Source organism: Molossus molossus, unplaced genomic scaffold (assembly GCF_014108415.1).
Source record: "Molossus molossus isolate mMolMol1 unplaced genomic scaffold, mMolMol1.p scaffold_m16_p_21, whole genome shotgun sequence".
In the NCBI taxonomy this organism is placed as follows: Eukaryota; Metazoa; Chordata; class Mammalia; order Chiroptera; family Molossidae; genus Molossus; species Molossus molossus.
The window spans coordinates 24,966,539-25,254,896 of record NW_023425357.1 but is presented as its reverse complement, the minus strand read 5'-3'; the positions used below and the strand labels follow the sequence as shown (position 1 = coordinate 25,254,896).

At 42.6% G+C, this 288,358-nt stretch overlaps 2 protein-coding genes across 2 annotated transcripts; one reads left to right on the top strand and one right to left on the bottom strand.

The window, feature by feature from the left end:
- Positions 1-14,631: 14,631 nt before the first annotated feature.
- On the top strand, positions 14,632-24,637 carry DYNLRB2 (dynein light chain roadblock-type 2). Its single transcript, XM_036275641.1, has 4 exons — positions 14,632-14,688; positions 16,947-17,022; positions 23,377-23,544; positions 24,398-24,637. Exons 1-4 carry the CDS (start codon positions 14,686-14,688, stop codon positions 24,439-24,441), a joined length of 291 nt encoding a protein of 96 aa, XP_036131534.1. The 5' UTR covers positions 14,632-14,685; the 3' UTR covers positions 24,442-24,637.
- Positions 24,638-68,282: 43,645 nt separating this feature from the next.
- On the bottom strand, positions 68,283-244,310 carry CDYL2 (chromodomain Y like 2). Its single transcript, XM_036274433.1, has 7 exons — positions 244,143-244,310; positions 118,528-119,116; positions 95,254-95,471; positions 83,270-83,442; positions 76,734-76,944; positions 74,229-74,372; positions 68,283-69,030 (listed from the first exon to the last, which is right to left on the bottom strand). Exons 1-7 carry the CDS (start codon positions 244,164-244,166, stop codon positions 68,872-68,874), a joined length of 1,518 nt encoding a protein of 505 aa, XP_036130326.1. The 5' UTR covers positions 244,167-244,310; the 3' UTR covers positions 68,283-68,871.
- Between the last annotated feature and the right edge of the window lie 44,048 nt (positions 244,311-288,358).

The window sequence follows — 288,358 nt, the reverse complement described above, 5'->3', positions numbered from 1 at the left end:
ATGTAGGAGGCAACCAATCAATGTGTCTCTCTAACATTGATGTTTCTCTCTCTCTCTCTCTCTTTCCCTCCCTCCCTCCTTCCCTTCCACTCTATCTAAAAAATTATCAATGGGAAAATTATCCTCGGGTGAGGATTCACAACAACAACTGGGTATATGAAGGTCAGGGTCGGTAAAGAGAGATATTCATTACATTTACTTTACTATGATTGGAAATTAGCCACATCCAATTAGAGAAAAACTATCTGCAACAGCAAATATGAAGAAAAGTAGTGTTAACCAACAATAGAAGCCATTCATTTTGTAAGCTGCCCTCCATCCCAAGCGTGTTTGCTTCATGGGACTCTCTAAATGGTTGGAAACAAGGTAAGTGGAATCGGACGGATGGAGAGTAAGGCTCAGATACTATCGAGAGGAAGCTGGGAAGTAAAGAGGCCAACGCTCATGAGAGCAGCACACAAAGACACATGGGCCATTGGTCAAAAAGGTTGGAGGCACACCTCCGGTAGAAACATGATTTTAGGTGGTATATGGACACTTTGTTGGATAAAACTGATTCACATAATGAAAAATTATTCCCTGCCCTGCCGGTGTGGCTCAGTGGTTGAGTGTTGACCCATGCACCAAGAGGTCGCCGGTTTGATTCTCGGTCAGGGCACATGCTCAGGGTGTAGGCCAGATCCCCAGTGGGGGGTATGCAGGAGGCGGCCAGTCGATGTTCTCTCTCGTTGATGTTTCCATCTCTCTCTCCCTCTCCCTTCCTCACTCTCTAAAATCAATAAAGAAAAAAATGTTTAAAAAATAAAAATGATTCCCTTTTCAAATGATTTTTTATTCCTCAGCTATAATAAAAGAGGAAGTCTTCGTTGGGTCCAAGTACATCTTCACAACCTCTAGACACTTTCCTGGAGTGAAATGTGATAACAACGTCCCAATGTGACTGTATCCTTTCCACTCACATCCTTCCCGGAGCAAGTGAGTCTGGTCCCCCACTCAGGGTCGTGAAACAGAGCTTCCTTCTAAAATAAAGGTACTTCGTCTTAATCTTTGCAAACGCACCACGTTCCGCGAACCCATCAAGTCACCCGGGAGGCACGGGAGGGTGTTAAAAACCGGGCACTTGACACAGGAGGGACTGTCGTTCAAGAAACAGTGCCTCAGACGAGAAAGGGTTCTCAGCCAAGAGGAGAGAAGTTGTGTGGCTGGGTTTCTGTTGTTTGTTATTTTCATCCCACCAAACAAGCACTGAAGAAGAACGAGGGGTGTTCTTAGGACACTGCAGTTTCATTCTCATCGCCGACCACCAGAGTTTCCTCCAGCCGGTTCCCTGGTGACCAAGAGCGCTGAGGACTGCGCGCAGGGCCCGACCCGACGGCCTGATTACACGTCTGACTCCTGCCCCGTGCACACACTGGCCCTTCTGTTAGCACCCAGGGGAGAAGAAACACCTCAGCTGAAGTCACAGTTTCCTGCCCACCTCTTTTTCATTAGCTAATCCCAAATAGAACATTTTTTTTTTTTACTAAAACCATAAATCTCTGCCACTCTTGATAGCATAAATTATATAGTAAATAACTGTGTCCTGTGTCTGTCCAGAAAAGTAAAAACCTTCTTTTTTTTTTCAGTCCATGGGACTCAGAGAAGCTAAATGAACAGTTATGCCTTCTGATTTGGGGTTCCCCCATCACGCTTCTGTAAAAGCAACACTTCTTTTCAAAAGAAAATGACCGCCAATGTCCATATATAAATATATATATGTGTATATATGTATGTATATACATATATTTCTTTGAGGGGGGGAAGGAAGAGAGAGAGGGAAACATCGATGTGAGAGAGACATGTCGACTGGCTGCCACCCACATGACCACAACCAGGGCCGGGGACAAACTGCAACTGAGGTACGTGCCCTTAGTGGGCACCAAACCCAGGTCTCTCTGGTCAACATGCCAATGCTCCAACCACTGAGCCAAACCAGCCAGGGCCTTCTTTTATATTAATCATAATCAAAGTGTGCTTTTTCTTCCTATTTGTGAGCACTTAACGGTAGTGGGGAAAGCTTGATCATTGTGTTAAAATCCATCCTGGCCATTTACTGGCAGAATGACCTGAGACAGCTTTGCTGGCTCAAACCCAGACCTTAGCATCCACCGAGGAGACAGACTTCATAGGACTTTGTTTTTAAATAAGTGAAGGGACTTAAGAGACAGTGTGTAGCCCTGGCCAGTTTGGCTCAGCAGTTAGAGCGTGGGCCTGCGGACCAGAGAGTCCGGGTTCGGTTCCCATTAAGGGCACGTACCTCGGTTGCAGTTTGTCCCTACCCCAGTTGGGGTTGTGTAGGTGGCAGCCAGTCACATCGATGTTTCTCTCTCTCTTCCTCCCTCTCTCCTTCCCACTCTATCTGAAGATACATGCAATAATGTCCTTGGGTGAGGATCAAAAAAGACAGGGTGTAGCCCAGTGCCTGGCACAGAGCAGGTGCTCATTCACATTAGCTGTCGGCACTGTTCAAACAAGAGTGGTGATGTTGTGGTGATGTTGTGGTGATGTTGTGGTGATGTTCTGTGGCGGTTGTTCCTGTTGTGGTCATTCCTGAACCCAACATTTCACATGCCAACTAATGAAAAGCAGCATACCTTATCCCGTGATTGATTTTCAAACTCATCCGTTACTCATTTCTCTATGGTTCAATATAATTAAATTGAATGGCATCTCAAATCTTGATTTTAATAAAATCTTGATTAAGATTCGAGCAATTATCAAACACAATTTTTCATACCATTCCTGCATTTCAAATGGAACCAACCTGAAAACCAATCTGCTTGTAAAATAACTGGCACAGACACACATGCCTCAGGCCATTTTCAGAAGTAGAGGAAAATTGGCCTCCCAATCTTTTTATTAGCAAAGATAAACAGCAATGCCTCACGAGGGTTGTAAAAAGCTTAAACCAGTTCGTCATCTCATCTCCAATCAGTCGTGAAAGGGGAAAAGCAACAGAATCAATTCTTTTGATAAATGTTAATTTAGCATCTACTACGTACATGGCAGTGTCCTACGCTGACCAACACAAGTAGAAGTTAAAAAAGCTAATCCTATAGCCGGTTTTAATGTGTGGAAGAAGTAGGCCACACAAGAAAACTTTAATTTTATTAAATAATAACCAGAGAATTACATGTATTCCAACTCTTGAAATTACTCTGTTGTGTAATTTATGTGTATAGGACCTGTCTTAGGAGAATAGAATGTATATGTAATGGCATAAATTATCAATAGTATCAGATTAGCAATTAACCGTAAGTGTAGGACATTTAATAAGTGAAATATTTGGTTCGATGGTTAAGTGCCCATAGCTATCACAGTAGCACCACCTAGAGGATTCTGAAGAGTAACACAGGGTAATTTCCCCCTCCACTTGCCCTTCTTCCTATTTAGAGAGAGCTCCTGACTTTCAACATTTTGTGTCATTTAAAGCATTTTAACTCTATCCACATCATTTAGTATCTTCTTAAATCTTGACATTTTAAATAGCTAAATGAAATGAAATATTCTCAAACTCACAATGCAATTTGGGCAGACGATTCCAATTTTCCCTGGAAGGGCAGATGGTACTGGGGCGTGTGCTGGAGTGTCCCAGGCCCTGGGAAATTATGACCTGAGCCATGGCTGTCCCCCCAACCCCGACACACACACCTTCTTGTCCTGTCTTGATCCTAAGCACACGAGTGTCTAAGCTGACTGGACATTAGATAACACTTCAAAGTCATATTCCTGAGCTACTGTCCAACATTTATTTAGAGGAGTTGAGAAATTAACTGTCTATGGTTAAAATTGTTTACACCACATCCACTTATGAATTACCGTCCACTGGCCAAAGCTGAATTAATGTTCTGTGGGTGGGGTTGAAAGATCAATAAGAAAGCATTTCCCTTTTTTTTTTTTTTTTCAATTTATTTTGTTTTATTTTTTAGAGAGAGAGAAAGGGAGAGGGAGAGAGATATAGAAACATCGATGAGAGAAAACATCTATTGGCCGCCTCCTGCATGCCCCCGCACTGGGGATCAGGTCCACAACCTGGGCATGTACCCTGACCGGGAATCGAACCAGTGACCTCTTGGTGCATGGGTCCACGCTCAACCACTGAGCCACATCACTTGGGCCCAATTTTCCACTTTTTATAGTTCTCATTCTCTCTTCCATTATTTTTTGTAATTTTTCTCAACCAGGAAACTACTTTGGAGGCATAGTAAAGGGATGAACATTTAGATGATCAGTCAGCTCTTAAAACTAGAACTCCTTGGTATTTGATCTCAGAATTTCAGGGGACTACGTTGACTCTGAGCTGACTGCAACCTCACAGAACAGCAACAGAATGCTTCCTCACTGTGGTTGGGGCCTTTGAGGTCCAAAGGAGCACACATCGCCATTTCCACTGGAGGGCGCTGTCTGCCTCAGTGAGATGGGAGGTTGGCATTTTGCCGGGCAAGGCATCAAATCTAGAAATAGGAGTTAACCTGCACTTTGAAGTCATGGTTCCAATCTGAGGGGAGGGAACAGTAACTCATTCATGGTGATTCTCTCAAATTCAGGTAAGTCTACCAAAGGAATGCTAGGTGTTGCCGACAGAAATCATTTCCCCATTTTGTATGCTAAAGCCATAGCCAAAAGCCATACCAAACTGCATTAATTTTCCTTCTTTGAATGTCTTTGTTTTTTTGGTACATTGCCTCTATTCTATCGCCACACGTATTCACCTAAAGAGTGTCAGATGCTCCGTCATGGCTCAGCTTAGATATCACTAACTCCAGAAACCTTTCCAGGACCCCCTGACACTGGGTCCAATCGCAACCTATACTTCTCCCATAAGGAAAGTTGGTGCACAGTTTTGTAATTACTTGTGTATTTACTATGTCCCCCACTAGGCGGCAGGTGCCAGGAAAGCAGGGGACAGTTCTATCTTATTCACCATCCCTGCCTCCCCATGGTCCTGGCGCAAATACTCCATCAGTATTACTAAAGGAACGATCGCCCTCTGTGAGTACGACTTACCTTGGGAAGGACTCGGGAGTTCCATACATAATCTCCATCTCTTTGCCTTCCAAACATGTGCCTCCATAGTCCCAAGTTGCTTCCTCACTTACCTTTCTCTCTTAACCCCTAAACTGGTCGGAGGAAAGGCCCAAGACCCCCCAAGGAAAGCTGCTTCTTGCTAGTCAAGGTTTATGGCAGTTCTGCTTGGCAGTCTCTTCACCGTGTCTGGGTTCATTCTAGGATCCACAGACAACCCTTCTCAGTTCCTGTCAGCTGCAAGAGAAGCAGTCAACCAAACTATTTGCGGAAGGGGTCTTTCTGGGATGTCTAGTGGCTTATGCAGCAGCAGTCAACTGGCAGGCAGATGAGACCCTCCCTCTTTCCAAGCAGGTAACAAAGTCCTCTTCTCTCGTGTATGCAGTTGGCACGCTAGCACAGAAGGAAGACAGGGAGATCGACTTTGTTTCTGGCTGGGCTAGTTATTGTGTCCATGGAAGAACTATAAAATTTTGGAACTAGAAAAACCATCTGTGTAACTTGAAGAGTATACATAGGTACGCAAATACAAAGTCAGAGCCATCCTGGGAGGTTCCAGACTGGTATGAAATGAGATTTACCACTCTGGGTCCTTACTCTGCCTTTTTTTTTTTAATTAATAAATTTATTTTTGTTACAGATGTTTCTGCTTTTCCCCCACTGATTCCCCCTCCCCCTTTCTCCCTGCCCTGTCCCCAGCTTTGTTGTCCATGTCCACTGTTCATGCACACATGCATGTAAGTTCTGTGGTTTATCTCTCCCACACCACCCCCTCTTCTGGGGATTGTCAGTCTGTACCCCACTTCCACGTCTCTGGGACTACCCCATTCCTCAGACTGTTATGTTCATTATATTCTACAAATAAGTAAGATCATATGATACTTGTCTTTCTCTGTTTGGCTTGTTTCACTTAGGATGATACTTTCCAGGTCCCTCCATGTAGTCTTAAAGGATAAGAGATCTTTCTTTCTTACAGCTGCGTAGTACTCCATTGTGTATATGTACCACGGCTTTTTTTATCCATTCGTCTACTGATGGACACTTGGGCTGTTTCCAGATCTTAGCTATTGTAAATAGTGCTGCTACAAACATGGGGGTACATATATTCTTTCTGATTGGTGTGTCAGGCTTCTGACTTCTTTGCCCCAAAGACTATATCTGTAAAACAGAACTAAACCTGCCAAGCTCAAGGGGCCATTGTGAAAGCAAATGAGACAGGGCACATTGGAAGTGCTTTCAAACTATGTCCAACTAACAAAAAATGAGAGATTATTATGTGTTAATAGAAGGGTCACAAATTGTTCCTCATCCAATAGCCATTGTCTTTCATTTTTAAAGGTCTGGAGAGAATATTTCACTGTTACATCCTGACAGAAGCTTAACTGGGAAATAAAACTTATAGCAAAATTATCCTAACATATATTAAATCATAACTGGTGGATCCGGAGACTAAGAACCAGGTAGAAATCATTCAAGTGCAATAAAGGGGAAACGACATATATAGCTGAGCTGTTTTGCCTATTTCCATACTTATAATTGTGTAGACAAGAATCTATATTCAGAGTATGACAAGTAAATATTTCTTAGTCAATTTCTTCACATAAAGTCTTTATTCGTACATAAAAATGTTTTCTCAATTACTGGAAACTGGCAAAACAAAGGATGAGAATGTTACAATACTGACAAAAGATACCAGACCTCATTTCAAGAGGTACAATGAATCCCTGGCAGGATAAATACAAAGAAAACCACACAAAATGGAATTGCAAAGTGTAAGTGATCCAGTTTCTCCACATCGTCACCAGCATTTGGTGGTGTCACTATTTTATATTTTACATATTCTGATAGGTGTGTAGAGCCATCTGTATATCTTCTTCAGTGGAATGTCTTTTGCCCATTTTCTAGCTGTATCATTTGTCTTTTTACTGTTGAGTTTTGAGAATTAATTATTTTATTATTTAGATGATAATGTACCTAATTGTCCTTTATCAGATACATGGTGTGCAAATATTTGCTCCCAGACTGTAGGCTGTCTTTCATTCTCTGAACATGGTCTTCAAAGAACAAAGTTTTTAACTTAGATGAAATCTAACTTGTCCATTTTTCCTTTTGTGTGTTGTGCTTTGTTGCTAAGTCTAAGAACAATTTCCCTGACCCTAGACTATAAAGATTTTTCCCTTACGTTTTTCTTAAAGTTGTATAGTTTTACATTTTACATTTAAGTCTGTGATCCATTTTGAGTTAATCTATATATAAGGTGTGAGTCTTAACTCAAGGAATTTTTGTTTTTGTTTGTTTTGTTTACAGCACCATTTACTGAAAAAGCTATACTTCCTCCACTGAAAGCTTTTGCATCATTGTCAAAAACCAGTTAGGTATATTTGTGTGGGACGATTTCAGGGTCCTCTATTCTGTTGCACTGATCTATGTGTTTACCCTTCACCAATAATACCACAAAGTCTTATTATGTAATGAGTCTTGAAATTAAGTTGATTTCTCCAACTTAATTCTTCTTTTTCAAAATTGTTTTAGCTATGTCTTTTCCTTTTCTATATAAATATTAGAATAACCTTCTCTATACAAAATCTTGCTGGGATTTTGGCTGGAATTGTGTTAAGCCTGTACATCAATTTGAAAAGAAGTAGAATACCCCCATTTTGATCTTTTTCTTCATTGTCTTTAATCAGCAGTTTGTGGTTTTCGCCATGAGTCCCATGCATGTTTGATTAGACTTATACCTGAATATTTCATTTCTAGTTGTTTTTGGAGATTCCTTGGCATTTTCTACATATTTAACCATGTGATCTACAAATAGGCAGTTTTATTACTTCACTTCCATCTTTTGTCTTTTATTTCCTTTTCTTACCTTATGGCACTGGATAAAATTTCCAGCACCGTGTTGAACAAGAGTAGTGAGAGGACAGACATCCTTTCCTTACTCTTTATTTTAGGAGGAATGTATTTAGTCTTTCAACATTAAGTATGTTATCTAAAGCTTTTTTATAGATGCTCCTTATAAAGTTACAGATGTTTCCTTTATTACCAGTTTGCTGCGTGTTATTTTAAATCATGAATATTAAATATTGTCCAATTATTTTTCTGCACCATGTGATTATTTTTCTTCTTTAATCTGTTAATACAGTGAATTACATTGCCTGATTTTTGAAAGGTGAACCAGCCTTGCAACCCTGGGATAAACTCGTTTGTAATAGTGTATACTTCTTTCAAACCTCCAGCAGAGATTTATTTGGAGGAATTTTTTAAATTATGAATTCAATGTCTTTAATAGTACAGGACTGTTCAAATTATCTACTTCATACTGAATGAATATTTGTAGTGCGTAGTTTGAAGGAATTGGTCCATTTCATCTAAGTTGTCAACTCTATGTATGCGGAGTTGTTCACAGTGGTCCCTATCTTTTCTATATCTGCAGAGCATGTATGGCATTTCACATTTCAGTCCTGATGCTGCTAGTTTGTTTTCTCCCATTTCTGTCTTTGTCCATCTTGCTAAAGGTTTGTCCATATTAATGATATTTTCAAAGAACCGACTCTCTGTTTTATTGATTTTTCTCGTTTTTCTGTTTTAATTTTTTATTTCTGCCCTTATCTTTATAATTTATACTCTTCTGCTTACTTTTGGATTTATTTTGCTCATCTCTTTCTAAGTTCTTGATGTGAGAACACACATTGTTAAGATGTTTCTTCTTTTCTAATATAAGTATTTAGTGTTATAAATCTCTCAGCAATGCTTTAGCTGTATCCCACAATTTTGATAAGCTGTATTCTTGTTTTCATTCAGCTCAATGTAATTCTTTTTATTTCCCTTAAGATCTCTGTGACTTGTGAATTATTTTAGAATGTGTTGTTAATTTTCCAAGTGTTTGGAGATTTTCCTGTTATATTTCTGTTATTGATTTCTAGCCTGACTCCACTGTAAGTGAAGAACATACTCTGCCCTTTAAATTTACTGAAGTTTGTCTTATAGCCCAGGATGTGGTCTATCTTGGTATATGCTCTATGGGCACCTGAAAAGAATATGAATTCTGCTGATGTTGGTTAAAAGGTTCTATGTATGTCAACTAGATTCTGTTAGTTGATGATGTTGAGTTTTCTATCCCTGTTGATTTTCAGTCTGATTCTTCTCATCAATTGGTGAGGAAGGGGCACTGAAATTTGCAACTATCATTGATAATGTATTTACTTCTTTCAATTCCATAACTTTTTGCTTTACATAATTTGCAGGGTTGTTCTTTGATGCATACATGTTTAGATTTGCTGTGTCTTCTTGGTGGAAGGGCCATTTTCTCATTATATAATGTTCTCTGTATCTAGTAATTTTCTTTGATCTGAAGTCTCTTTATCTGATACTAATATAACCATTCTCTCTGTCTTTGGATTGTTTACATATCTTCTTCCATCCTTTTATTGTCTACATGCACATATTATTGTATAGGGAGTCAGTTACTTGAAGACAGTATTTAGTTAGGTCTAGTTTTCTCATCCACTATGATGATCTCTGCCTTTTTATTGGTGCATTTGGGCTGTTTACATTTAATGTAATTATTCATATGCTACAGTGGGGGTGGCAATCCAGGCTCCCCACCTGGACTTCACTAAAACTGTTGCAGGGAGTGGGGAAGGTGACTATTAACACCCAGTGGGATGAAAGTACTCACTCCTTATTCAGCCTTCTCTGACTATACCCTGGTGGGACATGGGAGGAGTATGCAAGGTGAGAGTGGAAATCTATACTTTCCACTAGGCCTGTGTGGCATTTGGCTAGAGAAAAGTGGTTATCTTCTAAGTTTCCATCCTATTGGATAAACCTTTCCTGGTCTTTTGGCTACAGAATAGGCTTTTTAAAACTTCAGTGCCTGTCAACATTTCTGAGTTACCAGCTTCTTCAGCTCTAAGACTAGAATATGTGAGGCAAAAAGAAAACCCAGGTAACGCAATCATGTCATTCTTTGGGTCCAAAGATCCCTAGGCAATCAGACTGATTCTATCTTTCAGATGCTTGTTCTGTTTGTATAATGTCCAGATTCTTCGTTATATATAGTAGGATGAATAGGGAAAAGGGCATCTACTCCGTCTTTCCAAAAACAGAAACCACTGATTAATTCTGACAATCTCTGTCTCTTATTGGTGTGCTTAGACTACTCGCGTTTAATATAATCATTGCTGTATCAGGATTTAATTCTAAAATCATATTACTTGTTTTCAGATTTTTCCATTTGTTTTTCCATTCCACTGTTTGCCCTTTTCCCTTTTATATTATTTGAACAAACTTTAGTATCCCATTTTAATTTATCTATGTGCTGTTTCACTCTATCTGTATACTTTTTTATTGATTACTCTAGGAATTGCACACCTCATTTTTCAGTTTATTTAGAATCAATACTTGAACATTTCAAGTAGAATGTAAGAGGCTTACCCTCATATAAGTCTCCTTACCCTCCCCACTCTATGTTGTAGTTACTTTAAATATTACATTTGCATACTTTGAAAACCCTGAACAATGGTATATATTTTTTGTTTATTTTCAACCATCAAACATATTCTAAAGATGAAAGAGAAGAGAAATAATCTATTACAGACATCAGAAAATTTTTTCAGTAAAGGGCCAGATAATAAATATTTTTAGATTTTAGATTTTCAAGCCATACAGTGTGGGAATAATGATTGAGAATTGCCATGTGGAATCTTCTGGAATATGGACAGTGTTCTATTTCTTGATCTGCTTGAGGGTTACAAAGGCATTCACTTTGTGGTAACTCACCGACTATATACTTCGTTTTGTACACTTAACTTTTGTTAGTAACTCACCAACCTACCTTTGTTTTGTGCACCTAAATTTTGTATCATACCTACCCGTGAAAATAATTTTAAAACTAAATAGATCAAAGAGCTTGAAATAGATCAGATACCTTGGAACTGGATTGTCAGGGGTGAGGGGAAAGGAAGAGGTACATCAAGTGTATGGGATTTATTGCTCCCATAAGCCCTTCCTTCTTTGAACAAAGTTGATAGATGAGGAAATATTTAGTTTCCCCCCAATGCTCAGATACTGAGAATATCTATTAAATATCTACTTAATGCAAGGCACTGAGATGGGAACTTCTTGTGGAGCTAGAAGTTTAAACATGGGAATTGTGAAAACTTGAGATTAGAAGTAGATGAATTACATTAGATGACTATTCTTAGTGAATAACAGGACAAAAGGAATGACGGGGAAAGGGAAAGATGTTCTTTAGTGAGAAAGTCAACAATACAAATTCTGGATATTTTTCTTAGGGAGGGCATGAAGGAAAAGGAGGTTGAAGAGAAGGCAGTTAGAAGGGAGAAAGGAAAGAAACAGGAGGGGAGTAGAGAAGAAAAGGCTAGAGAAACAGAGAGATGAGGAGAGAGAAAGGGGAGAAAAGGAATGGAGGGAAGAAGGAAGGATGAACTAAAGAAAGGAAGACAAAAGGAAGAAATGTGGTGACGTGATCTATATTGGGCACCTGGTACGAGCCAAGCATTTTACCCATATAACATCATTTGAACTTCATCTACACCCTCTAAGGTAGATATTATCTTTCCTATTTTATAAGTGAGAAAGCAAAAGCCCTGTGAATTTCTTTTAGTCAAAGAAACACACCTAGAAACACCAACGCTAGATGCATGTAATGCCAAATTCTGTGGTCTAGGACAGCATTTAATTCCAACAGGGAGGATTCCCTTATGGGATGTAAATGCTTGTTACACTTGAGTTCTAGAAAGAATTGCCCTAGAAGGCGCCTTTGGCCTAATAAGAAGTAGAAAAATGTTTGATCTTCTAAAACCCTAAATCTATATTCTATAATTCTATGGCATCAGGTCAGCTATGTGAAATACTTATTGATAACACTGACATCATCTAATTCTGCCTTACTATTATTAAGGGACATTTTAAAAAACCTAGTACTTTCTGGAGTGCAACCAGTAGAGTACTAAGAGATGTTCTGTTAAAGTTGACACACAGTGCCCTAACTTATGATAAAATGGGCACAAAATATATCCCATGGTCCAGTTTATAGTGTGTGCCAACTAGGAAAGAATGCCAAAGATATATGGGGTGGTAGAGAAAATCCCAAGATAAAACTCACGGTTGTCAAGTTACCTGAATTTCTTTAGGCTAGGCAGAGAGCGGATGTAAATTATCAAAAAAAGAGACCTCAGAAGAAAATCATCTTATTTTGACAAAATCACGTGAAGAACTGTCAACTTTGTCTCTGCACGTGCCACCAATTTTGGGGGTCACTTCAGAGTACTTTCAAAAAGCATTATTCAAATTCTTTCACTTAAATTCAAAGTTATTTAGCACGTATTGTGGGTCCAAAGAAGGTGTGGGAAAAGTAGAAGGGAAAGGGATAATTCACATGCATTAAGAATGGGGTAGGGAACATATCAGACACTGCCAGGATACTTTAGCTAGCACAGCTCCAGATATTCACTCCAGTCCCAAAAAGGCATAAAAATTAAACCAGGCTACCTCCAAGGAATAATTAGAAGTGAAAATCAATCAGGAGAAAATGGCTCATATTCTTCTCATTGATTTCCTGTGCACAGTGAGTCAAACTTGACTGTTGGTTAGCAGTCAGTTTGGCAACTTCTTATTACTTTTTCAGCAGCTGGGTACGCCTGTCAGTGCCTTTCATTCTAGTCTTCCTTTGCTCTAATCACGGCTGTCAGCTATCGAACGAGTTTGACACCCTCACTCCAGAAATGAGGGGATTCACACTCTGTGCATAGGAAGTCCGGTTCCTTCATGAAAGCTGATTGATACAACAGAAATGGTGCACGGCCACCGATTTTTATAAGCAAAACAAATGGCTTTACAATCAAGTAAGGGTCTCCTTGATCAGAAACACCCAGAGAGCCCCAAATCAGTCATTATACAGTCAACAGCCAGTATCACTGTAAATATCTATACTTTAGTACTTAAAATGGTAGATACAGGCAAACAGTCAAGAGCCAGACCTGTACACACATACATCAGACTCCTCCCCCACAATCCTAGCTGTCCATTCCAAATCATCTTGGTGGGACCTCCAGGTGTGGAGTGACAAAGGAGACTAGTTAGCTCCTTGTGATCTGGATTTCTGAGAAGCATGAGTTTCTTGGAGGAAAAGAAGGAGGATGACAGTGACCAGAATCTCCTCCCCGGTGGGGGAAAAAATGAAACAGAATTAGAGTTCCTCACTGTGTTTCTGTACATAATTTAGGGTCAGAAAATTAAAGACTCCAAGTACAAACAGATCATCTAATCCAGAATTACCAACAAGCCCAAAATTGTTTCCGAGAATCCCTGACAAGGGCCCATTCAGATTCTACTTGACATTTCTAGCAATAAGGATGCCTTGTTTGGTGCAGGCTGCTTTCAGGAAATGGGAGCCCGAACTGAATCGGTATGATAGGCAGTCATCAGAGCATGGCCCCTATGGGGATGCATTCCCAACCTACATGTGTGTCCGTAATTAATGTTTGCCCTCTTCACACCCCAGGGACTTCAGGACTCCAGACACAAAATGTTCCTGCTGCACTTCACACAAAAGTTGGTCCCAGCTTCCCAGGCTACAGAGATATATTCAACGCCCTTCAAAAGGTCAAGTGACTTCTGACCATCCCACGTTGATCTTGAACTTGTTTCTTCCATCAGTTCCTTCCATTCCCAGCGGAACGCTCTCTTCTATGGCAATTTGTAGAACTTTCACCACTCCCCTCTGCAATTTTTCGGCGACTACAAACTGCTGACGAATAATGACCATAATGACCGCAAGGGAACGATCCTAATGGAGTCAACAACAGTCCTGGTAGCAGCAACTCTGCACCTGCGTGAAGCGCAGCCCTGCAACTAGACCGAACCACGTCAGATGGGACTTACCCTGCTGTTTGGGGGCTGGGGAGAAAACAAACATATATATGATTGTGCTATTCGATCATGAGATACATTTCTTCTTTAAGAAACACTTAAAAACAAAACAAACAAAATGCGATCCGTATAGGGGAGGGAACAAACGTTGTCAGCGCCGCACGGGGAAGTGCGCATCGCGAAGCAGCGGGTCTGTCACCCAGTGTGGAATGTGGCCCAACCCACGTCAGAGGGACCCTGCCCTGTGGGTGCTCCGAGCAGTGTCCCGCGGGCACAGAGCTGCTTCTTTTGTTGCCTCCTGGAGTGCAGCCAAGGCCCTAGGAGGGCCTGGCACGTGGCAGTGGTCTTGAATGAGGAGGTGGCTGTTGCATCCCCGCACACCTCGAGGAGGGAGGAAGGAACCAAGGAATGAAGAAGGAATGACGGGGCGGCCTGCGCGGGCTCTGCCCTCCGCTGCTCCTCGCCCTCCTCGCCGGCGGGTGCGTGGGAGCCAGGTGAGCTGCGGTCCCCAGCGCCAAACCCTGCCTACGGGGGCCTGGAGGAGCCAGGCCAGTTCAGGGCGGAAACGCCACCCCCTGCGGCTGCCCGGCCTGTACGCACGCAGGCGCCCCACTGATGCTTCCGGGAGGTCACTTCCTCCCCCGTCTCCTAGCAACGGCTGGAAGCGTTGTTGACAGCCTAGGCAGCGCTGCGCCAGACAGAGCCCGGAGTTTCCCCGCCAGTGTCATGGTAAATCTGGGGTCTCGGTCCGAGATCTGCCACTCCAAGGGCGCTGACCCGCGTGGGCCTTCGCTGCCCTGCTCCCCAGGTCAATCCAGGCCGGGCCGGGGTCGTCGCGAAAGCTCGGGTCTCCAGAAGCTTCAGGGAAGGGCGACTGGAGACTAGAGGGACCAGCGGAAGACCTTGGAAAAGAAGATGTCTATATGGGGGAGCTATCTTGGGGCATAGATATCTGGGGGTGGGGGCTCTGGAGGTGGCACTTGGGGAGGGGAGATGCCGAGAAAGAGAAGAGATCCATGGGATGAAAGATCCTCTGGGGGATGAGATATGACCGCGAGAAATGTGTGGAAGGGGGAGGAAGGAGCTGGAGAGAAAAATCACCCTGAAAGGGAAGAAAGAGATGGGACAGGGAGCGCAAGGCAATGGAGAGAGGGGACAAGGAGGAGATGCTGAGAGAGAAGAAAATTAAATAAAGAGAAAGAAGGAAAGAGGAAAGGGAGGAGAGAGCATAAATAAGAAAGGAGGGAGGGAGGGAGGGAGGAGAAAGAGGGAGACGGAGGGGGGAAGGGAGGGGAAGGCCAGGAAGAGGGGAGGGGGAGGGGGGGAGAGAGAGAGAGAGAGAGAGAGAGAGAGAGTAAAGTGGAGACAGACCCGAACATTTGAAGAAGGGCAAGGTGAAAGCAAAGAGTTTCAAGAGGAATGAAAAGGGGTTGGGGATAAGAGATTGTAGCAGGAATCACGAGAGGAGAAAACAACTGGGAAAAGGGGAAGGAAAATCTGAGGAAAGCACAAAGAGGCTTTTGGGAGAGAAGTGAAATTGAAAAAGGATAAAGGAGGTTGTTGACCCCCTGTACAGCTATTATGCATTAGGTGCAGTGTTTCCCAGAGTGAGATGCAAGCATTAGTTGCTGCGTGAAATGGCTCAGAAATACCAAATAACAGAGTAAATCACATCCGAGGAAGTTATTCCTCTTTGATTTCATTTTCTTTTCAGCCTTTAGACCATGTTCAGGACAAAGTTTCTAGCGATATTAGATCATTATACTGGTATCATTTTGCAATTTGAAATTTTCACTAAAGAATAGACCTCAGGTTTTGAGATTTCATTAGGATAGAATATAATATGCCCTCCCCCCTTTAATTTCATTTTGTTTTTTCTTCCATGATTATTTCTGTTTAGGACTAATAATACCAGATTTCCATTTCTGGTGGTGATGTATAGTTTCCTTTTAAAAATGCATTCATTTAAGCTTTTAGCGGTGAGGTAATGTAAAGAGCATATTAGGTAAATAATATAGATGGTATTCATAATGTCAAAAATTGTGAATCTAGTACATAATGCCTGAAATTCAGAAAATACCTGAATAGTGGTAACAAAGGAGGAAATAAGTTTTCCTGTCTACATTAGGTGTATAAGAAAACTCTAAGTAACATAATGTTTATCTGTATGATGTTGGGGGGAAATATCACAAATCCCCATCAAGAGACTCTGCAGAATAATGTTTTAATTCAGAATATTCAGTCATTACTTAGTTATAAATAATACTCAGGTTTGTAAAAGATTCTTGATTTTAGCATTTGTAGAAGGAAAGAAAACCATTACAATATAGTTTATACATAAAATTCATTCAGAAAGCTGAGTTTAAAACCCAATAATGGGGTTCCAACATAATTATTCATGGTTAAGTATTCAGCTTGCACTGAGAACCAGGCCATAGTTACCAAGAGATTCCTGGAATCCTAGAATATGTTTTTACAGAATATCCTCAATTTAATCATCTGAACTCCCAAATAGGTAACATTTAAGACTAAAAATAAGATTTCTCATTAAGGAATACTTTTGGACAGAGGGTAGCAATGATATAGCTCTATAAATATTAAAGTACTATAATGTAGAAAGGGAATTTTTTATACAAATACAGAAAGGTCAATGAGTGAATAATAGGAACAGATTTCTGTCCAATATAAGGAATACTTTTCCAGTAAATAGATAAAAATGGAGGGATCTCTTGTGAGGCAGTAAGCTTTCTGAATGTAGAAGAGTTCAAGCCAAGAGATTTGTCAGGGTTGTCTGCCAGCAGTCCTGTATAGGCTTATATATCGGACTTAACCATTTCAAAGCTCGCTCCCAAAAGTCTGAGATTATAGTGTTCAGTACCTTAGGCTAAAGAGATAGGAGAGTAGCAGTCTTTCCAAATATTATTCTCTTTGGGATTGGAGTCACCATAAAGAACATTTTGGTTAATTGCCATCCTGATCTCTTCCAGGCAGAGGTGGAGGAAACCCTCAAGAGGATACAGAGCCATAAAGGGGTTATTGGAACGATGGTTGTAAATGCAGAAGGTAAATACATCCCGAGCTACCTTCATGACTTGCAGAAGCCAACCAAGCCCATTTGTTGCGCCATGTCTTTAGACAAGCGTCTTAGAATTTGAAATCAAAAGCATATTTTGTATATTTTAGCTATAGTATTTACTTATCAAACATCTATTGAGTATTACAAATCAAGCACTCTGCTAAGAACTAGGGATATAAATATGAATAAGACATGTCTAAAAATGTCTACATATTGCTAAGAAACACTATATAGTGTCTAATTTTGAAAGCTTTGGTAACTCTTTTCCAACATTTCAGGAATACCAATAAGACTTTTACACTGAATGTGGGGAGACTATCATTGTTGGTAGTTTGTTTTTGCTTTAACATGATAGAGGGTACCGAGTTTCAGTCTTCATATTGAATGAAGTTGTTCCTAAACATATTTAATACAATCTTTGAGAATTAGTTGTAATGTATAGTACAGTCTTTGTGGTTATAGTATCAGAAGGGCCAATACATTTCCACCTATTAAATCTGTAGACTTATACAGATTTCCTTCCTTATACAAAAGGAAACTTGCTCTCCTTTCACAGTTACCATTAACCCACAAAGCATTTCTCTGGCATGTTCCTGTCCCATGCTCCACTATGGTGGCAACCTCTTAAAGGCTCTTGCTCGTTTCATTGCTAATTCCGGCACTTGTAAGGACAAGAGGTGCCACCAATCCCAGAGTATTAGTTGAAATAAAAGTAGTTATTTCATATAATTAATGGTGCAACCATGAGATTGGCACATTGCCAACTCAATGCTTGGCAGCAGGATCTCACAGCTAATCACTGTTTTGGAGCAAAGCCATCAATATTTATTGATGGCTTTAAAACTTATACAACTAAAGTCTGTTTAAACTCTGACCTTCAATCTCTTATTATTAAAAATGGAAAATAACCTACTTTACAGATGGCTGTGATAAGTGAAATGATAACTGTCAAGTGCCTGGCACAATACCCAGTACTTAATAGAATTACACATAAATAGTTCTGAGAATGTAGGGATGTTTAATTGATTTGTACAGCTAAAACATCTGATGTGTTTTACAAAATAAAATTAAATTAAACATAACTCATCATCAAATGAATATCATAAATGCACCGAGCTAGAATGATCAGGAGGGAGTGAATTTAAGATCAGCCCTACAGGTGAGTTCAGATACATGCCTGATATTTCCAGGGAGCGGTCCAACCCTAGTGCATGGTTCTGGTGGAATGGATTTTAGATCCATGTACTTGCATAAACTCTGCCACACCCCTAAGAGGGGTTAATCATCACTCCACAGAGGTGCTGTATTCCTTTCCTTTGGCTGCCATAACAAAGAACCACACACCTGGTGGCTTAAAAAATTAGACATTCATTCTCTCTAAAAGTCGAAAACAAGGTGTCAGCAGGGCCAAGCTGTCTCTGAAGGCTCAGTAAGAGGCTCCCTCCTTGCCTGTTTCCCAACTCTCTGTCTCCATCATCCTCTCCATGTCTGTCTTCTCTTCTTATAAAGACGCCAGTCGTTGGGTTAGGGTCCATCGTAATCCAGTGTGACGTCATCTTAACTAATCACATCTGCAAAGATTGTATTTCCAAATAAGGTCACATTCTGAAGTTTAGGGTAGACCTGAATTGGGGGGAGGAGGGGCACTATTCAGCCCAATACAGTTGCATTCACCTGTGACATCCAGGTCAACTGACCTATGTGTTACTTTGGGAAATCTTAGTCTAAAGTACATAATTCTGGCAATATGCATCAAATATCTGAACAATATCCATCCTCTTTGACCTGTAATTCCACTCCTAGGAATTTATCCTAAGAAGTGATAAAGGAAAGATTTAGTACAGAGGATACTAACTGAGGCATTGTATAGAAAAGCAATAAGTAAACAGAGAAATAAATAAATCTATTCCAATGATTTTCAACCAGTGTGCCACAGAAGTTTTCAAACATGCAATTCCTATTTAGTCAGGGGCACTGACCTCTTTTCCCTTAGATTGGCAAATAAAAAAAATAACAACCAACACAACAATAGCCATCCAGTGTGGATGAATCACTATTATACCTATTTTTTGACAGATTGGCAAAAATATGTTTTTGGTGTGCCGCAGAATTTTTGTGATCAGTTTATATGTGTCATGAGATGAACAAAGTCAAAATCCCTGACCTATACCAACTGTAGGGGGAATTTTAAATTAATTATGTAATATTTACTTGATGAACTATTTCTCTATTTAAAAGGATGAAGAATATTTAGAGTCATGAAAAACTACTCACAATAGTAGATGAAAACATAGCAGTACCCAGCATTTTCTAATAAAAAATATAGCCAGGCACACATATACACTTAAAATAAATATGGAAGCCCAACTGGTGTGGCTCAGTGGATTAAGCATTGTCCCATGTACCAAGAGGTCACGGGTTCGATTCCCAGTCAGGCCCATGCTACAGGCTCCATCCCCAGCAGGGGGTATGCTGGAGGTAGCCAATCGATGTTTGTCTCTCACATCAATGTTTCTATCTTTCCCTAAATTTTTAAAAAGTAATAAAATAAAATAAATATGGAAGAAAAGCAAAGATAGGTTATGGTGATTATCTCTGAGTGATGGAATTAAAAGTGATTTTTACTTTATTTTCCTGAGGTTTCTTAACATTTTTCTCATCCAAAAGCAACAATGTGTGTGTGTGTGTGTGTGTGTGTGTGTGTGTGTGTGTGTGTATGTGTATTTTTGCGGGGGGCAGGTACATACCCCTAGCGGGAACCAAACCCAGGACTCTCTGGTCCACAGGTCAATGTTCCAACCGCTGAGCCAAACCGGCCAGGGCCAAAATATATTTTTAAGACCCATTAACTTCTTCTAATTAACCTCTACTTAGATAAGGTTGTGTTAGGATTCAGGGCACTTTTCTGAAATCCAAAATAAACTTTTTTCCAAAAATATAAATGAGGGGCTTATTTTTATGGTCAGATTATTAATAACCCAAGTGTATGACAAGGATGTTTATTAATAGCATGTGGTATAAGTTGTGTGATCAGAATGTAATAAAATTCTCCATTTCAACAGCCTACTCAATTTTGGATGAAAGTACCATTTATTATAGTGCAGCTTTGTAGCTTTCAGAAGTCCCATGGAATTTGATACTGAAAATATTTACCTAAGATGGTGTTTATGTATTCTTGTTCTCTGCTAGTGGTGTAGTCCACTAAGTCTGGGCAAATCATTTAAACATATTTTCAGGTGCTATTTGTGGTTATGTAGGCCTTCTACCACGTTTATACATTTAGACCTTTCTATATGCCATGTTAAATACAGTTTTTTGGCTTCACTGTTATTGAAATGTAGACTTCCTATTCATGAAAATAAAATAGACTTATCATTTTAGCCGAATGCTGAATGATATATGATACAGGTTTTTGTTAGAGAAGAATCTTTGGTAACATTGGTTACCCATTTATAAAACCATTTATTATTTACAATATTACAGCACTGATTATTGAATTAGATACTGATGGATATCATACACACACACACACACACACACACTTCCCATGCAGTCACATCTGTCATATGTTCTTATGTATATAAGCCTGATTCCTGTAGTCTCTTCATTTTAAATGTTCTTGACATTTCTAACAATATATCCTTTGAATTTTATTAGATTAGGTTTGAAGTACAATCTATCAACCAAAGTACAAATGAACAGTGGAAGAGTACCAGCTTACTGGGATCATAGCGAGTCATTTTAAAGTAGGGCCATAAATTCCGCAATATCAAATTTATACTCTTTGTTCTAAAGTTCCATTCCAGGAATTTATACTACACATATATGCAAATGTGAAATGGCATGCCCAAGACATATGTTGTAGCCTTGTTTATAGAGATCAAAGACTGGGAACAGTTAAATGCTCATCAGGAGGATGTACTAGTCTGTGTATTTCAAAGCATCCATTCCACAGGCATATTACTCAGTCATTAACACGGAAGACCTAGTCTTATGTGTACTGAATGGAACCATTTCCAAAGTGTATTGAATGGAAAAAAATAGGTGTAGAATAGATAATGATACAAGTGAAGAATACAAACACGAAACTACGTAAATAGACTTAGAGCACCTCTGGAAGGGTACCAAGGAAACGGGGAACGGTGGTTGTGGGAGAATTTTACACCATGTGCTAAAATTTTTCGTTGTTGTTAATCATCACCTGAGGATATTTTTTCCATTGACTTCTAGAGAGAGTGGGAGGGAGGGAGAAGAGAGGGAGAGAGAGAAACATCCATGTGAGAGAGACTTGTCGATTGGTTGCCTCCCACTAAAATCACTTCTTAATAAATTATTTTTTAATTACTTTGGCTGGCACCAAGCTCCATAAATATTTGTTGTTGATGAATTTTTTTCAAATGTCTCCAGGAGATATGAAAACCCCAACACTCTCCACAGTGTGCACTCACTATTTAGAAAGGCCAGCTGTTTTGTTTATTGCCTTGGCTCATGAATAGACTAACTAGACAGGCCTACACACCGGATTCATGTCTAGTCATCTACACTTTAAATAATTTATTCTGGTTGTATTTCTTGTTTTGACACCGTGCAGGGCAGACCTTGTAGGTAGTCAGTGTTCAGGATGAGAAATAAAACTGTTCATCAGAAAGTGCTCTTACAGGGTTGGGTGCTTGCTACATACATTTCCCTCCTCTGGTGACTGACACACGCCTGGGGGTGTTCCATCTGCTGGGAAAGACAGAACCGACTTCTGGGGTGCAAGTGGCCAACAAACAATACTACGAAAATTAACAAGTGTTTATAAAACCTTATCTGCTGAGTGGGTTTTCCTGTCAACATTGTCCTCCTACTGTTTAGGAAGACCTAGTCTAGTGAGAACAATTTTCTTAAAAGAGAAAGCAATCTGTTTCAAAGTCAAAATGGAGCCTCTCAGAGAGTTTTGCGAAAAACTGGTAAAATCCCAAGTTTGTAATGTGGTTCCACTCTTGTGTTCTGCCTGCTTAGGAGTCTGAAATGATATTCTCTCGGGGAAACCAAGAGCCACGTTCACTTCTTTTATTGATTGGCCCCAATTCAGGCACCTGCAGGGCCCGACAACGCTCTCTAATTCACCTTCAGATGTCCCCCTAAATTAAAGACACATTTGCAAATCAGATTCCTGGGACTCCCTGGCTATGTGGTAGTTCTCAAAATAATCCGAAGGCCCTTTCTGATTAGATACAATATATGCAAAATACCTGCCACAGCACCTGTTACTTAATAAGCACTGACGGCTGAGTGACCCGAATTAAGCTAGATTGATTTGAACTGAATTGAATTATACTCGCATATTTGTCTGGCTAGATTTTCCCAGTGAAATTAATAGGTCCTGTTTTCAACGCGAATCATGGAGCAATCGCGCACACAATAGCCAGATTTAATAATGCTTAAACCAAGGGTGAGGGCCAACCAAGAAATGCCCCGCAAAATCACGATGTCTCCGTGGCTGCTTTCTAATATAAAATTTAAGTTGTGCTAAATACAGTATGTTAAAAAAATTTTTGAAAATCCTTTTTGATGTGCTCTCCAGAATGGGCAGCGATATCCCATCTAACTCTGGCCTTCAGAGAAAACTAGCATTGTATCACAGACCAAGCACTGCAAAGCAGGCTCTGTAGACAGGACACTTGGGGGAATGCATTTTGTCCAGGAATAGGTTCACTTAGTACTGAGACCACCAGTTAACAACTTCCAGAATATGTGTGCACAGAAAACAAAAACACGATACTGAATAATCCAACAGTAGGAATTGATTATGATTTTTCCATAAAGTAATAAAGTGTACAGCCATTCAAAATAATGTTGATGACATTGTCACCAACAAGGACCACTTGTATGCTCTCATTTAAATGAAGAAAAAAGCAATCATCAAATTTGTAATTATAGTTTGACCCAAGTTTTTTTTTTTATTTTCTTTTTTTTAATCCTCACCCAAAGATATGTGTAGAGGGGTAAAGGGAGGGAGAGAGAGAGAGACATCAATCGATTGCCTCCTATATGCGCCCTGATCAGGGATCAAACCCACCCCTAGGTATGTGCCCTGAGCAGGAATCAAACCCTCAACCTTTTGGTGTACAGGATGATGCTCCAACCAATTAAGCCACTTGGCCAGAACTGACCCAAATCTATGTAGAAACAAGAAGATTGGGAAAAAATAAGCTAAAATTGTTAGCAGTGGATGGTACCAAGCCATCACATTTTATTCCTCCTAACAGTTATAAGTAGATTCCATATCTCCACAATGTGCATATTACTTTTATCATCAGAAAAAACGTTTACCCCCAAATTAAATCCTGCAACAGGCATTCCGATCAGAACAACCTTGGACAACTCAACAACGGTTCAGTACGCTGGTCTTCTCCATCATCTGACCATGAAGGCCAAGAGCACAGTCCGCGACATTGATCCCCAGAACGACCTCACCTTTCTCAGGATCAGATCAAAGAAACATGAAATCATGGTGGCTCCAGGTAATTTGGCATTTCATTTCACATGTAAAGCATCCTCCCACTTTACCATATGCAAGCTTTGTTTCAAAGAGCAAGGAGTATAGATTGTAATGGACAAGATGACAGTGCCTTTCGATGACAAAATGAAGGCGTTTGAGCCTTAAAATTCCACCTTGAAAATCTTGACATTAGTGATGAATTTGACCTTTGAAGAAGCTCAGTTTTGCCCACTTGCATTTATCATCAGTAATCAGAAAATTTCAGAGACGTAGGTCTTATGCTAGGTGAACCTAGCACACAGGTGTCCTGGAGAGGGGGAGAAATGTCTCCTGTCCAGGGAACCAAGTGGGGGGTGGGTCAAAGGCCTACAGTCTTAACGCCCCCTGTGGGGAGCTGACATTCACCTGGTCTAACAAAAGACAGCAGCCACCAAAATACGTTTTTCCACAGCGGAATTACACTTGTAGGTGTCAGTACAAAACAGGACTCATACTCCTAGGTCTAGTATAGGATAAACTTCTCCACAGTAGTACATCTGTCTGATCAGAATGACCTATTCACCAAATACAGCTTTTTCTACACCTGTGTTCTCACCCTGGATGCACATTGCAATCCCCTGGAGAGCTTTGCAGAAATAACGATTAATACCGAGACTCCACCCCAGACCACTGAAATCAGAACCTCCCGGGCTGCACCCCAGGTAATTGCGTTATTTGGAAGCTTGACAGGTGGTTCTGGAGTACACCCAGAGTGGAAAACCACTGGTCTACACGAGGTCCAAGTGATGTTGCGAAGAGAACGCAGATTAGCTGAAGTATTCATTTATTATATTTAATAGTTACAGTGAGTTAATTCTGCCCGTATCTTTCCACAGACAAGGAGTATCTTCTGATTGTCATTCAGAATCCATGTGAATAGCCCTGCTGCGGCCAAGTCCACCCTGTGACACTGGGGTGAAGGCACTCTGCTCTTGAATGACTACGAAGCTTCTATTCCAATATACTGATCTCTTTTGGACATTCTTTTCTATTTTTACATTTGAACTATTGTACATATCTCGCTTAGTCCCTTTCGAATGTATTGTAAAGTTACGATTTAGCTACATAATAAATAAATCCTGGTACTTACGTCTCTTCTCTTAAAATACACAAAGTGAAAGAGCCCCGTGAGAAGACACTTTTAGTCGAGGAGTTAGCTGTCCCCAAGAATCTGTAGAGAAGAATAGTTTGGCCCATTTTGTTAACACGCCAAGGAGACCTGGCGGGGCACTGCGGAGCCACCAGGGAAGCCCCCGCCCTCTGGGAGTGTTAGGTGCTTTCCCAGGTCCAGGAGGGTGGTTCTCGGCTGGGCAGCACCCGGCTCAGCCCTTGCAAACCTCCTGAGGACTGTGCCCCCACCACACCGGGCGGAGGGCACCGGGGCAGGCCGGGCAAGGCTGCCTACTCTGAAGGCTGACTAGGCAGCTCCAGAGGGTTTCGCTTTTACTAAACATTTCCAACAGTCAGAACATAATGGAAATCGAACGACAACTAGAACAGATTTCCAAGGCCCAGGTAGGACAGATATTAATGGTGTGCCATATTGGCTTTAGATACTCTCTCTTTTTTTAAATCAAGCTTCTTTATTTTGAGATAACTGAGGATTCATGACAAATTGTAAGAAATAACAGAGATCCTGTGTAGCTCTACCCACTTTCCCACTACGGCAACATTTTTCAAAATTATAGTACGAGATCACAGGCAGGAAATTGACGCTGATTCAGTCTAGATACAGAGCATTTCCATCTCCAGCGGGGTCCCTTGTGGTGCCCTTCACTAACAATCCGCCAGCCCCTGACCACTGCAACCACCCATCTGTCTTATTTCTGTGAGTCTGTGATATCGAGAAGATTATATAAATGAAATAATACAGTATATAGCCTCTTGGAATTGACTTTTTTCACTCCACATAATTCCCTTGGGATTCATTCAAAGACTAAGAAAGAAAACATTACAGATACAGACACAGCCTGCTCCTCCCCCGGTCCCTCTGTCCTCTGCTCCCCCAGAGGACCCTTGGAGAAGGCACACAGCACTCTGCACCCGGCTCCACAGGAGCCCACACCTGAGTTCCCGAAATGCCTCCACAGCAAGCCAAGCGTGAGGAATGGCGCACAGTAGGTTTACCAGAAATGCCTCCACAGCAAGCCAAGCGTGAGGAATGGCGCACAGTAGGTTTACCAGAAATGCCTCCACAGCAAGCCAAGTGTGAGGAATGGCGCACAGTAGGTTTACCAGTTCAACTACACCCATGGCCCCAGCTTGCATGCTCTGAGGCTACCGTGGCCAACCGAAGCAGACGGTGGTCTGATCAGAAAGGAAAGGCTGAGGCAAACCCCTCAAGTGAAAGGGGTTTGCTCTCCAGGTGGTGGTGGGAGAGGAGACGAATCACAGATGGCACTCACCCAGAGCTGAGAGAGACGGTGAACCCCATGCATCAGAGCCCCACTACAGATCCAGTAACTCCTGGGAGTGGGGCCCACATGTGTGTATTGGGAATATGCTCTTCAGGTCATTGCAATAACCTCCAGGCTGAGAGCAACTCAATGGTGGTTGCAAACAAAGGTTGGGCATCACATGTACTGGGTTCTTCTTGTTCTGGCTCTGCCATTTGTAAGCAAGTTTTGTTGTTGAGAATCAGCTGAGCCAGTGCAGCTCAAGGGCCTGACACAGAGCAGGTGGTCAACAGGTGTTAGCTTCTGCTGCTGCCTCCACTCAACACTGGCTCTTACTGGGTGGAGAGGAGAGTGGCCCATGATGCGTATAGACATGAGTTCCGGCCCTGGGGTTCCCTGTGTCCTCACAGCCAGCTCAGCCCTGGATGTACAAGGGGAATGCCGGCTCTGTCTCCAACGAGAACAGAACAAATGGGGGGATGAGCTTAAATGGCAATAGGAGTGAGTTCTTCTTAACGTGTGGGATGAATAAACACAGAAGAAAAAGTATAGGAGTGGAGAACCTATTCCGTAGCACAGACCTGCGGAATAGCAGAAGTAGCACAGTGGACACCCATATAAGCTTCACCCACATTCATCAACTTTTAATATTTTACATTTGTTTCGTGTGTGTGTGTGTGTGTGTGTGTGTGTGTGTGTATCCATAACAATAACCCCAATTTCATACTTAAAATTTTAATACTGCCTGGCTGGTGTGGCTCAGTGGTGAGCAACAACCCATGCACCAAGAGGTCATCGGTTCGATTCCCAATCAGGGCACATGCCCAGGTTGTGGGCCAAATCCCCAGTGGTGGGCATGCAGGAGGCACTCAATCGATGTTCTCTCTCATCAATGTTTCTATTCGCTCTCCCTCTCACTTCCTCTCTCCCTAAAATCAATAAAGAATAACAATTTTTAAAAAATTAATACTGAGCCCTGGCCGGTTTTGCTCAGTGGTTAGAGCATCGGCCTGTGGTCTGGAGAGACCTGGGTTCGGTTCCCGCTAAGGACACGTACCTCGGTAGCAGTTTGTCCCCGGCCCTGGTTGGGTCATGCGGGTTGCAACCACTCGATGTGTCCCTTTCACGTCGATGTTTCTCTCTCTGTCTCTTTCTCTCTCACCCTCCCACTCTATCTGAACAAAAAACAAAAAATATGTCCTCAGGTGAGGATTAAAAAAAAAAAATTAATACTGATACATCCTCTAATATAGTTATATTCAAATTCCCCCAGTAGTCCCAATATTCTTTTATGTGTTTTTTAAATCCAGGATCCTATCAATGGCCACATGTTGCATTTGGTTGTCATGTCTCTAGTTTTAGCAGTTTTTAGAACACCCTTTTCTCTCTCCTTTACCTCCAGGTGGTATCAAATTTTTATTTGCTCTCCCTAGAGTCCCCAGTGCCACCTGCTCCCTGTCCCCCTTGAGCCCCTCCTGATTAGTCTCAGATGCAGCCTGTAAGAAGAAATTTAGCCTGAGGGCAGGTTGTAGTCACAGGTGTGTGTTTCCCTTCCTTCTGCGCCTGACTCAGAGACCAGACACATCACCATGGACCCAACCTCATCCTTCAGCCCAGGGACATCTGGGTAGCATAATGCCCACTCCCCCAGGGACAGCTTTAGCATCTGCTGGCAGTTTCCAATATAAACAAGATCTTATTAGAATTCGAACAACAAGGAAATGCATTATTGAGGGAGAGGACCATAGAGATCACCTATACAACCTCTTGGTTTTACAGTGAAGGTCTCACCTGAGCCCCAGGGGTCGGGTGTCTCTCAGGAGTCAGGTATGTGAGTATGTATTAGACTGGTCATGTCTATGAATTGATACTTAATGATCTTATCAGAGAGCTCATGCTCTTTTGAGACCCCCCCTTCATTCCCTCCCCCCAAAAAAACTGTTTTTAGGAGGTACCTATTAGCTCATTGTTATAAAATGTACCAGAGGTAACATTTGATTCCTCTACCTAAATCCGTCATCTCCCCACAGTGCGCCAGCCCACCCAGAGCTCATTGGCAGATGCATGGCTGAGTGGTAAAGCCACTTCCTTCCTCCTGGCCCAGCCAGAAGGTCAAGCCCCATTTGAGATGTAGCAGCGGGAAATCTCTGGCAGGTGCAGAGAACATTGCTTCCAGTGCCAGGGCTCTGTGTGGGCTCTTCTGGGGAAGACAAGCCTTCCATCCCACTGGGCAGCGAATTCTGTTGTGGTTCTGCCTGCACTTTTGCATCCAGAGGAAACTGTAACCCTTTGTTGGAGACAGAGAAGTTTGCAGCAAAAAATAGAACTTGCCAAAGCCAATTATATCAGAGGATGATATGACCTTTGGGGATTTGTACCACCCCTCTCTGCCTTCCAGCACACAGACATTCAAATTCCCCCTCGGATTCACAAAAACATACTTAATTAGCTCTGTTTAAAAGATGCCTGGACCTAAAGGTTCACACGCATACAAAACCATTGGTGAACTCTCATTTCCTATGAGAAGAACAAGCCTGGACTCTCTGGTTTCTCCCCTCAGTCCAACTGGGTAGGACTTTTACCTGCAAAAGGAGAGGTATTTGTAGGATCTCTGGAGGAACATATCCCAACCATAAATATTAATGGTAATCAACCTGAAAAGGCCAGCTTAATGAAACAGTTAAATGTATCTATACGTTATTATCATTAGGAGCTCCCAAGACTTCATCACTGAAGGGGAGCACCCAGTAGAGGATGGGCAAGAACATGCTCAAGCTCCAGCAGGTGCCTGCCCCCCACCACCCTTTTTATGGGGTACATTCTGGCTTTTGAGCCAGACCACATATCTCCCTCAAAAGCAAAAATTACCATAGACTAAGACTTGGGCTTTTCCCCCTTCTTGGTCTTTGACAAATTACAATTATTTCCAATGCATCTTCGATATGAAGCAAAACATCCGTGCTCCTCTGATGGTAGAGAATAATGTAATGCCCTTGAATAGAAAACTGTAGCATGTTTAGGGGAATTGGCCATAGATATTCATTCAATCGACTAATGTTTGGACTTATAGTCCCTGTTTGTATGAAAGTAGATCATGTTTGGGGCCGTGGCAGAGTTCTCAGAATGGTAACATCTCCAATCAGGAACCTTACCAAAGATAAATTGCTATCTCCAACCCTGGGGATTCTGGGGCTAGGGAGCTCCCTTAATATGAAATCACCTCTAATAATGGAAACTCAGGCTTTCCTGGGGCAGATTGGAATATTTTTCAATACTTGCAATATTTAAGATTACTAACACCTTTCTGTATATTTCTTATGCAAGATTTGACATAGAGGATTGCTAGCCATGTACTCAGCCATTCATTGAACACAGAGAAAAGAAGACTGCACTTTCTTACTTCCTCCTGGGTTCTTACTCAAGGAAACTTCCACTCCTCATCTCCCTTCACCATACATGACCTCAAGATCCCCTCTCTAGGTGTCATCAACCTTGAACATTCCTGCTGCGTGCAGAAATGATTTTAAAATTGTCCTTTGGTCAACTTGATGACATGAGACGGAATACAGTGCAGAAGCAAGAGCATGAGACCCAGAGTCTGACTCTGTTACTTAATTATCAGTAGGGTGCACTGCTTCTCGGACCCTCACTTCACTTGCCTTCAAAAGTGAAGAACGCTCAGAGGCCAATCATGATTATTAGTAACAGTAATGGCAGCAGAGTGAACCAAGTTTACCAGAATCCAAGCCAGTAAATACATCTCACTGTGGCCTCTCCTAATTTAACCATATGCATAAATAGATTGAAGGAGTTGTAATCCTGTTGGGTGCACAATTATGTCTAATTCATTTACTTATCATTTAATAAGCATTCCCATGCTCCTACCTAGGGTTTATATTGTATTTTATTAATATCTGTGTGCACATCCATCATATATGCCAGTGGTGACCTAGCCCAGATGAGGCCCATGAGAAATACTTCCTTGGTATTTAGAGTTGGAAGAGAATCAGAGAGCCAGTTTCCATGTGGCTGGACCTCTGCACAAAAACGCAGGCGTTGGGGTGGCCATCTTTTCCACGAGGGAGAAGCAGAGCCAATTCTCAGGAGGAAAAAAATACAGAGCAAGGGTAGGATGTTCATTTCATGGGTTCTCTGTTGATCCTCAGCTACATTTTACCCTTAGATTCATAAGAGACCTCTAAAGCCTTCTAGTAGGTTTTCTGCTTTTGTGTACACTGTCAGAATGGATTTCATCTGTTACCTAAAATCAAAAAGTCCTTACCTGACACATTTGGGCTATATTTGGGCTGCCCCAGTCTGCTTTAATCAGACACAGTCAAGGAGCCCAGTGGCTCCCTGGGACACGTATATTAATCAGAGGCCCTGAACAGATGGGTTGGGGTCACTCACTCCTTTGCTTCAAAACACACCCTGTGGTTTGGGCTTGACAAAAGGATAGGCCACTGCTGGACCTTCAGGAGGCAGCTCTGGGTGAGAGAGAGGTACTGACCAGGGCACACACTCAACCACTCCCTCTCACTGGGAGCAGCATCTCTAGTTCATGTCCACCTACTGAGTGGCCTCTGCCTCTGTCATTGGCTGGAGAGGGAACTGACCACCTGGACACTGGGCAGACACATTCCCAAAGCACCACTCCAGGTGGCCCGAGGTGCCTGGAGTGGTGGAAAGCCATTTGAAAGACAAAAGGAATAAAGAAGTACAGAACAGATTCACCTGACCACTCACTGCCCACTTGTCCCCAGAAGGCAGTGTGGTGCTGAAGAAAGGACATTGCTTTGTGGTCAGACAGGTCTGTCTGCCCAAGGTCAATCAAGCTTTTATATGTCAGAGGAGGCACCGAAACCCCAACATCTAACCAGGGCACACACTCAACCACTCCCTTGGGTTGTTGACTCACCAGACATGTGACAAGGAAATTAACATCTCTGAGCCTTAGAATCCTTACCTGAAAAATACGGACCATAACTACTACATTACGGGTTGTTGGAAGAAGAAATTATATAAAGCACCTAACACTTAGCAGATGTTTAACAAAGGGTAGTTGCTATTATCACCATCATCATCATTAATGCTACCTAGAGAACCAGGACCTGCTGGGAGATGGCTATCACAGCAGTTATGTTATCATAAATATGACCAATGTCACAATGTGGACATGCCATGGGGCTCATCAGGTAGGATTGTTACTCCTAATCCTTTCATCAAACCCCTAAAATCAACAATCAACTATCCATCTGGGTCTACAGAATGCCAGACGGCCATTCTACTCATGGGATGTCATCATATCAGGCACTGCTCATAAGACTAAACTCCCCATCAGGAAAGCACCTACCATTTTATGCGTCGCCACGCCTATGTTTTATCCCCCTCCCATTGTGTATATAAAACTAGTTTATACTGTACTATTCCCCTCCCATCCTGTCCCACTTGTGACCAGTTTGAACCATTCCTTCCTTCCGGCTCCCCACTCTTCCTACACATGGAACGAGCTTTTCTGTTTGGGTGGTCAACTCAATATATCAGACTGATTTTCTGGTCCACATGAATTCAACAATCCAATCAAAGTTGAACATTTGACAGACATTTGGCTTAGGATAAAATCTGTCTCATTCTTAACCCCCAGTACCTGGCAGGAAATCTGGAACAGTGTGGGTACTCAGTGTCTATGTGATAAATAGTCAATATCTCTATTCCCAGCCAGGCTCTCTTTTGGAAATACAGTTCCCTTTGTCATGGCATTGGTTGCAAAGGGGTCCACCAAGTTAATGTGCACCTATGAAGTAGACATAATTAGCTACGTCCCCCGAGAATACTCAAGACAAGGTTCTGATCAATTGGAAGCTTTAAAACATCTCAATTCAGATTGCAAAATGAAGTTCTCAATTCAGGTTGCAAAATGAATTAAGGCAGGTCACTGACTCCCGGGCTTCCTTCCACATCTGCTCCTACTCACTTTGTGCTTCCCAAAGAGCCCCAAGGAAAGAGCTGGGGCCTCCCCATCAATGCCAGGAGAGCAGAAGGCCCCGCTGCTCAGAAGAGGTTCAGGCCCTCACAGCTGCACCCTTTGTGGGGCAGGGATGGGAGGCCTGTACAGGCTAGTAGACCTCTGGGGAATGGGCCGGCGCCAGCATCATCAGATTACCACGGCCCAAATGATGCTGTCAGCCAGATCCTTTATCCAACATGAACTTCGAGTTGTTCACAAACTCTGAACCTTTCGGTTGGGTATTTGATCATATCTCAGGGAAGGTGGGGGAAGTAAATGTCTAGTGTCTCCAGGAGGAAAAGAGACAGGGGAAAAAAAATCACAACCACATCGGTGATATCAGAACAGGAAAGAGGATATCACCTGAATGAGTCTACCTGCCCTTGCCAAACCCGGCAATTTCCGAGAGATGCAAGCAGAGATTAATAACCATTTATGAAATCTCAAATTAATAATAATACCGGCTTCCTCTGAGCATTTAAAGGAAAGAGGGCGTGCTTCCTAACCAGGGAACCATTAACCAGGTGGTGTCGCATTCCACATGCATTTAACCAAATAATTCGTTTAGGCCTGGCCCTCTCTGTGCCCGGGGGCAGACACAGGTGATGTCATCCCTGCCCCAAAGAGCTCCTGGGATATAACGAAGATAAGGTGTGCAAAGGACACATTTCAAACAGTGAGGCAATGGCAACAAAGAAGTGTGTGTGAGCGACGGAGCAGCCGCAATGCAGGCGAAGGACGGAGGAAGGCCTGGTGTTCGAGAAGGCTGCGGTCAAGCAGATGTCTCTGAGCTGGATGTGAAAGGCGGACCGGGGGTTTACAATGTTAAAGAGAGGAAAACAGGATTCTGGGCAGAAGGGACTGCAAAACAAGGCATATTCTAGGCAGTGGTCTTCAAACCTTCCTTAGGAATAGAGGCCTCCTTCACACATGACCTTAAGGAGCGGCAAGCAGAATGGCTTCTCTCCATGGAGCAGGGTGGGCGCCTCTTCCATTCCACCCTCTTCTCCTGCCCTTCCCCACCCAGACCTGCTGAATTCAAATCTGCATGTGAGAGGAGTCCCCAGGGATTGTTATTCCCTTTCAAGTTTGAAAAGCGCTACACCTGGATGAGGAAATCTATTTTCCCCAACAAGTGCCCCGGGAGAGGGGTTGTGATCAGATGAGTTTAGAAACACTGCCACTCAGCCATTTTTCTCTTGTGGGAATCTCCCTCTGTTTCCAAGCCCGGGCCATGAGAGGCGCAATTAATAACAGGGAGGGAGAGATGCAAAGGAGTGTTGTGTACAAGTCAGTTATGACCCTGGCTGGTCTGGCTCGGCGGTAAGAGTGTCTCCCGTGGACCAAGTAGTCCCAGGTTCGATTCCGGCCAAGGGCACGTGCCTCGGTTGCAGTTCGTCCCTGGCCCTGGTTGGGGTTATGCAGGTGGCATCCAATCAATGTGTCTTCCTCACATCGATGTTTCTCTCTCACTCCTCCTCCCTCTCACCCTCCAGCTCTATCTGAAGATTAATGTAAAAATATCCTTGGGTGAGAATTAAAAAAAAGGAAAAAAAAGTCAGCTACGTCCCAATTCAAACCAAAAGAGAAAGGAAACACGCTGTAAAATCCAACGAAAGCTGATCCCCCACCAGGTTTTACGCTAAGCGTTTGGGGGTCCCCTCGGGCTGCCAGTGAACTAGTTCAGCCCGTTTCTACGTGGCATCTCCACGACCTTCACCTTCCCTGCTCAGCTCTCTTCCCTGGGCACTGCCGCGTCTACAGGGCAATGCTGCTCCGGCCAGAACTACTGGGTTCTGAGCATCGGGACACCCTGGGAACCACCGTGGTTGCAGGCGCCGTCCCCTTCACCTGCCACCACCACTTCCTCCCGTGCCAGGCACAGCCGCCCCTGTGAGTTCTGCTGGGAAGGAGCAGAAGGGAATGCCTTTCTTTCGGAAGTCCTTGTGAAGTCGCCCTTTCGGTTTTTACATGCAGCATCCTTTCTTGACTGCAGCTCCCCTCCAGGGGTCCTGGCCTGAAACGACACCTTTGTGGGGCTCCGTCCTCTCCCGCTCTCTCCTGCTGGTTCCCCCAGATTTTCCTGTATAGTCACCTGCACAGGAATCCTCGAGCAGGGCCCACTTCTAGGAACCTGCCCGCAGACGCCCTCGGGGTGGTTGTGAGGGATACAGGGATAACTGTGCAGAAGCCTCCCAGCACCCAGCTGGTACTCACACCTGTTCAGTCTCGTCCCCTTGTCAGCCACAGGCTGCCCTCGCTGTGTGGCCACAGGCCTGGAATCATAAAATCTCCAGGGTTCAAAGAGCACCATAAACATCCCGGACGCCCAGAGTCCTGAATTACCTCGAATCACTCCCATCTCTCCCCGAAGAGTATTACAGTAGCTTCTAAATGGAATAACCAGGGATGGCCGAGCCACCCCACCATCACCCCAGCGTTATTGCACTACAATCAGCACAGCCATCTCAAGTGGAGATGAAGCTGCGGAGAGCGGATATTAAAGCCACCAGCTGCGCTGAACCTCCCAGATCGGAGGCCAGATTTCCTCCGGCGGCTCCCTGCCGCAGGTGCACCCCCTCGACCCCACCCTGGCCAGCGGGCAGCGGCTCAGGCCTTGGGTGGTGGTGGGTAGCTCCATGTGTCAGCGCCCACTCTTCCTGGGAACGAGATCTTCCTGCTCTGTAAGCAAAGAAGAGCAAAAAAAGTATATTAAAAAGGGAGGAGGGAGACATAGCACACATGGAATCGTCCTCTTTTGAAAAGAAAATTTATTGTTTTTGAATAATCCATGGCATTGATCTATATTCTCAGAACAGGCTGCAGACTGATTCCCTTCAGCAGGGAGGGGGCATGAGGCCAGACACTGACAAGGAGCAGTCGTTGAATATTAATAGTCGCCATGCGTGCACCAGGCACTACTTGACATGTCTAACAGTCTTTGAAGGAGGCATGTTCACCGTTGATTTACAGGTGAGCAAGTGGAGACTCCAGGAAGGGAAATTGCTCCTCCTGCCTGGGCAGCTGGTAGTAATGGGGCTAAGAGTCACCCAGTCCTGCCTGTCTCCACGGCTGGATGGATTCTTAAGCAGAGCTACTGCCAGAGACATGGGTACAAAGGCTGGTTTAGTCACTAAGGCTGCTGCAACAACAGCCCACAACTGGGCGACTTATGATAACAGAAATTATTCTCTCCACTTCTGAAGGCTCAAATCCTTCCTTGCCGCCTCCTAGTTTCTGACGGTGGCCAGCAGTTTCTGGCACTCCTTGGTTCACAGCTGTTTCTCTCCAACCTCTGCCTATGTCATCGTGTGACCTCCTTCCCTCTATCCCTGCCTCTGCCTTTTCATCGTCTTGTAACAACACCAGTCACACTACGTGAAGGGCCCGCCCTACTCCAGCGTGACCTCATCCTAACGAATTTCATCCTCAATGACGCTATTTCCAAATAAGTCTCCTTCTTGGGTGTTGGGGGTTAGTTATTCAATGTATATTTTGGGGGGATGCGGTTCAATCCGTAAGAGAGAACAAGCAGCCAGAAACTCAGTTTTTAAACAAGGAGATTCAGAGAGAGTGAAGGGACTTGGCCTTCTTCCCAGCAGAGGGACCCCAGAATGGACACTCAATGCCTTTGATCTCTAGTCTCCATCTCCATCTTTGTCCACCAGCAGATGGCCCCGGAGGAGGAGGCCAGCTCACCACTGCTCTCCAGCAGGAATAAGGAGGAACATGGGGGCAGTGGGATTCAATCTTTGAAATGTGGCACCCTCTATATTGTAGTGTCCTGGGGCAAAACCTCTGTGAACTTATTCTGGTTAAGACACTACTCTTTTTTTTTTTTTAATCCTCACCCGAGGACATTTTTGCATTTATCTTCAGATAAAGCGGGAGGGAGGCAGAGAGAGAGAGAGAGAGAGAGAGACATCAATGTGAGAGCGATATATTAATTGGTTGCCACCCACAGGACCCCAACTGGGGCCGAAGACAAACTGCAACCAAGGTACCTGCCCTTACCAGGAACTGAACCTGAGATTCTCTGACCCGTGGGCCGGTGCTCTAACCACTGACCAAACCAGCCAGGGCAAGACTCTACTATTATTAAACACTTCTTATTCAACTGAAATGGGGTTCTCAGCTGCAAGCATGGAAATCAGCTCTGGGTGATTTTAACTAAAAGGGAATCTGTTTTAAAAATAGGATCTAGCCCTGGCCAGTTTGGCTCAGCGGTTAGAGCGTCGGCCTGCGGTCCGGAGAGAGCCGGGTTCGGTTCCCGTTAAGGGCACGTACTTCGGTTGCAGTTTGTCCCCGGCCCTGGTTGGTCGTGCAGGTGGCAGCCACTCGATGTGTCCCTTCACGTCGATGTTTTTCTCTCTCTCTCACTTCCTCTCTCTCCCTCCCACTCTATCTGTACAAAGAATGGAAAAATATCCTCAGGTGAGGATAAAAAAAAAAAAAAAATAGGATCTACCTACAGCCAACATCATGCTCATTGGATAAAAACTAAAAGCATTTCCCTTAAGAACAGGAACAAGACAAGGATGCCCACTTTCACCACTCTTATTTAACATAGTACTGGAAGTCTTAGCCACAGTAATCAGACAGGAAGAAAAAATAAAAGGGATCCAAACTAGAAAGGAGGAAGTGGAACTGTCATTATTCTCAGATGACATGATACTATACATAGAAAACCCCAAAGATTCCATCAAAAATTTACTAGACTTAATAAGTGAATTTGGCAAAGTAGCAGGATACAAAATTAACGTCAAGAAATCGACAGCATTCTTATACACAAATCATGAACTCACAAAAAGAGAAACTAAAAAAACAATCCTATTTACCATAGCAGCAAAAATTAAGATACCTAGGAATAAACTTAACCAAAGACATAAAGGACTATTTGCAGAAAACTACAGGACATTGAAAAAAGAAATAGAGAAAGATATAAAAAAGTGGAAGCACATAACTTGTTCATGAATTGGAAGAATTAACATCATTAAAATGTCCATATTACCCAAAGCAATCTATAGATTCAATGCAATCCCTATCAAAATACCAACAACATATTTCACAGAACTAGAACAAATACTTCAAAAGTTCATATGCAACCAAAAAAGACCCCAAATAGCCACAGCAATCTTGAAAAAGAAGAACGAAGTTGGAGGGATCACATTACCAGGTTTCAGGTTATACTACAAAGCCACTGTAATCAAAACAGCCTGGTACTGGAACAAGAACAGGCAGCTAGACCAGTGGAAGAGAATAGAGAACCCAGAAATGGACCCAAGACAATATGCTCAATTAATATTTGACAAAGGTGGAAAGAGCATACAGTGGAGTAAAGATAGCCTCTTTTTTTTTTTACCCTCACCCGAGGACATTTTTTCATTTTTTGTTCAGACAGAGTGGGAGGGAGAGAGGGGAAGAGAGAGAGAGAGAGAGAGAAACATCGATGTGAAAGGGACACATCGAGTGTCTGCAACCCGCACGACCCAACCAGGGCCAGGGACAAACTGCAACCAAGGTACATGCCCTTAGCGGGAACCGAACCCAGGTCTCTCTGGACCCCAGGCCGATGCTCTAACTGCTGAGCCAAACCTGCCAGGGCAAGACAGCCTCTTTAATAAATGGTGTTGGGAAAATTGGACAGCTACATGCAAAAAAATGAAACTAGACCATCAACACCATACGCAAGAATAAACTCAAAATGGATAAAAGACTTAAATGTGACTCATGAATCCATAAAAATCCTAGAAGAAAATGTAGCCAACAAAATTTCAGACATCATACGCAGCAGAATTTTCACTGATACATCACCTAAGGCCACAGAAACAAAGGAGAAAATGAACACATGGGACTACATCAGACTCAAAAGCTTCTGCACAGCAAAAGAAACAACCCCCAAAATGGAAAGGCAACCCACTCTATGAGAGAGCATAATTGCCAATGATATATCAGATAAGGGGTTAATTTCCAAAATATATAAAGTGTTCATACAACTCAACAAAAGAAAGACAAGGAACCCAATTAAAAAATGGGCAGAAGGCCCAGCTGATGTGGCTCAGTGGTTGAGCATCGACCCATGCACCAAGAGGTCACCAGTTCGATTCCTGGTTGGGACACATGCCCAGGTTGTGGGCCAAATCCCCTGTGGGGGGCATGCAGGAGGTGGCCAATCGATGTTCTCTCGCATTGATGTTTCTGTCTCTCTCTCCCTCTCCCTTCCTCTCTCCCACTCTCTAAAAATGAATAAAGAAAAAAAAATGATTAAAAAAAAATGGGCAGAGGAACTAAATAGACACCTCTCCAAAGTGGACATACAAATGGCTAACAGACATATGAAGAAATGTTCAACATCACTAATCATCAGAGAGATGCAAATTAAAACAACAATGAAGTTTCACCTCACACCTGTCAGAATGGCCGCCATCAACAAATCATCAAACAACAAGTGCTGGCGAGGGTGTGGAGAAAAGGGGACTCAAGTACACTGCTGGTGGGAATGCAGACTGGTGCAGCCACTATGGAAAACAATATGGTGTTTCCTCAAAAAATTAAAAATTGAACTTCCATTTGACCCAGTGATCCCACTTCTAGGAATATACCCTAAGAAACCTGAAACACCAATCAGAAAGAATATATGTATCCTCATGTTCGTAGCAGCACTATTTACAGTCACTAAGATCTGGAAACAGCCCGAATATCCATCAGTAGACGAATGGATAAAAAAGCTGTGGTACATATACACAACGGAGTACTATGCAGCTGTAAGAAAGAAAAATCTCTTATCCTTTGAGATGACATGGAGGGACCTGAAAAGTATTATCCTAAGTGAAATAAGCCAACCAGAAAAAGACAAATACCACATGATCTCATTTATTTGTGGAATATAATGAACCTAACAGTCTGAGGAATGGGGTAGTCCCAGAGACATGGAAGTGGGGTACAGACTGACAATCCCCAGAAGAGGGGGTGGGGGGGAGAGATAAACCACAGAACTTATATGCATGTGTGCATGAACAATGGACATGGACAACAAAGCTGGGGACAGGGCGGGGAGGGAGGGGGAGGGGGAATCAGTGGGCGAAAAAGGAGAAACATCTGTAACAAAAATAAATTAAAAAAAATAAAATTAAAGAAAATCAATAAAGAAATTTTTTTAAAAAACAAACAAATGAATAGGGTCTAGCTCACACAATAGCTGGGAAGGCTAAAGGACCCAGCTGAAACAATAGGTGGAAACAAAAGAGTGAGAGAGGGGCGGGACTACAGTCAGAATCAGAACCAGTCCAGTAAGAACACTGGCACCACTGAGCATAATTCCCCACTGCCATGGACTCATCGTCATGACTGCCCATAGGCCTTGGACATACTGAGGCCACCACAACTACCAGCAAAGACTCCCCATGGTCTATGATTTTGGGGGCCAATAGCTCCAGATTTTAAGTCCTTGGTTGAGCCTAGCTAACATATCTGAGGGCTAGCTGCAAGGGAGTCTCTGAAAACACGCATCTAGCTTTTTAAAAAATCTTTAATAGAGAGAGACAGCCTCTGCCTCCTACCATGAGCCACACACTAAGGAATTCCACAAATACATGAAGGAGGTTCAAATGTGGGGAAAATAATGAAAAATAGCTCTTAAGAAAGATTAAACCTGCCCTGGCCCATTTTGCTCAGCTGTTAGAGAGTCGGCCCGCAGACCAGAGAGTCCCAGGTTCAGTTCTTGCTAAGGGCACGTACCTCGGTTGCAGTTTGTCTCCGGCTGCAGTGGGGTCGTGTGAGTGGCAACCACTCGATGTGTTTGTCTCACATCGATGTTTCTCTCTCTCTCTCTTCCTCCATCTCTCCCTCCTGCTCTATCTGAAGATAAATGCAAAAATGTCCTTGGGCGAGGATAAAAAAAGAGAGAGAGAGAAAGATTAAACCTTGTTTATCCAGGAGCAAAGGTAAGGTAGGAACGTCAAGGCCAAAGCTGTTAAAAATGGAGATCATGACTCACAGACTTGAGATATTGGTGCCAGAGGTTTCTGAAGGGCCTTAGAGACAGAAAGGTTTGGGACTGAGTGGGCTGCAGATGTGGGAATGGAGGTGCCTGCTAATAAGTACAGGATTTCTTTGTGAGGCCAGGAAAATATTCTGAAATTAGATAGTGGTGATAGCTGCACAGCCAAATTGTACATGTTAAGGGGGTGAATTTTATGTCATGCAAATTATATCTTTAAAAAAAGAAGTCTCAGAAAGGGATCCAGATTCCTCAAATCTGCAGGAGAAAGATGACTTTGAGTCACAGAAAAGCAACAGGATGAGCACTAGGGCAGGTGTATACGGGGAGAGGCACAGCCCCTCAGTTTACTCAGATGGTAACACAATTGGACGAACGCGCTGGACTGGGGAAATGGAACAGAGCTAGCCAAATGTCAGTGGTTCCCCACCTCCTTTTCTCCTTTGAAAATCTTCCACACCTCTGCTCACTGGGTCACAACGAAGACACACAATCCCATTACTTCTGCTCCGAATCATAGAAACAGAAGCCCGGTGGGGCTGGTTTTCTACTAGAGATGGAAACTCCTTAAAAAATAAACTCCTTTGGAAGCCATAGCGGAGCAGTTTAGTATCAAGTATACCACAAATGCCCTAGAATCTGTGCCGACCATTCTCCCCGCTTCTTTGAGGGGGGGGTGTTACTACCCTTTTGCAGAGAAGAGAAGTGAGCCACGGAGAACCTATGTGACTGTCATCTAGGCCCTCTGAACATCAAAGCCCGTCTCCCTTCAGCACCGTAGCTTCCTTGAGTATATGAGACAAAGATGTACATTCTGTGAGTAACTGAGGTGCAGGGGGGAGCGGGAGGCAAGAGGAGAGGGGGCGGAGGCATAGCTGTAGGAGATAACAAACAACTTTAAGAAGTGTTCAATTTTCTATGTTTAACTTTTGGGGGTATGCCTCCCCAAACCTTCAGCCAAGTCTACTGTACAGACAAAGTTCTTGGGTAAGAGGAGGGCTTTGGGGGCAAAGTTTTGGCAAAGGCTGGTTGACATTTGGATCAACACTGGCAGAACTAAAGCAACCGAGATAAGATTTAGAGATAGGAACTTCCTAACTGAAGCCAGAAGTCTGATCTAAATTTGAACTTGAGGTTATAAAACCACCTTGGAATTCACAGGTGTTCAGCTGATCATAACTAGATGTTAGGGGGCAGGGAGAACCCCTTCATTTTGAGGATCCCACATGCCTTACCTCCCACATTAAACTTTGAGCTCTTTCAGGGCAGAGTTGAAATCTGATTCACCTTCATGGTGGCTCTGCCCAGCACAGGATAGGAACTCAATAAATGTCTGTTGAATGAAAAAATTCAGGGATAAGGCTTCCCATAAATAGATCACTACAGATCAGAAACTGCATTTGCCTACAAGTAGAAAATAAAATTAATTTTTGTGTTAAAAATGGATGGGAGGTCTGAAGGTGAGCAGTTGATGTCTGTATGCCACAACTTCCCAAATGTGCTTCTATTGTTCTGTTCTTTCCTCTTTATCACGTCCTCATGGTCTCAAGATGGCTGCTGCATCTCCAGATATCATGCCCACTTTGACAGGAAAAAGAGGGAAGGGACCCATGATTTTAGAGCCAGGTTTTAGTTGAGAAGGGAAGCCTTTCCCAGGAACCTGTCTGCATTTTATTTGCCAGAACTGGCTACAAGAGGTGCTGGGAATTTAAGTAGAGGAGAAGAGACTTGAATAAAAGGATGATTCGAGCCAGTATCTGAGGGAGGAAGGGCCTCTCTTGTCATTCTTTTCAACTGGACTGGGGACTTATTTGGAATTCAAGCACCGTGCATGTCCTTCCAAGAGTGATAACAGCAATGAAAGAGAATGATAGGGGCCTGCGAAGGAGGGAACGGAGGCTTGGAGAGATTTTGTTGCCTGAAGTTACATGGCTGTGGCTCAGTCCCAGCTCTAGGGGACTTAGAGGCTCAATGTGTTTCCATTCCTTCCCCTGGCCAGGCCTCTGGGGTGCTCTGGGCCCAGGGAGGAGGTGGCACGGGAGGGAGACCTGCTCAGCCCTCGTTGTCTGGTGCTCCTGCCCTCGGGCTCTGTCCTGTGTGTGTGCTTTTTCAGAGGCCGAGGCTCACTGGAGGTGCACACCATCTGGCAGCAGAGTCTCACATCAAACAAATGAAAGGCCTCTGGGCTCTGCAGCCCGGCTCCTGCCTGGCAGCCAGGGATGGAGGGACGGCGCTGGGGCCAGCGGGGCTCTGACTCATCGCCGGGGTGGTGGGCTGAATGTTGCTGCAGAGGAGACAGGGCAGCCTGCACGGCCAGGGAGCGGGGTCTGGCCTGGGCTGGACCCTGCGTTATGGAGGGGTCACACAGCCTTTCCCTCACCCGGGACACCTGTGCCCTGGCAGCTCGGGGTGTGGACCTGGCCGCTCTGCCAGCCCTCCCCTGTCACCATGCTGCAGTATGAAAATCCATAAGGTGCTCAGAGGGTGGGGGCTGTCTCTTCTGGAACTCATTACCTGGACCCAGGACCCCAAGTCAGCGGGACAGAGGGGCAGAGGGCAGAGGGTGATCCCGACAGCCTCTCACGGCGGCGTTCTCCGACCTCACCGTGGCCGTGACCAGCCACAGGAAACAGGATTCACCCCACAACCTGGCACTTCCCGCTACAGATGCGCATATGAAGCGCAGCCACGTCCACAGAGCATCCTTGCCCTGACTGCATGCTCTGCCCACTGCTACATGTCTTCTACCCGTTCCTCCTTCTCCCCCCGTTTTATCGCAAATGCTGGTTGTGACCCACAGACATGACATCAAGAATCGACGCGGGGGCAGCTGCAGTTAGAATTTCAGTGACTTAATACAGGGGCTTCGCAAGACAACTGAGGTGGGTTCGAACTTGCCGGCCTGTGAATCCAGCCAAGGGACTTAGCCTCTGGCATCTGGCCAACTTTTCTTAACTAGCACCGTGGTCCCAGGTCCTACCCTTCGTCTGTACCATGGCATGGCCTCCTGAGGGTCTCCCCAGATGCACCATGGAAGCCCCTCCTCACACATTCCACGTGTGGCCTGAGGCACATTCGTGCGTGTGGGCAGGCCAGCCCTCGCCCAGCGCCTTCACGCTGTCCCTTTGATCTCTGGATAAAGACACAGCTCCTACTTGGCTGACAAGCCAACGAAGCCTGAGTGGTTTGGCTCCTACCTACCTGTTCCACCCCACCTCTCCCTTCCCTGTCCTCCCCTCCTCCCCTCCAGCCCATTCTCCTGGCTCCAGCCACACCCTTCTTCCCGAGTGCCTTGTCCGAGTCCTCACCATGCTCCCTCTTGCCACAGGGCCATTGCACATGCTTTCGCCTCACCTCCTTACCAGGTTCACTCTGAGCCATCTATCCTTCAAATCTCAACTCAAAATCACTTCCTCTGAGAAGCCCTCCCTGACTTCCCAAGCCAAGTCAACCCCCCCTGTATCCCCTCTGGACCCCACTCCCACCACCATAGTGCTCATCGGGGCTGCAGTTTCATATCACTTCGAGTTATTGGGTTAACCCACTAGCCTCCAAAGCAGGACTTCTCTGTCCCAATGGGCATTGGAATCAACCAGAGACATTTCAAAAAGTGCAGGAGCCTGACTCCCCCACCCCGCCACCACCCCCAAATCCAAGTCGCTTGCTCTGGGGTGTGGACATCTGTATTTTACACCAGGAACAGAACCAGTGGACTTGACTCTCAGCCTCACGGTGGGAGGGTCAAGGTCAGTTTTCCACCCCTCCGTGCCGTGTCTAGCTCTGCTTGCGCTGTTTGTGGAAGGGAGGGAGGGAAGAGAGACGGGAGGTGGGAAGGAGGAAGGGAGGGAGGGAAGAGGGAGAGGGAAAGGAAGGGAGAAGGAAGGGGGAGGACGGACAAGCAGACTCCTTTCGGAGGATACACGTTCCCACACCAGGAAACAGTGGCTTTGCGGTCCTCAAGCCGGCCTCTGGAAGATTCTAGGGGCCTGCAGAGGCACCAGGCAGCCAACACCGTGAGTTCTGTGCTCTCCGGACCCCAGTTTACTGGGAGCATCAGCCGGCCTTGCCACCTCCCCCAAAGCACAGAAGGTGTCCCCACAGCTGGCGTGGGGGTATAGGTGGGGTGGGGACCTAAACAGCAATAGGAGAGGAGAGGATTTCACCCCCATCCTCCTCCGACTGGCTCCCATCCAAGCTCCTTCCTGTCTGTGTCAGGGCGTGCCCAAGCCTGTGGCCCCGCAGGGCAGGGGAACCAACCGGGGGTAGGGACAGAGCCGGTTCCTGGCGAGGGGTCCTGGGAACAGAGCACTCGACAAAGTGACCGCCCTCCTGAGCCTTGCAGTCTGGCAGGGCAGAAATATGTCAACTCTTCTATGCTAACCAATACATTAAAGCCTTGTAAATAAAATGCAAATACATATAAATAAAATAAAGCTGCAAATAAAAATGCTGCCCAGGGAGGAATGAGGAGCACAGGGACTGGGACATGCCTTCCAGCCGCTGGCCCCTGGACAGGTGGCTCCCTCTCTCGGCCTCAGTCTTCCCAGCTGTGAGATGGAGATGATCATACGTCCTCGGCTGACTCAGCAGGCTGTCGTGGGGCGAAATGGAATGACGTGTGTGGGGCCCTCAGCACTCTGCCTTGCCTGGAGCCAGCACCCCGTCAGGTTCCGTGTTCTCTCTGCTCCCAAGTGTAGGTGTCGGGACTAAGTCTCAGATAGCAGGAGGTGTGCGGGGCGACATGAGCATTACTGTTCCAGGAGCGTTACTCTCGCTGGCGCCTCCTCCTCGGCTTCATCTTTGAAAGGGCATCACCTTCGGCTGCTCGGGACACTTTTCCTAGGCAGCCTCACCCAGCCCCACGGTTGAAATTCCATCTACGGGCTGATGACTCCGCGTTTGTATCACCATCCGTGGCCTCGGCTCGAACGCGAGGCCCGTCCACCCAGCTACCTATTTGCTATTTCCACTCGACTGTCTGGCGGGCATCTCAAACTAAACACGGCCAAAAGAACCTCTTGACCAGCACCCCCACCCTCAAGCCTCTCTCCTCCCACCCAAGTAGAGGGCCCTTCTTGAGTCCTCACAGCCTGCAGACCACCCACCAGCAAGTCCTGCTGGTGCTGGCTCTGGATTAGATCCCCAGCCCTCTCCCTCTCTGCAGTCCCACCAGCAGCATGCGAGCTGCCGCCATGCTCCCTTCCTGTGGTCAGCAGAGCAATGGCCCAAAGGTGCCCATGTCCTAACCCCTGAAATCTGTGGCTATGTGACCTGATATGACAAAAGGCACTTTGCAGATGTGATTAAGTTAAGGGTCATGGGATGGAGAGACGATCCTGGATGATCTGGGTGGATCAAATGTCATAAGGAGAGTCCAGACGGCAGGGAGACAGGAGGGTCAGAGTCAGAGAAGGAGACGATGTTGGAAGCAGAGAGGGACAACAAGCCAACAAAGGCAGATGGCCTCTAGAAGCTGGGAAAGAAAGACAGGGACCAGCCCTGGCCGGTGTGGCTCAGCGGTTAGAACGTCAGCCCATGGACCAAAGAGTCGCAGGTTCAATTCCCGGTTAATGGCACATACCTGGGTTGTAGGTTTTGTCAGGGTCTTGCGGGAGGCAACCAATCGATGTGTCTCTCTCACATAGATGTTTCTCTCTGTCTCTCTCCTTTCCTTCCTTCCTTCCACTCTATCCAAAAACCAGTGGAAGAATATCCTTGTTTAGTGAGGATTAATAAGAAAGAAAGAAAGAAAGAAAGAAAGAAAGAAAGAAAGAAAGAAAGAAAGAAAGAAAGAAAGAAAGAAAGAAAGAAAGAGAGAGAGAGAGAGAGAGAGAGAGAGAGAGAGGAAGGAAGGAAGGAAGGAAGGAAGGAAGGAAGGAAGGAAGGAAGGAAGGAAGGAGAGAGAAGAGAAAAGGAAGGAAGGAAGGAAGGAAGGAAGGAAGGAAGGAAGGAAGGAAGGAAGGAAGGGAGGAAGGGAGGAAGGGAGGAAGGGAGGAAGGGAGGAAGGGAGGAAGGGAGGAAGGGAGGGAGGGAGGGAGGGAGGGAGGGAGGAAGGAAGACAAGGATTGGATTCTCCCCTAGAACTTCCAGAGGAGCCAACCCTGCACACACCTTGATTCTAGCCCAGTGAAACTCATTTCAGATTTCTGACCTACAGTCTGCAGGATAATCTATTGGAGCTGTTTTAAGCCACGAAGGTTGTGGTAAGTTGTTCCAGCAGCAAGAAGAACTCAATCCACCTCCTCACAGCCCTCACCCCTCACCTAACTGGTCTGCCTGGGTCCCCTCTGTTCACTTCAGTCTCCTCTACACAGCAGACAACATGGGCTTTTAAAGCACATCTGTCAGATCCCATCATTTGTACATAATGCCCTCTAATGGCTCCGTTGCACTTAAAATAGAATTGCACCTCTTTATCATGGCCTCTGACCTCCTCCTCCCTCCCCGTACCCACCCCTGGGAACCCCCTTCTTCTCGGGGCTCTAATCGCCCTGGATGCCTTTCTGTTCCTTGAGTTATTCAAGTTCGTTGCCACCTCAACGCATTTGCTCTGCTGTTTCTCTTCCAAGAATACTTCCTTCCTTTGTCATCAGGGCTCAGCCAGAGGGCTGCTCTGACTAAGTCCCTCTCGCCTTGGCAGAGCTGGGTCAGATGCCTCCACTTGATTTTCTTCCCAGTGTTTATCGGGAACTGAAATGCTCTGGTTCGTGTATTAATTTTTTTGCTTATGATCGTGCGGTTGTGGGGGAAGGGTTGTCTTTTTGTCTCCCTTCTATATCCCCCAAATTGTCGGCTCTGTGGGAGCTAATTGCTTGTCTAATTGTTTCTCTGCTCTGGCACGATAGGATGACTGGGGCATGGCAGTCCTCAATGTTTGTTTTGATGCGTGAATGCACGGATGAGTGAATGAATGAATTAGTGAATGAATAAGTGAATGAATGAAAAAATGAACAGTGTGGTGGTGGGCAGAGCTGGTGCTCAACAGCGGTTGTTTGTTTAATATCCTCATCACGATGATCGCCGTGGGAAAGCGTGTTGACAGCAGAGCCTGCACGCGTGTGTGGCATCCTCGTTAACTTCATTAGCTCCCTTCGAGGGGGATAGCCAGCTGGGATGGTGTTGGGTCTCAGCAACTCCCAAGAGGCAAGTTGAGCCTCGGGAGCCTGTGATGGGGTGCAGGAAGTCTGGGCTGGCCGAGACCCAGTCTGGTGGCCAGATGTGAGGGCAGAAATTTCCTTGGGGGAAGCACTTGTGTTATTATAAGTGCTCACTCCCAAAGGCAACAAATGCCCACTCTCAGTGCCTGGACGGGCACGCATGCGCACGTGCGTGTACACACACACACACACACACACACACCCAGGGCCCTGCCAGGCAGATCCAGCAAATAGGAACCTCTGGAGCGTGGATTTGCAGGCGCCTCCCCAGGCGCCGACAGCAGCGACCCTCCCATCATTAATACCCCCTGCAGCTGAGCACATGCTCTTTATTGGGATGAGTATAAATAAACAGCAACAGGATCCGTGAAAGAAATGACCCCCCTACCCCAGAGGAAACCTGATCCTCAGGCAATTAGAGCACTTCTGTTCGGGTAATTGCCGCTGAAACAGCGAGCCGGGTGCCAGCCCTCCAAAGGCGCCCGTGCTCCATGCCGGGCTGATGGCAGCCCTGCCCGGCCGTGCACTGGAGACCGGGCTCCAGCAGGCACCTGCCCTGGGCTGTTGCATGCTGAAGGGACACAGACAGCATTCAGGCGTGAAGAGCACCTGTGTCACTGCCAGTGAATCTGGGGACGAGTGTGGCGAGACGCGTGCAGGGGACGTTTTACCCTCTGGGGCAATGAACAAAGTCTGGGGACATTTTTGGTTGCTCCCACTGGCATTTAATGGGTAGAGGCCAAGGACTATGCTACACACCCTGCAGCAGCCATGACAGCCCCACCACAAAGAGTCATCCGTCCAGATGCCACCCGTGCTGAGGCTGAGAAGTTCAGGTGCAGGGCGAGGAGACAGCTGCGAGGCAGAAGTTTTTGATGTGATCCAAACACCTACTCTGGGCCACTTTGTCACACATAGACCTCAATCATTAAATCCTCAAAACAGCATTATGAGGTTTAATCACCATCCTCTTTTTACAGATATGGAAACCGAAACTTAAAGTGGTTTGTACAAGTTCTTAAGCAACTTGCCCAAGATGCCCCAGCTAGTCAGCACAGAGCCAGGTTTCCCAGCTGAACGGATGCCGCAGAGCCTGAGCGTCCCCCGCCACGCGGGGCCATCGCGCAGTTAGGCAGCCCCTACCCTGTGCCTGTTGGTCTCCCATAATCATCTTCTGGACCCATGGGAAGTGTGGAATGCTGGGAGAAGCAGGGCCTTTGGCTTCCTATAGACCTGAGTTCAATTCCCCAACCTGCCATTGTCACCTGCCATGCAACCTTGAGCAGGTTAGTGAAACTTTATGGGCCTCTGTTTCCTCATCTGTAAAATGGGCTGATCATGCGACCCACCAGAGGGTTTTTGCAACACTGTATGTAAATACCTTCAAACAGTGCCTAGTGCGTCAAGGACCTCCACCAACAGGAGCTATGACTGTGATTGCTGCTACTGAGCTTGACCCTCAGAGCCACAGAGCTGCTGAGTTTTAATAGGAAATCAGAGCAAGCGGGACAAGTAGGGAGAACGGAGGGTGAGGGGTGAGAAGGGAAAGGGGGTGAGGGAGCGAAGGGAGTCCATTCCTGTGGAGGCTGTACTCTTGCCTCTAACTCCCCTCTGCGCTCCTTTCTTCAGGGAAAGTGTTATATTCTGTTCACTGGTGAAAGTATAATTCTCTGTCCCACCAAATACCGAAGCTTGTAAACATAAGGTTGCAAGCAGGCCTGATTGGGTCTAGAAGAGTAGGCTGGGGTGAGGGTGGCGGAGCTTCTCTGCGGTGTGTGGGGCCACCTGGCTTTGACCTTCACCCACAGGGTCTTCTCTCCAGTGGAGGGAAAGAAAACTAGCACTTCTTCACAACCTGCTCAGTGCAACTGCGTGTGACTCAGCTCAGCCCATGTCCCCAGAAGGCCCTGTGAAGTTGTAGCACACTCATTTCACAACTGAGGAAACCAAGATCCAGGGAGGTTTGTGAATGAGCCCACGGGCGCTCACCTGGGAAATGGAGAGCTGAGACCAGATGTCAATGCTGATGCTTTTAACCCCTTCACTTCGAGCCCAGTGAGCTTCTGCAAGACGGTGATAAGACTGACGGCCCACTAGAAGCTCCTCTCCATTCCACTGGTGTGCGTTTGGCCACAGGGAGTATATTTACCAAACCCTAGACCAGCCTCCTGGTCTGAAAAGATTAGTGCACTCGAAAGGCACAAGATGACTGAAAATCAGAACCTTCTAAAACAGCACCGGTAGAAACTTCTGCAATGATACAGATGTTCTAGATCTGTGCTATCCAACACGGTTGTCTAATGGAAGCAGCTCAAGAATAACAGTGATCATGACCTAATGATAGTCATGATAATGAGGGTAGGGATGATGGGATGGTGATGATGACAGTGATGGCGATGATGAATGATGATGCTACTGGTGACAAAGGCAGTACAGATGAGCTAAGAATACGAATTTAGAGGCCCTCTCTGGATTCAAATCCACGTTCTACCATTTACTACTAGCTATGAGATCATGGGAAAGTCATTTGGCCTCTTTAATCCTTAGATCTCTCTGAAAAACAGTTATTAAAAGCATGACTCCCTAAGGTGGCTGCAATCATAGCCTGACACATAGGAAGGAGTGACTAAACATCAGCTCGTGTCGTTATCCACCACCATGTATTCTGGACACACTATCTCCCAAGTTCAGGTCTTACACGATCTCAGTTAGTCTTCACACTGACTCTACTCTCATTCCCATTTGACAGATCGGAAGGCTGAGGCTCGATACGTTTAGAGGGTTTGCTCGGGGTCTTGAAGCAGTGCTATGATTCGAGCCGCACTCTGCATGACTCCAAAGCGTTTTAATTCGCCTAGTTGCCCAGTATGCTACAAGTGAGAGTGATAGAGGCTCTCAACACGGCACTGTGGAGAGAAAATGCTGGCATTTCTTGATCCCCAGGACAGATTCAGATCATTGTACAGACTGTGTGGAATCACATGGCTGAGTGTAGAAGACAGTCCGAGTAAAAATGTCACATGGGGCTGGCATACGTGGAACACTCTATATAAGCTCACATTATCAACATTCAATCAGTTAGCACTCTACCAATGCCCCCACCCCCTTTAACGACACAGAGCACTAACCCCAAATCCCTTGATCTGAGTGGAACTAAGGAAAGTGTTCTATTTCCCACTACGACTTGACTGCCTGGCAATGCCATGGCGAGGAGGGGAGCAGCCCCTGGAAGCTGTGCCCTGCAGGGTCGTGCCACACCTGGGCTCCAGAGCCTGCCTGGGGCTGCGGGTGTGGAGGCTCCCGGAGAAACTCTGGGATTACTGACGATCAGCTGGGGTCAGAACTGCCAGGGGAGGGAGAGGGTATTTATAAACCTGGCGCCGGTGACTGAGCCCTCAGGAACCTGAGAGAGGAGCAGCTTCCCCACCCGCAGGAAAATCAAAGAGGAAAAACACCAACACATTCCAGGCTTGGGCACCAGTCAGAAGCCACAGAGGGTGCATCCAAGTCCCCTTCTAAATTTAGAAAATTCAGCCAAACCAGTTCTCCAGCTCACCTGACATCTCTCCCCACGGCTGGACCAGCATGTTCTTCTGAGAGCCAGGGACACAGATGGGAGCCCGGATCCCAACCCACACTGTGTCCATTTTTGTTCCCATCACACCGAGTGCCAGGACCTCCAGGGCTTTGTCACACCCGAGACAGCACCCAACCATAGGAAGGGACCTGAAGTCAGAGGTGAGAGCTCACAGGCTGGCGCTGGCTGCTGCCTCTAACCAGCCTAAGACCTGAGACAGGCGTCTCCAGCTGCCCAGGTCCCGTGACTCCATCTCCAGGGTGAGCAGAACCTTTGACAAGCGACTTCATTTCATTGTCTCTTTCGAGGGCAGAAGACTTGCAAGGGATCTCCCAGTCCACGAGCCTCCGCTTCTCCACCTGTCAGAGGGGAAATCACTCACCTGAGAAAACTTCTGTGAGAATTTGATCCAACGGCAAGGAGAGAGTACCTACCACAGCGGCCTGTGGCGGCCCCCTGACCCTGTGGCTGAACCAAGATGGGAAGTGGAACCTGTAAGTTTCTTCTCTGAGTCTCTCTCTCCATTTTTCATTTGTACTTTTACTCATTTCAACCCATTTATTTAAATATCACTTGAGTGGTCCAGGCTCTATTTTTAGTCTGGGGATAAAAACGGGGGTTGTGGTCATTGTCATCAAAAGATATTTCTCGCCCTGGCCGGTTTGGTTCGGCGGTAGAGCATCGGCCCGTGGACCAAAGAGTCGCGGGTTCGATTCTGGTCAAGGGCACATACCGCGGTTGCAGTTCATTCCCGGCCCTGGTTGGGGTCATTAGGGAGGCAACCATTCGATGTGTCCCGCTCACGTCGATGTTTCTCTCTCTGTCACTTTCTCCTTCCCACTCTATCTGCAGATAAATAGGAAAAAAATATCCTTGGGTGGGGATTTTTAAAAAAGGTATTGCCCTGGCCAGTTTGGCTCAGCAGTTAGAGCGTCGGCCTGTGGTTCACAGCGACCCGGGTTCGGTTCCCACTAAGGGCATGTACCTCGGCTGCAGTTTGTCCCTGGCCCTGGCTGGGTCGTGCAGGTGGCAGCCACTCGATGTGTCCCTTTCATGTCGATGTTTCTCTCGCTCGCTCCCTCCTGCTCTATCTGAATGAAAAATGGGAAAATGTCCTCGGGTGAGGATAAAAACATAAAAATTAAAAAAAGGTATTTCCCTCTATCCTTGACTCTGTCTACCACTGAGTAGAATCTAGCCCATCTTAAACACCTCCTGCTATTCCAGCACCACTACCTCCATTAACAATTGTAATAACAATAATATTATTAATAACTAAAAGCTATAGAGCACTTACTATGTACAGACATTAAGTTAAAGGCTTTACATGAATTATATAATTAATTCAATTCTTAACAGTATATATATACATACATTACATATATACATCTATGTGTGTGTGTGTGTGTGTGTGTGTGTGTGTATGAACCAAGGGTCATTTGACATAACAACAAAATGTATAAAACAGCAATAGCAATACCAATGATTTTATTCTCATTTAATCCTCACATTCGGCCTATGATACGCTACCTCACCTCCCTAGCTGGACACACAGGAAGACAAGAACACGCCCCTCCTGGATACTCCACGGAGCCTGCCACGCATCCCTCCTGGCCAGCTCCAGCTTAATCTCTCTATGGGGGGTCATTGTCATGCCCAAAGCCCCATTGCCCTGCACTAGCGTGACATCATTCTGTGCTCCAACAGCCACCCCAGCTGGGAAAGTACCTGTCCCCATTTGTGCTACATCCTGTTCCCCTGGTGACAAACGACGGCAGCCGTGGCTCTCGAGGTCTCACCAGGCCCGACGTGCGGCAGCCCTCCGAGGGTGCGTGCAGGCTCACTGGCCGCCTTGCCGGAGAGGTTCCGCTGGCGTCTGTGCTCCTCACCTACTGACTCTTGCTCTTGGACCAAGCTTCTTGGTCTGGGGTCAGTCTTCCCTCAGACTATTTCTTTCCCACAGCCTTCGAGCAAATAGCCCCATGAGTCCCCACCACCGTCCTCTAGATTTTGTCTGGGCATTTCTGACTCCGGGTGAACATAAGTTTGCACGGCCCAGTGGGGACTTTCACTCAGAAGCTCGAGCTGCTGACCGCACATGCAGAGGCTCAAGTGTTTGGGTTAACTGAGTACTAGGTTGGTGTTACGATGACTCATCCAGAGCCCCTCTCTGCTACAGTGAGAAACCGTATGCACGGTCGAGACAGCTGGTTAGCTGGGGCAGCGCGTCTCTGCTCACGATGCTTGCTCAGCAAGTACTCCATGGCTTAGGCAACTCCTTCACGCGTCACGCACTCATCAGAGAGGTAAAGGGTGGACGTGAGACCAGGCTCATGCCTTCACCTCCCCAATTCCATGTCCCAACACCATGCGCGAACTAGAAGGAAGGCGAGGTTCTGAGTAGTCACTCAGGAACTCCCAGGAAAGATGTGCTTGAGTTCTGCACATGTGTGGAATGAAGACGTGTCCTGCGGTGTGGACCGACCATCACCAATTTTGAAAACAGCCCGGCCTCTGAGACCGGCACACACAGCAGCGCCAAGAGGAAAACTGGCTGATGGAGTGTTCTTGCAGGAAGCAACCCCGGCCACTTGGCTCCCTGTGAGTCAGCAGCCCTGGCTACTGCTTCTTACTCACCACAAAATTGCACGTTTGGAAATTTGGTGACATCTGGAGTTTCGATCTTAATAAGACTGCTTTTGGCATTTCCCTTCTTGGCATGGAGCTGTTTCTGGGTGTTTTTTAAACTTGTACATATTTCTGAAACTTGTATATAGAATTCCATAGAAAAACCCCTACGCCGAATCCAGCCAGAGCCACAGCTTGAAATTCCGCGAGCTGCAGGTCTGTTTCCTGGTTTGAAGTGGATCCACACCAAGGGACACTGACCAGAGACTGAAGGTGTGACGTGAAGCTGTGACTGAGCGGGACAATCTCGCTCCACCTGCCATGCACCAGGTCTGAAACTGGCAAGTCACCTCTCCAGGTCTCTCTTACTTCATCTTTAAAAATGGGGGAAATGTTGCCCTGGCCAGTTTGGCTCAGTGAGCGGTTAGAGCATCGACCTGCGGTTCAGAGAGACCCAGGTTCAGTTCCCGCTAAGGGCACATACCTCGGTTGCAGTTTGTCCCCGGCCCTGGTTGGGTCATGCGGGTGGCAGCCACTTGATGTGTCCCTTTCACATCGATGTTTCTCTCTCTCTCTCTTTCTCTCTCTCCCTCCCACTCTATCTGAACAAAAAATGGAAAAATGTCCTCGGGTGAGGATAAAAAAAAAATGGGAGAAATGTTGACTTTTTTATAATAGTCGTTCTGACTGGTGTGAGGTGATAGCTCACTATGGTTTGCTTTGCATTCCCCTGATGATATGATGTTGAGCATCTTTTCATATGTCTGTTCACCATCTCCATGTCTTCTTCAGAGAAATGTTTTTCATGTCCTCTGCCCATTTTTAAACATATGTTTTTATTGATGTTTTAGAGAGAGGAAGGCAGAGAGAGACAAACATCAAGATGAGAGAGATACATTGATCAGCTGCCTCCTGCACGCCCCCTACTGGGGATCAAGCCCCAAACCCAGGCATGTGCCCTGACTGGGAATCAACCAGGACCTCTCAGTCTATGGGACAATGTTTAATCCACTGATCCACACCAGTTGGACCTCTGCCCGTTTTTCTTTTATCAGATAGTTTGTTTTGTTGTTGAATTGTATGAGTTTCTTATGTATTCTGAATATTAACTCCTTATCAGATATATCATTTGCTAATATATTCTCCCATTCAGTAGGTTGTCTTCTTGTTTTGTTGATGGCTTCCTTCGATGTTAGAAGCTTTTTAGTTTAATGAAGTCCCATTTTTTTAGTTTTGCTTTTGTTTCCCTTACTTGAGGGGATGTATCCAAAGAGATATTACTCAGACTGATGTCAAATAGTTTACTACCTACCTTTCCTTCTAGGAGGTTTATGGCTTCAGGCTTACATTTACGTTTTTAACCCATTTTGTGTTTTTGTTTTTTTCTTTATTGGTTTTAGAGAGAAAGGAAGGGAGAGGGAGAGAGTGATAGAAACATCAATGAGAGAGAACATCGATTGGCCGCCTCCTACGTGCCCCCCACTGGGCATTTGGCTCACAACCTGGGCATGTGCCCTGACCGAGAATCAAACCAGTGACCTCTTGGTGCACAGGTTGACGCTCAACTACTGAGTCACACCTGTTGGGCTTGAGTTTATTTTTGTCTTTGGTGTAAGAGAGTAGTCTTGCTTCATTGTTTTTGCATGTATCTGTCCAATTTTCCCAATACCACTTGTTGAAAAGACTACTGTTACTTTGTTGTATATTCTTACTGTCTTTGTCATACATTATGTAGTTCACTATATAATCTAGGGTTTATTTCTGGGCTCTCTATTCTGTCCCATTGATCTATGTGTCTGTTTTTGTGCCAGAACCATGTTGTTTTGATTATTATATCTTTGTAGTGTATTATAAAAAAGACAACAAATAACAGGTGTTGGCAAGAATATGGAGAAAAGGTAACCCTCGGGCACTGTTGGTGGGTCTGCAAACTGGTGCAGCCCCTATGGAAAACAACATGGACTGTCCTCAATAATTAAAAATGGATATGCCTGGAAATTCCACTGCTGGGTATTTATCCAAAGAAATAAAAAACACTAATTCTAAAAGATATACGTGCCCCTATGTTCATTGAAGCCTTATTTACAACAGCTAAGTGATGAAAGCAACGTAGGTGTCCATTGACGGATGAGCATATAAAGATGTGGTGTGTATAAATACACAATGGAATATTACGCAGCAGTAAAAAAAAAAAATGAAATCTTGCCATTTGTAAGACATGGATGAATCTAGAGGGTAATATACTAAGTGAAAAAAGTCAGGCAGAGAAAGACAAATGCCACGTGGTTCCATCTATATGTGGAATCTAAAAACAAAACTAAAACACACTCTTAGAAACAGAGACCAGAGGGCTAGTTGCCAGAAGGAAGGGTGGGGAGGTGGGTGAAAAGGGGAAGGGGAATACCATCAGTAACACCTTGACAAGTTCGCACAGTGACAGATGATTGATGGAATGCATGGGGTGATCACACTGGAAGGTATAGAAGTATCAAGTCACTCTATTGTACAAGTGAAACATATAACCAATACAAGGTTGTATGACAACTAAACTTAAATAAAAAATATAATAAAATAACCTTAAAAATGTGGTGATAATATGAAAAGTGAAGTGCTTAGAAATCAATGAAATACTCACTTAGATAGTTCTAAAAAATAAGGACTTTTTAAAAAGTATAATCAAAGCAGGAGGGAGCAGGAAGGAAGGGGTCAATGGGGAAAAGGAGGGATATCTGTAATACTTTCAACAATTTTAAAAAAGGGAAAAAATCATAAAAGCATAATTGAAGTGTCATTATTCCATGAAAAATTACCAATAATTCCTTAATAACTCTCTCTCTCTCTCTCTCTCTCTCTCTCTCTCTGTTGATTTTTAAATAACCAGGATTAAAGCAAATCTAACCCTTTTTTAAAAAAGAGAAATATCTACCAAAAAAAAAAAAAGAACTCTTTTTTTTTATAAAACAGCCATTTCCCCCTTTCTGCTACACGGAGTATTTAGCTTCATTCATTTCAACATAATTGAGTAGCTACTGTTTGCAGGCACTAGAGAAAATAAAGGAATAAATAAGGTAGATTTTCCTGAGAATCTCATTCATTCATGCGTTCGTTATTTTATATATTTATTCATTCAACAAACATCCCCTTAGCTTTTTCTCTGTGTGAGGCACAAAAGCACCGAAGACTTAAAATTGATTTTTGCCCTCAAGTAACCTCACGGTATAAAAGCAACATTTTGAGTTGTAATGTCATTTAATATCATTTCAGCTGCTTTAATGACAGTATCCATTCTGATAGTTTGAGTACAGTATACAGAAATCAGAATGTGGGTAGCATGGTGTACTTGAAAGAACAGAAGCCTTGGAATCTGAGCCCAAATGATTAAGTGACTGTCACCAGTAAAGGGACAAATGGACATGATGTACCTGCGGATATGATGCACGGGGAGACATAACATCGCTTCTGTGATTTCCTCATCGAAACGTGTGGGTAAAGACAACTCAAACCCCAGTCGAGGGGCATTCTACAAAATATGACGAGTCTCTTCAAATTGTGGAGGTCGAGAAACTCTCAGAAAGGTGAAGGAACTCTTCCAGATTAAAGGAGAATAAGGAGAACTAAATGTGATGCACGACCCTGGGTTGGATTCTGGACCAGAAAAAGTGACATTTGGGGGACGACTGGTAAAATCTAAAAATCAGATCAGAACATTGTTACTAATGTTAATTTGCTGATTGGTATAATTGTGCCATGCTTACAAGCTGTTATCATTTGGGGGATCTCGGTGAAGGGTATGTAGGATTTTTGCAACATTTTGAAAATCAGCAACTATTTTAGAGTGAAGGACTAACAAATAGGCAAATAAGTTAGGATTCCTGCTCACTGCTTAACACTGTGTGTCTTGGGGCAAGTCACTTCACCTCTCTGAGCCCGGTTTCTCTCCTTTTAAATGGAGGCATTAAAAGAGATTGGGCATTGCCCAGCTGGTGTGGCTCAGTAGATTGAGTGTCACCCCATAGAGACTGAGAGGTCCTAATTTGATTTCTGGTCAGAGCACATGCCCCAGCTGCAGGCTTAATCCCCAGTAGGGGGCGTGCAGGAGGCAGCCGATCCGTGTTTCTCTCACATCGATATTTCTCTCTCTCTCTCTCTCTCTCTCTCTCTCTCTCTCTCTCTCTCTTTCTCTCTCTCTCTCTTTCTCTCTCTCTCAAATCAATAAAAACATTTTTTTTTAAAAAAAGAGAGACATTGGGCATAAAAGTACTTTAAAAGTAAGAAAGTCATCTAGAATAAGTGCCCATTATTCAACAGTGTATCTGCATGTTATTTCTTGATCCTTAAAAAAACAACCACCACCTAGAAAATCTAGAAGAGGGTTTTATGATTTATGTGAAGCCAAGAGGAGCTGTATTTCATCACAGGCTGAGGGAGGCAGAATTTGAACCCAGCTCTATTTGATTCCAAATGTCATGCTCTTCCTGCTTCCCCGTGGCTGTTGCCATGATGATAATAATACAATGAACAACACAAGACTCTGGGAGAGAAAGACTCACAGTCAAGCAGGAAATGTGGCCAAGAGTAGATACCATCTTAAAGACGCAACCACAAGACTTCTGAAAACTCTGTCAGCGACAGATCTGTCTCACCAGGAATTGGTCCACAGGGTCTGCATTTCCTCCCCTCTGTCAGGGGCTGCTTGGTACCATCCAAATGGCTGGGAGAGCAGCTCGCGTGCTGCTCTCTGAAAGCGAAAGTGTAAACAAGTGTGACCACACAGGTGGCACCCTGGGACACTGAGTGTGCCCTGAACCTAAAACCTATCAGGTCCCTGTCCCCTTGAAACAGCTCATTTGCCATCTGTCCTGGCAGAACCCAGGACTCTATGTTCAGCAACAGCTAGAAAATTTCAAGGACCAGCCTTCTCTGCCCTCACCCAACAGGCATGTCCCTGAGTGTCCCATTATGTGTACGTGAGAGCGTGCTTCTCTGCACACAGTGGCTAAACCCGGGGACCCCAACCATCCTACAGCCACAAATCATTTTTAAGGCACTTAATCCACAAGGTTATTAAGTTACAGCCTGCAAGTCACCATCTGGCTGGGGAGGGGGGTTCCCACTTGGGTGGGTTCTCCTGACACTTCTTGAATTACACCAGCTTGGATGTCAGTCCCTGATGACTGAGTGGAAGGGACCCTCCCTTCCTCTCGGTTCACTCCCGACCCTCCTCCCCCACGCGTCAGCCAGGTCTCCCCTGGTTTTGAAGGAAAGGTGAGGAGGTGGATACCAGGAATCAAAATTTATGAGACACCTACCACGTGCCAGTCTCTCTTCTGGGTACTTTCTGCTTGTAGCTCACAAAAGCTTCATCATAAACTGTCATAGGAGTGAGTGTGCCTGTTGTACAGTTTTGAAAATCAAGATCATGTCATTTATTGAAGCCAAACCAGAGATTTAAATGCAAAGTTCAGCAGTAGAGCATCGGCCCGCGAACCAATGAGTCACAGGTTCAATTCCGGTCAAGGGCAGGTACCTCCCTTGCAATCTGTCCCCAGCCCTGGTGGAGGTTGTGCGGGAGGCAAGCACTCGATGTGTCCCTCTCACATCGATGTTTCTCTTTCTCTCCCTCCCTCCCACTCTATCTGAACAAACGTGAAAAAATATCCTTGGGTGAGGATAAATGTAACAAATAAATAAATAAATGCAAAGTTGTCTGACTTCACATTGTGTTCTTTTTACAAAGACCTAAGAATCGAACATTCTTGCCTTTGATCTCTCCAGTTGCTTCTTTCAGCAAAACCTCCCCACATTTCTGACAAATTGACAGTCCTGGAGGAGGAATGATCGTTGATTCATACACACGCTGGCACGTTCCACCAACCTGGTGCCCTGGACCACCAGTCCCCTCCCCACCTTGGACAAGATGACACCTGCCCTATAAAAGTGCACAGGGTAACCCTTTCACCTCCATCTGAACCTCCCGCGGTGGCTCTCGTCCCTGTTGTCCATTCTGCTGTGGGTGCTGGCTCGTGGCCAGCCGCTCCAGGTTGGTGCACTGATCAGGCTCACCTGCCCCTGGATGCTGACTTTTCAAGGGGCTCAGTGCCCAAAGGGCTCTCATTCTCCCCGCAGCTTGGGGAGAGTCCTGCTCCATCCTGGGCCCAGCACCACCCCATCCACCTCTCCAGGAAGGGCTCTGGAGGATGGAGAAGTGCAGACCTCCCTGGAAACCTCAGAATCTGAGCTTCTAACAGGCTGCTTTACGGAATCCCCAAGGGGAAGTGCACCAGGTCTCACACACACACACTGAACCCTCACTGTAACCCTGAGAGAGGAAGTGTGAGCCCCACGTGCAGACAGGACACGGAGGCCAGCGAGGAGGAGGATGTGCCTGGTGTCACAGCCGGGGAGCTTCTCTGGGGACAATGCTCCGTTTGACGACCAGCAGAGACAGGCTGTCATCTGAGAGACCAGAGGGACTTGACCACATCCTGCCCAACATTCTCCAGAACACAGGCCTGCAAGTCCTCCCACCAAAACACACCCACACAGTCTCTTGACTGGGGTGCCCCAGCCTCTGCCCATGGCATTTGCCAGCAGTAAAGCATTAATATGGCTGTTACTGATGCAACAGCAATGCCATGCCAACACTGGTCATAAGATGCGTGTGTGTGCATGTGTATGCGTGCATGAGCACGTGTGTGCGCGTGTGTGCGTGCACGTGTGTGTGCATGTGTGTGTGTGTGTGTTTATGCACGCACACACCCCAGGTAATCATCTAATCTCAATATTTTCAGTAAATCTAACACACATCATCCCATGCATATAAGTAAAGGTCGTTTCATCACTAAAGAGAGAATGATGAACCCACAACTGTTCTAAATACTTTACATGTAGATAAAATCTCATTTATATCTTTCACATATTTGTATATATCTTATACATAAAACCTCACATACATATGCACACATATAAATCACATTAAATCCTTGACTATCTGCCAACAACTGCTCTAAAAATTACATATAATAATGATGCTTATACATGATCTCATTTCTAACATTTTATATATAAAATATGCACATACATATGAAAATCTCATTTAGTCATTAATAATGACTATATGTCAGTAACTGTTTTAAAAACTATATATAATATTTCATATATATATAAATCTTGCTGCAAATCTCATTTAATCATTAAAAGGTTATATGCCAAAACTTGTTTGAAATGTTATACATATAATTTAGTTTTATATATTGTCACTTATGTATTTAAAGAAATCTCATATATAAAATTTAATATGTTCATACACAGTTCTATATATACTTGTGTGTGTGAAGTCTCATTCAATCATTTAAAAAATCCCTACGAGGCAGGCACAGCTGTACTCCCCAAAGGCTGAGCGAGGTCGAACACCCCATGCCTGTGACACCAGGTCTCAGCTGAGCTCCTCACTCTGGCTCAGACCTGTTTCCCCAGAGCCCAGAGCTGGCCCTGCCTCAGTCGGGGGCAATTCCAGCTTTCCAGCTGCTCAGGCCTAACTCCCACCATCGCCCTTGACTCCTCTCCCTCTGACTCCATAACCAACGACCAGCAGATCTCGGTCTGCCTTCAGAGCACGCTCAGGACTTCATCCCTCAGCACTGCAACCCAGCCCTGACTGAAGCCTTTGTGGAGGGCAGATGGGCAAGTGCAAAAATCTCCTATTGGGCTCCTCCCCTCACCCTGCTCTTACCTTCTGTCATCGAGCAAATCTGTCAAAGCACAAGTCCGCGAGGCCACCCCTTCCACGTCCTCCAGGAACTCCCGTCTCACCTGGAGTGAGCGCTCCGGTCCTGTCACGGCCCACAGGAACCTACAGCAGGTGTCTCCCGGGAAGTCTCACCAGCATGCTGAAGTCACCACCTCTAAGAGCCTGAATCGTTTCTAAATATCACTTATGTAGCTAAGATTTATTAAAAAGGGTTGATAAGAATTTCTTTGGAAAGAACTGTGCTACCCACATGACACACAGACACACACATGCAAACACACACACATGCAAACGCACACACATACATACACATACATGCACACACAGGCACACACACACACACACCTGGAAGTAAGTGAGGAGGCCTCCCCTTTCATCTAAAGTCAAAGGAGAAAGGCGCTTCAGTGAGAGATGTGTGTGTACCCCCTAAAAATTAGGGGACACTGCATTGGCATCTGATTCATGCCTGAGAATTTAACAGACAAGACACAGAGGCGGACTCTACTCCACCAGGGAGGCAGTGGCTGCTGCTCAGAAGTTAGTGTGCACCCCTCATCTGTTTGGGAACAGGGTGTGAGTGTGTCCCATGAGCCACCTGTGTTCCGGGCAAGGCCAAGAACTGGCTTGAGAGTTGCCTTGCTCTAAAGAGGCCAACAGCCCTCAACTGGAGACATTGACAATGGCCCACTAGACACCTAGGAGCTGAAGAGGGAGTGATGGGCGGGTAGAGTTCATCCAGCAATTCTGAGACTGGCCACCATCAACTGACAAAGTTGCCCAGAAACCCATACAAGTTGACAGAGAGAAAGACAAGGACAGAGACAGAAACAGTGAGAGAGACAGAGATCTATGAGGCCCAGAGAATGAATACCCTCATCTTCGAAAAGCACCATTTGGTCCTTGTAAAATCTTTCCCATTCCCCCAATCCAACCAGAAAAGGCTGGTCAACGAGAATGAGGGAAGCCTTCGCCGTGAATGCTGTTGGAAGCACTGATACTTAAATAGAACGTGGCCATTTCTGATGACTGAATTGAGGCTGTGTTTGTGACTTGAAGGAACTACTATTTATCAAAAAGGTCCTGCAGCGTACCTGTGTTTTTATCTAGGGTTAGGAGAGGACTATTCCATTGAGCCAACTTAAAGAAGCAGTGAGGAAAAAATAAAGTTGCTTTTGGAATTACACTGTGTTAACGCTTGCTTATTCAATGTAGTGGTCAATCACTTAGCTGTTGGTGTATCTGACCAGCTGGGTGATCCAGCTCACTTTAGCCTTTTTTTCACTTTCCTCTCACTATTGGAAAAGGGGTCCTTTCAGCATGATATCGCATCACATTTAGCCTGGAGAGACAGTCAAAGGAACATGGGTTTGTCTTAACAGATGTCACACTCTGAAACATCCAACAGGCCTCGTCCAGGCTATTGGAAGGACCAGAAGCAGTTAGGAGCAAAGGACTTTCCAGGTGTGACCTTGGCAACTTCGGATGGAATCAGGACCCTGGAGCAAGGGCAAAGAGGCACACACAATGACGACAATGGAAATGACATCACCACCAAGAAGCACAGAAAGAAAAAGGAAAGGGAGGCAGCAGAGGGAAGATGCTGGGCTCCGGCCAAGGCCAGCTGGCCCACACAGACTGCAAGATGACCCAATGAGAAATGAACAATGAGCGGTGCACCACCTTCTAGACACAGGGTGTTTGTGATTGTGTCCAAGGTGTTCTCTCCAGCACTGCACTGTGGGAGGTTCAAGTATCACTGCTGGATGGCCCGCCTTCCTCTCATTCCTAGACCCCGAGCTCCTTCACTCAGGGACTGAGTGACCTGTGGCTTTCTGCAATGCCCAGGGCACTGCAGGGGCTCCCGGCGGCTGCTGGATGACCTTGTGCAAATCCCTTCCCCAGGATTCTCTGTTGCCATGAACCCCTGAAAGACTCCTTCCTCTTTCCTGCAGCCCCCACAAAGTCTCAGGAGCCAGGTTCCGGAAGCCAGGGACCCTCATAAGGGCCACGTTGTGATCATCCAGGCAACTAGACCACGTGGGAGAAAGAACTCTGTACAAGTCCATAGTGACACATATCATTGTTAGCTGTGCGTGACAGCTGGGGTAGTATGAGATCAAACTCCAGGAAGGTTTATCCCACGTAAGGAAGGAGCCCTGTGCAAGGAAACCTTCTGAGCATAGCAGAGAAGGGGTGAATGCTCATTTCAACCCCCTAAAAATAACGCTGGGCCCCCCCCCTCTCTAGAGTCCTCTGGAATCCAGCTGTTGCCACCCAGTGACTACCTGCCAGATGCAGGCAGGTGCTACCCAGGGACCCAGATGCAACCTAGAAGCACCAGATGTCTCAACCCCCCGCAGGCCCCAGAAACTTCTCTGTTCAGAAACCACAGAACCTGTTTGTGAATTTTATGCATGGGCTGTGAAGTGGGGGAACACAGGCAAACGCAGACAAAGTCTCAACCTTTTTATTCAAAGCAGCTTTTCACAATGTATAAATACTGCATATTAGCACACATGAAAATACAACTTCTAAGGCACCCAGAAATGTGTTCATACACGTTACAGGACCATTCACGAAGAGAGTGTACAATTTGCTCTAGACAGTCAGCATTTGATAAATCAGAAGATTATTATCCCCCCGTATTGCACCCAGACTCAGGAAATATTTACAACATGGTGAGAAAGGGTCAGCTGTACCTGCTTGATAATTCTATGAAGTACTCATACTTACAAATATTCAGAACTAGTTAAAGACTCTCCCATGACAACCTGGCAAAAGAAAACGAGTAGCCTAATTTGCAAAGGTCTCCTTGGATTTTGGTGTGTGTGCTACATCCAGGATCAAACCCAAACGCTCCTAGGGTGGGCTGGATAAGTTTTTGGTAGCCTGCTTCATTATCAGAAGTTTGGTAATAAGCCTTACCACTAGAATACCACTTCCTCAGCATCAAGCATTTCTCCACCAGTTAACCGATCAATGATTTCATCACGAATGAGAATGGAGAGCATCACCTGGGTGAGAAGTGAACAGAACTCTTCTCACGTCAAGCGGGACTTGGAATGGGTCGATGTAGAACACAAGGAGGTGGGAATTCCGCAGTCGCAGGATGGCTGTTCAGTGTAGACACACCTGAAAACCTCACAGCGGAGGCTGTTATCCAGATGGAACCGTCTACACTGGTCAGAGAACCTGGGAGAATGCTGGACCTCCCCTTTTTATGATAATGGATAAAGGCTGGGACTGCCCAGCAGAAACACCCACCTGAGACAGTGAGTTTCCACCTGAGAAACTCACCGTTCAGAGCCTTCTCGAGGTGACAACACGTCCCTCTGTGTGGCCAGCCAGGAGGGCACGAGGTTGGTGGAAGCGAGCAGTTTCTTTGTGCCATGAAGCGCGCACACCTCTGTCTAGATGTGCCTACAATCTATGAAATTCATGCTTTGTTGAAATAATGAAATTCTTTGGTCCTTGGTTTCATGAAAGGCAATATTTTCACAATCCTGTCAACATGGGCATCAGCAAATGACTTCAAGCTGGGACTAATGGCATGGGGACAAATTAAATGCCAGATGGAAAACTCTACACCCTCCAAACTTTCCAGAGTCACTTTATTGAGCTCTAGCATCAGGTCAGGTGTGGGGCCAATGAGGCATGGTCGACCCACAGAGATGCCAGAACTGAAGCTTAAAACTAGACGTCAGTTTTTCTGATGGCTACATGCTACCAACATCTGAAGCAAATCTCCATCCTAATAGTAGATAAGTTGACTTTATGAACACTATTCAAGATGAATCGAATAATTTGACTCTAGCTGTGCTCTAGTCTTGGTCTCAAAATTATCTTTCAAGCCTAGGGAAGGAGAACCCGTTGGTCACTATGGAAATGTGACCAACTGAAAGAAAGTATAATGTTAAGAAAATTGAAGTCCGAATTTGAGTTAGTTTGATTAGGTCCCGAACACAGTGGGTGCACCGCCAATGAGCTCCATGACTTACGCTCCATTGAAACAGCCCTGGGTGGATGGACTCAGCCAACGTGTACGTTCTGCATCTAGTCTGCCTTTGCCCTGCTAAACATGGGTTTCGTATGGCTTAACACACACAGTTCATTGATAAGACACTCAGGACACATGGGAATGCTGATTACGCAACTGAAATTGACTTCAGATTGTCTACACAAGTAAGACTCACATGTAAACTTTATTCACATCTCTCAAGGAATGCTGATCTCAGCCAGGCTGGACGTTTGTTTCCAAGTCATCCACAAGGAACCTGGGGTCAACCACCAAGGTCGGAGCAAAGGATGAACCAGCAGCCCGCCCTGTGACCGTGTCTAAACCATGTGACTAGTACAAAGGTGGCTCTGGAAAACCTGTCCTTGGCCCACGTGTATGGCCAAAGACAATCACCAAGGTGCCCATCTGGCCCCTGCCGCCATCAACTCAACCAAACTCTACAGATAAGCCATGACTTACAGACTGCACCGAGTCCCTCAACATGGCTTACGTTGCTTGGAAGAAACAACCCGTATTACCTTTATTATTATTATTTTTTTGCAACAAGCTTAAGGCTCTGTTCACAACCCCCATCGACTGCCACACAGTGAGAATTTATGGGGAGATCTTAAATTACATTTGTAGTTGCAAAAGTTGGAAATTCTACTGATCCTAATGGTAAGGCTTATTCACAAATGCAATACATTTTCAAATTATACTTCAAGACAAAAATTTAACCTGCTCTCTAACAATATAAGAGCATTAGAGTCTAATGGAAACAAACAAACAAACAAAAACATTGGCACCAAACCAGTATGCTATTTTTTTGAAAGAACAAGTGATACTAATGGAAAAGATTGCCTAAAACGCATATTCTAACTTACCACAGAAATATAAAAGTTTATATTCTGAAAATATATACTGTATTAAAGTCTGTAAGCATTTCAACCAAAATTTGCAGAAATAACTAAGCAACACTTATCTACAACAAAAATATACATGCAAGACAATCCCCAAATGGTTTCCCTTAAATATCTACAAAGGCAAAGTGTAGATTTTTAAAGATTATACAAAACCATTTACAGAGAATAAAATAAAATACTTAAGAAATCTCGTTTAGAGTCTTAAATACTGTATATTAGTGAGAGTGTCTAAACTAATATATACAACAGACCTAAGTATCTGAAGACAGAAACACAGAAGAGAAGCAATTCTGTGTTTTAAATATTCACTTAGGAAAATTTGAAGATGTTTCCATGTGTTTCTCTTTGTTTAAAAAAAAAAAAACTTCAACAGAAACTAGACTGTAAAATTGCATGAATGTAACTACATTTCAAATTTTAAAAAGTTTACAAAATTTTTCAACCAACAATTAATAATGGGAAATGCAATTCAGCATTGTCAAGGCTACTTTTTAATGTGACTATTCAGAGATACAATTGCATTGATCAAAGTCTATAGTGATTATTACTTTTCCATCCTCATACTAAACTTTATATGGAAAAAAAAAACATTTTCATGCTTCAGAGAGAACATTTCCTAGTTTAATCTAAACAGAACAAGAAGATTTTAAATCAATTTTCTACCACCTTCCCGTAGTTATCCACTTCCATCCTCAGAGGGTAATTTCCATGGCGTTTACCCACAGACATTATCCCGAAGCCAGAGGAGACAGGTGGGTGCATCAGCTTTAGTCTGTGGCTTCCAAACGGTGAGGCGTTCTCACCACCCTAGCAAAGCTCTACAGAAAGTCCTCTTGGAACGGGGCTGTTAACTCAAGTGGCTCCGCTACACAGCGCTGTCAATCACCACAGGCTGGAGCAGAGAGGGAGGAGCGTTCTAATGCATGGCTAACGAGATAGCAAAGAGGATGCCTAGAAGGGTCCTTGACTAAAGAGGTACCCTTAACTTCCCACCCACAGCTGTTTATCCAACCCCACTGGTAATTCTGGGATGTGGCTGCCAAAGCCAGGCACAATTCCTCAAAGATCTGCTTGGGAAGTGACAGACACAGGGTGGGGTGGGGTAGGGTAGAGAGTGGAGAAAGGATCTTATAGGTGAAGAGTGTGTGCGGGGATAGGAGATACCAAGTGAGAGCCTGAGCCCTATTTCAAGAAAGCTACTAGGACAAACCCTGACACACCCACAGGTCTGGTATTTCCCATCCCAAGTTAATTTGCTATGTGTTACCTGGATTTCATCTACACGTTCTCAAAACAAGTACTCAAGAGGTGAGAAATTCAGAGCTTCAGTCTTCCCTGTAGTAAACAGATTTAACCAACTTTTGCCCAATTTGTGGAACATCCTTCCTGAATTGACAATGTGGAAACCACCCAAACACAGACCATCTTTTGAATCACCTCCTGTTGTGACCAGAACCTACAAACTAACACCAGGAATTCCACCTTAGTAATGGTTTCACATTCCTACCTTATCATCAGAGATCCTTGAAATGTTTACAAGTTTGGATTTGCGATACGTCCAGAGCTAAAATAGTTGTGTGCTTTCAGAAGGGAACGAAGACATCGATCGAAAGCAATTGCCAAACATTCTCTTCCTTCTCCAACAAGAATCCTGACAGTTTCTATGGTGAACACATCTGCCCTCGGGAAGGTAAACAGAATACGAGGGTCTCTTTCTCTAGAGGATTTAACAACGCTACACAGATTATCAGCTATAATACACAAGAATGAGGTTTGTCGAGACACTTTGGGGAAGCATACATTTGCTTACTCGAAGGAAGAGACAAAACTCAAGTGGAAATGTGACAACGGGCATTTGGGCAAAAGCAGGTGTTTCCCTAGAATGGTTCCCTAGAGTCTAGGTCTGCAGCTCCCACTGGACCCCACATCAAAGGGGAGGGTGAGCAGGACTGAGAACGGGTTTACCAGCACCGGGTCGGTACAGAGCGATTCCTTTCAGCCACAGAGATTCATCCATTTCTCTCTCTCTGAATTTTATTTCTACATGGTTCCTCACTAGAATGCACCAGCCAGCATAAACCTTGTGTGGGATTTGGTCCAGGGCAGTATGAAAAGAATATCTGTGTAAACGACAGATATCATAATATATAAACAAAAATAAATAAATTAAATAAGTCTGATTAAAGAAAAAAAAAAAATTTTCCTAGGAGTTTATGTTTTTGCAAAACTAGCTTTACATATAATACACATAAATTATCAGAAGTTCCACTTATGTTGTTTTAAAAAATATATCTTTAACAAAACATTCCTAAATGTACAACATCTGGGTGTGTAAGTCACTCGGATGAGTTTTAAGACCGGCCCTACAAATCACACCCGTGCCTCGGAGGAGACTGAGGCTGCTCCCCACAATCTCATGGTCTGGAAATTCTGAGATGGACTGTCCCTCAACCAGATCTGCGCTTAGCCAGACAGAGGGGCCGGCTCTCCAGATCCGAGGCACCGTGTAGACACAGTGGGAGTCAGAAAACTGGGGAAACTGGTCTTCCCCTTCCCGGACCGGGATGGCACATTTCAACAAGAGGGGACAGAACAGTATCTGGAAGAGGCCTGGGAAGATGTAGCCCTAGACAGCTCTCTAACCAGTTGGGGTAGGGACACGAGGGAGGCCCAGGATGCTGCATTTCCCATCTGTCACACCAAATCAAACCAATGAGGAACCACCAAAGGAGACAAAGAAATGAACACAACTCTAGGTATAGAGACACCTTGACAAACTCCCTGGCTGGGCTTACACTGGGCTCCGATTTCTGAAACACAGGGCGAAGCTGGAAGTCAGGTGCCCTTGGTCGCTGCGGCAGGTGAGCCGGGGCACTTCAGACTTCGTAAATTTTGTCCTGCAGGTAGCTGAAGAGCGAATCCAGGCCTTTGGAGGAACTCCAGAGTTGCTTCAGCATGAGGCATTCTTTCTCATTCACATCTTCAAGCACCGATTTCAGGAAGCTCCGAACAAGGCATTTCGACTCCTCTAACACCTGAAGGGAAATGCACAAGCCTCGTTAGCGGGCACAGGGACTCTGCTCCAGAGGATGGACTTGGCCAGTGGGGCACCAGTTAACCCACTACGTCCAAGGCCAGAGGAGGCTGCCCCCTGTCGTCCAGGGCTGCTCAGGCCCATGTCCCAGCAATGCCAGGAATGGATTCCAGGTGTGCCGTGATGCTGAGCCCACAGGCCCTGGGCTGGCTGAGTTGGGCCCACATCACCCCCGACCACCAGAGCCTTGTCTTTTACCCAAGGGCAATGTAACTCGGTGTCATTTTCTATGGTGTCATGAAAACGTTTAGAAAACACTGCTTTCCCCTCCCTGTGCTTCATTTCCACTGTCTGTGAAACAGGAGCGATGACACCTAGCGCAAGGCCAGCTGGGAGCGCAGCGAGGTGATGAAATGAGCTAGAGGTTGTCCACGCGTCCATATGCGCCACCTCCACAGCAGGCCTCTCCTTCACGCTTAGGAGAAGAGCAACAGTGATGACGTAGCAGCCACTGTAATGAGTGCCGTCCATACAATTATCAGAGTCGCGAGTGATAACCGTGAGAATAACAAGAGCAGTAATACCACAGTATTATAGAAGTAATAATTGTAGTAATGTTATTAAAGGAGTAATAATAGCAGTGATGTTACTAATGTAGTGATAATGGCAATGATACTAATAATATAGCATTATAGCAGTGGTTACAGTAATAATGTCAGTAATGCAGTGGTAATAATAGTAATAATAATCATAGTAATGAATAATAAAACGATTGTAGTAGTCACAATGTTGATAATAACAACGCCACTACAATCAGCATTAACCAATAGGTCCGTGAGAAGTTCTTTTCCTCCATTCTTTCATTTCTTGCTCATGACAGCTCAGCCAGTGTTCGGATTGTAGATGCAGGACCTGTGCTCCTCAAGTCGAGTTGCCCAGAGCTGCCCGGCAGAGGAAGCCTGCAGACGCCGGGCAGATTCGACAGGCTGCACAGGCCTCGCTCCGAAGGGGCCCTGCCGGGGAGTGCCGCACCCGAGCACCCTTCCGCTGGCCTCCACCATCCTCTGCTGACGTCAGAGCTTCAGTTCCTACCCTCCCAAAGCATGGTCAGACAGGAAAAAAGGCAAGACGAGAGCTCCCTCGCTCAAGCAGGATGGGAAGGGGCTGTGGCCTCATTCTCCAGCTGGGGCTGCAGGCTGGCGGGTGGTGAGAACAGGCTGGTAGACCAAGGCCGCCTCTTTCCTCCCAGGAATTCCTCTGAAGAACACCACCTCCCAGAGGCGGTGGGTACATTCCTTTCTGGGGCAAATCGACCCAGAGCTCCTGAATTCATAACCATTGATAGGAGAGATGTCCTTGCCATATTTAACAGCTGGTTTCACCTAAAAACCTCCATTGCCCAAAGACCAAACTGCTCAGTGGAGCTTTGAGGCCTTTCTCCTACCTCTCTTCTCATACTCTGTCCCTGTGCACCTGCTCACACCACCATGAGCTGCTGCCTGACCTCCACAGGGGTCTCCGCACTTGTGTGCTCTAACTCATGCTGTGTCTTCTTCTCGGAACTTCTACCTGCCTCTCCAAATTGGAGTATAAGAAGTAAAACTGTCAGTATATGTGGATGATTTGATATTATACATTTAAAAAACCCTATAGAGTCTACCAAAAAACTATTAGAACTAATAAATGAATTCAATTACGTTGCAGGATACAAAATTAATATTCACAAATATGCTGCCTTACTATACATTAAAAACAGTCCTGTTTATAATTACATCAAAAAGAATAAAATACCTAGAAATAAATTTAACCAAGGAAATTAAACATATTTACTCTGAAAAATCTAAGATATTGATGAAACAAACTGAAGACGACAGAAATAAACAGAAGGATATACCATGCTCATGGATTGGAAGGATTAATATTGTTTAAATTCCCATACTACGCAAGGCAATCTATAGATTTAATGCAATCCCTGTAAAAATACCAATGACATTTTTCACAGAACTAGAACAATAATCCTAAATTTTTTTTTAAATCATTGATTTTTCAGAGAGAGAAAAGGAGGGGGGGAGAGAGGGAGAGAGAAACATCAACCTAAGAGTAAAATATCCATTAGCTGCCTTCCACACACTATAAATCAAGTCTGCAATCTGGGCACGTGCCACAACCAGAAATTGAACCGAAACCCTTTGGTGCATGGGACGCCAACCACTGGTGCCATGCTGGCCAAGGAATAATCCTAAAATTTATATAGAACCATAAAAGACCCTAAATTGTCAAAACAATCCGGAAAACAAGAACAAAGTTGGAGGTATCATATTCCTTGATTTCAAACTATATTGCAGAGCTATAGTAATCAAAACAATATAGTACTGGGACAAAAACAAATAGATCAATGGAACAAAATAGTCAGAAATAGACCCATGATTCTATGGTCAATTAATCTATAACAAGGGAGGCAAGAATATATAATGGGAAAATGTCAGTCTTTTCACTAAATAGTGTTGGGGAAACTGGATAGATATATGTAAAAAATGAATATGGACCCCTTTCTTACTCTATATACAAAAATAAACTCAATGCCATAAAACTCCTAGAAGAAAACTGAGGTAATAAACTCTTTAACATTAGTCTTAGAGATGTTTTTTGGATATGCCTCCCTGAGCAAAAGCAACAAAAGCAAAAATAAACAAATGAAACCACATCAAAGTAAACCATCAACAAAACAAAAAGACAACATACTGAATGGGAGATGATATTTACCAATAATACACGTGATAAGGGGTAGATATTCAAAATACATAAGAAACTCATACATTTTAACACCAAAAAAATAAAAATAAAAAAAAAATCCAAACAAACCAATGAAAAAAATGGACAGAAAGCCTGAATAGACATTTCTCTAAAGAGGACTTACAGAAGGCCAAAAGACATATGAAAAGATGTTCAACATCACTAATCATCAGGGAAATGCAAATCAAAACCACAATGAGATATCACTTCACACCTGTCAGGATGGCTATTATCAAAAAGTCAACAAGTAAGTGTTGGCGAGGATGTGGTGAAATGGGAACCCTCATGCACTGTTGGCGGGGCTATAAATTAGTGTAGCCACTATGGAAAACAATATGGAGATTCCTCAAAAAAAATTAAATACAGAGCTACCATACAACCCAGCAAGTCCACTTCTGGGCATCTATTCAAAGAAAACAAAACACTAATTCAAAAGATGTATGCAGCCCTGTGTTCGCTGCAGCATTATTTAAATAGCCAAGATATGAAAACAGCCTAGGATTCCATCAACAGAGAAACGGATAATGAAGATGATATATATATATACACACACACAATGGAATATTATTCAGCAATAAAAAGAATAGAATGTTACCATTTGTAACAACATAGACAGACTTAGAGGATATCTAAGCTAAGTGAAATAAATCAGACAGAGAAAGGCAAATACCATATGGTTTCACTTACATATGGAATCTAAAGAACCAAATAAACAAACAAAAAAGAAACAGACTTGCAGATGAGAACAAACTGATGGCTGACAGATGGAAGGAGGGCTGAAGGGCTGGGTGAAAAGGTGACAGCGTTGAGAAGTACAGATCGGTGGTTACAGAACAGTCCCAGGATGTGAAGTAGAGCATTGGGAATATAGTCAATAACATTATAATAACTATGTGTGGTGCCAAGTGGGTACTAGAATTATCGGAGGAATCACTTCGTAAATTATATAAATGTCGAATCACTATGCTGTACTCCTAAAACTGATCAAGAATAATATCGAATGTCAACTGCAATTGAAAAATAAAAAACCACACAAAAGAATAAAAAGTGAAAAACAAAACCAAAGGACAAAACAAGCAAAATAGCAACAGACTCATAGATACAGAGAACATATTAATGGTTGCCAGAGGGGACAGGGTAGGGAGATGAGTGGAAAAAGTGAAGAGGAATAAGAGGTACAAACCTCCAGTTATACAACAAGTCAGGGGGCTGTAACTAGAGTGCAGGGACAGTCAATAACATTGTAACAACTTTGTGGGTGACAGATGGTTACTAGACTTATCATCATGATCACATGGTAAGCTGATGCAGAATCACTCTGTTGTACTCTTGAAATTAATATAATATTGTATGTCAACTATACTTTAATAAAAATTTTTTTAATTTCTATCTGCCTGTGTGGCTGACTCCAGGGTCATCAACCATCCCTGTTTGTCTAGGACCACAGGTTTCCTGGGAATAAGGAATTTTCAGTACTAAAACCAGGAGAGCCCCAGGCAAATGAGGATGAGTTGGTCACTGTAGTCATCGGGAAGCTTACTAGAGAATCCATATAAAGAAAATCCATAGTAAGTGTTTATCAGCGATGCCGTACCATCACCATCATCACCATGGGTACAGCCAGGCTTCTGGGGAGTGGAGTTTACATACAGTAGGTGCCCAATGAAGGCTGATGAGTTGAATCAGGAGAGGCACAGCAGCTGGGTGGGGGTTCAGGAGAGACAGGGAGAAGGAAGGGAAGGTCACAGGTCTGGCCCAATAAACCCAGCACAGAAAGACTCCCCCGGTTTATTCTACCGAAGCGCCTCCCTCATTTCCTGAGCAGGCCCTGTGGTCACAGGGGCAGCCTATTCGCCACCTTTTAACAGGATATTTCCACACCGTGCTCGGAGTGACTTGTATGAGATAAAATCAACACTTAATTAAAAATCCGCACCTCCGAGGAGGTGTCCTCTATTTATCATTTTTCAATGTGTCTTCAGAGTCCAACAGCGATGCCTGGATGTGCCAGGGGCTCGGCGGGCGGGAGGAACGCAAGGGCAGTGGCTGCTCCCTTTCGCCCTTGGCTGGCTTCTACGCTTCGTCCCGCTTCGCCTTGCTTCTCATCTCTTCGAGAACTGTAGATGTTTTGTGTTTGGGGGTGTTGAGGACTGTCTTTTAAGGCAACACATTCTTTCCCAGAAGATGAATCTCTTCTGTAAGGTTTCCTGCAGTGAGATGATGGGGCACCACCTCCCTCTGGATTGGAGCCCTCAGCCCTGCAATGAGGCACCTGGTACACAACACAGGGCCTCTCGGGTACGCGCCACATGACCTCTGGCAAGTCGGCTAGTGCCTGCCAGCCTCACTGCCCTCGTCTACAAAATGAGTGTCTTGCAATGAGCAGCACAGAGAGACAGGACTCACCAGTGCGCTGCAGGACGCCATCTCCTTGACCCGCAGCATGACCTCCTGGCTGAACGTGGTTGGCCAGAAGACCTGGGACACCAGTCCTCTGCTGCAGGCCTCCTGGGCAGTGAGCTTCCGCCCGCAGAAGAGCATCTCGTTGGCCTGAAAAGCAAAGGCAGGGTAAGGCTGAGCGCCCCAGCGCCTCCGTGTCTCAGCGATGCCCGGGCTTGGTGTGAGTATTCCAGGGCTGGAAGCAGACTCAAGCGAGGCCCGACAAGCACTGGGAACTACACGCAAACACCTGGGTCTACCCACATCTTTCTGAGCAGAGGGTCCACAGCTTTCATAAGATCCTCCAAAGAAGCTATGCACCTACCACGGCGTCATCTACTCAGTACCACCCCCTTCGTCACCTCTGACGGCAGACCCCTGCAAGTGGGCGCCCACCTCAGTGCATTTCCAGGCATTTCCGTGCTGCAGGACCACTGGCCTGGGGTTGAACAGATGACCCCCCCGAGATGATAAAGCTCTCTGTGAGGTTTCCAAGCCGGAGCTGATGGGGAAGAATCTTTCTCCCTCTCTGGTTGGAGGCTAACCTCAATGAGCCCAGGGCCACCCCTGCTGTGTTCCCGTGCGGTGGCCAGGCAGGTCCACTGAGAAGGACGCAGTGGAGAAGGGCGCTGGGCCCGTCACCCCAGGGACACCTCACTTCTGGACGGGTCAGTTATGGAAATCATTATTCTTGCCCCTCCCCCTAAGCCCAAGTGTCTCCATCACTGCAGCCACCAAGGTCTCGGGTGCCACTGTAATACCAACCCAGAGGAGTGTCTCCCCCGACGGCCTGGGCTCTGTGCACAGGCGCTGCCCGGTCTTGAAAGGTGCAAAAGTTACCCCTGCCTTCTGAGGGCTCCTCTGCACCCCACTCCCCAAAGAGTCTCCTTTTGCTTTAAAGGTCACAGCTGTCCATGCGTGCTCTGGGAGGACCTACGTGGATGAGGTCCTATGCACAGATGGAGCCCAGTGCTGTCACCACTGCGACTTCCTGACAGGTGACCCTCCCACTGATAATTAGGGCGTCATGTGACAGGGTCCTTATCTCTTTCAGGATGAGTCCCCACCTCCTTCACAGGGCAGACACCCCTTCCCTAACCTGCCGTCCACCTGCCTCCCCTACCCTTCCCTCCTGCACCACGCTTTTAGCTGCTCTCGGATCGACAGTGAAACGCCAAGCTCTCTGAGCCTCTGCATCTACCCCCGGCTCCCCCCTTTGTCCTGGCTGTCACTGATGGGTCATGATGACCCACAGGACAATCTCTGATGCCAGAGTGGAAAACATGATCAGGTCAGTCATAAGCCCATAGCATGCATTTGGCTAGAGGCTGGAAGACAAATATTATACACGTCACTATAGTTATTTAGAAATGCCTCTGTCTCAGGAGACACGAAAGGAACTCAGCTGAAGGAGCCAAAGGGGATGCAGTCCGCAAGAAGAGCATGTCCCAATCGGTCACATTCTTGGAGTTTCAGAAATGGTTGAAATGAAAGAGATAAGACTGTACAAGGCTAACATTTTTGTGACCACCGAGGACGGGGAGGAAGTGGAGTGGCGCTGAGCTCGGGCAGGACACAGTGGCTGAGATCAAAGAGAAAGTGTTTGCTCCCTGGGCTCCCTGCCTGCCTCACTTTCCCGCCTCTGGGGAAGCTGAGCGGCCTAACGCAGCGAGTGAGCTGCCGAATCTGCACGGCCTCATCTGTCCCCACGGTAGGTCCTGCGGCACAGGGTGGTGCCGCTGGGTTCGAGGGCTGAGGGTACCCTCCGCTGACCTCTTCGTGGCTATTCGTGCTGAATGCTACCATCAAAGAGACTGCCCAGGAAGAGGCGAGGGGGCTCCCACCCTTCCAGACTCACTCAAGCAGGTCCCCTGCTGGGAGCCTCCTCTAACCTGCCCCCCGTGGGTCGGGCCCTGTTGTCGGGGTCATGATTCTTGGGTAGTTTTCTGGGGTCTCCCAGGACCACCAGCATCTGCAGGCAGAATGCTCCCAGCAGTCCTGGGGAGCCAAAGCAGACCCGGGTGAAGTCTGCACCGCATCGAAGCCACCTCAAAACGCCCCCTCCCAGACCCAGTAGACGAACCCCACCTCCTGAGCCCCTCCTGTGTCCTGGTGGTGCTCACCTCGGACTCACCAACCAGAGGCAGGCTGCATTTTACGGCACACTGGGTAAGAGCACAGATTCTGCGCTCACGTTCCACGACCCCCATCATCACAGCGTGACCTCAGACAACTCACTTGGCCCCTCTGAGTCGGGGTCTCCTATCTAAGAGGGGATGACAGTCCTACCTTACGGGATATCGTGAGAATGAACTGAGTTCATGGCTGTCGCACAGGCCCCGGGGAGTATTTCTGAGCTGCTGTGATGACTCAGCCCTGCCCAGACTGGCTCCCGGCTGCTGGTGCAGAAACTGACCTACAGGGATCCTGGGACCTTGCTGGAACGGCCTGTGCCTGCTTCCGGGGGCTTACCAGCGCGACGCCCAGGATCTGGGGGAAGGTGTAGGAGGAGCAGCCGGCCGGAGTGAGGCGGATGGTGGCATAGGGGGTCTGGAACCAGGCCTTCTCGCTGGCCCACACGATGTCACAGAGGGGCAGGATGGAGGCACCCAGGCCGAGCGCGGGCCCGTTGATGGCCACCACGATGGGCTTCTTAAACTGGATCAAGGCCTTTACGAAGTCCCTGCGGAAAAGAGAAGACCCCCTGTGACAGGCGGCCGGGCTGGCCGAGACCAAGCGGCGCCCTCGATTGCGCTGAGGCCGAAGTAAGCTCCCCGGGTGCTACGAAACCCCGGCAGGACCTCAGAGAAGAGGGGGTGCCAGGCAAGGGTCTCGTTCTCCCAGACGCCGGGCCACTGGGCTGCAGTCGCAGGCCTGGCACCCTCAGATTTTCAGAAGAGACCTAGTGGGGGGAGCACGTGTCTGGGTCCGCCCAGATGGCCTCAGGTCATGCCCGCTGTGCCAACCCTGCACCCGTCCCCCTGTCCGTCCACTCCCTCGATAGCAACACATTGGAACTATCCCAAGGGAGACAGCCTGAATGTCAAGATTCAGAACCAGAACCAGAGCTAGAACCGAAAGGAGGGTGTGAGAAAGAGGCTTATTTGAACTCAGGGAGAGGAAGGTCCCGACAGCACTGGGGGAAGGTGGAGTGGGCGGCTGCGGAGGGGCGAAGTCCTCATCACCGGAGATCACACTGGCTTGATGATAACTCTGGCTGGCGTTACAGACAGAATTCAAACGCGGTGGTGGGCACGGGTGGGATGGAGGACATCTAACATTTCTTTCAGTAACAGGACCGTCTGATTCTGAATTACCTAAAGGAATGCCAGATTCTCAAGGGTGACGAGGGTCTATGTGCTAGGGTGACTTTGACCAAAACTGGGGGAAGAGGCAGGGCTCCCCTGCAGGCATGTGGCTTCTGGAAGCCTTGGGCAATAGTTCATGGCCCTGATCTTCTGCAGGGAGAGAGGCTGCAGCTGCATCTTTAGTATGCAGAGCCACGTGAAATAACTCTGCTCCCTCCACCTTAGATGCTTTCTGCCTCCCCCTACTTGCTGTAGAGGACCTACAAAATTTTAATCTTCATCTGGACATAGAGGAAAGATCAAGAATGTCTAATAACACCTACATCCTTCATTATCCTCAGGTGATACACTGGAAACTACCAAGAACTCACAGGAATAGAATCCAAACTTCCCACCGTGACTGTGGTCTGCCTCTGCGTGGGTCTCCAGGGTTATCCGGTGTCTCGCACACCCTGCTCTCTGTGCACAAGCTGCAGGGCCCTTCAGAGAGTTCTTGGAAAATATGATCACAATTTGCTATTACCCTAATTACTCGCTTGCTTACTTATTTTTGAATTCTCCCCCGCTCCCGCTCCTTAAGAAAACCCTCAGGTCTGCCGTGTGCACTGCCGGGTCTCATCCATACTGGAATCAACACCCAGTAAATGACTGTTGAATAGGTACAGGCTTCTCCCAGAACAAGAGCAAAGACTGCAGATGTGTGGTGGCGACATACTATTTCTTCACCAGACCTGATCTCCCTCTTCTTCCTGAGTCTACTGCTAGAACACATTTTCCAGCCTCCCTTGCAGTGGGCTGTGGCCAAGTAACCAAGGGCTGGCCAATGGAATGTGAGTGGAAACCATACACACACTTCCAGGCGTGGAGTGTGGAAACCTCCCACCGTCCAGCTCTCGTGGCCCTTTCATCTTGACAAGCATGGGACTCTTAGGGGACATTTTCTGAGCCACAAGATAGAAGAAGGCTGGGTTCCTGAGTCACCACTTGGAGGACAGCCATGGGCTGATCAGTAACATCTGTTTTAGATTCCCATGTGCTAGAAGTACATTTCTATCACAACTGAGCCATGATATAGACGTAGGGTTTATTTGTTACAGCAGCTAAAACTTAACTAATACAAATGTCAAGCTGATTCATCCCTTCTCAATGGTTACCGTCCTCCCTCCCTCCACCCCCAGTTCTTATCAAAAGATGTGGATATCATGGTGACATGTGGGGATCGAATTCAATTGTGGAAAGACTCCTTATATTCTGCTGGGGCTGGGGATATCTTGTGACCCATATGTCTTCACGAAAGTATGCACCCTTGACCCAGGCTGGAGGCGTCCCATTTCCTGACTCCCGTGTGACTCTTCGTGAGTAGACAACGGAGTTATCCCAGCCACTGCAGCTCACCCCAAAAGGACACCGTTCCAAAGAGGGAGAGCTGGCACCATGGCCCTCTGATTCCCAGTTTCCCAGGCCCATTTCCTGGCTTGCCTTCTGAACCTGATGGTCTCAGTCACCGGTTCTAACAAGTGCTTTTCCCAAGTGTGATCTGGAGTAAGCAGGGACACGGGGCTTCTTCGCAGGATCCTTGGAGCCACCGGGTTTGGGTGATTTCCCTTCCTAAAGACACTCGCTCAGCTGCAGGATCCGGGCTCTCTGAGTGGGAAGGGCTTCAAGAGTCACATAGCCAAGGCTCCCACTTGGTTCAGAATTCCCCACAGCATCCTGAGGATGCCCCTCTGGCCTCCCGGGAGCATTTCCAATAACAAGGGTCCTTCCCTGTCAGGATGCCTTCCTGCTGTGACCTCATGTGGGCCTCCCTATACTTACACTCACTCCGCTCCATCATCCACACAACAGTCCTTTAGGAATTCGGCCCTGCCCTCACGACCTTCCAGCCCCCGGAGCCTTTCACTCTGTGGTTCCCAGCCTGAGCTCTGTGCAGAGGCCCCAAGGACCCGGAGAGGGGCTGTCGGGACGAAGTGTGCATGGCTCCGGCCCTCCCCACTCCTGGCGGTCCAAGCAGTTCATTTCCTTGATATAAAAAGATGATGCACAGACCACCTCCCCATCCCTTTCCTCTCACCTCAAACAACAGATTCTATCGCAAGGGTCCAGAGGGTGTAGCAGCCAGATAGCAAACAGGATATTGCATTACAGAGGCTGCTGCTCAGATATCTGATCCTGACGCAGCCGGCGGGGCTGCCTGGGAGATGGCTTCCCCTGTCCCCAGCAGCCAAGTCTGCCAGGCTGGCCTGGCCTGAGGCTTCCTCCGCTCCACCTAAGTCCGGTTCTACCTGCCTGAGCTGCAGGGCTGTGCGGGTGCAGCAGCAGGAGCAGGGACTCTGGGGTCTGGAAGACTCGGGAGTCAAGTCTCACTTGTGCCCCTAACTAGGGCTGAGATCTTGGACAAGTGACACGGTCTCCACAGCCTCAGTTTCCTCCGTGGAGCCTGGGAAAGCCACCGGTGCGTCCCCACAGGCCACACGCGAATTACATGAGACGTCCTCGCAGGGCACCAAGGCCCGCCACGGGGGAGCCCTCGCAGCCGCGGGGCAGGGCGGACGCCGCTTCCATTCCACTCGCAGGGGTCTAGGAGCCACTCTCCTGGCCTGAAGCAGACTCAGAAGCAAAATTCTGCTCAGGGCGTGTCTGGGTTTCACCGGGAGCAACGAGCATTTCTTCTGTGACCCAGCTTTTCATTCCTTTTGACCACAGCCGCGGGCTGCAGCCCTCCCACTGCCCGAGTTCAGAGCCAAGCCAGCTGGTACAGGTCCCATAGCATCGGATACACACGGTGACAGTCACCTGGGGTCCCCAGAGGGGTAGTCTAGGAGCCCACTCCATTGTCAGACTCAGGTTTCGCTAAAACTGGGAGTAGCATGAAATAAGTCTTCACAGCTACCGTAAGTACTCATCGTGTGCCGGGAACAGGCCGAGCATTTCGCGCGGGTTATCTGATTGCTCTTCGTCCCAGCAACCCGCCAGCAGGCCACTGCGTCCCCTACGGGGAGTTCAGGTGAGGGCAGCCTCTCAGGATGGGCAGACAGCTCTGTTTGGGTCCCGGGGAGCGGTTTCTGCTGAATGAATCATCTGAGCTCTTCCCACATCTGCTAGTTCATTCAGCAAATATCTGCAGAGTGAGCACAGCCACTGGGTCATGGGTGCACACATGCTTTCTTAGGAAACGGCCAGGGTGTGGCGGGGGCACTGCTCGAGCAGCCGTGGCCCTGGCGCGTGGCGTGCTCGGCTCCTGGAGGTCAGCCCGGACGAGGCCATGTGAGTCCCAAGAGGACCGTGAGGGAGCTCAGTGGGGGGCTAACACGCATTTCAGCCATGCTCAATTTTTAACAAAGTCCTTTCCCAAGAAACCTCTCGGAGTGTGAATGCAGCGATGTACTTGGAACATCTGCAGGAGTGAGGACAGAACTTCCAGCGTGGTCCAAACTCGGGAACGACAGGGCCCTCTGCTCAGGGTGCCTCCCTGGCACCCTGCAGGATGTTCCCTGGGAGACAAACTTCTTTCTCTGCCGCATCGTGTCCCGCACTCGGGGGTGTGCTGCTGGAGAGAGCCCTCCCAAGGCGGCGGAGCTGGGCTCCCACAGACGTCGGTGGTGATGACCCGGGGCTCTCTTCTCTACGAGGCCATACAGTCTGCACCCCATCCATTCCCTCCCTGACCCCTCTGTCACCTTCCTCTTTGCCCTCTTAGGGCCATCTGACTTCTCTCGCCTAAAACTAAGGACCATGTAGTCTCTACACCTCTCAGTGCTCTCGGTCCAATGCACCGAGACCTCTTGGCTGGGATGGGCAGGGGTTCTCAACTCCTGAACGTTCGCACCATGGAGGGAACTTTAAAACCAAAGATCCGCTGGCCACACACCATGCTCATTAATTCAGACTCTCCGGGGGGGGGGGTGCCACCAAGCAGCTGGGGAGTCTCTGGGCAGCTGGGGCTGAGAACCACTGGCCTCAGGGACATGCCCACGCCTCCTCCATCCCCACTGTCCCTGCCGGCTCACGGCCAATGCGCTACCAGCTTCTGCTCCCTCTGAGGCACGGGGACGGGTTCCCTGGGTAGTCTCTCCCTCTGCTCTGCCAAGAGACACGCCTTCCTGATGAGATGGCAAATGTCTGAACGCCTCCGGCCGCGTTTCTCCAGAGGTAAGGTAATGCGTGCAGCATCTCCTCGAACTTGGGACCTCTGGAAATCAGCGAACGCCTCCACAGACACTCATAAAGCAGATGAAGGCTGCGGCCAAGGGGCTCCTCAGCTGCAGAGATGGGTGCCCCACCACCGATGGTCCCATACATGAAGAAGGAAGCTTCCTGGGGACCCTGCGGCTCCCCCCCCGCCACGTGACAAAGCAGCTGAGTCCTCCGTGGACATGGCCAGGGCTCTGCACCCAGGGAGCCTGAGAGTTGCAGGAAACCTCGGTGGTTTTCCAGCAACAGCGTTCAGGCTTTTCGTGTCTCCTCTGAGAGGCGGGGCTTCTGCGGCAGGAAGCACACACGTGTTTGGAGCACAGATTCCAGCAGATGTGTCGCCCTGAACTGGGACTTGGAACCCCACATGTGAGGGCATCCCTGTGTCATATCTTGGAGACTCTGCACCCCCGGAAGAATCCCACAGCCTTGTGGGAATCAGCCTCCATATGACAAGGTCACAACACAGTGAGACTGGAAGGCCCAGAAAACCCCTAACCTGCAGCCCAGGGCTCCCCGACCCCCTGTGGAATGAGGGTTCCTTCTGAAGAGACCAGGCAGCATCACTGAACTGTGACTCTTGTCCGAGCACCCTACAAGGTGCCGCAGCGAGTGTGTGCACTCTCCGCGGTGGAGGACCAGTGACAGCCCTTGCTGGAAATCACATGAGCAGGCTTACTTCCGACAAACCTATAAAGAATGGGCAAATGGCCCTGGCCGGTTTGGCTCAGAGGTTAGAGCGTCGGCCTGCGGTCTGGAGACTCGGGTTCGGTTCCCGCTAAGGGCATGTACCTCGGTTGCAGTTTGTCCCCGGCCCTGGTTGGTCGTGCGGGCGGCAGCCACTCGATGTGTCCCTTTCACATCGATGTTTCTCTCTCTCTCTCTCTTCCTCTCTCTCCCTCCCATTCTATCTGTACAAAAAATGGAAAAATGTCCTCGGGTGAGGATAAAAAAAAAAAAAAAAGAATGGGCAAATGACTGCCCTTCAGTGTCCCAAAGAGACACTGATGGTTGGAGTCAGGATTCTAACTTTTGCCCCAAAGGCAACAAGAGAGGGGAAAACACCTCCCACCCCGCCAGGTCTGCAAATGCACAGGTGCTCAGGGAGACCCTCCGACCTCCTCCCGAGAAAATCACAGGTTTCACCATCACACGGAGAGTGGGAGAAGCGTGGATACTACATGGGCATTGCCAGATGCTGGGGTGAATATAAGAAAATAAAATCTTTTGGGGAGCAAAAGAATAAAGTGCAATCTTACCCAGAGAGCAAAGGCATCTCTCATTTGGGCAAGAAAACACAGGATGCCCAATTAAACTCCAAATTTCAGATAAACAGCAAATAATTTTTTAGTATAAGTATATCCCAAATGTTGCATGGGATAGACTTATGCTAAACAAAAATGTATTTGTTGCTTGAAGAGTTGAACTGGGCAGCCTGTATTTTTACGTGCTCAATTTGGCAATCCTACGCCGGTCCCCTAGTGTCTGAACACAAGCAGAGCTCACCTGATGGATTCTGCAATGCGTGTGCTCTCCTTTCGCCGGTCGCTGGACAACCGGCCAATCAGGTAGGAGTAATCCAGGCCACTGCAGAACACGCTGCCCACTGCACTGAGGAGCAGCAGTTTGCTGTCATCCGTGGCCGCGTTGCAGAGAGCTCGCCGGACCTCCTTCATGATCTAAGGGCAGAGATGAATTTGCAGAGATGTTAAATGTCTCTCTGGAAGCTGGGGCAGAGGTGAGGACATCTGCTTGCCTGTGCAGGGAGCCGCCCCTGAATACGAGCCACGTCCAGACCTAGCAAAGAAACACCCAAACCGGAGCGTCCCTACACCCTCCCCGAAGCAGGCACAGAAGACTAAGAAGGTGGTAGCAGGATCACTGGCTGCAGACTTGGAAACCTGACTTGGAATCTGGCTTGCAACCCTGGTAACTGCAAATCTTCCAGCATTTGCTTGTTTAGCCCTTTTCAAGGTGAGGGGGGAAATTCCTGTGCCCAGCCCAGGTGAGTTATGTAAGCTATCTCTAAAAGGCCAATTTAATTCTATATTCGTGCTCGTCCTTAATTCAACAAATTCAACAAAGACCCTTGCACAGCATGTAGGTGGGAAGTGGGCTTTGGCATCAAACGCATAAAATGTTCAAGGTGCCAGGAAAATAACCGTCAAACATAAATTCTATATCCAGCTCAACTATCATTCAAAAGCAGGGGTAAAATTAGACATTTTCAGTAAAAGAGTGTTCACTACTCTTAGACTCTCACTGAAAAAAAAACTAAAAAAGAATGCACTTCAAGAAGAAAACTATATTCAGAAAGAAAAATAAAACCAGCAAGCAAACATCAACAGCCAGCAAAGAAACTGGTAAATGTGTTGATAAATCAACATTACAAGTGACTATAATAATCACCATACTGATATTCATTAATTGGGGATGCACAAGGTGGACCTATGGTCATAGGCAATAATATTGTGTCAGATAAGAGAAGGGGAGTCCAGCCAGTGTGGCTCAGTGGTTGAGCATCAACCCATGCACCAAGAGGTCGCCGGTTCGATTCCCGGTCAGGACACATGCCCAGGTTGTGGGCCAGATCCCCAGTGTGGGGCATACAGGAGGCGGCCAATCAATGTTCGCTCTTATCGATGTTTCTCTCTCTCTCTTTCTCCCTCTCTCCCTCTCCCTTCTTCTCTCTCTAAAATCAATAAAGGGGAGACCAGAGTTAGAGCAGACCTAGGTTATGTGTCTGGGAGAGGTTGTAACAATTACATTTAGGCTTCACTACGTGACCATAACTTAAGGATAACTTCTTAAAAGTACATCATGAATTACAATGAACAGGGTGGTGAAATAAAGAAAGCTCAATCACTCAATCCAACAGAAGTTAGGGGAAAAGCAAAAATAAGCCCAGAAAGTGTGTAGTGAGAGTAAACAAGGCATGCACTTGCCTGGATAAAGCTGAGAGTGCCCAGGGGAGACAGTAAGTGAATAGGCTTTTACTTATTTTTTAAATATTTTCATTGATATTTAGAGAAAGAGGAAGGGAGAGGACAAGAGAGAGAGAAACATCAATGTGAGAGTGAAATACCCATCGGCTGCCTCCTACATGCCCCATACCAAGGATCGAGCCCATACCTGGGCATATGCCCTGACCAGCAACTGAACCAGCAAACTTTCAGTGCACAGGACGACACCCAACCAACTGAGCCACACTGGCCAGGCTGTGCATAGACTTTTAAAGAATCATTACTGATTATTCAATGGGCATAATCATAGGATACAGTGTCGACATGTTCTGAAAATACTGTTTTTTAAATGTACGTTTTAAAGAACCCCCCCATTTGTTAAGTACTTGGAGGTGCCCTTGTCATTTCCACACAATATTTTCCTCCAAACAAAAATCATGGAAGAGGAACAATAGTATCCTGATTTTGCAAGTAGAGCAAGAGAAGTGAAGTGAGTTGCCCAGGGCCACCAGTAACAGGCAGAACCACAATGCAAATCTCACTCCAACATCCCTTCTCTTTCTACTGTTCCATACTGTGGGATGACTTAAATACATGGATGAATTTGAGTGGAAAAAACAGGGCTGGACGTCCATCTGAATCGAGACTCCCCACCTGTGCTCAGTGAAGACGGACCCGAGAAGCACTTTCCACTCTAACAGGGTATAAGCCACAGATACTCATTTTGAACACCAGGAAAGGGAACGGGCCACTATCTTTCATCTCTCTGCCTCCAGAAACAGACAGTCTCACCCATACAAGATCCTGCTGGGGACACACAATTCTACACATGACTCAGAGGGTGGCCCCTTTCTCGAAGGTCACCCTTACTTGTCAATTAGTAAAAACAAAATCAAACAAAGCAGCCACCTCCTTTCTGAATTAAATGGAAAGCACACTTGTGTTTTGTGGATGCAACAAACGTACCAACTACATTTGTAAAATTTTTTAAAATTGTATCAAGTGAGTATACTGTGCCTTTGCCTGTCCCGCATTGATAATCCGGGACTGATGGTTGGGGTTCCAACCTTCTCCAAGGATCCCAACATTTATAATGTAACTGGTTTGAAAAATGGTCTATCATCTGTACACTGTGTTACCTTCATACACAGAATACACTGCATGTATGTCACTACCTGTTGGTGCTCACCTGCTGGCCTGTCACAGACCAGTCCCTCAGGGACTCCTGGATTGGCTTCTAGATTCTAGAACAAAGGCCCCCAGCCCGCTCTGCATATTGAAGTCCTAAATCTGTTCATGAAAATTTTTCCACTTGTCACACACATGCTCGCTGCCACCTGCTCCTGCTGTTAGTGTCCACTAGACAAAGCACCCTCCCATCCCCTGCTGCTTCTAGCTTCTGATCTGCTATGGGTTGGAACCACATAGCCAAGTGCATTAGAAGTGGGTATAAAATGGGAGAAAACCAGGGTCCCTCTCTCCACTTCCTCTTCACTTGCTGAACTCAGTCACCCCGAGCCCCTCTCCACTGCATCCACCTTCCTAAGGCCTTCCCAAATATCTCCAGCTAAATGCAAAGTCTTCCTTCTCCTGACACCCCAAGTATTTAAACCCCCTGCTCTGACACCTCTGACAAACTCCCTCGTGGAATGTGTGCACCCTTACTTTATCCTGCCTCCTACCTGATTTAAATCCCTGGGCAGCGGCCTCTGAGCTGGCCCTCGGTGGTCCCTTCCTCTGGTATTACCGCCCGTGTGTGATCTCCAACCCGAGTGTAGGCTGGACCTAGTGGCTCACTTCTAGCCACGAGAATACAGCAAAGTGATGGGATGTTCCTTTCAAGAGGAGATTACGATACAGGACTGTAGCTTGTCCTGGCTGTCTTCTCTTGCTAACCCCCTTTCTTGGAGCTCTCAGTCTGACGGAAGCAAGCAGCCAGGTCATGAGTAGCCCCATGTAGCAAGGCACTGATGTCTCTGGCCAGTGAGGACCTGAGACCTGCCAGCAGCTCTGGGTGAGCTTGGAAGCGGATCCTCCACTGACCCTTTGCGTGAGGCTGCAGACCCAGCCTACACCTTGACTGCAGGCTTGTGAGTGACCCTGAGCTAGAAGCATCAGCTAAGCCACGGCTGGATTCCTGACCCATAGAAACTGTGAGATAATACATGTTTGTTGTCTTCAGATGCTAAATTCAGGGCAATTTGTTATGTAGTGACAGATTAATACAATCCCTTAAGAGCTAAAATAGAATTCTGCTCATCTGAATAACCCTTTAACACCTAGTCCAGATATATGCACATAATAGCATTTTATAAATGCTTATTAAATTGAGTGAATGGCGCAGCATCTAACCTTTAAGAAATTTACAGTCTAATTGGGGAATTAAACATTTACCAAATTATCACACAATTACATGTACACTAACAACTATAATAAGTCCACATAGGGAGGGAGGCACAGTGCTAGGAAAGCACATGAGAGACATGGCCCGGTCAGGGACGGGAGGGAAGACTCTCCAGTGGAAGTGATGGCTGAGCTGAGGACTGAATGAAGAGCAAAGGTCAGCTAGGCAAGGAGGAAAAGAAGGCTGTTTTGCTCAGAAAGACAGGCATGTGCAAAGGCCCTGGGGCAGGTGTGAGCGTGATAAAAAGCCAGAGTAACTGGAGAGCAGGAGGAGGAAAGAGGGATGTGTGACAAGAGATGGAGCTGGAGACATGAGCAGGGTCAGAATGCACCAGCCCCACAGACTACATTAAGGGTTTTGATTCAGGAGCCACTGATGTGTGTGTGTGTGTGTATGTGTGTGTGTGTGTGTGTGTGTAGAAAAGGATAAACTGATCAGATTAGCATTTCCAGCAGGTCACTCTGCCTACCACATGGAGACCGGATTATAAGGCAGGAAAGGTGAAAGGAGGCAGACTTGTTAGCAGGTTATTACAACAGACAAAAGAGTCCAGTGGCTCTGCAACCCAGTAGGCCACAAGAGCGGTGGGAAGTCGGAGCCTGAGAGGGACTGTGTGATCCAGCTACCCGACCACGGGACCTGCAGGGTGCAGGGGCACCAGAGAGGCCTGTGCAACCCAGCTGTGCACAAGATAGGCATAGAGGATGTGAAAAAGGAGGTAGAGTGAATGGAAGCTACACAGACGATCTCCCAGGACCAAGAAGTAATTACAACTAAAATAAAGACAAGTTCTCAGAAAAAAAGCAACAGAAAAGCAGCAGGACAGGACCATATAACCAGGGACACTGGTAGGATCTGTGGAGGCACAAGAAGGTGGCAGGCTGGGAGCTCACAGACAGCAGCAGTCTTAGCTGTGAGCAGCACCCTTGGGGAGTAACAACCAAGCCTGCTCCACAGAGCAGAGAGCCAGGACAGAGCGCTAAAACAGCCACAGCCACTCACCTGGGGGCTCCAGCAGAGGGAGGGCAGACTGGGCTGGAACTCTGTGGGGATACCCAGGATTTGGAGGGCACTCAGAGTTTTTGCTGAGTTGTGGCCACAAAGGATGGTGGCCAGGGTGCTCTTTAACGTCGCAACTTAAAAAACTAGAAAGCAAACAAAAAGAAAACCCAGAGCAAGTAGAAGGAAGAAAATAGTAAAGATCAGAGCAGAAATAAATGACATGGAGGCCAAGAAAACAATTCAAAGGATCAATGAAACAAAGAGCTGGTTCTTTGAAAAGATAAACAAGATTGATGGACCCTTAGCTAGACTCACCAAGAAGCAAACAGAGAGAACCCAAATACACAAAATCAGAAATGAAAGAGAAGTAACAACTGACACCACAGAAATACAAAGGATTGTTAACAAATATTATGGCAACAAATTCGACAATCTAAGTGAAATGGACAAGTTTCTAGAAACACACAGTCTCCCAAAACTGAACCAGAAAGAGATAGAAAACTTGAACAGAACAATAAAAACAAAAGAAATTGAATATGTAATCAGACTCTCCCAGCAAACAAAAGCCCAGGCCCAGATGGCTTCACGGGGGAATTTTACCGAACATTCAAAGAACTAATACCCATTCTCCTCAAACTATTTCAAACAATTCAAGAAAAAGGAAGACTTTCAAACTCGTTTTATGAGGCCAGCATAATTCTAATTCCAAAACCAGAAAAAGACACTGCAAAGAAAGAAAACTACAGGCCAATATCCCTGATGAACATGGATGCCAAAATCCTGGACAAAATACTAGCAAATTGAATCCAGCAATACATCAAAAAAATTATTCACCATGACCAAGTGGGATTCATCCTAGGGATCCAAGGCTGGTATAATATTCACAAATCAATAAATGTGATACACTACATAAACAAAAGATAAAAATTGTATGATCATATCAATAGATGCTGAAAAAGCATTCGACAAAATCCAGTACCCATTTCTCACAAAAACGCTCAGCAATCTGGGAATAGAAAGGTCATATTTCAACATAATAAAGGCCATATATGAAAGACCTACAGCCAACATCATACTCAATGGGCAGAAACTAGAAGCACTTCCCTTAAGAAGAGGAACAAGACAAGGATGACCACTTTTGCCACTCTTATTTAACATAGTACTGGAAGTCTTAGCCACAGCAATCAGACAGAAAGACAAAATAAAAGGGATCCAAACTGGAAAGGAGGAAGTGAAACTGTTATTATTCATAGATGACATGATACTATATGTAGAAAATCCCAAACTCCATCAAAAATTTACTAGACTTAATAAATAAATTTGGCAAAGTAGCAAAATCTTATACACCAATGATGAACTCACAGAAAGAGAAACTAAAAAAAAATCCCATTTAGCATCGCAGCAAAAAAATTAAGATACCTAGGAATAAACTTAACCAAAGAACTAAAGGACCTATTTGCAGAAAACTATAAGAAATAGAGGAAGAAATAAAAAAGTGGAAGCACATTCCTTGTTCATGGATTGGAAGAATTAACATCATTAAAATGTCCATATTACCCAAAGCAATCTATAGATTCAATGCAATCCCCATCAAAATACCAACAAACTACAACAAATACTTCAACAGTTCATATGCAACCAAAAAAGACCCCGAATAACCACAGCAATCTTGAAAAAAAAGAACAAAGTTGGAAGGATCACAGTACCAGATTTCAGGTTATACTACAAAGCCACTGTAATCAAAACAGCCTGGTACTGGCACAAGAACAGGCATATAGATCAATGGAACAGAACAGAGAACCCAGAAATGGACCCAAGATAATATGCTCAATTAATATTTGACAAAGGGGGCAAGAGCATACAGTGGAGTAATGACAGCCTCTTTAATAAATGGTGTTGGGAAAATTGGACAGCTACATGCAAAAAAAAATGAAACTAGACCATCAACTTATACCCTACACAAGAATGAACTCAAAATGGATAAAAGACTTAAATGTGACTCATGAATCCATAAAAATCCTAGAAGAAAATGTAGCCAACAAAATTTCAGACAATATACGCAGCAGAATTTTCACTGATACAGCACCTAAGGCAACAGAAACAAAGGAGAAAATGAACACATGGGACTACATCAAACTCAAAAGCTTCTGCACAGCAAAAGAAACAACCCCCAAAATGGAAAGGCAACCCACTCTATGGGAGAGCATAACTGCCAATGATACATCAGATAAGGGGTTAATTTCCAAAACATATAGAGTGCTCATATAACTCAACAAAAGGAAGACAAAGAACCCAATTAAAAAATGGGCAGAGGAATTAAATAGACACCTCTCCAAACAGGACATACGAATGGCTAAGAGACATATGAAGAAATGCTCAATATCACTAATCATCAGAGAGATGCAAATTAAAACAACAATGAAGTATCACCTCACACCTGTCAGAATGGCCACCATCAACAAATCATCAAACAACAAGTGCTGGCGAGGGTGTGGAGAAAAGGGGACTCTAGTACACTGCTGGTGCGAATGTAGACTGGTGCAGCCACTATGGAAAACAATATGGTGTTACCTCAAAAAATTAAAAATTGAACTTCCATTTGACCCAGTGATCCCACTTCTAGGAATATACCCTAAGAAGCCTGAAACACCAATCAGAAAGAATATATGTACCCCCATGTTCATAGCAGCACTATTTACAATAGCTAAGATCTGGAAACAGCCCAAATGTCCATCAGTACACAAATGGATAACAAAGCTGTGGTACATATACACAATGGAGTATTATGCAGCTATAAGAAAGAAAGATCTCTTATCCTTTGAGATGACATGGGGGGACCTAGAAAGTATTATCCTAAGCGAAACAGGCCAAACAGAGAAAAACAAGTATCATATGATCTCACTTATTTGTGGAATATAATGAACATAACAGTCTGAGGAATGGGGTAGTCCCAGAGACGTGGAAGTGGGGTACAGACTGACAATCCCCAGAAGAGGAGGTTGCGGGGGAGAGATAAACCACAGAACTTATATGCATATATGCATGTATGCATGAACAATGGACATGGACAACAAAGCTGGGGACAGGGCACGAAGAGAGGGGGATGGGGAATCAGTGGGGGAAAAGGGAGAAACATCTCCCTTTATATAAATAAATTATTTTTTATATAAATAAATTAATTAATTTTTTAAAAGATTAAAAAACACAAAATAGTCCAGTGGTTTGGACTATGAGGGTTATGAAGAAAATCAAGAGAAGGAAACACATTTGAGAGCTATGCCAAATACTCAATCACCAGGCCTTGGGGATGGTGTGGACATGGGGGTATGACAGGAGGGTGTGAGGTGTGACTCAGCATGTGTGGTATGCTCCCGTGGATGGTGTTGTGCTGTCTCTGGGCTGGGGAGAAAACCAGGAGTCAAGCGAGGGCTCAGCATCCTCTCCTAGTGGGGATGAGCTCTGAATCGCTACGACTTTGGGCAATCTAGTTTGCTGTCTCTTCCCTGAAGGGGCATTTTCATTATTCTCCCGGTTCTTTGCTATAATCCAGGTAGGAGAAATATTACAATATATCCGCTAGTCTCAGAATCTAGTTAAAAAACTCAGAATTTCTGCCCATGAGGTCCACGTCAGCTAGAAGAAGACATTTCATTATGACCGTGAAAGTGGCCCCTCCCAGTTCCTCTGTGAGTGAGCAAGACGGAGTCTGCCGGTGGCCATTCAATCACCCCTGTTTCATCTTCACACGACAGGAATACCTCCTATGGGCCAGGTATTCCAAGCCTCTCTGCAGACATTATATCTAATCCCACAAGCAAGATAACGTCTACAAATGGGGGAGCTCAGGGAGGCAAAGTAGCCTCCTAAGGTAAGAGAAATAAATGGTAAGGAGGCAGAGTCAGGATTCAAACACCCAGGTCTGTGCAACTCCACAGTTGCATCCCTCCACTCACACCACCTCGGCATGTTAACAGGGCCTTTCTTTTGGGACTCCTGTACCCAGTTAGCCAGCTTCTCCATAGAGTCAATCCACGTGGGTTGTTGAGAGAGCTGAAAATACCAGATCAATATTTTTTCCATTTCCTACCATTCTGTTACCAACCGACACCAATAGCAACAAACCTCTACTTAACCAAGCCTACATCTCAGGAGGTAAGAACCTATCACCTTAAATCCGTCAGAGGCAACACATTTTCCACGATGAATAACAGTTAACACGCAGAGCTGCTCCAGAGAGACAGGATGGCCTGGGAGACGTCACATTTCTTTGATGAATGGAGAGAAAATGCTGTGTCTCTTAAAGCCTGCTTTTAAAAAGTAGTGAAGCAGAAAAAAAAAAAAAATCCAAAAATTGGTCTCGGGTGGATGTTTTATGATGAGTTTAAAATAACAAAGTTTCCAGGTGTATAAACATGTAAAGAGCGGCCTTCGAGGTAAACCGCAGGCTCTGGACGTCTCTGAGGCCTCCACAGAGGTCTGCCCAGCAGAGAACCCTGAGGTGGTTGCTGCAAGTGGAGGAGGGGGCCCCAGAACACCATGCTCGGAGGGGGCAACAGGCAGCACAGCTCCACAAAGTGCACAGGCTTTAGCCACATCCCTTCCCTTACACCTGGCACCATTCCTCACCGTCACACCCACAATCCCATAAAACAGCCACAGTCTATGTAAATCATAATGATAAGACAGGTGGTTACAAGTTCAAGGACACAGCACCTCCCACCCACCCCATTTCCTGGGCCTCCCCAAGTGTACCGGATACACTAGGTAATGCGGGCCATCCTACCATCCCCAGTCTGGGCGAGCATCACTCCTGGATCCTTGACTGCGTCCCCCCAAACACACCCCCGAGTTAACCCTGCCTGTCTTCATTGCTGCTATGGAAATCAGGAGCAGGATACTGCAGGGACAGGAAGAGGGGGCCAAGGGGAGGCTGGGGCGAACTGTATTCGGTGGGCCAGATGCCGGGCTAAGAGCGAGAAATGAAAGAGCAGGCAAACAGGACGGCGGTCCTGACCTCCTGTGTGAAGCTGTGTGGGCCTGGGCCTGCTGAGTTCCCGGAGCCTGTTTTCTCAGCCGTGAAGCTGAGCATCACAACCCGACACCAGCAGGGTACCGGTGGGGTGAAAGGGCATGGATACCGGCCGAAGAGGCGCTGCTCGCTGGCACAGCCTTCGTTCTCGTCCTTCCCACTCGGCCGCCCTGCCCTAGGCCGGTGCAGTTGCCCACATTTGCACCACTGAGAATCTCTCAAAAAGTGATCTCTTCTTTGCTCCTCCCGAGTACCCCATATTTTGAATGATGTTGTCTCCCTAACTGCATTAAGTAGTCATTGCTTCCCTGTTCTATTCACCTAAGACATCAGTATGATTAGCATTAAAAAATAATAATAATGTAGCCCTGGCCGGTTTTGCTCAGTGGTTAGAGCGTCGGCCTGCGGACCGGGAGTCCCGGGTTCAGTTTCCACTAAGGGCACGTACCTCGGTTGTAGTTTGTCCCTGGCCCCGGTTGGGATTGTACAAGTGGCAACCAATCAATGTTTCTCTCTCTCTCTCTCTTCCTCCCTCTCTCCCTCCTGTTCTATCTAAAGATAAATGCAAAAATATCCTCGGGTGAGGATAAAAAAATAATAATAATAAAAAATAATGTAGATAAAAATAAATTGAATGTCATCAAAATTTTTAAACTCGTATGTCCAAGGACACTATGTAGAGAGTAAAAAGGCAACCACAGAATGGGTGGGAGTATTTTCAAATAATACCTGGTAAGGGTATAGTATCCATAATATATTAAAAAAACAGTAAAAACTCAATAATATAAAACACCCCAATTTTTAAAATAGGCAAAGGATTGGGGTGAAGGCCTGAGAGGGGGTGAGGGCTGGGGGGAGGTGAAAGGGGGGAAATCTGTAATCGTGTCAAAAATATAAAAAATAAAAATAGGTAAAAGATTGGAATAGACCTTTCTCCAAAGAAAGCAGATAAATGGCCAATAAGCACGTGACAAGAGCCCCAATATCATTAGTCACTAGGAAAATGCAAATCAAAACCACAATGACATACCACCTGATACCCACTAACAAAATTATAATACAAAAAGATACAATAACAAGTGTTAGCGAGGACGCACTGAAATCAGAACCTTCACACACTGCTGGTGTGAATGTGAAGGGTCAGTCCCTGTGGAAAACGGTTTGGTAGTTCCTCTAAAAGTTAAATATGGAGCCACCTTATCACACAGCAATTCCACAATTAGGAATATATCCAAGGAAACTAAAAACGTATGTTCGTACAAAAACCTGTACACAAATGTCCACAGCGATCTCATTCATAATAGTCAACGTGGAACGGACCGAAATCTCTAGCAGCTAATTCACCAAACAGAATATATCCAAACAACGACAAGGAATGGAGCCTTGACACACGCTGCAGCGTGGATAAACCTCGAAAACACGCTAAGTGAAAGAAGCCAGTCATAGAAGGCCATGTATTGTATGATTCCAGTTCTATGAAATGCCCAGAAGAGGCAAAGCTGTAGAGACAGAGAGCAGATGAGTGGTGGCCAGGGGCTGGGGGCAGCAAGGGAAACAGAGTGACTGCTGATGGGTCCAGGGTTTCCATCGGGGGTGATGGAACTGTTCTGGAATTAGTGGTGATGGTTGTACAACGTTGTAAATACACTTAAAAAAATCACCGAACTGTACATTTTAAAAGTATGAAATGTATGTTATGTGAATGACACCTCAAAAAACATAAGTGAGCTGAATGAATATAATTCCATCTGCAGCACTGAAACCGGACTTGCTCATTATAATGCAGCCCAGCTGGAAGAGCCTGAGACATGATGTTTGGATTCTGGGGCCTCCCCAGACCAAGTCTGAACAGTTGGCTGAATCTGTTTTCCAGGGTCTTCATCTGTAAAATGGGACAGTATCATTGCTTGGTCATAAAGGTCAAATGGATAATGCACGTCAAGTGACAGCCAACTGTGTCCTGCGGTTAAGTGTGTACGTGCTGGCTGTTTTCTTCGGCTCCCTGGAGGTGCAAAGAGAAGCCCGTGCCCCAATCTGATGAATGACAGGCCCTCCCCAGCCTGACCCCCCACTCTGGTCCTGCCCCCCTCACCTCGGGGGTCAGCGCGTTGTTGTCTGAGGTCTGACTGGACAGCAGGATGTGTGTGAACCCCTCTTCCTTCCGCACGACAATGTCCCGAAACCGACAGTTGCTTTCGTTCTGGCGGACGCTGTACCTGAGCCTCTTGTCAAAGACGTAGTCCTTCTCTGTCTCCAGCTTCCTCTTCACCGAGCTGTGCATGTTTAATCCCCCGTTGGTCAGAGCAGAGCCTTCCAAAATCAGATAAACCAAGTGAGAAACCAAGACAGGAACAATCGTGCAGGAGTAACATCAGAGAATGCTCAGATTTTCACGGGAAGGGTCGGGTGTGGCTGGGACCCCGTGCAGCCTCTGTTCTGGGTGGTGAACGGCCTGGACTTTAATTGCTATATCTCCAAATTCATAAGAGGACAGAGAGGGCTCTCTGAGAAGGACCCCATGTGATCTGTGATTCCCCTCTCCCACACGCTGCCTGGGAGCACACAGCTTCTTCTCAGATGGCTTCCAGTAAAAGGAAACCACTGCTTTGAAGCTTATGGCCACAAGACAAAACAAACAAACAAACTGCAGCTTTATTTATAATCACCAAAGATCCAACATGTCCTTTACTAGGTGAATGGATAAACAAACTACGGTCCATTCATACAATGGAATAGTATTCAGCAATAAAATGGAATTACTCATCAAACCACAAAAATATATGAACAAATCTTAAATGCATACTACCAAGTGAAGGAGGCTAGTCTGAAAAGGCTGCACACTGCATGATTCCAATTACATAACATTCCAGAAAAGGCAAAAGTATAGAAACAGTAAAAAGGTCAGTGGTTGCCAGGGGTTCAGGTGGAATAGGAGGGTGCTCGGGTGAAGCACAGGGGATTACTTCAGGGCAGTGAAACTACTCTGTACGACACTACAATGGTGAATATGATACAGGACGCATTTGTTAAATCCCAAAGAACTTTACAGCACAGTGTACCTTAAAGTATGCAAATTTTTTTAAATGCAGAAATTGGGAGATTCGCAGGATGGAATGCAGCATATGATAAAAGAATCTAACTGTATCACAAATGTGTGAAACAATCTCACTGAAGTGGGAGGGAGGTAGTGACCTAAGGAAGCTTAGGAATGAGCAGGGTCTGTAAGACTACAGGGCAAAATAACCTCTGTAGAAGCACTGTCTTCTGGTCGATAAAGCTGACTCCCATGCAGGTAGGTAGGAGTTCAAATTTTGATGCCATGATACATGTGGGCTGGAACTGAACAGGTAAGTAGACGGCAGATGGAGGGAACAAGGTTTCTCACTGTTGGAGTGAGACTTTACAGGTGAACAAGGGGAGGAGGCTAGGACGATCCATGTGATAACAGATTAGAGTTGAAGACATTGATCTGAGCTCATGTTTAGCTTAATACAGTTACAGACACTTACATACAGAAATATGTATAGATAAAGGTATATACACAGGTCAGTATGTACATGTGTTTCCTCTCTCTGTCAGCTGAGAAGGTCCAGAATCAATGACATGCAGACAGTAGCGAGCACCCCAGGGCCCAGATCTCGGTTTCTGACACCCTTCTCAATAAAAGGAACCAGGCTCCCTGGAGAAATGGCCGATTCTAGCACCGGGGTAGGAGACATATCAGATAAGCTTGTCGTGACTGGAAGGAAGGCAGTACAGAAATTTTGTTAATTACCTTACAGTGATTGGGGGGGGGGATGCTAAAAGACACAGGAGCCAACTGAAAGAGCTCCTAACGGCCAAGGATGGAACAGTTTGAGCCACAAAATAAAGCAGTATTGCATTATAACCGAAAGTACAAAATCAAGACCCATGAGTCTCCACTGACATAAATAAATGATGAAACAAAGGAATAAATGGGAGAGGAGAGAGAATTCTCCCATGCACAAGAATTCCAAATAGTTTATGTAGACACCCTGCCTTCAAGGAGGAGCACAACACCCCACTCTCTAAGTGTGGGCTGCACACAGTGACTCCTCCCAAACAGTACAATATGGAAAGTCGAAGGGGGGAAGGGTTGTTCCTTGGCCTCTGGAGCCCTGGGTCCACCTCTGATGGGGGATCCTTAATTAGCACTGGGGGTCTTGGAAGCTTAAGAACTGGGCCAAAGGCAGAGACCAGGCAATGCTTCACTGGACCCCTCCTCCCAAATGCTGGGTCCCCACCCAGGTGAGCGCCCAGCCTCAAAGGGACACAGAGGCAGCGGCGCCTGTGTCATTTGACAGCTTCCATGAAGCCTCCTCGCCTTGTACTTTTCCATAACTCAGAGCAACTGGGCTTTGTCAAACACTACAATGCAGGTAAAATTATTCAATGAACTCTGGAAAAGTAAACGTGAGCATTTAATTAAAAGGCTTGTGTAAAGGGAGCTGTTTCTTCAGGGTTAACCTCAAAACCTTCAGCTCCTCGGAAGAGCTTCCTAATTGGAGCCGGGCGCGGTCTCTGCAGCAGCCCTGGCAGAGCCGCACGGCGGGCCTCCTGGCAGAGGTTAGCGCATTACAGGCGCTGCTCCCGGGGGACACTGGTTCTCGCCTGGGGAGAATGTGGGAGCTCAGGGCTCTGGCACACCAATGCTTCCCGGGCTGGGCAAGGTTTAGCTACAGTCCTCCTGCCCCCAACCGCAGCAAGGTGCTCATTAACAGTTATATCAGGACGAGGACGTGAGGGTTACCTGTGCTGAACAGCTCTGTATGTTGTCTCTAAATTTCTCAGCATTGTGAGTCCATTTTGCAGATAAGGAAAAGTAAATAACTTTCTGGAAGCCAGAAAGGATTTTTTGTTGTTTCATTTATTTATTTATCTTTATTGATTTTCTTTTTCAAAGAGGGAGAGAGAGGGAGAGAGAGAGAAACATCGATGAGGGAGAATATCAATTGGCCGCCTCCTACATGCCCCCCATTGGGGATCTGGCCCACAACCTGGGCATGTGCCCTGACCTGGAATCGAACCAGCAACCCTTTGGTGCATGGGTCAATGCTCAAGCACTGAGCCACTCTGGCTGGCTGGCAGCCACAAAGGTTTTAAATGGTAAAGCCAGGATTGGAGACAGCTGTCTCCCATTTGATTCATTCATTCCCTCGAAACCTATTTATCACTTCCTATGGACTAGCTACCATATTAGATGACGGACATCCAAAAAAATTGGAGAAATAAGGTCCCTGCCCTCACAGAACTTGCTTGGTAGGGGGTGATAAAAAGTAAAGAAGTAAATTAATACCTAAAATAATTATAGATGGGAAAACAACAGGGAGATGTAATAAAGAATAATGGGGTGCAGGGTCTCTGTGAAGTCAAAGTATTTTTCTCTATCGGGACACTGGGCTCAATGGCGACAGAAAATGCACCATCTCTGGCCAAGGAAGTGGGGAGAGACTCCTGAGGGCCTGAATTCATGCCACCTGCAGCTGCATTACATCCTGTTTCTGTCTGTATTTTAGGAAACCCAGAGGAAAGTCAGCCCCAGAGCCCAACAGACCAACTTCACCCAGAGCTGCCCTCAAGGCCTCTCTGCATCTGGGGCATCGACTCTTCCGGAAGGCTGCAGCAAGCTAGCAGGGAAGACACCACGGGAATTAGAACATTCCAGAAGCATGGAAGGTTAGGGCTTTGCCGCCAGACAGTATAAAAACCCTGGCGCTCTGTTTACTAATTAAGAGAAGCCAGGAAGTCCCAGGAGCTTCTTGAGCATCAGTGTCCTTGATTGTGAGATGGAATCAATAGTTCCTGCTTTTCAGGGCTGTTGAGATATTTCCATTAAAGAACTAATATGGGGATTAGCAAGTGCCCCGCTCATCCTAGGCGCTCCGCAAATGTTAACTGAGGATGCCAAGTCATTTCAAAAAAGAGGAATTAACTGGTGAGTCCTCAAAGCCATGACGTGCCTGAACCCAGACCACACCCTCCCTCTAAGCGGAGGCACAGACCCAGGCCGAGCGATGGGCATTCCAGGCACAGGGGACTGACTGCCCTGCGGGCCTAGAAATCAAGGTGAAACCTCACAGGCCGGCGTTCAGACCTCCTCCATCCCTCTCATCAGCTGTAAGGCTGGGTGGCTCACTACCCACTCTGTGCCCCCAGTTCCCGCATGTGGTTTGGGAGAAACCATTCCGGCCTTGCAGGACTGCTGTAAAGTAAAAGAAATGATGCGTGCTGCATTTCTGGGACATAGGAAACCCCCCCGAACATGCTACTTCCCTCCCTTCTATTCCTTCAAACCTTCTCGCATCCCTTCTTTCGGAATACAAAGGAGTTCCTGCCATTGAGAAGGCTCCCTAACATCATGCTCTGACATAGCCCGTCTGTTCCCAACACACAGGTAAATACGAGGCTCTCCAACAAAAGAGTCAGCTTGTGTGAGAGCGAGAACGTCAACACAAAGCAGTAAGCAAGGCGGGAGCCGGAGCGGTGGGCAGGAAGTGGACTCGGGCAGCAGAGAGGGAGAGGGACCTAGGCCCTGGCCTGACACCAAGGGGTGGCGTGCAGGCCCCTCCATGAAGGCACAACCATGACAACAAGCCCACGTGCTGCCCAAGGCTGTAGTGGGAGCTCTGGGCCAGGTGGAGGCAAACACAACTCTTAGAGAGAGAAGGGGAGAGAAAGCAAAGGAAAACAAAACAAAAAACTTCCTTCTTGGAATGAGCCTGTACACCGAAAATCCAAAACATGAAGATATCTAGTGCTTGAGAAATCTAGCCAACAAAATCAACACTTGTGACATGAATTACTCCAAATAAAATAAAATGAATGTCATGAAACAATCTGACAAGGACTTTAAAGTAGGAATGTTTAGAATGCTCCAAGTGATAGATGCAAGGAAAACATTCATTTAAAATAAACGAGAAATTCTCAAACAAAAGCAGACAGAAAGGAAGCAAGAACAGGGTAAGGTACAAAACTAATTTAAAAGCACATGAAGGCCCTGGCCAGTTTGGCTCAGCGGTTAGAGCGTCGGCCTGCGGTCCGGAGAGACCCGGGTTCAGTTCCCGCTAAGGGCACGTACTTCGGTTGCAGTTTGTCCCCGGCCCTGGTTGGTCGTGCGGGTGGCAGCCACTCGATGTGTCCCTTCACGTCGATGTTTCTGTCTGTCTCTCCCTTCCTCTCCCTCCCTCCCACTCTATCTGTACAAAAAATGGAAAAATATCCTCGGGTGAGGATTAAAAAAAAAAAAAAAAAAAAAAAAAGCACATGAAGAATAAGGGAAAAAATATTTGCATATCAGATATAAAACAAAGATCCCCAAACTGTAAAAGAATAAACACTGAAGACAAAAAGACCAAAATGTCCTCCCAAAAATGGAGAGAAAATATGAACAGACATCCACAAATATTACATATAATGGCCCTGGTCGGTTTGGCTCAGCAGTTAGAGCGTTGGCTTGCGGACCAGAGAGTCCCAGGTTCGGTTCCTGCTAAGGGCACGTACCTCGGTTGCAGTTTGTCCCCGGCCCCAGTTGGGGACATGTGGGTGGCAACCAGTCGATGTGTCTCTCTCACGTCAATGTTTCTCTCTCTCTCTTCCTCCCTCTCTCCCTCCCACTCTATCTCAAGATAAATGCAAAAATGTCCCTGGATGAGGATTAAAAATATATGTATATATATTACACAAAATGTCCCTTAAACATAAGAAAAGATTTCAACTTCACTTGAGAATGCAAATTAAAACTCATAGTAAAAGAAATAAAAATTAAAACCATACTGAGATACCACTTTACCCATCAGCCTGGCAAAAATTCAGAATCTTGACACTATACTCTCCTAGAGAGGAGGTGGGGACTCAGGCATTCTCTTTATTGTGAGCAGAATGCAAAATGGCACAACTGCTAAGGAAGTGAACTTGGCACCATCTAACAAAACTGTTCATGCAATTATTCTCAACACAGCAATCCCACTTCTAGAAATGTAACATACAAATGCACCTAAACCAGTATAAAATACATGTGCATAAGATTATTTTATAGCATCATTTACAACTGCGAAATACTGGGGGGGAGGGGCCAGTGAGGAAATGATCAAAAGAATAACCAATCAAAAGGACACAAGAGGCAGCTCCAAGGGGCTCCCAATGGTAAAATCTGGGATAATTTGAACATAAAAATAAGTCAAGGTAGTAAATGGATTATAAACTATTGCATAAAATAAGAACCCTCAAGTCTGCGCTGATAACAGATGAGATGACAGACAGACAAATTATGGGTGAAGAAGGGAGAACAATGTCATATTAAGTATTTCAGTAAAGATGAATAACTTTAATCTCGAGGAAACATCAAACAATCCCAAAGTGAGGAACACTATATGAAATAACTGATTTGTACCCTTCAAAAATGCCAGTGTCAGTAAAGACAATGGAAGACTGAGAAATCATTCCTGATTACAGGAGACTACAGACATGACAAATAAAGCCATCCCAGGATTCCGAACTGAATTCTATATTGGAGAAAAAAATTGTCTAAAGGACATTATTGAGATAAGAGAGAAAATTGAAATAGAGACCACAGCTTAAATAAAAGTATTCATCAATGCTAAATTTTGTGAAGTTCATAACTGGACTCTGTTGATTTAAGAGAATATTCTTTTTTTTTTTTTGGTACATGCCCCTAGTGGGAACCGAACCCCAGGACTCTCTGGTCCGCAGGCTGACGCTCCAACCACTGACCCAAACTGCCAGGGCTAAGAGAATAATATTCTTTTTCTTAGAAAATACCCATACTAAATATTAAGGGGTAAAGATGCATGACAGATGCAATCTACACTTAAATGGTTCAGAAAGAAAATAATAATTTGTACAATCAAAAAGTTCAGAAAGAAAACAATCATTTGTATATAAGTTATGAGAGCATATGCATGCATGAATATATTTACACACACGTACATACACACACAGAAAGAGAGTAAACATGGCAAAATGTTTAAAACTGGTAAATCTAAAAAGGGCTTCTTTACAATGTTTTCTGTAAATTTGAAATTATGTCAAAACAAAAAGTTAAATAGATTATTAAAACAAATATTCTGCAAATAAGAATCAAGTTAAAATTCCACAAAAGGAATAATTCTAGGAAAGAAATATTTGAAGAAGTAACAGCTAAATATTTTCCAGAACTTACAAAAAAACAGGTTCTTAGTTTGAAAGGGCACGCTGAGTGTGAAGCAGAATAAACAACAAATGATAATAAAACTGAAGAATGTCATGTGGAAAAGAAAAGATAGCATGGACAGAAAAATCACATCTAAAAGGAATGGCAGACTAATCGCAAAAGCAACAACAGAAGGATAAAAAAAAAAAAAAGTGAACTGTCATCAAAATGCTGAGAGAAAATAACTGTAAAATTCTTCAACCAAAAATTTTATACCCAACTAAAACAGCATTTAAAGGCCCAAGTAAATGGACATTTTCAGACACCCCAACACTAAGAATTCATCTACTAGAGCCTCTAAAAAAATTATAGAGAAAACTTCAGCAAATCAAAAAATTAATTCATGGGAAGACTAGATAAAAGAAAAACATATAATTTTTACAAATTTAGTAAATATAATTACTGGCTACAAAAATAATAAAAAGAATGGTGTTTAACAAAACTGGGCAGATAAAACAAAAACAAGATGTACAGAGAGACGTTAAAGTCAAAAAGGGTCCTTGCTTGCTATAGGAGAACATCATATTTGTTAGAAAAAAATTATAGTTAGGTATATATGCTAAAATTAAGAATAAAAATACAATCTATAGCCAGCTTCCAAACCAGCCCAGGGAGGGCTATATAAAACGTATCAACTCAATAAATTTTTTTAAAAGGCATAAAAACGCCAGAGGATAGGGATAGGAGAGGAAGCAGAGAAACAGAATGATAAAATAAAATGCAAAATAGAAGAGAAAAATCCAAATAATGTATTAATAAACCATTAACCTCAACAGATTAAACTCATATATTAAAAGACAGAGATGATCGAGTTGGCCCAGGTGTGCTGAAAATTCCCTGTGGAGAGACTCTTAAAGACAGAACAAGGCATCTCAACTCAGCCCAATTCAGGAAACCTGCCCAATCCACCAAGAAATGGCAGAATGACTCCAAAAATGTTAAGAAATGGTGCACGGCTGTCAGTGTGTAGCAAGAAAAGCTGTGTCCGGAAATACACTGCAGTCCGTAAGACACACAAACACAAAAACACGCCTGTTATCTGAAAGCCAAGGGGGGGCTGCCCTGGGACTAGGAGTAAGCTCTCTGCGAGGGCAGAAAGTAAAGGGCTGGAGAAGGCCACAGACAGACAAGGGACAAATCACAGGACACCTCTGCCACACAGCATCAGTTTCAGGAGACACAGCCACTCCACACAGGGCTCAGTGTCTGTGCCCACATACTCCACCAAGAACATGTCCACCAGAACATGTCACACCCCAGGCACAGAAGAGCATCAAGCTTCCTCTGCACGGGGAGGAAGGAAGGAACAGCTTAAACAGATCATTAAAAGATGCTATTCCCCCCAGTTGAGATGTGTTATCCTGCTGGTCCCACATGTACAAAGTTTTTCATTCATTATCATGCGCAGCTGGGCTAGGAGCCATCTACACCTGCCCAGAACCACCTGAAATGGAGACTTCCAGAGCTGATACAGCATCAGCCTCAAAGTCCTTTCTCTCAATTGCTCACGATAATGCAATAATCCTATTTTGTTGAGTGCTTACTGTGTGATTCACATTGCTTACCTCACCCAATCCTAATAATATCCCTGTAAGATATCATTTTATCCCCATTTTACAGAAGAGAAAACCAAAGGCTAAAGCCAGGCCACTAGGAAGTGCCAGGATCAACTCCAACATCTTTAAACTTGATGTTAACTTGACTCCAGCATCAAGACTCTGAAACCTAACCTGGTCTCGGGCCTTCCCGCTGGTGTTTGCTATGAAGGATCTTTGGTTTTTCTTCCTAAGATCCCTCTTTGCTGAAAAATCAGGAAAGAAAATTTAGTCACTACACCTGGTTCTGGTGTCACATGATGCTGTTACCAAACCAAGCTCATTTCCCTGCATAGTCATCACCTGTACACCTGCCTGATGCCCCCACCAGACTGTGGCTCTTTGGGGACAAGCCTGAGAGTTATTCATCTTTGTAGCTGCAGCATTGAGCACAGTGCCTGGACAACAGAAACTACTCAACAAAGTGTTCGAGTGAATGACAAATGGAGGAAACTGCCCTGGCAGGTGTGTCTCAGTTGGTAGAGTGTCATCCAGGGCACCAAAAGGTACCAGACATGGCACATGCCCAGGTTTTGGGTTTGGTCCTAATGGGGTAGGTGTAAGAGGCAACGGATTGATGTTTCGCTCTCACATCGATGTTTTATTTCTTTCTCCCTTCCTCTCTCTCTCTCTCTCTCTAAAATCAATAAAACCATTTTTTTAATGGAAGAAACAAACTGGAGTAACACACTGTCTGCGATCTCATCGTACCACGTACCAACGTCATAATTAACAATCCTGACGTTGTCCATTCCGTATTTTCTCAGTGTGTTGATGACAATTCCAAACTTTTACATTAGTTGCATGCAAGAAAACACTAGTTTTCTGAAAGCAGGTTGATCTCACACCTAGATGACTCTGTACTTATATCACACCTGGCTCTCCTGCTTCACAATAGCTGAGTGAGATCTCACCTCTCCAAGATGCCTGGGGAGAGAACATGGTGTGAGTGCTATGAAGTTTCCTTCCCTTGCAAAGAAAATAGTAACACCTCTGGTGGCTGGAGCCATCGGAACACAGAAGGGAGCCGTCGGGATCCCAGAGTCATTCTCTCTCCTGCAATGCTCTTCCTCTCTTGCCCCTCATCCTTCTCACTACAGCTCTGCTGTTACCTGCTTCGGAATTCTTCCAGAGCAGCTCACCCCTCTTCCCGTGGCTGTTTGGACCTCCCTTTTTCACAGCCTTTGCAATGCAAGTAATCATTCTGCAGGACAGTTATCTTGCAGATCCTGGCGTACCTTTTCTCCATGTCTGACTCCCTCCTCACCCTTACACAGATTCTTAAAGGCAGGGGCTATGTCAGTGATTCCTACATTTTAGAAACAGTGCAGCCCAGTGCACAGAAGGGGCTCAGGCGTTGCTGAATAAATGAATGATCAGAGAAACAAATGAGTGCTGGATGTATAATGGAGGACCTAAGAGGTTCCTACGTCCTGGCCAAAAAAGGGAGCATGAGAGTGAGAAGCTGGAAAGCAAGTCTGCTGCTAGCCCCATAAAAAGACCGAGACAGGCATTCCCCTTCCTGTCCATTGTCCTCAGCATCCCAGTCCTGATCACTGTCTTGAGAAGCAGATACAATCCATAGACAGAGTGGGGGCTGGGACCGCCTTGAGGGCAATTCACACTGGAGCCCCTTCAGTTGTAAACTGGGGGTGGGGGGGGGTGAGTGGAGGAGGGTAGGCTTAAAAAAGCAAAAGAGAAGACTCATTGGTTCCACAGCTGGGTACAGCCAATGCTTCGCTGGCTGTGGGGTTAGGGTTTTCCAGCTGCAGTTCTTTGAAGAGAGAGTGGTAATTCTTGTGCCTGAAAACCATTTCTTAGTCTGGGGCTGACTCATCCAAGATCCCTAAAGCGCGGAGGACCATCCTGGGGGCGCACCAAGACGGGAAGCACGAGGGCAAAGTTTGCACATCAAGACCTTTCTGTCTCAGTACCCCAGATTCAGCAGCGGGGACAGCAGCTTCTTTGAGCAGGAGCCAGCTGGGGGTCAGGATCCTTAGAGGTGGGAGAAGGGGACTGAAGTTGGAAAAAAAAACCAAGCACTCCACCCACTCATGTCACGAGAGTTCAAAGTGCCTACCCTGCACCTGAACTCGGTACGTCACAGTGGCTCATTGTCTCAGACCTTCACTGTCACCACACACAGAATTCCCCCCTGATCTCGGAGCTGAATTCAACAGCAAAGCTCAAATTTACAGGTAGGTTTTTTAACTCTTACTTAGCCAGGTTAGCCACGACCTAGCATGTTACAAGTACGCCTCCTGAGAAAATTCACACACTAAAAATTTCTAGAAAGTTTAGGTTCCAGGATTACTTAGGATGGCTGAGATGACGAGCACATAGATCGTATGATGTTTATCGTCAGATGTCTAAACAGCAGAACAAATCATGATTTTTTTTTTTTTTTTTTTTGTGGTATGTGTCCCCTAGCGGGAACCGAACCCAGGACTCTCTGGTCCGCAGATCGACGCTCAACCGCTGAGCCAAACTGACCAGGGCCAAATCATGAATTTAACTTGCGAAATAAACTCATTAAAAGGACCTTTTCCCACAGGTCAAATGATGTCTTCTGTGTTAAAACCCTCCAAGGCCATGCTGACCTTCAGAGCACTATTAGGCCGGAACCCTGGCACATGGAAAAAGAGCCCCTAGAGTCTTCACAATATAAAACGACGCCTTTGAAAATTCATTTTCTCATCTTACTTGCCACTCCTCTGGCCTCATCCTATTTTCCAACTCCCTCTCCTGCTGCTTAAACACCCTCATTTGCAGGACTGTTCGAGGTTCTCTGAAGCGCTCTGCACTGTCCTGCTCCTGGACCGTCGGTGTCCGCTGTCCCCTTGGCCCAGAGGCCCGTGCCATCTACCTTCACACATCGCAACCTCAGGGCTACCTGAACTGCTCCTCTCCCAGAGAGCTGTCTCTACTCCCCGCCAAGGGCCCAGGGATGGTGCACCCTGGACCCCTGAGGGGTCTGTCCAGGTCCTTCCCGAGTTCTCAGTGCACAGCTTTGCAGCTGGTTATCTGGGACGATATGATCCCTTAATAAGCGTAACGAGCTGCAAGTCCTTTGGAAGAGAGGCTAGTCATCGCTCTAACCAGCACAGTGGGAGCAAAGCAAGCGCCTCTTGACTGAACTGGAGGGGAAAAAAAGACCTCAAAAGGCGAAGGAAAAAGAAGGTTTTCCAATAACGAGGCGGCTCTTCTCTGTGCATCCAGATAACAGCAGCAGTTAAGAAGACGGGCCTGGCCCTGGCCGGTTTGGCTCAGCAGTTAGAGCATCGGCCTGCGGACCAGAAAGTCCCGGGTTCGGTTCCCACTAAGGGCACGTACCTCGGTTGCAGTTTGTCCCTGGCTCCGGTTGGGGTGGTGTGGGTGGCAACCAGTCAATGTGTCTCTCTCACATTGATGTTTCTCTCTCTCTTCCCCCCTCTCTCCCTCCTGCTCTATCTGAAGATAAATGCAAAAGTGTCCTCGGGTGAGGATAAGGAAAAAACAGTATTAAAAAAAAAAAAGAAGATGGGCCTGGAGTTGGACCCACTAGATCTGAGTCCTGGAATAGCCACCTACCAACTGACAGACCAGAGAGCAGGCAACTGACTTGCCTCCATACACCTCAGTGTCCTTATCTGTGAAATGAAGAGAGAATGAGAGCCTACCTCCCACGATGAACTGGGTTACTGGGCTTAGAACAGGGCATGGCTCATCGCATGGGCTCACCAAAGAAAGGTCAGCCTTTTTTGACATGGTATGGAAATTGCCGATTTGTCTTTTCCCTATGTGTTTGTTTTCTTCCCTAAGTTGTGACCATCTTGTCTCATTCATGATTCTACCCCTAGAGCAAGGCACACAGAGACTCCCTCTAGGCACGCAGTGCTGGCTCACAACACTCACTAAATGGGTGATGAAGATGCACATATGGAGCATGTTTGAGGTAGATGTTATGTATTTCCTATAAATCTTAATGAAATATAGTTCCTACCATGCAGAACATTTTTCCTTCTCTTTACTTGACCACACTCTTTGCATCCTCAGGTCTCAGGCTAGACGCCACTACCCCCTGGAAGTCCTTTCTCTGGTCTAACCCCAGTGAGGCCGCACTCATGCAGGGCACCCGCCGCACACTATGGTGTGCTGTCAAGTTTAGCCACAGTCTCAGGTTTTCCCAAAAGACAGCGAGCTGAGCAAGGACACCAACCATCTCTTACACACGCCCATAGCCTCAGCGCCCAACACCACGCCTGGCACAGACAGGTGCTCAGTGAACCTGCGGCCCGTTGTTTCTCCTTCACCGCCAGGTGCTCCGAGGAGTCACCGGTGGGAAGCCAGGCCAGCAATGGGGCGTCCTGTTCAAGCTCTGGGAAGTCAGCCCACATCCACTGTCACCAGTGTGAAGGAGTGGCAGAGACTCGAGAAAGGGGCCGACGGTGGGAAAAGCCCAAAGCCACGAGACTTCTTTATTAAAGAAGAAGAAAGAGTCAACTTGGAGACAGGAACCTCCAAGCCCACATTACTGTCGCCACAGCGGCAGGCGAAGACTGGAGACTGACTGCCATGGAGGATGGAAGTGAGCAGGTCAGTGGTCCCGCTGCCCAGAAGGGGGGCCTCTTGAATTCACCTTGCTGACTTGCATAAGCAGCATAGAAACTAATAACCTAGTACTGATGAGAAAGCAACAGGCACACGGCAGCAGGGTGAGAAAGCAGGCCTTTGAGTAAAGCAAGGGGCTCCCAGGCAGCGTGGTCTAAGGTGGGGGCAGAGAAACTAACATCACTCAGCACTGACTGTGAGCCGGACCCACCCCTTCAGCCCCTGTGGCAGGTGCCGTTATTCCCAGAGCACAGAGGAGAAAGCCAAGGCCCCAAAGCTCGAAGCTGCTGAGACCTGCCTAGAGTCACCAACTCAGCCAGAGACGGAGCTGGCACTTGAATTCGCAGACCCTCCGTCTCCACAGCCCACACTCGCTCCTTCCAGCGTCTCCCCTCACCACGTGTTTCCGCAGCTCATGACCAGTTTGAAAGAGAAATCTCGAGATCCTTTCTGTAACTGGGACTTCTATTAAGACAGTGCACTGCGTTTTCTCTTCCATAGCGAGAGACTACACTAAATACAGAAAACAGCACCCAAATGAAATGCACTCTGCTGAAAATGATCCACACAACCCTGGATGGAGCGCGGAGTGGGGGCGGGGGGAGGGGGGATGAGCCCAGGAGCTTAATTAAGAGCTGGCGAGACTGCATGAATATTAAGGGTGGAGAAGCGTAGCAAGTCGGGCCTCCATGGCAGATGGTGAAAACAACTCTCAGGCAAGACGGGGAAGGGAATCCTTCAGCTGCTGCAAAGGGCCCTGACAAAACATTAGCTCTCCATGACACACTACCCGGAGCCGGGAGCTCAACATGAGATGGCAAGACAAGCCCAGGTGGGAGGGTGATCCTGAGACGGTGATGGGAGCATTTGACAGATGTGAGCAGATTTCACGGTGGGGCCTCAGGACCACATCTTAAGCAGGGAAGGCTTCGTGCTTCCTCTTTTGTCCATTCATGCGTTCACTCCCTCGTTCTGCAGGGCTTTCTTCAGCACCTACTACGTGCCTGGCATGGTTAGGTGCTGGAGATACAACTGCGAGCAAAAACAGAGACCATGCCTGCCCCGGCGGAGCTCATGGTCTAGTGAGGGTGTGATTCATGGAATCGGGGTATGACCATTACAGACGGGGGTGAGTACTGTCAGTGAAAAACCACGGTTCTGCATGTGCAAACAAATCTGGAAGCTGACCTACAAGGGAGTCCAGGAAGGTTTCCATGGGGGAATCACTGCTTCAGTGAGCCATGAAGGATGGAGAGGTTAACTACTCACACGAGGGCTGCAGGGGAGGGGAACACAGGTGCAGAGCACAGGGATATGGTGAGGGGAAGGGTTCGAGGCAGACCTGGAGAGTGTGGGCTGCATAAGGACTTCTTCGAGGAGCCTACCCTAACGGCACGGGGAGTTCCCTGGGGCTTCAGCCTCCCCTGCAGGGTGGCTGGGCACCCACAGTCTTTGTGGTCTGGCCTCACACACCCACCTGCTGATCCTGGGCTCTGGGCCCCTCTGCATGCTATCATCTGTCATCCCACCACCCCTGCCTCTTTCTTCCTTCATTCAGGCTCATTCTATCACACTCAGCTTGCACATCACCTCCTCCAAGAAGCCCTCTGACTCCCCTCCCAAACTGGCTGAGGAGCCTCTGCCTGTATCTTCATCATGGTAGAAGACACTTCAATGGTTTGTCTGAACAGTTCCTGGTATACAGCAGTCACCCAATGATGAGTACTGGCTGAGTTAACATACATAACAAGGAATTAATGTGTACAATATGTACAGTGCTCTAAAAAACAAATAAGAAAATACAAAGACCCAGGCAGAAAAATGGGCAAAGGTTTGAAATAACAATAGCTAGTACTTATTGAACGTCTACCGTATGCCAGCTAATAGTCTAGGGGCTTTCTATGAATGAAATCACTTATTATTATTTTTTAAATGTTTTTCATTTTTATTGATTTTAGGTAGAGAGGGAATGAGAGGGAGAAACATCACCTTTTTGTTCCACTTATTGATGCATTCACTGGTTGTTTCTTTTATGTGCCCTGACCCGGGATTGAACCCACAACCTTGGCATATCGGGATGACACTGGAACCAACTGAGCTAGCCAGCAGGGACAAATCACTTATTCTTTACCCCAACCCCATGTGGTATGATTATATCTGCATCTTTTTTTTTTTATCCTCATCTGAGGACATTTTTGCATTTATCTTCAGATAGAGCAGGAGGGAGGGTTAGAGGGGGGAAGAGAGAGAAAAACATCTATGTGAGAGACACACACAGACTGGCTGCCACCCGCACAACGCCAACCGGGGCTGGGGACAAACTGCAACCGAGGTACATGCCCCTAGCGGGAACCAAACCCGAGACTCTCTGGTCTGCGGGCCGCCGCTCTAACCGCTGAGCCAAACCGGTCAGGGCTATATCTGCATCTCAAGAATGAAGAACTTGGCCCAGAGAGGCTAAGCAATTTGCCTGAAGCAACGTGGCCAAATGCCCGTGTCCACCCACCATACTGAGTGCCATCTCCCGTACCCTTGGCCTGACCATGCTTGGGCCATGCCCAGGGAAAGAAACACAAGCAGCAGGAACATGAGAAGATGCTCACCCTCGTCTGCAAACTAAAATCAAAACAACAGAGGCTGGGAAAGCATGACAATGACTAGCAATGCCAGGGTTGGCAAGAGTGTGTGTCCTTGGAGGTGGCCCAGAGGTCCATCGGAGAGGGGACAGTTTATCTGCACACTGTAAAACCCTGGGCCGCTAAAAGGGGAAGCCGACCCACACGCCTGACACACATGTATTTCTAAGTTTAAAACAAGATGTCCTCACCACCTCCAGTCTTTCCTCAGATGTCACCTTCTCGGAGAGTCCACCTCCCTGGAATGCCAAGTCACCATCTTTGGAACCGTGGACGATGTATCAAAGGAAGGCCCGGGGATGCTGGCCAGAACTTTCTCGGGGCCCAGGGAAAGGTTTGCCTGTTTGACCCTAAATCCCAGAAGTGCCTTTTTTCCTTTATACAATGGGTCCCAGCCCTCTGACAGCTTCAGCATCGCCAGACCTAACACCACACCCCAACTCCTCCCCTCGGTGTTCTGTGTCAACCTCTCTGAGCCTCAGTTCCCCCCCGAGAAGCAAGGCCGTTCACAGTGAACCTTGTTATGTTGCTAACATAACACGGTTTTCGGTTGTTGAATCCGAAAACCACCGAGGAGATTGAGGGTACCCAGGATGGTAGACACAAAGAGACTTAGCCTGCAGAAGGAGCTCAGCACCACATTATTTGTATGAGCAGTGGGAGTGAGGGCCAAGCTGGGGTCTGGGGATTCACCCCAAGGGAGCAGAGAAGCTTTTTGCCAATGGCGGCAAACTAACTTTTTACTATTGTTTTGAGACCCCCTGCAGACCCTGACTGCTTGCACCTGGGGTGGCCCCGCCCCACTTACTCTGATTTACCACTGATGATAAGTGGCAACTTGGAAACAGTTCCTAAGGGGATGGGGCGGGGGGGTTGTTTTGTTTTGTTTTTGAGGTAGTTGAGAGAGGAAAACATTATCTGAGCTGGCAGGGAACATAATGAGTCTATTTCCAAATCTTGACAGTGGTCAAGATTCCATCGGCCTCTTCTGGATGCCAAAATCAAACCCAGGATCAGGGAACCAATTGGGAGCGTCGACTTCCCCCTCGGATTTGCCACAGGTCAAGTTCACAGTCAGATTTTCCATCCCAGGCTGGCACCTTCCGCTCAGAGGCAGTGGCCAAGTTGGACCAGTCTTCACATTACCACATAAAAGGGTTTCATTAGCACAAGTCATTTACTTGCCATGCTTGGAGAGACAAAACATAAGAACCCCTTAGGTGTTTGTTGTTGTTATTGGTTTGGAAAATGACCCACTTCTGCAAAAGAAAAAGGTTGGTCAAAGTCAGCTGGCTGGGGAGTGGGTATCTGAAGTCTGTTAAAAGAACAGCTGTGCCCAGGGAAACAAATACCTGCGTTAACAAGAGGCCGCAGAGCGGACACCCTGGGTGGACTTTCGGTGATTTACTAGATGGCTCGGGGCCGCGGCCCATGACACATGGGCTGTCCTGAGCCAGCTGCCCCTCGGCCTCTTCCAGGGCCCAGCTGGGCACCTCGAGAAGCAGTGGTGGTTCTAAAGGTCATGAACTGGGGTGGAGTTCAGAGCACAGAGTGAGAAGTGTCTGGCAGTCACAGTTTTTAGGAAGTATCAAGGAGATGGTAGCAAGCCCAGCAGCATTCTTCAGGACTTTGACAACTCTATCTTCCAGTGCAACTGACCTGTAATGTTCCTTGCCCCTCCTCTCCTGTCTGGTTTGGAGATCCAGGTCATACTGGCCCCATCAAATGACTTAGAGTGGTTTCTCCTTTTCTGTTCTCTGCAACCATTTGGATAAGAGAGGGATTATCTGTTCTAGAAGACTTGGTAGGCTTGCCTGTAACACCATCGGGCCTTGTGTGCTTTCTTCCCTGCTCTTTATGAGAGCTTCGCCGTGGCTGACCTAATGACTTCTTCAACAGTTATTGCTCTGGTCAGGTTTTCTAGTCCTCCTTGAGTCTGTTCTGTTGGCTTTGCTTTTCTAGGATAGTGACCATTTTTATCCAGGTTTTTAAGTTGACTGGCATGGAGTTAGTCTCTCAGGCTTGGAAGGACTCTGCACGTCCGTGAATAAGCAAAAGGCCAAATCCGAGAAGTGGCTCCTGCCGCACCAGCACGCCCCAGCCTGCTTCGGGGCACGTGCGTGGGACCGCTGGGCAGAGGTCTAGGGGCCGGTTCTGGAGTCGAACTGCCTGGACTCTCTTCTAATCCCAACCTGAACGTTTGCAACCTCAGTCTCCTACTCTTTTAAATGGGTATATCAACCCCTCAGGACTGCTCGGAGGATCACAAGTACTTTGTAAACTCTAAGGCCCCATCCCTGGGAAGTTCCCAATACTCTCAAACTTTCAACTTATAAATCCTCGAGAATGCAAACTCAAGGTCCAGATCGAAGGTGCTTCAAATCTCCCCAATAGAACCAACTGGTATTCTCTCTTTTTTTTTTTTCTTTTTATTGACTGTATTGGGGTGACATGGGTTAATAAAATTAAACAGGTTGCAGGTGTACAATTCTGTAATACATCATCTGTGTATTGTATTGTGTGTTCATCGCCCCAAGTCGAGTCTCCTTCCATCACCATCTATCTTTACCCTCTTCTACCTCCCCCACCCCCTCTCCCTCTGGCAATCACCATACTGTTGTCTGTGTCTATGAGTTTTTTGTTATTGTTATTAATCCCTTCACCTTTCACCCAGTCCCGCAACCCCTCCTCCCCTCCGACAGCTATGGGTCTGCTCTCTGTGAGTCCGTTACCACCAACTGGTGTTCTCAATCACCGCCTGTCACTGCGTCTCAATCACCTTGGTGCTCATTGTCTAGAGCAGCGGTTCTGAACGGGGCTCGCTGGCCCTGCAGTGGTTCTCCTCTACAGCTACTGAATCGAAACTCTGGGGTGGACATAGCGATCTCTGTGGAGTTTTTTGTTTTCGTGTTTGTTTCTGCTTCGTTTTCAATTTTAGCGGCGTGTGTTTTAACACGCCCCCCGGGGGATCTGACACTGACTTCGTGTTTGAGAGCCCTAGGTTCTCGAAAGTCACAGGGCATTTCCCAAGCCGGTGCTCAGTCCGGACATGCTTTTAAAACATGGCCACTCCATTATGTTCAACCAAGGGAAAAGAGAGAATCATGTTGAAAGAGTGAGTAGGAAGATATAAACAGGTCTTATGCAAGTAAAAACTGAGATAATTTTAAAACATCAATGGAGAGAACATGGCCAATGTTGCGACCTGGTGTGGGCTAATTCATTCAATGACAGGGACAATTCTGAGGACACAAATCAAGCAGTGCCTGGGCAGCAGACGGCAGTCTCAGGACACAAGGACAACGATCTCGAAATTCAAGGCCATGTGAACATGGGCCCCAGGATCAGCATTAGCAGGGAAGTTCAATGGCTTCCTGGAAATTCGGAGAACACTGGGTGTCTGTGTGTTGGGTTGGGGTTCAGAGTGATGCCTTGGCTCCTAGCTAGAGATCTTTCCACAGGTTCAAGGCTTGTATGAATCTGCAAACTGTCAATGCTCTGGCCTAGTTAGCCCAGACAGCACTAACCAGTTTTCCCGAACCAGATCACAGGAGCTCACTAACCAAAACCTTTTCCATTCAGATGAAACTGCTTTGTTTCAAAAATAAAAAGAGACACCTGGTAGAAATTATGCCAGGCTTTAAACCTCTGAAGGACCAACTCACATTCCCATGTCCGAGGTGAGACTCCAAGGAGTAATTTTGGATTTCCCCAAATGGACCCATGAACAATTGCTTACAATGAAACGCACCCACAGAAACTACTGGATATATATACTCACGGCCGTCAACATTCAGCATTTAAAATGCGTCACCCCCACCTTGTCTCCTGAGATCCCGATTCACTCCGTTGGGGTGGAGCCCACTTTTAACAAGCTCCCCAAGGGATACCGAGGCAGATGGTCCCCAGACCACAGGGCCGCTGTCATTATGGAAGATGAATTGGAATCCAGAGTGGTACAGTCGCTGCAGTACTGCTGGGGAAAGGCAGTCTGGAACCAAAACACGGCCCTCCGGAGCCCTGATTTAGAGCTTGTTCCCACAGCACAGATCAGGGAAGTCAGCAGTAAATGAGTAACATGTTACATAAGTTGCTTTTCTTTATGCAGAGCCTTAATCCACCACAGAGAAGTTAAAATCATATAAAAAGCAACAGCCCACCCCCAAAACAAATGCTGGGGAAACACAGCCAGGATCTCCCAATCCACCTCCTGCCAGGCAGAGATGAGTCCTCCTCTGTACTGAAAACCCCCTCAGCTCCCCCTCCTGCTGCTGGGAACCGGATCCTTTGGTAAAGGTGGGGGGTGGAGTAAGGGGCGGGGAGAGGATATTCGGTTCCTCATGAGCACTGACACCGTCTACATCAAGGCTTCCCTCTGGTTGAAAACACAGTGGAACCATGTACTTGACTACACCTCTGACCCCTTGCTGGAAAGTTCTGGAACCACAAAACGCCTTCTGTCTTGGGTCTTGTCTGAGAACCCTAAACTTATCTCTCTCTCTCTCTCTCTCTCTCTCTCTCTCTCTCTCTCTCTCTCTCTCGGAATCCCAGTCTCTTCTTCTTCCCAGTTGCCTGAAGACCTGAGTAATAAGCTAGTTCTCACCAGAGTGTTAAAGGCTGACAGTGGGTGGGGCATTTATCACCCCAGTGCCCACAGACAATGTCAAGGCGGGTATGGCAAAGGCATACCATGTATATGCACACGTTATATGCAGGAGTTTTCTCAGCACTGACCTAGACACCCTGAACTCACTGGAGCACACATTGAAGTTCCAGAGGAATAAGCCCTTTCCTATCTTTTTATTATGCTTCTCCAAGCAGCTAGCATGGTGACTAACCCTTAGGAAGTTTCCAAAGAAATAAGTATTGAATTGATTTAAATGGACACTTGATGTAAAACTTAATTCCCCACCCCCATCCCATATTGCCACAATGCATGTCTCAAAATGCATTAGAGCAACCCAGGGTGCTTGTTAAAACCCATCGTCTGGGCCCCACCCCGGATGCAGTAAATCAGACTCCCTGGGACCTGCATCTTTAACCAGGTGCCAGGTAATCTTACACCTGCACAGTCTGAGAACCGCTGCCTTAACCCTACGGAAATCTCAAGGACACCGATGCCATGGGATGTGCTTAAACAAAAGGGCCTTCGGGAACACCCAAAGCAGAACGCAAGAGAGGCAGGCAGCTTCCTCCTCTCCATCCGGGCATGGGCCCAAGGGGAGCAACCAACACGGGGAAAAGGAGGCCCGCGAGAGGTCAGAGATGAGAAAGGTCCGGAGAAGCATTCTGGAGCTGAGGTTGGAAGTTAACAAGGCCACCACTGACCCAAGCAGGCTTGGCCTTGCCTGTGTCCCCCCATGTGGGTAGCATGCCCAGCACCAGATCATGAATCGGGGGGGCACCAACAAGGCCCAAGGACGGAGAGCAAACGGCCAGCAGCTGTGCCCCACTCTGCAAAGCTGCAGGGAACAAGAGGTAGACCTCCATCTAGACTCCTCCGCTCGCTTCTCCCCTTCACGCTGCCGTCTGGCAGCTAAAGCGAGTGAACCACCCTCCCTCGTGCTTCTCCTGTCCCTTTGCAGCCACATTCTGAGCAGGACAGGGTGCCCAGGCTTCTTCTGCCTGCACCCCAGGAGCCTCAGCAGCTCCCCTCACCAGCCACCCTCCCCAAGACAGGGAATCCCTCCACCCCGGCAGTTGTCCCTCAAACACGGGTGTTTGTGCCTCATTTACACAAGCCCACTCCTCCCGGAGAGATGAATTTTTAAAACAAACAGCGTTTACATATGGTCGCAGGCAGAGTCCTGTCAGCACCAGGGATCCCCAGACGGAAACTGGAATCAATCTGAGGCAGAGACTGCTGAAGAAATCCTGTCTGGGTGAAACTCCTCTCTGGAGAAAGAGGAACCTCAAAGCAGATTGCTCAGATACCCCATTAGGAGTCCCTAAGGACGTCACGCTCTCCCCAGCGGGACACGCTGAGCATCAGAACACTGAGGGCACCATCACTGTCCTGTGCAGTCATCCCCATCACCCCATCCCTCCGGGACTCTCCCACCGGCACCCGGGCACCCCTGTTCCCACACACACCCTGCTTCCATCCAGGGCATCGATGGTCCTGCTCTGTTGGGCACAGACTCTCCACACTCATGCAGGATTCCCTGACATTCCAAGGCTTAGGGTTCTGGCAGCTAAAGAGAAAAACCCACCACACAGGCACCCCAAATGGGGCTGTGCACATAGGGGCTAGGCTCAGCCACAAGGACTCAGTCAAGGAACAATCTGACCACTGGAGAAATGTCAGGCTTGGGAGCCTCAATCACCTGGGTCATTGTCTCCTCTGTCCTTCATTTCTCCTGTGGGGACGTGTAAGGGGGAGGAATTCTGTCACCTTTACTGTGTTACTTCCAGGACAGAGTAAGAAGGTAGATGCCAGCCACAAAAACTAGCACAGGGTGGGAGAGGGCAGCATTTAGGACCTAACCTAGAAATGGGCCAGATCCTGCATGCTGGCTACCGATGAGGGCAAGAGGTTCCAGCTTGCAAATGGGTTATAAGAATTCCAAGTCCAGCCCTGGCCGGTTTGGCTCAGCGGTTAGAGTGCTGGCCCACGGACCAGAGAGTCCCAGGTTCGGTTCCCGCTAAGGGCACGTACCTTGGTTGCAGTTTGTCCCCGGCCCTGATTGGGGTCATGTGGGTGGCACATGTGTCTCCCTTACATCGATGTTCCTCTCTCTCCCTCCCTCCCTCTCTCCTTCTCAATCTATCTGAAGATCAATGCAAAAAAATGTCCTTGGGTGAGGATTAAAAAAAAAAAATTCCAAGTGCAAACTGGGTCTGAGGAGGACCAGACCCCAACCCAGGCCTCACGCTGTGGGCTGCACTGCCGGGGACCCCAGGAGATTGAAAGCAAGGGCTGTGGGAGGTGTATGCTGCCCTGAAAAGGCACTGGCCCTCTGGGGACAGGAGTCTCGGGTCCTGGTGGGTAAGGACTCTGAGCTGCCCTCACAGGAAAAACTCTAAGGTGGTTCCCATGGCCTCAGACGTCTTCACGTGCACTCGGGAATTTTCAGCCCATCCCAAGCCTGGGCTGGAGCCCCCGTGGCCTGCCCCCACCCCCATGCATGGGTGTCTGTGACCAACGTGGACATATGACCAAGTCCACACAGCCCTAGGTGAGAGAAATGAAGGGAGGATTACTGCACAGCTAAGAGTCAGGGACGTGGGGAGGGCTCTATGTGTCTCCCTGCTGCATGCAAAGCCCCCACCCGCCATGGCTGGAGCCAAACACAGGGGAAAGACAAGCCACGTACCGAGCCCGTTCTCGACCAGTGCCGCATGGTTGATGTCACACTCGCCCAGGTCTTGCTCTCCAACGTCATTCAAATCCAAGCTGGGCTGGTGGGACCCATTTCCAAAGTGCCTCTCGTCCTTCTCCGATCCAGTGTCCCCGTTCTCCATCCCGTTCTGAGCCTTTTTCAGGGGCATTATTTGCAAACCGCTGGGGGTAGTCCTGTAAGACACAGTCTTGGCAGCCCTGTCACCTCCCGCAGGGGGCTTGGCTGGATACCCTTTCTTCGGCTTGGGCAGGGAAGGGTTGATTCGCTTCCGTTTATGAGATGTCCCTTTGCTCTTCCCAGATTCTGAGGGTCTGTTGGAGAGCTTCTCCACCGACGGGCCTCGGCTGTCACGAAGGAGCTTGGAGGCACTGGCCTGCTTCCCTGACTTGATCCTCTTGTCCTTGGCCACGTGCAGCCCATTGAATTCGTCGATGAACTCCTCACAGTGCAGCAGATGGTGCTCTGGCTCCCACGTGTCCTCGGTGCTCCCGTAGCCTTTCCATCGGATAAGATACTCCCATTTTCCTTTTTTGTTCTTTCTCTTGTCTACAATCCTTTCGACCTGGGGAAGAAGAGGAGAGTCGGGAAAGAGAGAAAGGAAAACATCAGTCCCAGACAACACAAACAGCACAAAGCCCTGAGGATAGAAGCACCCCTGGCCATGGGGTGAGGTATGCCAGACCCAGGACACTTCCAGGAGCGTCCAAGATGGCTGGTTTATTTTAGGACATCACTGAATGGAACTGAAGGCACGTGGTCGTTTCCCATGATGACTTAGTGACGCCATGCCTGGCTAGTGGCCTCTGCCTGTCCATCCATCTAAGGCTTACTCTTGTTTGATATCACATTGTACCATCACTAAAGATCTTTATCTTTTTCATTGAACCAAAGCAGAATCAGTCTTTTAAAGACAAATTTGGTGCTATAATAATAATAATATATAACATTTCTTCAGCATTTAGATGGTAGGCACTTTGCTAATGTATCCTTACTTATAATAATATTAGTGACCTGTAACATTCATTGGGCACATATGAGGCAGACATCATACCAAATGCTGGGCATGGGTGTCCCCACTTCCTTTTCTCCTGACAGCACCCCAATGCGGCAGGCATTCTTTCTATCCCCATTTTATAGTGAGGAGACTTGAGCTGAGAGATTAAATCACGCAACCAAGTTTTAGGCTGGTAAGGGCAGAGCTGGAGTTGGAACCACCCACCCCTGAGATTTATGTTCTTCATCATTATGCCATACAGAGTCTCAATGACAAACGTGGCCCATATTGATCAATAATGACTTGAATCGACAAAGCCCAATCCCCCCTTTCAGAGCCCCAAGATACAATACAGAGTGTAACTGGGAGGCAAAGTGACAGGTAATATTTGTAAAGATCCTACTGTGTGCCTTGCATAACCCCATGGGGTGCACGCTATTATTACTCCCATTCGATAGACGAAGAGACTGAGGATGAAGAGCCCGCCTACAGCGCAGGGCTAGAAGGTGGCGGGGGTGAGATCTGAACCTAAATCCATCCGGTTGTAAAGCCACGTGCTACTGTCTTCGTACTTCCAATGTAAGAAAATCTCCCATCTTCAACAATCCCATGGGGAACGCACCTAGGAAAACGCCAGTCCTCAGGCTGATAACCAGTGTACTTAGGTAAAGGGTATGGGGGGGTTCATTTATTATCCTTTGTACTTGGCCATAGATTTAAATTTTTCAATGTCAACCTAATATACTTTTCTAGAAGAGAATTTTGACCTAAGGACATTAAGTAATTAGGTGAGGAATATACCCTCAAAACGTATGAAAAGTAAAATTAATATGAAAGGGGAGAAGTGGGTACAGTTATAGTTGATGATTGTTGAATATGGGTAGTGGGTACATGGGAGGTTCATTATATGACTCTATGTTTACATGTTTTCATTTTAGGTTTAATTTTTTTTCCATAATAGAAAGTAAGAACATTTTGAAGACTAAGATTTTCTACCACAACAGAGGCTGTGCAAAATAATTAAATGACTTGCATTGCTTTGCACTTAATAAATATGTATATAGCCAAGCCATACTGTCTCTTCATAATACTACTTCTTCACAATTTTAATTGTTTCTTTAATTGATTTATCTCAAATCAAATTGGCCTATTTCTATTAAAATTTCTTTCCTTATAAAATGCCAAATGAACATCTGTTTTAGATGTATTACATAATTTTTAGAAGTAACACACAAACTCTAAATGTTTTAAAAAGTAAAATCGTATCAAACTAATTCAGTTCCCATTTTTGGGCCAGGGAAGGGGACTAGCCAAGTAGCCTTTCATGATGATGCTTCAGAGAGTCAAGGTGTTTCCGGAAGAGTGTGAAGCTTTGCTCATTGGGAGGATGTTGAAGGCGGAAACCTCCACAGGTTTACAGAGGGGCACAGTGAACAAACAACTTGGTCCTCCCAAACCAGCAGCGTTCCAGAACACCAACCCAGAAGAAGCAAGGGCAAGCCCAGATAGTTCTTGGGAGCTAAGGAATTTGTGCTGACATGGGGGTCTCCAGCTTCCAAAAGCATCTGACTGGCTCCCAGGATGGAGAAACTTCTTCCCCAGGATGAATCAGAAAACCAGGCTAGATAAATAGACAACACAATGAATAGGTTTATGGGTGGGTGGATGGATGGTCAGTGGAAGGATGAACAGATGGGAGGATAGTAAAATCAGGGACTAATAAAAGGAAGGATAAATGGACTGATGAATGGATGAATAGGTGATGGGTGGAAAGGTGGATAGAGAGGTGAGTTCTGCAATAAATGGGTGGACGGACAGCACTAGCTCATCGAAATGAGCGTAGGATATTTAAGAACATAAGCCATGGAGCAAGACTATCTGGTTTAAATCTCCTGCTAAGCCTTTTATCATGTGTTCTTGAGCAAGTTACTAAACCTCTATGGGCCTCAGATGACTCATCTAGCAAGAGGGAAATAACAGCACGTACCTCGTAGGGTAGTTGTGGAGAATATACAAATAAGTAGTTTTGCATTCCATAGCAAAGGTCACTTAATCTTGCAAATCCTCCTGTGAATACAAAACTTGGTGGTATCTAAAGACAGACTGTTTCCCTACCCTGCAGGATATGACCTCCTTAGAATAAGCAACTCCTGCCAGAGAAGAAGACGAATTCCACCTACTTAGATGGCTGTGCAGAGAAGGGCTTGAGAAGCTTGGGGGTCGGCAAGGGTGTGGCATCTACTGGCTTGTTTGGAGCCACACTGTGGGGGAGGGGGAGAACTTGGTGTCTTCCCCTCTAAGTCACTGGAGGATTGAGTCACGAGGTCACCAGTGGCTTTATAGGTGACAGAAAAGCCACTGCTTCCACTTCTGGCCCCACCCACAAATGCACTGGGTGGCTTGACCACTATTTCTACTTAAATTAACCCAATGCCAACAATGACAGTATTAACAGGATCATCCCTAAGAGCCTGACGCGCGAAAGAAAAACTGTTGGCTCTGCCCCTTTCGATCCACATGACCCTGGACAAGCTGCCCAACCTCTCTAGCCCTCGGTGTCCCCATCAGTAAAATAGTAATCATCATCGTCATCATCCTCATCCTCATCGAAGCAGCTACCTACAAGGCCACTGGGAGGAGGAGAAAGAAGGGAATGAGATATGGGGAAAGTGCCACAAAACACAGGCAGGCGAGCGGAACTGCTCTGATGTGTATGAAACGTCAGTGAACAGAAGTGATGGCATACACATGCTTTCCTCTACAGCTTAAACGTTTAAGTCTTTTTTTCAGGTTCAGAAAAACAACTGCATTTTCTGAAAGACCAAAACGCCCACAAGGAGCTCAGAGGAAAGCTGGCCCCCAAATACCCCATCCTACTTCGAATATGCCATCTCCTCGGACCTAGTCTCCTCCTCCACATCCCTGTGTAGGTTTTTCTGACCTTCTTTTCCTTGTCTTCTCAGGAGCATCTCAAACAGAACCAGAATTCTAATTTGGTCTGTTGCTAACAAAAGCCCATGTTATTTAGCACTTGATCTTGCATAGGATTGCGACATTTTTGTCTGCATGATCCTTTATTCCTCTTAAGCTCCCCCAACCTCCACCATGGCTCTGCTCCTGGTGCCCCACCCCCGCTCCGTGCATGTCCTGAGGCTCAGTCCCTCCAAATGGAGACAACCCCGTCAATCTCCTTCCCTTTTCCATGCGCTTATTCACTAACCACCACGTGGATGATACTTAACTGTGTGCTCACACACACCCGCCAGCTCCTTTTTTCAAAGACAGCCAATCTGAGACCCTGGACTATTCCTCAGAGTTCAACCAGATCGTTAGTTAACACTTACTCTCCGTGATCCCAGCTAACATGACACCACCGTACTGCAGGTGGGAGCAGGAGACTTCTGATGCGTTATTAGCTGTGCCACGATGACAAGTGGACAGCTGTCTCGTTAGGAAACGTCATGATGACAATCGCCATTATTCGTACATGCTAAGTTCCAGGAACTGTGCTAAGCACTTATTTACAAGGTGTTCCATTTCGCCTTCACACCCAGGCTTTCAGCCAGGCATGATTATTCTAACACCATTTGACAGGTGAGGAATTGAGGCTCAGAGAAGGTAGGTAGCTTGCCCTTCCGCCTACACAGTCAGCAGGTGGTTAGCCACAACTGGAACCCTAGTTTGTCTGGGTCTGCAGGGGGAGATCTTAGCCACCTGGCCATACCACACCAGTGGGAAACCATCAGGCTGGAGGGGGACCCAGCCCTTAAATGAGTGACCAGAAAGTGCCACATGGTAACAAAGGATGGAAGGTGCTCTGATGGGGAAGAGACAGGTGCTGTGAGAAAGAATGGCATTGGGGACCAGGCTACCCCACATCGGGTGGGCAGAAAGGTTCCTTGGAGAAAGAACAATGTAAGCTGAGACCAAACTGAGCCCTCAGGCATGGAGAAAATTGGCCCAGTGAGAGGCCTGATCAAGCAGAGAGGGGTCACTCCCACCTTCCCTCTCATCACCACCACCTGACATTCACTCCGCAGAGACCAAGTGCCGGCCACTTGTATGCGGTCCCTGCGTATCAACTATGGTACACACATGAACTCACTTCATCTTCAAAATAACCCAACAAGGCAGGTAGTTTTATTCTCCTTCTGTATAGACGAGGCACCCAAAGGTGAAGGCCCTTGGCCAAGGCCCAGCCTCTAACAATCAGCAGGGAGCTAAGACTTGGTCCGATGTGTCTTAGCTTCGGACTCTGTGCTTTCAGTGACTACACTACATCCACCTCCCACTCCTCTCTGGTGGGCCCAACCTGCCTGAGGCTGACAGCATATTTGCAGCTTCAGACACTCACCTTCAACCCTGCCAAGGTCACAGAAAACCTACTGCACCTTTACCTGGTTTAGGAGTGGCCTCCTGGGCTTGGCTCTCCTGGGGTCCCCTAGCATGCCATGTGGGCTCCCTCTCCATTGGCTCAAATGGAAACAGATAAATCATCAGTCATATTCCCTATCCCAGCTTACCACCAAGTGAAATAATGCATAAAACTATAATAACTTGGGAACCCAGGATTACCAAAGATTTTCCAGACTGGAAGGAATGTGCCCTCATCCAGTGAGTTGGGTTGAGAAACGTTGGGTTACTAGCACATGTCTTAACTTCTGAATGCAAAGAGCAAGGCCAATAAAGAACAAAGGAAGATGCCCCGCCTACTGTCTGCACACACAAACACCAGAGCAGCCATCCATAGACACTCCCTGATTCTGGACCTCAAGCCATACATCCACAAGGTCCTCTATTTCTGCATCCTTTCAACATCCTGGGACGGCTCCCCTGGGGGTAGAAAGGCACAGGGACCACATCAACACAACTTGGGGTATGAAGTCCTTAGGAAAAATAAAAACAAGAGGATTTCTGGGAGCAACTAGGTGTGGGCTGTTTCAGGTCCAGAAGACTGATTGCTTCCAATTATCTAGTCAGAGAAGGCAGTACAAACAGGGGGCACTTCCTGTTCCACCCAGCCAAATTACAGGGAAGCAGACCAAGAAATTCAGCTCAGTGCCAAGTAGTCCAATGTAGCCTCTGGGTGAGAGTCTGAACGGGGAGCTCAGTACCATCCAAGTGATGAGGGTGCCAAGAAGAATTCCCACACTCATTCTCCTGGGAAATGTAAAACCCAAGAGAGACCTCTCTTTGACCAACAACACACAGAAAAAAACTGGTAACGGCAACTTCATCACGGGACCTATTTATAAAAACAATGAAAGCGTATACAAATATGATCCTAACTAAAAAGTCTCAATAGTATCTAAGAAAAGTATTACTATATATTTATTGATAACAATTGTGTCATTTTTTCAAAGACTGCAGAAAATATGACCTACATTTTTAAAACAGAGAGGAAAAAAGTGTAAGCGATGAAATAAAACCAACAGGCAGGTAAGAAAACTAAAATTTTTAAAAGGCCCATTTACATAAGAAAGGATGTAAGGAAATCGCAGGAAAAATGCAAGCCGAGAAATAAAATTGCCACGGGAACCAAGAAAGGACAGAATCCACATGCTGAAAATCAAATCAGTGATATGGACAACACACTTGAAAGGCTCCCCAAGGCTGCAGAAGAAAACACCGATTTTTAAAGAATACATTAAGGAAAATGAGAACAGATATCCAGAAGAGTTAATAGACACTCAACCAATATAAGTCCAGCAGAGAAAAATCAACATGGAACAAGAATACTAAGGAGACGTAATAGAATAAATCTCTATATCTCGAGTCTGTAGGTCAAAAAAGATCCCCATGGCTGGAAGAAGCAGAGGTTGAAAATAAATCAACTTTAGGTCTATCCTTGCAAAATTTCTTAATTTCAAAAAATTAAACTCCCCCACCTTCACACCACAATCCTCCCCCAACCAAAACGATAGGAAAAAAATTCAAGCAGAATTCACAAGCTGAAAAATAAGTGTTGTAAACGTGAGAATTCAAACACCAGTCCAATGAACCTTCAGATGAGAAGGGAGGAGGAAGACAACTCCTGTGTTAAGGGACAAAATATAAACTGCTCATTTGAAAAATGAGCTTGGAAGATCCTGTAGCGCCAGAAAATACGAAAATGTTCAAAAAATAAGTAAATACATAAGCCCTAAATGATGGGAAAATGCCTAAAAAGCCCACTGAAAAAGTTCCCAATGGCAAAAGCTGATACAATGTGAATAACAAAATAAACAGCGATAGTACTACATTTACAACCCAAAGAATAAAATAAATATCTGTGAATTCATCTGATATAAAAAAATGAATGAATTATCAGAAGCTGGCCTATAGGCCCAAGCTGGCCTGAGGTCTGTTTTTAAAATAAAAATGTACTGGAACATAACCATGCCCATCATTTGTGTGTTATCTATAGCTGTTTCACGCTACATGAGTACAGTTAATCATGTGACATAGACCTATGGCCCACAAAGTCTAAAATATTTGCTATCTGGCCCATTACAGACAAAGTTTGCTGACTGGAATAACTAAACAAATGGGGAGAAGGGTCAAATGATCCTTACAGAAATATTCCAATAATACATTAACAAGAATAGGGAAACAAAAAAATCAGCATTTGAACACCACAGTAATACTGCTAAAGGCAAGATCCACAGATGAATGCTAAAATTAGTGGACAAACGAGAGAGAGAAATAGGATATTTGCATGGCCTCATTAATTAACCACCCTGGTAGTTTTAACAGATGCCCACCAACTGATACCCCTCCCTGTAGGAGGCAGAACTTAATTCCTCTCACCTTGAGTGACTGGACATGATGCCTCCTTTCTAACAGAGCAAGCAAAGGCAAAAATAGTAAGTGCAGTGGAGAAGTCAGGCAAACCCCAGTGATCAAGGTTACGTCACTAGTGATAACCCTTGCTGATGTCAAGTATACTCTGATATGACTCACTAAGAAGGCCACTTCCCCTTTGTGAGATGACCCCCCAAACCCACAACCTCATGAAAAAACATCAGACAAACCCAAACTGAGGAACAGTCTACAAATACTCGACTAGTACTCTTGAAAAGTGTCAAGGTCATGCAATGCAATGAAAGCCCAAGATACTGCCTTAGATTGGAGGTTACTGAGGAAAAGTAATAACTAAATGCAACGTGCTATCCTGGATTGGATCCTGACACAGAAAAGGGTATTCATGGAAATACTGGTGACATCCTAATAAAGTCTGTAGTTCAGTTCACAGTGCAGCACCAATGTTAATTTCTTCGTCTTGATAAATGTACATGGTAGCAGATGTAAATAATCATGAAAACTGGTTAAGGGTTATATGAAAATTATGTGTACTATGTAACACTTCTGAAAAATACATAATTATTTCAAAAGTGTTTTTTTAAGCATCTGAATAATAGTAACAACAATCATAAAACCTAACAATTATAAGTATCCATTATATACTTATTCTCTTAGTGATAAGAGTTAAAAGAATGAACAAAAACAGATCAAGCAGGATCAAATTCTGTAAAGAATATCAAAATAAAATCAAAGAGTGAAATGCATTCAATTAGAAAGGAACATTTTTTTATATTAAAAATACTAAATACATAATAGCCATGAACTTTTCTGCACTGAATAGATCAAAAAGTGACTTAAAAATGTAATGGAAATTTGATGGAACCAATTTGAACTGAAGATTTAAATTAAACTCAATACTTTTGGACTGAGACAGATCAAGTAAATAGAAAATACGGATATAAAGAATCTGAATTATATAAATGTGACTATCAGTTTGGTAAATATTACATATATTTGCATCAGATATTCATTGCAAGTGATGAAGAAAATATTCTCAATCAATAAGTTGATAGCCAACAAAAAAATATTTTTAAAAAATGAAAAAGAATTCCTCACACAAAAACTAAGGGAATCAATCTCCAGCTGACATACTCTACACAAAACATTTAAGGAAGTTCTTCAGACAGAAGGAATATGACACCAGACAGAAATAAAGAACACTGAAATTGGGATAGATGAAGGTAAAAATAAACTTTTTTCTTACCTTTAATTGCTCTAAAGTTAAAGCCTGTCTTCAGTAAAAAGAGCAGCAATGTGTTGTGTGTTCATGGCATATGTAAAGGTAACATGGAAAACCACAATAGGACAAAGGCAGGAAGGAAATGAGAATATACCCTTGTAATGCTGTTAAATTATATGCAAAGCAGTATAAGTTATAAGAAGGTAAGCTGAGTGAAGATATGTAATGTAAGCTTTAGGGCAATTACTTCTAAAAATAAACAAGAGATAAATAATTGCAAAGATAAAAAAATCATGAGAAATGCTGAATTTTTTTAAAAAACTTTAAGTCAAAAGAAGACAGAAAAAACAAACAGATGGAATAGAAAACAGCTAGATAGATAAAAATTTTAATACAATTATATAAATAATTACATTAATGTAAATGATATAAACATCAAACTAAAAGGGTAATATAGTTGAATTGGATTAAAAATGAACAAGACTCTACTGTATGTTGTTTCTAAGTAATCTACTTTCAATCTGAAGACATAGATTACAAGTAAAATGATGGGAAAATATACTGTAAAATAATAAAAAGAAAGTCTGAGTGGTTATATTAATATCAGACAAAGCAGAGTTTAGAACAAAGAATATTACTAAAGACAAACAGGAATATCACATAACAATGAAAGAGTCAGTATTCTAAAAATACATAACAATACAAGATGTTTATAACTTAACAATGGAGTTAGAAATATATAAAGCAAAAAATTGAACAAACTGATGAAAGGAGAATTAGACATACACACAATTATAGTTGAGGACTTCATCATTACTCTCAGTAATTAATAGAACAAAAAAATATAAAATCAATAAGGATATAAAATACCTTAAAAATACTATGAATCAATTTGATCTGACATTTAGAAAAGACCTCACACAAAAAAAGCTGAATATTCATTCCTTTCAAGGGTACATGGTACACTTATTATACTCTGGGCCATATAAAAAACCTTAAAAAGTTCAAAAGAATGGAAATCATACAAACTATATTCTCTGACCATAAAAAATTAAACTACAAATTAACAAAATATAGCCAGAAAACTCCCCTTAATGTTTGGAAATTAAACCACACAATTCTAAATTAACCCATGGGCCAAAGAAGTGTCAAAAGGAATTTTAAAATATCTTAAACTAAATGAAAATGAAATGAATACAACATATCAAAACAGGAGGCAGATAAAACAGTATTTGGGGGGAAATTTATAGCATTTTATGCTTATACAAGAAAAGAAGGTCTAAAATAAATAATCTAAGTTTCCACTCTAGAAAAGCAGAAAGAGACAATTAAACTCAAAGCTAGCAGAACAGAAGAAAATAATAATAAACATAGAAAGAGAAATGAATGACATTTAAAACAAGTAAAATTATAGAGAATATAAATGAAGTCAAAATTGGTTCTAAAGAACTATAAAATCAATAAACCTCTAGCCAGAGTTAGCAAAAATAAATAAATAAATAGGTGAAAACACCAATAACCTATAACAAGAATGAAAGAGTGGATATCCACAGAGACCCACAAATACACATTTAGGTGTCTAATCTGTGATTGCCATGTGTGGGGGCAAAGATAAGTAGGTGGAACACAGAGGATTTTTAGGATAGTGAAACTACTCTGTATATTATAATGATGGCTATATGTCATGACACTTATCTATCTCCAAACCCACAGAATGCACAACATCAAAAATGAACCCTAATGGAAACTTATGGACTTTGGGCAATAATGATGTGTCAGTGTAGGTTCATCAATAATAATAATTTTTAAAAGACAAATGACAGACTGTTGAAACAGTGACATTTAAAACAGAGTTAACGTCCTGCCCGGCTGGTGTGGCTCAGTGGTTGAGCGTCGGCCCATGCACCAAGAAGTCGCTGGTTTGATTCCCAGTCAGGGCACACACCCAGGCTGTGGGCCCAATCCCCAGTGAGGGGCATGCAGGAGGCGGCCAATTGATGTTCTCTCTCATCAATGTTTCTATCTCTCTCTCCCTCTCCTTTTCTCTCTCTCTAAAATCAATAAAGAAGAAGAAGAAAAAAAGAGTTAATGTCCAGACTATATTAAAACCTTTGAAATAAAAAAAACAATAAAAATGGGCAAAGAACCAGAATAAAAATTCAAATAAGTAAAAATGAACACAACATAAAAAGTGGGGTCAATTCATCACTAATTAGGAAAAGTAAATATAAAACTATAAGAAAGGCAAAAATAGGTTCATAATATATATTGGCAAGGGTATAAGAAAATAAGTAGCCACATATGCCCCTGGTATATCTTTTAGGGAGGGTAATTTAACAGATACCAATAAAAATTTTAAATGCACAGATACCAGATCTCTTTTAAAATATTTAATGTCCCTTGCCCCCCCCCACACACACACACACACAATATTTGGGGTCACAACACTCTAGTTCAGGCCAAGGAACCATAAGCAGAAGAAATGTGTATCCCCTCTAAACAAAAACATTTCATTTTCTGCCCTCTCTCACTTTCATGCTAGTAACCATGGCCATGAGTTGCTTTTGGTGCTACAACAGAATAGTTAAGCCTCCATCATCAGCCAGAGCCCCTAAGGGACTGGGTGAAGCCAAATCCCCCACCAACCATGGAGCACGAGTGAGAAATATATCTTTGTTGTATTAAGCCACTGGGAATAAAACTGCACAAACCTTCAACTCAGCAATTATACAACTGGAATGATTAAAGAAATTAAAATAGAGCTATATTCTTTGACATAATAGTATAAGCCCATTTACATAAAATATGCATATGCAAATGTAAAGGTTCAGAATAATTCACTGCTATTTTCTATAACTACTGCTTAATTATTAACAACGGTTGGCTCTCAGGCAGGGAGTAAGATGGGAAAGAAGCACTCAGGAGGTCTTTCATTTTTATTCAATATTCTTCTGTATTGTTTAACTTTTTTCTATCCAGAAACATTTTACATATACCTCCCTTCATTTGAGCTCCTTAAAATAGCTCAGAATTTTTTGGTTTCTCTTCTTGGTGACTCTCAATAGTTTTTTGTTTTTTTTTTGGTACGTGCCCCTAGAGGGAACCGAACCCAGAACTCTCTGGTTCGCAGGCCGACGCTCCAACTGCTGAGCCAAACCGGTCAAGGCTCAAAAGTTCTTTTTAAAATCTTCTGTATTGTTTAACTTCTTTCAATGCAAGCTATTTATATAGTATATGTGCCACTTTTAAATCAATAAAAATATTTGTCTTTAATTAAGGTGTTTCCTATACAATTTAAACGACCAGTTAAAAGATATAACGGTAAAACTAAGCACATTCCAAAAGGCAACCTAAAAGATTAAACAGCAAAGGTTAACTTTAAAAAGAACTATTGAGAGACACTAAGAGAAACCACAAAATTCTGAGATATTTTAAGGAGCTCAAATGAATGGAGGTATATGTACAATGTTTCTGGATAGAAAGTCTTAATATAGTAAAGATGTCAGATTGCAACTAACTGATCGATAAAAATAATGCAGTTACAATCATAATCCCAATGGATCCCTTTTCAGAATGTCATGAAATGATTCTCAAGTACCTCTGGGAGAACTAAACAAAAATAGTCGAGAGATTTTGAAAAAGAAGATTAATGAGGAGGCACTTCCACAATTATATAATAAAATACAGTGTAAGGCCACAATCACTGTGTGTGTAGTATTGGGGCAGGAAAAAAACTACCAACTGAACAACGAAGAACGCTTAGAATCATCCCTTAGTTTATAAAAAAAAAAACACAGAATTTTTTTTTTAATTGCATGAAAAATCAGTGCCAGATGGATGGATTTTTGGATAAATGGCACTGAGACAATTAAATAGGAATGGAGTGGGAAATAGAGCCTCACTTAACAACAGAGGAGCCAGAGTTTGGGATTTGTTTAAAAAATTAATTTCAGGTGATGCCAAGAGTCAGAAAGCTGAAACACACACACGCACACACACACGCACACGCACACCACTACCACCACCACCACACAAAAGTATGAAAATCTAGAAGAAGAAGAAAAACGAGAAAAAAAGTAGACAGCTATCTGATTTTTACTTGAAAGATATCCTACAATTAAAAAGAATACTCTGTCACTCAGAAAAAAGAGACTGTATATAAAAATAGAAACAAAATCAAATGGTACATAGCGAAATGGGAAAAACTCAAGACGTGTCTGACAACAACTTAATTAATATATGAAGATCTCAGGAATACTAAGACAATTGTATAAATGAGCAAAGGACAGAACAATTCACAGAGGGAATATACAAAGGGCTATTAAATACGTCAAAAATACACTTTATCTCATGAATGAGCAAAAAATATAAACAGAAACAAGAATGAGGTGCTGTTTTTATCCATTAAATTAACAAAGGTAGTTTTGAAAATAAGAAAGCTTCACACTCACAAGGGCAAGGTGGACACTGCTGATGCACCTTGTGACTTAGCCTAACTTTCAAAAGAGACTTGTACAATATATTTAGAACCTTAAAGTGTCCACACTCTTTGACCTAGTAATGTCTCTTCAAGGACTCCAAAACCTTGGCAAGGCACCATGCATGTCTACTGCAGCATTATGTGGAAACAGATAAATAAACCTAACCAAAAGGTTAAACGAAAACATGCATGCTCTAAATATTCTATGTACAAATAGGTTTTAATAATGTGGATATTAAATGAAAAACAATGATTTTCATAGTTGTAGGGAATCCTAGATTGTCCCAGTAATAGCTCTCAATAAGTCACATCTTTCTGCATCCATGCCCTTTTGCAATTCAACTTGGCCTTCTCTTTCCATCAAGGGGTGACATGTGTTTTCCAACTTTTCAATCTGGACTGGCCTGGTGACTTGCTTTAACCAATAGAATGTGGTAGAAGTGACTTCATTCAACTCCAAGGGCTAAATAAGTAAGCCTTAAGAGAAACCGTAGTTTCTACGTTTGCCACCCTGCCCCGCCACCACCAGGTAAAGGAGCTGGTCCAGACTACTGGAAGATGAGAAGTGAGGTGTCCAGCCACCTGGCAGCACCACATGCCAGAAAGGTGGGTGAGGTCTTTGGACCTTCCATCCCAGCTGCATGAGTGAGCCCAGATGACACCAAGAGGGGAACCACCCAACCTACCCCCTGAATTATGAGAAATAATAAATAGTTCTTTTCAGTCACTGTCCATAACTGAAACATCATGATATAAAGTGTTATTATAGAATTAGTTCAACCATGTAGCATACATATGCACGCATGCACACACAAACACACACACACGGCAAAGAGAGAGGAAGAAATGTTATTATAAATGCCATTTCCAGGTAGTAGGGTTAGAGTTAATTATCTTCTTTATACTCTTACATAGAATTGACAAAGTTTCCTTTTATTCATAAAAATATATAAATGTAAGTAGCATTATGCTTTAAAAATTAGTTTGTCTCCCCAACTACATTGTGAACTCTGTGATAGTAGAGGCTATGCCTAAGTGTGAACCCCAAGACTAGTCGCTATACAACAGACACCTGATTAATGAAAGAACGTGGAGAGCCTTAGGCTCCTTACCTCCCCAGATTCAGGATTGGGCTGCAGCTGCCAAACTCCGTACTGCTCCTAGGACTGCCCCTAATGTCCAGTGGACCAGACCCAGTGCCCATGGGTCAATGACCACTCATCCAAGTTGACCTACAGTAGTTCTTCTGGTCACCCTATGCTGGCTCTGGCCATAGGACCTCCCTATGGGGTCCTCTAGGGACTGTTCTGATTATCCTGCATCATTCTCTGGCTCCAGGAGAATGAAGAACGGCCAGCCCTTCTCCCAAAACTGAAACCTGGTAGCCAGGGTATCTTCCATGCCTGGCTCGTGGGCTGGGCTTCTCTGAGCCCTGCCTCCCTGATGGGGCTTCCCCCATCCCTCCCAGATCTCTGTTTCCAGAACCTCACCTGGCCTTGCCTACCCTTGCATAATAACATTCACCTGTGGAACCAACTGGCTGGACTCGAACACTGCATTCAGGTAAGCAGAGGAGCCCCACTCCCTCCTCTGTCCCGGCTTCCCCGCGCTCTGTGTGTCAGTCATGCCTCATACTCAATTCCAAAACTCACGGGGTGAAGCTCTGAGCTGCAGAAGATGCCAGACGTGTGCAAATGGTCAGGAGATTGTCCAGGGAAGGTGACCAGAAAAAACTCAAATACCTGAGTTAAGCAAAATGTTTGTCCTAGGGATCAGTGAGATACATCAGGGGACACTCTCTGAACACTCGCCAACTCACTCACTTCTTTCCTTTCCTTTCTTACCCTTCCTCATCCAAGCCAGATATTGCTGGTCAATCCAGCACTTGCCCCAACCACTCCAGACCGACCCAAGATGCTCAGCACAGGATCAAGTACACAGAAGCACTTGGTCATAAAATTTTTTCAATATACCACTCTAGACAGCCACAGCTACACTCTCAGAGCAGATGTAAAAGATGGAACTCATTCATTCACTCAAAAATTGTTATTGAGTGATTAACCACACTACAGTAGATACCAGAGGTGTAATGATAAGTAAAAATAAATGTGGTCCTTACTCTCCTGGAGCATAAAGTCTGGAATGGGGATGGAAGGAGAGGCAGATACCAATCAATAACACCATCAATCACTATATAATGACAAAATGAGAAAATTGCCCTACATAAAAGGAATGATGCTCAATGGCAGCGGACCTATTCTTGGCAGTCTGGAAAGGCTCCTCTGAAGAAGTGACACTCTAGCTGAGAATGGAGGGAGACTTGCCACTAACTGAAAGAGGGAGTGAGGAAGGGGCACAGAGAGAAGAGCGTTTCAGTCAGAGGGAACAGAATGTGCAAAGGCTCTGGGCCAAGGAAGAGTGCGGTCAATTTGAGGAACAGAGAGGTGATACGGCTGAAGAGGGAGAGGGCTAGGTTGATAAATGAGACTGAGAGGTAGGCAGGAGCCAGACCCTGCCAGGTCTTTGAGGGCATGTTAATAACTCTGACTTCATTGCTATCCTAAAAGCAAGAGAAGCCACTCCAGGGTGTGGCAGGTAAAGGAGCTGGGGAGGGTGGCGGGACATTTCCCCTGGTCCATTCCTGATATGCTCACACTCTAGTTAAGAGCTTTCTGGTCAACAGCTTCATTCTTGTCCACTCTGTATCTTTCCCTCAGGATCAGACACAACCCTCAGCTACCAAGTCATCAAATGCCCACATCAAAAGCTTAATGAAACCCAGCACAACATTTTAAGAAACATAAATCGATTATTCATACTAGCTGCCCCTGAGCCACAGGCCTATCAACCTCCCAAAGACTTTCAAAAGGTATGTGAAAAGTAGGTTCCCCTCCACTCTCTCGCCGGAGCATGAGCTCACAAATAAGACAACAGGGCTGGACCCATCTTCTCCAAGCTGGCGGTGCAGGGTTCGAGCTCAGAGCACGATCAGCCTGAGCCTAGATGTGGGCTGTGATTTACAGGAACAGAGGTGGGTGTTGGAAGAACTGGCTCTTCGACTACCTGGTTGAGGGACTTGGGTGAATCGCACCCTCAGACTCATCTTCTGGCTGACGAAGTGAAGGTCTGAACTGCAGTGGTCACAGGTTTCCCCCGTGTTCTCGAGAGTCCTATGAATGGATGAGATATTTGGGGAGCCGCCTGAGAGCAACAAGGGCTCCCCACTTTCAGCTCCATTTACCCAGAGCCAGCCGCTCCGCTTGGGCACAGACATCAGGAAACTGCCTGGGTATTGGATTTGGTGCTAAAAAGAACGTTATTAGACAATAAAAATAAATGTGAAAAACCTTGAGCAAAATGATCCTTGTGCAAGGAGCCTTCTAGAAGCTTCCTTCCAGTTCTACAATTTTAAATGCCTCGTTAGGGGAAACAACCTCACTCAAAGGGGCCAGACACTAAGATTCTTCAGGTCAGCTTCTCCAAACTCTAGACACTTGAGTGGCATTATTCTGATGTGCAGACCCAATGCTGAAGTCATAACCCTTTCCTAGTTTATAACAGAATTAATGTTTATACAAAAAAAACCCAGTGCTCGCTTCGGCAGCACATATACTAAAATTGGACAAAAAAAAACCCTGTTTGTAATAGAATAGTCAAATCCACCACTCCAGAGAGGCACCCCATAAAGTTAGGGGAATGCAGTTTATCTGAACCCTGGCACAGGTCAAAGGTTCAAGGGCACTGTTATACAAGGCACAACTGTTTCATTGCCATTCACTAGACACATTCCAGTAAGAGACAATTAGTATCTCTTAGACCACGAGTGTTTTCTCTCCAGTAGGGTGCTGAGGTTCTGAGGAAGGCTAGCTGACCTTACAAACCATTCTTCTATCAGCAGAAGTGCTAAGAGGGCTAACTCTCTCATCGCTGGAGCCAAGATGGTACCCTTCCTCCCTCCTGTCTCTGGGGAAGGTTGTGGAGGAAGGTTGTGGAGGATGTGAGGTCAACAGAAAAACCAGAATAAAAAGGAAGAATAGAAGGAAACTCATTTACCCAACAGGAGCTGGAGAAGTCATGTCTGTTACCTCAGTACACCCTCAAAATTCCTTATGAGGGTGCCAACACCATCCGATTCTGAGGATGAGGCTCAGAGAAGATTTCCATCAAAGAGAAAACTCATGAGACTGTAAAGGGCATCACTTTACCCAAAAGACAATAAAAAAAAATATTAGCTGGTAGTCAGACTTCCATTTTTAAATGAATGATAGAATGGATGAATCAATGAATGAATTTTTAAATTTATAAATGGAAAATACTAGAAGCCCATTTTGTACTTCCAATTGTTCTCCGTCCCCAAGTATGAAGACAGAGCAGACAGGAATCTCATAACGACGAAATCTTTATTATAAAGAAAAACTGATGCAATCCTTATTTATTATAAAGCAAAGTGAGGCAATTACCTATCTACATTTCTATTTTTAAATACGAAGATAAAAATGTTCTGCTGGCAACACAGCTCTTGTTTGCAAATTGAACAGGAGTGTAAAATGCCAGTCAGACAAGAGGAAATACAAATAGGAAGCATGGTGAGTTCTGCTCTAACTTGTTTTGAAAACACAAATTTGTTCCAATGCAATTGATGTAAGGGAACAATCTGAGCATCATGCAGTTTCCTCATTTGCCTGTGCATGATTTCCGTCCACCAGAAACACTAGGTGAGTGCAGAAACCCGCACCCAGCCAAACAGAGCCACATAGGGTACACAAAACGTGCACACGTACACACCTCACAGGTCTACCCGCTGCCCCAGTTCATGGTGTGTTCTGAGCCACGCCCATCCGCAACTTTCTTCCACTCAAATAACCCTCCTTCCTCACTACACACTCACTCAGAGGCTGCAGCCCTTCTCAAAGCCTTTCCACAGGCAACTTCCGGCCACATGTATCGTAGCATGTATGTGTTCCTTGCCCGTTTAACATGTGCAGAATTTATTACTGTGTCACTAATAAAGTTTTTGAGTTTTGTGCCCTAACCCCACTTTTGCCATAAGCCCTGTGGGTTTTTTAATTGCATAATTCTGGTAGCACAGCGGTTTCTAGGAACACCTAGGTCCCGTGACAGCAGCGCTCACTGCTGTGGGTTCCATTTACACAGCGTTATAAACTGTGTCGCCCTTCCCGCAGTCAGGTGGCAATACAGGGGGTGCAAAAGCAGGTCTACAGTTGTGAGTACGTGACATACACAATTCGTTCTAGTGTTTTCGTTTATTAATTATTGTGTTATTTTCCATATGAACAATTAGAAACCTACTTTTGCCCACTTTGCATTTACCAGGCTATGTCCATATCTTTCGACCAAGTAATCCCATTCTAGGAAGCACAGGGCATAATTCAACAGGGATTACAGACATTATTCAATAGGAAAAACAAAACAAAACAAAAAACCAGATGTGTGCATTAAGATGGTCATTGTGACACTGATGTGTGTGAATGTGTGTGTGCGTGTGTGTGTAAAGCCACCAAACTTGATAATTACAAAAACCATGTAACCAAATAGTAAATGATATAATATAGTTTATTTTAGGTGAAAAGGGGAAAAAAGTATGTAAACTGATTAATAGTATGAAAAACAAAGAGTGAGAAGACAGTATTTCTTTACACACAGACGTACATAGACTTGTGTTTTTAAAATTTTTTAAAAGCTAAGTCACCAAGGGGCTTTAAATATGTTAATTTTCCATTAAAAAAAAAAAAAATCAGAAACAGTTCTTCACTGCAGATCACATACCCAGCACACTATTTATTTCTAGATGTAAAGGAAGTAATTTGAAATTTTAGTTTCACGAATACATATTTTTGTAACAGTACAAATGTGACTTCTGAACTACAGCTGGTTATCTTCAGTTTGTCACTAAAACTAACTTGCAGTCCTGCTGCTTGCTATAAATGTGGAAACAACCGTCCCTTTGCAACATGCAAACACAGAGCCAAACATACCGACAGAAAGTGAAGGCTCTGTTGAACAAAAGGTAAACTGCACGATGCCCGCACACTGTGTTCACGGGAGAACAAGAGGTAGGAGGGTTTGACGCGAGCAAGGCTATTACCAGGAAGGCAAACCAGATGGTCAACAGGAAGTGGGGCATTTTCATGTTTAGCACCGAAGGAACGACCCAATGGATTCTGTGAAAAATATAAAGTCCACGTCTTGAACCATGGGTGTCACAGTCTCCAAATCTGCCCAAATGCTCATACAGGGAACCAGACGATGACAGTGCATGTGGGATCTGGGGGGTTGGGGGATGGTTGGACGTGCCTGAGTGTGCACCTGGGAGAGGATAAAGATGGGATTACTTTGAATGCTTAATGGAGAGTCCTGTCTTATTAACATTTCATGAGTTGGCTTTCCCATTCCAAAAAGCTCTCTCCTCCTCTGAACACCTGGAACGCAGAGTAGGAAAGGGCGCTCAAGCTTTGGATCTTAGCAGCCCTGAGATTTCACCAAACTATTTGCTGTGTGACCCTCAGCAAATTACTTTCTCTCTCTGAGCTTCCCTTTCCTCTTCAGAAATGCAGGAATAACAGTATCTCTCAAATGGTTGCTCTGAGGAGTGTTTTAAAAAGCAACATGCCTGTCCAGCCAGTGTGGCTCAGTGGTTGAGCATCAACCCATGCACCAAGAGGTCGCCGTTTTGATTCCTGGTCAGGACTCGTGCCCAGGTTGTGGGCCAAATCCCCAGTGGGGGGTATGCAGGAGGTGGCCAATCGATGTTCTCTCTCATTGATGTTTCTATCTCTCTCTCCCTTTCCCTTCCTCTCTAAAATCAATAAAGAAAAAAAATTGTTTAAATAAATAAATAAAAAGCAACACACCTGGCACTAAAAGGGGCTTAATAAGTACTCATTAAATCTCAAGCTTAATATTTTGAGACATTCCTACTGCCTCTATTGACCTCATCCATGCCTGATGTCCCCAGAAAGAACATAATGGCCTGGCTGACCACTCTCACGGTGGCATCAAGGGATAGAAACTCCAACAGGATCCCAAATTACCCATTGTCCAACCAACACTGGATTAGGCCAACCAGCCTCACCCACCCCCACAGCCCAAGCCACAGGTGTGGGGATGGTGAGGTTGGGAGGCAAGGGAGAGTGAACATTAATAACTGTTTTTCACACTTAAAAAAAGAAAAAAATCGACACCACTTCTCATTGTAATTCAACTGAATACAATTAGGTTTGTGTCTATTTTCAAGTAATAACCAAAAGCTCCTCAAAAATAATCACTTGATGTTGCAGAGGTTGGAGAGAAAAGGGAACCCTCATTCACTGATGGTGGGATTGCAAATTGGTGTGGCCACTATGGAAAACAGTAAGGAGGTTCCTCAAAATATTAAGAATAGAAGTACCATAGCATCCAACAACTCCTCTTCTGGGTATCTACCCCCAAAATTTGGAAAACAAGATACATGCACTCCTTTGTTCATTGCAGCATTATTCACAGTGGCCAAGACACGGAAACCAAAGTGTCTTTTGACAGATGATTGGATAAAGAAGATGTGGTACAAATATACTATGGAATACTATACTACTCGGCTATAAGAAAAGATGTATGGAATACTACTCAACTATAAGAAAAGATGAAATATTGCCATTTGCAACCACATGGATAGATCCTGAGAATACCATGCTAAGTGAAATAAGTCAGATGAAAAAAGTCATGAACCATATGATTTTACTCATATGTGGGATATAAAACTGAAAGCAACAAATGAACAAACAAAAATTCATGGACACAGATAACAGTATGGTAGTTACCAGAGGGAGAGGGGAGGTAGTAAAGGGTAAGAGGGTCAATTACATGGTGATGGAAGGAGATTTCTGCCCTGGCTGGTTTAGCTCAGCGGTTAGAACATCGGCCCATGGACCAGAAGAAGGAGCCTTGACTTTGGATGGTATACACACAATGCAATATACAGATGATGTATCAAAGAATTGTACACTTGAAACCTACATAATCTTATTAAGCAATGTCACCCCAATAAATTAAATTTTAAAAAATTTTTAAATCACTTTGTCATCAGGAGTCTGTGCATGAAACCATTGGTATAAATTATCATTGCCTGGTGTCCTTTGTCTGCCCTTGAAATTCTCTCTGATTCATTTCTCAGCATCACATGACAGTGGTTGCTGGCTCCTCTACGTGCAGCTAGCCCCTCTCATCTCTCTGTTGCCTTGCCGCCGCAGCAGCAAGAAACACTACTCACAGACGGGATTCCATCCCAAGCAGCAGCCCAGGGGAAGCCACATCTCCACCCTCCACTACATGGAAAAAGGTGGGCTGCTGGAAGGAGGATTCCATAGGCATGAGCAGGGTACCTGGGGGGGGAAATCGCAAGGCCCTCCACCCCCACCATGGGTATATATGGTAACACAGCCCCGAGCTACAGAGCAGAGCTCTGAGATGAAAGGGAACCATGGTGGCTAAAAGAAAATGCAGTTGCCACCAAACACATTGTCCCATCATCTAGTTTATGGAGGATGCATAGCTGGCTCTGTCAATTTGGTACACCCACTGGGTGGCACTAGCACAGTAACACCCAGCCCAAAGGGGCACTGGCCTCCTTAGTAATGAGTGTGGGCTTTCTGCCGATACCTAACAGAGAAGGAGGCCATACAAATATTGAAAGCCAAGGGCACCCATGTCCAGCAGGTGTGACTTCATTAATAAAGCGTTTAGCTGCAGACAATAGCCTCTCCACGGCCCCCAGCAACACTCTTACGTGTACAAGAGTATTTCTTCAAGATAGTACATTCCTTGAGCATATGGTCTGTGATCTACTGAGCTCTGTCTTCCATTCCTCTGCCATCTCATACTGCCCCGTGCCTGGCACACCATAGGCACTGAAGAAGTGCTAGGTAGGTGGGTGGGTGGGTGGGTGTATGTATGGGCAGAAGTATGAATGAATACATGGATGGATGGGTAGCTGAAGCTAAGAAGGGCTGTGAATTCAGTGCATTGAAAGGGAAATTCTAAAATCATTCAGGTGTCAATCAGACTGCCATCTGCTATTTGTAGACAAACATTCAGAAGACTGGTGGCATTTTTAATTCAATCAAATGGCCATTGAGATGCACTGTAGCAACAGCCTGGGCTACTGTTCAAGAGGTTCCATTGGAATACTGATGCTTAGCCCAGAGCTCAAAAGATCCCTCTCTGAACCTTTGATTAGTTTCAATCAGAGATTCAACAGTCATCTAAGGATGACCAAGACCTTGACATTTGTTCCTCCCGTCCTGCCTCTATCAACAGATTTATGAAAGTGATCCTATGTGGCTAGATCATAAAGTGTCATTCATTTCCACCATGCTCTCTTGGGACACTCATTCTTGGGACACTCATTCTTGGAACCCAGGAGCCATGCTGTGAAGAAGCCCAAGAGAGCTCACCTGGGAAGAACACATATAGGTGTTTCAGCTGACAGCACAGCTCAGGTCCCAGCCAACAGCCAGGATCAACCACCAGACATGCAAGTAAAGATGCTTCCAGATGATTCCAGCCCCACCCATCAAGTCATCTCAGCCTTCAGGTCTTCACAGTGGAGGCCCCAGACACTGTGGGGCAGAAACCAGCCATTCCCATGTTCTCTGTCTGGATTTCTGTCCCACAGAATCCACTAGCATTTTTTTTTTTTTATCCTCACCCGAGGACATTTTTTTTATTTTTTGTTCAGGTAGAGTGGAAGGGAGAGAGAGGAACAGAGAGAGAGAGAGAAACATCGATGTGAAAGGAACACATCGAGTGGCTGCCACCCGCACAACCGACCAGGGCCGGGGACAAACTGCAACAGAGGTACTTGCCCTTAGCGGGAACCGAACCGGGTCTCTCAGGACCGCAGGCTGACGCTCTAACCGCTGAGCCAAACCGGCCAGGGCCACTAGCATTTTTTTTAAACAATTTACAACATTAATTTATGAGGTGGTTTGTTTGGCAGCAATGTTAATTGGAACACTAAAACTGAAACACTGTCCCAAAATCCATACCACTTAGCTTGACTCTTGACACTGAGCCTCCATCCTGTTAGCCCCAAAATGGCAGAGGTGGCCCTTTCATCCTATACTCTTAGTTACTTTGTAAGGTCTTACTATCTAACACCAATAGAATAAATAAAGCAAGAGGTTTGCTGCCCATTATTTATACATCTGTTCCTGTGTTTCATGCTTTAGGTCAGACTTCCTCAGATTTGCCACAGTTCTGTACAGTCAGTTACCCTAGCCCTGACCCCAGCTCTCTCTGCTTCTCCAACTGTTCTGGTCCATAAAATCCAGCATATTTCACATAGATGACAACCTAGGAACCCTCAGAAGGAAATACCTCCGCATTCCACACTCAATCTAACTAACTCCAAGCTCACCTGAGGCTGGCAGCAAAAGGTAAATTAGTGCAAAAATAGGCTACTGTCATATCTGAGCAAAAGCTCCATATTTAGAGATCAAGGGAAAGGTAAGCATTTATCAAGCTCCTTTGGTGGACAGGCAGATTCCACAGAGCAGCACCAATTTGATGCCAAGTGGGACCTAATCAGAGCCTCAAAGCATACTCAGAGCCCCCAACATCACGCAGGAGCAGAGACACAATCCCCAGATAGAAACATCAGTAGACACGGGGGGCGGGTTGGGTTAAGGTTGGGCAAATCAGTGGACACATCTTATCCACCTGCAGGAGCAACTGAGAGGAGATCCAGGTAAGGGTAAGTGAAGCATGACACACAAGCACGGCTGGGGCCTCGGTCTGAGCCGTGAACCTGACTGTGGCTGCAGGGACCAGAGCAGCAAAGAGAGGAAGAAATGTTGTGTGTGGCTCAGGCCCCAACGAAGGAGCAACGAGAGAGCACATCCTGCATTCCTGTATCTTAGCAACGGCTTCAGGATACAGGAAACCTTGTGGAACCCCAAGTTGTTATGACCCCTCCGTAATCAACAGTGACCGACGGCTTTGGAAGACCTGAAGCACCACCAACACTCCAACTGAGCCAGCCATCCCAGAGAAGAAGTAATTTTGACAACCAGAGGGTTTTCATCCTGGCCTCCCATAGCCAAGACCTACTATTTCACCTCCTCACTTTCCTCCCAAGACACTTACTGTCCTCCACTGGTGCTGCCCCAGGGCAGTCCACAGGCCCGCACAGCAGCCTCCCAGAGGGAAACACTGTTCTGTCCTTCACACTGCCTCCAGCAAGATTCTTTTCAGAGTGAAGATACAATCATGCTACCCACCCCCCTATACCTTCTTAAAACTCTTCAATGCCCCCCTCCCCCACTACTCAAAGGAGAAAGTGTGAAATCCTTAATATGCTCTTTAAGGCACTGCTATACTGGACCGCACGGGGAGTGAGAAGTGGGTCTTGTTTTGTCTTTGCACAAAATTGAGGGACCTGATTTAAAATAAAATGTTAATGTACAATATTCATCGTCAAGACTTTCGGCAAGTAAAACTCACAACTTGTTTAAAGATGGATCGCAAACTGTCACTTAATAGATAAAACAGTGATAAACTCATGGCCACTAAGGCGACTCAGAAGCCACTTGTTGCATCTAAGGAATGGGTAGAAGTTAATTAGGGGAAGAGAGATGGGAAATAAAAGCTCCTTAAATGCACAATTGCATCTAGTCCTCATATCTCCCCACTGAGGGAGAGGTTAGGACCATCCAACCTAATTTACAGATGTGCTAACAGAGGCTCTGAGAGTTCAAGTGCGTACGTAAGGGCCACGAGTTGAACCCAAGTCTACCCACTGCAGCACTTAAGGTCACCTGACCATCTTGAACAGAGGTAATTTACTAATCCGAGGCAAGCAGGCTGGGAAAGCAGCCAGACCAGGTGTAGAATAGGCGCCTATGGAGAAAGGATACATCTGAAGGAGCTGGACATCCAAACTAGCATATAACCTGACACCCAAGGCCCCAACAGCAGATGGTAGGTGGTGCTGCCTGGCAGGATGGAGAACCTAGAACAGTGGGCCTGCAGACGTCATCAGCAAAGCCTGCCCAAGTATGAGAGTCCCAGGAGCCAGGTCCCTAAGAAAGGTACTGACCAAAGCCAAGGGAGGGCCTTGTATCTAGAGATATGGGGAGGGTACAAAGGAGGCCAGGACTTAGGGCCAGGGAACAAGGCAGGGTTCGAGGAGCAAAACAAGGAAGCCAGATGGAATTATTCTTGGAAATGAGACCAAAGTTGTCAGGGCGCAAGTTCTGGGCTTGACAATTTAATACTCCCAAGGGACACCTTTGAAGAGAACAAGACTCTTTCATTCCTTCAGTAAGTATTGACTGAACACCTGTTATGTCCCTAGCTAACATGAGGCCTTGGAGATAGAGCTTTGAACAAGACAGACACACCCCTGTACCTCACCCTCCCACCTTGAATCTAAAGTCCAGGGCAATGTCGCTGAAGCCAGCTTCTGAAGACACTCTGGGGGTGTTTATAAAAAGGCAAATTCCCGGGCCCTGCCTAAAACCTGCTGAAGGAGGTTAGGAATGGGAGCCCCTGTGGCCCTGAGCAAGTCACTGGACTTCTCAGAGCCTCAGTTTCCCCATTTGTAAATGGACTATGAATAGGACTGGCTCATGGGTAACTAGTAAAAGATTATACGCAGCACATAGTAGGGATTTGACACAAACCAAGATCACATGATCATCATGATCATCATGATCATCATTTTAATTTTCTGCATCATCATGTGGGAATAGGGTCTATGAGTCTTCGTTTGAACAAGACCACTCGTCCTTGGTATGCACTACATTTTGAGAATCACTGCACTGTTTTTAGCTCTTCAGGCAGTTCCTGCTTTTCCAACATGGGGACCAGCCAACAACTCGGAATTGAGATAAACAAGCATCTGTACGTACCCAGGCTGCCTGAAGTAAAACAAGGTCACCTGGGACCCCAATTCTGCCCCTGCCCCCTGCATGCTGCTCTCCCTCCTAGGAGCCAAGACACAACAGGAAACAAGGAGGCCATCCAGATGAGCCTCACGCTGCGCAGTCATGGGGGACAGGAAGCACCTTGCTTGCAGCTTGTTTCTGTCTGTACAGAGATTATGACACAGAATCAGCCCCAGGGGAAACCAAGACGTGTCTAAGGTCTGCCTGCGTCACCTTCTTTCCCAGCCTAACCCTCCCCTGGCATCGCTGCATCTCAGCCGTGTTAATTCAGGGGGAGTGTCAAAAGCACCATCCATATTGCCTGTGCTGAATCATTTCCCAACAATGTCCCTGTCTCCCATGTCTCACAGTGTAAAGCTACTGGCCTCTAATTATACAGCAAAAGTACATTTAGGCAGAAATGGGGAGAGAGTGAATCGGGTTTCTCCAGGGCCCTGAAACAATGCAATGTCCTTGCAGACTAAGGAGGTGCATGCACTCAGCTAGCTCAGGGAGCTCCCTCCACTTCCCCTTGGCCACTCCCCTCCCTGTAGACACACCAGATCCCGTGCTGGAACCTGGAATTCACTGAAGGTCACCTGACTTCCAAGTGCCAGGAAACCGATGAAGCAAGAAACAAAAACTAGGGACCACATTTGCCCACGCAGAGCTGATACTAATTCGTGCCATCTTTGTGGACAGTGACCATTTAGGACCAGGCAGTGCCAAAACAACCCATGCATACAAATGCCTCCAACGAAACCTTGTTGTCCCCTTCGATTTGCTCCAACAGGAAATACTCTGGCAATGAGTACACACTCTTCTCCCAGGGCTATGAACACAGTGCTCTGCTGACATCTTCAAACGGTAAGGGCACTTTGCTGGGAACTCTCTACCCATCCCGTCACGGTGTCCTCTGAGTGAGTTGCTCTGCTGGGAATGCATGTCCCTGGCATTTCTACCTGAGGCCCGATTTGCATTCTCCTCTTGGACCAGCATACAAAGGAGAGTAGGCTGCAGCCCATACGCTGCTCTGATTAGCACTATTATTCTGCGGCATCAGCCAGTGAAGACTTCAGGGGGCTGGCCTGGGGATACAACTTGGAATAGTGGTTCTGGTTTAAAATTAAACCCTGAGAGCCCAACCACTTCAGAAATTGAGTGTGTGTGGTTGCTGAAAGGCTTTCTTTAGAGTCACCAGTGGAGTAACTTTTCTTAAATAAGAGAACAGACTAAAATAACCAACGAGAACCCACATCATATCATTAGAAGGATGTGGCTACAGGGAGAAGAGGTGCTCATCCTGAGGAGACTCTAAACACAGGGAACACATTTCCTCTGAGACCCCAGGAAAAAAAATGTCCTGTCCTCCCAGGCAGTAGGGGCTTCCTCCTTGGTGTCCCCAATGCCTGGCCCAAACAAGAAGTACAATAAATCACAATGAGAACAACCCCGCAGGACCAGAGCACTAAGAAAAACAATCACTGCCATTGGCTGGCTGTCCCCTTGTGCCCAACTCCTGCAAACCCCTTCACCCGGGTAACTTCCTGATTGCTCACAAAGACCCTCAGGAGGGCTGCTGCTATTATTCCCACTCGACAGGCGAGCACACTGTGGCTCTGAAACACTAAGGGGTCTGCCTGAAGTCATGTAGCTAACACGTGCTGGAGCCAGGAGTCAAAGCCGCCATTGACTCGGAAGCCTGTGCTCCTTCCCAAGGCGCAAGCAAGTGTGAGCGGAGAAAACACTGCCCGTCGGGAAGTCCTTCCATTGGGAAGTCTGATGATGACTGTCCAAGCCACTCCCAGAGTTGCAAGTTCTTCCTGGTCTGCTGGAGTCAAACACAACCAGGGCATCCACTGCCCAGCTGAGACACATGGTGACCACCGTCTTCTGAGCAGATTTATCAGGTAGCATAAAATCCACCATATTTCATCAATTCTGAAAAGCACACCATTTGCCACTTCTGCAATCAGGACTGAAATCAAGGCCGACCTGCTTCTCCAGGACTGAGCTGAGAAGCAGCCCCAGAGAAGGCTCGGCTGTTATGCCCCTTCCCTACCACTGAACCTGGAACCAGGAGCCCTTGGACTGCATGCCTGGGGACTGTGCCCTGCGCAGGGCAAGACAGAAATCCTGGCCACTGCCCAGGTCTGACATCTCCCAGCTGCACCAGTGGCCCTGTAGGGACCCTTCTTGATGAACAGGTGGGTGGGGAACTCCTCGGGAGCTGAAGGAACATCTAAAAGGGCTCTATAAACAAAATAAAACAAAAATTTCAAGTGATAAGGAAGCACTGCACTACCATTGAGCCGTCACATAATGAATGGAGCGGTATTTCTTTTAATACAATGGTTCTCAACTTTGGTTGCACACTGGCATCACCTGGGGAGGTTTGTAAAATAGATTAAAAATAAATAAGATGAGAAATGAATGAATAAAAAATTAGCATAGCCCTGGCCAGTTTGGCTCAGCGGTTAAAGCGTCGGCCTGCGGTCCGGAGAGACCCGGGTTCGGTTCCCGCTAAGGGCACGTACTTCGGTTGCAGTCTGTCCCCGGCCCTGGTTGGTCGTGCGGGTGGCAGCCACTCCATGTGTCCCTTCACGTCGATGTTTCTCTCTCTCTCTCTCCCTTCCTCTCTCTCTCTCCCACTCTATCTGTACAAAAAATGGAAAAATATCCTCGGGTGGGGATTAAAAAAAAAAAAATCAGCATAAATAAAAACCCATGCTTCAATCTCAAATTGCTGATGCATCTGGTCTAGGGCACGGCCTGGGCATCGAGATGTGTGAACGTCCTGGAGATGCCCCTGCTTACAGGTATGTGGAAGAGAGAACCTTAGCCCCGACGGGGTTTCGGGTTTCGGAAAGCAAATGCAGTGCTGAACCTTCAGAATTTGCCCAGTGAACTCAACCAGATCTCCCAATTGCCCCCCAGCTCCTTTTGATGAGATACTTTATCAAGTTAGCAGGGGCCAAGCTGTCAACAATAGCAAAGGCACACAAGCTTCGTGCCTATTTTATCTGTAATCCTCAGGACATATCTAAGACTAGTTTTATTAGGCCTATTTTACAGATGAGGGTACTGAGGCTCAAATCAGTCCAAAAACTTACCCAAGGTTACGGAGGAAGTCATCGTCAGACCTCCAAAATCTATGCCCTTTGCAAAACATCATGCTGGCTCTCCAATATACTGTGTTCCCTCTAGGAGCTAGAAAATAAGGATGGATAAACCACAGACCATATGTTCAAAGAGTTTATAATGCACTCCAGGAGGTGGATGGTTCCCTGGTCATTGTCATAAAAGCTGCCCTGAGCTCTCCAAGGTACAAAGGGCTGAGGCAGTCCATGATAGAGGAAATAGTCTTGACTGGAAGAATCAGTCTTGATAGAAAGGAACACTCTAGGCCTAGTCCTTGGAGGGTCAGGATGATTTCCATTGGTAGAGCAGAGGAGAGGGCCAAGGTATAGAGTGGCCAGGTGCCATGACCCATCTGGCTGCAGGACAAAGGCCTCTTACCTGCCCTGGGCAGCAGAAGCACTGTCTACCCATCCTCCATGGCCCCGGTGCATCACAAGACCCTTTTCAAGCACATGCTCAGGCCTAGCACTTGCCTCCAAGTGCATGTAAGTGTGTGGTGTAGGTCCAGGAATTCCTGGAGAGAAGAAAAGCAGCCCCAGGGAGCCATCTCACACCATCTCCTCTTAGGAGCTGTATCCATCAGCACAAAGACTGCATTCCCCAAGCAAAGTTTGGACCCAACAGCAGGGAGCTTTGCCCAGAAGGGTTGTAGTAATTAATCGTTGGCCTGGTATCAAGCCCTGAGAAACTGAGCTGAATATCTAACTTACAGTTTGCATTCTGCCTGTAGCTGAATCTGAGGCTGGAAGATGGGACGTCTCTAAGTAAGAACTTTAACTCCTAACTGTTTCTGTTCCTCAGACTCCCCAAATGTAAAACCGCCAAGCGCCAAACTGCACCTTGGTCCCACTGGATCTCCCTTGGGAAGGGCCACCACACTCCAGTGCTGTGACCCCACTGGGAGGCCAGGTGGGGCAAACCCCATCCCCCAGCACACTGACTTTATCTCAATAAGTCTTCCTCCTTTCCTACTGATCCCACCACAGGCTATTCCCCTCCTGTTCCTCCAGACAGAGCCCGGCAAACCACAGCCTGCAAATCTGGCCCACCATCTGTTTTTGTAAATAAAGTTTTATCAATAACATAGTCGTGCCCATTTGTTTACATATTGTCTAGATGAGGCTTCTTCCCCCTCACAATGGCCACGAGAAACGATGCCCCAGAAACTGGTGCTGGACGTGTACAGTGAATCGACCTTTTGTAGTTCAATCTACTGAGAGTTAACCACAGCATAAATTAGTCCATAATAACTAACTGTTACACTCCAGGGATAGTAAAAAAGAAAAAAAAGAAAGTTATAAACACAGGTTAAAAGGTAAGAAAAGACATACTAAGAATTATAAACACATAAAAATAAGTTGAATCAGGACAACATAAATGACTCTTCCTGCTGAATATAACTGATTGCCAATCTCTTTTACCAGGAAAGTAAAAGTCAATATGGAAATAACCTTTTTAATAAACACAAAAAATCTGAGATTCAAATTAGATAATTCACTTTAATCTACTTTGAAAAATTTATAAGAGACGTTTATAAGTAGTTTTATTGCCCATCTTACTAAACAAGTAAGTGCTGAGAACAAGTAAGGATCATTAAAGTTTTCAGCACACTAATAAATCTAGCACTGTTCTAGTTGTTAAAAGAATGGAGTGAGAGTTGAAATATTGGGCATTTTTACATCCATTAGTTCATATTTCTGAAATACATTTATTTTAATAAGAAAGTATCTGCTTTACTATATGCAAGGAAAAATCAAGATTAAAATAAACAAAAGTTTTTAAAGAAGTCCGCCAAACCCTACCAAAAACAAAGAAGAAAAAGAAAGAACTTGAGAAATTATTTTTGTCTTACGTTCCCTGTCACAGAGCTCTTTTATTTTTTTTTTAATTGGTTTTAGAGAGAAGGAAGAGAAAGAGAAAGAGAGAAACATCAATTGGTTTTTCATTTATTCATGCATTCATTGGTTGCTTCTTGTGTGTGCCCTGACTGGGGATCGAACCCACAACCTAGGCATATCGGGATGATGCTCTAACCAACTGAACAATTTGGCCAGGGCACAGAGTTTTTTTTCCTATGCAACTAGGGTTATTTCTCTCAAAGAATAAATCTGCTCTAAAACTTTGAAGATAACCCACTCCATGCAGAAGGAAGATCCCAGTTCCTTAGCATGATTCATAACATCCCATAATAGCCTCTGCCCACCTCAACCACATGACAAGCACACACAGCACGACATGATATCGCATGAAGTAGATCAGTGTGCCTTGCAGACAGTAAATGCAAGACTGTAAAATTATTTCATACACATTTACAGACACATGTATTTGTGTACTGAGCGCATGATGCAAAATATATTTCTTTTAGTAGATAACAGTCAAAAAAGTCTGAAAACCTATGAACTAAAACTCTATGAATTAGATCTGAAATCTACCCACTTCTCTGTAGCCCCAAGTCAGAAAACCTCACACCTGGACTTTCCCTGCAGCCCCGCACCCACCTGGACTTCCTCTTCTGTCTTGACCTCCTAAGTGGTAGCCAATTCCGAAAAACCCTGTTATGAAGCCCTTTGGGGTTTTGCAGTTTTAGGAATAAAATCCAGGCTTCTTACTACAGCCCATAGATTTAAGCACGGTCTGGAGCCTGCCTGCCCACCCCATTCCTGTGCCACACTCCAGTCATGCTGCCTCAGACATGTTCAACTTGTTCCCATCATGGAGCATGTGTGGGTATCATTCCCTTGAGTACGGGGCTTGAACTGGTCTTAAGTTAAGACAATATATTAACCTAAAATATTGAGGATCTATTGGGCTTGAATATTCCCAGTTCCTGTACGTACATACACACACAGACACACAGACACACACACACACACACACACACACACACACCCCCTTTGCCTCACCAACTCCAATTCATCCCTTAGGTCCTAGTTCAATGTCTCTTCTTCCGAGTATCTTCCCTGACACCCTAGACAAACTCAGGGGTGCCTATGTTTTCAGCACTCTTTTTTATCCGTTGCAACACTTATCACCACTGTAATTAGCAATTCGTGTGATTCACAGTGACTGTCCCCTTTTACCCTTGGACTGCAAGCTCCACGTGGCAGAATCTAGGTGTGTCCCATCCAACACTGTGTCCAACCCCCTGGCCCATAGTAGGTGCTCAAGAAATGTTCACTGAATGACTGAGTCCACAAATCTCATCCTCTAGTCTGCAAATCTCAGCCCATACATTTTAAAGTCCCATTTTCACGTCTAGGAGCTACACTCGATCACTATGGCCTAAACCAGATGCGGAAGTTGCAGCAGTTTACAAGAAATTCTGGCAACGGGTATTTTTGACTGATCTGAAAAACCTGAACCCAGACAGAATTAGGAAATACTTGGCATATTTGTATCCTGAAAGCCTGCCAGCTCCAGTGTGAGGGGGCATGCTTCTGAGACAGGCACATGCCTTGCTATTCAAAAAGAGTGGGATCTGAGTTCTATAGCCTGGATGAGTGAACCTCCATTTTTTTTCAAATTCTCATTTGTCACAAACATTCTTGGTGTCATTCTACCCACAAGCTTCTAATATGCTCGGGCATGTATCTTTCATCTTCTGAAGCAGAATGACAATTAGTCACTCGTTGGCTCTTAAAAGGGCCAACTGTAAAATGTTCCTTAGCATTTATTTAAAGTTCCCCCATTATGTGTGTCTGAGTCACAAAAAAGCAGTGATGTCTACATCAAGTTCAAAAATGATTTGCTAATCCAGAAAAAAAGTGTCAGGTTCAGATGAATGAAGATTGGCCGTGAGTTCAAACTGCTGAAGCTGGCTAATGGGTCCTTATAGTATTCTCTCTATTTTTTGTGTATGTCTGAAATTTTCCATGTGAACACTGAAAAATTATTTGATGAGCATTTAATGACTGAAATCAATATCCATCCATATGTTTGCTCCCAATAATAAGCATTTGTTATTAAAATCAGCAAATGAAAGAGTACATAAAATAAAGAGACTGATGTTAGCACAACAAACAATATTTCCAATTTAATTATAACTCTTTACTAAAATAACATTATATAGTGAATGAATTTCTAATTACTATGCATAAAAAGTTCAATTCTACTTAGAAGAAGTTTTAATAACTAAAAACATCAACCCAAGTATGGAATTTGGCACCATTCAATATGTATTTACTGAATGAAAGACCAGCTGAGACAGCTTTCCCAATTAAACTACAACTATTTTTAGCTTTAACAAAGAGAAAAAAAAAAGATTAATAATGCGTAGTGTTCATATCTTGGTTCTGATATCATTCTCTAATAAAAGTACAAAGGGCTCCTTGGAGAAATTGCTCATCCTAAGGTTGGGGCAGGGAATATACAAAATGAGCCTGGAGCATCTTGTAGTGATAGAACATAAGAAAGTGTCTTTAAATTAATTTTTTTTAAATGCAGGCATGTCAAAGGCACACAGGAGCCAACTGGAAAAAGCTTCCAATGGCCAAAGCTGGAACAATTTGAGCGAAGAAAATAAATAATATAGCACTGGATTATAACCCAAAGTATAAAATAAATATCCATGAGTCCACTTGTGTAAATTTGTGATTAAGTAAATTAGGGAGAAGAATGTAAATTTGTGATTAAATAACTAAATAAATTAGGGTGAAGAGACAAATCTCCCATACTGAATTCCAAATATTTTCCAAATAATATTTCAAAATAATGAAGATATTTCCCCCTCAAGAAGGTGGAGCTTAATTCTTCACTCTTGAGTGTGGGCTACGCTTGTGACTTGCTTCCAAAGAACAGAGCATGAGAAGAGAAGGGGGAAGTACCGTAACGGTGGAGAAACTGAACAGACATGACCTCAGTCCAGTGGTCAAGGTCAACATTAACAGTCATAAGTCACGTATCCTTTTTATGTGATGAGAATGGCACTTTATCGCTGGGGGAAAAAACCTGTAACCCAATCTCATCTAGAGGAAAACATGAGACAAACCCAAATTGAGAGACGGTCTACAAAATACCTGCCTAGTATTTTTTAAAACTGTCAAGGGCATCAGCTTGAGAGTCTTGAGAAACTGTCACAGATTAGAGATGGCCAAGAAGACATGAAGACTATGTGTGATGTGTTATTCTGGATGGGATACTGTGTTCTAGAAATGTGCCACAGATGCCCCCTATAGACTGGCCCCTAAGTTGTTTACTTCTTCATAATAGGCCAACACAAAACTCAAAACTTCACATATCCTATAATTTTAAACATAGCCCTCCCCTTGAAAACGAGCATATTTTTAGCCATTTAGAAACTGCTTGCTTTTCAAACCCCTCCCCCAATACAGCACCTAACATCTGCTAGTCATAGATTAGATAAATACTGTAACTATATAGACCCCAAACCCCTACTGCCCTTCAGAGCTCTCAAACCCAGAAACCTTCCACTGGGCTGCTAGCAACATCACCTAGACACATAAGGCCCCTGTCCGGTCCCCCATCCCCCTGGGAGTTCCTTTGTCCTCCTCCTTCCGAGTAATGACCCTTTACCATAGCTTCTGGATGACTGTGACCAAGGCACCATAGTAACCTAAGATGTTAGCAATAGAGAAAACTGGGTGAGGCGTATACAGACACTCTCTGTAGTATTTTTGTAGATTTTCCATGAATCTAAAACTATTCTAAAATGAAAGACTGCTTAAATTTAAAGAATGATAAGGGGAGGCAGGACTTCTATAATAGCTGTGTGAGCACAGCAAACCCTCTCACCCAACAAAACGACCACCTAACTGGTGAAAATTATAACAGAAAAATGACATTTAACATCTCTGGACATTGTCCTAAGTGCATATAGAAAAAACAGAAACATCTGTAAGATAATATCTACTAAATCTCAATAACAATTGCGAGAGTTTGTGTCATTTGATCCATGACCTGGCCAGTCCTACTCCATGACCTACTCCAGGTGGTGCAGGCAAGAAAAAGGAGTTTCCCTATCCCTCCAGCTCCAAGTCTAAAGCTACAGTTCTGCTCTAGGTGGCACAAGCCCCCAGAGTCTTCATCCCCTCCTTCCTGCCCCACTCCTCCACCAGCTCCATGTTGAAGAAACTCAGGTACAGGTGAGGGACCAGGAACTCCTTGCCCAACACAGATCCCATTTACAGAATGAGGGCTCTCCACAGGCTTGACAGGGGTCAGAATAATGGGTCTTCAATCACCTCCTTCCAACTCAGATTGCTTGTACAATGGCGGCTACATGCATAGAGAGGAATACTGAGAAGACCAAGGGCTATCATTCTTTCCCCAGTGCCCATGCATAGAGTGGAGGTATCACTCTGGGAGATGTGAGCTTCTGTCCCCACCCCCAACCTTGGGGCAGTGGTGGAGATGTTCTGCCCAAGGGGAGAGAAGCCATGAGAACTGGCCAGCCAAAGTGTACGCCTGAGAGAACTAATGTTGTCTGGAACAAAGCATGGAGAAAAACATGCCTAAGGGCATTGTTGAAAACAATGAAGAACTTGGTGGTAAGCAATTAAAAGGGGACTAGTAGTTCCATGAAACTCGTAGCAACACACAAAATGGCACACCAGTCTTAAGTTTAAAAGAGAGACTCAGGGAAAGGGACAATCAAGAAGGACCCTCTGGGAATCATATTCATCCCTGGGAATCCAAAAGGCTGGCCCTTGTGTTAGGCAACACCCACTGAGAGCAATCAAAGCTGAATGTGGAGTTGACTTAAATGCACTCCCCAACATGAACACATCAGCAAGGGGCCTTACTGGTTCTACAGGTTTAAACATAACCTCTGACTAAGCACTGACTGAACAATAAATTACAATGACCCCAGGAAGCTATGCTTAAAATCGCACTCATCCCTGTTAGTTTGGAAGGCTATGCACATGTCCAGGGCTGCATCCTTTCAGGAGTGACCAGACAGGAAAGACCCCAGATACCAGTCCCAGCACAGGTCAAAATTGTAAACTCTCTGAATTGTGAAAGTAGTCTCCAAGCTACACACAAATTCCAACAGTAAAGAGTGAAAACTTTTGACCAATAAGTGGCTTATGTTGACCCATGGGAAATCCCTAAGAAGCCAAGCTAAAAGGTAAAAACAAGAGAGAAAAGCAGAACAGAGACATAAGAAGCTGCACACTGCAAAGAAAAGAAACTTTACAAAATTAGTTCAGCCTAGTCATTAAACACATAAATAAATGACCATACAGAAACAAAAACTGGCCCTGGCTGGGGGTGGAGAGGGAGAATCAATATCCATATTTGCTACAATATATTATCTAAAATGATCAGTTTTCAATCAAAAATTATGAGACATGGAAAGAAACATGAAAATGTTATGACTACATGAGGGGATGGAGCCGACAATAGAAACTGTCTTTGAGGGGGCACAGATGTTAGACATAGCACACAGAGATTTTTGAGACAGCTATTATAAAGATGTTCCAAGAAAAAGGAAACCATATTTGAAGAATTAAAGGAAAATATTGTGACTATGACACATCAAATAGAAAATATCAATGAAGTAAAAAAATTTTTAAAGAAAGAACCAAATGGAAATGCTGAAGAACAAAGTCTTAGAGAAATGTGAGACACCATTAAGCACACCAACACAAGCATCATGGAAGTACCAGAAGGAGAAAAAGAGAAAATATTAAAAGAAGTAATAGCTGAATATGTCGCAAATTTGATGAGAAACATTAATCTACACCTCCAAGAAATTCAATGAACCCTAAGTAGAATAAATGCAAAGATATCACATCCAGACAAGTCATAGTCAAATTCTGAAAACCAAAAATAAGGAGAAAGTCTTTAAAGGAGTAAGAAAAAAATGGCTCATCACATACAAGGGAACTACAAAATGATTAACAGATGACTTTTCATCAGAAACAATAGAAATCAGAGGGCAGTGGAGCAACATATTTAAAGTACCAAAAGAAAAAAAATCGTCAACCATGAAAACAATATCTACCAAAGATATCTTTCAAAAATTAAGGCAGAGTAAAGACATCCCAAGATAAACAAAAACAAAGTATTTGTTGTAAAGTTAAATAAATAACAAAACAAAAATGTATAGCTAATATTCCAACAATGGAGATTTACATTTTTTTAAATTATTCAATTAATACAAAAGAAGGCAGAAAAGAGAGTGAAAGGAACATGTGCACATAGGACAAATATAAAACAAACATTAAGATGCTAGAAGTAAGACTAGCCACATCAACAATAACAGTAAGTGTAAATGAGCTAAACACCCCAATTAAAAGAGATTGTCTAATTGGATTAAAAAACAAGAACCAACTATATTCTGGATACTTGGACACAATTTATTTATTTTTTAACTTTTTTTTCTTTATTTATTTTTATAGAGAGAAGAAGGGAGTGGGAGAGAGAGAACATCGAATGGCCGCCTCCTGCATGCCCCTCACTGGGGACTGGGCATGTGCCCTGACCAGGAATCAAACCAGCAAACTCTTGATGCATGGGCTGATGCTCAACCACTGAGCCACAGCAGCCAGGCTTGGAACACAATTTAAATATAAATACATCAATTGGTTAAATATGTGAAAAGGTTAAAAAAAAAAAAAAAGAATGGGAAAAGATGTGTCATGCTAACACTCAAAAGATAAACAGAGGCCATATTAATATCAAAGTAGATTTTATAGCAAAGTATAATGAAATGGTCAATTCATCAAGAGGACATAAGCTTAACATCTATGTACCTAATAATAGAACTTCAAATTACAAAAAGCAAAAATAGAAGTGGAAGGAAACAGCCCCATATTTATTGTCAAAAGCTTAACTATACCTCTCAAAACTCAACAAAACAAGTACACAGAATATCAGTACATAGACAAAATCAGAATATAAAACAATCTAAATACTACTATCAACCAACTTGACCTAGGTGGTACTCCATCATTACTAGCCACTCCTACTTGACATGCACATGCTAACCAGTAACAGGAGGCTAAACATTATTTCCAAATGCATATAGCATATTTGCCAATATAGCTCACAGATGGAGTTATTAAACAAGTCTCAATAAGGTTAAGAGGACTGAAGTCATGCAAAGTATGTTCTCTGACCAAAGTAAAATTGAATTAGAAATTAATAACAGGACATCAGAAAAATCCCTAGATATTTAGAAATTAAGCAATACACTTCTAAATAATCCAAAGGTCAAAGAAATCAAAAGAAAATTAGAAAGTACATTAAACTGAATAATAATGAAAAGAAAACATCAAATTTGTAGTATGCTGCTAAAGCTTACATTAGTAAAGAAGTAAGGTCTCAAGTCAATTATCTCAGATTCTACCTTCAGAAATACACACACACACACACACACAAATTAAATCCAAAGCAAAATAAAGGAAATAATTAAGATAAGAAGATAAAATAATGAAATGGAAAATAGAAAAATAATAGAGGAAAATCAATGAAACCTACAGCTGGTTTAATGAGAAAAAAATCAATAAAATTGATAAACCTCTATTCAGACTGATCAGAAAAAGAGAGAAGCTACAAATTAATATTATCAATAATGAGGGAGGTAACATCATTTCAGATTCTATAAATATTAAAAGGATAATCAGGAAATAGCATTCTTTTAACTTTTTTCCAATACATTTGACAACTTTATGAAATGAAAAAATTCTTGGAGAGACACAAAGATAAGACTCTTGAATTCAAGAAGAAATAGCCCTGTATTGACTAAATAAATTTATTTTGTAGTTTAAACTATTTTCACAATAGTAAATCCATGTTTACCAAACATACACTAATAATAATAATAATAATAATAACAACAGCAACAACAATAACTCCAAATCAACACATACTCTTCCAGAAAATTAAAGGGAATACTTCCAACTCATTTGATCAGGGCAACATTATCCTACCTTCAAAATTACACAAAGATATTACAAGAAAAGAAAACAAACTACAAACCAGTATCTACCATGCACATAAATGCAAAATTTCTACGGACAATTTTAGAAAATGAAATCCAAAAATACATAAAAAGGATTATACATCATGACCAACTGGAATTTTTCCCCCAGAATGCAAAGTTAATTTAACATTCAAGAAGAAAATCAATTGAATTCACCATACTGACAAACAAAACAATAAAAACCATACAAATAACTCAAATACACAGAGAAAAAAAGCATTTGACAAAATCCAATATCCATTTTTTATTTTAAAATTTCAGCAAACTAGGGACAGAAGATTTCCTGTACTTGATGAAATGCATCTACCAAAAACAAAAAGAAACCTAGAGCTAGCTAGCAACACACCTAATGCTGAAAGACTAAATGCTTTCCCATTTACACCATGAACAAGACGAGGATGTCTCTCCCCACTTCTATTCAACATTTATTGGAGGTTCTATCCAGAGCAATCAAGCAAGAAAGAGAAATAAATGGCATCCAGGTTGAAAACAAAGAAGCAAAACTAGTTTTATTCCCAAAAGACATGATTGCTTAGGTAGATAATTGAATTGGATAATTAAAAAATCCACTACAACTAATAAGCAAGTTTCACCAGGCTGCATGATACAAGCTGAACATACAAACATCAATCATATTTCCATATGCTAGCAATGAGCAATCAGAAGTTGAAAACAAATTTTAATACCATTCACAATAGCATCAAAAACATATGATATACTTAAGGATAAATCTGATTAAAAATGTCCAAACTTAAACACTGAAAACTACACAACACTGCTGAGAAAGATTAAACACTCGGGAAATCCAGTATCTGAGAAACAGGAGTTCAAGAAAGTAAAAACAGAGAAACTAAAAGGGAGGAAATCAATAAGATAATTCTGAAAAATTCCCACAACAAATAAAGTTTCCAGACTCACAGAGCCCACTAGGTATCCCATACAATGGCCAAAAACAGACTAGCCCAAGGCACATCCCTATAGAAATTCAGAACTGAATTTCGCAGGTAAGATTCTGAAATCTTTCAAAAGGAAAATAAAGTTTTGCATCCAAAGGACTAGGAACCAAAATAGCTTCAGATTTCTCAAGAGCAACCCTGAACACCAGAAGCCATAGAGCAGTATTTTTACAATCTTAAGGGAAATGATCCCCAACCTAGAATTCTATACTAAGCCAAATCAATCATCAAGTGGTAGAACAGAATAAAGGCATTTTTATAGATGGACAAGCTCAAAAAATTAACTGCCCATCCATACTTTTCAAGAATCCTTTTGAGAATGTGCTCCACCATAACAAGGGTGTAAATCAAGAAAGAGAACACATGAAAGATGCAGCTCAGTTAAAAGGCAGGGTCTCCCCAAGCTGATAGTGAAGGGACTCCAGGATGACAGCTGTACACTAGACCTTGAGGGAAATCAATCCAGACTGGAGCAGGTGTGACTATTTTTGGCCAACAATAGCACAAGGCTCTGGGGCCATGTTCTCTCCAGAATAAACAGGCATAATGAAAGTCACTAGATCAATCACTTTTTTAATTTTGTTTTTCAATTACAGTTCACATTCGATATTAGGTTGTATTAGTTTCAGGTGCACAGCATAGTAGTTATATAATCATATACTTTACAATGTATTTCCCTCAATATTTTCTGTACCCACCTGGCACCATATATAGCCATCATGTTTTATAGATGAGATTCATAATGGTGACAGGGTGAGGATGGCACTGAATAATGAGAAAATAAAGCACCATATTTTCCTGATGCTGACGCCACTTTTATCACATTTTAACATCTCTGAAATCAAGATATATGTTACAATTGAGGGAGTATCATAGTTTACTGACTGCATGTTTTCTGTCTTAGTAGTCCATCATGTTATTGACAGCATTTTAGAGTCAGTGAAATATGGGGTGTTCCCTCCAAGAATGGCTACACTTGTCTGGAGGCCCCTTCCAATCAAAATCATGGCAAGAGCCTTCTTGCTCTCCATTGGCTGCAAGACCGAGAAAAACACAAATCTGCTCCTCCATAAACATACAAGTTTGAATATGCACAGAAGTTCTTACACAAAGCTGGCAACTCATGTAGTCGTGTCTGGGAGATGTTTAAGGAATACTACTTTCACTATTTACCCTTTTTCTCCTTTTGAGTTTTGTACCATGAGCATGCTTTGCCTATCAAAAGAGAATAAAAGTTTTAGTTAACTTAGTAAATGTATGTATAAAAACTATTTACAAGGAAGTCTACGGATTGGACATTAGCCGTGATGAAGATGACACCAAACTGCCGTACAGTGGTGTAAAGACTTCCCTTTGTTCCCTTTGTTATCACAAACCTGAACTAACCTCTCTTTTATTTATTTGCTTTTTTTTATTTAAGTATAGTTGGTATACAATCTTATATTGGTTATATTAGTTTCAGGTGTACAATATAGTGATTCATCATTTTTAGACCTTACAATGTGATCACCCCACTAATTGTAGTTGTCATCTGTCGGTAATACCACAGTATTATTGACTATATTCTCCTTCCCCTTTTTACCCTCCTCCTCCTTTCTAGTAACCATCCCTTCGGTCTCTGTTTCTATTAAACTAGCCTCTCTAAAGTCCACACACTTCTTTTAAATTAAACAGCCCTCCCTAAATAAGAGTCAAATTGGGAATACTGAGGAATGAAAAATCACACACATTTTAATTCTGTCACCTGTCTCAAGATGTTGTGATCCATTAAGTCTATCAAATAATGTGAAAAGGGCCCTGGCCAGTGGTTAGAGTGTCGGCCTGCGGTCTGTAGAGACCCGGGTTTAGTTCCTGCTAAGGGCACATACCTCAGTTGCAGTTTGTCCCTGGGTCTGGTTGGTTGTGCGGGTGGCAACCACTCGATGTGTCCCTTTCATATCGTTTCTCTCTCTCTCTCTCTCTCCCTCCCACTCTATCTGAACAAAAAATGGAAAAATGTCCTTGGGTGAGGATAAAAAAAATGATGTGATAAGGCCATTGACAAAACAGACTCGGACACATCGGTAGAAAAGGGTGAAGACTATACCAGCAAGCTAATGTATCCCATGTCTCAGGCTAGTGTTCTTCCCACAACCATTTCCACCCCACCCCCATAGCACTGGCATCTCTTGTGGGAGGGGTTAAGGTAGTTTACTGGGAGGAGTATGGAGTTAGGAGGAAACTGAGGAAGCTAGATTCATAAAATCAGTTGTCAAAAAAAATAAACTCCATGTTATTCCAGAATCTCTGCTGCATACATTTTAAGTTACCCTGGACCTCAAAGGGGCCAGAGCTGCAGCCTGGTTGGCGAGTGGGATGTAATGAGGAGGAAGCCAATTTCTATAGGTGCTGGAAGCACGCTGAATAGTTTCGCAGGGCCATTTTGGCTAAGCAATGGCCTCGCCCTATTCCAACATTCAGAAAATGCGGAAAATTCTGGACCTTCTCCAAGGCTCCCTGGACAGGTTTACAGCAGCTTCCTGGAAGGCATTTGTGACCTCTCTTCATCACCAGTAAGACGTGGCAGTTTCTAAACTCCCTCTGGGGACATCACCACCATGCCAAGACGGAAAAATGCCTGTCTGGACAAGAGGAAATGGAGTACCTTGGATGTGCCTCCTCCCCAGTCACCACACACACAAAAAAAAAAAAGAAGAAGAAAAACAAAACACTACCCTGAGGATGAAGTATGCAGTCATGAGACTGCGATTTTAGATGTTCCCATAACAGATCACATACACAATGATTACCTTTGACCAGAACTACTAACTGATCCTCTACCTACAGTCTCCTTCCTCCAATCCCATCTCCATGTAGACACCAGACTGAGCTTCCTAAAATATAAATATCTGCAATGGCTCCCCAACAGGACTGATGGCAAGACAGACAAGGTCCTCCATTATTCTGAATGGGTGACTGGCTTTGCTAACTAATTACTGCCAGGAATAAAAGCAACAGATACACGCATATATACAAAAAAAAAGTTATATTCAATAAACTGAATACCAAACCATCAATATTTAGCTACCTGGTTGGACATTTCACAAGAGTTATCTTCTCATAGACTATATTGGGAAATGCCATCATGCAAAGTGTGGTGTTTCAAGAGTGCTACTTTGAGACTTTATTTGGCCAATATGTAAGTCTTGTTGAATCTAATGGGGGCGGCGCTTTGAAGTCAGAACCATGGTAGCAAGGCTACAGAGTAGAACTTTGGGGTCATGACCACTTATGTATTTATGCCATGTAGTTTTTTAGAGGCATTTTATCTGGGCATGAGGCTGACATGGTTGGAGTGTGGGCCAAGAAAAGAAGAGAGTTCTAGAGGCCTTGGGGGTGAAGGCACAATTGGAAACCAGACACGCTGTGAACTTAGATATTTAGGTAGAAAGCAACTCCACAGAAACTCGGAAAGGGAATCAGGCTTGGAAGGGGATAAGAGGAAGTCACTCTATTTGTCAATTAGAGGCATGGGGTTTGGATTCATTCATGCAACAAGATTTATTACATTAGCACCCACTACAAGAAAGACACTGTGCCTGGCCTTGGGAGTGTAGATATGTGCCCCAGGAAACGAAGGCACTGAATGACTCGCCGCCACACGCACATCCCCTCTAGAGCTGGTCCCCAGTTCTGCAACCTGGCACTCCCGTTTCTTCAACGTAAGGCGCAGGAAGTCATGATGGATCTCCCACCTCAACGTGTTCCAACCACTGACAATCACTGGGCCTCCAAGGCTGTGGTACAGGTGATGTCCTTCCGTTCAAAGGCTTTCCAGCAATCCCTGGGAGCTGAGCTCACCCTGCCTCCTTCACCATCCCACAAATGTGCTCCTGCCTCCAATCACCACAAAACGTGCATGTATCTCCCAGCTAGATCCTCTTTCTTCGTTCTTCACTTGTTTGCTTTTACTCTACCATCACGGGCAAGAACTCTTCCAAAAAGCATGATATGAGAGCAGAAAAAAAAAGTGAGAAACATGCAGAACCCAACAGCCAAAGAGATCAATGATGCCCAAGCTACTGAACTTACCAATAAGCCATGAAGAAAATGTGTATTAACTGTACTCTTCTGTACATAAATCATGAAAATATCTGAGATAAAATGGTGTTGCATAGGGCAATAGTAAACAAAGTATAGTCTGATCACATCCTTACAGACTTCAGTAAGTCCTCCCCCATGCATCATTTTCCTCATCTGTACAATGGGGTCATAACGACCACCTCACTGTCAGAACTAAATGGCCTAATTCACGTAGGCACTTAGCTCCGTACCTGGCACAGCATCTACACGCATTGAATGGGGGGTGATTACCATCATCACCATGCCTCATACTATAAGGCTCCAGTGGCCCAGTGGGGAGTGTCATGGGAATTCTCTGAGGCAGCACAGACCCCCAGAGGGTAACCCCAGATTCCAACTAGAGCTCTGGAGATTTGGTCTAGAAAAGCACCCCAGAATTTTTGCTCGTAGATGTGACAGAAATCATTTTTCTCAGGGGCCTCATGGAAATCATCAGCGGGTTCTGGGCAGAGGGCTCTACAAGCCACAGCTCTGCTTCCCATCTGCAGTGTCTCCAAAGGAAACCTAAGCCAGTCAGGGAGCTTTGACCAGCTCCTACTTTTGGACGAGGTATCTGTCCCTCACCAGCTCTGACACTGCCTGTTCACAGCAGAGGCTAAAGAATAGTGCAAAAGCAGGGACTTTGGAATCACCGAGTCCAGGTCTGTATGTAGCAGCTCAGGGGCCTCAAGCAGGTCAATAACCACTCCCAACCTCAGCCAGCTCTGGCCTCAGGACTAAAGGCCACCTTCCCCGCTTGCCCTCAGTAACCAGCCCTTTATGGCACAGGACAGTGACCTTGAGACTCTGGAACACCCAGCTGTGACAGCTGGCCACAGGCCCAGGAGCAATGCATGTAAACTTCCGTCTCGTGGGCCATTCGTCAGCTCCTAAATCTAATTGCAAACGGTGACACATCTCCACCATCAATACACGTATAATTCACAGCATTTCAGAGCCTTGAATGAACTTTTCCTCATTGGTCTGTTCTCATTTCTAATGGCAAAATATGACACAGAAGCGTCACATACAGAATACTAATACGAATAACCCTTGGTGTGAGTTTTGTTTGCAAAACTGTCCGAAACACAGTATTCAACAAGTTAAGCACGTACTGAAGCGCTTACTATGTGCCACAACAGTGGGACACAGAAGTACAGAGCTGAACTCCCCTCTTGCGCTGTGAGGAGGGGCTGGGAAAGCACAGTCAGTCAACGTGGCCAACGTGAACGTGTCCACGCGTTGAGGGGAGTCAGGGCAGCAGGGTGGCTGAATGCTGGGCCTGGGTTCAGACCTCACGCCTTCAAAAAGGAACTTTGGGCCCTAAAAAGCATGAAGTACTGCTACCGCTACAATTGGATGGATCTGGAAGACATTGTGCCAAGTGAAGGAAGCCAGAAACAAAAGTCCATGTATTGTATGATTCCGTCTATAGGAAAAGTCCAGAACAGGCAAATCCCCTAGAGACAGGAAGTAGATTTGCAGTGGCCAGGGGCTGGGTGTAAGAGGGAAAAGGGGAGTGACTGCCGATGGTACGGGCTGCTTTTGAGGTGATAAAAATGTCCTAAAATCGACTGTGGTGATGGTTGTGCATATCTGTGAGTACTTGTATTCTTTCAGTGGATAAATTATATGGTGGGTAAATTACATCTCAATAAAGGTGTTTTTTAAAATAAAGTGACTTTGGGAAAATATATTAACTTCTCCAAGCCTCAGTTCCTTCATCTGTAAAATGGAGATAACGAGAGTGGCAAATTTTAAATTAGTGTGAAAATTCAGAGGGATAACTCCATTAACAATCACTCACTGCTGCCCTGGCCGTTTTTGCTCAGTGGTTAGAGCGTTGGTCTGCGGACCACAGAGTCGTGAGTTCGATTCCGGTCAAGGGCATGTACCTCGGTTGCGGTTGGATCCTGGCCCTGGTTGGGGTCATGCAGGTGGCAACCAATTGATCTCACATCGATGTTTCTCTTTCTCTCTCTCCCTCTCTTTCCTCTCTCCTTCTCTCCCTACCTCCTACTCAATCTGAAAATCAACAGAAAAATATCCTTGGGTGAGGATTAAAAAAACAAAACAAAAAAATCACTCACTGCTTTACCCACTATTATTATCAGCCATAAAAGATCGGGGGATCATTCATAATAGGCAAAAGGTGGAAGCAACCCAGTGTCCATCAAGGGATAAATAGATAAACAATGTACAGTATATACATACAAACAAAAACTATTCAGCCTTAAAAAGGATGGAAATCCTATTATATGCTACAGCATGGATAAACCTTGAGGGTATCATGTTAATTGAAAAAGCCAGTCACAAAAGACCAATACTGTATGATTGCACTTATATGAGGGGCTTAGAGTAGTCAGATTCATAGAGAGAAAGCAGAAGGTGGTTACTGAGGGCTGGCGGAAGGGAAATGGGAAGTTCGTCTTTAATGAGAACACAATTCAGTTTTGCAAGACGAAAAAATCAGGAGATGGACAGTGGTGATAGTCATGCAACCATGTGAATGTGCTTAATGCCACAGAACTGTACACTTAAAAATAGCTAAGATGGTAAATTTTAAGTTATATGTATTTTGCCACAATTTTTTTAAAAAATCTTAGAAAGTCCGGGGATATAAGAGCTACAGAAAGAGAACATTGTGGGAAGGAGGGAGAGACATAGGGAAGTCTTCATAGGACAAAAAGGCAGAGCAGACTGATGGACTTCTCAGTGCCAGCAGTCCCAGGGCAGAACCCAGCACACCAGATGGCCCTGGTGCTGCCTTCGGGGAATGCTCTGCCTTCCTCCCACCCTGCCAATCACTCTGCCACCCAGCACTGGGCACAGAGCATGAAGTGCCTGCTGAGATCTCTGGGGCGTGGGAGCAGGAGTGAGTCATGGGAGCTCTGTTGTCAGACAGACTGAGTCCCTGCCAGTCAAGGACACGCCCCAGAAACAGAAGCCCCACGCCTGGGGCATCCCATCCACACACAGGCCCTACAGTCCAATTATCCGGAAATGTTGATCTGTGTAATCCCAACAGAACAGCTCAAATCTGCTGAGAGTGAAGTCAAGTCACACTAATGTTCAGGAACATAAGACTCTGGTAATTCTCTTATGGTTATCCTTTGTTATATTTCCCCAATGTGGTGTGCCAGGGGGGCGATAGGAGGCCGGAGGGGTGCTGAAGAGACATTACAGAAGACAAGAGAGCTGCTTATAGGTCTCTAACTCAGAAAAAAAGAGACTAACTAAATTAGGAAGAAATTGCCTCCACAGGACAAGTTTGTCCTTTTAGTGTCCCTTGTCACCTGATGTAGCCTGAAGCATAAGCATGTCCAGGAAGATGCAAAGCAAAAAACAAAAAACCAGGGTGCTTGAAATTTGACACTTGGGCTCCCTTCTTCGACCCCCATCACTTAAAGGCCCACGATCCTACATATACATTCTCCTTCTTCATCTTTCACTTCTAAAGTGGTAGAGGTTGGGGGAGAAGAAGAGGGAGTACAAAAACAGCCAGATGTAAGCGTGGACATATGAATCTGGGAAGTATATGGAAGGCCTAATCCAGAGGTATAATATGACACCCACCCTTTCAAGTTCTATAATGCATAAAATTCCACTGTTAAAAATGCAACCCTGATATTTAAAACCATTATTTTAAATATTGTTTTAGAAATTCTAGCCAATGCAATAAGGCAGGAAACAAAAATAAAGAGGTATTCTAGAGGAAATAATCTAAAAAGTATTTGCATGCATCATCATAAATCTAAAAAGCTCAAGAGAATAGATTGAAAAAAATTGTAATGTATAAGAAAATTCAATAGGTGTCTAGTTACAAAATAAAGATCTACTCAACATTCAGCAATAACTAGATAGAAAATATTGTAGGCAAAAAATACTATTTTTGGAGACAACAAAAATATAAAATGCCTAAAAATAAATTTAACAAAAAATATGCAAGATTAAATGAAGAAATCCATAAAACAACGGAGATTTTACCAGATGGAGACTCTTCTATGTTTGTAAATGGGAAGTTTCATTATTATAAACATGTTAATTTTCTCAAAATTAACTTTCAATTTAAAGCAATTTTGATCAGAATCCCATGTGTATTTTTAACCTAACAATTATATTTTAAGTAAATAAGAAACAGTAATAGCCCAGCAATTTTTGAAACAAAAATAAAAATGAATTCAGAATTTGTACCACTGTTTATTAAATCATAAAGCTACAATAAAGTACTAACTAGTATAAGCACAGATTAAAAAAAAAAAAAAACTGCATCAAAAACCCAGAAACAGACTGATGTATACACACACACATACACACACACACACACACACACATATATGTATGTATTTATATGTGTATATATAATTAGAATTTTGTATATAACAAAAATGGCATTTTATATTCTAGATTCAGCAAAGAAAGTGGGTCTGGAAAACTGGTTAACTATTTAAAGAAAAATTGTGAGATGCCTGAGTCATATTATCAAAAAACATAAATACAGTTTAATTCAAGAACTAAATATAAAAAAATACACACAAAGATATGAGATAAAGGTCTTTCTAAGTTTAAAGAAAAATTTAAAAGCTTTTATTACATAAATATTTTAATTTTTGGTATATCAGTGTCATAATCTAAATTTTAAAAACATTATAAAGGAGGTGTAGAGGATGTGAAAATGGAGGTGGAGTGAATGGAAGCTACACAGATGATCTCCCAGGACCAAACGGGAATTACAACTAAAATAAAGACAAATCCTTGAAAAAAAGCAACAGAAAAGCAGCAGGACAGGACCATATAACCAGGGACACTGGTAGGATCTGCAGAGGCACAAGAAGGTGGCGGGCTGGGAGCTCACGGACAGCAGCAGTCTTAGCTGCGAGCAGCGCCCTTGGGGAATAACGACCAAGCCCACTCCACAGCACAGAGAGCCAGGACAGAGCGCTAAAACAACCACAGCCACTCACCTGGGGGCTCCAGCAGAGGCAGGGAAGAATGGGCTGGAATTCTGGGGGAACACCCAGGATTTGGAGGGTACTCAGAGTTTTTGCTGAGTTGCGGCCACAAAGGACAGTGACCAGTGTGCTCCTTCCTAGGGCTGTGGGGAAAAGTAGAACCCCCTCCTCAGAGATTCAGCCTTTCCCAGGTGAGGCAAAGAAATGCAAATTGAGGCTCATTAACAACCAGCCTCTATCCCACCCTCTGGAAATCCTCTTATGCAGAACACCAGAGCTACATTCCAAGGCACTGAGTAACTGAGACTACTAGCCTCCAGGAAAAAGCTACAGAATAACTGAACCTTTCCTGGGCTTACAAATCAACCCAGGAAAGTAAGACTTGACAGTGGTGTTTAACGTAGGCCTGTTCAGGCACATCCAAACCCAGTAGAGGGAGCCACAAACAGCAGAACACCAACACCCACAGGGAAAATTTGGCAGGCTCCAAAACCCACTGAGATAGCCAAAATGGTGAAACAAAGAAACAAATCCCAAATGAAAAAAATAAGAGAACTCTATCGAAGATGAGATAAATGAAATGCGGTTAAGCAAATTATCAGAGATAGAGTTCAGAGACATGATCTTGAGGAAGCTCAATAGCATAAGTAAGGACATCAGCACCATGAGTAAAGATATAGAAACAATGAAAGCCAACCAAGTGGAAATGAAGAATGAAATAGCAGAAATAAAAAACACATTGGAAGGACTAACCAGCAGAGTAGAGGAAGCTGAGGACTGGATCAGTGAATTAGAAGACAGGGTAGAAAAAAAAAAATCAACCAATCAGAAAACCAAAAGGGAAAAACAATTACAAAACAGGAAGATAGCTTAAGAGAACTGTGGGACAACTGGAAATGTAATAACATTTGCATCCCAGGAGTCCCCAAAGGGGAAGAAAATGGGCAAGGGTTAGAGAATATATTTGAAGAAATAGTGACAGAAAACTTTCCTAACTTGGTGAAGGAAGAAGGCATTCAAGTTCAAGAAGCACAGAGAGCCCCAAGTAAGAAGAACCCAAACAGGCCCACACCAAGACACATAATAATTAAAATGCCAAAAATTAAAGACAAAGAGAGAATCCTAAAGACAGCAAGAGATAAGAAACAGGTTACCTACAAAGGAAACCCCATAAGGCTCTCAGATGACTTCTCAACAGAAACACTACAGGACATAAGGGAATGGTATGAAGTAATCAAAGTCATGAAAAACAAGGATCTGAATCCAAGACTACTCTACCCAGCAGGCTATCATTCAAAATAAAAGGTCGAATAAAGAGCTTCCCAGACAAAAAAAAAAAAAAGGCTAAGGGAATATATTAACACCAAACCAGTACTGCAAGATATACTAAAAGAACTGCTGAAATTAGTAGAAGAAATGGGAAGAAAAATAGAACCACACTAAACAAAAATGGCAATAAATAAGTACATATCAATAATCACCTTAAATGTAAATGGACTGCCCTGGCCGGTTTGGCTCAGCGGTTAGAGCGTCGGCCTGCGGTACAGAGAGACCCGGGTTCGGTTCCCGCTAAGGGCACGTACCTCGGTTGCAGTTTGTCCCCGGCCCTGGTTGGTCGTGCGGGTGGCAGCCACTCGATGTGTCCCTTCACGTCGATGTTTCTCTCTCTCTCTCCCTTCCTCTCTCTCCCTCCCACTCTATCTGTACAAAAAATGGAAAAATAGCCTCGGGTGAGGATAAAAAAAAAAAAAAAAATGTAAATGGACTAAATGCTCCGATAAAAAGAAACAGAGTAGCTGACTGGATAAGAAAGCATGACTCACATATATGTTGTTTACAACAGACCCACCTCACAACAAGAGACTCACATAGGTTGAAAGTGAAGGGATGGAAAAATATCATTCAAGCAAATGAAAAGGGAAAAAAAGCTGGGGTAGCAATACTCATATCTGATAAAGTAGATTTCAAAATGAAGGCCATAACTAGAGACAAAAAAGGCCACTACATAATATTGAAAGGATCTATCCAACAGGACGATATACCCTTGGTAAACATACATGCACCCAATACAGGAGCAGCAACATATATTAAAAATCTTCTGGAGGACTTCCAAGAAGAAATCAACAGCAACACAATCATAGCACGGGACTTCAACACCCTGCTGACATCATTGGATAGATCTTCTAGACAAAAAATTAACAAGGAAACACAGACTCTAAATGAAGCACTAGATCATATGGATTTAATAGATATCTACAGAGAATTACACCCCAAAAGTACAGAATTCACATTCTCCTCAATACACATGGGACATTCTCAAAGATAGACCACATGTTAGGGCACAAACTAAGTCTCTACAAGTTCAAAAAGATTGAAATCATATCAAGCATCTTCTCAGATCACAATAGCATAAAACTAGAAACCAATTGCAAGAACATTCAAAAACATTTGAAAACATGGAGGCTAAATAGCATGTTATTGAACAATGAATGGATTACCATGAAGATCAAGGAAGAAATTAAAAACTTCCTGGAAACCAATGAAAATGAACACACAACAACACAAAATCTTTGGGATGCAGTGAAAGCAGTTCTGAGAGGGAAGTTCATAGCACTACAGGCCTACCTCAAGAAACAAGAAAAATTTCTAATAGACTATCTGACCTCACAACTTAAAGAACTAGAAAGCAAACAAAAAGAAAACCCCAGAACAAGTAGAAAGAAGGAAATAGTAAATATCAGAGCAGAAATACATGACATGGAGACCAAAAAACAATTCAAAGGGTCAATGAAACAAAGAGCTGGTTCTTTGAAAAGATAAACAAGATTGATGGACCCTTAGCTACACTCACCAAGAAACAAAGAGAAAGAACCTAAATGCACAAAATCAGAAATGAAAGAGGAGAAGTAACAACTGACACCACAGAAATACAAAGGATTGTTGACAAATACTATAAACAATTATACGGCAACAAATTCTACAATCTAAGCGAAATGGACTAATATCTAGAAACACACAGTATCCCAAAACTGAACCGGGAAGAGATAAAAAAACTTGAACAGACCAATAACAACAAAAGAAATTGAAGATGTAATCAAGACTCTCCCAACAAACAAAAACCAAGGCCCGGTTGGCTTCACGGGGGAATTTTACCGAACATTCAAAGAAGAACTAATACCCATTGTCCTCAATTCAAACAATTCAAGAAGAAGGAAGACATCCAAACTCGTTTTATGAGGCCAGCATAATTCTAATTCCAAAACCAGAAAAAGACACTACAAAGAAAGAAAACTATCCCCAATATCCCTGATGAACATAGATGCCAAAATCCTGAACAAAATACTAGCAAATCAAGTCCAGCAATACATCAAAAAAATTATTCACCATGACCAAGTGGGATTTATCCCAGGGATCCAAGGCTGGTACAATATTCGCAAATCAATAAATGTGATACAGCACATAAACAAAATGAAAGATAAAAATCATATGATCATATCAATAGATGCTGAAAAAGCATTCAACAAAATCCAGCACCCATTTCTGATAAAAATGTTCAGCAATGTGGGAATAGAGGGATCATATCTTGACCTAATAATGGCCATATATGAAAGACCTACAGCCAACATCATATTCAATGGGCAAAATCTAAAAGCTTTTTCCTTAAGAACAGGAACAAGATAAGGATGCCCACTTTTGCCACTCTTATTTAACATAGTACTGGAAGTCTTAGCCACAGCAATGAGACGTAAAGAAAAAATAAAAGGGATCCAAACTAGAAAGGAGGAAGTAAAACTGTCATTATTCGCAGATGACATGATGCTATACATAGAAAACCCAAAGACTCCATCAAAAATTTACTAGACTTAATAAATAAATTTGGCAAAGTAGCAGGATACAAAATTAATGTCAAGAAATCGACGGCATTCTTATACACCAATCATAAACTCACAGAAAGAGAAACTAAAAAAAACAATCCCACTTACCATTGTGGCAAAAAAATTAAGATACCTAGGAGTAAACTTAACCAAAGAAATAAAGGACCTATTCGCAGAAAACTACAGGATATTGAAAAAAAAAAAAAAAAAATAGAGGAAGATATAAAAAAGTAGAAGCACATACCTTGTTCATGGATTGGAAGAATTAACATCATTAAAATGTCCATACTACCCAAAGCAATCTATAGATTCAATGTATTCCCCATCAAAATACTAATGACATACTTCACAGAACTGGAACAAATACTTCAAAAGTTTGTATCAAATCAAAGAAGACCTCAGATAGCCACAGCAATCTTGAAAAAGAAGAATAAAGTTGGAGGTATCACATTACCAGATTCCAGTTTATACTACAAAGCCACTGTAATCAAAACAGCCTGGTACCAGCACAAGAACAGGCAGATCGATCAATGGAACAGAATAGAGAACCCAGAAATTGACCCAAGATATTATGCTCAATTAATATTTGATACAGGTGGCAAGAGCATACAGTGGAGTAAAGATAGCCTCTTTAATAAAAGGTGTTGGGAAAATTGAACAGCTACATGCAAAAAAATGAAACTAGACCATCAACTTACATCATACACAAGAATGAACTCAAAATGGATAAAAGACTTAAATGTGACTCATGAATCCATAAAATGTAGAAGAAAATGTGGCCAACAAAATTTCAGACATCATATGCAGCAAATTTTCACTGATACATCACCTAAGGCAACAGATACAAAGGAGAAAATGAACACATGGGACTACATCAAACTCAACAGCTTCTGCACAGCAAAAGAAACCACCACCAAAATGGAAAGGCAACCCACTCTATGGGAGAGCATAATTGCCAACGATACATCAGATAAGGTGTTAATTTCCAAAATATATAGAGTACTCATACAACTCAACAAAAGGAAGACAAAGAACCAATTAAAAAATGGGCAGAGGAACTCAACAGACACCTCTCCAAATAGGACATAAAAATGGCCAAGGACATATGAAGAAATGCTCAACATCACTAATCATCAGAGAGATGCAAATTAAAACAACACTGAGGTATCACCTCACACCTGTCAGAATGGCTGCCATCAACAAATCATTAAACAGCAAGTGTTGGCAAGGGTGTGGAGAAAAGGGGACTCTAGTACACTGCTGGTGGGAATGCAGACTGGTGCAGCCACTATGGAAAACAATATGGTGTTACCTCAAAAAATTAAAAATTGAATTGCCATTTGACCCAGTGATCTCACTTCTAGGAATATACCCTAAGAAGCCTGAAACACCAATCAGAAAGAATATATGTACCCCTATGTTTGTAGCACCACTATTTACAATAGCTAAGATCTGGAAACAGCCCAAATGTCCATCAGTAGACGAATGGTTAAAAAAGCAGTGATACATATACACAATGAAGTACTATGCAGCTGTTAGAAAGAAAGATCTCTTATCCTTTGAGACGATATGGAGGGACCTGGAAAGTATTATCCTAGGCGAAACAAGCCAAACAGAGAAAGACATGTATCATATGATCTCACTTATTTGTGGAATACAATGAACATAACAGTCTGAGGAATAAGGTAGTCCCAGAGACGTGGAAGTGGGGTACAGACTGACAATCCCTAGAAGAGGGTGTGGGGGGGTGATAAACCACAGAACTTATATGCATGTATGCATGAACAATGGACATGGACAACAAAGCTGGGGACAAGGTGGGGAGGGAGGGGAAGTGGGGAATCAGTGGGGGAAAAGGAGAAACATCTGTAACAAAAATAAATTAATTAATTAAAAAAATAAATTTTAAAAAAAACATTATAAAGGAAAGATGTATAACATAACTTTTACATAAACATTTATATTTAATATTGAAATGAATCTTATGATTCAGTAAGAAACAGATGAACACATAAATGGAAAAGACAAAATAAAATAAAATAAACTGTGGGAGGATTAAAGAAATGTGCAATGACCAGGAAACAAACAAAAAATATTTCAAGTCACCAGTAATAAAATTTTGAAAAATAAAACTATGAATTGACATTTTTTTCTCTCAAAATTGGCAAAAGTTAAAATAACTGAGCAGCACTGGCAGATATCTGAGTAAATGGACACTCTTACATACAGCTGGGGAGGTTAATTTACAACATTCTGAAGGGCAATTTTTTGGCAATACCCATGAAAAAAAAAAATCTTTGAAATAGTCACATCTTTGGATCAGTAATTCCACTTTCAGAAAATAGCCTAAGGACATAACAGAACTATGTGCAAAGTTTCAACATCATCATCACATGTTATGACACCATGTGCACACACTTATTAGACACAGTTCTGTGCTTCAAATGGAGTGTGTAATTTAATCCTTAAAAAATAATATCTAGATCTTGATGTCATTTCCATTTGTACAGATAAGGAAGCTGAAGGATAGGGAGATGAAGAAAACCATCCAAGGTCACAAAAGTAGTATGTGATAAAGCCGATATTCAAAGCCTAGCAGTGTGACTGCTTAGGCCCAGACTCTTAAACACTAAGACACCATCGGGGAATCATCAATATCAATAGCAAAACTTTTACATTACCTAATGTCCAAATAGTAAATATATTCTGCCATGTGCACATAATAGAATGAGTGGATGGATGGATGAATGGGTGAGTGAAGGATGGAAGGAAAGACGGACGGACGGATGCATGCATGGATGGCCCAAATCACAAAACATTCCTTTGGGAATCTGTCCTTATTTTTATTTCCATTCCTATATAATGAACATTAACTTCCTGGCGGGCAAATTATCAGGTATCATTTTAGCCCTCACCAAAATAGGCAAGAAACAATTAAGCAGCAAAACCCAAGGCTTCAGCTCCCAGGAGTAAATGGTGAGTACACACACTGTGAGGTAAACCTCAAACCAGAAGCTGTTCTTTCCCAAGTTCTTAAAACCTGTTTGTTTCATAAGATGGAGAGTTAAAAATAAGCCGCAAAGTGTGAAGTCTTTATTTAAAGTCTGGGTCTCAAAAAAAAAACAGACAAAAATCCCAACAATTGTCTATATTGATACAGTAGCTCCAATAACAGGAGGCAGCGCCCGGATGAGGACCCGAGTGTATGGGATACAGATCACCAAGATCTTGAGGACAAGAAAAGAGGGTTCAGATCAAGCCAAGAGAGGTGTTCTCTACATCCCGGTCTCTTCCGGGCCTCACCTACATCCTAGTGAAGAGGAACAGCCATTAACCTCTGGCACCATATGGCTTTGTGAATTACATGCTCATTATTTGTTATCTTAATCTAGGAAAGGTCATTGGCTATAACAAAAAAATCTATTCGTTTGACATTTTTCAATATTTTTTAAAACATTTAACCCCTTCAAATACAATTAAGTAGGAACACAACAGACAGCTATAGGCGATACTGTAGTGCCCAGAAGAAACCAAAAGAAAGAGGAGGTGCCTCAGCACAGGAGTGGTACCAAGTAAGTGCTCAATCAATCAGTTAGTGTTGGAGCAGTGTGAAATTATACTATTCCTACTGACTTTGCTGATACCCCTTGAGGGAAAATGGAATATTCTATTTGAGTGTGTCATAGAAATACTTCACAGCCACTGACTCATTTGTTTACTCATTTACTACTTGAAAACCCCTGGGAGTTAGGTATTATTATTCCCATTTGAAACATAAAGAAACTGAGGCACAGGGAAATTACAGCAACTGATCAAAGCCACACATGTAAGTCAACAAGAGATTCAGATCAAACCAGCATGCTTCTAAGTCCAGAGATGCAGAAAAGGCAGGTGTGCTGGGAAACTCGCTCCAGGAAGGGGCTAGCCCGTGAGGGCAGATGGTACCCTGTTTTCTATGCTTTCTCTTTCCTGCTTTGATTTCTCCACATCCCCCTTCCCTGAGCAACTCCGTAAACCACAACAGTCGTCGGGGATTCTTCCTCCCTAGGCTTGTTGAATCCTTAACACCCGCTTCACACTGGACACCATGAAAATGTCTTTCCCACAGGAATCCCAAGTCTGTAGTCCTGGCCTCGGAGGATATTTTTCCCTTTTACCTTCAGATAGAGTGGGAGGGAGGGAGAGAGAGAGAAACATCGACATGAGAGGGACACATCAACTGGCTGCCTCCCCCGCGATGCTGACCAGGGCCAGGGATGAACCCGCGACTCGCTGGTCTGCAGGCCAAGGCTCTACCGCTGAGCCAAACCGGCCAGGGCAGCATGCTTTCTCGTTAAGCGAGCTCCGGCTGACTCTCTTCCCCATGGCAGGGTGGAGAAGCAGTAACTTGATCCCTGTGACCACCAGCAGCACACTCACTCCCAACCAGAAAGGTGACGATCCTGGACCACCACCCACCCTGCTATAAATGCATCATACAAGCCCGACAGAAGGGACCAGTGGCACTGAGCCCCCTGTCCCCGCTCCCCTCAGGAAAGCCCTGCAGACAGGCACCCCAGAGGCCCTCTGGTGCCACACACGCGCAAAGCCCTGACCTACAGGGTGGCTGACAGACGTGGAATAATAAAAGCACCATGGCTAGGGGCCCTCCAGCTGATGAAATGCTTTCACAACACATGTTTCCCTTCACCTGCACAGGTATCTCCAAGAGCGCCAGGTGTTGCCAGCAATCCTGCCCATTGGACAGTAAGAAGTTCAAGCAACCTGGCCCAGGGCCCATGGCTACAAATGGGGGTCTGAGATTTTTAATCCAAACCCCCTGATTCCAAGTCCCCTGGTTTGCGCAGGACACCAGGGAACCTCTTTGTGAGAATTGGGCATCTGAAAGCCAGATGTCCACTCCCTATGCCATTAGTGACTCTGAAGCCAGGAGTCAGCTGAAATCCAGACACAATGCTCAAAACCCGCAAAAGGAAAGGCAGTCAGCAGTGGAATCAAGAGTGTTCGGGGCGCATAAACCCAGGCCAATCACTAACTAGCTGTGTGACCCTGGAAAAACCACCTTGCCTCTCTGTGCTTTGAGTTTCTCATCTATAAAAGGAGAATAGTAACAGCAACCACCAATTTAGAGTTGGCATGAAGAGTAAATGAGCTAATACCTACAAAACACTTCAAAAAATCTGTTACCGCAAGCACTCAATAAATCAATGTATGTTAGCTACCATTATTATTACTCTTGTTACAAAGAGATGACAAGTTACCAGCTCGTAACAGGAGGTGATTCTGCTGTAGATTTGGCTTTCAGGAGCCAAACAACACAACTGGAACATCACTCAGCAATGCCTGCGGGGACCCGGAACTCAACCCCACACATGACCAGGGTTTCCATACCAAACACCAAAGTGTCCTTATTCGCTTGGAGAGGTTTCTGTGCTGACCTTCCATTCATGTTGTTCCTCTTGCCTCGGAGGGCAGGGAGGGCAGGGAGGACAGGGACAGCATGGGCAGCCAGTGCACTGCCTCTCCCTGGCTATCGCCCTGTGGGCACTGGGATGCCTGTCCTACCACTGATCAGCGTGCCTGGCACTGAGCTGCGTCAGCAGTACCTGCTCCCAATCCCTTGAATCTGAAGAGTGGTGTGGAAAGGGACTAAAACTCACAAGACTAGACCTGTTCCCAAGACCTTCCTTCCACCCTTGACCCTGGAGATGGGGCACCTCTCCACCAGGTACCTTGCCAGGGTGTTAGGCGGCACCTGGGTGAAAACGAAGGGCAGTTATCACCCACGCTGTCATGAAGAAGGAAATGATGGGAGGCTGAAATTGCACCCTGCAGGCAGGAGCTGAGCGTGTGACAAAGAGACACAAAATTCTGCTACCCCGCCGACCAGGGCCGATCTGGCTTTACAGTCCCGAGCGCTCCGCGTTCAGCAGTGAATCACGCTCTGGGAAGGAAAGGGCTTCTTGAAACGTGCTCAAAATGTTCCCTTGCACACTGACGCCAGTAATGACCACTTGTTTTCTTCTTACAGCCAGACCTTGTACGTGCAGATTCTAAGCGATTTTCCTTGCATCCTCTCAAGTGTTCCAGAATCTTCTGACTGTTGGGAATCACTGTTGAAGACAAGAAAAGTGACCCCAGGAATGTAGGGCACAGGAAATCAAGTGCCCAAGACAGACGGAGAACTGTGGCTGGCTCATCCCAGGCAGGATCTTCACCTGGCCACCAGACCTGCCACCACCTGGGTCCGCAGGTCCCTCCCCAGGGTGTGAGGGAGACCTCTGTGGTTGCAGGAGGGTCTCTGGAGGGAGGCACAGCATAGTGGCCACTTACTAGGAGACCAGGCTTTTCTTCACAACCATATCACTGTTGGTTCAGGGTCATTTTAAAACCGAGCTTTTAAAAACTGGTAGACTTCACTTAAAATCCAGATTCCCGACTTTTTTTAAGAGAAAGAAAGAATTGACAGCCCTGCATCTACATTCCAACCGCTGGCTGAATTTAACAACCGCTACCCTTCCCGGGTTTGGCACAATCCCCACTACTGCCTATTGTGTCCCAAAGCTGAGAGTCATTCACCATCCATTATCGAATGTGTATTGTCAGTTCTCTTATGGCATTGAAATATCTGCATGCAAAAGCATAAAAAATAACACTAAAACAAAAGGTAGACACAAAAGGCCACATTTCAAGAAAATTGGGAAATGGTCCATCACACATCATTTCCCTCGTTTGCATTACCAGCCTGGACCCCTGGGAAAGAGCAGAACTTCTTAGCTCTGGGACAGTGGGTATGGATGTGCTTAGCTCTCCAAGCCTCAGGTTCCCCAGTATTCAAGTACCTAGGCTCCATGGGGTTTGGGAGAGGATAATGCATACAAAGTGCTAGACGCGGGGCCTGGGACCCAGGAAGAGCTCAGTAAAGGCTGGCAGTCATTGTAATCGATGTTGTCAGGAGCAACAATAGTGGTGGCAGTGGAGCTGGTGGGAACAGGTGGACATGTGCCCTGTGGAGTCCCTTCTTCCACCAGGAATGGGCTTTGCTCCCCGCCCCCAACCCCTAAGGCTGGAGAAGCACCACCACTCAAAGAATCATAGCCACACCCAAAAGCTGCCCACACGGGCCCCTCTGGAACCACTGAGCAGGCACCCTGTCACTTTATCTTGCAGCTTCACACGCCTCTGCCAAGTCTCATCTGTGTTTCCCGCATGCACACCTTTTATCTGGCTTCTCTGCCCCCTCTGAAAGGAACACTCTTCCCAACTCTGCCCACCTGGCAGGCCCTTCATGTTTAGACTCTGGTCAGACATCAGCACCTAAAAGCCTTTCCCAAATTCTCAGTCAAGATCCCTGAATCCCAAATCCCATTTTATATGTGTTCATCTTCCCCCACTACATCATGAGCCCTTCCAAAGCAGGCCCTGTGATCCCAGCCCCAGGCCAGTGCCCAGCACGGAGTGTACACGGCACACAAGCTCCGCCAGGAAGCTGTTCACACCGTAGACACTTCTAGAAAGACAGCAGAGCATAAAGGGAAGATTTGGGGGCCAGAGCTGTATCCTGGCTCTGCCATGTAAACTCAGGTGGGTAATCCTGAGCCTGTCCACTTAATCCACTTAATTGCACAAATGGAAGCCTGAGTTAACAGGATGTACCATGAAGGATCTTTGTGCAGAACAGATAACGTTAGCAAAACAACACCGTGCACCACCATCAGCAACCCCCAGCCGCTATCAGATCCAGCACCACAACCACCACCAATTCCCTCCCTTCCCCAGCCCCAACTTAACTTGTGATCCCTGACCTTGAACTGTCCTGTCTCAACTCTCCTAACTTCCACCTCTGCACTGAGAGCTCTAAGGAGCACAGTGTGGCCATGGGTTCCATGTAAGCCTACCCTGACATAAAGAGATCCATTCGAAGAGGGGAATGTCACAGAAGGCAGCTAACGCCACGTTCTCTGTACATAAAGCACATTTAAGATGTAGGCTTCAGATAATAAAGTGCATATAAAGCCGAACGTACAATGTGGTCCCAATTGTGTCTATAAAATATGTAAAGCAAAATGATCCAAGAAAACCTGACCAAAATGTTAAGAGTGGAAAATGATTATGAGTCACTAGTATTTATTATTTATACTTTTATTTTCCAAATTTTCTCCAGTGGTTACATTTTATTTGGTGATTAAAAAGTTAAAACTTTACCAAATGCCTAGCAGTGTTTTACTTAAAGCAAGTAATGTATTAATCAATTGTTGAAAAAGTAAATTAATTATTAAAAATATATAAAGCAGCTGGTAATTTGCCTGTAGTAGTCTTAGGTCTTTCACAATAATAAATGCAAACACAGTCTTTTTAAATGTCCACAGAACATTTACAAAAAACAATTTAACAGGTACTAGTCCATCAGAAATACTCAATAAATACCAAAACCCCAAAATTAACCTCTGTCCACAAAGCAATACAAAGCAAAATCGATAGCTAAAAAAATAAACAAAACCTCAGAACACCCCAATAATTCAGTCTTGGCTAAGGAAGGTAATCCAAATTATGAGTTACATATAAAATAATGGGAACAGCTCCAACATATATCAAAATTTATAGGAATCAGCCAAAGCCGAGCTCAGAGGGAAAAATACATGAAATTTAAAATAAATAAATAAAAACAAATGAAAATACGTGAAATGCCCAGTACAAAAAGCTGGAAGAAAGAGAAGAAAAAAGAAAAAAACACAACAAAAATAACCCTAATCAAAGCAAGAGAAAGGAATTAATTTTTAAGCACAAAATAAGAGAAATAAAGGGTAAGTTGGGTAAAAAAAAAAAAAAATTATAACTGTCAGTGCCTTTTAAAAGGACTGATAAAAATAGACAAACCTCTAGCGAACCGAACGAGAGAGAGAGAACTCAAAACCCAAAACACTATCTATGAGAAAGAGGCATCTTAAACTATTATAGTTCCTCTGCAACCAATAAACTGGAAGATATAGAAACTAATGATTATATTAAAACAGAACAATCAATTTCCAACAGACCTGACTAAACTAATAACCAGGAAAGAAACGAGGAAAAGCTGCCAATAGACAACTGGAGCTGGGGGAGGATGCACCATGCCCAAGTGGTTATATTAACAAACTATTTCAAACCTTCAAAGGATAATCTAAAAGCTAGTCGACAGAATTTAAATGATAGAAAAATAGGGGAATCTCCCAGTGTATTTTAGAACCATAATTCTGGTTCCAAAACCAACACAGACAATGCAAGAAAAACAAAACCAAAAACAAAAAAAAAACTGTAGACTTCTGTTCCAGCCAACACAGAGCAACTTTTAGAAAACCCGAGTCCCTGCCAAGAACAACTAGGAAAGCTGCTAAGATGCATCACCTGTTCTGAGACATTCAGGAGCGTCCAAGGCAGCGAGGATTTGAAGCACCCAAACTCCAGAGAAAAAAATGCATGGAGGTGTGCCTGAGATTCTGCATTCCCACCTCCCCCTTGGGTTATTGACTAGTTTTTAATGGGTGGGGTTAGATGCTGGAAAGCTTGGCAGAAACAAACAAAAATTACAGACCAGCACAGGGAAACAAAGGAGCGCTTTCCACAGTCTACAGGGCTAGGAAGACAAAAATTGGGGTTAGCACCTATCAAGGGTTTGAGAGGCCAATCAAGACTTGTGGATCCAAAAGATGGGATAGAAGCCGGGCAGAAAGAAGCATGCCTATACCCTGTACCTGCTTTCCCTTCAAAGTTGATGATTCCTACGAGAGAGAGAAACAGAGAGAGAGAGACAGAGAGAGAGCAACAGAGACTAATGTGCTGAGCAAAAAGAGGCTGACTTGCTAAGCTTAACTTTCAGGAGGCTTGCAGTGCTGGGTAAATTATTTTTGGAGTTCAGGATCTACCAAGGCAAAAATAAACACCAAGGCTCAGTTAGGGAGAGAGGGATAATCAGAAGTAGCCAAGCCTTACAAAGGCAGCAAACCAGCCTCAGTTTCTGATCCAAATGAGGTTATCTGAAGCTTCTCTGCTTGATGGAGGACCAGGTAAATCCTCTCTGAAGACAAGCTGGGTGAATCCTCTTTGCAAGAAGGGCATAGCATCCATGACCTGAGTAATGTCCAGCATTCAGGCACACCAAGAAGAAGGACCCAAAGTAGACCCACAGGGAATACAAATACTGGAGTTATCAAACACTGCCTTAAAATATCTGCAAAAAAAATAACCATGTGGAGAATTTAACCAAAGCAGAATTAATCTAACACTGAAAAACAAGAAGTGAAATTATAAATTCAACCCAGCTAGAGTGGCTCAGTTGGTTGAGCATTGTCCTACACACCAAAGCGTTGCTGGTTTGATTCCCATTCAGGGCACACGCCTGGGTTTGGGGTTTGATCCTGGGTGGGGACGCATGCAGAAGGCAACTGATCAATGTTTCTGTCTCATCTCTCTCTCTCTCTCTTCCTTGGGTGACAATTAAAAAAAAAAAAAATTCAATAAATGAGTTTTATAGCATATAACACAGACTGAATCAGTAAAGTGAAAGATAAGTTAGAAGAAAATATCCAGATAAGAACAGAGAGCAAAAACAGGTAGAAATACACAAAAGAACGTAGTAGGCATGGGGCACTTGTTGGCAATGTCTAAATATGTATGATAGCAGCCCCAGAAGAGGAAGGGCGAAAGAACAGAGTAGGGGCATTACGTGAGATGATCGCTAACAATCTTCTAAGAATAAGATTCCAATCAGAATGAACAGAAAGAAAAGGATACCTAGAAACAACACAGGAAAACTTCAGAAAACCAAAGACAACGGAAAATTCTCAAAAGCAGACAGATGAGAAAAAAGTCACATTATCATTTAGAAAAGGGCAACAATAAAATTAACAGATGACCTGGCCAGTGTGGCTCAGCTGGTTGAGGATCCTCCCATGTACTAGGAGGTCACTGGTTCAATTCCCAGTCAGGGCACATGCTGAAGTTGAGAGCTCGACCCCCAGTAGGGGGCGTGCAGGAGGCAGCCCATTGATGTTTCTCTCTCATTGAGGTTTCTCTCTCTCTCTCCCTCTGCCTTCCTCTCTCTCTAAATAATCAATAAAAACCATATTTTTTGAAAACCTAACTGCTTAGTTCTTTCTCAGTAAATACAGAAGAGCTGAGAATGCCTTACCCTATGGAAAGTGAAGTAACTGGGTGCTGAACACACAATACAATATACAGACGCTGTATTATAGAATTGTACACCTGAAACCTATATAATTTTATTAACCAATGTAACCCCAGTACATTCAATACATTAAAAAAACAAGCATAATTTGGAAGAAAAAATAAAAAAACAAAATGAAGTATAATGAAGATACACTGAGATGCCCAACAACTGAGACAATTTGCCACCACCTGGTGACGTGCTAGTAAATGTTTCACAACTGGCTCAAAAATAATGTACTTATTTGTAGTTTCCAATTTCTGTGACGTAAATGTTCCCACCATAGCTGGTTTTAAGCTATAACGTGAGCCCAGCCGGTGTGGCTCAGTGGTTGAGTATCAACCCATGCACCAAGAGTTCGCTGGTTTGATTCCCGGTCAGGGCATGTGCCCAGGTTGTGGGCCAGATTCCTATTGGGGGGCATGCAGGAGGCGGCCAGTCGATGTTCTCTCTCATAGATGTTTCTATCTTTCTCTCCCTCTCCCTACCTCTCTCTATAAAAATCAATTTTAAAAAAATTAAGCTACAACGTGACATTACTGAGCGTAAAGTCAGGAGCACACCATCATGACCAATGGAACTTGAAAAAAATTCCTTAGGAAGAAGAAAAATTCTGAAATTTGGAAATGCAGGCAAGAATGAAAATCAACAGAAAAAAATTAATATGTGAGTAAATATAAATTAATATTCATTTTACAAAACAATAATAATGGCATGTTGTCTTCCAAAGAAATGTAGAATTAAAAAACATGACCACATTAACAGTAAAAGAAGAAATGGGGTACATGGAGTCAATGTTTTCTAGTGTTTGGGGAGTGGTAAAATTCTCACTTACATTCGTCTTTAATAAGTCAAAGGTCAATCAATTTATTATAAAAGGAACACTGTAAAAGAAAAAGAATGGCCTTTTCAAAAAATAGTGGATTCCCAACTTTTAAAAAAGAGTTTTGACCCCTACCTCGCACCATATACCAAAAAAAATAAATTCCAGATCCACCACCTATCTCGATACAATAGGTAAAACAATGAATCTTCTAGAAGATAACATAGGAGAACGTCTTCATGACCTTTAAGTAGAAAAAAAATCTTACACTAGAACCCAAAAAGCATAAAGGAACAATATAAACAAAAAGGACTAATAAACTGAATTTCATTAAAACCAAGAACTTGTACTTATCAAGAGACACAAGTAAGAGAATAAAAGGATAATCATAGATCATGAGAAGATATGCAGAACACATATTTCTGACACAGGATTTATTTCCAAAGTATATAATACAAAGCCAGGGTACATAACCAGGTTTCTGGGAAGAACAGACACAGGAGACACTGGGGGAGTGGGTTATAGTGGGATAATAATGATGAAGGCATACCTTATATATCACCTTATTTAATCTTCACAATAGTCCCTTGAAGCTAGTGCAATTTTTTATCCCTGTTTTATAGATTTGGCACAATTCTAAGTCTCCAGCATGCACCCACAAGGCACCATCACTGAGGTGCTTGGTTAGACACAAACTGTAACCAATCCTTGCCAATCTGTGATGCAACAGTAAGGCGGTGGCTCTATCACAGGTCCACCTGGGAAGAGGGGCTGCAACCAATACGTGGGCAGACTATGTGGCTTTGCGAGGGCTACGTGGACAAGAGTCTGGGATTCAGGACACATGGAGATTAAGCCAGGAGCAAAAAGGCCAGCCCGATATCAGAAATTAGGAGACGCTGCCATTAGAGAAGAGGATTTTTCGCAAAGAAATTTCGTGTAGTTTGGAAAATATGCCAGAATCTGAGAGCTGTCACATCCCTCATGATCCATAGAGGGTGGCCTTATGTGGCCAAGAGTAATACTGTGGAAAGGGGCAATCCAGTGTCAGCCCATGTGTCTCCATGGCTTGTCTGTGGTATGACTCTGGACACATCAATTTGTCATTCTGAGCCTTACTTCCCTTTTCTGTACAATACAGATTATAATAGTCCTCCATCAGGGAGGACTCAGCAGGGGAAGCCTCATGGAGCCCTGGCATACAGTAGGGGCTCAAATAATTACTATGTTGGGGCCCTGGCCAGTGTGGCCAGCGGTTAGAGTGTCAGCCTTCGAACCAAAGTGTCATCGGTTCACTTCCCAGTCAAGGGCACATAGCTGGGTTGCAGGCTCGATCCCCAGCCCTGATCAGGGGCACATGCAGGAGGCAACCAATCTCTCTCTCTCTCTCTCTCTCTCTCTCTCTCTCTCTCTCTCCCCTACCCCTCCACTCTCTCTAAAAATCAATGGAAAAAATACCCTCGGGTAAGGGTTAAAAAAACACATTATGTTGGGGTTTTAAAGTTCATTTGGAAGTGTGATAGGGTTTGGTCTCTGTCCTCCCAAAGAGTAATGACCTGACTAGGTAAGAAGCAGCCTCAGACTTCCCTCCTGAACTTGGGCAGTGGCCCACCAACACAGCCTGCACTTGCACTGAGTGGGAGGAAAAGGAACTCAAAGTCTTACTAACTGCCGACCTCAGACTTCAGTTCTCATTTCCATTCTCAGAGTCTCAGTTTTCTCATCCACATTCTATTTGATGATTTTTTTTTTTAAGATGGCAAAATATGTTAAATGCCTGAGATACCCTGGTTGCTCAGCAAGTGTCAGCACACTTCTATGTGTCAGCAGGGATGTGTGCAGACTGCTTGCTTTTGCAGAGCAGAGGTGACTGGAATCCTTCCCCTGAATCTACCAAGGAGCCTGGGTATCTCAGATGTTTGCAAGGATGAACGGCAAGGCGTCCGACCCCAGAGCCCCAGAGCCCCACTCAGGAAGAAGTGAAAGCTGTAGGGAGCCAGAGCCCGTACTCAGCACTTCAATGCTGGTCTACAGAGAACTGGCATCTGTGGAAAGTGACTTTTAACACCTACAACCAAGAAAAGGCACAGCTGTCCTTGATGACGCAAGGGCCAATAAAGAGTGTGGCCATAGGGGCAAAAGCCTGGAAGATATTCTTACCCTTTGACCTGCTAATCCTGCTTCTGGAAACCTATCCTATAGAATAATTTCAGACATAGAAAAATGCAAAATATTCATCACAGAATTATAAAGAAATTACAAACATACACAAAAGCCTCTGCCATGTAGGAAAGACTCTGAAATAGTTATTGGGTCAACAGGTAAAGAAACAAACTTGCAAATTAATTAGAAAATAGCAATAATGATAATATAGCATGTAATAATCTAGACGATAGATATGACCAAAAGTAAATCATAAGAAAATTATTAAGTGATTTTATTATTAATAAAGAAAGTATAAAACTAATTGGAGCAACCATCCAATTCAAGAAGTTAGAAAGAGAACAACAAAATAAAACCTAAGAATAACATAATCAAGGCATTAATAAAGTTAAAAGCCGAAATAAATTCATTAAAAACTAAAAAGCAGTAGAATTCAAGAGCTGGTTCTCTGAAAAACACTACTATAAACAAAAACTACCACCAACAGGCAAACCTCTATCTAGTCTAACCAAAAATACAATGAAAAAACACAAATAGATACAGTAAAGAATGAAAGAGAGTATTTAACAAAAAATATGGCAGTAACTCAAAAATGAGGGGAAATTATTTAAAATTTAATGAATTTGAAAATGCTCAATGAAATATAAGAGCTTTCTGAATAAATTCAAAAGAACACGATTTACTTAATAAGAAATAAGAACATCAAATTAAGCAAAAGCTACAGATGAATTTGAAAAGGTTGCTAAAGAATGCTCTCTGAAGCTTTATAAAATGTTCCCGACAGAGTAAAAAGGGAACGTTTCCCCATTCATTTTATGACATTCAGTGACCTTGGCAGAAAAATCTGACAAACACACAGAATAAAACCACATCCCAGGATCACTTAGAAATATACATGAAAAGAATTCTAAATAAAATATTTTTGAAATCCACTAGTATAATAAAAGAAAATATACCTCTCCCAGCAAGATTTTGTCCCAGAAAAAAATAATAAATTAATATAATCATCATATCTCTTAGTGAAAAAAAACACATAATTTCAATAATTTTTAAAAGGCATTTGATAATATTCCCTATTTTTTTAAAAAATACCAAACTACAGCCACAAGAACGTTCTTAGCCTTAAACCACTAGCCAGCATCAAACCTAAGGTGATATAATACAGGCATTTCCATTAAAGTCATGGGTCAGGATCCTATCATAACCAGTATTTAACACTGATAAAGAAATTTGAAAGTACTTAACACTGGTAAACAAAGCAAGTAAAAGACATAAGAGCTCCCATTGTCAGGAAGGACAGAGAAAGTGATCATTATTTGCTTAAGACAAAATTGGAGAATTAAGCAGAAGACTGTGTAACTAATAAAAGAGTCCAAACATTATAGGTTATAAAATATTCGATAGCCAGCAATTTACCCTATAAAATTAATTTTAAAAAATCATAATAGGGAAAGATGTATTCTCAATAATAAAAACAAAACTAAACAGAACAAGATGCCTGGGCAGGGGTGGGGGGTGGAATATAAGAAGAAATATATAAAATCCCATTAGGAAAACAAGACAAAAAAACTACTAAAGCATATAAATTAGACAGGGGCAAATTAGAGGTAAAGCCATTTGGTCTATTATAAATAAGTCAGTTCTTCCCAAGTTTAACAGTAAATTATACACCATTCCAATCCCAGCTCCTAAAATTTTATTTTACTTGAAAAGTGAGTCCATAAATCCATACAGAAGACAACGGCGCAATATAAAGGAGGGTTATTTAATTATTAAATATGTTAAATAGAAAGTTTAGTCCTAAGTAGTGTGATTTTTTGTTTTTTTTTTTTGGCAAGCCCTTCAACATGAACTGGCCTCTGCTTTGTTTTCTCAGGTAACTGAATGATTTTAACTACTGATTAGAGTCATGACCTATATACCAACTGAATATTATCTCTCTTTAAAATAACATGCTAAAAAAAAGTAAACAACATGCTAAAAGAATTATCAGGCAAAAATAATAAATTATAATCATTATAAATATTGGAGTACTTTTGTGATGATGGTTATGAGCACAGCAATCAAATTATTCTCCCCTTTTTAATGTTTTTATTGATTTTAGGGAGAGAGGAAGAGAGAGAGAGAAACATTGATGTGAGAGAGAAACATCAATCCACTGCCTCTCACACAAGTCGGGACCAGGGATAGAACCCGTGCCCTGACCGGGAATCAAACCATCGACCTTTCAGTGCATGAGACAAAGTTCAACCAACGAAGCCACACTGGCTAGGGTCTTTTTAGCTTTAGATAGTGTTTACTGTTTATGTGGATAAGAAGAGGGAGTTACAACCTCCCCTCCCCTTGAAAGTAGCAAAACAGACTCCACTCAGGTACCTGGAAGTAAACGCATAATATAAAGACAGAGTTGAATAGGGAGAACTGGACTAAAGAAAAAAACACAGAGCCCTGGCCAGTTTGGTTCAGCGGTTAAAGCATAGGCCTGCGGTCCTGAGAGACCCGGGTTCAGTTTCCGCTAAGGGTATGTACCTTGGTTGCAGTTTGTCCCAGACCCTGGTTGGTCGTGCGGGTGGCAGCCACTCAATGTGTCCCTTTCACGTCGATGTTTCTCTCTCTCTCTCTGTTCCTCTCTCTCCCTCCCACTCTACCAGAACAAAATATGGAAAAATGTCCTTGGGTAAGAATAAAAAAAATAAAAGAAAAAAACACAGAAACATAATAATGAAAAATTCAGGGATTGCACAAACCACTTCAAGTCTAACCACACTTGCAAAAGTTTCCCTAAGACCAGGAAACTCATAGGGGAATTCTAAGATTCCCTGAAACATGTGGAAAAATCTTGAACTATATTTTTTTCCTTTGAGGTCCTGTCCTAAATTCTAAGAAAATTGACTCCGACTATTTTGAAATTAATAGAGTCATTACAATTACTAGAAAGTACTGTCTTAGGGTAAATTAACTGTAGAGGCACAAAAACTCTGTTTAGAGATTAGTGCTCCAACTTGAACACATATTTCATTTTAAGGAAAAGGTGAAAAGCTAGATTTCTAAATTGAGTGTCACTATTCACTATACAAAGATGGTTCACTATAGACTCCTTTAAAAATAGCTGACTGCCCTCATGCAATTACAGTGTTATCCAACTTAGTGCATTCATCTATTGTATAGGCTAGGCACATCTAGGCTAGACAAGACTTTAATGTCAATAGCAAGTACCCCTAAGAAAGCAGCCTGCTACATACCTGAGAAAGTACACTGCCTCTGGTATGTTAAAAACGCTGTCAAAATAGTTTCATTTCTTGCAAGCATCTTCTCACCTAGGCTTCCATTATTGGTGGGAAGATAAAAATCTTATAAGCTAATAGATCACTAACTATAACACTGGGAATTTAACGCAGAAAGACTGAAATGAGAACAAGAAGACCTAGAGGTGTCCAGTTACCCGGGGCTGTATTCTCAAAATCACAGAATATGAAATCATAGAAATCACAATTCCAATCCATCTCCCAGGAGCTGTGTGACTCTGGAAAAGTTACTTAGCCACTATGAGCTTGTTTCCTCATCTGTAAATGTGGGTCCATCAAAGCATGTATCTATGCCCAAGGATTGTAATATTAAAGCACACAAAGAGCTTAATAAGGAGCCTGACACCTAGTAAAGGTAACATACATGTTGATGATAGTTTTGATGTTTATTATTTTAATCATTGTCCACTTTACCATAGCTCTCAGTACAATTGACTCTCAAGCCCCTCCCCCCCACACAGGTCCAAATCACCCATGGAAACTTTTTAAACACGTCTGTACCTAGACTACACTCCTTGCAATTGTTGCCTCAGTTGGTTTGGGGCAAGGTCAACACCAGTGTATTTTAAAAACCCCACAGGTGACTTAGATGTTCACCTCCCCTTGAGAACCAAAACTTTAGGAGAGCAGACGCAAAACATTTTGCGATTCAAAGGCTATGTCCATTGTCTAGGGATGCTAAGAAGAGCGATGGTTCAAATGAACTCTAGAGAGCCCCCAGAGTGAATTTCTGACCATGCAGGTGCAGACAACCCCAAGAAAGAGGGGGGAAAAGGTGCCTAAGGAAGAATGTGATTCTGCAACGAGGTAAGCCTGGGCTCCAAAGGGACATGAACCAAAGGCAGAAGAAGCTAAACAGAACTAAGGTCGAAAACAGTGGGCAACGCTAAGACCCAAAAGGAGCTCACAACTGCAGGGCTGTTAGTATCAAGTCACTGCAGACCACAAGGTAACACAAGGAAGGCCACTCCACCGCTTGGGAAAGATACTACGGTCATACCAAGTGGAACTATTATTCGCAGATTCTGTATCTGAAAATTTGCCTACTCACTAAAATGCATTTCTCACCCTCAAAATCAACACCCAAGGGAATTTGTGGTCACACGAGGATGAGAAGAGAGCAGGAAGAAATTTGAGTCGTCCAACATGCACATGTTCCCAGCTGAGGTGGAACTGGGCAACATCTGCCTTCACAGTTGAGCTCTCACACTGTAAACAACTGTCCCTCTTCTGTCTATTTAGTGCCATGTTTTTCACATTTTCGTACTTTTTGTTGGTAATTTCACTGTTTAAAATAGCCCCCAGGTGCAGTGTTGAAGTGCTATCTAGTGTCCCCAAGAGCAAGAAGGATGTGATGTGCCTCACAGAGAAAACACATAAGTTAGATGAGCTTTCCTTCCACCATGAGTTCAATGTTAACGAATCAACAGTGTGTGTCAAATATGGTGTCCTTGAACAGAAACACATATAAAACGAGGTTATGTATTGATCGGTTGACACAAGTATGACCAGAGGCTGGAAAGAACAAAACCCTGTATTTCCCCTAAGGAAATGGTTCAGTATTGCTAATGGCATGTTCGCAGCAACTTCATAGAGAACCTAAGGACTGTGACTGAAGAGTACAGCAAATACTGAGAATCAACTGCAGCTACTCCAAACCTCACTTACTTCCATCATCTCCAACGAAGACTAGGAACTTCTCATCGGAAAGAGTAAAACAGAGTAAGGGAACACCAAGACACTTTAAAAGTTTCAGATTAATTACAATCTCAAGTTCCAAAATAGTACAGATTCATTCATTCAAAAAACATTCACTGAGACATAATGCCAGGTGCCATATATATAATGGTGATGATAAACAAAAAATGCCACCCTTGGGGAGCTTACATTATTACACTATTTAAAAACTTATTTTTTTTAAATAAGGTTTTTTAAAGAAAATATATAGTATTTCAAAGAGTGTCAAATACTAAGGGAAAAGGCAAAATAGAGAAAGGGGCCATCAAGTGAGAAAGGAGTGTTGATAATGAAATAGGGCGCCCGGGAAAAGCATGGAGAAGCAAGAAATATAAAAGAAACAAGTTATAAATATTGAAAAGAACAAGACAAAAAGTCTTTAAATGTGGTATGATTAAATATGTTTTAAAAATTGTGTGAAATATAAGCATTTATTAAAAAACAAGTATTTATTGCATATAATATAGTAAGTCCTCAATGTCGCCAGTAGGTTCTGCAACTTTAAGCAAATCGATCTATAAAAAAAAACAGTTTCACCACAGGCTAATTGATATAAACAAGAGTTAAGTTCCTGAGGCATCTCACCAATGTAATAACAAAATGATGTTGAACAAAACAACATCATTTGAGGACCTGCTGTGCATGCAAATCACTTACTTTCTATATTCCAGCAAAGGCCACTATATAAAACATGATTTTTAAACATTCTTTCCATGGTTGCCTCAAAAGCTATATATGACCTAAGAATGGCCTTAACAAGAAATATCCATGACCTATATAAAGACAACCGCAACACTGTTGGAGAGATATAAAAAGCTATTTGGAACAATGGAGCTAGGTGTCTTATTCTAGAGAGGCAGACTAAAGAGAAAACAGTATCAACGTCTCCCCAAATTACATTTTAAGAATCATGCAATTCCAATCCTTAGCCCAATGAAAGAACAGAAAATAAAATCTTTTTCTATAAGAATAATTAAAAGAAAAAAATATTATCAATACCAAAATATTTATAATGAATAAAAGGGTATGTTGCTGGGACTAGAATACAGAGATTGACAACTTGCTGGTGTGCATTAATGCACTGTAGTGAGACACCAGCAAGATAAATGGTCCTTGATATGTACTGTAGGAGTCATCGCCATGAGTGGGAAAGAAGTTAAGTAAATAAATGGACCTGGGACAACTGGTTAGGTACATGCAATAGGATGAATTTAGCTCTCACACAATATGCCTGAATTAATTCCATACCAATTATGCACCAAAAAGAAAAAAAACTAAGTGAGTATTGCATAAATGATTCCTTAATGTTCTCCTGGCTTTTATCTTACTTCAGAGGCTGAACAAAAAGGGCAAAGTGTCAATCTGGTAACAAGGACTTGTCCACAAACTATTATTATGATTATTTCCCTTCGGAAATAGAAAAATTAAATTTGAAAAAAAAAAAAAAAAGCATGCCGTCTGCCCTTAGGGTCTGATAGCATATTTTCGCTTAAATGTACAATGAATCAGAGGTAATTTTGTCATAGTCCAAAGATTACTTTGATCCCCCTAAATAAGATAAAGTAATGGCACCCACATCCCATGTGAGTTCTCTAACTAGGTTGTAAGAAGTGAGGCAACAAGGTTCAGATGGAAAATGCTGGGGCAGACGCCAGATGCCTTCTGGTGGAAAGGACATACGGAGGTGGGGACAGTGGAAAGAATGGGAGGCACACTTAAGAAAACTGTGGCCCTGCCAGAAACTGGGGTGGTTTTAGCATCCACCTAGTTTCAGGGATCCTTTGGGGACCAACTTCACTCTGACAACTCCTCTCACCAAAACAAAATAAGCAACTGAAAAGGGGGACCAGCCCCAGCCACTTCCATCCTGAGAAAGCACCTGGCCTGGGAGATGCTGGCCTTGGTGCTGAGCTTGGAGGAAGGGATGGGTGGACAGTAGGTACCAACTCTGCCTTGTACATCTTTTTATAGAGCCTAATAAATAGGCCTCTTTGTCTTTTGATGGGTCTAGTGTTAATAGCTCTCAGTACAGAATTTCACTGCAAGGTGAGCCACGTGAAGTCTCTATAAGCTTGTCCATATCACACTCTGCATTCATCTAACATTCACCTAATTCCTTGTGGCAGAAGGTTTCTAAGTTTTTAAATGATGGAAGATATTTTAATAGTAACTGCATTGAATCTATAAATTGCTTTGGTTAGTATGGACACTTTAATGATGTTAATTCTTCCAATCCATGAACATAGAATATTCTTCCACTTGTTTGTATCTTCCTTTATTTCTTTTTTCAGTGCCCTGTAGTTTTCTGAGTACAGGCCTTTTACCTCCTTGGTTAAGTTTATTCACAGGTATCTTATTTTCTGTTGTCGTTTCAATGGTAAATGGTATTATTGTTTTTTCAGTTTCTCTTTCCGAGAGTTCATTATTGGTGTATAAAAATGCCATCAATTTCTGGGTATTAATTTTGTATCCTGCTACCTTGCTGAATTCATTGATTAAATTTAGTAGTTTTTTGATGGAGTCTTTGGGGTTTCATGTACAATATCATGTCATCTGCAAATAATGACAGTTTTACTTCCTTCCTTCCAATTTGGATGTGTTCTATTTTTCCTTCAGTGCAGCCACTATGAAAGACAGTATGGGGAGGTTCCTCAAAAAATTAAAAATGGAACTTCCATTTGACCCAGTAATTCCACTTCTAGGAATATATCCTAAGAATCCCGAAACACCAGTCAGAAATAATATATGCACCCCTATGTTCATAGCAGCATTATTTACAATGGCTAAGATTTGGAAATAGCCCAAGTGGCCATGAGTAGATAAGTGGATAAAAAAGTTATGATACATTTTCACAATGGAATATTGTGCAGCTGTGAGAAAGAAAGATCTCTTACCCTTTGAGACAGCACGGATAGACCTGGAGATCATTATGCTCAGTGAAATAAGCCAGTCAGAGAAAGATACGATCTCACTTATATGTAGAATCTAATAAAGATAAACTGATGAACAAAATAGATGCCCAGACACTGAATCGTGGAACAGTCTGACAGATCTCAGAGGGAAGGTGGAAGGAGGATGGGAAGAGAACAATCAAAGAACTTACATGCCTGTAAGCACAGCCGATAGACACAGATAATTGACAGGTGAAGGCCTGGGGTGGGGGGAGATGGGTGGAGGGGGTCAAACTGGGGAAAACGGGGGACATCTGTAATACCCTCAACAATAAAATAAAAAATTTTTAAAGCTAGCTAGAGGGAAAAAAGTAAAATAAAATGATGGAAGAAATGACAAAAGACATAGTAATCGATTTAAATAAATAAAAGTTGTAAAACAATGATTAAAAAGCAAACAGATCAAATGTTTTCAACAATCTGACCAAGATCTAAAATACCTAACATGAAAAGCATACATACCTATAAGATAAGGACTTATATCTCAATTTTAAAATACCAGGCTGCTGTGGAAAACAGTCTGGCAGCTCCTCAGAAAGTTAAAATAGAGTTACCATATGACCCAGCAATTCCATTGCTAGGTATATACCAGAGAGAAATGAGAACCTATATCCACCCAAAAATTTAATAGTAGAGTAAACCCTCGATTTTACGGACCTTGATTTAATGGACTTTGAATTTAATGGACAACATTTCCGGTCCCCACGTCATTTGTTAAAATTAGCACCTTGTTAATTTTAAAATGCTTTTAATGATGATATTTTTAATTATAAGATTTGCTTATAATTAATTAACAGGTTTTTTGTTATTAATTCACTGTTATTTTTAACAAATTTTAGCACATAGGCCATACGTTGGAAAAAACACTGTGGTAATGTCGCCAACATATATAAATATTACATATCTACAACTGTGATCTACATATTTAAATCTAAGAGTCACCGCTCGTAAATAATGTTCTGTGAATGATTAGCACATGATGGCACCGAAATTCGTGCAGTGACTGGTTCTGTTGTCCCGTGGCACGACTTTCTGCAGCCATTTCAATGCAGGCCGGCCAATGTTCCCACGTGCATGAGCCACGCCCCGGCCGTGTGCATGTGTTTACTCGGGGTGCCTGTGAACGCATGCACTTACTAGGCCTATGCAGTATTCATTGAAAATTACAGTAGTGCAAATAGAAAACTTTTCTGTGAAATTAAACTTTTCATTCTTACTTAATTTTAATTACACAAACGTATCTACATAAGGAAAAACAGGTAAACTAATTTGTCAATTTTTTTTAACATAAGCATTCGAAAACCTACTTTATTATGTAACAAAGTTTCAGCTTTAACAAACACCCCCTTGCCCGAATTAGTCTGTCTGTATTGACGTTTTACAGTAATGGTCTATGTTTAATGAAATCAGCATTCTCCAATGTTGGTAATCAGAGTCAACATTATTTACCTTTTTAGGAAAAAAAACTTCTGGTCAGGGTGGCAGCATAGGTAAAAACGGTCTCACCTCCTCCCACAACCACATCAAAATTATAACTAAACTACAGCACAACCATCATTCAGAACCACCTGACATAGAGCTGAATAGAAACCATACAACTACAAAATTAAAGCAGCAGCCACATGGAGACTGGTAGGAGGTCCCACACCCAGTGCGCGGACAAGCTGGTCCCACACCCAGTGCGATAGATAAAAATCAAGAGGACACCTGGGCTGGGAAGGTCCTCCCTGAGGAGTGAGGGGTCCCCATCCCACACCAGGCTCCCAGCTCAGGGTTCCAGGACCAGGAAGAGAAGTCCCCATCACTTCTGATTCTAAAACCAGTGGGAACTGAGAGTGAGGGAGGCTGAGGCCTCTGGAGTCCCAGGCAGCTCCTTTTAAAGGGCCAGTGCACACACTTACTCAGACTCGCACCCTTCAAGCTCCAGCATGGGGAGGCAGCTTGAAAGGCACCAGACACATACAGGGAAGAACTGAATTGTTTGGCATTGGGGTGAGAGGTAGAGGGACAGATTTCTCCTGGACAGACTTGCTGTGGGAGGCCTTTGTTCCTTTGGTGAACCCTCCCCTGGGGCAGCAGACCACCACCATATCTGGGACTACAGCAACCTGTCTCTCACTGTTTGCCCTGCCCTGGTGATTCTCTGAGGCCCTGCCCCACCCAACCTTCAGGCCCATTCAAGCTGTTTCCAGTGGCTTCATCATAGGATTGGCTTGTCTTAGATCCTGCTTCAGAGTTTCCTAAAATCTCTCAAACAAGCAGCATCTGGTCTCAGCGTGCCCCATACCTCTTGTTAAGTGGCTCCAGGCCTGGCACTAGGAGCAGCCAGCCTTGGTTCACAACTTGGCTTTTTCTGGGCACCTCCAAGCCCAGCACAAGAAGCAGCCTTCGGCAGATCACTTTGTAGCTTATGCCAGGTGGACCCGGCAGAACACAGGCAGAGGCTGACCTTGCCCCAGAACCAGCACACCCAGTAGACAGCTTCAGACTACGTCAAAGCACCATCAACCAACCACCTTCACAAGTGACACACTCAATGAGTGGACTCAGTGGGTACCAGAGCCCTGCTAAAGTAAGTCTCGCCCTACACCACTGATCCTCCAAGAGAGTCAAAGGCCAGTGGTCAGTGGGCACAGCCAATCCTTGCAGCTGATCAGCCTGGGTAAATCCCTCCCATTGACGTGCCATCAGCAATCAAGACTCAATTACAACAGAAGGGTGTACAGTGCACACTATGGGTGCTCCTTGAGGGCCCAGCTGGGGTGATCAGAGAGGCTGTGCCACTGGACCCTACAGGACACCTAAACAATAGGCCACCCTACAAAGCCCAGGAGACATAGCAACTCTACCTAATACATAGAAACAAATACAGGGAAGCAGCCAAAATGAGAAGACAAAGAAATATGTCCCAAGTGAAAGAACAGAACAAAATCCCAGGAAAATAACTAAACAAAATGGAGGTAGGCAATCTAAGAGATGCAGGGTTCAAAACACTGGTTATAAAGGAACTTAGTGAGACCTTCAAGGAACTTAGTAAGGATCTCAAAAGAATAAAAAAGGACCAGTCAGAAATGCACTAACTGAAATAAAGAATAATTTACAAATAATCAATAGTAGAGTAGGTGAAGCCAAGAAGCAAACCATCAAATTGGAATATAAGGAAGCATAAAACAACTAATCAAAACAGCAAAAAGAAAAAAGAATCCAAATAAATGAGGACAGTGTAAGGAGCTTCTGGGACAACTTCAAGTGAATCAACATTCGCATCACAGGGGTGCCAGAAGGAGAAGAGAGAGAGCAAGAAATTGAAAGCCTATTTGAAAAAATAATGACAGAAAACTTCTCTAACTTGGTGAAGGAAACAGATATACAAGTCCAGGAAGCAGAGAGAGTCCCAAACAAGATGAACCCAAAGAGGCCCACACCACGACACATCATCATGAAAATGCCAAAGGTTAAAGACAAAGAGAAAATCTTAAAAGCAGCAAAAGAAAATCAGTTCGTTACCTACAAAGGAGCTCCCATAAGACCATCAGCCAATTTCTCAAAAGAAACTTTGCAGGCCAGAAAGGAGTGGCAAAGATATTCAAAGTAATGAAAAGCAATGACCTACAACCAAGATTACTCCAACCTGCAAAGCTATCATTTAGAATTGATGGACCTATAGTTTCCCAGACAAGAAAAAGCTAAAGGAGTTCATCACCACCAAACCAGTATTATATCAAATGTTGAAGGGTGTTCTTGAAGGAGGAGAAGAACAAAAATATAACCCAAAAAATGGCAATAAATACATATCTATCACCAATTGAATCTACAAACAAAATGAGCAAGCAGAACAGAAAAAGACTAATAGATACAGAGAACTTTTTGTTGCTTGTGAAATGGGAGGGGGCAGTGGGGATGGGTGAAGAAGATGAAGGAATTAAGAAGTACAAATTAGTTGTTAGACTGATGCACCTCAAAGGGAAGGGGGGAGGGAGGGCAGGAAGAGATAAACCAAATAACTTCTGTGCGTATATGCATAACCAATGGATACAGACAATAGTGTGGGAAAGGCAGGAGCAGGGCCGGATTGGGGAGTAGGGGGTCAGTGGGGGACATCTGTAATACATTCAACAATAAAGATAAGTTTAAAAAAAGTAACAAGTATCAAAAGCTTTTGAAAAAGAGTTGTACACTTGAAACCTGTATGGTTTTGCGAACCAATGTCACCCCAATGAATTCAATAAAAATAAATAAATAAAACCCAAACTTGCCCTGGCTGGTATGGCTCAGCGGTTAGAGCACCAGCCCGCGGACCAGAGAGTCCCAGGTTCAGTTTCCCCTAAGGGCACATACCTTGGTTGCAGTTTGTCCCCGGCCCCAGTTGGGGTTGTGTGGGTGGCAGCCAGTCAATGTCTCACTCACGTGGATGTTTCTCCCTCTCTCTCTCTTCCTCCCTCTTTCCCTCCCACATAAATGCAAAAATGTCCTCAGGTGAGGATAAAAAAATAAATAAATAAACAAAAAACAATCTTAACACAAGCCCGTGAGGTGAGTACTCCTCCTATTTAACCAAGAGGTACAGAAATTGTCCAAGACGGCACAACGCATGGAGCTGACTCCAGCTATATATTTGATTGCAGATTCCAAGCTCTAGGACCCAAGGCAAAACTGTCTCTCTGAAAAGAAGTCTAAAAAACAACACTGCAAAACAAAGAGTAAAATTTGAACCTGAATTGTGAATTAAGAACAAAGTATAAATCACAGCAAAACATTTAGCAAGCTTTTATTATACATATACCCGGCACTGTTTTTTTACATAGACGAGCTCACTTAAGCCTCACAACAACCCTAAGAAGCAGGTGCTATTATTATGTCCATTTTGAAGATGAGTAAACTGAGGCACAGAGTGGTTTAGAAAACTTGCTGATGGTAACACAATACCGCAAGGCAGAGCTGGGTTATGGACCTATCCGTGTGGCCCCAGGACTTACCCATTCTTCCCACACACACCACCCTGCCTCTTACGCCCTCCCAAAGACATAGAAGACAGTCAGTCTTCAGCACAGTAAAACTTTTACTCATCTATACAACAGATAGATGAATTCTTCTTTTGCCTCCCCAATTACCAAAACATATCAAGGAATACCCCGAGGATGCTTTTGCATAGCATTTTTCAAAGAACTCTGAGCATTTTTTACAGACTAAATACACTAAGTTGTACTTCTCAGGGAAGAAACGTTTCATTTGTTACTTTTAACGAGTGTTTAATGCCATAGGAAGAATACCTGCAGCTATTTATTCTGGGATGGGGCTTCCATTGCATACAGAGTCCACCATTCAACTGTATTTGCAGGAAATGATCCTAAATGTAGGATCATCAGGTGGTCATAAAATAAGAACACATAGTGGAAAATAATTTGGTTTCTAATCATTTCTTCCATGCCCAAAACATCCTCAGAGACTTTTCAAACAATGAACACTGTAGATGAGGCACGAGTAGTGGAAGTGGCTGAGGCTACTCTCGTGGACTCTGTGAAAGCCCGTGTCTACACAGCCAGAGGATACTAAAGGACCAGATGTGGCTGGTGCCAGCAAATTCACTCCAACAATATTTACCAAGTGCCTGTTAGTGCTGGGCACTGGAGGATCTCGAGCTTTCACTAAAAGGTAGGAAAGGGAACTGCAGTTGAAGTTGTCACCAAATGCCACCATAGTCATGAGAAGGGTCACTGGTTGGCCCTCTCCTCTCTGTTCCACCTTCTCATACCATTACCATCAGTGAGAATGGCTCCCTTCTCTGGAGCACCTTCTCCATACCCAGGGCTTCGTGAGTGCCAAGCATATAACATGAATTCATTCATTTACTCTTCCTATCAATCCTGCAACATCATGTCACCATGAAGATAGGAAGGAATCCCGAGCAGAGGATGGAAGCTCCCAGTCACGTCAACACTTCTAACTGCAACTCCTTCTGCTAATCTGGCAAAGCAAAACTGCAGGAAGTATAAACTCCAACTCCCTTTGATCTCAACCTGAAAGATCTGAGCAGTACCAGCAATACTTTTACTGGTAGAATCTGAACTGAATTCCTAGTACTGAAAAAGTAACCATACTTTTATATAAAGGCACTGGAAAAAAATAGACATATTTGCATAGATGAAATTCAAGACACTAAACTTAGGAATCAGATTTCTCATTTCCTAATACAACACTATTAAAAAATGTCATAAAACTTTATAAATTATATAATATATATTCTCAATGATATTGAAAATATTATATCCATGAAAAACAGGGTTTAAAAATAAGATAACTACAAAAACAAAATGGCTGTCTCTGCATTATTTATATTATAAAGTACTAGATTTTATAAAAACAATAAAACTATTTTACAAAACAAATGGGAGTGAGCAGTGGTCACTGCAGAAAACTGAGTGAGTGCATGAGAATACTAGTTTAAAAAATTATTGGAAGGAAAAAAATAAGCAAAATGATAGAAATATTGAGGGTATATCCAGAAAAACTACAAGAGATCAGCCAATTTATTGGAAGAAAGTAATAACTAATGACATAATTTTGAAGGACTTTACTACAAATCCAAAGCCTAGGTACAAACCTATAGTAATGAAACCCAAATACCAGATATATACTTCTGAAATTTACTAATTTAGTCAATAAAAAGCTAGTCAATAAAAAGCACTGGCCAGACTGGCTCATTTGGTAGGAGCATCATCCCTTGCACTGAAGGTTGCTGGTTTGTTCCTGCTCAGGGCATATATCTGGATTGTGAGTTTAGTTCCAGTTTGGGCATGTTCAGGAGGTATTTAATTTACTGTTAAACTCGGGAAAAACTGACTTATTTACAATAGACCAAATGGCTTTTCTCTCTTGCATTGATGTTTCTCTCTGTCTCTCTGTCTCTGTCTCTCTCTCTCACTCCCTCCCTCTTTCTAAGTATGTCCTCAAATAAGGATTAAAAAACAAAATTAAAAACAAGTATTACAGGAACCATAAAGAAAGGTTATTAATTTTTTAACCATGTTACCATCAGATTTCTCCTCCACACCATGGTTTTCAGAGAAACAAATGTGCAACAAAATCTTCACAACCCACCAGGATAAATACTGTTCATGTGGAAAAAGAAAAACGACATTTTCCATCAAAGGTCACCAGTCTGATTTCCAGTAAGGGCACATGCCTGGGTTGCAGGCTTGATCCTCAGTAGGGAGTGTGCAGAGGCAGCCAATCCATGTTTTTCTCTCTCACATTCTCTCTCTCTCTCTCTCTCTCTCTCTCTCTCTCTCTCTCTCTCTCTCTCCCCCCCCGCCTCCCTTCCTCTCTAAAATCAATTTTTAAAAAATATTTTTTAAAATGGAGATATGCCATTATATAATTCATGATAAGCAAAGTAAAGGTAAAAATTACATTTGGTGTCTAATTCTTGCATATATAGCTATATAAAAGCTAAAGTTGGATCTTTCTTTAAATAAGAATATTTAAAAATCTATAAAAACAAATATAAAATCCTCAGTTATTACAACAAAAACTAGGGGAAAAGATCATACATAAGACAACCACTAAAAATTCTGTTTCATTCTCGATGAAGAAAATTAGAAAAACAGAAGACTTTAGAAGACGTTGACCAATTACCAAGCTAGGAACTGGTAGAAAATTGAAAGCCAGGGATTGAATTCAGGATTGGCACCATGGTAGAGTATTTCTTGAACCAGAAGTGTCGGTCAAGACCTACTGGGAATTTGTATTGGGACCCTAAAGGGCTGCTATTTACCTATTTACCTAAAGGGTAAATAGTAAGTAAATTAGCCTCCTAAAGATCACTGCTGAGCTTTGATTCATCTGGATGGCTCAGAAAATTTCTATCCCTATAAGTGGTTCAAGATCATCCTATATTTCCCCAGCATCAGACAAAAGCTGATAAAAATACTATCTAAAAAAATTAAAATGTTCTACAAATTTTTTCCAAATACAATTTCAAGAACACAATCAAAGATAAACAGACACAAAAGGTGACAAGCCATTAATGAGAACTGGCAGAAATATCAGACACTACGAACAGACCTATGAGAGCTCCAGATGTCGAAATGTCCAACAAAACTTTAAAATAATTATGCTTAGTATATTCAAGGAGCTAAAAGATAGCACTGAGAATCTCAATAAAGAAACGGAGCCCTGCCTTGGCCTGTTTGGCTCAGCTGTTAGAGCCTCGACCTGTGGTCCAGAGAGACCCAGGTTCGGTTCCCGCTAAGGGCACGTACCTCAGTTGTAGTTTGTCCCCGGCCCTGGTTGGGTCGTGCGGGTGGCAGCCACTCGGTGTGTCCATTTCACATCAATGTTTATCTCTCTCTCTCTTTCTTCCTCTCTCTCCCTCCCACTCTATCTGAACAAAAAATGGGAAGAGGTCCTCGGGTGAAGATTAAAAAAAAAAGGAAATGGAAACTGAAAAATTACACCACAGATTTCTAGAACTAAAAAATACCGTACCCAAATTTAAAGCCTTAGAGGAAGAGTTTTAAGACAAAGTAGACACAGATGATTAAATAATTAGTAAATTAGAAGGTGACCTAGAATGTAACAAGAATGAAATAGAATACAGTGATTAATATAATACAGTGACAAAGAAGATCCCTTTTATTTTTTCTTCCTGTCTGACTGCTGTGGAGAAATAAACCACAGAACTTATATGCATGTATGCATGAACAAAGGTCATGGACAACAAAGCTGTGGACAGGGTGGGGAGGGAGGGGGAGGGGGGAATCAGTGGGGGAAAAAGGAGAAACATATGTAACAAAAATTACTTAATTAAATAAATAAACTGAGTGATACAAGTACTTTATTAGTTTACATTTCTAATATGCATTCTTATTTGCTTAAAATAAAATCAATTAAGGATTTTAAATGTTTGATTAAAACAAACTGACAAATTGAGTATTTTATGCATAAGACTTGCTATGTAACATCAATTGTGATATATTGATTTTTAAATTTTGTTTGGTTTTATAGCAATAAAAAACAAATAGTTCAAAAAAAAAGAGACAAAGAAGATATAATGAAGGAGCTTAACAGGCATTTACATGGAATGCTGGAAGGAAGAGGAAGAGCAGAGAGGGAGAGAGAAGGGTTGAGCATCCCCCTAAACTGATGAAAAATATCAACTGCATAAATTCAAGTAGCCCAATAAACACCATGCCTGACAGAAGACCATGGAATAGCATCTTTAATCCACTGAAGGAAATAGTTGCAACCTGTAAATTTTTTACTCAATGAAAAAACATCCTTCAAGAATAAATGTGAAATAAAAAAAAATTCTGGACAAACAAAAATGAAGAGAATTTGTTATCACCAGCCCCCACTAAAGGAATTAATAAAGAATGTTCTCCAGAAAATAATTTCAGATGGAAGGCTGCAGATCAAGGAAGGAATAAAAGCCACAAAAATGGGAAATAGGGGAGAATCAAAAGAATAATAATAATGTCTTGTGGATTTTAACATAGACAGAACTAAAACTCTAGAAAACAAGAGCACCTAAGACAAAAACTTGAGAATAAAGATTTCTAAGGCCTCTGTATCATCTGGGAAGAGTATAAAATGTCAGTTAAATTAGAATTAAATCAACTGCGTATATTATAATCTCTAAAGTAACCACTAAAAGACAAGAAAAAAATAATAGAGGGAAAATGAGAAATTAGTAAAATGGCAAGAAAGAAGATAAAGAGGAATATAGAATAGGTAGGACAAAGAGAATAAATACAGTAGACGATAGTTTATATTAAATATATATGGTATAAATATTAAATTAAAACATAATGGTTATCACACTGATTTTTTTCAGATTGGATTTTTAAAATCTGACTGTATTGCCATATACAAAGACATATAAATCATATGAATACAGAAAAGTTGAAAGTAAAATGATGGAAAAATGAATGCCATGAATTCATTATTGAAAGAATATATGCCTCTACTTATACCAGACAGGGTAGTCTTTTTTTTTTTACTTATTTTATTGTTGAAAGTATTACAGGTGCCCTCCATTTTCCCAATTTGCCCTTTTCCACCCAGCCCCCACCCCAGACCTTCACCACACTATTGTCTGTGTCCATGGGCTATGCATATATACATATAAATTTTTTAATCTCTTCCTGCCCCTCCCGCCCAACTCTGAGATCTGTCAGTCTGTTCCATGCGTGCATCCATGCCTCGGAACCTATTTTGTTCATCAGTTTATCGTGTTCATTAGATTCCATATATGAGTGAGATCATATGATATTTGTCTTTCTCTGACTGGCTTATTTTGCTTAGCATAATAATCTCCAAAGGCTATTTCATCAAAAATACAATTTGACAGTAACATTAGCCTTGAGTTCAACTATAGACAGAGTCTCGTACTTTCTCTCATCTAAATGGATTCTTCCTTTTTTTTCCTTTTTTGGCTAAATAAAGTTTTTACTTATTTTTTTTATTTTTTTATTTTTATTTTTTTTGTTATAGATGTTTCTCCTTTTTTACCCCATTGACACCTTCCTCCCTATCCCTCCCACCCTTTCCCTGGCTTTGTTGTTCATGTCCATTGGTTATGCCTACATGCATTTAAGTTCTGTGGTTTGTCTCTACCCTCCCCCCACCACCCCCTCTTCTGAGGGTTTCAGTCTGTACCCTGCTTCCACGTCTCAGGGTCTACCCTGTTCCTCAGACTATTATGTTTATTATATTCCACATATGAGTGAGATCATGTGGTATCTGTCTTTTTCTGCTTGGCTTATTTAGCTTAGGATAATACTTTCCAGGTCCCTCCATGTTGTCTCAAAGGACAAGACATCTTTCTTTCTTACAGCTGCATAGTACTCCATTGTGTATATGTACCACAGCTTTGTTTTCCATTTGTCTACTGATGGACACTTGGGCTGTTTCCAGATCTTAGCTATTGTAAATAGTGATTGGTGTTTCAGGCTTCTTAGGGTATCTTCCTAGGAGTGGGATCACTGGGTCAAATGGCAATTCAATTTTTAATTTTTTGAGGTAACACCATATTGTTTTCCATAGTGGCTGAACCAGTCCCACCGGCAGTATACTAGAGTCCCCTTTTCTCCACACCCTCGCCAACGCTTGTTTGATGATTTGTTCATGGCAGCCCTTCTGACAGGTGTGAGGTGATGCCTCACTGTTGTTTTAATTTGCATCTCTCTGATGATTAGTGATGTTGAGCATTTCTTCATAGGTCTCTTAGCCATTTGTATGTCCTGTTTGGAGAGGTGTCTATTCAGCTCCTTGGCCCATTTTTTAATTGGGGTCTTTGTCTTCCTTTTGTTGAGTTGCTTGAGCACTATATATATTTTGAAAATTAACCCCTTATCATATGTATCATTGGCAATGATGCTCTCCCATACAGTGGGTTGCCTTTCTATTTCGGTGGTTGTTGCTTTTGCTGTGCAGAAGCTTTTGAGTTTGATGTAGTCCCATGTGTTCATTTTCTCCTTTGTTTCTGTTGCCTTAGGTGCTGTATCAGTAAAAATTCTGCTGCGTATGATGTCTGAAATTTTGTTGCCTACATTTTCTTCTAAGATTTTTATGGATTCATGAGTCACATTTAAGTCTTTTATCCATTTTGAGTTTATTTTTGTGTATGGTGTAAGTTGATAGTCTAGTTTCATTTTTTTGCATGTAGCTGTCCAATTTTCCCAACATCATTTATTAAAGAGGCTGTCTTTACTCCACTGTATGCTCTTGCCTCCTTTGTCAAATATTAATTGAGCATATTGTTTTGGTCCATTTCTGGGTTCTCTGTTCTGTTCCACTGGTTCTCTGTTCTATCTGCCTGTTCTTGTGCCAATACCAGGCTGTTTTGATTACAGCAGCTTTGTAGTATAACCTGATATCCGGTATTGTGATCCCACCTACTTTGTCCTTTTTCAAGATTGTTGTGGCTATTCAAGGTCTTTTTTGGTTCCATATGAACTTCTGAAGTATTTTTTCTAGTTCTGTGAAATGTATCATTGGTGTTTTGATGGGGATTGCATTGAATCTATACATTGCTTTGGGTAATATGGACATTTTAATGATGTTAATTCTTCCAAACCATGAACAAGGTATATGCTTCCACTTTTGTATTTCTTCCTCTATTTCTTTTTTCAATGTCCTGTAGTTTTCTGCAAATAGGTCCTTTACTTCTTTGGTTAAGTTTATTCCTAGGTATCTTAAATTTTTTTTTGCCACAATGGTAAATGGGACTGTTTTCTTAGTTTCTCTTTGTGTGAGTTCATCATTGGTGTATAAGAACACCATCAATTTCTTGACGTTAATTTTGTATCCTGCTACTTTGCCAAATTCATTTATTAAGTCTAGTAGGTTTTTGATGGAGTCTTTAGGGATTTCTATGTATAATATCATGTCATCTGCAAATAATGACAGTTTCACTTCCTCCTTTCCAATATGGATCCCATTTATTTTTTCTTTACGTCTGATTGCTGTGGCTAAGACTTCCAGTACTTTGTTAAATAAGAGTGGTGAAAGTGGGCATGGCTGTCTTGTTCTTGATCTTAAGGGAAATAGTTTTAGTTTCTGCCCATTGAGTATAATGTTGGCTATAGGTCTTTCATATATGGCCTTTATTAGGTCGAGATATGATCCTCTATTCCCACACTGCTGAGCGTTTGTATCAGAAATGGGTGCTGGATTTTGTCGAATGCTTTTTCAGCATCTATTGATATGATCATATGATATTTATCTTTCATTTTGATTATGTGGTGCATCACAATTACTGATTTGCAAATATTGTACCAGCCTTGCATCCTTGGGATAAATCCCACTTGGTCATGGTGAATAATTTTTTTTTTGATGTATTGTTGAATTCTATTTTGCTAGTATTTTGTTCAGGATTTTGGCTACTATGTTCATCAGGGATATTGGCCTGTAGTTTTCTTTCTTTGTAGTGTCTTTTTCTGGTTTTGGAATTAGAATTATGCTGGACTCATAAAACGAGTTTGGAAGTCTTCCTTCTTCTTGAATTTTTTGAAACGTTTGAGGAAAATGGGTGTTAGTTCTTTTTTGAATGTTCGGTATAACTCCCCCGTGAAGCCGTCCGGGCCTGGACTTTTGTTTGCTGGGAGAGTCTTGATTACCTCTTCAATTTTATTAGTTGTTATTGGTCTGTTCAAGTTTTCTATCTCTTCCCTGTCCAGTTTTGGGAGACTATGTGTTTCTAGAAATCTGTCCATTTCGCATAGATTGTCGAATTTGTTGCCATATAATTGTTCATAGTAGTTGTTAAGGATCATTTGTACTTCTGTGGTGTCAGTTGTTACTTCTCCTATTCCATTTCTGGTTTTGTACATTTGGGTTCTCTCTCTTTGCTTTTTTGGTGAGACTAGCTAAGGGTCCATCAATCTTGATTATCTTTTCAAAGAACCAGCTCTTTGTTTCATTGACCCTTTGAATTGTTTTTTTGGTCTCCGTGTCATTTATTTCTGCTCTGATCTTTACTATTTCCTTCCTTCCACTTGCTCTGGGGTTTTCTTTTTGTTTGCTTTCTAGTTCTTTAAGTTGTGAGGTTAGATAGTCTATTAGAAATTTTCTTATTTCTTGAGGTCGGCCTATAGTGCTATGAACTTCCTTCTCAGAACTGCTTTCACTGCATCCCATAGATTTTGTGTTGTTGTGTGTTCATTTTCATTGGCTTCCAGGAAGTTTTTAATTTCTTCTTTGATCTCCTCAGTAACCCATTCATTGTTTAATAACATGCTATTTAGCCTCCATGTGCTCCAATGTCTTTGCAGGTTCTTGTTGCAATTGATTTCTAGTTTCATGCCATTGTGATCTGAGAAGATGCTTGATATGATTTCAATCTTCTTGAACTTCTAAAGACTTAGTTTGTGTCCTAATATGTGATCTATCTTTGAGAATGTCCCATGTGTACTTGAGAAGAATGTGAATTCTGTAGTTTTGGGGTATAATTCTCTGTAGATATCTATTAAATCCATTTGATCTAGTGCTTCATTTAGAGTTTTTGTTTCCTTGTTCATTTTTTGTCTAGATGATCTATCCAGTGATGTCAGCAGGGTGTTGAAGTTCCCTGCTATGATTTTATTGCTGTTGATTTCTCCTTTGAAGCCCTCCAGAAGATTTTAAATATATGTTGTTGCTCTTATATTGGGTGTATATATGTTTATCAAGGTTATATCTTCCTATTGGATAGATCTTTTCAATATTATGTAATGGCCTTCTTTGTCTCTACTTACGGCCTTCATTTTGAAATCTACTTTATCAGATATGAGTATTGCTACCCCAGCTTTTTTTTCCTTTCCGTTTGCTTGGAAGATTTTTTTCCATCCCTTCACTTTCAACCTAGTTGAGTTTTTTCTTGTGAGGTGGGTCTCTTATAAGCAACATATAGATGAGTCATGTTTTCTTATCCAATCAGCTACTCTGTGTCTTTTTATTGGCTCATTCAATCCATTCACATTTAAGGTGATTATTGATATATACTTATTTATTGCCATTTTTGTTTATTGTGGTTATATATTTCTTTCTATTTCTTCTACTAATTACAGCAGTCCTTTTAACATTTCTTACAATGCTAGTTTGGTGCTAATGTATTCCCTTAGCCTTTTTTTGTCTGGGATGCTCTTTACTTGACCTTCTATTTTGAATGATAGCCTTGCTGGGTAGTCTTGGATTCAGATCCTTCTTTTTCATGACCTTGATTACTTCATGCCATTCCCTTCTGGCCTGTAGTGTTTCTGTTGAAAAGTCAGCTGAGAGCCTTATTGAGGTTCATTAGAAGGTAACCTGTTGCTTATCTCTTGCTGCTTTTAGGATTCTCTCTGTCTTTAATTTTTGGCATTTTAATTTTTAAGTATCTCGGTGTGGGCCTGTTTGTGTTCTTCTTACTTGGGGCTCTCTGTGCTTCTTGAACTTGAATGCCTTCTTTCTTCACCAAGTTAGGGAAATTTTCTGTCACTATTTCTTCAAGTATATTCTCTAACCCTTGCTCATTTTCCTCTTCTTCAGGAACTCCTATGATGCAAATTATGTTTCCAGTTGTCCCACAATTCTCTTAAGCTGTCTTTCTGTTTTTTAATTGTTTTTTCCTTTTGTTTTTCTGATTGGTTGATTTTTTTCTACCCTGTCTTCTAATTCACTGATCCAGTCCTCAGCTTTCTCTCTGCTGTTTAGACCTTCCAATGTGTTCTTTATTTCTGCTATGTCATTCTTCCTTCCTTCTTGGTGGTTTCTAATTTCAAATTGGTTGATTTTCAACACTTCTATGTCTTTACTTATGGTGTTGATGTCCTTACTCATGCTGTTGAGCTTCCTCAAGATCATGGCTCTGAATTCTAGTTCTGTTAATTTACTTAACTGCTCCTCATTTATCTCCTCTTCGGTACAGGTCTCTTGTTCTTTCATTTGGCATTTCTTTTTTTTTGTTTCACAATTTTGGCTATCACAGTGGGCTTTGGAGCCTGCCAAATTTTCTCTGTGGGTGTTGGTGTTCTGCTGTTTGTGGCTCCCTCTACTGGGTTCGGATGCGTGAGGGAGGACCCACGTTAAACACCACTGTGAAGTCATACTTTCCTGGTTAGAGTTGCTAGCCCAGGAATGGTTCAGTTATCCTCTAGCGTTTTGCCTGGAGGGTATCAGTAGCGGTTACTTGAAGAGCCTTGAGTTCTCAGGTGAATGAAAAACTCCCTCAGATGCTCAGCGTAAAAGGATTTCAGGAGGGTGGGGCAGATGCTGGATCTTAATGAGCCTCAATTTGCATTTCAATGGCCCACCGGGTGGGGTTGAATCTCAGAGAGAGGGGCTGCCCCCTCTCCCCAGAGCCTTGGGAAGGAGCAAGATGGCCACCGTCCTGCGTGGACGCAACTCAGCAAAAGCTCTGTGTGCCTTCCAAATCCTGAGTGTCCCCACACAGTTCCAGTCCAGTCTGCCCTCCCTCTGCCAGAGCCCAAGGTGAATGGCTGTGGCTATTTTAGCATCTATCCAAGCTCTGCACTGTGGAGCTACTTGGGAGTGTAACCCTGAGGCCTCTGCTCACAGCTAAGGCCACTGCCAACCATGGGCTCCCAAGCCCCCCTCTCACGCCTCCGCAATCCTACCAGGATCGAGTCAGTGTCCCTGGTTATATGGTCCTCAGAAGCTGCTTTTCTGTTGCTTTTTCCCAACAATTGTCTTTATTTTAGTTGTAATTCCAGTTTGGTCCTGAGAGACGGTCTGTGTAGCTTCCATTCACTCTGCCGCCATTTTGGAAATTACGGATTCTTCCCTTTTATTTATTTTTTTTCATTTTAATTTTGAGATGACCTTTTTTATAAAAATATTTGGCTTTATTGTTGAAAGTATTATAGATGTCCATCCCCTAGCGTTCATCATACTGCCAATCTATTCTTTTTTTTTCCTTTTCTTTTTATTGATTTTTAAAGAGAAATGAAGAGAGAGGGAGAGAGAGATATAACCATCAATGAGAGAATATCGAATGGCTGCCTCCTGCATGCCCCCAACTAAGGATCGGGCCCACAACCTGGGCATGTGTCCTGACCAGGAATCGAACTGGCGATCTCTTGATGCATGGATTGACACTCAACCATTGAGCCACACCGGCTGGACGAGATAAGGTATTCTTTAAAGCAAAAGGTATTCTTTACTAGAGTTAGGAAAAGGGATTCTTTTCTAATGGTAAAAAAGATCAATTTCCCGGGAATATATAAAATTATAAATCTGTATGCAACTAATAACATAAACTCAAAATATATAATGTAAAAACTGTCAAAAATATATCAAAATATAGAATAAAAAAAATTACAAGGAGAAATAGACATATCCACAATCAGAACAGAGATTTTCATACCCTCCTCTCAATGATTAATAGAACAAGCAAAAAAAAAATCAGCCCAGCTGATGTGGCTCAGTGGTTGAGCATAGACCCATGCACCAAGAGGTCACCAGTTCAATTCCCAGTCAGGGTACATGCCCAGGCCTGATCCCCAGCGAAGGGCATGCAGGAAGCAGCCAATCGATGTTTCTATCTCTCTCTCCCTCTCACTTCCTCTCTCTGTAAAATCAATAAAGAAAAAAGAAAAAAAAAATTGTTTTTAATCAGAAAGGCTAAATATTTGAATATATAATTAATAATCTTGACATAAAGGTCATACACAGTATTCTGTACTCAACTGCAGAATACAACCACTTTATCATGCAAAAAACACTAAGAGTAGCCACAGACTAGGTGATATGATAAGTCTCAATACATTCTGAAGTGTCATTATCAGAATGTTACTTTTTTTCCTTTTTTTATTGAATTTATTGGAGTGACAGTTTTCAGGTGCACAGTTCCACAGCACATCATCTGTACACTATATTGTGTATTCACCATCCCAAGTCAAGCCTCCTTCCATCAATACAATTCATCTAAAACTCAATAAACTAAAAATAACTAGGAAATCTTCATGTTTAGAAATTAATAAATATACTTCTATGTCAAACAGAAATTAGAAAATGTTTTGAACTCAATAATGAAAAGACTATATATTAAAACTGGTAGGATATAGCTAAAGTGGTGCTTAAATAATATATATAATTTTAATTGAAATATTGGGGCAAAGCACACACAAAAAAATCATTGCCAAGTAGGACTTATTCCAAAATATGGAGGGTTAGCATTAAGAAATTTGTTGCAAAATTATATCAAGTGATCAGTAGAAGAAAATTTATTTCAATAGAAAGATATATTTTTTAAATTAGTGAATTATAACATTTCAAGAAATCAGAATATCTATCATGCATAGTCCCCATCTAAAAGAACTACCTGAGGATATACTTCAGCATCATGAAATACAAGTCCAAGAAAAAGAAAATTATGGAATATAGTGGAACCTCAGTTCTCGAACTTAATTCTTTCCAGAAGGCTATTTGAGAAGTGATTTGTTTGAAAGCTGAATCATTTTTTCCCGTTAGAAATAATGTAAATGGAATTAATCCATCCAGAACCCCAAATGATTACCTGTTTTAACTTTTCTCAGTTGTCTGTGATTATTGTATCGTGAGCACTTTCATACCCTTAGCAACATCAGCACCCTTGACGGCCTCTTTATGTTTTAAAATTATACTAATCATCGATTTCTCCATGCCATACTCAGTAGCCAGATCAGACATGTGAACACATCTATCATACTTTGCAATTATTTCTTTTTTAAGCTCCTTCATTGTTCTCACAACTTTCCTTTTCACTTTGCTGCTATCAGTAACTTCTTAGGACCCATGCATGGTGACTTACTGTACGTATTTAATAATAATAAGCAGCAACAAAAGCAAAAAAATAATAATAAAACCCACAAAAATATTCACAGCACAATTTCCTGAGATGTTAACAACTTGAGGTTCAATGGTAATCTAACTCATATTCACACATTCTCTCCTTTGTCTCCTGAGAGATGTATGACTGACCATACAGGTATCAGCATGAAAGGGTTGTTGGGTCAAGAACTGAAGTTTTGTTTGACAACCAAGACATTTTTTCTGTGAACAACACAGTCAAGAACTGAATTGTTCAAGAAGGAAGATATTCAAGAACCAAGGTTTGACTGTATATAAAAGTATAAGTAAGGACCTAAGTAAATTTATATTTAAGTCTAAACAACTGTGAATACTCTATTATATTTAAAAATGTTAAAGATGCAATGCCTAAGAAACTAGGTGTAGTATAAAAACACAATAGCAACCAAAATCAGTTTATAAAATTCAAATGATTAAGTTAAAAGACAGGAGAGGGGGCCAGTAGAGAGGAAATAGTGGCTAAATTGCTTCCTTTGTTCAAAAGGGAGGCTATAACAATTGTATAAGTCTAGACATTAGTAGAAAAAAATAGTTTCAAATACGTTTGTTAAGAATTTAAGACAACCATTAGAAAACAATAAGAAAAAAGAAATGTAACAAAATAACCAATCCCAAAAAAAGAACAAAAAAGCATGATAAACAGAAAATATAAAACATTATGCCATAAATAATTTCAAACGTATCAGCATTCACAATAAATATTATCTGTACACACTGACATGGAAACCTATCCAATATATCTATAAGGAGACCTTGAGGCTTCAAACTACCTCTTATCTTATGATAAAACTGAAAAAGGATCTAAGAAATTTACTTGATGTAATTAATTAGCTTTATTTAACAGGTAAGTATTTTAATTATATATACATATATTTATTTATATAATACAGATATCCAATTTTGTGTTTCCCAGAGACTATACATCTTACAAAGATCAATATAATACTGATCACATATGAAGTCACAAAGTCAATAAAATTGCACAAAGGTGTTAAGTATACATCTTGATCTGTGATCACAGTACATAAAATCTTGCAGTTAAAAACAACAAAAGAAAAAATAAAAATAATTTATTCACTCATATGTGGAATATCAAATAAAAAGGAACAAATGAACAAATGAAACAAACAAAAACAAACTCATAGACACAGACTGAACGATGGTTATCAGAGGGAAGAGGGGTGGGAGGAGGGCAAACGGGTAAAGGGGGTCAAATATATGATAATAGAAGGAAACCAAACTCAGTGCTGAGCACATAAAAGAGTATACAGATATAGAATTACAATTTTGTACACCTGAAACTCATATACTGTTATTAACCAATGTTATTCTCAATAAATTTAATTTTAAAAAATATTATTAATATTTTTATATGGAAATTCGAAAATACTCTCCTAAATAACTCTTGGGTAAAAGAGCAAATAGCAACTGGAAATATATTCTATTTAGAAAAAAAATATCAGTTACAAAACTACAAAATGAAACTTCTGTAGCTAAAACCATACTCTAGAAAAAAATTTAAAGCTAAGATATGTTTTTCTTTTTTACTTTCAAATATCAAATATGAAAATAAGTAAGTTAAACATTCAACTCAATGGCTAGAATACTGAGAACAAATTAAGCACAAAGAAAAGAGAACCATTTTGGAAATAATTGATGAATTTGGTATGATCTAGTAAAGTCGAATAGATAAGTACACTAGGACCCAGGAATTCCACATTTCACTATCACGGTTAATCTTTGGCATGGATGTACCAGGAGACAGCTACAGAAAAAGGTTCCTAGCAACACTGTTTGTAATAGCAAAGCATGAAAATGAAACAAGAAACTGAAACAATTCCATATGTCCGAAAAGATAAATTCCATACATTTGCATACCTTATATTTGTATATTATATATTGTACTTTTAATATTTTGTGTATTTATGTGTAAATACATATACTCATATATTCTTATAAAGAAATGTTATCCAAAAAAATAAACTATATTAACATGGATGAATTTCAAAAGCATAATACTGAGCAAAAAACAAGATGCAGAAGAATTTATACAATTTTATTCCAATGCTATTGAGTTCAAAACGAGGACAAATTAAGCAAGATAAATTTTAGTGACTCATAAATACGTTGTAAAACTACAGAGAAAGTAAAGAAAATAATTAGCCAGAAATTCAGTAGAATATTTACCTCTTGGAAAAAGAAATTAGCATACACAGAGAAAGGAACATATGGGGGCTAAAAAGATGTTCTATTTTTTAAATTATGTGGTTAGTGTACTTGTTATGATTATGATTAAATTATACATATGCACTACATACATTTGTTTGCATATTATATTTCATAATTAAAAAATAAAAATGTATATAGATGAAGGAATGAATAATGAGGAATCAAACTGATTAACAGAGCAGGAAACAGTGAAATGAGAAAATAAAACTATGAGATGACTTTATGAAATAAAAAAATTCAATACAAGAGACAAACTGCTCACAACCTGAAAAATAGTAAAACGAGGAAAAGCACAAAGCTACAGCCTTGGAAAGAGAAGAGCGTCACCAAATATGTAGAAAGGTATTTTGAAAAGATACGAGAAATCCTGGCCAGCGGGGACAAGGCAGGCTCAGTTGATTGGAGCATTGTCCCCTGCACCAAAAAGGTTACAGATTTGATTCCCAGGGTACATACCTAGGTTGCAGGTTCCATCCTCAATCAGTGAGCCTACAGGAACCAACTGATGTTTCTCTCACATCAATGTTTTTCTCTGTTTCTTTCTTTCTCTCTCTCTCTCTCTTTCCCTCTCTCCCTCTTTCTTCCCCTCCCTCCTTCTCTCTAAAATCAATAAACATATCCTTGAGTGAGGATTAATGCATATATTAATACATATATAAAACTATTTGCACCTCTTCCCAAAAATGTTAAAATAGGGATAATATGGCATTCTGACTAAATATATAATTACCAAAAATTACTCAAGAGGAAATATAAAAAACTCAACAGCCATTGAAAATGCTATCAAAAATTGCCTCAGAAAAATAATCTAGACACAGAAAATACAACCAACTTATTTCTTTTGAAATTCATCCAAAAGAAAGCTTAATTGACATGTTGTATAAACTATTTCTGAAAACAGAGAAAAAAATAAAAGGTTAATCAATTTCTTTCATGAAACCAGCATTATCCTGACATCAACAATTTGACTAAATTAGCACACACACACAAAGAAAACCAAAGACCAACCACATTTATGAGTATCAACACTAAAATTCTAAACACACAGAGCAGCTGGCTGAACTTAACAATGTTCAAATAAAAACTGCGTTGTCACCAAGAGCACTTATTTCAAAATAAGGAAAGTCAGCCTTAGAAAATTGGTTACTAAATTATACCAAGTGATAAGGAGGAAGATTATATGATCATCCCAGTAAGTGTGAAAAAGCACCTAATAAACTGTAACAGCCATTCCTTGTTAAAAAGAAAAATGGTAAAAGATGTATAGGAACTTTGACAGAAAATACGGTATCTACCTTTTATCAAAAGCCACTGCCTCAATTAATGGTTAAACAAAAGCCAGTTTTATTAAATCAGAAACAAGCTATAAGACACAAATGCTGGTTATCACACTACTATTTAGTGCTTTCTGAAAATGATGGCTAATGAGAGTAGAAAATATACAAGTTATAAATAATAGAAAAGATAGGTGAGATAATATAATTTGAGGATGATGTGACCCCCTAAAATTCCAAACGGAATGCAATGAAATATATTAGATTGATAGGAATTCAGAAGGTGAACAGTTAAACACAAATACCCAAAAAATGTACTCTTCTAATGTACAGTAGTCTCCCTGTATCCAAGGTTTTGCTTTCTGCGGTTTCGGTTACCCACAGTCAACCGAGGTCTGAAAATATTAAATGGAAAATTCTACCTCACTTCATCTCATCACACAGGCATTATATCATCTCACATCAACACAAGATGTATAAGTACAGTACAATAAGATATTTTAAAAGAGACCATATTCACATAACTTTTACTACAGTACATTGTTATAATTGTTCTATTTTATTAATTATTGTTGTTAATCTCTTACTGTGCTTAATTTATGAATTAAACTTTATCATGGATATGTACAGAATGGGACAACAGTAGGTTTAGTTCATATGAAAATTATACAATAATTAATAAATAATAATACAAGAATAAACTCTGTTTCGTGTACTCACAACCATAAACCTACTTTAGTCCCAACCTGCATATATAGGAAAGAGCCACAGTATATATAGGGTTTGGTACTATACGTGATTTCAAGCACCCTTTTGGGGGTTTTGGAATGTATCCCCTGTGGCTAAGGGGGGACTACTGTATAAACAATAATGAATTATATATAACCCTATTCACAAGAGCAACACATTTTTAAACTACCTAATGATAAACTTAGGCTTTGTATTTAGAAAACTTGACTAACACACTTAAAAGGAAGTTTTAATAAATAGAAAGCAATGTCTTCTTGAGTGAGAAGACTAAAATTGCAAAGATGTCAATTTTCCCCAAAGTGATCTGTAAATCTAGTGCAATGAAAAGAAGAACCTCATCTGAAGTTTACCGTGAAACTTTATCAACAGAAATAATCCAAAGTACTTTGAGAAAAGAATTATGAAAATGAACTCGAATTACCAAATAAAATATTTTCTAATAGAACAATAATTAACACTGTGGAAGACAGTAGAATGTCCATAAACAAATTCATATTACTATATGAAATAATCTCATCAATAATATGATATTTAAAATCTAAGGGGAAATGATAAATTATTCAATAAATACGTTGAAACAATAGATTAACAATGGCACTGACCATATCCCTACTTCACACCACACAGCAAAACAAATTACAGCTATACTAAATGTGCACTTAAATGTACAAAAATTGTACCATACAAGAAATAAAAGAGATTAAAGATCAATGGTAAGATACTTTGGCAAAAGGAAGCCTTTCTCCCCACTTCAAGGAAAGAAAGTGGGAAGAAAAGAAGGAAGGAGGAAAGTAGAAAGGATAAATGAGAAGGAATCAAAAATATGTATATATTTAATCTGGCATAAAACTTAAGTTACCCTCCATATTTTAAAAAACACAGTAGGCAAAAATCACAACTAACCATAATGAAAAATAAATAATTTTGTTAATGTATGCTATAGACAAGAATTAAACTCATTAATAGGTTTTTACATCTTTATCTATCAATAAGAAATGAAAATACCTTTCTCAAGTTACTACCAGTAGTGCTGAGAGCCTAGTGAAATAAACATACCAGTCTCTGCTGGCAACATCTTTTCTGAATAGCAAGAGGTCGTTCCTGGAGAGCAATTTGGCAGTATTGGCAAAAGTCTTTATAAAAGGCATATTTATTGATCTTTCACATCTAGAAATTTATCATCAAGAAATACAAGCAACAACATACCCAAAGATTTCTAAAGAAAGCTTAGTTATACAACCACTTAAAATACTGAAAATTTCACAACAAAGTAAGTAAATAATCTGATATACTACAACAAGGTGATAAATTATATGGTATAGCATATTGAAATTGTCATAGGCACTACTAAATAAAGTAAGGAACATATAAAATATCCTTTAAAAAAGCTCAAGATATTTTGCATAGTGTGGTCATAATTTTGTATCATAACATTATTACATATGCATTTAGATATCCCTTATGTAAGTAGATAGAGATTAGATGGACATACATCTATGTTAATAATGGATACTGCTAAATAAAATAACTGAGTCATTTTTTTTCTCTTTTCTATCTTTAAAAATTTTGACAGGGAATACATATATGCTTTATAATCTGATTTTTAAAATGTGTTTATTGAAAAAACATAATAAAGAGAAGGAACTGAGTTAAGATAGTTGAGAGGAAGACATCTGAGAACCTATTACTGTGGCTGATTTCAAACCTACAGAACCAAACTTACTATAATCTGAGGACCTGAAAACAATCTTGTAAAGAAAGTTTTAGAACAATGACTGGCAATTTTTTTTAATCCTGAAAAATAAGAATTGCATGGAGAACAGAGATGTACACCCTACTTTTCCTGTTCTGCAAACTGCTAAGCGACTTTCTGTGATTTCTTGGTAAAAACCCTAAAATGGGTTTTTTTAAGTCAGTTTATAGATCTATATGAAAATATGGAATGACTTATCAATAACAACATTGAGCCACTATAACAAGCAAGTCCCTCACACCAATCTCATTTCCTCCTTTAAAAGGATTCACACAGATGGACACAAGGAAAATGATACAGATATACAATATCTTAAAAGCAACAAAGCATTTGACAAAATTTTCCGTATCATTTAGAATATGACTGAAAATTGTTATTAACACAAGGGTAGTGTTAGTAACAAAAAAAAAATAATGAACTAAGGACCTCCAAAAATTCTCTCCTCCTTAAACGCAGTAAGAAAGCACAAAAATTGTCAGAACCAACTTTTTCAGATCTCTGGAAATTAACAAAAGGCTTACAGCAATCCAGGGAGTATTTACTCAAGAAAAATATCTTAATCTCAGTAAGAACAGCAAGCTTTGTGGTATTTTAACTTACCCTATTTCATGCCTGGTACTCACTTGTCCGAAACACTTCTCTATTTTACCTATGTTAAAGCCCAGAAATAAACACACACACTTACACACAAACACACACAGGAGATAACATTCAATCAGATTTTCAAAATAACTTCAGTAGGCTTAAAAGTGGCAAAGTGCAAATTTAACAGAAATAATTGTAATATACGTATTTAGGTTAGAAAAACAAAAGAAAAGAATGTGCCAGAACAGGTTATACATCCATTACTAGGAACTGTTTGTGTAAAAACCGTTTAATTGACCTCAAGATTCATATCACACAACCAAATAACAGAATGGCATTTTTTAAATGCCCATACTGTTCAATCCATCAAGAAAACATAATGAATATAAACATATGTGCACCTAACAACATAGCCCCAAAATATGTATATGAACAAACTGACAGAATGGAAGGGAGAAATATGCAGTTCTACAAGAGCTGAGACTTTAATACCCTACACTTAATAAGGAATAGAACACACAGATCAATAAGGGACAAGACAATTTGAAGAACATTATAAACCAATTACACCAAACATGCATATAACAGAATTTTCAACAACAGCAGAATATACATTCTTCTCAAGTGCATATGGTACATTTTCCAGGAGAGACCACATGCTGGGCCACAAAACAATTTTTAATAAATTTTAAAAGATTTAAATGATATAAAGTATCTTTTCTGACCACAGTGGGATAGAGTTAGAAATCAATAATAGAAGGAAAATTGGAAAACTCACAAACACATGAAAATTAAACAGCACTCTCTTAAACAACCAAATGGTCAAAGAAAAAAATTAAAGGAGAAATTAGAAAATATTTTAAAACAAATAAAAACAAAAACAAATGAAAATAGAGCTCAGAGGGAAAATTAAAACTATAAACCTATATTTAAAAAAAGAATAAAGAACAAAAATCAATAACATAACTATATACTTTAAGAAACTAGAAAAAGAAGAGCAGACTAAGCCCAAAGGCAGCAGAAGGAAGGAAATAATAAAGATGAGAGTGGAAACAAACAAAATAGAGACTAAAAAAGACAAATACCATATGATCTCGCTCATATGTGAAATCTTATACACAAAATAAGTTGACCAACAAAACAGAAACAGAAGCAGGATACATGGAACAGACTGTCAGCTGTTAGAGGGAACTGGATGAAATAAGGTGAAGGGATTAGCCAAATAACATATAGGCATAACCCATAGATATAGACAAAAGTATGGTGATAGTCAGAGGGAAGGGAGGGTGGGAGAAGCTGGCTGGAGGTTAGCAAAGGTGGAGGAAATGGGGACATATATAATAGCATCAACAATAAATAAAAAAGAAAATTCCAAAACATAATAATAATAATAATAATAATAAAAGCTAAAGATTTGAATCACAAGAAAAATAGGGAAAAATCAGCAAAACCAAAAGTTGGTTCTTTGAAAAGATCAAAAACATTGCCAAACCTTTAGCTAGACTGACTAAGAATGAAAAAGAGAATACTTAAATTGCTAGAATCAGAAATTGGACATTACTACAGACCTTACAGATATAAAACAGAATTATGAGAGAATGCTATAAACAAATAGCATTGTTCATGTAGGTTATCCAATTTGTTGGATACCTACCTACATGACAAATAGAATAACCTATATGAAATTGAAAAATTCCTAGAAACACACAAACTACCAAAACTGACTCAAGAATAAACAGAAAATCTTTATAGACCTATAATAAGTAAGGAGATTGAATCAAAAACTTCCCAACAAAGAAAAGACTAGAATGCTTCACTGGTAAATTCTACCAAATATTTAAAAAAAGAATTAATACCAATCCTTCTCAAACTCTTCCAACAATTTAAAAAGGAGGAAATACTTCCTAATTCATTATATGATGCCAACATTATCCTGATACCAAAGCAAAACAGGACTCAACAAAAAAAGTAGGCCAGTATCTCTTATAAATACAGCTGCAAAAATCTTCATCAAAATATTATCAGATGCCCTAGCCATTTGGCTCAGCAGTCAGAGCATCGGCCCATGGACCAGTGAGTCACGAGTTCGATTCCAATCAAGGGCTCTTACTTTGGTTGTGGTTCGTCCCCAGCCCTGGTCGGAGTCATGTGGGAGGCAACTAGTCGGTGTGTCTCTCTCACATTGATGTTTCTCTCTCTCTCTCTCTCCCTCCCTCCCACTCTATCTGAAGATAAACAGAAAAATATCCTCGGTTGAGGATTAAAAAAAAAAAAACTATCAGACCAAAGCCAGCAACATATTAAAAGGATAATACACCATAACCGACTGGCATTTATACCAGGAATGCAAGGGTGGCTTGACATATAAAAACTAATAGATGTAACACACTACATTAATAGAATGAAGGAAGAAACACATGATCATTTCAACTGACATGGAAAAGTCATTTGACAGTATTCAACACCCTTTCATAATAAAAACATCCAGAAAAACAGATACAGAAGAAACTTTCTCAACATGATAAAGAGCATTTATGAAAAGTCCACAGCCAACACTATATTCAATGATAAAAGATTAAAAGCTTTTCTCCTAACATCAAGAACAAAACTACAATGTCTACTTTCTCCACGTCTAGTCAACATACTACTGAAATACTAACTCTAAATCTGACACCAAAACTATAGGCAATGAAAAAAAAATAGATATTACATTAAAATTATAACTTTTATGCATCAATGTACACTGTCAAGACAGTGAGAAGACAACCCATAGAATGCCAGAAAATATTTTCAAGTCAGGTATCTGATAAGAATTTAATATCCAGAATCTATAAAAAACTCTTACAACTCAACAACAGAAAGACAAACAACACAACTTAAAAGCAGGCAAAGGACATGAATAGACATTTCTTCAAAGAAGATATACAAATGTCAACGGGCACATGAAAAGATGTTCAACACCATTAATAATTTAAGGAAATGTAAATCAAACCATGAGATACTATTTCTTAACTACCAAGATGGCTACAATTTTTTTAATGAAAAGTAACAAGTGTTGGTGAAGATATGAATGAATTGGAACCCTCAATACATTGCTAGAAAGAATGTAAGATAGTGCAAATATTGTGAATAACAGTTAGGCAGTTTCTCAAAAAGTTAAACATAGAATTACAATATAACTCAGCAATCCCACTCTTGGGTATATACCCCCCCCCAAAAAAAAAAAAACAAAAAAAAAAACAGAAAATAGGGACTCAAACAGATACTTGAAAGCCAAGTTTATAGCACCATTATCCACAATAGCCAAAAGGTGAAAACAACCCAAGTGCCCATCAACAGATGAGGAGATAAACAAAATGTGATATACATATATACTAGGGAATATTATTCAGGCATAGAAAGAAATGGAATTCTGACTACATGCCACAACATGAATACACCTTAAAAACACTATGGTAAGTAAAAAAAATACAAATAAAAATCCAGATAGAAAAGGTCATATCTAAGAAACATATGAAGAAATGCTCATCATCACTAATCATCAGAGAGATGCAAATTAAAACAACAATGAGGTATCACCTCACACCTGTCAGAATGGCCGCCATCAACAAATCATCAAACAAGAAGTGTTGGCGAGGGTGTGGAGAAAAGGGGACTCTAGTGCACTGCTGGTGGGAATGCAGACTGGTGCAGCCACTATGGAAAACAATATGGTGTTACCTCAAAAAATTAAAAATTGAATTGCCATTTGACCCAGTGATCCCACTTCTAGGAATATACCCTAAGAAGCCTAAAACACCAATCAGAAAGAATATATGTACCCCCATCTTTGTAGCAGCACTATTTACAATCGCTAAGATCTGGAAACAGCCCAAGTGTCCATCAGTAGATGAATGGATCAAAAAGCTGTGGTACATATACACAATGGAGTACTACGCAGCTGTAAGAAAGAAAGATCTCTTATCCTTTGAGACTACATGGAGGGACCTTGAAAGCATCATCCTAAGTGAAACAAGCCAAACAGAGAAAGACAAGTTTCATATGATCTCACTTATTTGTGGAATATAATGAACATAACAGTCTGAGGAATGGGGTAGTCCCAGAGACGCGGAAGCAGGGTACTGACTGACAATCCCCTAAAGAGGGGGGTGGTGGGGGAGAGATAAACCACAGAACTTATATGCATGTATGCGTGAACAGTGGGCATGGACAACAATCTGGGGAAAGGGCAGGGAGGGAGGGGGAGGGGGGAATCAGTGGGGGGTGGAGGAGAAACATCTGTAACAAAAATTAATTCATAAAAAAAAGAAAATGAAAAAAAAAAAGAAAAGGCCATATATTGTATGATTCTATTTATATGAAACATCTAAAATAGGCAAATCCAGAAAGACAGAAAGCAGATTAGTGGTTGCCATGCGAGGGGAATTTGGGGAATGGGCATGGGGTTTCCTCCTGGTTTGATAAAAAGAAATGCTTTGGAATTAGACAGTGATGGCTGCACAACATTGTGCAAATACTAAATGCCCCTGAACTGTACACTTAAAAATGGTTAAAATGGCCCTGGCCAGTTTGGCTCAGCGGTTAGAGCGTCGGCCTGCGGTCCGGAGACACCCGGGTTCGGTTCCCGCTAAGGGCACGTACTTCGGTTGCAGTTTGTCCCCGGCCCTGGTTGGTCATGCGGGTGGCAGCCACTCGATGTGTCCCTTCACGTCGATGTTTCTCACTCTCTCTCCCTTCCTCTCTCTCCCTCCCACTCTATCTGTACAAAAAATGGAAAAATATCCTTGGGTGAGGATTAAAAAAAAAAAATGGTTAAAATGGCAAATTTTATCTTATATTATTTTACCACAATAAAAAATAGTAAAAGTATGTGTGTGTGTATGTGTAAAACTTTGACATAAAAAAGTTAACACAACTTTTACTACACTTGTTCTACTATTTTTCTCTTTTCTACTTTATCAATCTTTTGCTTTTATTTGTATATTCCTTCCTTTCACTCATTTTGTTGTTCTTTTTCTAAGTTTCTGAGATGAATAATGAGTTTATTCCATTTTGTTGTCAATGTATGTGTTTGTTATAAATGTTCCTTAAACCACCAATTTACCAACTGCACAAGAAGTTCCAAAGCTATTGTTTCCATTCATGTTATTTTTAAAACATTTATTCTGCAATTCAGGTTCTGATTTTTCCTGAGACTAAATTAATAAAAAATAAAAAAAAGTGTCCAAATTACAAGAAGGGAACTTTGCTGATAAACCGAGAATTATCCTAGGTAATACATTTAAAGTAGGGCACTAAGCAGTCCTGGCCGGTTTGGCTCAGCAGTTAGAGCGTGGACCCACGGACAAAAGAGTCTCAGGTTCAATTTCAGTCAAGGGCACGTACCTCAATTGCAGTGCGGTCCCAGCCCTGGTTGGGGTCATGCAGAAGGTAACCAATCAATATATCTCTCTCGCATCAATGTCTCTTTCTGTGTCTCTCTCTGACTGTCTCTCTCTCTCTCTCCCTCCCTTTCACCCTCCCCCTCTATCTAAAGATAAATGGAAAAATATCCTCCGGTGAAGATTTTTTTTTAAAGTAAGGCACTAAACAGATTAGAGATATCCATGAAACAACAACCAGGAAGGTAAAGAATTGGGAAACATCTGATAAGAGCAGGGTAAGGGGAAAGATAAGGATGGAGAAGAAAACAGTCATCATTTCTAATAACTCAGAACTTTCTGGAATACTTGAAAGACTTTCACAAACACCTCTTAGGCCCTAGGTGCTGGAGATATCACTGAACCAGACGTGAGCATGACGTCCAGAAGACAGTCCTTGAGTAAGAACCAAAATAACAGACCGATTACAAGCACCAATGCTGGGAAGGATGTACACAGGATTCTCAGAGAATACGTGACAGGGATGTCTACCCTGGTCTGGGGTCAAGGGAGAAACCCTTGGTGAATCACCTTTAGAGCTGAAAAGTGAGGGAAGACCAGACCAGGCCGGTCCAGGAGCCATCAGACACAAGAAACAGCATGAAGAAAGGTCCTGGGGCAGAGGATGTTTGAATGAACTGAAAAGAGGCAGTGAGTGTGGTACCCAGAGAAGACAAGGGAGCATGGTCTTAGCTGATCTGGAAAGGCAGGCAGGTGTAGGTCATGCTAAGTATTTAGGACATTTGCCCAAGAGCGATGGGAGGCCAATGAAGACTTTGAAAAGAAGAGTGATATGTTCAGAATTACCTTTTCACAATCTCTTTAGCTATGGTATGAGAACAGAAGGTGGCAAAGAGGAAATGTTGGGGAGTCTAGTTCAGAGGCTACTGTTTCTTCCAGAAGGAGAAAGAAATAGCATGGACTCGGCTGGCAGTAGGGGACACGGTGCTTCCTAGGAACTGAAACTGATAGTTCTCGGTGACTGAATTTATTGCACTCACTGGCAGACAGGAATTGTTCAAGAAGGCAGACTTTGGTTCACAAAGCATTTTCCAACAGCTAGCACCATACACCAAAATAAAAGAGGCTGCCCTTCAAGACAGAGCACCCTATTTCCTTGGAAAGTTTCCCAGGGGGGTAGGTGATCATACGCGAAGGATGTGCTGGGTGAGAAATTAGACTAGGTGACATCTAAGATATTCCAACCTCTAAGACTGCTAAAATCAATATAAATGTCAGGCCATCTGGACAAGTCAATGGAAAATGCCTAGGAAAAAAATAAATCATGTCTGTTTAGGTATGTATTTGAATTATCTCATATCTCTGTTTTCCTCTCTATTCAAGCTGAGTTTCATACAGAAAAATACACTAATAAACTGTCATGTAGATGGTGAAAAAATCATGTTACATATCACTGGCTGGTTCTTTAAGTATTAGTATAAATACTTCTACTTATTTGTATATTTTTTCTTGATTTTAGTAAATATCAATAATGTGTACGCTGTGCCAATAATTTTTTTTAAAGCCAAGTGAGCAGACCCATTTGATAGAATCTGGGATCATTTGCCTCACCAATGGGAAGCCTAGCTGTTCTGAGCACAAATCTATATAAGGCACCATTGCCCACCAGGTAAAGTATATGGTAGTAAAGAAGAGTTTCAAAAGCACTATCCTGCCAATTCCAACCACAAAGGGATACAAACACCATACCAACCAAACGGGGACGGGGAAAGCACATGGAAAAATAAACTGAGGCTCAAAACCAGTGTTCTCCTCAACACTAAAGCCTGAGTAAAGGTCACCAACACCAAAACCCCTTGCCCTGGCCAATGTGGCTCAGTCTGTTGATGGTTGTCCCATGCACCAAAGGGTCACTGGTTCGATTTGTAACCATGGCATATGCCCGGGTTTCTAACTCAATCCTTAGTAGGGGGCGTGCAGGAAGCAGCTGATCTATGTTGCTCTCTCATATGGATATTTCTCTCTCTCTCTCCCTTCCTCTTTCTCTAAAATCGATAAAAACATGTATGTTTTAAAAAGATAAACCAACACCATGGCTCCTCCGTGGCAATCACTAGTGGTCAGAGTTGTCACTATTTCTAAAACAGTGTGGCTTAAAGCAGTGTTGACAAACATCTACTCCGACAGACTCCAAGGGAGGATGTCCCATCCCAATTAACCCATTTCACAGGCACGCCTTCACAAACCAACTTGCAGACTGGCCTTTGTCATCCCTCCCTTGAATGATACGACATACACATCTGTGTTTCCATGCTATCAGCATGGAGAAGCAGGAAGATTTCCTTGTTCCTTTTCTTGTTCTTAGTGCAACCCTCGCTGACCTATACCTGGGATTTGGTGTAAGGCACAGGTGCAAGAGCATGTGAAGGTAGAAGCACCACCTAGCCACAAAAGGAGGGAAGTTTGAAGGGAAAGGTGGCTAGTTCTGCTTCAGACGGCCCAGTTTAAGTCTTGTTTCTACCATCCAGTAGCTGTGAGCTTCAGCTCCTGAATCATAAAATGGGGATAAGACTAGTACCCATCCCGCAGGAAGAACTAAATGAGATCATGCTCGTGAGGAATTTAGACAGTGTCTGGCACACAATAAACACGCACTAAGTGCTACCATTACTGTTTTTCCTAATATTGTTAAGATTATTGTATACACGAATCATAGCAAGTTGCACTTCAATAATCACTTTGTTGCCCTGGCCAGTTTGGCTCAGCGGTTGGAACATCGGCCTGTGGACTAGAGAGCCCTGGGTTCGGTTCCTGCTAGGGGCACGTACCAAAAAATAATAATAAATAATAATCACTTTGTTCATCAACCAGAATTAAGAGATTAGACTTCTTCAAGAGAGATACCAATTTATTAAGTCAAAATCTGATGGGATTTGCATCAGCTTCCCCAAAAGTCAATGCCATAGACATGGCCACACAAGAGTGGGCGGTGGGGGATAATAAAACATAGAAGTGCCTCAACATATCAAACACTTTGCCATCTCTGCCATGTTTTATAACCAAGGTGAGAAAGCAATCTATGACTTTCTACATAGTACCAAAATATGCGTCAACTCAGAGATAAAATTAGGTCTATAACTGGAAGAAAGTCCATATGTTTTTGCATCCCAAAGGCAGACATTTGGTTAAGACCCTTAACAAAGTTGTATCACAGGTCTGCATGTGTATCATATTCTTCAAAGTGAATGTGGTTTTAGGTGGCAACACAGACAAGCAAATATAGCAATGTAAATATCAAGACACAAAAATGTTCACCCCTTCATTTTTTATTGCAACAGGTGCTTTGGATTCCAGTACTTGATCTGACTTCTAACAGTTCTTAAATGAGTTTGGATTTCCAGGAAAAGTTAAGATATTGAGTGCTCTCCATAATGTCAAGGGCTGTGATGTCAGTCAGCTGAGGCAGGTCCTGACCCCATTGTTCATCAACAAGAGAATTAAACAAGACTGACGGCTGTGCTGAGCCTCATTGACCTCCTTTACTAAGTCTTGCATAAGAAAGCAATAATGACGTCAAGATTTTCAAGGCAACTCCAGTCCAGGAAGATGTTGACTCTGTCTCATGCATGACTTAGGTGAAGGCAAACAGCCAGCATTTGTATCCTTTAATAGAGTAAAAGAAGCTAATGCATTTCTTTAGCTTTATTTTTTCCTTTTTATTGACTTTATTGGGGTGACACTGGGTAAAAAAAATTATAGATTTCAGGTGCACAATTCTGCAACACATCATGTGTACACTTTATTGTGTGTTCACCAGCCCAAGTCAAGTCTCCTTCCTCTCCATTTAGCCCCCTATACCCTCCTATACACCCCCCACTTCCTCCCCACAGCAATCACCACACTGTTGTCTGTGTCCATGAGTTTTTTCTCTTTTTCGCTCAATCCCTCCACACCCCCAACAGTTATCATCCTGCTCTCTAGCTATAAGTCTATCACTATTTTGCTTGTTAGTTCATTTTGTTTATTAGATCATATAGTACTTTTGTCTTTCTCTGACTGGCTTATATCACTTAGCATAATACTCTCCTGGTCCATCTATGCTGTCGCAAAGGGTAAGATTTCCTTCTTTTTTACAGCCAAGTAGTGTTCTATTGTGTAAATAAATGTACCACAGCTTTTTAATCCACTTATCTACTGATGGACAGTTGGGCTGCTTCCAAATCCTGGCTATTGTAAATAATGCTGCAATGAACATAGGGGTGTATATATTCTTTTGAATTAGTGTCTTGTACTTCTTTGGATATATCCCCAGAAGTGGAATCACTAGGTCATAAGGCAGTTCCATTTTTAATTTTTTGAGGTAACTCCATACTACTTTGCACAGTGGCTGCACCAATCTGCATTCCCACCAACAGTGCACGAGGGGTCCCCTTTTCTTCACATTCTCGCCAACATTTGTTGTTTGTTGATTTATTGATAGCCATTCTGACAGGTGTGAGGTAGTATCTCATGGTGGTTTTAATTTTCATTTCTCTGAGGATTAGTGACGCTCAGCATCTTTTCATATGTCTATGGGCCATCTGTATATCCACTTTGGAGAAGTGTATCTGTCCATGTTTCAATTGGATTGTTTGTTTTTTCGTGTTGAGAAGAGGTCAACACCCTTGATCACTTGTTGGAGATGTTAGTGAAGACTAAAAAGATGACTTCAAAACTCTCATCCAACTCCAAGCTTCAGCAATGTTCTCAATACAAAACTGCATTAGCTTTGCTGATAACACAAAGCTGGGTGCCATCAATGAGTTTTGCTTATAGGAAACCAATTCCACTGATTAATTCATCAGTAAAGACATAGAAAGTAGACTCCAGAATTATAAGCCCTTAGGAAAACTGAAATATCGAAAATGCCTTTAAGCTTCATACCAAACAGTTTGTAAAGATGCTGAAGATCATTTCAACCTGAATATATTCATTTTTTTCATTCAACAGACTGTTTTTGGAATCTTGCACTGTGCTAGGTGCTAAAGATGGAACAAGACACAGAGAATCACTGCCCTCACAAAACTTACAATCCAGTGGGAGATTTAGAAAATGAGATAATAAATTACAACATATGTGGGTGCTATCATGAAAGAACAGGGCTCTATTGGAGCCCAAAGAAAACCCTTGACAAGTCAGAAAAGTTTTACAAAGAGACACATTAAAGGATGAGTAGAAATTAATCAAGCAAAAATGCAGCAGAGGCAGATAATGGAGAGTGTGTCAGTCATTCCAAAGGGTGTGATTAAAATAGAGAACATGGAGCACAAGGAACTCAGGGCAGATCTCCCTGAATGGACCATATGCTAAGTGGAACACTTAATAGGAGGTGAGAAGGGGTCAAATCACAAAACACCTAAATCACTTAGAAGTATTTCATCAGGGAAGAGACGTGATAAAATAGGGGTTTTAGAAAGAGCCCTGTGAGCACATTATGGGGTGGGGGGAGGGATGGACTCAATGCAGAGATATCAGCTGAGAAGTGTTGGAGGGACCCAAACAACGGGAGCTAGTTCTTAAATTCAAGTGGTGAGAGTGAATGTGAAGAGAAAAGATGGTTCCAGAAATGTGCAGGATGCTGATTCAACATACATGGTATCTGGGCCAAAAAGGAGACCATATTCTAGCTAAGGAACAGGTGGATGGGGGAATGACTAGGTAGGAACCTAGAAGGAAAAGCAAGTTTTACACAGGAAGATCCAGAGTTCACTTTGGATATTTTGAGTTTTATAGAGCCCAACTGGAGTTAGATGGATAGCTCTAGAGCTCAGGATAAAAATCCAGACAAGTTGCCCGGCCAGTGTGGCTTAGTGGATTGAGTGTTGTTGTCCCATGGACTGAGAGGTCCTGGTTGGTTGTGTTCAATCCCCAGTAGGGGGCATGCAGGAGGCAGCCGGTCAGTGTTTCTCTCTCACATCGATGTTTCTACCTCTCTCCCTTCCTCTCTCTCTAGAAAGTCAACAAGAGCATGTTTTAAAAGAATGTTTAATCCAGACAAGTGTCAGAGTCTTGGGAATCATCCAGACAGTCACTGTAGCACAAGGAGAGAACAGAAGAACCCTGGGTCAAACCACAAGAAACTCCAAAGTTCAAGGCACAGGCAACAGAAGATATGGGCACAAAGGCAACTGAGGAACAGAAGAACCAGTTGGGGGAAATGTCTCCGGATTAAGGGGCAGGTCAGATGGATGCAAGATCTGTCATGGGGTCACTTTGTAAGTTACATAACTGTCTAACCACTATGTTATACACTTGAAACTAATATTGAATGTTAACTTTCACTGAAAAATTAATGAAAAAAATTTTTTTTTAATTTTCAAAGAATAAGGGGCAGGTACCCAACATAAATGACAGTCTCTGAAATATTCCCCTGCAGGTGGTCCTGTGTTACAGGGGAAACAAGGGAATCATAAACACAACCCTAACACATGGTCAGTCTGTCTGTACTCAAGACCCAGGATGACCCAGGAAGCTGTTAAATGACAAATGTTGCCTTCAAAGAAGGCACCAATTACCTAAAATATAACCAAAGTGACATGGGTATATGCTGGGGGATCCAGAGTAGAGAGACTCACCGATCGGTGAATGGCAAGAATGGATGACATAGTTGATAATCTGACACTCCACCTAGTTCCCCTTCAGGGTCCATGTGCCCATCCCCTCAGCTTCTATAATTATTCTACTGCTCAAGACTCACAGATGTGTCCCTCAAAGGGAACTGTCCTTCATTACAGGAACCATCCCTGCCCAAGAATATGCTCCTTCCCATGGGCTGTCTACCACAATGGCTGACTGGTACAAGATAGGAGGGCCCAGTTCCCTTGCCTCGATCTGGGACATTTCTGAAGAGCCATTCCAGCTTCAGAGCTGCCCATAGGATCAGCTGAGACCTCACTGCAGGTCAGCTTCACCATCTGTCCAATCCTGCTCTTCTCACTCCCTTATAGGTGTATCCTTCAAGAACATTCTCTGGATACAATTCTTCATTTGAGTCCATTTCCAGGCAGCCCAACATAAAATGAGTGGTATACATCAAAGTGGGCCAAGCCACTGAGGCTAGAGAGGCAGAGTTGCCAATGCAGAGGCAGTCTTTGAGTGTGTCGGTGTGAAAGGGACTCTGTCGTGTGCAGGGCTTCACAGAGATTGGCTACTCTCCATCTAGTCATCACCCGTGATGAGGGACAATGGCTTGAGTGTTTCAATTCACTTTAAGGGACTTTTATTACCTCATAAATCTATACAAGATCTGGTAGAAGGCAAAATGAAACTTGAAGTTCAAGGACAATCTGAAGGAATCCCCTTAGAAAAGGGAGAGAATAACACCAAACACAAGGCAGTAAAGGAAGTTCACTCAAGAGAAAACCAAGGTGGCCTGGAAGCAGAGGCTTGAATGTTTGCAGTGACTCACTCAACAGATATTTGTTAAAAGGCTACTCTGGCCCTGGCCAGTTTTGCTCAGTGGTTAGAGCATTGGCCTGCGGTCCACAGAAACCCGGGTTCTGTTCCCGCTAAGGGCATGTACCTCGGTTGCACTTTGTCCCCGGCCCTGGTTGGGTCGTGTGGGAGGCAGCCACTCGGTGTGTCCCTTTCACGTAGATGTTTCTCTCTCTCTCTCTCTCTCTCTCTCTCTCTCTCTCTCTCTCTCTCTCCCCCCCTCTCTCTCCTTCCCACTCTATCAAAAAAAAAAAAAAAAGGCTACTCTGTGCCCAGCCAAGTGCCACAATTTGGGAATGTCATCATGAATAACGCAGACATGGTCCCTGCCCTCACAGAGCTTAAGTCTAGCAGAAAATGCTGCAACTCAGCAATGCCAGCCTTTCCCCAACCAAAATGTTTCCAGGAAACCTAACACATAAACTCAGATGCATGTAGTAATTTCTTATTGCAGGTGTCTTTTGTAAGTTTAACTTATGACACATTCTCATCGCCGAGTTAACTCAGGAGCACAGTAAAGCCTATTTTGACTAATAGCAAATTTTTTTTTTTTTATCCTCACCCGAGGACATTTTTCCATTTTTTGTTCAGATAGAGCGGGAGGGAGAGAGAGGAAGAGAGAAACATCGATGTGAAGGGACACATCGAGTGGCTGCCACCCGCACGACCAACCAGGGCCGGGGACAAACTGCAACCGAGGTACGTGCCCTTAGCGGGAACCGAACCCGGGTCTCTCTGTACCACAGGCCGACGCTCCAGCCGCTGAGCCAAACCGGCCAGGGCAATAGCAACATTTTTTTAATGCGGCCCGAGGATGTTAGCTGTCTTCCTAGAAGAGCTTGGGCAATTTATACCTGCCTTTGGTTAGTTTTCAAATAAGAAAACGATCTTTGATTTGCTCTGAAACGTGGTTGTAAGTGGTAGCAGGTTTGGGTTGGTGATCCTGTCCTGCAATCTCTGGGCATTCTGCATCCTAACTGATCCTGAAGTCTCAAAGAAGAGATGCAGGAAATGTTTGTTTCGTGATTGAACCTCTGACCTATAACAACTGCTCGCATTCCTTCTCTCAAACTTAAAAGTCGGGGCAGAAGGACCTGGAGCTCTCAGCAAGCCCCAACACTACATTTTGTACCATATAAGGAGACAAGGTGTGAGACATTCAGTCACTAACACACAATATTACACCATGTCTAGAATATTCACCAACCAACCACCACCACCTGAACTTTGAGTCGTTTTTAATTAGAGTGGGGTGCATTGTGCTGTAATTCGGGTTTGCTTGTATAGTTTTGTGTGAGGAGATGTGAATGGGCCTGAATTTTTTGTAAGCACTGCAGACCTACAACATTGCTAAAACAGTGCATATACTATAAGTTTAAGTATATGTCCAGACACAGCAGGAAAAGCTGTATTGTGAAGTCTGCTTACAGAAAAAGAGTTGACCTGGCTGTCCCTTTTAACACACTGAACACTCCGATGTGTTAAAAAATGTGGTCTATAACCACATGTGGGTGTTAGGTTTTTTCATTATCACATTCTTAACAACAGTTGAAAAGACAGTCATGGCTACAGCCCCAACACCTAGCATAGTTCCAGGTACAGAGCTGACGAACAATAAATATTTGATTGATGGTTTATTGAACAAATCACTATTTTTACATAAAATAAAATCCAGCATTTATATAAAATCCATGGTTTGGTAGGAAGACCCATTGAGAAATGATTTTTGAAACATTGGACTAGAAGACAAAGAAATGAAAATCAAAGAGAAAAATTCCCTCAGTGAGAATCTGAGAATATGGTGGTGACCTTTGGCAGGGGAATTCCTGGCATGGCCAAGTGTGGCCCAGTCCCACCGATGTGTCCCAGAAGTCTCCATGCTGACACCCTTCTGTGTCATTTGCAAAGCAATGTGGTGAGGGGGCAGTGCTGGGGATTCCGGCAGAGATGGGGTGACTGGAATCGAAGGGGAACACTGGGAGCAGTGTCCTTTATAATAAGAGAAAGCAGGGTATACAATGGCAAACTAATGGCCCTCCAAGGCTTCTCGGGAACCTGTCTTATTATAAGTCATGATCAACTGGTGGGCCTTTCCCTGGAGTTATGTAACCTTTGGAAGCCGCAACTTCTATCCACTGGCTAAGGCTAACTGGGCAACGTCAGAAGGGGACAATGCTCGGAAAGAAGGGACAAGAAGGGGTGTGTCGGGACCAAGAGGAGCTACTCTTCATCATTCTCTCAACTACCAGGGCCAATGGCTGACTCAAGACGGGTCAATTTCAGTCCCAGGAGAGGGCTGCCCTACAGGTCCAGCACCACGTGTGCCTGCCATCCCGAACATGGCCCTGCCAGAACAACTCTGGCGTGACTCCAAGGCCAGGCAGGGTTCCTGGAGCTCTAAGCTTGCCCCTCTTCACACATGCATACAAACAAGATGATGACAGCTACTGACCAGTAGGGTGTTTACTGAAGAAGTAACACACTCAATCAGCATAGTTTTCAAAAACAGAAGAGATCTCATTTTACAGCAGAGGACACCAAGGTTCAAAAGGATGAAAAGAATTATCTGGCCACACAATGTTATCAAATGGAGGAGTGTGGATGGGAACTCTGTATCGATTAGGATTCATTCAGAGAAGCAGAACCACTAGACTATTTACATTAATTTATTACAAGGAATTGGCTTACATGGTTGTGGGGCTGGCTAGGCAAGTCCAGAAGTTCACAGGGCAAGCCATTAGAAAGGGCAAGCTGGAACTCTTCCAGGCTGAAGCTGCTGTCCACAGATGGCATTTCTTCTTCAGGGAAGACTCAGTTCTACTCTTACGGCTTTTCAACTGTTTGAATCAGATCCACGGAGATAATCTAGGATAATCTCCCTTAGTTAAAGTCAACTGATTATGGACTTTAATCACAATACCTTTACAACAACACCTGGATTAGTGTTTGAATGAATAGCTGAGGACTGGAGCCAAGATGACACATAAAACTGACCACATTATTTTTTTTTTCTTTATTGATTTTAGAGAGAGAGGAAGGGAGAGATAGAAATATCAATGAGAGAGAACATTGATTGGCCACCTCCTGCATGCCCCACTGGGGATTGAGCCCACAACCTGGGTATGTGCCCTGACTGGGAATCGAACCGGTCACCTCTTGGTGCATAGGTCGATCCTCAACCACTGAGCCACACTGGCCAGGCAACCATCACATTATTTATTAGCAGTGTTCTATCCACTCTACCTCTCTGCTTAATGGAGAACTTTATCTTCTTGTCCTTAACTAATTAAGGTCTTTTCCTTGAACAAATTTTATTTAGAAAGATTCTGTATGACTACATTATACATGTTCTACTTTTTTCTCCAGGTAAAAGCACTGAAAACACCAGACCCCACTGTCATAGGTCAGTGAGAGAGGAATTTATAGGGTTTATGAAAAATTACTTCTTCTAAGAATATAGGTCCAATAACCCAAAGTCTACATATACTACAATATTTTATTATCCAAGTCATATAAAGTAGCAGAGCGTGTGTAGAAGTAGGAGAATAGAGATGGCTAATCCAATCTCCCACTCAACCCCTGAATATCACATTCATACTTGACTTGCTATCACACCCAAGATTCTTAAGTGTTACCCATATAAGTCTCTACATCCACATTCCCCACACACCCCCCAGTCACCATCACACTACAATGAAGTCCTCCCCCACCTGCCAACGCACTGTACGGAATAGATTCTACTCCAGGTTACCAATGACTTACTGGTTATGAAAGCCAAAGGACACTGGTTATTGACCATTCTTTCTTGAAATGTAACTTTCCACTGCCTTCCATGACAACAAAAACTCGTTTTTCCTTCTACCTCTCTTGTTAGCCCTTGTATATCTGATCTTTTTCTTCTTCCATCCCTTAAATGTCCATTTTCTCCAGTGTTCCATCATTGGACCCTCCTCATGTTTATACACTGTCATTTAGCTATTATTATAATCTGTACACAAATGATTCCCAGCCTCTATCTCCATGCCAACTACTGCTTCTAAGCTTCAGACTCACATGACCTACCACTATGGACATCTATACCTGGATTTCCCACAAACACTCTGAATTCACTGTCCTTTCCACTGCCCCCACTGCCAGTTGGTGCTTCATCCTAGGTTCTCTATCTCCATGACTGGTCCCACCATACACCTAATGAACTAAAATAGAAACCAGTCCCTACATACTGTCAACAAGGCTTTATTTGAAAGGGAGAGGGGAGAATGCAGCTGAAAATCACATTTTCCAGCCTCCTTTGCAGCTAGATGACCACATAATTAGGTTCAGGCCCACAAGCCAAAAGTAGTATTGTATGGAACTTCTAGGTAGGTGTATATACAGGATGACTCAACTTTTGCCCTTCCCTCCTTCCTGATTCTTCTTTCCTCTTACAAAAAGGATGGCTATGGCTCCATGGCCATCTTGGACCAAGGAGTGGCCTTGAGGACAGAAGCCACAGTTGAAGACGAAAGAGACAGAGGGAGCCTGGTACCCTTAGAACTTCATAGAGAATAATACCAACCTTGAACTGCCTACCTCCATGTTATTTCAATTCACATTTTTTTAAAAACCCTGTTTAAGCTACTGTATATTTTCTAGTATATGCATCTAAACATAATCCTGACTGATATACCAAATTGTGTCAATTCTTTTTAAATCTTTCAATTCTATTCATGTCTTTCCATCTCCACTACTACTCCACTACTAGTTCAAGTCACCAACACTACTTGTTTCAATTACTGAAACAGCACATTAACTGGTCATCCTACTTCTAGTCTTCCTTCAGTCTAATCCATTGTCCATTTCTGATGGTCAATTTGAGATTGTGTATCAATAGTGTTAAAAATGTTCACATTCATGCCCTGGCCGGTTTTGCTCAGTGGTTAGAGCGTTGGCCTGCAGTCCAGAGAGACCCAGGGTTCAGTTCCCGCTAAGGGAGCGTACCTCCACTGCAGTTTGTCCCCGCCTTGGTTGGTCATGTGGGTGGCAGCCACTCATATCCCTTTCACATCAATGTTTCTCTCTCTCTTCCTCTCTCTCCCTCCCACTCTATCTGAACAAAAAATGGACAAATGTCCTTGGGTAAGGATTAAAAAAAAAAGTTCACATTCTTCAAACTAGTAATTACACTTCTCTGAGTTTATACTGAGGAAAATAACAAGATATGCATACAAATAATTATGTTCATGGAGGTCAGTGACAGCAATATTTATAATGGTTTACAAATGGAAACAATCTAGATTTCCAACAACAGAGGATTATAAACAAAAATAGTGCATCTATTCAAGTGAAATTAAAAACTTTTATTAAAAATTATGATACAGCCCTGGCTGGTTTGGTTCAGTGGTTAGAGCATCGGCCCACAGACCAGAGAGTCCCAGATTCGGTTCCTGCTAAGGGCACGTACTTTGGTTGCAGTTCGTCCCTGGACCCTGTTGGGAGTCGTGGGAGTGGCAACCAGTTGATGTGTCTCTCTCACATCGATGTTTCTCTCTCTCTTCCTCCCTCTCTCCCTTCCACACTATCTGAAGATAAATGCAAAAATGTCCTCGGGTGAGGATTAAAACAAAAAAAATTATGACACAGAATATTATTTTAGGATATAAGAAAATGTTCACTTTACTTATTTACTTATTTATTTTTTATAAGGAGAAAATGGGTTATAAAACAGTATGTACCCTAAGTTCCAACTTGTTTTTTTTAATTACATAAATACGTATAGAAGACAATAACTTAAGATTTCAAGTTAACATTTTAGTATTTATTGAACATTAACTATGTGCAAATACATAACAATAGTTATTTTAGGTATTATCATTTTCATTTTTTCTTTATGCTTATATTTTTTTAAAGATACAGCAATTAACAAATTACTTTCAAAAACAGAAAAGATAATAAATATTCTCAATAAGTCTTGCAAATCTGACAATGCTCATTTCCTAATTTAAACTCCTCAATAGCCATCACCTCCTCTGGGAAACCTCTCATTCCCTCAAGGCTGGATCCTCCCATGCTTCTAGAAAACCCCATCTCCCCCTATACCAACACTTTCCCCACTATAAATTTCCCTTCTTAATTCTGTCTCCCACTAAACCATAGGCTCATTGAGAGCACAGTATCACCATTTCTCCAGTGCTTGGCATATATGTGGTATTCTAGTAATGAGAAAAAATTGTGATGGTGCTATGAATTCAACCACATCTATACCACTCTTCACCATGCAAGAGATGCAGAATGACCCATATCTTTGGAATCTAAATATATGTCTCCAATACCTAAGATCTTCAATAATTACAATACCTAAACCAATCCTTAGCCATTGGTTAGGCTGCAAGGAGCCACACAAGCTTCTTTCAAGGATAGTTTAAGCCTCTGAAGGAATGATATATGCAATGAGGAATGACTTGACATAAAAGTCTACTTGAAAATAAGCTGAGCCCTGGCCGGTTTGGCTCAGCGGTTGGAGCTTCGGCCTGCGGTCCTGAGAGGCCCGAGTTCGGTTCCCGCTAAGGGCATGTACCTCGGTTGCAGTTTGTCCCCGGCCCTGGTTGGTCGTGCGGGTGGCAGCCACGCGATGTGTCCCTTTCACATCGATGTTTCTCTCTCTCTCTGTTCCTCTCTCTCCCTCCCACTCTACCTGAAGAAAAAATGGAAAAATGTCCTCGGGTGAGGATAAAAAAAAAAAAGAAAATAAGCTGATGTCTACCCAGAGGGAATAACTTTAAATAACTTTCAAAAGGTGGGAGAATTATATATCTATTTGATATTCATCAGGTGCCCACTATGTGCCAAGACATTGATATAACTCAATCGATATATTTTCATTGAAGATATCTGCCTTTTCAAAAACTGGTACAGAGATTCAAGCAGTTATATCACTATTCTGCTACTACATGTGTTTTTTTGGCAGGAATTACCTTAGACATGATTGGTAAATAGGAGAATAATGTCAGTATAAGGAGTCAGTTATGTTGATTCTTATGTGATTTTTCCCCGTTTGTTGATATTTTGAAGCAATCATAGTAAAGTGCTCTCACAAGGAAAGAGAAACAATGATGTATGAAGACCTTAGAACAAAGCTGGAAATGCATGCAAGGGCCTTCTTTTGATGTGAGTATTGACTGATCCTGGCTTCAGAAACCACTATGCTTTCTACCTTGTCTTTCTGTCTGAAAGGTAAATGTAAAAATATCCTTGGGTGAGGATTGAAAAAAATGAAAATAGAAAAAAATCAAATGGCTAATCACTATGTTGTATGCCTGAAACTAATATATTGTACGTTAACTATAGCTAAAAAATAATTTTCTTTTAGAATTTTAATTTTTTCAATAATTTTTCTTTATTGATTTTAGAGAGAAAGGAAGGGAGAGGGAGCGAGAGAGAGAAACATCAATGAGAGAGAACACTGACTGGCCGCCTCCTGGATACCCCACACTGGGGGTTGGGTCCACAACCTGGGCATGTGCCCTGACCAAATCAAACCAGGGATCTCTTGGTGCAGGGGTTGAAGCTCAAAAGACCTATAAGGATGAATGAAGAGGGCTACACCCAGGGCCTGACTTAATTTTGATGACATGGTCTCTATTAGATGCAAATGCCCTCTGCCATCTGCAGAGGAAGGAAGGAAGCACAAGCCTGATAAAGCTGTAAGGGATGGACTAACCTGTGAAGGCCAAACACCAACCAGGTGGAGATTTAACCAAACTGTATTTTTATTAGATTTCTTTTTGTTTTTTATTCTGAAGTTCCATAGGTTTTCAACAGTCGGCCTCCATCCTTGGTGTGTGTGGGTGTGGGCGTAAGCCCTGATATTTTTTAGTGCGTGATTTTGAAAAAAAACAAGGTGTACATATAGCACTATAGCCGAAGTGCCTATGGTCATCACAGTAGCAGGGTCGATTTTTAACCAAAGTAAATGTATTTCAACAAAAGTAAAATTATGCTATTATTATTGTAACTTCTTTTATTTGAAATGAAATGAAAGCAGTGTCTTCTACTATATATGTGTGTATACACACACACACACGCACACACACAAACATACACATAAGCACACATACATATGCATTAAATAAATATTGATGCATGCATCAATCCCAAAAAAAGACATATGGCACATTTCATCCTTTTAAGATAGAATTTGGGAAGTAGAAATAAACTGAACATTGACAAACACACATGGAACTATCACTGTCAAGTCCATGTCCATAAATTGGCCAGTGCTGACTCTGTCTATAGACATACAGCATTCCTACTGAACATTTTTGCCAAGTGCAGACCTCCTCCACAAAGTCAGCTGACCACTGGGGAGTGGGTGTAAAATACTGCTCAAGAGCCACATGGAAAGTCACATGGTTGAAGATTAGATGCATTCAATTCTTCTAATGAATAACAGTGTGGTTCTCTGGAAAGGGATTCACTCACTTCCTTCCAGAAGGAACTGACAGCCACCTCTATGCATAGTGTTAACACCACTAAGAGACCAAAGAGAACAGAGGGTAACACCGCAAGGATAACAAAGATCACCAAATGTACTTTATATATACTTAATTCAGTCTTCTGTTTACTAACTCAGTCAACAAGTACCTGAGTGTACAAGGAGTTAGGGACACAGAGATGGACAAGACAAGAGAACTGGGTTCCTTATTCCAATATGTCTTCCTGATACCCAAACATCTTAACAAATGATTGACTAGAATCCTGGGGTTGCGAACTCTAATGCTTCCTGGAGCCAGGTAAGTAATGTAAGAGTGAAGGAAAATGAGTACATGGTAATAGCAAGCATGGGACTAGGACAAACTAGAGATCACATGCTCCATCTAAAGGCACTCAAATACATTTTTCTTATTTACCTTTGAGATAAAGCAAAATACAGACAGATAGCCTAGACCTGGCTCACAGACTGCCACTTGATGACCCTTACGTTTAGCAGAATGTAGACCACAGCACCTGGATAAAGAATTTCCTTTTGTATCCAGACAGATAACTGATGCTAAGATCAACCAATATTTAAGATCACTTTTCTATAAGTGATTACTATAATACAACAAATGATGAGAACTCTGCTATTAGAAAAGCAAAGTAGAACAATCTATCAAGATACATAATTTTGGAAACTGAGCTTCATTCTGTATTTCTTCATTGTGATTGAAGAGTATCATTACATAAACAAACTTTTTGTTTTCTGGCCTAATATCTATTTGGGGAAGTTTTACGCTTTATAATTTGTCTGAAGTACCAAACAGAAGATAAAGAATCTTTATAATCCAAATCACTTCTTCACCAGAATGGGTCAAGAATATCATAGACAGACACACAGGTGAAATATATCAATTACAAATGTAATAGTTCTTAGCCCACTCAAAATGTAGTTTCTTGGTCAGAGGTTACAAGAACTCTTTTTTTTTTTAATCCTCATTAGAGGAAGTTTTTGCATTTATCTTCAGATAGAGTAGGAAGGAGAGAGGGAGGAAGAGAGAGAGAGAAACATTGATGTGAGAGAGACACATCTACTGGTTGCCACCCGTACGACCCCAACTGGGGCGGGGACAAACTGCAACCAAGGGACGCGCCCTTAACGGGAACTGAACCCGGGTCTCTCTGGTCTGCAGGCTGATGCTCTAACCGCTGAGCCAAACCAGCCAGGGCAAGAAGCCATTTTATAAACACTCAAATATATATTTAATTAATGTAATACCAATATTGAGAATTAGATCAGTTTTCTTCTTTTTCTTTCAAGGTCAATCAATGTACTGAATATTCCAAGTGTTATCCTTCAATCAACATGCTATTTTTTACACACACAACAATTTTTTACAGTTGGAACTACATGTTAATGTACAATTAGCACTTCTTAATTGTTTTTAAAGCTAAATTTGGACAATTTAATTTCCTCAGTATATGTTATGCATTGTAGACACAGGCTATAAAAATGTTGACATTGGTTATATTCTTGTAATTCAATTTAGCCCTTTAAGTAATGACTATGCAAATAACCAACCATGGGAAAATTATTTTACATCTAGTACAATTACCTACTGTCACAGAAGTAATTATTATTATTGTCCTGTTTATTGAACTGCAATAAAAATTCTTGAGGTGTTGAGATAGTTCCAAGGCCAGTGTGATGACTCCCCTTTTAACAGACTCATCTGGCAACTATAATTACCAATGTTAAGGAGGACAGTTTCAGATGAACACTAAACACGAAATTATCCCTGAAGGCTCATAAGTTCCTAACTTTAAATGGATAAATACTGACAGCTCCTAATAGGGCCTCTCAACACCTTCATGATACAACTTTTCACCCAGGCAGGGTCAGCAGCTCTTAAATGACTCAATAACAATGGGTAGAAAAATCCATACTCCCAACGAGATCTGTTTTGCCCCGGAATAATACCTGCTTCTGGCCAGGGCCTTCATAGCGCTGGTTATACTGTGGGGAGCTCGGTGAAAACTCCGCTTTTACTGCGTTCCACTCTCCGTTTCAGGAACTGCACCGCCATCTTGAAACAGACCCAAGTGCTTTTGGGGCGACCCACTGGCCACAATCTGACAAGAGTTGTTCACCAGGTTTCCACATAACTTCACCTTCCTTATTAGCAGAGGGACGAGGAAGGCAGTGGGGTAGAGGTCAACTTGCATCATTCTTTCAATGAGTGCTACGATCATCCATCCATCCCACCTGAGCCCACTTGCTAGTGGTTCGAGACTGGGCCTCACCAAGTCCAGAATCACCCAAAAGCCCCTGGTGGCACAGGACACCGAGATGCTACCTTGCGTGTTCTCCATTCTCCTCACACGAGCCCGCACACCCACCGTCTTGAAAATACTTCAACTGTTCAGGGCGCCGGAGAAAAAAAAAAGCTCATCCCAGGTGAATCAACCCTGCATTCTCTTGTGGGTGAATCACCCCTGCAGTCTCTTACCCACAAGGCTAATTCCACCCTTTCGGAATTGTACCAAAATGTTCTACCAAGAGCCTTGAGAACCAGGGTTAGTGTTAACGGATTTGCGTTCAGGGAGCCAAGGTCCAAGCTGGCCGGTGACGCTGGTTCCTTGAAGGATCCGCACGCCTCCTGGCTGAAGATGGCTGGTCTTCTTAGCTCCCTTATCCTGAACCTTCTCTTGGGGGCCAGCACCTCTTTGGGGGCACTCTCCCCAAGGAGTGGAGATTGTTTCTTGTTTTGTCCACTTGTGGGGAATCCAAATGCAGGAACAGTTGTGTCCGGAGCCAGCTAAAACCTGGCTCCCCAGAGGCCATGGCTATTTCTCTACCGTTTCAAAGATGCCAGACTAATGTACACCTTGAACACTTATGAGACGCTTTCAAAGTATCCGATGCGGGTCACCAGCAGTGTGTACCTGGAGACAGGTATCCACTGAGGGTGACAGTGTGTTGGGAGCACTGCTCACATCCCACGTCTTCTAGCAACGAGTTACCACCCACCTCCGACTTCCACGTTCTCTTCCTTCCACCGAGGGCCATGTGCAGCGCCCCCTTTCGCCCCCAGTGAGCACGACAGCCGCAAGGGCCGCCCCCCATGCCCAGCCTGGAGGGCTTCCAAGCCGGTGTCTGGGGCAGCAGGTGGGGGGAGGGGGCGGTACCCCGGTGGCCCCGGGAAGCGATTTGACGGGTGTCTCCCAAACCCCCACCTTGCTGCCCCCTCGCACCTCCCCCACAGGACCCCACCTCGCCCGGGCTGGGCTCCGCTCCCACCGCCCGCCCGGCTCCTCTCCCGCGCCCCCGGCCCACCCCGGCCGAGCTCCTCCCGCCCCGCACCCCCGCCGGCCGCCGTGCGGCCCCAGGCATTCCCGGCACGTCCGGCACCGACTTTTACCTGTACTTTCTGCACTCGAGGCGGCTCGTCGGGCGAGAAACACCTCCCCGGGACCGCTACCTCCCCCGCCCCGGCTCCGCCCGGCTTCCTCCTTCCCCTCCAAGGCCGCAAAGTAGATGGAGTAAGAGAGTGTGTGTGCGCGAGAGAAAGAGAAAGAGGGAGCGGGCGCGGGCGCCGCGGGAGGGCGGGCGGGAGGGAGGCGCGCCCGGCCCCCGCCGCCCTCCGGCCGCCGCCGCTGCGAGCTCGGCAACTCGCGCCCGGCCCCAGCTCCAGCTCCGGCCCGGTCCCCGCCGCCCGCCGCCCGCCGCCCGCCGCCCGCCGCCCGCGGGCTGGGGCCGGCCCGAGCCCCGCGTCCCCGTACCTCGTAAAGGTCCCCAGAAGCCATGCCAGGCTGCGGAACTTGGCTCGCCGGGTGTGCGCGTCTGCTCGCTCGCTCGCGCCCTCCGTGCGTGTGCGCGAGGGGGCTAGGGTGCGCGTGTGTGTGCGCGCGTGTGTGTGAGTGTGTGTGTGGTGTGTTGAGTAAACTGTGTTTTTGCAGAATGACAGGCTTGGGGGCTGCCTATGCGCAGAATCAGAGCGGGCGGCGGCGGAGCTGGCGTAACCGGCAGCGGCGGCGGCGACGGTGGCGGCGGCACTAGCGCGGGCAGCAGCGACGGCCGCGCAGCGCGCCCGGATGGCACCGACGCGGCCCGAGCGCCGTGGCCCCCGCGACCCGGCGGCAGTGGCTGCAGCGGGCAACGGCTCGCCCCGGCGCCGCCTGCAGGAAGCCGCCCCGCGCCCGCCGCCGGCCCGGACGCTGCTGCCACTGGGCGAGTCCCCGCCCCCCGGGAACCCGGCCCGGCCCCCGGGGCGGGGGGAGGGCGGGGGCGATTGCCCGGCCGCGCCCCGGGGGACCGGTCCCGGAGTAGGGGAGCACTTGGGCCCGCCCCGCTGCCCCGGGCAGGCTCCGGGGGCGGTCGGCAGAGCCCCCGGGGGTGACGGGCCAGGTACCCGCCGGACGAACCCGGGCCCAGGCTGCGAAGGGGCGGCCGGGGAGACAGGTAGAGGGCTATGGTGACAGGTAGCTGGGCAGGGGACCCAGCGAGGCTCAGCAGGTCCCAAGTCCTCACCTCTCCCCCTCACCCCAGAGAAGGAGTGGGTGCCTCCCTAAGAGACCTGGCTCCTCTGGGCGGCATGGCCAGACCCTGGTTGCATAACCCCTCCTTCCAGGCTGGTGTGTGGAGGCCACAGAAGGAGGGAAGAAATGGCCCGTCTAGAGGTGCCAGGGAGGGCCAGTAAGCATCCCATCAACCCTGCAAACTCTTTAGAGCCAGGCTTGGCCTTCCCTCAACAACCACCCCACCACCACCTCAAAATTCATTCACTCATCCATTATTCAACAAACGTTTTCCAAAGTCTACCCAAACTGCACAGTGTTCCTGGAAAGACACAGCTGGGACCCTGCCCACAAAGGACTTTGAATCCAAAAGGAGAGACTAGCCACAGCACTTAGAGATTCAATGCTTCACCAAAAAGGAGTTCCTACTATGTGCCAGCTCCAGAGCTGGAGGGACTGGAGAAGCCCCCTAAAATCCAAACGCCTTATGTCACCCCTGTCTACTAACATCATGAATATCTGGTCACCCTTCTGATTAAAAGCTTCTCCAGGGATATCATTAACTCAGAACCTGGATGCTGTGCTGACATGGCAAGAAAGGTCTTCCTCATCCCAGTCCAAAAAATGCCCAGCTGGTTAGTTTCTCCAGAGATGTATGGACGTTACTCACACCCTCCCGCCATCATTTCCTATTTGTGACACTTAGAACAAGTCATTTTATTCATCAGAGCCTTGATCTCCTCATCTTTAAATTGGAGATGGAGATAAACCAAAGATGGCGCGAAAATTAAATAGAGGATCTATATATATATGAAGTAAACTATACCAGCAGATCTCAATAAAGGTTATTTGTGTCTGGATCTAGACCTTAAACTGCCCTTGCGGAGGCAAGATGGCAAAGGGGAATGTATGACAAAGGGAAAGGGTTTAATTCGATCCAGAGGCTGTCAAACTTTTAAAAGTCACCAAATTTTCCATTAAAAAAATTCCACAGAATCTGGACCACAAAGTTTTCATGTCTGGCTCATTCTAGGGTGCAGGAGTTTGCATATGCTGTTCCCTCTGCCTAAAATGTCTTTGTACATTGATCCATCTGGAAAACTCTTTCTCTTCTGGCAGGGGCTTGTTTATCTTTGTTCATCTATCACTATTCCTGCCAGAGAGTAGGTATACAGTGAATGTTTTTGTCAGACTATTCAAACACAACACAACAAATTTTATACCAATTTCTACTTAAAAATCTCATATTAAAATAGTGAAGGGGGGAGGTGAGGATGTGGAAAATAATAACAAAGTGTATTTGGTTTAGAAACTGTGGAAATTATTATAGCTGTTCTCTTTTTCATACTCTTTTCCCAATGGTCATGGTTTCAAATAATAACATTAATAATAAGCAGTTCTCTATCTGTACATTGCAAAACAAAATTTAATGATCCTTAATTTGTACTTGGGAATAAATGCACCACCATAGCATGAGGATGTAATTTGGAAGTAGAAGACAAGAAAGAAACTGGGTTTGGAAATAATATGCTCAGCCAAATTTGAATATATAATCAGTAGTTTTACAAAAACACCAAAAGCTTCACTTGTACTGGCCAAATACTCCCTGGAAATGTGAGCACAGTTTGAAAAACTCTAGTCTAGACAACAATTGTTTACAGAGTTCACAGACGGGGATATTCACTGTGGGTTGGCATGCTAAGGAAGTATTTTATGGAGGAGTGGGATTGAAATGGATCTTGAAGATTCACAGAAAAGGAGTGTTTTAATTTGAGGAAAGAGGTAGGGGTATGGTAAGCAGTGCTACAAAGGGAGGGGTGTGAGAAGGCTAGAAGATTGATTCATGGAAGTCACAGATCATTGGATAGCAAATACAGGTCAGTTCATGAAGAGTCATCAACACCAAGCTAAGAAGTTTACAATTTAGCGTATCAGCAGTGGAAAACTGAAGACTTTTTGAATCCATCAGAAGCATGTGACAATCAAATGTGTGCATTAGAAAACAAATTCTAGAAGAAATTGTGAGAAATGGACTGCAGGAGATGAGATTAGAGGCAAGGAGACCAATTGCAATGGTCCACAGTGGTGGCAGTAAAAATGAAGAAGAAAAACTGGATTTGCAAGATGTCCAGAAGGAAGAACCCGCTGGCCACCAACTTTCTTTATAGTTACTCCACCTACTTTCATAAAGCTTTTGATCCAAATCAACAGGACTCGATGACTAACAGGATGTCTGTGTGTATGCTTAGAACTGGGGGAAGGGGTGAACAACTAAGGAAAGAAAGGATACAGAAATGACCAAGGTTTTAAATGAGATGACTGAGCTACCCATCCATCATAACACTTTTATTTTGCTTACCTACAGACCATCGCTGGCTTCCAGAAAAGCCAGATGCTTCCTGAAGAATGAAGGGAAGGGTCTTCACCTGCTTTTGGAAAGTCAGCCAAATCAATGGACAGTTCTCCAGGTTCTTCTGATGACACAGAACCATTGTTGCTCATGGAGAATGGAAGATACCTACCAATCTTCCACAAACTAGAATAGACTCTTCATACAGTCATAACTCAAGGGCAAGTCATAGAAACTCAACTCAAACTATTTTAAAACAGAGAAGTTGTTGACTCACAGAAAATGGAAAGGGTGGAATTGGCTCTCGGGGTTAGCTGTATTCTAGTTCTCAAGGGATATAAATGGCCTCTGTCACTCTCTGCTTCTTTCTGCATGCTGACATCTTCCTGTTGAAGATCAGCTTCCTTCATGCAGCTGAAAATATGGCAGCTAGCAGCTCACATCATCCGGCTTAGAGACCTCATACAGTATTTCTAAATCCCAGGGAAGGGCTTTTTGGGGGGCTGATGTAGCTTACAGGGGTGTGGGGGTATGTGTGTGGGGGGGGGGGGTGTGATGGGATTTCAGGCAAAATGTTGGCTAGGACTGCAGTTATTTGAAGACTTAACTGAAGCTAGAGGATCTACCTCCAAGATAGCACACACACATAGCTGTTAGCAGGAGGCTTCAGTTCCATACCTTGTGAGCCTCTTCATAGGGTTAATTGAGTGTCCTCATGTCATTCTCATCTAGGCCCCCAAATCCAACTAAATAAAGCCAAACTGTCAAAGCTTAAATCCGACTAAATACAGCAAACTGTCAAAACTGCAGCTCTTCAGCATAGAGCAGCTAATTAATCTGATGTGTTAGTCCATACTAAGAAGGCTATTTGATACGAAGGTGATCTGCAGCATGTCAGACTGAACGCCTGGGGACGTCGCTGATCCACACCCCTTAATTTAAAAAAGAGAAAACTAAAACCCAGATTGGGTGATCCCGAAGAGAGAGAGCAAGGAGGAAGTCACAGTGCCTTTGACCATCTAAGTTTGGAAGCCAAACACTGTCACTCCACCATATCCTAGTCTTTAGAACTGAGCTGACACCACATTCATAGGGAGGTAAATTAGTTCCCTTTTAAAGGGAAGGCTATCAAAGAAATTGTGGGCATATTTTAAAAATGCCACACCACTTCTGTAAATTGCAGTGATAGATAGCCCATAGAGTTGTTTTGAGAATTAGATAGGATAATCTATGCCAGGCACCTGCCACTAATAACAGCTGAATAATGGTATCTGTTATAATTACTATTACAACTGCTATTACCAGTTTCAAACTTGATATATGTGTCACTAAAACCCTTGAATAGTTAACCTTAACATTGAAAAGCATTAAATCAAATAAAACCTTCCAAATGAATATTGTTCTCAAGCCACATAGAAACTTTTATTACTAACGAACTTTATTTTAGCATTTATTTTAAACTATTTTACTTCAACAACAATAAGGATAATAATAATAGCAATAGAAGTAAAGTTGTACTTATTCAGTGTCTACAAAATGCTGGGTATTATTCTCATTGAACAAAACAAAGACTGTCCTGCCCTCATGGAGCTTATAGTACAGTGGAGGAGACAGAGAATAAAACAGGAAAGCAAAATATATTTATATAATATTTCAGATATTGATAAGAACTACAAAAAAGTCAACTAGGTAAAGGGACACAGTACCTGTGCCTGGGCCAGATAAGGTGTTTAGGCAAGATGTCACTAAGGTGGTGACATTTGAGCTGAAACCTAAACAAAGTGATAGAGAACACAAATTAAATTTGAGAGCAGAGAATGTCCAAGAAAATAGCAAAGGTAAAGCCCTGAGGCTGCAGAAGCTTGGTATGTTCAAGGTCCAGCGATTAAGCAGGTGTGGCTGAAGCTGAGCATGAGAATGCATGGGAAGTGGTAGGTCGAGAGCTAAGCAAAGACCAGGTATTTGTAGGAACTTGTAGTCTGGGCAAAGAATTGGGACTTTAAATGATATGAGAGCTCATTGGAGTAACAATGAACAAGGGAATGAAATGATTGGGTCACTGGGCTCCTGGGCAGAGAATGGAATGAAGAGGGATACTGAACACCATTACAGAATTCAGGTGTAAGACCCCGGTGACGTGGACTAAGGAGGAAGGTGTCATGACAAAGAGGAGTGGTTGGATTGGGGCTACATGGTAGGATATGTGGGATATGAGGAAACTAGAAGAATCCTGAAATTTTGGTCTGAATGTCTGGATGAATGGAGGTGCCATTTACTCGGGTGGGGAAAATAAGGCTGAGGGAGGAAGTATATTTTGTAAGTGGTATTAGGATTGAGTGAGGGGAAATCAATAGTTCAGTTTCAGGACATGCTCATTTTGAGATATGTATTAGACATTCAAGTAAAGATGAGAGAGCATTCGATACACAAGTCAGGAACTCAAACTGGACATATATTGGGAAGGATCAGCATATTAGTGGTAAGAAAAGGGGCCAGTTATGATTGCCGGTGGAGTAAGCACAGACCTGAAAACAAAGAGGACCTAGGGTGGAGCCCTAAAGCAGGTGAACATTTAAAGGTCAGGAAGAGAGGGAGAAGCTAGCAGAGGAGTCTGAGAAAGGGTGATTGAAATAGGAGGAAACCAAGAAAATGTTATGTCCCAAATCCAAACGAGAGACAGAGGACTGAAAAATGTCAGTGAATGGTTGGGTAAGAAAAAAACCGACTGCCCAGGGGATTTGGGAAGGTGGAGATCTTTGCCAGGACCGGTTTCGGTGGAGCAGTACAGTTGGAAGCTAGACTGAAAGCAGTTAAAGGGAGTTTGGGCAGAGGAAGTGCAGATGGTGAGCACAGATGACTCATCCAAGACCTTTTGCTATAAAGAGCAGAGAAATGGGTCAGTAGATGAAGGGGGCATTGAATGAAGAAAGTGTGTGTTTGTTTGTTTTGTTAATCCTCAATATTTTTTCCATTGATTTTTAGAAAGAGTGGAAGGGAGAAAAAAGTGGGAAGGGGAGAGAGAGAGAGAAAGAGACACATCAGTTGGTTGCCTCCTGGATGCACCCCGACTGGGGATCAAACCTGCAACTCAGGTACATGCCCTTCAGTGTGCAGGTCCATGCTCTAATCACTGAGCCATGCAGGACGAGTTTTTTAAAAATAGATAATGTGACAGCATGTTTATACAATGATAAGAATGACACAATAAGGAGGACAAAGTGGCCACAGAGAACAGAGAAGAGAGACCCGCAGAAACAGAGTCTTTGAAAAGGTCAAGGGAAAGGGGATATGAAAAGGCCAAAGTGGAGGGGTTGGACTTAGGAGCACAGTGTCTACCTGTACCGGGTTAAATAGTGTATCCCTAAAATTCATGTCTACCTGGAACCCCAGAATGTGACCTTATTTGCAGATGTGATTAGTTCAGATGAAATCATTCAGGATTAAGGTTGGCCCTAATACAGTAACTGGTGTCCTTATAAGAAGAGAAAATAGAGACGGACACATAGGGAGAATGCCATGTGATGATGGAAACAGAGATTGTGACAATGAGTCTACAAGACAAAAAGTGCCAAGGATTGTCAGTAACCACCTGGAACTAGGAAGGAAGAATTTCTTCCCACAGCCATTGGAGGGATGTGGCCCTGCCAACACCTTGATTTACTTCTAGCCTCCAGAACTGTGAGAGAATCCATTTTTGTTATTTTAAGCCACCAACTTTATGGTAAACTGTTGTGGCAGACACAGAGAACTAACACACCACTCATAGGAAGACCAAGGAAGGCCAAGTACATGGCTATAGATGAAGTTGTTGGCAGGATTGGAACTCTCTTCTGTTGTTTCCATAGTCTCTGTGAAATAAGCCATGAAAACATCAGAAGAAAGTGAGGAGAAAGAAATGGTATCAGAGAGGGAAATGTGATTTGCCTGGAACAATACTGGCTTAGTCTGTTGTCCCCCAAATCTATTCATAGCAGCCACTTTTACTCCCAAGGATGTGTAGATTTAGACAATAAATGTAAGGTTTTCCTAGTTTAGGTGTTTGAGGACAGATGTAAAAATAAGAAAAGTCAACTCGGAGAAGAGTGGATGGACTAGGAAAACATAATGGCATTCTTGGAAGTGCTGAAGGCGCACTGGAAATGTGTGGTCATAAGTTAATCAGACCAGTCAGACCAGCAAGCGTGGTTGAGATTTATCCAATCACATTCAGTTGTTCAGGGAACAAGCTGGGCACTGACGTTAGCCCAGGGTCAGATTTGCTATGTGAATTCAGTAGAAGAGGAGAAAGAGAGTTAGGAATTATAATGATAGGATGGTGGCTGCCCAATGTAAGCTGGATAAGGAGAGGTGTGATGACATGGGGGCTGGGGTAGAAGTGATGCTAACAAAATTGTTGATCAATGGATTGGAGCAAAGATTGATAGAGAAGGAAGGACTCTTTAAATAAAGCAGTCAGTAATGAAGGCTCCCACTCAATAGCAACTACCTTTCCATATGTGACCATCTTTCTTTTCCTTCAACTCTTTCTTGCTTCCCATACTCACACTGCAAGGATCTGCTGTTGTCCCAGCGGGATGGACATAGGTTCAATGTTCAGAACTTTGAAGACATTAAGAACAGAGGGTGAATTTGGGGAGAAGACTGAGGGATGGCAAAGAAAAACACAGATGTTAGGACTGGGAGAGGGACTAAAAAGTAAGAACAGGCAAGTAAAAAGTAAGAAAAGGAAGGATCTCCTGGAAACACAACAGAAATATTCTTTGAATGACCTCATTTGAAGGAAAAGGTAAAGAAATGTGTTGAGCTGTTTATGGGTTTCAGTGACTTTTAATGGAGTGAAACTGCCATTTCTTCTTGGCATTGTAGGCATAACTCAATTATTATATGCATGTTGTATCATTTTATCTTTTCAACAAGGTAAGAACCTTGGCCTCATTTTATAGATGTAAGAACAAAAGATCATGACCCCTAGCATATATTTTAGAAGTGGCAGGTAGAGCTTCTGTTACCTTAAGTCGGCCCAGACTCCCTCTGGGCTATGTGCTTGGGAAAAAGTTATTACTTACAGAAACCACCAGGGGAGAAAGCAAACTCAAGTGTTTTGCCTTGAACTTGGACTAATAAATGATTCTGTGACTTTGAAGTCTTGGGGTAGGAGATGGGTGGATTCTGGAAACCAAACAATATCAGTGTGTGTGTGTGTGTGTGTGTGTGTGTGTGTGTGTGTGTGTGTGTGTTTTGTAAGAAGAAGGAACTTGACTTAAGTTTTTTGCCCTGACAGGGAATTGAACCAGCAGCCTGTCAGTACACAGGACAACTCTCAACCGATGGAGCCACTCCAGCCAGGCAAGGCAAGAATACTTTATAGCTGGTGCTAGGTTCACTCCCACCATAAGACACATAATGTCTGCTTGTCTTTCTTTTTGTGATTTTAGTAGCCAATGATGATTCTTGCCTAGATCTCATTTCACTGGGAGTTGCAAAGTAGTGACTATCATTCCCTTATTTATCAGCTGGAAACTTCTATGCAATCCTTCCTGTACAATTGTTTGGTTGCCTTACAGTGTATTTGTGCAAAAAAGGCTGGCTAAATGCTTCATTCTTTCCTTTTATTTATAAGTTTTTGAAATCTTGAGTTGGTTCTCTAACATCTCCAAAATCTCATGAAGTATTTGTTTTAATGTCATTATAAACTCATGAATGTTAACGTATTTAGTATGTTTCATCCCATTGCCAATTTTTTCTCTTCTTGTGGCTCAAATCGCTCCTGTTTGGGCCAGCAGGAGTCTCTTCCACTTGGTTCTTGAGTCCTTGAATGCATCCTTGCTTTCTGTTATGAGAAGATACTCAGACATCTTGTCCACTTTCTGCACCAGACCTGATATCCACCATTTCACCAATGATCCCTGGTTGTTTTTACTGAGAAATGGCATTAAGATGAAATAAAATGAATGCTAGCTTGTGAATATAGGATGGTCATTATTTCTAGGTCTTTTCAATGGACAAAGCTAGCAATGTTTATTAGGTCTTTTAGTCCTTAAGGTATTTCACAAGGAATGTTCAGTCACATTCCTTTGTTTTAAAGTCACTTGAAATAGCTTCTCTATGCTTGGTTAAGTCACCAACTCACTACACATTTAGATTAATCTGTTTTCATTTTTATTTTGATTTTTAGGGATTATGTTTTTATTTTTATTTTGTTTAATAATTGTGTAAATATTTACATGGTTCCAAAGTTTAATCTACAAACGAGGTATATTTAGTGAAGTCTAACTTCTACCATTTTTCTTCCATTCTGTTCCCTCTCTCCCTTTGTAGGTAACCGTTTTTATTTCATGGTTTATTATTATATTTTTAATATAAACAAATATGTGCATACACCCAATTTTTTTAGATAAATGTTAGTATATTGTGCACACTTTTTTCTACCTTGCTTTTGTCATGAAACATCATATCCTAGAAATACTTCTTCGGCATTATTTAGAATTCTTCTTCTTATAGCTATATAATACTCCATGATATGGCAGTATCATAGCTTATTCTTTCTGTTGATGAACAACCTTTTGCAGTTACAAATAGCACTGCAGTGATTAGCTTTAGGTCTTCCTGAATTTATGCTAGCCTATAGGAGGACTTCAATTTTTTGCTGAATAACTGGACTTCAGAATATGTACTGATCATTACAATCTGTTGGGATACAGGGTGTCCAAAAGCAAGCCCCACCCCTGTGGGCAGGGCGCTAATATTATTTTTATGTCTAAGAGGAGTGGCCACTAAAACTGTCAATCATCATGGCAGAGAACCAACATGGAGATGACAGATGAGTACCTGATTAGGGAGGGAACCTAAGTCTCTATGAAAGAGGAGGGCATTAGATGAAGCCATTGTAGAATAGAGGTGAATGAGGTGGACCTCGCCCAGAATTACCCAGTCTAGGAAGTGGCTCTGGAAGAGCCAGCTGGGGACTCAAGTGGAGGAACTTGGAGCTGTGGTCTCAGAGAATAGTCCAGTAATTTGTTTTTACTTTCTCTGTGCTCAATTCCTCTTCTTTTATCTCAAGTTCTTTAGACAAGTTTTGTGAAATGTCACAGCGATATCTTAGTCATGCAATGGGAAAATTCAGAGACAAGCCTGTGTATATGATTGGAATGCAGTGATAAAGCAGAAGGTAGCTGTCCCCTGCCCCCAAGTCTAAGACAGTGGTGGCAGCAGTGGCTCAAGAGAACACAGTGGCTCACAGTTCCGGAGAGTGGGTGAACACAAACCCTGTGGAAATCCTCGTGGCACAGAGAATGGTGCCATGGAACTAGAAGATGGTCCAGATTTGGGTCCTTATCAACCTGTTGAGTGGAGTCAGCCTTCCTGATGAAGAAAGGCCACAGAAAAGAGGCATAGATGCCTACATACCTGTCCTCAAGAGGTCTTTCCTTTTAAGTAAAAAAGGACTGTTGTGTGTTGGCTGAGAAAATATTGATATAACATTAAGTAAATAAAAAGCAGGCTACAAAACAAGGTATCCATTTTTCTAATTAACCACATATAAAATGTAAAATGCTGATTTCTGATGTGTAAAGAGACACATGAAAATGATAGCAATGAAATCAGAATGAGTGAGGAGGTCATGGGTAATTTTTCTCATTGTTTTAAATTTTTTCTATATTGAGTATGGATTTATTGTGAAATTAAAATAATAGAAGATAAAAATATCTAACCATAAAATGGGCAAGGGCATTCATAGACAATATAGAAATGAAGAAATATTGAATGATCAATGAATTTATGAAAATAGTATCCAAACACACTTGTAATAAAAGAAATCCAATGTAAAACAACAGCAACGTGTCATTTTAATGAACCAACTGATGTGGGTTTTTTTTACATTATTTCAATACCTAGTATTTCTAAGGATGTAGAGAAAATGGCTCATATACAGTCTTGGTAGGAAGCTATATTAATGCTATCTTTTGTGAAAGGAAATTTGACAGTTTATCACTTCTCTAGGGCCTACTAATTTAATTTCCACAAAATATTCTAAATAAAGAATCAGGTATGTACATAATGTCTTATGCTTAGGAGTATTTATTATTGTTATTTATAATACCAAATATCATTAAAATGTAAATGTCCAAAAGGTTAAAATTCTGCAGGTAATTAAAATTATGACCTTCAAGAATAGTTCATGACATGGAGGAAAGCTCATCAAACATTGTTGAATGGAAAAGGCAGATTACAAAATGGTATATCTAGTATGATTACATTTTTGTTCATAAAGGGGTGTGCGTGTGTGTGTGTGTGTGTGTGTGTGTGTGTGTGTTGAAATATTAACAGTGATTGAATATAGGAGATTTGGGTTTTCTTTCATAGACATTGTTGAATTTTCTAAATATTCTATACTGAGCATGTTATATACATACAAATAAAGAGACATTTTTAAAATGCAAACATTTTATGTTTTAAGGTAACCTTATTTTAAAAGCAAAGCTAGGTTTTTGAGTGAGAGTTTACACAGAAGCAATGGGAGGAGACTGGAATGACCCATGTGGTAATGGGTTGGCATTGGAGACATCAGTATGAATTCATGTTTAGTTAATAAAAGTATAAGTAATTACATATAGAAATATTTCTAGGTATGTGTATATATACCAATTAGTATACAACAGATATTTCCTTGTTCTGTCATGAAAGGGCATAGAAGCAAAGACACCTCAGTGGCACTGAGCACACCTAATGACCAGATCTTGGTTTCTAATATCATTCACCAATACAAAGAACAAAGGCTCTTCAGAGAAATGGCTGATTCTAGGAGTAGGCCAGGTAATATACAAAATGAACCTGGAATATCCTTTACTACCAAAACATAAGAAAGTGCTCAGAATGAATGACTAAACCCAGTATGATGGGATTATATCATAGAAGACAAATGATAAAGCACCCAATGACCAAAGCTGAAATAATTTGAGTAACAGAATAAATGAAGTAGCCCTGGCCAGTTTGGCTCAGCAGTTAGAGAGTCAGCCTGCAGACTGAAGAGTGGCAGGTTCGATTCCAGTCAAGGACACATACCTGGGTTGCAGATTTGATCCCTAACCCGAGTCAAGGTTATGCAGGAGGCAACTAATCAATGTGTCTCTCTCACATCAATGTTTCTCTTCTCTCTCCCCCTCCCTCCCTTGCACTCTATCTAAAATCAGTGGGGAAAAAATACCCCCAGGTGAGAAATAACAAAAATAAATAAATAAATAAATAAATAAATAAATAAACAAACAAACAAACAAACAAATAAATAAAGTAGAAATGGATTCTATCCAAAGTATAAAATAAATATTTATAAATCAATATGAATATAAGCAAATAATTGAATAAATAAATAAATGGGTGGGAAGAGATTCATTTCCTGTGCAGAAGAATTCCAAATAATAGATACTCCACCATCAAGGAGGTGGAATTGAACTCCCCACTCCTTAGGTGTGAGCTGCACATGGTGAGTTCCTTCCAAAGGGCACAGTATAGAATGGGGGAGGGGAAGTAATTTTATGGTAGAGAAACCTGACAAGTACAACCTCAGCCAGGTGATCAAGACTATGACCAGCCCTGGCCGAATTCAGTTGGTCGGATCGTTGTCCCATACATTAGAAAGGTTGTGGGTTCGCTTCCCAGTCAGGGCACATACCCACGTTGCAGGTTCGATCCCCTGTCAGGGTGTGTACAGGAGACAACCCATCGATGTTTCTCTCTCTTCTCTCCCACAAAGATATTTCTCTTTCTCTATCTCTCTCTCTATCTCTCTCTCCCCCTTCCTCTCTCTCTAAAATCAGTAAAAACATATCCTCCGTGAATGAAGTTCAAAAAAAAAAAAAAAGACCACAATCAACCACAAGTCATGCTGACAGTATGAAAATAGCACTTTATCCTTATCGTTATCCTCTCAAAAGTGCAACTGGAAAAGAAGAAAAAAATAGAACAGAAGCACAATCTGAAAATATAGAAGAAAACAGTGATGACCTAAAGACTTATCCACTTTATAGAAATTTAAATTGTTAACCATTTTATACAAAGAAAGTAGTAGTCCCTATGTAAAGGTAATACGGTAATATTCCCACACAAATAAGAACTCAGAAAATTTACTTGTGTTTAAAAAATTACCTTACTATTTGCTTCAATCAAAATAAAATCCTCAGGAATGGAACAACCATGAAGAGACCAGCAATAAACATTAAAATTGGCCAAAATACATAAGTCTAAATAATTGTTTTATGTTGTTGTTGTTTTTTATCTTCACCCAAGGTTATTTTGCATTTGTCTTCAGATAGAGTGGGGAGGAGAGAGACAGAGGGAGAGGGAGAGAAGAACATCGATGTGAGAGAGACACACTGAATGGTTGCCACTCACACGACCCCAGCTGGGGCCAGGGACAAACTGCAACGGAGTTACATGCCCTTAGCAGAAACCAAACCCGCAACTCTCTGGTCCGTGGGCCAACACTCTAACCACTGAACCAAACCAGCCAGGGCTAAATAATTGTTTTAAATCTAATTTTAAAACTGACAGTGAATGTAAAAGTAACAGTGTGGTACTTTCTGGTACTAAAACACTAACAATAACCACTACTAAAATGTACCTGATATTTTAGCCCCTAAAACACAGACAAATATAAGAGCAATGTCAATATAATCCACATAGCATAAGATAGGAAATAAAGGAGATAGCAAAAAATATATAAAAAACAGAAAACATGTGTTAAGATGACAGGGGTAATATCCATTGTAATGACAAAAGTAAATGAGATAAATGACCATGATAGAGACAAAGAATCTTAAATTAGGGCACAAAAATATGTTAAGCCAAAAGCTACATGTTTTTCACAAAATATAAATATAAATAAAAATGATATAAGATTTTTTTAAAAGAATATGAGAAGACATGGTACAAATCTAAAATGAATATTAAATGAACAAGAAATCAAGGCAAAAACACTAAATGAGACAAAGAGGGAGATTTTATAGTAAATAAGGGATATAATTCAAAATGAAGATATGGTGCAATATTCAGCAAATACTTATCAATTCCCATAGCTTTTCAGGAACTAAGAAAAACAAAAACAAAAGCAAATGCATGTGACGCATTTAATGGTAGCTACTAAAAACGTATTAAATTGATTTTTCTTTTTTTTACACAATTTCATTTAAATATATATTTAAAAAAACTGTTAGAAAAACTGACCCAAACACTGTGATTTTGTAAAACATCGAATACCATTATTGTTTTGGGGAGATAAATATTTTTAAAATATATAAATAAATAAATAAAGATATAAAGGATCTAAATCATAAAATTAGCCATTTAATTTTTTTTTTTTTATCCTCATCCGAGGACATTCTTCCATTTTTTGTTCAGGTAGAGTGGGAGGGAGAGAGAGGAACAGAGAGAGAGAAACATCGATGTGAAAGGGACACATCGAGTGGCTGCCACCCACACAACCGACCAGGGCCGGGGACAAACTGCAACCGAGGTACATGCCCTTAGCGGGAACCGAACCCGGGTCTCTCAGGACCGCAGGCCAATGCTCTAACCGCTGAGCCAAACCGGCCAGGGCAGCCATTTAATTTTTAAAATGGGATACAGAGAGAGTACATTTTCCTGGCAATTATGGAAAATTTACAAAGATAGAACATATCATAATAAAATGCAAAAATTCAATACAATTATATATTACTAATGGACATTAACTGAGGATAATCGATTCTGAGAATAACCCATTTAAAGTAAACCCCTTAAATTATAAACACTGTGACTGAAGATGGCGGCGGGCAGGACCGGAGGGAGGGTGAGTGTGTGAGAGAGTGTGAGTGGACGTGAAGGTGGACGACCACACCCCAGCAGTGCAGAGTCCGGAGCAGATGGTCCCTGTGCTATGGACGGAGCAGCCAGTTCTCCCTGCGCCGCGGGAAGGTCCCAGCATTTTGGAAGATCCCGAGTCTTCCCTGGGAGGAGACAGTGGGAGCGGTTAGGGCCCAGCAACCTGAGCCCACCAGCACACCTGGCACCATCGGACCAGTGGACACTCTGTGTCAACACAGACCAGTGCACAGTAGCGGAGCTCCCAAGGTGCTGGTCTTGGAAGCTGCAGACAGCCCGGAGCCCAGCACCAACCCCCATAGTAGCAGCCTGATCAGTCGAGATATACCCCCAGCAGCAGAGGCTGGGGAGCAGACATCCATCCCCAGGCAACAGAAGCACAGACCAGCAGCTGAGACCCATCCCCAACAACTACAGCAAAAGCCAGCAGGAGTTGAGCCCAAGGGGGCAGCATCACTCCCCAGCCACCAGCTGCAGGACCTGGGGCTCCACAGAGGCCTGTGCGGTCCAGTAGCTCACAAGAGCAGTGGGAAGCCAGAGCCTAAGAGACTGGTGCAATCCAGCTGCCCACCATCGGGAACTGCAGAGGGGGGAGGGGGCACCAGAGAGGCCTATGCAATCCAGCAGGGACTGTGCCATCCAATTATCCATGGGGCCTGTGGGGTGCTAAAGCACCAGAGAGGCCTGCACAACCCAGCAGGGACTGTTCCATCCACTTACCCGCAGGACCTGCAGGGTTCTGAAACACCAGAGAGGCCTGTGTGACCCAGCAGCCTATAACATAGGCATAGAGGATGTGAAAATGGAGGCAGAGTGAATAGAAGCTATACAGATGATCTCCCAGGACCAAACAGGAATTACAACTAAAATAAAGACAAATCCTTGAAAAAAAGCAACAGAAAAGCAGCAGGACAGGACCATATAACCAGGGACACGGGTAGGATCTGCGAAGGTGTGATAGGGTGACGGGATGGGAGCCCACAGACAGCAGCAGTCTTAGCTGTGAGCAGCGCCCTTGGGGAATAACGACCAAGCCCACTCCACAGCACAGAGAGCCAGGACAGAGCACTAAAAAAGCCACACCCACTCACCAGGGGGCTATGGCAGAGGGAGGGCAGACTGCACTGGAAATCTGTGGAGACACCCGGGATTTGGAGGGCACTCAGAATGTTTGCTGAGTTGCGGCCACAAAGGATGGTGGCCAGGGTGCTCCTTTCTCGAGCTGTGGGGAAAAACAGCAGCACCTCCCTGCCCCGAATATTTAGCCTTTCCCAGGTGAGGCAAACAAATACAAATTGAGGCTCATTAACAACCATCCTCTATTCCACCCTCTGAAAATCCTCTTATGCAGAACACCAAAGCTACATTCCAAGGCACTGAGTAACTGAGACTACTAGCCACCAAGAAAAAGCTGGAGGATGACTGAACCTTTTCCAGGCTTGTAAATCTACCCAGGAAAGTAAGACTTGACAGTAGTTCTTAACGTGGGCCCACCCAGGCTCATCCAAACCGAGTAGAGGAAGCCACAAACAGCAGAACACCAACACCCAAGAGAAAATTTGGGAGGCTCCAAAACCCACTGAGATAGCCAAAATGGTGAAACAAAGAAACAAATTCCAAATAAAAGAAGAAGAGAACTCTATCAAAGATGAGGTAAACGAAATGCAGCTAAGCAAATTATCACAGGTAGAGTTCAGATCTTGAGGAAGCTCAACAGCATGAAAAAGGACATCAGCACCATGAGTAAAGATATAGAAACATCAAAAACCAACCAAGTGGAAATAAAGAATGACATAGCAGAAATAAAGAACATATTGGAAGGACTAACCAGCAGAGTAGAGGAAGCTGAGGACCAGATCAGTGAATTAAAAGACAAGGTAGAAAAAATCAACCAATCAAAAAACCAAAAGGGAAAAACAATTACAAAACAGGAAGATAGCTTAAGAGAACTGTGGGACAATTGGAAACGTAGTAACATTAGCATCACAGGAGTCCCCAAAGAGGAAGAAAAAGGGCAAAGGTTAGAGAATATATTTGAAGAAATAGTGACAGAAAACTTCCCTAACTTGGTGAAGAAAGAAGGCATTCAAGTTCAAGAAGCACAGAGAGCACCAAGTGAAAAGAACCCAAACAGGCCTACACCAAGACACATAATAATTAAAATGCCAGAAATTAAAGACAAAGAGAGACTCCTTAAGGCAGCAAGAGATAAGCAACAGGTTACCTACAAAGGAAACCTCATAAGGCTTTTAGCTGACTTCTCGACAGAAACACTGCAGGTCAGAAGAGAATGGCATGAAGTAATCAAAGTAATGAAAAACAAGGATCTGAATCCAAGACTACTCTATCCTGCAAGGCTATCATTCAAAATAGAAGTACAAATAAAGAGTTTTCCAGACAAAAAAAGGCTAAGGGAATATATTAACACCAAACTAGCACTGCAAGATATGCTAAGAGGACTGCTGTAATTAGTAGAAGAAATAGGAAGGAAAAAATATATCCACAATAAACAAAAATGGCAACAAATCAGTACATGTCAATAATAACCTTAAATGTGAATGGTTTGAATGCTCCGATGAAAAAACACAGAGTAGCTGACTGGACAAGAAAGCATGACTCACATATATGTTGTTTACAAGAGACCCACCTCACAACAAAAGACTGACATAGGTTGAAAGTGAAGGGATTGAAAAAAATCTTTCAAGCAAACAAAAAGGGAAAAAAAGGCTGGGGTAGCAATACTCATATCTGATAAAGTAGATTTCAAAATAAAGGCCATAACTAGAGACAAAGAAGGCCACTACATAATATTGAAAGGATCTATCCAACAGGAAGATATACCCTTGATAAACATATATGCACCTAATATAGGAGCACAACATATATTAAAAATCTTCTGGAGGACTTCAAAGGAGACATCAACAGCAATAGAATCATAGCAGGGGATTTCAACACCATGCTGACATCACTGGATAGATCTTCTAGACAAAAAATTAACAAGGACTCTAAATGAAGTGCTACATCAAATGAATGTAATATATATCTACAGAGTATTACACCCCAAAACTGCATAATTCACACTTTTCTCAAGTGCACATGGGACATTCTCAAAGATAGACCACATGTTAGGGCACAAAGTCTCTACAAGTTCAAGAAGATTGAAATCATATGAAGCATCTTCTCAGATCACAATGGCATGAAACTAGAAATCAATTGCAACAAGAACATGCAAAGATATTTGAAATCATGAAGGCTAAATAACATGTTATTTAACAATGAATGGGTTACCAAGGAGATCAAGGAAGAAATTAAAAACTTCCTGGAAACCAACAAAAATGAACACAAAACAACACAAAATCTATGGGATGCAGCGAAAGCAGTTCTGAAAGGGAAGTTCATAGCACTACAGGCCTCCCTCAAGAAGCAAGAAAATTTTCTAATTGACTATCTAACCTCACAACTTAAAGAACTAGAAAGCAAACAAAAAGAAAACCCCAGAACAAGTAGAAAGAAGGAAATAGTAAATTTCAGTGCAGAAATACATGACATGGAGACCAAAAACAATTCAAAGGATCAATGAAACAAAAAGCTGGTTCTTTGAAAAGATAAACAAGATTTATGGACCCTTAGCTAGACTCACCAAGAAACAAAGAGAAAGAACCCAAATGCACAAAATCAGAAATGAAAGAGGAGAAGTAACAACTGACACCACAGAAATACAAAGGATTGTTAACAAATACTATAAACAATTATATGGCAACAAATTTGAAAATCTAAGTGAAATGGACTAATTTCTAGAAACACATTGTCTCCCAAAACTGAACAGGGAAGAGATAAAGAACTTGAACAGACCAGTAACAACAAAAGAAATTGAAGATGTAATCAAGACTCTCCCGGCAAACAAAAGCCCAGACCCGGACGGCTTCACGGGGGAATTTTATCGAACATTCAAAGAACTAATACCCATTCTCTTCAAACTATTTAAAAAAAATTCAAGAAGAAAGACTTCCAAACTTGTTTTATGAGGCCAGCATAATTCTAATTCCAAAACTAGATGAAGACACTACAAAGAAAGAAAACTATCCCCAATATCCCTGATGAACACAGATGCCAAAATACTGAACAAAGTACTAGCAAATCAAATCCAGCAATACATCAAAAAAATTATTCACCATGACCAACTGGGATTCATCCCAGGGATGCAAGGCTGGTACAATATTCACAAATAAATAAATGTGGTGCACCACATAAACAAAATGAAAGATATAAATCATATGATCATATCAATATGATCAATATGATGCTGAAAAAAGCATTTGACAAAATCCAGCACCCATTTCTAATAAAAACGCTCAGTGACCTGGGAATAGAGGAATAATATCTTGACATAATAAATGCCATATATGAAAGACCTACAGCCAACATCATACTCAATGGGCAAAAACTAAAAGCATTTCCCTTAAGAAAAGGAACAAGATAAGGATGCCTACTTTCACCACTCTTATTTAACATAGTACTGGAAGTCTTAGCCACAGCAATCAGACAGGAAGAAAAAAATAAAAGGGATTCAAATTGGAAAGGACGAAGTGAAACTGTCATTATTCACAGATGACATGATACTATACGTAGAATACCCCAAAGACTCCATCAAAAATTTACTAGACTTAATAAATAAATTTGGCAAAGTAGCAGGATACAAAATTAACGTCAAGAAATCGACGGCATTCTTATACACCAATGATGAACTCACCGAAAGAAAAACTGAAAAAGAAATCCCATTTACCATCACAGCAAAAAAATGAAGATACCTAGGAATAAAGTTAACCAGAGAAATAAAGGACCTATTCACAGAAAACAACAGATCATTGAAAAAAGAAATAGAGGAAGAAATACAAAAGTGGAAGCACATACCTTGTTCATGGATTGGAAGAATTAATATCATTAAAATGTTCATATTACCCAAAGCAATGTATAGATTCATGGAATCCCCATCAAAATACCAACAACATACTTCACAGAACTAGAACAAATACTTCCAAAGTTCATATGGAACAAAAAAGACCCCAAATAGCCACAGCAATCTTGAAAAAGAAGAACAAAGTAGGAGGGATCACATTACCAGATTTCAGGTTATACTACAAAGCCACTGTAATCAAAACAGCCTGGTACTGGCACAAGAACAGGCAGATAGATCAATGGAGCAGAATAGAAAACCCAGAAATTGATCCAAGACAATATGCTCAATCAATATTTGACAAAGGTGGCAAGAGCATACAGTGGAATAAAGACAGCCTCTTTAATAAGTGGTGTTGGGAAAATTGGACAGCCAAATGCAAAAAAAAAGTGAAACTAGGCCATCAACTTACACCATACACAACAATAAACTCAAAATGGATAAAAGACTTAAATGTGACCCGTGAATCCATAAAAACAAAATTTCAGACATCATACGCAGCAGAATTTTCACTGATACATCACCTAAGGCAACAGAATCAAAGGAGAAAATGAACACATGGGACTACATCAAACTAAAAAGCTTCTGCACAGAAAAAGCAACAACCACCAAAATGGAAAGGCAACCCACTGTATGGGAGAGCATCATTGCCAATGATACATCAGATAAGGGGTTAATTTTCAAAATATAGAGTACTCATACAACTCAACAAAAGGAAGACAAAAAACCCAATTAAAAAAATGGGCCGAGGAGCTGAATAGACACCTCTCCAAACAGGACATACAAATGGCCAAGAGACATATGAAGAAATGTTCAACATCACTAATCATCAGAGAGATGCAAATTAAAACAACAATGAAGTATCACCTCACACCTGTCAGAATGGCCGCCATCAACAAATCATCCAACAACAAGTGTTGGCGAGGGTGTACAGAAAAGGGGACTCTTGTACACTGCTGCTGTTAATGCAGACTGGTGCAGCCACTATGGAAAACAATACGGTGTTACCTCAAAAAATTAAAAATTGAACTGCCATTTGACCCAGTGATCTCACTGCTAGGAATATACCCTAAGAAGCCTGAAACACCAATCAGAAAGAATATATGTACCCCCATGTTTGTAGCACCACTGTTTACAATAGCTAAGATCTGGAAACAGCCCAAGTGTCCATCAGTAGATGAATGGATAAAAAAGCAGTGATACATATACACAATGAAGTACTATGCAGCTGTAAGAAAGCAAGATCTCTTATCCTTTGAGACAACATGGAGGGACCTGGAAAGTATTATCCTAAGCAAAATAAGCCAAACAGAGAAAGACAAGTATCATATGATCTCACTTATTTGTGGAATATAATAAACATAACAGTCTGAGGAATGGGGTAGTCCCAGAGACGTGGAAGTGGGGTACAGACTGACAATCCCCAGAAGGGGGGGTGGTGGGGGAGAGATAAACCACAGAACTTATATGCATGTATGCATGAACAATGGACATGGACAACAAAGCTGGGGTCAGGGCAGGGAGGGAGGGGGAGAAGGGAATCAGTGGGGGGAAAAGGAGAAACATCTGTAACAAAAATAATTAATTAATTAAAAATAAATAAATACATACATACTGTGACTAAAATAAATAAAGTAAACCCCCTTAAAAGGAAGTTCAAACTTTCATAATGACCACTGAAGGGAAGTTGGAGTGGAACTTTATCTTGAAAAATGAAACATAAAATTATTATGGTACATTTACATCATTGCATAGTTAATGAAATTAAAGAACAAAAAAATATTGATTTTGGCATGCTGTTCTGACAAAATTTGGGATCTCATGGTATAACATGGGACACTTCATGTTTGAATAAAAGAGTCATTTTTGTGTAAAAAAATCAAAGCTTTTATCAGTTTCCCAAGGGTTCTTTCAATGCTTTTCTATTTAGATATTTCTCCTCTGAAGCCATAATGGTTATCATGTAGATTTTCCTTTTCTTTCATTTGCATTATGCCAGATCCTGATTTGTCAAAGAAATTTGGGTGATGACAGCAGTTCTCCAACATCACCTTCAACTTTACAAAATTGTAGAGACTTTTTTTAAAAATAAAATATAATATATTTGCTTTGTTTTGTCAGAAAAATATCCAACAGTCAGCTGGAGGTAACTAGGCAAGGAGAATAGATGACAGGTAAAGATAAAGACCCTGGTTTTACCACTGAAGAGAACTTTCAGGTGAGATTGATTTCATATGTGGCTAAGTCATCAGGAAACATTTCATGTTATGAGAATTTTGCACCCCTCACATCCTCATAACTATGGGGGGTTAGATATTGACATCTCCCTTCATGAAATGTAAAGCACTGTCCTACAAAATTATGTATAAGAAAATATATAAATTACAGTGACATAATTTAGAAGTTGCACACAACAAAAATAGATAATATCAAAACTAATGGAATACTGTCAAGGTATTTATCTGTGGGAAACTTATGGAGTGTTTTCATTGTTGAACAATATTGAAAATAAATAAACTAAGCACTTTTTAAAATGGATAAAAATATATGAAATTTTAAAAGATAGAATTAACACAGATATAAATGACAGTCAAAAAATAAATCTGAGCTCTGATTCTTTGAAAACACTAACACATTCCAAGGCTAAGCAAGAGAAAGAAGGAAGAAAGGAAACTATGGAAGTAAGGAGGGAAGGGGGAAGGAGGGAAAGAAAGAGATGAGGGTGGGATGGTGGGAGGATAAAATAAGAAAGAAGGAAATGTGGGAAGGAGGGAGGAAAGGGAGGAATCAGGGCACACTTATATAATGTTAGGATGGTAAAAGGTCTTGTTCTGAACAGATCTGGTTCTGAAGGACTTTCTAAATCCATTTGCTCCTGTAACTAAGGTAACAATATAAAGTGACTGCTATCGCCATCTGTTGGTGGCAGACAGACTTGACACCTCTGCTCTGGCTCTGTTCACATCTAAGAAATCTTATAAATTGAAATAGAAATTTCAAAATTGTTTTAAACTTACAGCTTCTGAAATATTTTAAATGATACAAGATACTTTGGATGTTATGTCAGTTAATTTTAAAATCCTGATTAAATGTAAAAATGTGTATAAAATTATAAATAGCTAACACTGACTTAAGACACAAGTGACCATGCAAGGAGTAAACAAAAAAGTTTTCCCCAACATGTTTTAGGACAAGGAAGTGGGTACTTTTAAGAAAGAGATTCAGATTCCAAAATGATGGCAGAGTGAATGGAAGCTACACAGACCATCTCCCAGGACCAAACTAGAATTACAAATAAAATAAAAAACAATCGTCAGAAAAAAAGCAATAGAAAAGCAGCTAGAGAGGACCCACATAGCCAGGGACAGGAAAAAAGGACACTGAATCAAGCCTGGTAGGTCTGCAGAGGCACAAGAGGGCCAGCTGGGAGCCCACAGACAGCAGCTGTTTCAGCTGTGAGCAGCTCCCCCAAGGTTAAAATCCCAAGCCGGCTCCACAGTGCAGAGGGAAAGGACAGAGCACTAAATTAGCTACAGCCACTCACCGTGGGCTCTGGGAAAGGGAGAGCAGACTAAACTGGAACTCAGTGGGGACACCCAGGATTTGGAGGGTGCTCAGAGTTTTTGCTAAGTCATGACTGCACAGGACAGTGGCCATCTTGCTTGGGGAGCTCCTTCCTGGAGCCCTGGGGAGAAGCAACAGACCCTCCTTCGAAGATTTAACCCCACCCAGCTGGGCCAGAGAAATGCAAATAGAGGCCCATTAACAACCAGCATCTATCCCACCCTCTAGAAATTATTTTACACTGAACACCTGAGGGAGTTTTTCATTCAGTTGAGGGCTACAATCCAACGCTCATCAAGTAACTGAGACAGCCTCCAGGCAAACAGCTAGAGGATAACTGAACTTTTCCTGGACTTGCAAATCTACCCAGGAAAGAAATACTTGATAGTGGTGTTTAATGTGGGTCCTCTGACACTCATCCAAACCCAGGAGAGGGAGCCACAAACAACAGAACACCAACCCACAGGGAAAATTTGGCAGGCTCCAAAACCCACTGAGACAGACAAAATGGTGAAACAAAGAAACAAATCTCATATGAAAGAACAAGAGAACTCTACTAAAAATGAGCTAAATGAAATGCAGTTAAGCAAGTTATCAGAGGTAGAGTTCAGAGACATGATCTTGAGGACACTCAATAGCATGAGTAAAGATATAGAAACATTGAAAACCAACCAAGTGGAAATGAAGAATGACATAGTAGAAATAAAGAACACATTGGAAGAAATAACCAGCAGAGTAGAGGAAGCTGAGGACCAGATCAGTGAACTAAAAGACAAGGTAGAAAAAAATTAACCCATCAGAAAACCAAAAGGAAAAAAAACAATTGAAAAACAGGACGACAGCTTAAGAGAACTGTGGAACAACTGGCAATGTAACAACATTCATATCATAGGAGTTCCAGAAGAAGAAAATGAGCAAGGGACAGAGAATAAATTTGAAGAAATAGTGACAGAAAACTTCCCAAACTTGGTAAAGAAAGAAGGCATTCAAGTTCATGAAGCACAGAGAGCCCCAAGTAAGAAGAACCCAAACAGGTCCACACCAAGACACATCATAATTAAAATGCCAAATATTAAAGACAAAGAGAGAATCCTTAAGGCAGCAAGAGATAAGCAACAAAATACCTACAAGGGAACTCCGATAAGGCTATCAGCTGACCTTTCAACAGAAACACTACAGGCCAGAAGGGAATGGCATGAGGTAATCAAGGTCATGAGAAACAAGGATCTGAATCCAAGACTACTCTATCCAGCAAGGCTACCATTCAAAATAGAAGGTCAAATAAAGAGCTTCCCAGACCAAAAAAAAAAAAGGCTAAGGGAATGTATTAACACCAAACCAGCACTGCAAGATATTCTAAAAGGACTGCTGTAATTAGTAGAAGAAATAGGAAGAAAAATATAACCAAAATAAACAAAAATGGCAACAAATCAGTACATATCAATAATAACCTTAAATGTAAATGGATTGAATGCTTCGATAAAAAGACACAGAGTAGCTGATTGGATAAGAAAACATGACTCATATATATATATTGTTTTCAAGAGCCCTACTTCACAACAAAGGACTCACATAGGTTGAAAGTGAAGGAATGGAAAAAAATTTCCAAGCAAATAAAAGGAAAAAAAAAGTTGGGGTAGCAGTACTCATATCTGATAAAATAAATTTCAAAATGAAAACCAAAACTAGAAACAAAGAAGGTCACTACATAATATTAAAAGGCTCTATCCAACAGGAAAATATAACCTTGGTAAACATATATGCACCCAATATAGGAGCACCAAAATATATTAAAAATCTTCTGGAGGACTTCAAAGGAGAGACTGATTGCAATACAATCATAGCAGGCGATTCAATACACTGCTGACATCACAGGATAGATCCTCTAGACAAAAAATTAACAAGGAAACACAGACTCTAAATGAAGCACTAGATCAAATAGATTAAATAGATATCTACAGAGAATTACACCCCAAAACTGCAGAATTCACATTCTTCTCAAGTGTACATGGGACATTCTCAAAGCTAGACCACATGTTAGGACACAAACTAAGTCTCTATGAGTTCAAGAAGACTGGAATCATATCAAGCATCTTCTCAGATCACAATGGCATGAAACTAGAAATCAATCACAACAAAAAACATTCAAACACATGGAGGCTAAATAGCATGTTATTAAAAAATGAATGGGTTACCAAGGAGATCAAAGAAGAAATTTTAAAATTCCTAGAAACCAATGAAAATGAACACACAACAACACAAAATCTATGGGATGCAGCAAGAGCAGTTCTGAGAGGGAAGTTCATAGCACTACAGGCCTACCTTAAGAAATAAGAAAATTTTCTAATTGACTATCTAACCTCACAACTTAAAGAACTAGAAAGCAAACAAACAAACAAAAAAGAAAACCAGAGCAAGTAGAAGGAAAGAGGTAGTAAAAATCAGAGCAGAAATAAATGACATAGAGACCAAAAAAAAAAAAAAAAATTCAAAAGATCAATGAAACAAGAGCTGGTTCTTCAAAAAGATAAACAAGATTGATGTACACTTAGCTAGACTCACCAAGAAACAGAGAGAACCCAAATACACAAAATCAGAAATGAAAGAGAAGTAACAACTGACACCACAGAAATACAAAGGATTGTTAACAAATACTATGAACAATTATATGGCAAAAAATTGGACAATCTAAGTGAAATAGACAAATTACTAGAAACACAGTCTCCCAAAACTGAACCGGGAAGAGACAGAAAACTTGAAGAGACCAATAACAACTAAGGAAATTGAAGAGGTAATCAAGACTCTCCTAGCAATGAAAGCCCAGACCCGGACGGCTTCACAGGGGAGTTTGACCAAATATTCAAAAAAGAACTAACACCCATTTTCCTCAAACTATTTCAAAAAATTCAAGAAGAAGAAAGACTTCCAAACACGTTATATGAGGCCAGCATAATTCTAATTCCAAAACCAGATAAAGACACTACAAAGAAAGAAAACTACAGGTCAATATCCCTGATGAACATAGACGCCAAAATCCTGAACAAAATACTAGCAACTTGGGTCCAGCAATACATTAAAAATATTATCCACCATGACCAAGTGGGATTCATGCCAGGGAGGCAAGGCTCATACAATATTCGCAAATCAATAAATGTGATGCACCACATAAATAAAATGAAAGATAAAACCCATATGATCATATCAATAGATGCTGAAAAAGCATTCAACAAAATCCAGCATTCATTTCTGATATAAATGCTCAGCAATCTGGGAATAGAGGGATCATATCTTTACATAATAAAGGCCATATATGAAAGACCTACAGCCAACATCATATTCAATGGGCAAAAACTAAAAGCATTTCCCTTAAGAACAGAAACAAGACAGGGATGCCCACTTTTGCCACTCTTATTTAACATAGTACTGGAATTCTTAGCCACAACCATCAGACAGGAAGAAAAAATAAAAGGGATCCAAATTGGAAGGAAGGAAGTGAAACTGTCATTATTTGCAGATAACATGATATTGTACATAGAAAATTCTAAAGACTCCATCAAAAACCTGCTAGATTTAATAAATGAATTTGGCAAGGTAGCAGGATACAAAATTAACATCAAGAAATTGACTACATTCTTATACACCAATGATGAACTCACAGAAAGAGAAACTAAAATAACAATCCCATTTACCATTGTGGCAAAAACATTAAGATACCTAGGAATAACTTAACCAAAGAAGTAAAGGATTTGTTTGCAGAAAACTACAGGACATTTAAAAAAGAAATAGAGGAAGATATAAAATAGTGGAAGCACATACCTTGTTCACGGATTGGAAGAATTAACATCATTAAAATGTCCATACTACCCAATGCAATCTATAGATTCAATGCAATCCCCATCAAGATATCAATGACATATTTCACAGAACTTGAACAAATACTTCAAAAGTTCATATAGAACAAAGAAAAACTCCAAATACCACAGCAATCTTGAAAAAGAAAAACAAAGTTGGAGGGATCACATTACCAGATTTCAGTTATACTACAAAGCCACTGAAACCAAAACAGCCTGGTACTGGCACAAGAACAGGCATATAGATCAATGGAACAGAACAGAGAACCCAGAAATTGACCCAAGATATTATGCTCAATTAATATTTAACAAAGGTGGCCAGAGCATACAATGGAGTAAAGATAGCCTCTTTAATAAATGGTGTTGGGAAAATTGGACAGCTACATGCAAAAAAATGAAACTACACCATCAACATACACCATACACAAGAAAAAACTCAAAATGGATAAAATACTTAAATGTGACTCATGAATATATAAAAGTCCTGGAAGAAAACGTAGGCAACAAAATTTCAGACATCATACGCAGCAGAATTGTCACTGATACATCACCTAAGGCAACAGAAACAAAGAAACAAAGGAGAAAATGAACACGTGGGACTACATCAAACTAAAAAGCTTCTGCACGCAAAAGAAACAACCATCAAAATGGAAAGGGAAACCACTATATAGGAGAGCATAATTGCCAATGATACATCAAATAAGGGGTTAATTCCCAAAATATATAGAGTGCTCATGCAACTCAACAAAAGGAAGACAAAGAACCCAATTTAAAAATGGGCAGAGGAGCTAAATAAACACCTATCCAAACAGGACATACAAATGACTAAGAGAAATGCTCAATATCACTAGTCATCAGAGAGATGCAAATTAAAACAACAATGAGGTATCGCCTCACATCTGTCACAATGGTCACCATCAACAAATCATCAAACAACAAGTGTTGGCAAGGGTGTGGAGAAAAGGGGACTCTAGTACATTGCTGGTGGGGATGCAGACTGGTGCAGCCACTATGGAAAACAATATGGTGTTACCTCAAAAAATTAAAAATTGAACTGCCATTTGACCCAGTGATCTCACTTCTAGGAATATACCCTAAGAAGCCTGAAACACTAATCAGAAAGAATATATGTACCCCCATGTTCATAGCAGCACTATTTACAATAACTAAGATCTGGAAACAGCCCAAATGTCCATCAATAGATGAGTGGATAAAAAAGCAGTGGTACATATATACAATGGAATACTATGCAGTTGTAAGAAAGAAAGATCTTTTATCCTTTGAGACGATATGGAAGGACCTCGAGAGTATTACGCTAAGCGAAATAAGCCAATCAGAGAAAGACAAATACCACATGATCTCACTTATTTGGGGAATATAATGAACAAGGTGGGCTGATGAACAAAATAGATGTAGAGAAATAGAAAGGAGTATGGTTCAGGCTGACAAAGCTCAGAGTGGGGGGGCGGGGGGAATGGATGAGATGAACCAAAAAACTTATATGCATGTATGCGTAACCAATGGACTTAGACAACAATACTGAGGTGGGGCATCGGAATGGAGAAGAGGGTGTCTAGGGGGGAAAAAGGAGAAACATATGTAACAAAAATAAATTAATAAGAATTGGAAAAGAAAAAAAGAGAGATTCATTTTTTTAAAAAGGGGGGGTATTCATTTCTATACTCTTAAACTTGTTCCAAAATATATAAAAAGGAGACCTTCTAATTAATTTTATAAAATCAGTATAACTCTGATAGTATTAAAAATCTAACAAAAATTCCCCCCAAAAGAAAATTTGAAGATAAATTAAAATATTACATATGGATGCAAAAGTCATTTTAAAAATTATATCAAGTTAAATAAAACCATATATTCAAAGAATATCACATTGTGTTCAGTTAGCATTATTTACAGATGTGCAAGGATAGTTCAATATTATAAAATCACCCATGTAATTCATCGTGGTAATAGAACAAAAGAGAAAAACCTTGTGAAGATCTTGAAAAAGAAAAAGAAAATACTTTGATAAAGTTAAACTTTATGCCAGGTGAAACAATCCTACTACACTAGAGTTAGAAGAATAGTTCATCAATAAGATTTCCTCTCCTAAAAATCAAAGTAAGGTAGTGTGGTGAAGGCCTGGGGTGAGGCGGGAGCAGGTGGAGGGAGCAAAGGAGGGGGAAAGAGGGGACATCTGTAATACTGACAACAATCAAAAATAAATTTTAAAAAATCAGGAGTAAGAAAATGGCCTAAAATAACTACTATTATTCAATATTGTCTTAGAAATTTTGGTCAGTGCAATAAGTTAGAAAAAGAAATAATATGTAAATTATAGTAATTTATATAACTATTTGATTTAAGCCAATGAGAATCTATTAAAAATTATTAAATAAATAAATGAGTTCAGAGTTCTAATTTTATTAAAAAATAAATATGAAACAGACATTAGCCTTCCCACATACTAGTTACAATCATTTATAAAATATCATGAGGGAAACTATTTCACAGAAGTATCAAAAACTCTGAAATTTCTTGAAATAAGTTTTAAGCTTAAGGTACTTTTTATTTTTATTTATTTTTTATTTTTTTATTTTTTTATCCTCATCCGAGGATATTTTTCCATTTTTTGTACAGATAGAGTGGGAGGGAGAGAGAGGAAGGGAGAGAGGGAGAGAGAAACATCGACGTGAAGGGACACATCGAGTGGCTGCCACCCGCACGACCAACCAGGGCCGGGGACAAACTGCAACCGAAGTACGTGCCCTTAGCGGGAACCAAACCCAGGTCTCTCTGGACCGCAGGCCGACGCTCTAACCGCTGAGCCAAACTGGCCAGGGCTTTAAGGTACTTTTTAAAAATCTACAAAACTCTAAGAAAAAGAAAAATATTTTGGACAATTAAAGTAATTATGTTCATGGATGACAATATTACAAACAAATCAATTCTCCCCCAAATTAATCCAAACATAAAATGCAATCCAACCAATATCTCAATAGGACTTCTTTTGGGAAATAAATACAGGTTTTCAAAAATTCAGCTGGAATAATAAACACAGAGAATACTCAAGACATTTTTTAATGAAGGGAAATAAAGTGGGCCTTTCCCTAGCCGACTTTAAAAATATCACCAGTCCTGGTGCAGGGCTAGAAAAATAGATCAATGAAACCTAATAGACTATCCAGGAACTAAAAGAAGAATCTGTAAGAACGTGGCTTGTGATAAAAGTAGCATTCACAGAGCAGGATGAAAAATAAGACTATTAATAAATGGCATTGAAACAATTGGTGAAGTACTTGGAAAATATTAAGTTAGACCCCACTCCAAACGTATGGTAGATTGTACTTAGTTCTGAATGGTCCACTGTCCTTCCTAAGATATTACACTTCCGTGCTGCATTGACATTGACTTAGCCAAGTGACTTGATTTGGTCAATGAAATGTGAACAGAAGTGATATATGCCACATCCTGCAAGTCAGTGTGCCATTGCATGGTTCCATCATCATTCTTTGTTCCTCTGGCAGAGGACAGGGATATAGATGCTGCTCCTTCAGGCTGGGTCCCAGAACCAGGGACACCTGGAACAGCACCAGAATTAGCCTACAGTCAATAAGGAAAGTGAGTGAGAAATAAATATGTGTTATTACAAGACACTGATGTTTTGGGGTCAGTTGTTACCATGAACAACCTAAAGAAAAGTTGGGTGATAAAGGAATAGAAAGGTGAAATGTGAAAAAGAAATTATGACGTCTCTAAAGGAACATATTGATGAATGTTTATATAATCTTATGTCTATGTAAATATAATATGAAGGAACAACATTTAAATAAACAATTTAAAGCTTTGGTTACATAAAAGGCTAAAATTTTTTTTGTACAAAATACTCAGCCAACAACAAACTGGCAAATTTATGTGCAAGGTCTCTGTCAAAGGATTCATATATATATAAAGATCTTATGTGTGAAAAAAAGATTAATGTTCTAAGGGGCCAAGGATATCAATAAAAGTCAATTCTAAAAAAAAAAAAAAAAAAGGATTTAAATAAGAACAAAAGTTTTTAAACATATTTAACCTCACGAATTACCAAATAAATGCTAATAAATATTGAGATTTCCTTTTTAAGTATCTTATCAGCAGAAATAAAAGTATGATCATACCCAGTGTTAGCAAAAGAATAGAGGAAGAGGCACTCTCTTATTACACATAAGAGTGTTAATTTTTTGGAAAGCAATTGGGCAAAATATTAGAAGACTTTAAAAAATGACTCAGACCCTACCCAACCCCCCCCACACACACACCCCGGCGACAGGGCACAAGGAGGGGGTAGCGGGGACGGGGCAGACTGTCCCCAGTGCAGCCCCAGGCTTGGCCCGGGCTCCGCCCGGGGGTTTCCAGGCGCCACGCCACGCCAGTGACCAAAAATTGACTCAGAAAGTCTACTTCCTAGAATTTATCTTTAAAAATAATTGGACAAATGGGAAAAAATGTAGATACAGCTCACTGTCATTAATAATAAGGAAATACCTTTAAAAATGTTAAATGGTTAAAAACTATGATACACTTATACAATGGAATACTATACAACCATTAAGGCTGATTATGTAAATGTATATTTATAAGAAAAGACATGCACAATTTAAAAAGTGAAGAAACAATTTAAAAACATTTAGTTAAATCCAATTATTTTATAAATAATACTTACATATGTATATTTTAATTTTGTGTGTTCATATTTGTATATACACAGCCCGACTGGTATGGTTCAGTGGTTGAGTGTCGACCCACGCACCAAGAGGTCACCAGTTCGATTCCCAGCCATGGTATATGCCCAAGTTGTGGGCCTGATCCTCAGTGGGGAACATGCAGGAGGTAGTCAGTCAATGTACTCTTTCATCAATGTTTCTCTCTCTCTCCTTCTCCCTTCCTCTTTCTCTAAAAATCAATTTATAAAAAACATATTTGTATATATACATAATTTTTAAATATCTAAAACTGAAAGAATAGCTGAAAAATTAGTCTTTGGTGTATTTTTCACACATTTTTAAAATTTTCAACAATGTGTTATTCATGTATTAGAAAAATAAATTTTTAAGAAAGGATCCTAACAAGTTGTGTCGTTTAAGCCCCATTCGGATTTAAACAGATCTCTGAAGATAGATTGAAAACTACTGATTGGCTAATGTTGAAAATGCACATGCACAGCTAGACACAGAATTTTTTTTTAATTTATCTTGATTCTTTTTTTTATTGATTTATTTTTGTTACAGACGTTTCTCCTTTTTTCCCCATTGACACCCTCCTCCCTATTCTGTCCCCACCACATCCCCAGCTTTGTTGTCCATGTCCATCGGTCATGCATACATGCATATAACTTCTGTAGTTTATCTCTTCCCTCTTCCCTACCCCCTCTTCTGAGGATTATCAGTCTGTACCCCCACTTCCACGTCTCTGGGTCCACCCTATTCCTCAGACTGTTATGTTCATCATATTCCACAAATAGGTGAGATCATGTGATATTTGTCTTTTTCTGCTTGTCTTGTTTTACTTAGGATAATACTCTCCAGGTCCCTCCACGTCATCTCAAAGAATAAGAGATCTTTCTTTCTTACAGCTGCATAGTATGCCATTGTGTACACATACCACAGCTTTTTTTATCCATTCATCTACTGATGGACACTTGGGATGTTTCCAGATCTTAGCTATTGTAAATAGTGCTACTCCGAACATGGGGGTACCTATATTCTTTCTGATTGATGTTTCAGGCTTCGTAGGGTATATTCCTAGGAGTGGGATCACTGGGTCAAATGGCAATTCAATTTTTAATTTTTTGAGGTAACACCATATTGTTTTCCATAGTGGCTGCACCAGTCTGCATTCCCACCAGCAGTGTATTAGAGTCCCCTTTTCTCCACACCCTCGCCAACACTTGTTGTTTGATGATTTGTTGATGGTGGCCATTCTGACAGGTGTGAGGTGATACTTCATTGTTGTTTTAATTTGCATTTCTTTGATGATTAGTGATGTTGAGCATTTCTTCATATGTCTCTTGGCCATCTGTATGTCCTTTTTAGAGAGGTGTCTAGCTCCTCGGCCCATTTTTTTAATTGGGTTCTTTGTCTTCCTTTTGTTGAGTTGCATGAGCACTCTATATATTTTGGAAATTAACCCCTTATCTAATGTATCATCAGCAATTATGCTCTCCCATACAGTGTGTTCCCTTTCCATTTTGATGGTTGTTTCTTTTGCGTGCAGAAGCTTTTTAGTTTGATGTAGCCCCATGTGTTCATTTTCTCCTTTGTTTCTGTTGCCTTAGGTGATGTATCAGTGACAATTCTGCTGCGTATGATGTCTGAAATTTTGTTGCCTACGTTTTCTTGCAGGATTTTTATGAATTCATAGGTCACATTTAAGTCTTATCCATTTTGAGTTTATTGTTGTGTATGATGTAAGTTGATGATCTAGTTTCATAATTTTTTTTTTTTTGCATGTAGCTGTCCAATTTTCCCAACACCATTTATGAAAGAGGCTGTCTTTATTCCATTGTATGCTCTTGCCACCTTTGTTAAATATAAATTGAGCATAATATCTTGGGTAAATTTCCAGGTTTTCTGTTCTGTTTCATTGATCTATATGCCTGTTCTTGTAGACACAGAATTTTGTATGAATTTTCAGTGATTTCTCATTCCTCTTGAATATAAATCCACAGACATACAGAAAACCCTGGACATAGAAGTACTGTACACCTGATTTCTGTCTATTCTGTGTGTCATAACCTTATAGATATATATTTTATACATATAATATATGTATATATAATGAACAAACCTGTAGTTGTTTAACTTAGTGTTTTATTAAGCTGACAAACGTGTTTTGAGAATGAATGGTTCCAAGGTCTGCCATGAAAACTGCTTCATTTATCCTTCTTCATTAGGAACATCATAGTAGGAAGTGTATGCAGACTTCTAATCCGATTGCCCACCCTTCCAGGAATGTGTGGATTCAAATTAACCAGGATGGCCAAAGGAAATAAAGAAACATGTTCTACTCTGGTCTGGTCTGATCTTCTTCCTGAGTTTGAGGTTCCTCATGTCCCATACTGATTCTCTGCTTCTTTATCAAGACTGACTGATATTTCAGCTTTCTCACCTGAAGTTTTTCCTACATCGGTGTCCACTTTGCCTGCTCTGTCTTCTTACCATCTTATTCTCTCTAATGGTGGAGTGAAGGAGGTTCTATGTTCTTCCCTCTACCTGAAGGACACCAATAGTTGAGTTCCAAACTGAAAACCCATCACCTCCTTCCAACTGCCAAGGCTGGAACAGCATTACCCCTGGGGGATCATTATCTAGTTCACAGGCTCTGAAAGTGTACTGACTTCCTTCACAGACAAGGAATTCCAAAGGCTCCTGAAATCCTGAGTTCACCCACCCAACCAGAACAACTGCTGGCCTTTGAATTCCCTCTAAGCTGAAAGAGTAAATGAGTGAAGTTATAACACCCAACAGCTTCAACCAGTAAAGATAAGTCAAATCAATCAGTTTTTATTGCACTTCTGTAATAGTTCAGCCCTATAGGAAGTCTTAGCAGAGATACAGATTAAGAATTTAGGATGATAATCTCTAAACATGTGAAATGTCTAGGCAACAAGATACTATGTTTATCCAAATAGTTAAAGAGAAATGTTGCGGAAATGAGAAGTTGACTGTTTTCATGCAAAAGCTTCAAAAAAAAAAAAAAGGAAATTTTTAAAAAGAAGCTAAAACATTTTCCTGCCTTAGGCAGAATACATGGAACATAGATTAACCTTTTCTATACATCTCTGGATAAGTAGGAATGTCAACGTTGGCACTCTGCTGTGATATAGGGATCCCATTGGGGATTTGCAAGTGTATGGAGCGCCTGCAGCTATACTAAATGAGAGCTGCTACAGTGCTCACTTCATATTTTTGCTTCTTATCATTTTGTTTTGTTTTTGTCTCCTCCTATGTTGTCATCATTTTCTTGCTTTGAGCATGATTTCAATCATTTAGCCAAGTTTTGACAAAAATTGTATCCAAAGTAAGAGTATATAATCTATGCGTAAGAACCGAGAGGTTCTCTGCTTAGATTCTATCTACTTTTGGATGTATATTACTTTTAGAGTATGAAGTTTCTGCATCTAATTTTCTGCACAATTGCTACTAATTGTTGTTTTCTTCTAGATTCTTGGCTAGGTTGAAGAAAGGTGGGTTTGGTTGATAGGTGACATTCAGTCAAATATGATGCTATTCAGTAATTAAATGTGGAATGAAGATATGCACCAAAGAAAGAAATGGGGTCCTTGGGAAATGACACTGGCAAAGCAAAACTTAAGCCAAACCAGAAAAGAGGAGGGAAGAGGAAAAGGTCTTGGCATCTATTGACTTTCACTATTGCCAAGTACGGGGATGATTGCATACTGTTTCACATTTAGGATTCACGGTTAGGATTGCATTTGTCTGCAATAGAAAACAGAAATGTATTTAATTTATATAACAAAAAGCTTAGCAACTAGTGGTAGCTGCCTTTGGTTCAGCTTCTTAGTGATACCATCAGTGACTTGGGCTCTTTGTCTTTCTGCTCTGCATTAATCACAAATTGCCTATCCTTGTGGTTACAGGATGGCTGCTGCAGCTCAAGACATCACATCCAACATTCAAAGCAGAATAAAGAGAGAGGATCAAAAACTTTATCCCTGTGAAACTTTGTCTTTTTTTGGAATATTGGCCTTCTTTGGCACAATCCTATTTTATCTTCTATCTAGATCTAGGTCACAGACCCCCAGACTGAGGTAGGGTTTTATTATCCTGGAATAAATTAGAATGCTGTTAGCAGTGTGTGTGTGTGTGTGTGTGTGTGAATGAGGATGACTTCTGATTAGGCCACAGACAGTGTCTGCCATGCACATATTGTCTCATTTAATCCTAACCAAAATAACTTGTTTTATTCTAATAAGGAAACTGAGGCTCAGATATGTGACTTATCTAAATGCACATGAGGGTAAATTTGAATTTGAAACTACTGCTCTTTCTTTCTTCATGACCATGCAATGGTAGTGAAAACACACTACTCTTCTTCAGAAAGTATATTCCAGCATGAGAAGTTAAGTTGTTATTTCCTGAATATATAAAGAAGCTTCCAAGAAGCAGTATCTTTATCTTTGCTCTTATTTGTAAAGGCAGAGTGGCTATTGCCAAAGAGCTTGGTGGGAAGGTGGGATCCCAAGAGGTGAAAGCCCCACTCAATGTGCTGTCCCTCCTCTGTGGCTCTAAGGCTAACATCTCTCTTCCTGCCTCTTGTCAGATCTGCTCGGTCATGGCCACCAACCTCATCAGGTACCTGTCTTGCCCCAGGCATTGAATGTTCAGCAGCAGCCTCACCTCTGGCCACAAAAGTCACAAAATTTAACCGTCCCACATACCTGTCCCTTACCTCTCTTCCTAATTCCAGTGAATTGGGACAAGATAATATTTACTCTTGGGTGTTTTTCTTCTTCACGGCAGTATGTACCGTCATTTTTTAACACACTGAAGAAATTAAAATCATTGCATCTTTTGGCTTTATTAAAAATTCTAGCCCTGGCCGGTTTGGCTCAGCGGTTAGAGCATCAGCCTGAGGTCCAGAGAGACCCGGGTTCGGTTCCCGCTAAGAGCATGTACCTTGGCTGCAGTTTGTCCCCGGCCCTGGTTGGGTCGTGTGGGTGGCGGCCACTCGATGTGTCCCTTTCACATCGATGTTTCTCTCTCTTCCTCTCTCTCCTTCCCGCTCTATCTGAGTGAAAAATGGAAAAATGTCCTCGGGTGAGGATTAAAAATAAAATAAAATAAATAAAAATTCTACCTTGGATCACATGATAAGCAACCTATTACTTTTCTTTTATATTTAATTGTTTTGAGTGAAATAATGCAGTATTTTGCAAAAGTGTGAAAAGGGAAGTGACTGCACTATAATTCTTTCTCAGTATTTAAAACCTCCCTTAGTTCCCATTTATCTCTATGTTGCTTCCATGATTACTGTTATGAAATTCTGACCCAGATGTGTCTATGATGTCCATTATCTCGAGGAACAGTTCTTAACGTTGAGACTCACAAATAAATGATCTTCAGAACATCCATTAAATTGGAAGCAGAATTGTACATGAGTGCACATATATACATGTCTTTTTCTGCAGAGAGTCCGTAGATTTCATCAAATTCTCTAAGACGGGATTAGTTTCCTAAAGTAGCCATAACAAATTACTAAAAAGTTGGTGGCTGAAGAGAACAGGTATTTATTCTCTCACAGTTCTAGAGGCCAGAAGTCCAAAATCAAGATGTTCAAAGGACCACATTCTCTCCTAAGTCTCTAGGGGAGAATTATTCCTTGCTTCTTCCAGTTTCTGGTGGCTTCTGGCATTCTTTTGTGGTCACATCATTTGAATATTTGCCTCTGGCTTCACATGGCCTTTTCCCCTGTGTTTCTATGTGTCCTTTTCTGTCTGTTATAAAAACATTGGATTTAGGGCTCACCCTAATCCACCATGATTTCATCCCGATCCTTACCTTAATTACATCAGCAAAGACTATTTCCATACAAAGTCAAATTCTGAGGTTTTGGGTGGATGTGGATTTTTTTTGGGGGGGCACTACTCAACCTACTAGGGGTCCATGACCCAAAATAGTTATGAACAAATGATACCCCCAGTTCATGGAATGACATTCCAGAATGTTCTAGATGACATTCCAGGGCCTTCAGACCCATATCTCTGACCTCATCTGCAGCCACTCACACTGCCTCTGGCTCCCCACACTACTGCACTGGTCTGCTTCCGACCTCTCCGGGTGTCTTCTCTCTGCAGCTTTCTCATCTTGCTGTGGATGCGATACACAGCTCCATCTTTGACCATTCACATCTTTGCTCCACACTCATCCCACCAGAGAAGGCAGTCACACCCCTGACTATTTCGCAGGGGAAAAAAAATTGCAAACTGAAATCTACAACCCTGACCCAATCTATGGTGTGTTGATGAAGTTAATATTTATTGAGACTTCCTTAATTCTCTGAGTATGTGGCCTGACGTAGTTACTACCTATGAGGTAGATGCTATCATTACTTGCATTTTACAGATAAGAGAGATGAGGGTTGGACAGGTAAAGAATTTTCCCAGCATCACACAGCTAGCAACAAGCAGAGCTGGGGTCCAAACCCAAATTCAGCCAAGTCCAGAGCCTGAGCTCTTGACCATCAAGAATAAGCTTCACACCCAGCCAGTGTGGCTTAATGGTTGAGCATCAACCCATGCACCAAGAGGTCACCAGTTCAATTCCCGGTCATGGCACATACACAGATTGTGGGCCTGATCCCCAGTGGGGGCATGCAGGAGGCGGGCCTATCGATGTTCTCTCTCATCGATGTTTCTATCTCTCCCTCTCTCTTCCTCTCTCTCTCTATAATATCAATAAAGAAAAAAAGAAGAAGCTTAGCATGTTCAAATAGCAGGGAAAAAAAGTGTTATTGGAGCAAAGCAAAGAGTGGTAGGAGATAGAAAGGTAAACACCTGATCAGGTCGAGCCTCTTGTATATGGAAAGTTAGCAGTAATTCTGAGTGTGGTGGGAAACTAACAGGGACCCTGAGGAAAAAGAGATCCGAGGAAAGACCATAAAGTTATTCATGTTAAAGAGTGGTTTCACTTATTCATTCATTTGTTCATTTACTAAATGAACACTTATTGAGAACCTGTTACACGCAAAACACCATTGTAATAATGCGGCTACAGTAGTGAACATGTTAGATGAGAACCTGGTCTTCACTGAGCTTATATTCTAGTAGGAGAATGACAATAACCAAGAAGGAATTAAACAAGCCAATGCAAGTAGTGAAAAGTACTATTTTTAAAACTACTGTAGAATGTATAAAGGTGGGAGAGCAATACTCTAGACCAGTGGTTCTCAACCTTCCTAATGCTGCGACCCTTTGTCGTGACCCCCAACCATAAAATTATTTTCGTTGCTACTTCATAACTCTAATTTTTGCTACTGTTATGACTTGCCATCGGAAATATGTGTTTTCCAATGGTCTTAGGCGACCCCTGTGAAAGGGTTATTTGACCCCCAAAGGGGTCGCAACCCACAGGTTGAGAACTCCTGCTCTAGACTGAGAGGTCAGTGAAGGTCTTTCCAAGGAGATAACATTTTAACTAATGTGAGCAATGAGGAGGAATCAACTGGTGAAAATCTAAGGGCAAGATCCAATGGACAGCTGAGGAGGGGGGTTAAGAGAGAAAGAGAAATAGAGAAAGATAGAAAAGAGAGAGAGCAAGGAGGGGGGAGAAGAAGGGGGAGGAAGGGGAGAAGGGAAAAGGAGAAGGGGAAGAGGAGGAGGCAGAGGAGGAAGAGGAGAAAGTGTTAACAAAAATCCAGGAGAAAGAGAGAAGTTAATGGGACCTAGGGCACAGCAATGATACACAAACATTACAATCTCTACAGCTGCATGTAAACAGCCTTGGTAGGATGGGGGGGGGGGGGGGGCGGCAGTGAATTACTGTCCATTGGACCCACTGTGATGTTCATTAGTACTCTTGATTAATGGAAGATGACAAAGATGGAGCAAGAAAAATGACTGCAGCAAATGCCTTGGCATCTCCAACTTTTCACCTTTGGCAAACTGTCTCTTCAACAGCCTCTTGTTCTGTGTTTGGCAGCTACGCACTCCCAGAGCTGCAGGGAGACACAGAAGAAATGATTTTTGCAATGCAGCAAAACCAAGAGATCTTCAGAGGACAGACCCCATAGAATTCATTCACCTTCTGAAGCCAGTGATGCCATCAAAAAGCCTGGGCTCCACCCATGCAACTCCAGGCTGTTCATCTGAGAGCCGTTCCTGCCACATCTCCTGTCCCCATCTTTCCTGCGACGAGGTTGCGCAAAAGGACTAGACTCCAACTCCTTGGGACAGCCTCAGGCTGCATGTGTCACCAAAAGACCTTCAGAAAACCAAGAGAAATTTTCTAGATATCTGTGTAATAAACATTTACCCATGGAGACTCATAAGAGGGCAGGGCTTGCTTTGCAGATCTGGCAGATGTCACCATTGCTTGACAATTCTCATTGACGCACTTCTGTAAACCAGATGTCCCCAACATTCTCTAGCTTGCTGAGGGCACGTGTTCTTTTATTATCCAAATAACATGGCTCCAGCTCCCAGCTCAGTACTAAGAGAAGTCCTGTGACTTTTCTAGAATCTGAGAGAATGAGGATAAGGAAGAGGAATGAATGGGGCAAGGTTTATATTTCTACTGCCCCCTCTTTTCCCTGCTTCTGAACACCACTCATCTTCTTTGCTTCCTCCTTCCCCCAAACAACACTATCCAAAGCTCTTGTGTGTGATTAATTGTTACTGAGGTTTTTAACAATAACAGAAGTGGTTTCTCCAAAATCACTTCTTCACAACCAGAAGAAGAAAAAAACATGGATTCAAGCAAACATACCTGACCTGGATGTTAAAGGTAGTCTAGGAGTTTATAATGTTAAGAAGAGGGAAACAGCCTGGCCGGTGTGGCTCAGTGAATTGAGCATTTTCCCATGGACTGAGAAGTCCTGGTTCAATTCCCAGTCAGGGCACATGCCCAAACTGTGGGCTCAGTCCCCAGTAGGGGGCGTGCAGGAGGCAGCCAATTGATGCTTCTCTCTCACATAGATGTTTCTATCTCTCTCTCTTCCTCTCTCTCTAGGAAATCAATTTAAAAAAACATATTTAGCCCTGGCCGGTTTGGCTCAGTGGTTAGAGCATCGGCCTGTGGTCCGGAGAGACCTGGGTTCGGTTCCCGCTAAGGGCACGTACCTCGGTTGCAGTTTGTCCCCGGCCCTGGTTGGTCGTGCGGTGGCAGCCACTCAATGTGTCCCTTCACGTCGATGTTTCTCTCTCTGTGTCTCTTCCTCTCTCTCCCTCCCACTCTATCTGTATAAAAAATGGAAAAATGTCCTCGGGTGAGGATAAAAAAAAAAAAAACATATTTAAAGAAAAGAAGAAGAAGAAGAGAGAAGCAGGGATCTGGCGGAAGGAACTGCAAAGTGAGGCATATTCTAGGCAGTGGTCTTCAAACCTTGCCTTAGGAATAGAGGCCTCCTTCACACACGACCTTAATGAGAGGTGAGCAGAATGGCTTGCTCTCCATGACACAAGATGGGCGCCTCTTCCATTCCACCCTCATCTCCTGCCCTTCCCCACCCCAGACCTGCTGAATCAGAATCTGCATTTGGGAGGAGTCCAGGGGATTCTTGTTCCTATTGATTTTGAGAAGTGCTACACCAGGATGAGGACATTTATTCCCCCCAGTGCCAGGGAGAGGGGTTATGATCAGGTGAGTTTAGAAACACTGCCACTCAACCATTTTTCTCTTCTGGAAATCTTTCTCCATTACCAAGCCCAGGCCACCCAAAGCCACAGTTAATTACAGCTTGAGAGAGAATTAAAGGAGTGTTGTATAAAAGTCAACTTACACCTCAATCCCAAAAGCTTTGGTACATTTACACAATGGAATACTACATGACTGTAAAAAAGAAGGGAACTCTTATCTTTGTGACAGCATGAATGGACCTGGAAATTATTATACTAAGCAAAATAAGCCATTCAGAGAAAGATAAATACTATGTGATCTCACTAATATGTGGAATCTAATGAACAAAATAAACTGATGAACCAAATGAAAACAGAGGCATGGACACATGGAACAGACTGACAGTTGTGGTGGAGGGAGTGAAAGAAGGTGAAGAGATTATCCAAAGAACATATATGCATAGCCCATTGCCCATGGACACAACAACAGTGTAGTGAGACCTGGGGAGGGGACTAGGTGGAGGTGGGCAAAAGGAGGGAGGTAATGGGGGACATTTGTAATAGTGTCAAGAATAAAAAATTTACAAACAACACTCTAAAAAGAAAAGAGTCTTCATCATATGAAAAAAAAAGTTCAGTAAAACTTGAGCTTAACTGTTTTCGACAGCTCATAGTTAAAGTAACTGTGATACTTAGTGGACATAAATCATTTATCATTAGCAAATCTAATTCATCTGGTCTTTTCGCACAAAGACAGAAAGAAAAACAGAAAGACAGAAAGAAAGAAGGAGGGAGGGAGGGAGGGAGGGAGGGAGGGAGGACGGAAGGAAGGAAGGAAGGAAGGAAGGAAGGAAGGAAGGAAGGAGGGAGGGAGGAAGGAAGGAGGGAGGGAGGGAGGGACGGAGGGAGGAGGGAGGGAGGGAGGAAGGAAGGAAGGAAGGGAGGGAAAAAGGGAAGGAGGGAAGGAGGGAGAGAGGGAGGGAGGGAGGGAGGGAGGGAGGGAGGGAGGGAGGGAGGGAGGAAAAGGGAGACGTGCTGTGAAATCCAGCCAAAGCTGATCCTCCCTCCAGGTTTCACTCTAAGTATTTGGAGTTCCCCTTGGGCTGCCAATGAGCCAGTCCAGCCAGTTTCCACGTGGCATCTCCAATACCCTCACCTTCCCCTGCTCCAATTCTTTCTTGGTACTGCCACATCTATGGGACAGTGCAACTGTAATACACATGAAGGGCTGATAGAGGCTTGGTGTTTCAGGGAGGCTGCATTCCGTTTTGCATAGTTCCCCATATTTCCTCCTCCGTAGGGAATTTCTCACTGCCTTGATTTTCCCTGACATGCTGCCTACTGCCATATTACTGGGACCCTCTTCTCCCACGCTGGGTCCCTCCAACCCACCATGTTGGGCTGCCCACCAACACACACATCTTTACTTTCTTAGTGGGAGCAGTTGGGTATTCTCACTCACTCTCACAAATCTAGGCTTTGCCTGGAAGTTGGAAAAAAAAAAAAAAAGCAAGACAGAAGCTCCTCCTTCTCAACCACAGTTTCATCAAAGTATTTTACTCCATCAAAGAGTCATTCACCTCTGATGTTCATGCTGTTCTTCCCCTCAGCGGCAGAAACTTGATAGCAATTTTTTTCTGCCATGCTGCCTTATGTTCTTAGCAAGACAAGCACCATCAACAAATTCACTTCCCTCCACAGCACACTGACATGATGCTTTAAAGGGGGAAAAAAATCCAGAAATTAAATCAGCTCATTCAAATGTTTTGAATTGGTGTCAATACAAGGTGATATCCTAGACTCAGTTCTATGACTAATGAATGACCACCTCAATAAACTGCTCCCATCTTTTATAAAAATGAAAGTAGGAAAACACTGGCCTCCTTCCATGCTGACCAAGAGCAGCCCTGCTTTTTTTTTAATTCCCTTGCCTGGGCTGCTCCTTTCAATTCTCCACACTCTCATTCACTCATCCATTCAATAAATGTTGACCAAGGACTACTTTGGGCTGTGACCTGTATTAGTGCCTGGACATCCAAGGATGAATAAGTCTTGAGGAAGCAGAACATAATGATGAAGAACTCAGGTCCCAGAATCAGCTACATCTGGGTTCTAATCCTGGCTCTGCCACTTAACAATTTGTATAAGTCATTTACTCTTTCTAGCTTCAGTTTATTCTTTTGTACAAGAATTATAAATTTTAAATGAGACTATTACAGAATGCACTATCCCAGGCCTTGGAACAGTCAATAATCTACACGTTAGAGATGATGATGGTGGTAATGATGATATTTCTTAATGCTGTTCTCAGAGAGTTCAAGATCAAGTATGTATCAGAGGGAGAGGGGAGAACAGGAATAGAGTTGGGTAATTGAAGCGGAGTGTGCTGGGTGCTGGAATATGACTCTCATGGAGTGCAGTGGTGACACATAAAAGAGCATGGTTAACCATACTACAAGAGAGGAAGAAGGAGGAAGTCAACCTAAAGAAAGCAATCTGTGACAGGGTTGTCATATAATCACCCTCTCCTCAGGAGTGTTGCCCTTTGACCAAGGTCTCAAAGTAATTCTACTT

What these genes read in the sequence shown, in the direction of transcription:
- DYNLRB2 (XM_036275641.1), top strand. An exon ending in GATGGTTGTAAATGCAGAAG is followed by an intron (nt 17,023 to 23,376) that starts GTAAATACATCC and finishes ATCCTGCAACAG; the next exon opens with GCATTCCGATCAGAACAACC. An exon ending in TGAAATCATGGTGGCTCCAG is followed by an intron (nt 23,545 to 24,397) that starts GTAATTTGGCAT and finishes ATCTTTCCACAG; the next exon opens with ACAAGGAGTATCTTCTGATT.
- CDYL2 (XM_036274433.1), bottom strand. Translation starts at nt 244,166, where the DNA reads ATGGCTTCTGGGGACCTTTACGAG. An exon ending in AGATCCTGGGCGTCGCGCTG is followed by an intron (nt 74,373 to 76,733) that starts GTAAGCCCCCGG and finishes TTTGCTTTTCAG; the next exon opens with GCCAACGAGATGCTCTTCTG. An exon ending in TGGCGTCCTGCAGCGCACTG is followed by an intron (nt 69,031 to 74,228) that starts GTGAGTCCTGTC and finishes ATTTCCCTTCAG; the next exon opens with GTGTTAGAGGAGTCGAAATG.